Below are 288,358 nucleotides of genomic sequence, written 5' to 3'. Positions count from 1 at the left end.
AGAAAAAAGTACTCTAAATTTCATATGGAACAAAAAAGAGCCTGTATATCCAAGACAATCCTAAGCAAAAAGACCAAAGCTGGAGGCATCATGCTATCTGACTTTAAAGTACACTACAAGGCTACAGTAACCAAAACAGCATGGTTCTGGTACCAAAACAGATATATAGACCAATGGAACAGAACAGAGGCCTCAGAAATAATGCCACATATCTACAGCCATCTGATCTTTGATAAACCTGATAAAAACAAGCAATGGGGAAATGATTCCCTATTTAACAAATGATGTTGGGAAAAACTGGCTAGCGATATGCAGAAAACTGAAACTGGACCCCTTCTTTACACCTTATACAAAAACAAACTCAAGATGGATTAAAGACTTAAACACAAGACCTAAAAGCATAAAAGCCCTAGAAGAAAACCTAGGCAATACCATTCTGGACATAGGCATGGGCAAAGACTTCATTACTAAGACACCAAAAGCAATGGCAACAAAAGCAAAAACTAACAAATGGGATCTAATTAAACCCAAGAGCTTCTGCACAGCAAAAGAAACTATCATCAGAGTGAACGGACAACCTACACAATGAGAGATTTTTGCCATTTGTCCATTTGACAAAGGGCTAATATCCAGAATCTTCAAGGAACTTAAACAAATTTATAAGAAAACAACAAATAACCCCATCAAAAATTGGTGAAAGATATGAACAGACAATTCTCAAAAGAAGACATTTATGTGGCCAACAAACATATGAAAAAAAGCTCGTCATCACTGGTCATTAGAGAAATGCAAATCAAAACCACAATGAGATATCATCTCATGCCAGTCAGAATGACAATCATCAAAAAATCAGGAAGCAACAGATGCTGGAGAGGATGTGGAGAAATAGGAATGCTTTTACACTGTTGGTGGGAATGTAAATTAGTTCAACCACTGTGGAAAACAGTGTGGCAATTCCTCAAGGATCTAGAACCAGAAATACCATTTGATCCAGCAATCTCATTACTGGGTATATACTCAAAGGATTATAAATCATTCTACTATAAAGACACATGCACATATATGTTTATTGCAGCACTATTCACAATAGCAAAGACTTGGAACCAACTCAAATGCCCATCAATGATAGACTGGATAAAGAAAATGTGGCACATATACACCATGGAATACTATGCAGCCACAGAAAAGAATGAGTTCATGTTCTTTGCAGGGACATGGATGAAGCTGGAAACCATCATTCTCAGCAAACTAACACAGGAACAGAAAACCAGACACCACATGTTCTCACTCATAAGTGGGAGCTGAACAGTGAGAACACATGGACAGAGGGAAGGGAACATCACACACTGGGGCCTGTCGGAGTAGGGGTGGGGCTAGAGGAGAGATAGCATTAGGAGAAATACCTAATGTAGATGATGGGTTGATAGATCCAGCAAACCACCATGTCACATGTATATCTATGTAACAGACCTGCACATTCTGCCCATGTATCCCAGAACTTAAAGTATAATAATAATAAAAAAGTAAATATATTTAATTGATCCCTTCAATGAAAAGATGAATTTTAACAATGAGTTTAAAAGTTATTGTTTTTAAAATATATATTTAGAAATATAAATTAAAAGTCATGGCAAAAACCACAATTACTTTTGCACCAACCTAATATTTATATTATGGAGGAATCATTTTTAAATTGGTGTTGGAATTTATCCACAATTATTTCATGATGCTGCTCCAAACAATTTATACTTCTCACCTGCAAACACAACCACATCTACACACTTGAAAATTTTGGCAACTGAATTTTCTACTGCTTAAAAATTCTCAATTGAGCTTATGATCAGTATTTTTTACTGTGCAAATTATCACTCAATAAAGAAGACTTTTTTTTAAACAAAAAAATTCCAGTAGGTTTTAAACTCATTTGTTAAAAATATAGATATGAAACACCTTACACTTAGGAAGAACAAATAATTGACATCAGGGAAGATGGAAATTTCCTCTGAATTTCAATAACAACTCTTGCATAATTGATAGGTGTGAATGAAAAATGATTGTTGTGATCTTGGTAAGCAAAGCAAATGATATACTCCTTCTAGTTGGATCCATGTAGCTTTGTGAGGTATCTTTTTCAGCTGTGACAGACATAAAATCAAGTATCAAAATAAGCTGCAATTAGAACCAGACTTCTGATTTGCCATAATAGAAAACATTAAATCGAGATTTTCAAAAATAGTGAAGCATATACTGTCAATTTGTTGCCACTAAAATTATAATTATTATTATTACTAATATAAAGTAATAGCTATAAATAATATTTTGAGTACAAAAGTTTCATAAATATCATAAACAAAACTATTTTAAATATTTTATTTTTGTGTTATCCTTTAAGAATATCCATATTTTTTCATAATTTATAACGCATATAATGGTACATGCAAGCAACTTATAAATAAGTGAACATACTTGTATACAGAATAAACCCTCAGAAAGACATTACTGATAGGAATGCCACAATCAGAAAAGTTTCAAGACCACTCACCTAAAAAGATGCCTATTTTTCTTATATCCATGGGCTCACACCTCTGCCCTTCCTCTTCAACACCTTTAGTTTCCCTTGGTGCCTTCTTTATTGCTATTCAAGCATGTACACCTCCATCCTGTCTTGAAATCAAACCCACAAGGGCATCCTTGCTTAACCCTGTAACCTCTTCTAGCTGAGATTCCGAGATTCCTCCTTTATGTCACCAAATTTCTTGATCAAGTGTTCATCAAAACAGTAATGCCTGTTTTGATTGAATAATTGCACTCCACTGCTTTTTTCCCTCACTGCCATTCTCAACATACACAAGCAAGCTCAGACCCTGTCCTTATGACCCTACAATATGACATCAGGCCTCTGAAACTGATAGTTTGGATGTTGCCACAGATCTTAATGCCAAATCCAAAAGTCTTTTTTTGATCCTCCTTGTCCCCAAACAAATGTATTGTCCTTTTAGTTACTTTAAAAAAGTATATTCAAAAAAAATCTTAGTCCCATTTTGCATTACTGAGGAAAATTTAGTTTCTTATCAAATATAGCTGAAAATTTCCAGATGAGTTGATGGCAGTTACCTCTCTCAAGCTGATTATGCCAGACTGTTCCTTTGAGTACCTCTTGCCATCTTGACACTCTTTCCCAAATATAGACACAGCCCCTTTCCTCATTCCCCATGACTCTCATAACACAAGTTTATTGTAAGGAATTATCACATAGGGCAAGAAAAATTGAACATAATATCAGTCATAAGGAGGAGGTAACGCTCTCTAACTCATTCCATGAGGCCAGCATTATCCTGATACCAAAATCTGGCAGAGACACAACCAAGAAGAAAACTTTAGGCCCATATCCTTGAGGAATATAGATGCAAAAATCGTCAGCAAAATACTACTCATCCAAATCCAGCAGCACATCAAAAAGCTAATCCATCATGATCAAGTAGGCTTTATCCCTGGGATGCAAGGTTGGTTTAACATATACAAATGAATAAACGTGATTCATCACATAAATGAACTAAAAACAAAAACCACATGATTATCTCAACAGATGCAGAAAGGGCTTTCAATAAAATTCAACATCTCTTTATGCTAAAAACCCTCAGCAAACTAGGCAATGGAAGAACGTACCTCAAAATAATAAGAGCCATCTATGACAAACCCACAGCTAACATCATACTGAATGGGCAAAAGCTGGAAGCATTCCTCTTGAAAACCAGAACAAGACAATGATGGCCTCTCCCATCACTCCTATTCAAGATAGTACTGGAGCTCCTGGCCAGAGTAATTTGGCAAGATAAATAAATAAAAGACACACAAATAAGAGGAGAGGTGTAAGGAAGGGATCCAGCTTCAGCTGTCTAATTATGGCTAGCCAGTTTTCCCAGCATCATTTATTAAATAGGGAATCCTCTCCCCATTTCTTATTTTTGTCAGTTTTGTCAAAGATCAGATGGCTGTAGATGTGTGGTATTATTTCTGAGGGCTCTGTTCTGTTCCATTGGTCTATATCTCTGTTTTGGTACCAGTACCATGCTGTTTTGGTTACTGTAGCCTTATAGTATAATTTGAAGTCAGGTGGCATGATGCCTCCAGCTTTGTTCTTTTGGCTTAGGATTGTCTTGGCAATGTGGGCTCTTTTTTGGTTCCATATGAACTTTAAAGGAATTTTTTCCAATTCTGTGAAGAAAATCAACGGTAGCTTAATGGGGATGGCATTGAATCTATAAATTACCGTGGGCAGTATGGCCATTTTCATGTTATTGATTCTTCCTATCCATGAGCATGGAATGTTCTTCCATTTGTTTGTGTCCTCTTTTATTTCACTGAGCAGTAGTTTGTAGTTCTCCTTGAAGAGGTCCTGCACATCCCTTGTAAGTTGTGTTCCCAGGTATTTTATTCTCTTTGAAGCTATTGTGAATGGGAGTTCATTTATGATTTGGCTCTCTGTTTGTCTGTTATTGGTGTATAAGAATGCCTGTGATTTTTGCACATTGATTTTGTATCCTGAGACTTTGCTGAAGTTGCTTATCAGCTTAAGGAGATTTTGAGCTGAGACAATGGGGTTTTCTAAATATACAACCATGTCATCTGCAACCAGGGACAATTTGACTTCTTCTTTTCCTAATTGAATACCCTTTATTTCTTTCCCTCGCCTGATTACCCTAGCCAGAACTTCCAACACTATGTTGAATAGGAGTGGTGAGAGAGGGCATCCCTGTCTTGTGCCAGTTTTCAAAGGGAATTTTTCCAGTTTTTGCCCATTCAGTATGATATTGGCTGTGGGTTTGTCATAAATAGCTCTTATTATTTTGAGATACGTTCCATCAATACCGAATTTATTGAGAGTTTTTAGCATGAAGGGCTGTTGAATTTTGTCAAAGGCCTTTTCTGCATCTATTGAGATGATCATGTGGTTTTTGTCTTTGGTTCTGTTTATATGCTGGATTACGTTTCTTGATTTGCGTATGTTGAACCAGCCTTGCATCCCAGGGATGAAGCCCACTTGATCGTGGTGGATAAGCTTTTTGATGTGCTGCTGAATCCGGTTTGCCAGTATTTTATTGAGGATTTTTGCATCAATGTTCGTCAGGGATATTGGTCTAGAATTCTCTTTTTTTGTTGTGTCTCTGCCAGGCTTTGGTATCAGGATGATGTTGGCCTCATAAAATGAGTTAGGGAGGATTCCCTCTTTTTCTATTGGTTGGAATAGTTTCAGAAGGGATAGTACCAGCTCCTCGTTGTACCTCTGGTAGAATTTGGCTGTGAATCCATCTGGTCCTTGACTTTTTTTGGTTGGTAGGCTATTAATTACTGCCTCAATTTCAGAGCCTGTTGTTGGTCTGTTCAAGGATTCAACTTCTTCCTGGGTTAGCCTTGGGAGAGTGTAAGTGTCCAGGAATTTATCCATTTCTTCTAAGTTTTCTAGCTTATTTGCATAGAGGTGTTTATAGTATTCTCTGATGGTAGTTTGTATTTCTGTGGGGTTGGTGGTGATATCTCCTTTATCATTTTTTATTGCATCTAATTTTTTATTGCAAGAATTTTATTGATTCTTCTCTCTTTTCTTCTTCATTAGTCTTGCTAGCGGTCTATAAATTTTGTTGATCTTTTCAAAAAACCAGCTCCTGGATTCATTGATTTTTTGAAGGGTTTTTTGTGTCTCTATCTCCTTCAGTTCTGCTCTGATCTTAGTTATTTCTTGCCTTCTGTGAGCTTTTGAATGTGTTTGCTCTTGCTTCTATAGTTCTTTTAATTGTGATGTTAGAGTGTCAATTTTAGATCTTTCCTGTTTTTTCTTTTTTTTTTTTTTTTTTTTTTGTTTTGTTTTGTTTTGTTTTGTTTTGTTTTGTTTTTTTTATTATACTTTAAGTTCTAGGTCATGTGCATGACGTTTTATCCGTATAACTCCCCCTGCATCCCTCTCCTCCCACATATGATAGGCCCCAGTGTGATGTTCCCCTTCCGAGTCCAAGTGATCTCATTGTTCAGTTCCACCTATGAGTGAGAACATGCGGTGTTTGGTTTTCTCTTCTTGTGATAGTTTGCTAAGAATGATGGTTTCCAGCTGCATCCATGTCCCTACAAAGGATGCAAACTCATCCTTTTTTATGGCTGCATAGTATCCATGGTGTATATGTGCCACATTTTCTTAATCCAGTCTGTCACAGATGGACATTTGGGTTGATTCCAAGTCTTTGCTATTGTGAATAGTGCCAATAAACATACGTGTGCATGTGTCTTTGTAGTAGAGTATTTATAATCTTGTGGGCATTTAGTGCTATAAATTCCCCTACATACTGCTTTACATGTGTCCACAGATTCTGGTATGTTGTATCTTTGTTCTCATTGGTTTCAAAGAACATCTTATTTCTGCCTTCATTTCATTATGTACCCAGTAGTCATTTAGGAGCTGGTTGGTCAGTTTCCATGTAGTTGAGCAACTTTGATTGAGTTTCTTAATCCTGAATTCTAGTTTGATTGCACTGTGGTCTGAGAGACAGTTATAATTTCTGTTCTTTTACATTTGCTGAGGAGTGTTTTACTTCCAACTATGTGGTCAATTTTGGAATAAGTGCAATGTGGTGCTGAGAAGAATGTATATTCTGTTGATTTGGGGTGGAGAGTTGTGTAGATGTCTATTAGGTCTGCTTGGTGTAGAGTTGAGTTCAATTCCTGGATATCCTTGTTAACTTTCTGTCTCGTTAATCTGTCTAATGTTGACAGTGGGGTGTTAAAGTCTCCCATTATTATTATATGGGAGTCTAAGTCTCTCTATAAGTCTCTAAGGACTTGCTTTATGAATCTAGGAGCTCCTGTATTGGGTGCATATATATTTAGAATAGTTAGCTCTTCTTGTTGAATTGATCCCTTTACCATTACGTAATGGCCTTCTTTGTCTCTTTTGATCTTTGATGGTTTAAAGTCTGTTTTATCAGAGACTAGGATTGCAACCCCTGACTTTTTGTTTTTGATTGCTTGATAGATCTTCCTCCATCCCTTTATTTTGAGCCTATGTGTGTCTCTGCATGTGAGATGGGTATCCTGAATACAGCAAACTGATGCTTCTTGACTCTTTATCCAATTTGCCAGTCTGTGTCTTTTATTTGGAGCATTTAGCCCATTTACATTTAAGGTTAATATTGTTATGTGTGAACTTGATTCTGTCATTATGATGTTAGCTGGTTATTTTGCTCGTTAGTTGATGCAGTTTCTTCCTAGCATTGGTAGTCTTTACATTTTGGCATGTTTTTGCAGTGGCTAGTACCTGTTTTCCTTTCCATGTTTAGTGCTTCCGTCAGGAGCTCTTGTAAGGTAGGCCTGGTGGTGACAAAATCTCTCAGCATTTGCTTGTCTGTGAAGGATATTATTTCTCCTTCACTTATGAAACTTAGTTTGGCTGCATATGAATGGATTAGAGACTTAAATGTTAGACCTAATACCATAAAAACCCTAGAAGAAAACCTAGGTAATACCATTCAGAACATAGGCATGGGCAAGGACTTCATGTCTAAAACACCAAAAGCAATGACAACAAAAGCCAAAATTGACAAATGGGAGCTAATTAAACTAAACAGTTTCTGCACAGCAAAAGAGACTACCATCAGAGTGAACAGGCAACCTACAGAATGGGAGAAAATTTTTGCAATCTACTCATCTGACAAAGGGCTAATATCCAGAACCTACAGAGAACTCAAACAAATTTATAAGAAAAAAGCAAACAACCCCATCAAAAAGTGGGCAAAGGATATGAACAGATACTTCTCAAAAGAAGACATTCATACAGCCAACAGACACATGAAAAAATGCTCGTCATCACTGGCAATCAGAGAAATGCAAATCAAAACCACAATGAGATACCATCTCATACCAGTCAGAATGGCAATCATTAAAAAATCAGGAAACAACAGACACTGGAGAGGATGTGGAGAAATAGGAACACTTTTACACTGTTGGTGGGAGTATAAACTAAACCATTGTGGAAGACAGTGTGGCGATTCCTCAAGGATCTAGAACTAGAAATACAATTTGCCCCAGTGATCCCATTACTGGGTATATACTCAAAGGATTGTAAATCATGCTGCTATAAAGACACATGCACACGTATGTTTATTGCAGCACTATTCACAACAGCAAAGACTTGGAATCAACCCAAATGTCCATCAGTGACAGACTGGATTAAGAAAATGTGGCACATATACACCATGGAATACTATGCAGCCATGAAAAAGGATGAGTTCATGTCCTTTGTAGGGACATGGATGCAGCTGGAAACCACCATTCTCAGCAAACTATCACAAGAACAGAAAACCAAACACCACATGTTCTCACTCATAGGTGGGAATTGAACAATGAGAACACTTGGACAGAGGAAGGGGAACATCACACACCAGGTCCTATTGTGGGGAGGGGGTAAGGGGGAGGGATAGCATTAGGGTATATACCTAATGTAAATGACGAGTTAATGGGTGCAGCACACCAACATGGCACATGTATACATATGTAACAAATCTGCACGTTGTGCACATGTACCCTAGAACTTAAAGTATAATAAAAAATAAATAAATAAAATAGTAAAAAAAGAAAAAAAAAACTATAAAAACCCTAGAAGAAAATCTAGGCAATACCATTGAGGACACAGGCACAGGCAAAAATTTTATGATGAAAACATAAAAAGCAATTGCAACAAAAGGAAAAATTGACAAAGAGGATCTAATTAAACTAGAGAGTTTTCTGCCCAGCAAAAGAAACTATCTTCAGAGTTAACAGACATCCTACAGAATGGGAGGAAATTTTTGCAAGCTATCCATTTGACAAAGGTCTAATATCCGGAATCTACAAGGATTGTAGAGTAAACAAATTTGAAAAAAAAAAAAAAAAAAAAGACCTCATTAAAAACTGGGCAAAAAACATGAACAGACACTTCTCAAAAGAAGACATTCATGTGGCTAAAAAACATATGGAAAAAAGCTCAACATCACTGATCATTAGAGAAATGCAAATAAAAAATGCAATGACATACCATCTCACACCAGTCAGAATGGCAATTATTAAAAAGTCAAGAAACAACAGATGCTGGTGCAGCTGTAGAGAAAGAGAAATGTTTTTATACTGTTGGTGGGAATGTAAATTAGTTCAGCCATTGTGGAAGACAGTGTGGTGATTCTTCAAAGATCTAGAAGCAGAAATAGCATTTGACCCAGCAATCCCATTACTAGGTATATATCCAAAAGAATATAAATCATTCTAGTATAAAGATACATGCATGTGTATGTTCATTGCAGCACTGTTCACAATAGCAAAGAAGTGGAATCAAACCAAATGCAAAGAAGTGGAATCAACCCAAATCAATGATAGACTGGATAAAGAAAACATGGTACATATACACCATGGAATACTATGCAATCATAAAAAAGAATGAAACCATGTCCTTTGCAGGGACATTGATGGAACTGGAAGCCATTATCCTCAGCAAACTAATGCAGGAACAGAAAACCAAACACCACATATTCTCACTTACAAGTGAGAGCTGAACAATGAGAACACATGGACACAGGGAGGGGAACAACATACACTGGGGCCTGTCAGGGTGGTGGGGGGAGGGAGAGCATCAGGATAAACATCTAATGCATGTGGGGCTTAATACCTATGTGATGGGTTGATAGATGCAGCAAACCACTGGGGCACACATTTACCTATGTAACAAATCTGCACATTCTGCACTTGTATCCTGGAACTTAAAATTAAATTACATTTTAAAAAGAAAACAAAACAAAAAAACACTACCTATTGGGTGCTGTGCTTATTACCTGGGTGGTGAAATAATCTGCACACCAAACCCCCATGACATGCAATTTACCTATGTAACAAACTTATACAGCCCTAAAGTTCACTGGCTGTGTTCTTTCATGGTGGGCAAGCATAGAAGTGGGACAAGAAGGGGAATTCGATATTGGCTGTCTACCACCTGAGCCCTAGGCTAGCCATCATGTTGCAGAGGGCCCACTCCTCCATCAGTTTAAAGACTCCTTTCTAATATTCTCTGAAGTTCCAACGCCTCATCTTTAGCCCCATGCAAATGAACCTCAACTTCCAAAAGTCTCAGACAATCTCTGCCCCCACAAAGAAGACCATGCTTTTACTTCAGATAAAACACTTTAGCTCAATAGCTCTCAATCCTGACTACACATTAGAGTCACCTGGGGAGCTTTTACAACATTCCAGTGATTGAGTTGCACCTGTGGAGAGCCTAATTCGCATGTTCTGAATTGGGGCCAGCATATGGCTTATATTTGAAAAGCTGTCCACGTGGTTTGATGTGCAGCGGAGTAAAGCAGTTCCAGCTTACTTGCTCATTGTTTTAGGTTTTCCGTTCTAGTATAAGACTGTATTCTTTTACATAGCTAAAGACATAATCATTCCTTTCACCCACCAAAAGGGAATCCAAATTTATGATCTTTAACAAAGCAAATAAGTAGAAGCTTTGACATCATTCATTTTCCTTAAAGGCTACAAAGACCCTAGATCAAATTTGTAGGATGGGCTCAAGGCCAAGTGCTTAAGTTTGTTCTATGTGGGGAGCTTTTCCTAACCCATAGAGGACCAGTCCCTATATGGGTCTGGGATCATGGTAGTGGGTTGAATCTCAACTCTCTTTTCTAGAACAAACCTGGGGAGGTATGATTTTTCAGATTTTTATTCTTTCCTGATTCACTGCAGCAAACATTGCCGTCTCTTCATTTCATTGAAACTTTATCCTAACTTGGCCAGAATGATGCTCAATCAATCAGCTCTCCCTCCTCATCTCTATTCTCTTGCCCAGTTTCATTTGGGCCCTCCCCCAGGCTCAGCAATTGGCTCTTAACTTTACTTCCTCTCCACACTTCCTCAAATAAGAAAGTCATGGTGAGATCTTTAGCAATTTCATCCACCCTTTATTCTAAGAATTGTGCTCAGTGCTGAGGATAAGATGGAGAGTTTATCCCAACATGGCCTTGACCTCAACGGGCTTATACTCTAGTGGGAGGGGACAAACATATTCATGAAAGGCAATTGTTACAAACATGGGTTGCCTTAAAAAAAGAGGATGGGGGACAGATTTCTGTAAGAGCATATCTCAAAGGGACATGTCTATTTTGGGAGATTAAGGAAGCTCTGACATTTGAGCTGGGATCTGGAGGATAAGTAGGTGAAACTGGCAGGTGGAATGGCTTTGGGCCTCCCCAGTTGATTGTTGAACTCCTTGAAGAGAGACATTGGGTCCAGAACTTTTGTTGTACCAAACCTTCAGCGTCAAGCTTCAGAAGCTTGGTAAATATCTACTGATGTAAGATTTTCCAAATAGCAAAACATTTCTGAGGTGACTATTTATTGTTCTTGCCCATCTAGCACATCTCCTCTAGCTAGAGGAACAGATCCTCCCCTGCAATCAAATGATACCCCTCACCCCAATCCCTCAGCCATTTTCCTGTGGAAGACCATTGTCTCCCATGCCCTGGGTCATGGAGAATGGTTCCAGAATAGGGAAGTGACCAGGCGGGGCCCAGCACAGCTTTTCTCTGGGATTTCTCCATTTGAAGTTGAAGGGACAAGGAGATAAAAAATATGAAACTGAAGTAGCTGGTGGCCCACCCCCTTCCCTACCACATGGAGAAATCTCATCCTTTTTTTTTTTTTTTTTTTGAGACAGAGTCTTGCTGAGTTGGAGTGCAATGGTGTGCTCTTGGCTCACGGCAACCTCCGCCTCCTAGGTTCCAGCAATTCTCCTGCCTCAACCTCCTGAGTAACTGAGATTACAGGTGCCCGCCACCACACTCAGCTCATTTTTGTAGTTTTAGTAGAGACGGGGTTTCACCGTGTTGGCCAGGCCAGTCTCGAACTCCTGACCTCAGATGATCCACCCGCTTAGGCCCCTCAAAGTGCTGGGATTACAGGCAGAGCCACCGTGCCTAGCAGAGAAATCTCATCTTTAACAAGTGAGAATAGCAAAGAGAGATTAGAAAATGTATCATAAAGATGAAGTAGAGTTCTGAAGACTAGGGCCTAGTTTCAATTCCAGATGCCTCTGGAGCTTCTGTGATTCCTACAAGACTTGCTTTAATGTTGAGAGCTACCCCAGTTATAGGATTCATAGTTCTCTTAATTTCAGGCAATTTGAGGTGAGTTGAGATTCTACCTTTTGCAACTGACAGAATCCTGATTTACTTGGCTCAACTCCTGTTCACAAACAGATATTTTTTCTTACTTATTTAAAATTTGATTTTATTTTACTTTAGGTTCTGGAATACATGTGCAGAATGTGCAGGTTTGTTACACAGGTATACATGTGCCATGGTGATTTGCTGCACCTATCAACACATCATCTAGGTTTTCAGCTCTGCATGCGTTAGATATTTGTCCTAATGCTCTTTCTCCCCTTGTTCCCCATCCTGACAGGCCCTGGCGTGTGATATTCCTCTCCCTGTATCCATGTGTTCTCATTGTTCAGCTCTCACTTATGAGTGAGAACATGCAATGTTTTGTTTTCTGTTCCTGTGTTGGTTTGCTGAGGGTGATGGTTTCCAGCTTCACCCATGTCACTGCAAAGGATATGAACTCATTCTTTTTTATGGCTGCATAGTATTCTATGGTGTATATGTGCCACATTTTCTTTATCCAGCCTATCATTGATGGCCATTTGGGTAGGTACCAAGTCACAAACAAATTTTTGAGCGGTCTAACTTGTCTTTAATTAATAACCAAATGAGTGTCTGTGATTTATTATAAGCAAAATTAACAAAGGATATGGCATTGGAACTATAGAGACAAAAAAGAAGTGGGTACTGCTGTTATGACACAATCAATAGGGTGAACACCCAAGAAGTAGTTACAAAACAGTATGACAAGGACAATGACAAAATTACATACAGGATACAGTAATCTATGCCATTATAATTCCAATTTCATCTTGTCATTTATATGTTATGGAGAACTAGTATTTAAATGATGCTTGTCCTCTCACTATTGTAAGTGTGCAAGTGGAAGATGTATTTTAAAATGCAATGAAGCTCTAAAAGAATAAACCTGACAATTGATCTTTTTTGTTCAACTGTATGCCCACTGTGATGATTAATTTTAGGTATCAACTTGCCTGGATGAAGGAATACACAAATAGCTGGTAAAGCATGATTTCTCAGTGTCTCCGTGAGGGTGTTTCTGGAAGACACTGGCATTTGAAGCAGTGGACTGAGTAAGGAAGATCCGCCCTCACCTGCTGGAAGTGGGCATCATCCAATTGGCTGATAGCCCAGATAGAATAAAAAGGCAGAGGAGAGGTGAATTCTCTCCTTCTCTTTTGGAGCTGATACACATTAGAACTCCAGGTTCTCTGATATTTGGACTGCACTCTGGTATTTGCACCAGTGGCCCCCTGAGGTTCTCAGACCTTTGGCTTTGGACTGAGATTTACACCATCAGTTTCCCTGGTTCTGAGGCATTCAGGCTTGGAATGAGCCACACTTCCAGCTTCCCTCGTTCTCCTTCTTGCAGATGACCTATCATGGGATGTCTCAGCCTCTGTGACCATGAGCGTCAATTCCTCTAGTAAATTTTCTCTCATGTATATAAGGTCATGCATTGCTTAATGATGGAGATACATCCTACAAAATGTGTCATTAGGCAATTCTGTTGTTTTGCAAACATCACAGAGTGTACTTACACAAACCTGGATGGGACAGCCTCCTACACTCCTAGGCTAAATGGTATGGCCATTGCTCCTACGCTACAAACCTGTACAGCATGTCACAGTACTGAATATTACAGTACTAAATACTGTACTGTAAGCAACTGTAACACAATGGTAAGTATTTGTGTATCTAAACATAGCTCAACGTTAAAAAGGTGCAGTAAAAATACGATATTAAAAGACTTAAAAATGATATACCTATATAGAGCAGCTTTATTATAATCTTATGGAACCACTGTTGTATATGCAGGCCACATTGACCAAAACATCATTATCTGGTATATTATATATATATATATACACACACGTACACACACACACATATATATGTATATATATATGTGTATATATACTATATATGTGGTATTGGTTCTGTCTCTTTGGAGAATATTATTTAATACAACTATTTATAATTTTGAATCAAGCAACCAATCACCATACCTTTTTCTTTGTTATGGAGTAAGAAATTATTTTAGAACAGGAAGGTTCAGGAAACATATTTGACATAGAATGAATTTTTGTGCCACCCCAAAATATCCATAAGTTGAGACCCAATTCCCAATGTGATGGTATTGGGAGGTAGGACCCATCCTTCCCCCTTGGAACAGACTTGATCTTGGACTTCTGAGCCTTCAGGACTGTGAGAAACAAATTTCTATTGTTTATAAGCTACCCAGTTTGTGGTGTCTTTGTTATAGCAGCTTGAATGGACTAAGATCACATGGTTAGGGCAGGAAGTTGAGTAAACACATTGTTTCAACCCTTCCCCTCCTTTACCATGAATAGATTGGATTTTCTGCTTTCCTCACACATTTTCAACCCTTTCAACCATTTTCCTTGATTCCTTGACGGGTTGAATCAAATCCTTTCTAAAACAGAATGAACCAGAATGCAAAGCTCTAATTCAGGATAAGATGAGCATCCTCCCTTTGCTTGTGATTCCCCTAGGGATATGTTCAGTGCCGGGCTGGGTGTGCTAGATGGCACTGAGACAGACCAAGGGGATACTGAGAAGTGCACTCAGCCTCCTGTAGCCTGTGTGGTCTGGGTCAATTAACCAACCTCTGTGAATCTCAATTTGCTTATCAGTTAAATGGAGATGTTAATATTACCTTCTCTCAGGATTCCATAGTGCCTGTTGAGTAAGTGGCCAATGATTGCCAGCTTCCCTCTTTCTATGGTACTGGGTCCAGCATGGGTTGCATGCTAGCACGGATGTCATGCCTCCATCTGTCCTGGGCACAGGGAAGTTTTTTACAGCCTGAGACACGGCCATTTATATGCCCCCCCACCCCAAATTATCTCATTTTTTCCTTTTGAAGTTTGTTTTTACTTTTGATGGATTATTTTCTCTTTGGTAAAGGTGACTTTGAATTACATTTATTTTCCCCAATGTGTTAACGACAAGGCTCGGTGGAGTAATCAACAAGCGATATAAACAAGTTTGAAAATGTTTTCATCCACATAATAAGAATTAAATCATTTTGACCTCTATATCATAGGGCACCAATCAGCATGATTCTCCAGGGTGACTTTCAACCACCTGTCAGTCTACTTGTAGCTCATCTTGCTGATTTAATGAGGAAATCATTATCTGATTTTTATTAATTGCCTGAAGCAGTGCTAAGTAAGAGAGAGATGGAAACAGAGATAAACAGAGATGGAGATAGAGACCGAGAGAGATCCTGGAAGACCTGATCTTGCTTACAGAGAGACACTGGGAATACATACTCTTGAACAGGTCTTAAAGCAAGAAAAAAAAAAAAATCACCCAAATGAGTACCTGGCCAATAAAGTATTACATCAAAAAACAGGAAAGGAGTTCAATCAAGGAAACTGAATTCCAGGATAATATAAACTGGGCACAGTGGCTCATGCCTATACTCCTAGCACTTTGGGAGGTCAAGGTAGGAGGATTGCCTGAAGCCAGGAGTTTGAGACCAGCCAGGGCAACATAGGAAGATTCCATTTCTACAAAAAAAATAATAATAATTTTAAAAACTAGCTGGGCATGGTGGCATGCACCTGTAGTCCTAGCTACCCTTGAGCCCAGGAGTTTGAGGTTGTAGTGAGCTATAATGGCACCACTGCACCCTAGCCTGGGCAACAGAGTGAGATCCTGTCTCAACAACAACAAAAAGATAATATATTTAATCACCCTTTAGGGTGGGAGACAAGTTTGAGTATACTAGCTCCAAGATACTACTTTAAGCCAGATCTTATCTTAAACACAGGGGATATATGACTGAAAACAGAAACTCCCTGCCTTCATAGAGTCTACAATCTAGTGGGAAGTGAGAGACAAAAATATAATAACCCTATGAATGCATATATTACATGAGGTGGTCATTGGTCATTATGAAGAAAATAAAGCTAGGTGATAGAGTAAGCATGGGAATGGGGGGATTGTATTATTTTGAAACTAATAGTTGAGAAGGCCTTTTCATGAAGTAATATTTGAGCAGAGATCTGAATGGAGTGAGATTACCTGGCCATGCAAGATATCTGTAAGAACACTTCTTAGGAAGAAGGAGCAGCAAGGGCAAAGCCCTGAGGCAGGAGAGGCTTGACATGTTTGCAAAATAGTAAGGAAGCCAGTGTGGCTACATCATGGGGGTCAGGGGGTGGAAGGAGTAGGAGACAAAGTCAGAGAGATGGCTGGGTGGCTGGGTGTCTAGGGCCTGGTAGGACATAGACTGGCTTTGGATCCTGTTTTGAGCGAGATGAGAAGCGACTAGAGAGTAATGGCAGAAAGACCATTTAGGAGACTTTTGCAATGATACTGCTGAGAGGCAGTGAAGGCTTAGATGATGTGGGAAGCGGCAGAAGTGGAGGGAATGATCAGACTGTGGGTAATTTTGAAGGAAGAGCTGACAAAATCTACTGACAGACTAGATATGGAGGATGGAGAAAGCAAGGGGTCAAGAATGATTCAAATCGTTTTGGCCTGAGTAACTGAAAAAATGAGTTAAGAGTTACAGAGACAAAGAGGAACAAGTTCTGTCCCGACCCGCGGGATGAACAACGCAGACCCTGGAGGAGGGGGTGGGAATGGAAAGAGACAAGAGACACAAGAAATGGAGACAAGACAGTGCTCTGATCAAGTCTCGTTTAATGGTGGAAAAGCAACGCCTTATATAGGCTGACAATAGGGGGAAGGGCTAGGAGCAGGCGGGGAATGAAAGACGTCACCGGGCGCATGCTCGGTAGGCTTAGTCTCTCCCGGGCGCGGGAGGTAATTTACCCGCCGGCGGGAAAAGTTCGCGCGCGCGGGAAGGTTTGATGATGAAGAACCAGGAAGTGCGCCATCTTGTCTCCGCAATGTGGAGCTTAAGCAACAGAGGCCACAGCAATATCCGGGCTACACGGCTCCGGACAGGTCCCCCTTTTTTATTATATTATTAACGACTAGAAGATATTCCCTCGGGAACTGCGCCTGTCTTAGGTTGGAGTGACACATCTCTTCACTGGTACCCGTCATGGGATTAGGCAGTAGCTATGACGGCCCTCCTGTCTTAGGTTAGTGAGGGATGACACTCTCTTACCCGTCATTGGCTGTCCAGTTCAGCGCACAAGGAAGGTGGTTTATAGCAAGTGTAAGTATGGACCACCGTGATCTTCTTGTTCAAGGCGATGATAATGGACCTGTATGGGTTTGGCTTGGATTGCCTCGATTTGTTGCTTAATGAATGTCATGCGCTTATTGAAGATTATAGGTCCTAAAGAAAGTAACAGCAATAAACAAAGCAAAGGGCCTAACAAGGGTAAAATATAGGGGAGGAGTCCATGGAAACCAGTCCAAAATGGGTTTTCAATCATTTCTTTCCGTCGTTTTTCCAAATCTTCTTGCAGTCGTTTGATTTTGTCTCTGACGATCCCGGACTTGTTGGCGTAAAAACAACACCTTTCCTGTAGAGCTAAGCAGATACCTCCCTGTTCTGCAGTTAGTAAATCTAGGCCTCTTCTATTTTGAAGCACTACTTCTGCCAGAGAGTCTACCTGATCTTGTAGATCTTGTATAGTACTTGAAATGGCCTGTACATCTGAGATCAATTGGCGAGATAATTTGGTGTATTGAGTAACAGAAACCCCTAGGCTAGTAGCCCCAGTCGTTACGGCAGTAGTTATGCCTAATCCTACAAGTAAAGGGATAAATTGTATTGCTCTTTTGGGTCTTCCTAAAAAGTGATCTATGGCTGGAATAGGTATAGGTTCATCTCCAGGAATAATGTCTATATCTGGCAGAAGGGTGGCTAGGACACAAAGTCCCGTCCAGTTTGTGGGCAAGTATGTGTATGCTTTATTATTACCACATACAAAAACTGAACTATTTGGGGCACACAGGGAATGGGAAGCATTAGAGACAATAGAGCAATTAGTAAATTCAACTATGCCTACATCAATATCATATGAGTCATTACGAAACGGGGAATAGATGCAAGAGGAGTTAGCAAACTCGAAGGGCTGCACTAAAAAGGGGGGAATGATGGGGCAGGAAGGATTGGATGTGGAATATGAGTCATTACTGGGTATGGCAAGAGGAACAGGATTTCCTGATGGTAAACATAGCCAGCAATCATTGGCTAGATCAGAGTTGGAATTATTGAGTAGACTATGTGTAACGGTGAGGAGATCAAAAGTCTGTGCATCAATTTTTTCTTTACCACGGGCTTTGGGCAAGGCCAAAGGGTGGTAGTGGAGTTCTGGGAACAGGGACTTTTGTAATTCTTCAAGTTTTTTATGTACCATGATTTCTCGGGCCTTGTCTTGTGGTCCTCCTCCATCAGAGATATGAAGAGGAGGGCGAGTATTCCAGCATATAGGCTGCCCTACAATACCAGTACAGCCAGCTGCTACAAGGTTATTGGTATTTCCTAGAACTGAAGGGACATTACTGGCCCCTAAAGTAGGGGTTCTAGATCTAGTTAGGATAGCAGTATAATATGTTTTACCGCCAGAGGTACATTCTTGATAGGCGGTGTAACAGGAGCTGTGTATAGAATCCTAAAAATAGGTGCAAGGGCAGGGCCCAATATTTTCTCCACTAGATATTGTTGGGGTTGATACACACTGCCACTTAAGGGAGTTAATTGGCTGGTATGCAGTGTGAGAGGAACAGGATACAGTTGTGATATAGGTTTCAGGTGGGCTGGCAAAATATCCCCCAGCGCAATCACAAGGCTTACCATGTCGCTGTTGTATTATTGTAATGGCTTCACGTGGATCGCCAAAGCCGGCATGAACTTGGAATGCCTGGAATGCTTGGTAAGTCAGCACTAGGATCCAGAGGAATTTGTAATTGGGGTTCATCTCTGCAAATAGAGAAAAGAATATTCTCAGGGAGAAAATTACTCCTGGATTGACTATTGTTAGGCACCTGTCTCACCAGCCGTTCTGGTAGCCATCTGGCTGCATCATGAGTTTGGGAAAAAACACAAACTGAGCCTCTGCCCCAGATTAACACTGGGTCAGGACCATGCCATGTGTTGTCTAATGGGTCTCTCCATTTGACCATGGCAAATTGTTTTTTGGAGTCAGAATGCCAAAATCGATCAGCTGCTGATTTGTTTAAATCGTCTAGATTTAAAAAATTCAAAATAAAGAGTGTGTGATTAAGAATATTTCTAGGGGTGCCCTTAGTAGGGTACCATTCCCCCTTCTTTATCTTTTCAATGGTAGTTTTTAAGGATAAGTGAGCTCTTTCAACGATTCCTTGTCCTTGAGGATTATATGGGATACCAGTAGTATGTTTTATTTGTAATTTTAGGCAAAAGTCTTGGAAACCTTTAGATGTATAGCCAGGACCATTATCTGTTTTTAATTGTTTAGGTTTTCCAATTACAGAAAAACAGTGTAGTAAATGGGCTATTACATGTTTGGTAGCTTCACCTGTTTGTAGGGTGGCTAATATAAATCCACTAAATGTATCTATACATACATGGATGTATTTTAAATTACCAAACTCTGAATAATGGGTGACATCCATTTGCCAGATCATATTGGGAACTAACATCCCCCTTTCTCCTTGTTCTTATTATTAAGGAAGTCTTTTACAGTTTGTCCGCTGAAAGCTGCGGCCATTGCTAAGCCCTGTTGGTAAGAGGGCCCAATGTCTGAGCAGAGACGGATATACCCAGTTAGGTCTGTTTTCTTTCTATAGGGTCGGATTGCCGCTTGACAAGCTGGATTGGCATTTTCATAAGCCAATTGTTTAACATAATCTACACCCGCCTCGGCATTTCCAAAAATTCTTCCTGCTGTTGTTATAAGTCTATGTACAAAATCTGCAAATGGCTCATCAGGTCCTTGTTTAACTCCAGTGAGCGAAGCTCCTGGGTCCCCTTTAACAGGGAGTTTTCTCCAGGCTTTTGTAGCAGCCGCCTGGATTTGTGCAAATAACCCAGGATCGTATTGCATTTGAGCATCTGTATCAGTATAATTACCCGAGCCAGTTAACATATCAAAGTTCCAACCATTTCCTGCCTGTTGGTTTCTCTTGGCTGTATCTCTGCAATTTTCAAAAAACTCTGATTTCCAAATTAAGTGATCTCCCCCTGAAAGAACTGCTCTAACTAGTGTGTTCCAATCTGTTGGAGTAAGCCAGTTATCGGCCACAGACTCTACTATAGCAAGAGTATAGGGAGCAGTAGCTCCATATTGAGAAACAGCAGTTTTTAATTCCTTTATGACAGTGAAATCAAATCCATTATGATGTCTCCAGGCCTGGCCCTGTCCATCTATTGTTTCAGTTACCGGGAAGATATCTTTAGGGGAGGATTCTTCTCTATCTCGGCTAGTAGAAAATCTTCCTTTTGGGGCATGTTGTCCGGGCCGCTGAAGTGGGCGAGGGAAACCTCCCATATTCTCTGTATTGGTTACACTCTCATTTCCTGTTTTTAATTTTTGTAGCCTAGTAATTAATGACTGATGTAACTCTTCTAGCTTAATTTGTTCTTCTAGCTGAGCGATTTTTTCTTTGAGTTCCTCTTTTGGATTAACTACTGCCATTACGTTGGGCGCAGAAGCGCCACGTGTCCCATTATAGGGAGGTGGGCGCGAGAAAAAGGGAGGCCAGTTAGGATTATGATATTTAGCTGCCTCATCTTCTAACTCATCCCAATTTACCTCTGATGGGTCAGGATTATCATTACTTTTACTGTTTTGTGATGTTTGCAGAATTGGGTATTTTTTAGGTTTTTATTGTCTGGCACCACTTTATCTTTTACAGAAGGAGCCTTGGCCCCCTCATCATCACTCTCAAGAGAAATAAGGTCCATTTCCTTATCTGGTAGGGGGCTCCTGAGGTCTGTCTGAGAACTGACCTTTAAAATCTCCTCTGTTTGGGCGACCGCAGCCATTACTTGCGGATCAGCCTCCTTTTTATCTATTAACTCTTTGATTAAATTCCAGTAAGAAAAGGCAGTTACAGGAATTTTTTCGGGGCCAAAGGTATTATAATAATCTTGAAAGGCGTCTCCTACTCTACGCCATCTTTTTACATCAATGGTCCCCTCCTGAGGAAACCAAGGACAAGTATATTTCACAAAATCAAAAACTTAAATAAGTCACCACTTTTAACCTTTACTCCCCGTGTCTTTAAAGCCTCTTTTAATTGTCCTACGTAGATTTGATGCTGGCTTAATTCTTGTCCCATTTCGGGCGCGGAACTTACCCTTAATTCCGACGCAGCAGGCTCCCGCGGCGGTTGAAGGGATTTCTCTTTACTTTAGCTGCCGGCCGTCCTATGCGCCCTCTTCCTCACGCAATTCCCTCGTATCCAAGCCCGGCGTTGGGCGCCACGTGTCCCGACCCGCGGGATGAACAACGCAGACCCTGGAGGAGGGGGTGGGAATGGAAAGAGACAAGAGACACAAGAAATGGAGACAAGACAGTGCTCTGATCAAGTCTCGTTTAATGGTGGAAAAGCAACGCCTTATATAGGCTGACAATAGGGGGAAGGGCTAGGAGCAGGCGGGGAATGAAAGACGTCACCGGGCGCATGCTCGGTAGGCTTAGTCTCTCCCGGGCGCGGGAGGTAATTTACCCGCCGGCGGGAAAAGTTCGCGCGCGCGGGAAGGTTTGATGATGAAGAACCAGGAAGTGCGCCATCTTGTCTCCGCAATGTGGAGCTTAAGCAACAGAGGCCACAGCAATATCCGGGCTACACGGCTCCGGACAAAGTTCGAGGTTGGGGTTAGGGTAGGGTGAATAATCAAGAGTTTGGTTTCAACATATCAGGCAGGGCCAGGATCGGGGTAAAGCCAGTGAGGTACTCGCCTTAGACACAAAATACAAGAGGCCACCCAAAACTCAGTAACCGACATAAGTAATATTTGAATGTAATAGTTTTAAAAATCAAAGTTAATGTAAAAAAATTGATGTTGCACAAACTATGAAAATTTAAAATAAAGAAAGACTATGGTTGGTTTGTTTTATGACTCTCTATTATTGCACAGCAGGAACAATCATTTCTATCAGCTTGAGCTTCCTGGGCCGTGAGGTCATGAGATCTCCTCAATCTTTTGTGAGAATTGACAACGGCATGCCGATAGGTTAGGCAATACAAGGCTTTACATACAGTCTTTACTTTTTTTTTTAAATGTAGAGCTTTATTGCCTTTTTCCACCTGGTTTCAAATACCTAAGGATATTAGGATAAGGGAATATAGGAGCTCACATGCCTTCTTTTGTCTCTGGCTCCAATATAGCCCAGAAGGGCACTGCGTCCAAGCAGGATTGTTGAATTTGGATAGAGGAGTGTGGAGCGCAGGAGAAAAGTTGGAACAGGAGAGAGAAGGCAGGAGCGTGGGCACATAAATGTGGTATTTAAGACCTGGTTGAGATCAGATGGAGGCAAAGCATGAGGACAGAGGAGATAAGAGGTTTGAAAAGAAAACCCTTGGGAGGAACATGAAGACTAAGGAGAAACCAGCAGATGTGATGAAGGAGCATCCAGGAGAGAAAACCCAAGAGAGGGATGTCACAGGACTCAAGAGACAAGAGTATTTTAAGAAGTGAGTATAAAACTAGAGTTGACCCTTGAACCATACGGGCATTAGGGACGCCGCCGCACTGCACAGTAGAAAATCCTCATATAACCTTTGACTCCCCCCCAAATTAATTACTAATAGCCTACTATAGATCGGAAGTCTTACTGATAACATAAACAGTCAATTAACTCATATTTTGCATATTTATTATATACTGTATTTTTATAATAAAGTAAGCTAGAGGAAAGAAAATGTTATGAAGAAAATCATAAGGAAGAGAAAATATATTTTACTCTTTATTAAGTGGGAGTAGATCATCGTAAAGGTCCTCATCCTCATAGACTTCATGTTAAGAAGGCTGGGGAGGAGGAGGAAGAGGACAGCTTGGTCCTGCTGTCTCAGGGGTGGCAGAGGCAGAAGAGAATTTGAGTGTAAGTGGACTCATGCAGTTCAAACCTATTGTTCAAGGGTCAACTGTATACAGAGATACCATCTTTGAGCTTTAAGATTAGTAAAGATCTTTAAAAGTTTTAATAAGCTTGCAGGGTGTTGAATGGTGGGATCCCACGAAGATATGTCCATGTCCTAATCCCCAGAACATGTAAATGTTATCTTATAAGAATCTTGAGGCCAGGCATGTAATTTCAGCATTTTGGGAGGCTGAGACAGAAGGACTGCTTGAAACTAGGACTTTAAGACCAGCCTGGGCAGCATAGCGAGATCCTGTCTTTATGAAAACTTTAAAAATTAGCTGAGCCTGGTGGCTGAGGTGGAAAAATCCCTTGAGCCCCGGAGTCTGAGGCTGCAGTGGGCCCTCAGTCCAATGACCAGTGTCCTCGTTAGAGGGCACAGAGGGAGATTACACAGGAGAGGGCACAGCCATGTGAAGACAGAGACAGAGATTGGAGTGACAGAGCCGCAAGCCCAAGAAGCCCAGGAATGATGACGGCTGCCAGGAGCTGGAAGGGGCAAAGAAAGATTCCCCCTAGAATATCCAGTGTGAGTGCAGCCCTGCTCGCACCTTAGTTTTGGACTTCTGGCCTCCAGAACTGTGAAAGAATCACTTTCTATTGTTTGAGGCCACCAATTTGTGGTAACTTGTTACAGCAGTCTCAGCAAACTAATATAAAACTCTATGATGAGAGTGTGGGGAAACCAATTCTCTCACACACAACCACAGGGTGCTGAATTGGAGGGCAACCTCATGGAAGGCAATGTGGCAATAATAATCAAAATTTCACACAAGACATATCATTTGAACCAGCAGTTCCAATTTCAGGAATGTATACAGTTATACTCAACATGCCTATAAAAATAAAAATATGTATATTCAAGATTATTCACTGAAGCATTATTTATAACAAAAAACTGGAAGCAATCAAAACATGCTAACCTTTATGTTACATGAGCTTGATTCTATAGGGTGCCATAAAAACGTTAGTTTTCCTCTCATTGTGGAGCCAGCTTTTTTCTGTCCTGGATAAAAGTGTAAGCTACTCTCATAATTTTTTCTCCAGACGTTTAAGGTAATAAAAAGCTTTTGGTCATTTTAATTACAAGATTGATCTTATTGTACTAGCCCAAATATCTAACCCAGAGTAATATTAAAATTGTCATATTCTTATTTTAATTAAGCTCTCTCCTCCTCACAACCTCACTGGAAATCTGCCTTGGGGGAGGGGGCATGGCTAGTTGCTGCTTCTTTTCTCTGTTAGTTCTCCTCCTGCAGGCCCCACACAGTCTACCTCTGACTTCTCCATGATTGGAGGGCTAGGTCTAAGGAGCAGCAAAGGCTTTAGCTGTTTGTCACAGATGGAATCTGACAATGGTAGGTGTCAGAGTATATTAATCAGATTCACACTAATGTAATAACAATAACCCCAAATTAGAGTGACTTCACAGTGAAAGTTTATTCTCACCCTTGTCACAGGCAACATGCATCAGTCTTTGAGTGGGAAAGAGGACACAGGACTCAGCTACACTCATTCAAAACCCAGCCTGTGGTGTCTTCCTGCTCTACTGTTGGTGGGGAAAGAGAAAAGGCATGGAGGATCCTGTAGAATGATCTACTTGAAGGCCAGGCCAGGTAGGAAGGCACCTGTCATCTCACTTCCACCCATCCCCCATTGGCTGTCACTCAGTTATGTAGGCCCACCGAACTGCAAGGGCACCTGGAAAATGTGGACTTTGTGTCTGGGATTTGGAATGCATAGCATTGTCTCCACTGTATGGAGATTCCCAAAGCTGATTCTTTCTTTTGTTAGGGTGCTTTCGGGGATTCTCCAAATACGCCCCTTGTGATTGCAGCTTCCTTAATGTGGAGAATTCCCCACTCTGGCTGGCTACTTATAATTCCTCCAAAGCCTGTAGGCATCTGACCATCCACTCCTTCTGTTGGGGTCCATTACCCTTCCAGAGAGTCAAGTGGAGTTCAGGCTGACCCCAAGCTGAATTCTCCTAATTTGTCTCCCAGGAGGCTCCCATCAGTGAGGTACAGCTTGCTGCCAGTATGGGCCTTTCTACTTTAACCACATCTGGCTACTTCATCCAGCCACCTGCCTGCAGAATTTTTCAGAAGTGGAACAAATATAAATCCCTGTGTTTCTTTTACTCCATAGGGTACATGCCAAACTCTCACATTTGGCTTGAGGTGGGAAGGCAGTCCTCTCCTCCCCATCATCGTGGAAGGAAGACGGATGCAAACATATGTGACTCTCTCTAAAGATCTTCAATCTTGACTCTGCAACTCATTCACTGTGATGTCACATAACAGGTTTTTTGAAGTATCCTTTGTAAGTCTTGCATAGATGGTCTAGCACCTCATGTTGAAATGTGGAGATTCTGGACACGTTGTTTTACTTAAGGTGTTTTGTAAAGTTTTTTGTATCTTTTAAAAATGTAGTCCAATATGTCATTCTTTTGAAGGGGTTAAAAAATTTTCTTATTTTAGGCTGGGCGCAGTGGCTCAGGCCTGTAATCCTAGCACTTTGGGAGGCTGAGGCAGGTGGATCACTTGAGGTCAAGAGTTCGAGACCAGCCTGGCCAACATGGTGAAACTCCCGTCTCTACCAAAAATACAAAAATTAGCCAGGTGTGGGCCGGGCGCAGTGGCTCACGCCTGTAATCCTAGCACTTTGGGAGGCTGAGGACGATGGATCACGAGGTCAGGAGATCGAGACCATCCTGGGTAACATGGTGAAACCCCGTCTCTACTAAAAATACAAAAAGTGAGCTGGGCATGGTGGCTTGTACCTGTAGTCCCAGTTACTTGGATGGCTGAGGCAGGAGAATGGCATGAACCCAGGAGGCGGAGCTTGCAGTGAGTCGAGATCACACCACTGCACTCCAGCCAGGGCGACAGAGTTAGACTCCATCTCAAAAAAAAAATTTTTTTTAAATTAGCCAGGTGTGGTGGCAGGTGGCTGTAATCTCAGCTCCCTGGGAGGCTGAAGCAAGAGAATTGTTTGAACCCAAGAGGTGGAGGTTGCAGTGAGCTGAGATCGCACCACTGCGCTCCAACCTGGGTGAAGGAGTGAGACTCTGTCTCAAAAAAAAAAAAAAAAAAAATTCTTATTTTACTCCTGGTCTTAGAAACTTTGAGTCTCCTTCCAGTTCTCCCATTTCTAACTGGGCAGCTGTGGGCAGGTTACATAATAAGTTTGAGCCTCAGTTTCTTTATCAGTAAAATGAAGTAAGACTATGCAATTCACAGAGTTATTGTGGGAGTTCAGTGGAACATTATTTATGAAAGCACCTGGCATAGCACCATGCACAAACAGTTTAAAATGTTCCGTAAGAAAGATCTGCCTTCATTTCTATTCTAGAACAGAGATGTTCAACTTGTTTCCAAACCGCAAATGAAGAAATAAAGTAACAGTTTTAAATTTATGTTTGCAATTAACAAATGACTTTAAAGAGTAGCTTGAAAAGAGGATGAATTTGCTGGAAATCTAGCCCAATCTTTCCCTTTCATGTTCTGTGTTGGATGCTTTTACTGTGTAGGCAGCATATCGCTTATTTAAGGTAAACTAAGAGCCAGGAACGAAAGTGAGATTTAGATTTTACTTCATTTCAGCCACTTCCAAATCCAGTCCTGTATAAACATAACCAAAATGTAAACGTTGCCCACAGCTTTCTGGGAAGATCCTTTCTGAATATAAAGTATCCTGGGTAGACTGATAATACATTCTGAAATAAAACAAAGAAAATATACCCAGCTTGCAACAGGCAATCATCTTCCGTGTCATTGTTTGGATAATACTTTGCCCTGACATAACCAGGAAGCCCTGTCAAGTCTGCATACTCGAGGACAGTAAAACGGGTGGTCCTGATGTGCTAAGCCAAACCCTGGTATATGCAGTTACTATAACAAAAATCCTAAGCCAAGCCTGAATGATGACTGGGACCTACCGAGTGGTTTCTTTCACACTCTTTTCCGTACAAAGCATGCCCTTTTGCTGGCAAACTGGATGTGTTTGAAAAATGGGCAGCTCAGATAATGTCAGGGATGGGAATTTCAGCTGTTTCAGATTCCAGTGGCTTTTATCAGCTCCTGTCCTGTGTCAGGGTACTGAAGTTCTGAACTAATTGAGAAATGAGACAAAAGGGCCAGGTGCGGGGGTTTACGCCTGTAATCCCAACACTTTGGGAGGTGGAGGCGGGCAGATCACTTGAAGTCAGGAGTTTGAGACCAAACTGACCATATTGTGAAAGCCCGTCTCTACTAAAAATACAAAAACTAGCTGGGCATGGTGGCGGTTTTACAGAATCCCAGCTACTCCAGAGACTGAGGTAGGAGAATCGCTTGAACCCAGGAGGCAGAGATTGCAGTGAGGCGAGATTGCACCACTGCCCTCCAACTTGGGTGACAGACTGAGACTCTGTCTCAAAAAATAATAGAATAGAATAGAATAGAATAGAATAGAAAAAGGAGACAGGCAGATTGAGCCCAAATATAGCTTTTATTGCTGATAAACACTAGCAACTGATGAGCATGGTGGCTCATGCCTGTACTCCCAGCACTTTGGAAGGCCCAGGAGGTCAGATCGCCTGAACCCAGGAGTTCAAGACCAGCCTAGGCTGCATGGCAAGACCACCCCTGTCTCTACAAAAAAATTTAAAAATTAGCCAGGCATGGTGTTACACACCTCTAGTTTCAGCTACTCAGGAGGCTAAGGCAGGAGAATCACCTGAACCCGAGAAGTTGGGACTGCAATGAGCCATGATCATGCTCAGGTGACAGAGTGAAACCCTGTCTCAAAAAAAAAAAAAAAAAAAAAAAAAAAAAAAACAAAAAAACTAGCAACATGTCTGCAGGTAGGTGGATTTCCTAATTCTGAACCACACAATTAGATACACCTCCTCAGCCCTAGATGTCCCGAGACCACCACCTGCCTTCCCACTTAAGGGAGAAAGCCAATAAAATGAAGGTGTGGCGTAGCAGAGGGAGTGGGAGGAGCTCAGCAGAGCAAGCACAGTCAATTGTTCCCAGTTTACTAATCTGAGCCGTGCTTCTCTGGGGTGGAGAGAGGCCAGTTTCCTCAATCAGGGGAGGGAAACAGCAAGGGCGAGAAAGAAGCCTTGAGAGCACTGTGGTAGAACAAGAGATGACGTAGGTAAAGTATGTGAGCAGACACTCCAGCCATCCACCCCTGCCTCCCAGGCCAGCCAAGGACTAAGATTAGTAACAGGTCTCAGCTCTGGAATCCTCAGGCAACTGCTACCAGTCTCCTGGAGCTGTCTGGTGAAGAGGAGCCTCTTTCTACCCTGGTGCTGGCTGCTTCCACTTACACAATCTCATTCGATCTTCCTAGCAACCTTACAGGGACAATATAAGGAGTTTTCTTTAGCTACCATTTAGCTAGTGAGGAAAAAGAAACTCAGGCAGTTTATAATAAACAACACGTATTCCTTCCCTGAAAACTGACCAGTGTCCCTGGAGGTGGTCTCCAACTGCCAGTTCCTTCACACTATTTAAAGTTTTGAACCCAGAACACCAAGTAAGAGTGATTGGAACTGAGTCATATTAATGATGATTCTCTAGAAAAAAGAACCCCAAATATTCAAGGGTAATGGCTGAATCACAACGTTCCTCAAGTTGCCTTGGATCCTGCCTTTCCAAAGTATTAGATGTTGATCTCTTCACCGGATTATATGAGCCAGCCATTATTTCTTTTTTTTTTTTTTTTTTTTTTGAGACGGAGTCTCGCTCTGTCACCCAGGCTGGAGTGCAGTGGCCGGATCTCAGCTCACTGCAAGCTCCGCCTCCCAGGTTCCCGCCATTCTCCTGCCTCAGCCTCCGGAGTAGCTGGGACTACAGGCGCCCGCCACCGCGCCCGGCTAGTTTTTTGTATTTTTTTAGTAGAGACGGGGTTTCACCGTATTAGCCAGGATGGTCTCGATCTCCTGACCTCGTGATCCGCCCCTCTCGGCCTCCCAAAGTGCTGGGATTACAGGCTTGAGCCACCGCGCCCGGCCCAGCCATTATCTCTTAATTATCCTGCTTACTTAAGGAGGATAACGGAGTTGCTTAAGGATGTTTGAGTTGCACTTCTGTTGCTGGCCACAAGAAGACACTGATGAAAAGAGAGGCTGTTTACGCAAAGCTACATTCACTCAATGATACAATCGAGATATGAAGCCAAGTGCTCTGTTTCCAAGCCTTGATGCACTTTGCGCCATATCCACTGCCACTCAGCATGAAGGTCATAGCCTGCGGTTACCCATTTACTGATCTTTGGCAACCCTCTTCTCACCCCAATCCCCAACATCACCATGCTGGACTGTGTCTCACAGTGATAAGCCCGTGGTCCTCAGAGTCAGCCACAACTGAGAGTCAGCCACAACTGGGTATGGATCCTGCTTGGCCATGTGTTAGCTGTACATCTTGATAATGTCATTTAGCCTACTTAAGACTCAGTATCTTCATAGATAAAATGGTGATGACGAAGCAGGAAAGATTCCCTGACTCCTTTGTGGCCAGAACTGGAGTGCATGGACACTAGAACTAGCCGGCTGCTTCAGCGATGGCAGGGGTGGACTCCACTCACTCAGTCCCACTGCATTCTACCCTTCGCAGGAGGGGAAGCACGGGTGAGTGGGTACAGGAGGCAGGGCAAGCACTTTTGGGTGCTGGCAGGAGCAAAGCTCTGTGTGGCCACATGGCAGCATCTAGTTGAGTGCATGCAACCCCCGGAAGCCTCAGAAAGAGTGTAATAGTCAGCACTCTTTTAGTTTGCTGTCCATGAACAGCTTAAGTGTTAACAACTCAGTGTGACAGTCTTTTGCTCCTGCACCTGAGTTCTTGTCTGGTGTCCAGGAGAAATGAGGTTGCATGAACAAATTGAAGATGCTAAATGTGGGGGATTTTATTATTGATGAAAGTGGCACTCAGCAGGAAGGGGAGCTGAAAAGGAAATGGAGTAGAAAGATAATCTTCCCCTGGAGTCTGTCCATCTCCAGCCGGACTCCTCACTGAAGCTATGCTGTCAGGCTATCCCTCTGAAATCAAGCTACTTCTCTCTGAAGTCCAACCATAGTCTCCCATGTCCTACTGCCTCTGCTCTTCTCCTCTCCTCTTCTCTCTGCTGGCAGAGCCTAGGGTTTTTATGGCCACAGGATGGGGTGGGGCAGGCCACAGGTAGCTTTGGAAAAGGCAACATTCAGCAGGGAAACAGGAATGTATGTTTTCACTTTGTGGTGTGGTTCCAGGCTTGAGGATAGGGCCCTCGCCAGGGACTCGTCCTAGTCTGCCTAGAATTTTTCTGTCCTCTGTCCCTATCAATGACAATAGCACTTCCCTAATGCGGTTATTGTAAAGGTTTAAGGAGCAAATGTGCATGAAATACTTGACATAGCACTTACCCTATAGAAAGTGTGAAATAAATCTTAGCACAAATCGTATGCAGTGGATCTTTATTATTTGCAGATTTCTTATTTATGAATTTACATACTCCCTAAAATTTATTTGTAACCCCAAAATAGTACTCCCAGTGCTTTTGAAGTCATCCATGGACACACACAGAGTGGCAAAATATTGGTGTCACTCCATGTGCACATTCACAGTTGAGGTGGAACAAAGCAATGCTCTGCCTTCTAGTTTCAGCTCTCATGCTGATATGAACAGGAAACAGGGAAATACTGGGTAAAGGAGAGTGGTTTCCCAGTAAAGGCCCCACCCTCAAGCCTGGAACCACAGCTCTAAATGAGTACGGTTATCCCTGTTATCCTGTCCAAGCGTTACTTTTTTGGCCTACCACGCTCCCCAATCCTGTGCCCATATAAACCCCAGACCTCAGCTGACAGAGAGACAAGCAGTTGAACACTGAGAGGAGAAGAAGCAACTGAGTATCGGAGTCTATGGATAGACACAGCTTAATTTTAGACGGCCCGGCTTTGGAGAGGAACCCAGCTGTAGACAGCCTGGCTTAGGGAAAGATCACCTTCTTTCCGCACCATCCCCTTTCCTGCTCCCCTTCCTCTGAGAGCCACTTCTACTGCTTAATAAAATCCTCCGCTTTCATTATCTTTGAAACTGTTCATGTGACCTAATTCTTCCTGGACACCAGACAAGAATTCAGGATGCACTGTGTGCAGGAATCCAAAAAGGCTGTCACACTGACTCTTCACTAAGCTGTTTAACACTTAAGCTGTCTACGGACAGCAAAGCTAAAAGAGCATTAATTGTAACACACCCCTAAACGCTGCTGTGGGGCCAGAGCCCGAAAGTGCTCACCCTGGTTCCTGCACCCACTCAACCGTCTGCTCCCCCTCCCACAAGGAGCCAAATAAACAAGCTACACATCTATTGCAAGTCCTGCAACAGAGTCAAGGGAACTCTCCCGTCTCAATACTGTAGACAACAGTCCTTTTCATGATCTGTTTAACACCACATTATTCCACATTTTTGTGCGTGTTTTTTTGTTGCTAATTTTGCTCTTTACACTGTCCCCCATGCATAGTGCTGAAGTCTTCCTCAGCACAAGAAGGCTGTGATATGCGTTGCGGAGAAAAAAACATGCCTTTGGGAGGCCGAGACAGGTGGATCACGAGGTCAGGAGATGGAGACCATCCTGGCTAACACGGTGAAACCCGTCTCTACCAAAAAAAAATATGAAAAAACTAGCCGGGCAAGGTGGCGGGCGCCTGTAGTCCCAGCTACCCGGGAGGCTGAGGCAGGAGAATGGTGTAAACCCGGGAGGTGGAGCTTGCAGTGAGCTGAGATCTGGCCACTGCACTCCAGCCTGGGTGACAGAGCGAGACTCCGTCTCAAAAAAAAAAAAAGAAAAAGAAAAAAACATATGTTAGCTGAGTTTCATTCAGGCATGAGTTCTACTGCTGTTGACTGTGAGTTGAATGTTAATGGATCAACAGTATATATTACATAAGGCATCTTTAAACACAAACACACGTAAAACAAGGTTGTATATTGATCAATTGATGAAATTGTTGTGACCAGAGGCCTGCAGGAACCTAACCTTGTAGTTCTCCTAAAAATAGCAGTTCAGGATTTGCTAATTCAGTGTTCATGGGAATTTTATAGAACACAACGATGGTGAATAATGAGAATCAACTGTAATAATAGTAATAATAATATGACAATAGTTATTTTGTATTACTAATGATATAGCAATCAGAACAATTATTATTATTATTATTGTTATTAAGGCAGGACAATTTGATTAGGAACATTGGCTTCCAGGCCCCAGGTCTTGTGATATAGAAGTTAAAGCTGCCTCTGGATAAGAGTTGCAGCCATACCTGAAGGTGTGGATAAAGATGGAGCCATCGCCACAGGCTTCCAGGGTCCTATTTGGTCATTATGCCTTATGCTGTCCTTTCTCAGATACAAGTGATCCGACAAGCTTTTATTTCAGACTGTCAAAATGTCTATTGCAAAGTGTAGTTAACCTGCTTTGATAGAAGTCAGTGAGAAATAATTTTTTTTTTTCATAAATAGTGGGGTTGCCAATGGGAAATGTTAACATGATGAAAGGGTTGAAACGCCTCTAGGAGAAAAGACCAACAAAACTGGTGTTATTTTCCTCAAGGAAATAGAAAGAAACATGAAAATAGCCTTCCAATAAGTGAATGGACTGTCTCTCTTTGGTTGAGCTGTTGGTATAGCAAAGATTATTACCGGAGTTGAGATTTCTAGAGGAGTCCATGAATTCCAAGTTAATATTGAGTCAATTACATCACTTTTCTTTAAATGGCTATATTATTTCTATTGACAGTAAGAACAACACATGTCCTTGTCTTTTATTTTAAAAAGGTAGAAAAGTGTAAAGAAAAAAGTTAAGCTTGCCTGTCAACCCATCACTCAGAGACGACAACTGCTACTTTTAGGAGAACTATAAGGTTAGGTTCCTGCAGGCCTCTGGTCACAACAATTTCACCAATTGGTCGATATACAACCTTGTTTTATGTGTGTTTGTATTTAAAGATGACTTATGTAACATATATTGTTGATCCATTTTGGATTGTTGATTCAATATTTTGATGAATTTTTTTCTGGAACTTTTTATCTATACATTTCCTCTTATGGGGAAATTCTTGAGACAAATCCTCTGATTGCATCTGATACTTTGGCATGAGAATCTAATACTGGTTTCTTCTCACAGAAACAGATGAGCAAGGTATGCCAGCCCAAGTCACTGCCTCTTTTTCTTTAATGAAAGAAAACTAGTGTCAACCACAAATCTCTAGTTGAGAGTTCTTGTTTAGCAAGCCTGTTTATTTGTTCTTCTGAGGGGTATGTGTCTCCTTAAATTAGGGAGGAATGTATTTCTTTTCATCCGAATGGGAAAAAGGAGGTTTTAAGGAGATTTCTGCATGGCTGCACAGTTGCTGTCCTGGGACAGCATTCCCTCTCCACTTGTTGGAGGCAACTTGACCATTGTAGGGAGAAGAGACCCTGCCTCTCATTTCCAATCCAAACCAAGAATACCAGCACCATACTGTGGGATAATGAGATAACTGATAAAAAATAGTTTCCCATCATCAGGCAGGGAATGAAACAGTGCAGGGAACATAATCACAAGAGTGAATACTTGTGTAGCATTTACTGTGTGCTGGGTACCGCCCTAAGAACTTTAGGCATTGACTCGTTGAAACTTATCAGCAAACCAAAGAGGTTAAAAGCCTTATTCCCATTTAACAGATGAAGAAAACAGAGGCATGGAAGGTTTAAGGAACAAGGAACTTGCCCAGTCTTACAAAGCTAGCAAGTGATGGGGCAGAGCTTTGCACCGAGGTAGTCTGGCTCCAGAGTCCAGAAACACAACCATTAAGCAGATTCTCAAACAGCATCTAAATATATACATATATAGATGTATATGTATATGCGTGTGTGTGTGTGTGTATCTATTTTTATTTATTTATTTTTGAGAAGGAATTTCGCTCTTGTTACCCAGGCTGGAGTGCAATGGCACGATCTCAGCTCACTGCAACCTCCGCCTCCTGGGTTCAAGCGATCCTCCTGCCTCAGCTCCCGATTAGCTGGGATCACAGGCATGCACCACCATGCCTGGCTAATTTTTTGTATTTTTCGTAGAGACGGGGTTTCTTCATGTTGATCAGACTAGTCTCAAACTCCCAACCTCAGGAGATCCACCAGCCTCGACCATCCAAAGTGCTGAGATTACAGGCATGAGCCACCGCGTCTGGCCACATCTAAATATTATTTGGGCATTGCGTTTATAGAGAATGAGAGGCTTGAGAAACCCAGGTATATAAGGTATGTGAAACCCTTGTTTAGGTCTTGAAGATTGATTATCTGAAAAGTAAAGGATGAGAAGGAGCACAGGGTACAAGGCAAGGTGGAAAGAATTCAAGCACTGGCATTAGAGGGACCTGGGTGTGAATCTCAGTGCTGCCACCTCTAAGTTGCCGTGCTTTGGAAACAGCACTTCACATGTCTAAGCCTCAATTTGCTCATCTGTCAAATGAGCATAGCAATGCCTGTCTTGGAGGGTTGCTGGCAGGATGAAACATGACATAGATGCCTGTGCCCTGTGCTTTGCCTTCTTGTCCTTTGGTCCCCGTGTAACCATGTGCAGCCACTGTGTCCACTTGCCCTCCATTCACCCATATTTTAGTCACTTCTTAGTGATCACTTTTTAGTTTTCCCCAAAGAATACACTTGCCCAGAAGCATCTGTAAGTGATATAGACTCTACTGAGAATTGTGTAGAGGAGATGAGGAGGAATTTTACCTATCCTCTGCCACAGCAATGACTTAGTGTTTCTTTCCCCAACTCCCCTTCTCTGCTAACCTGCTACAGAAGGGGATGGAGTGAGTGGGCACTTGAAACTCAAAATCGATTTCTTTTTCTTTCTCTCCCTTAACTTTCCCCCAACTCTACACACTCTCAGCTTTCAGACTCCTCCTTTTCCCCCCAAGATTTTTCATCCCAAGCAACTCCATCAAACCATATTGCTTTGGCTCTAAGCCTGCTCTGAATTCTACGCTCATATATGCATATTTGACACACTACTTAGCAAACAAAGGGTCCTCCAGTTATTCTATCGGAGCCCACTACCTTGGTTACTATTGCTCCATTTAAAACAAAAACAAAAACAACAACAAAAAAACAAAAAAAAACCACACCACAAAATGTAGGGGCTTCACCTAACAAGAAACCTTTATTTTCTTTCTCACAGTTCCTTGGGTGGGCTGGGTTCAGCCTGGTGGTTCCTCGGTTGCACATGGAGTAAGCTGGTGTTACAGTCATTGGGAAGCTGGAATGTCTGAGATGGCTGACTCGCATGGCTGGCAGTTGGAGCTGGTTCTCTGCTGCAAGCTGAACGGGAGCAACTTAGTTCTCCAGGTGGCCTCTCCACTTGGTTGGGCTTTTCATAGCTCGGCAACTGGGTTCCATGAGGGAGCATTCCAAGCACTTGAAAACAGAAGTTGCTGCTCTCTTAAGGCCCAGGGTTGAAAGTTCTACAGTAAAAAATTTCCACCACTTTGTATTGTTCAAAGCAAAGACCAGCTTAAATGTAAGAGGAAGAAGGGTAAAGTATTTGCACTATCTTCAATCCACCACACCCATCATCTTGAAAAAGGGGCTCATACCTGTAATCCTAGTGACCCAGAAGGCTGAGGCAGGAGGATTGCTTAAACCCAGGAGTTCGAGACCAGCCTAGGCAAAAGCAAGATCCCATCTCTAAAGAAAAGAAAAGAAAGGGTTATAAATAACAGAATTATTTTTCTGTTACCCATCAAAGTACTTGACATAAATGCAATAATGAGATTTTCTGACTTTTACTGTTTTGTGGGTTGAAACATGAACACTGAAAGGTTTACAGTGATGGGAAAGCAAAGAATGGAAAGTACAGGTTAAAAATAGACTTTGATTTTCATATCTGCTTACAAATGCTCTCTTTGGCTAAATTCTAAATCACAAACCCCAAAACAATTAAGATCATGTTTTTCAGACAGCGCTTCTTTATCTGCTCGCCTTCCATGGCCTATTTCTCCTCCCTTCACTCACCCTGGAGTGAGCCAGAGCAGGGATGCACCCGAGTCTGCACCGCTCACTGGCTCAGTGCCCCCAGCATCATACTCATCAGCTCATCTCTGTACCAAGACCCTGATTTGCTCTTCTTCTTTTCTACATTTTCTTTGCAGATTCAGCTTATTATTAGCTGAGGGATGCATTTAAAATCTGACAGGAAATCAAAAAGCAATATATTTTGTGTTGCCAGTGAAGAGCAATTGTCAGACCCTAGCTAGCCATAAGAAGCAAATTCGAACATTCTCCAGTAGCTGTAATGAAAAGGAATAAAGAGGATTCTTTTTAACTGCCCTGCGTCTGCACCCACTTTAGCAATAAAACATTCAGCAATAACCTTGTAAACAGAGCTGAGGGAGCTGGGGGGTGGGGGAATCTACTTTGTGACCCAAATCATTCCTCTTTCTAATTAAAAGAATCTCATAAGTCTAGACATGGATTAACTTAAGTTCCTCTAAAAGACAGAAAGTAATTTGGACAATAAAAATAATTAAACTTTCCAAATATGTAAGAGCAATTCTTAAGAGACTGGGAAAAACAAAAAGCTTCTTCCTTTGAAATATAAATACTCTTCTGGAGTAGATCAGAGCTGACTTTTAGGCAATTTTGAGAGAACTGAAATCCTGTCATTTTGGACTCAAATTTGTGATCCCTGATGACCTTCCAAGCAGATTTTATTCCATTGACTTTGGCCTTGTATGTGCAGATTTTAAAGGGGGCAAACGACACCAGAGGGTGATCAGTCACACTGTGCATGGTTTGCTTGATGGAAGGAGGATTGGTCTTTCAAGTAGTCAAATCTATGGATCTGTTCCGTTGTGATTACTTCTATTGCTTTTATGCTCAGAAAGTCCTTCCTCATCCCAGGATTGATTCAATATTCACCCACATCTTGTTCTAGTCCGTTGAGGGTTCCCTTTCGTACAGCTAATTCTTTAACTCTTCAATGGCTAGAATATATTTTAAAGTATTGTAATGAACATGTATTACCTTTTTGGTGGGCTAACAACTTTGATACATCCTTCGTGTATGTGTGTGTGTGTGTGTGCGCGCGTGTGTGTGCCTGTGTGTGTGTCATAGAGGATGTCCTCACTTTATTGGTTTGTACCTAACTCCACAGTAGATGCCAGAAACTGGATGTCCCAGCTGCCTTTGCATAGAGGGCACAGGCCAGTGACCAAGACTCCACCAATCAGATAGTCCCATGTGAAATTTTAATTTAGAAACCAGTGATGAGCAGAAGCAAGGGCCTCCAGAAATCCATTCTGTGGAGGGTGGTGTCACAGGTCTCCAGATTTCAGACACAATCATAGCAGTAGTTTCGTGGCACCACCCTTTGCCTGGCTACAAGAGTGAGTGGAGGCTGGTATTTAGAAGGGAAGCTTTAATATTTCCACTACAGCTGACCTGTTCTATAATTTGGGCTTTGTTCCTGCCTGCACAGTCCTCGGATCCAATTGCTGTCTTTCTTAGAGAGTTTCAGGGTACCCTATCCTTTAATAATTTAATCATTTCCTTCTTCACTTACAGTAGCTAGGGAGGTTTCTGTTGTCTGCAGCTAAGAACACTGACTGATTCAAGCGCACATGAGATAAGAACTTATGTTTTTCCAAATAGCTAATCAATTGCCCCTACATGACTCATCAAAAAATAATAATAATAATCTATTTTTCCCACAACTAACTTGAAATGCCATCTTATTCTCTTAAACACACAAGGGTCAGTTTCTGGGCTCTTGGGCGTGTTTGATTGATTAACAGTCAGTTAAATTGTCTGGAAAAGGAAGGAGGGCAGACGACTACAAACCTTGTTCTGAGCTGCGACAGTCAATCTCTGCTTTCTGATTCCAACCATAGATAATTGTGTTCTTGCCTTGACTGCCATTCGTATCGTTTAAAGTAATGTGATTTTTACATTCTGAGTCATTACTCTAATGTTTTTCTTTAAACAAAGCCAACTGTGGAGATGTCTAATCCTCTCCATACCTGTGCCAAGCAAACATCTTGATTATAGTTGGAGAATTCTATTATTTAGCAATTTGAGGCTAGCAAATAAAAATTTGGGTGATGAATACAGTTTTTCTATTTCATTGAATAGAACCGGTGGTGTAGACAGCTCTCTCTCTCTTCCTTGCAGGAAGGGCGGAAATTAAGGAACAAGTATATTTAACCAGTAACCCTGTGATAAAGGGGATAATGGTCTCGGTTGATTTCCAGCAAGGGATTCTTTGCTCCCAGCTGTCCCATTCTCTTCTTTAATCAGGTGTTCCCATGTAAACTTGCTCTTGCAACCCTCAAGCTCAAGAGGTAGGAAAAAGGGTCTTAATTTGTGCATCATAAGAACCAGGTTCAAATCCCAGTTCTACCACTCACTGACTGTGCAACCTTGGGCAGCAGGCTCTGTATATGAAACAAGAGCCATAGCAAGGTCTTGAGGGGTACATTAGTGTCCTAGATGCTGCCATAACAAATGACCACATCTGGGTGGCTTGAAGCAATAGAAATGTATTCTATCGCAGTTTTGGAGGCTAGGAATCTGAAACCAAGGTGTTGGCAGGATTGGTTTCTTCTGAAGGTTCCGAGGGAGAGTCTATTCCATGCCCCTCTCCTTAGCTTCTAGTGGTGGCCGGCAATCCTTGGCATTCCCTGACTTCCAGGCATATCACTCCAGTCTCTGCTGCATCTTCACATCACCTTCTTCTCTGTGTCTCTGTGTCCTGTCCAGTTCTCATGAGGACATCAGTCATTGGATGTAGGGTGCACCCTAATTTTCCAGGATGATCTTGTCTCAAGATTCTTAATTACATCTGTAAAGACTCTGTTTCTAAATAAAGTCACAGTTTGAGGTTCTGAATGGACATAAATTTTGGAGGGACACTATTCAATCCATTACAATGAGCAAGGACAAATCTAAGACTAGAGCCTGGCTGAAGTCAATGCCTCATCCCTCCATTTTCTTCTGGATTCCTGGAAGACAAAACAAGCTATGGGTCAGACCAGAGAGTTAAATCAGGTGAGCAAGAAATCCAGCTCATCACAGAGGAATAAGGCAAGAGGGAGATGTTGGGAGCTCTGCAAGACCAACAGAGGGGCAGGGATCCTTGGAGAAGTATGAATGTAACCAGAGGAGCAAGAGAGTTCGAGCAGAGGAGAGAGTTTGCTGCGCTAGCTACCTGCAACTCTCCTCCCACTTCCATGAGAATTATTCCTGAATCAACTGGATCAGTTCCCAACCTCTTTGACTCCAGAGAAGCCAAATCTGTCACTCCCATGCAGCCTCTGAGTTGATGCTGACCAGACAGTCAGCTCACACCCACCGGCAGCTGGAGTCTGGAACTGGTTTGGCGAAACAGGTATCTGTTGTGCCTGGGAAAGCTCTGACTCACCAGGCCAGCTTCTGGTCCAAAAGCCCCCTCTGTTTGCTCCATTCTCGGGTCCCTTCCGCATTACCTCCTTGATTTTTACTGTGGTTTCCCCTTGGAACTAAACCCTGGTGCATCTGCTGAGCTAGCCTCTCTTGTCTCTATGTTACTCCATCACTGGATTTTCCAGACAATAGTGATGTAGTTAAGACAAGTAACTCTAGTCAGTCACATCTCAGTGACTTAACAACAACAAGTTTATTTCTAGCACATAAAAACTCCGACATTGGTCAGATGACACTACATGGCAGTGTGCTTTCAGCGGTGACTCAGGCTCCAAGCTCCTCCCATCATATGACTCCATCACCTTTGGAGATCTTTGCCATGTAGATGGAGAACAAAACAGTATGGAGAATGGCAACACGCATTAGGGTTCTCCAGAGACACAGAACCAATAGGATGTATGTGTAGAGAGAAATAAAAAGATTTATTTTAAGGAGTTGGGTCATGTGATTACAGAAGCCGGCAAGTCCAAAATCTGCAGGATGGGCCAGCAAGGTGGAGTCCAAGGAGGAGCCAATGCTGCAATACAAGTCTGAAGACTGTTTGCTGGCACAATTCTTGCTTGTGGGAGGCCAGTCTTTTGTTTCAACCAGGCCTTTAATGGATGAGGCCCACCCACATTATGAAAGGTAATCTATCTGAGTCCCCTGATTTTAAGGTTAATCTCATCCAAAAGCTCCCTCATGGAAACATCCATAATAATATTTGGCCACCTTTCTGGGTGCCACGGCACAGCCAAGTTGACACATAAAATTAATCATCACACGTGGTATACTTTATTGTCAGTCCTGAAATTGGCAGATATTACTTCTGACCACATTCCACGGCTAAAACTCATCACAAGGCCATGGTCTGTCCACAAGCAAGCTAAGGTATATCATCTTCACATGTATTTAGGAAGAGGAAATTAGGTTGCTGAACACCAGCTAGTGAATTTTCAACACGAAGAATCCTGATCTGGGAAGGAACCACCCCAGAAGTGCTGGAACTGAGTGAGGAGGATGCCCAACAAATCGCCAAAGAGAACAGAGGGTGGCAGACGTAGGGGGAGCTGGGAACTCAGAGCAGAGGGCAAACCAAGGTCACACTGAACAAACCTGTTACCGGGAATCTAATTTCCAAAATTCAGTAGAATTACAATAATTTCAAGTTTTGACCAACAGCCTACACAGTATATTCTTTTTGGAGGACACAGCTATGAAAATCACCAGAGTAGAAAATATATTACTATGTTTTAGGGTTTGTTTTTCCCAAATTCTTAGAGCATGGGAAGTTCCTTTTGAGAACCACTATGAAACAGGCATCCTTCCTCAGCATGGAAGCCAGGGAGTTAAGAGAGCATCAAAAGCGATGGTTTCTGGGTAGTAAGAATATGATGGTTAGAAAATGTAAGAAACTGAGTCACAAATTACCACTATTGCCTAGTGCTTGTTATTTAAGGAGAGAATAATATAATGAAAAGAGCACATGTCTTGTAATGAGTCAAATAGAACTTAGAAGCGTGGTTCCACCCCATCACACATCAGGCAAGTTAGTTAATATTTCTGAATCTTATTTATTATCTTTTTGAAATGGAGATTAAAAAACAAACATGGCTGGGCACAGTGGCTCATGCTTGTAATCCCAGCACTTTGGGAGGCCAAGGTGGGCGGATTACCTGACGTCGGGAGTTCGAGACCAGACTGACCAACATGGAGAAACCCTGTCTCTAATAAAAATACAAAATTATCCAGGCATGGTGGCACATGCCTGGAATCCCAGCTACTCGGGAGGTTGAGACAGGAGAATTGCTTGAACCTGGGAGACAGAGGTTGCAGTGAGCCGAGATCGTGCCATTGCCTTCCAGCCTGGTCAAGAAGAGTGAAACTCCATCTCAAAAAAAAAAAAAAAAAAAAAAAAAACCACAAGCAAAGTGTGTGACGCATGGTAAGTGCACAGACTTGAAGTTACGTAGGAATGCACCAGTTAGAATGAGCCAGGCCGTCTATCAAATGTTCAGCATGTCTTATTTCATTGAACCATCACAACAGCATTATGAGACTGGTACCATTGTTGTCTTCATTTTCCAGATGAGAGAAATAAGCTCAAAGAAGATTTAATGACTTGCCCAAAATCACACAGCTAAGAAGTGTTATGACTGCGATTTTTACCCAGGCAGTCTGATTCCAGAGCTTGTGCTTTCAACTGTACGGTACCTGTAATATGTAAGGTAGAGCAAACATGTATTGCAATGCTGGTTTGGATGCACAAATATATTATTGTTGGAAAGAACAGGGAATCCAGAAGTGAAATAAAGACAGGTTTAGGAAATATGATAAAGGTGGTATTTCAGCTTAGAAGAAAAAGGATGAACTTGCTATTGAATACATTTTCTTGGGAGTAATTAGCTACCAGTTAGAAAATTAAAATTTAGTTCCTACTTTACATCATATAAAGAAAAGTAGCTAGTCGCAGTGGCTCACGCCTGTAATCACAGCACTTTGGGAGGCCGAGGTGGGTGGATCATTTGAGGTCAGGAGTTCGAGACCAGCCTGGCCAACATAGTAAATACTAAAGATACAAAAAATTCCCCTGGCGTGGTGGTGGGCACCTATAATCCCAGCTACTCGGGAGGCTGAGGTGGGAGAATCGCTTGAACCCAGGAAGTGAAGGTTGCAGTGAGCCAAGATCTCTGTATAAGGAAAAACTAACAAACCCTACTACATAAATGTGGAGGGAAATCTTCTATTTGGTCAATTAGAGTTAAATGAATTACCACAGTATATATAACAATATAAAGAATTTCTACAAAATCAATAAGAAACATTCAAACAAACTGATTGAAATATGGTCAAATGCTATGTTAAGACAATTCACAGAAAAAATATTTTTGGCTGATAAGTAGTAAAAAGGAGCAAACTCTTCATAATAGTAAAAAGAAAGGACTTAAAATAGCAACAAGATTCCCTTTTCCACCTGTTGTCTGGTAAAAATCTTTAAAAAAATGGACTACCTCCAGTGTTGGCAAAAACGTTGAGAAACAGGCACTTTTTCTTTTTCTTTTTTTTTTTTTTTTTGAGACGAAGTTTCACTCTTGTTGCCGAGGCTGGAGTGCAGTGGCACAATCTCGGCTCGCTTCAACCTCTGCCTCCTGGGTTCAAGTGGTTATCTTGCCTCAGCCTTCCGAGTAGCTGGAATTACAGGCGTCTGCCACCATGCCCAGCCAATTTTTTGTATTTTTAGTAGAGATGAGATTTCACCATGTGGCCAAGTTGGTCTCAAACTCCTGACCTTAGGTGATCCACAGGCCTCCGCCTCCCAAATTGATGGGATTACAGGCATGAGCCACCGCACAGACATGAGCCACCGCACCCGGCCGAAACAGGCACTTTTCTACACTTTCAGTAGGATAAACTGATACAGCCTTTTTGAGCATTATTTGACAATACCAATAAAAAAAAATGCGTATTTGTATCCTATGACCCAGAAATGCCACTTCTGGAAATTGAATCTTCAGAAATACTAATGCCAGCATGTAAAGATATGTGTATGAGGATATTTATTGCTGTATTGTTTATAATCATAAAAAATAGGCACAATTTAAGTAACCATCATTGGAGAATGGATAAATAAATAATGGTATAACTGACTATAAAACTATTATGCAGCCTTTGGAAAGAATGAGGCAGAGCTATATACGTGGACCTGAAAAGTGTTTATCACATGCTTTTAAGTAAAAACAAACTATTGCAGAACAATATAAAAATAGTCCCAATGACTACCCTAAGGTAGAAAAATTGAGTAAGGGTGGAGGAAATATTTTCTTTATATATATATACCGTTTTTTTTCCCCAAAAAGTATGTTTGAAATGCTTTTGAAATTATCTAGAAAGAGTCCATTGTAATTTGTTAACAGTGATTATTTCTGGAGAATTGGGCCAAGAAGAGTGGGTTAATGGGAGGTAGGATTCTGTTTTTAATTTTATGTTCTTTATTGTTCAAAATAATTTACAGTAAGTATGTATTAATTTTATGATAGCAAAAGCATAGAGAAAAAAATACAAAACAAAAAGCAAAAGAAATAGACAGAAAATATCATCTCTAAGGTCAGTAGCTTTTACTGTTTTTTCTTTCATCTCTGTCTCTCCAAATAGAGAGGATGGCTGAGAGTATGTAAAAGCTGAACCTACTCTGACCAACCAGGCTTGATGGTATTTATTCTAAGGTACTCAGGGAATGAGAAGATATTACTGCAAAGCCATTAACTATTATTTTTCAGTTCTTTGGAAGAATAAAGGAAGCCCTCAAAAAATGAGAAAAGGTCACCATTCTACTGGAAATGAAAAAAAAAGTGGGGGTGACCTTGGTTCTTACAGGCTGGACATTTTTTACTCTGTTTTTAATCACTGGAAAGATATCAGAGAGATCCTTAAACAAGTAAAAATGCAAGTGCTAGGAGAAACATGAAGTTCTTGGGGGAGGGGAAGGGGTGATATCGTAATGAGATGTGCCCTTAGTCTTTCTTTCTTTTTTTCAATAGGTTTGGAAATACGTGGGGTTTGGTTACATGAATAAGTTATTTAGTGGTAATTTCTGAGATTTTTTTGTTCTCATCACCTGAGCAGTGCACATTGTACCCAATGTCTAGTCTTTCATCCCTGTCTTTCTTACCACACTCAGACAGGTGGAGTTGCTGGCCTTTTGAAGGTGGCTCTGAGCAGAGTCAAACACCCCATTCCTGGAGTCTGGTGAGCTGGGCCACATCCTCTCTGCTGCTTTTGAGAATGTGGGGGATGATTAGGGCTCGGTGATAGAAACCCAGTTTGTCTGGCGAAAGCCAGAAAGGAAATGTTTTGGCTTTCTCTGCTGAAACTCCCAGCCTGATCCAGATTCTGACACGATAACTTTGTATAAGCTCTGCATTCTTTTCCAACAACTCCATCTTCACTCTTCTCCTGTGGCCCCTTCTCAAGCTTCACATCCAGTAGAAAGACAGCCCTTCTCCAGATCCTTGTCAAGATGTACTGTGATCGGCTCTGATGGGAAGTGGTCACTGAATGATTTTCACTGGTGGTGTATTACTCTAATATCCACTTCTGTAACCAGTGGTTGGCTCAACTTCACAAGGACCTCACATATCGAGAGTAGAGAAATTGACACTAATAAATATTGAGATGGTACCAGCAATAGGGGGGATGGATGCAATAAGTATATACAACAAGTATATACAATAAGTGTAATAGACACAATAAGTGTCTTCTACAATCACGTGGGACAAATTCCCAAAAGTACCTGAGTCTCTGTTTTCTTGTCTGTATAATGGGGGTAAAATGCCTATCTCATGGAATTACTGAGAAGATGACAGTAATGTAAATGAGATCACTGTAATTCAGAAGGCACTACCCAAGTAGAAGATATTAATATCACTATTGACCTTGAATGATAGGAAGCAAAATCCAAATACACAAAGGAAAAAATAGAAAGACAGGGAAATGAATCCAGAAAAAACCTATGTCATTCCAAAAGAAATGAACATGGCAGTGGAAATAAATTAACCTGGGCCACAAATTTAAAACTGAAGGGATAAAAAGGCGAAACTATGGAGGCAGTAAAACCATCAGTGGTTGCCGGGGGTTATAGAAGGAGTGAGGGATGAATAGGTGGAGCACAGAGGGTTTGCATGGCAGTGAAAACAGTGGTGGAAACGTCATTTCACATTTGTCTAAACTCATAGAATATACAATACCAAGAGTCAACTCTAAGGTGAACTATGTACTTTGGGTGATAATGATGTGTGAAGTAGGTTCATCAATTATAACAAATGTACCACTTTGGTGGGGGAATGTTGATAATGGGGAAATAGATGAAGGGTTAGAATGACAATTTGCTGAGGAATTATTCCTGACATTGGCATAGGAAATGTCTATCTGGAACCAGGAACCAGGGAAGTCTCAGCATGGTGAGAATGAGGGGAGCACTCAGTTTTGGCAGCCATAGATTGGAAACAGCACTAGCAGCAAACAGCAGCAGGAACGCAAAATGACTTCTAAAGACAGATGTTAGTGTTACTCTGTAGGCAAGAAAAATGCTGAACTCTCTTCTCCAACTGTAAATAAAGACTTACGCAGCCTGCCTCTGTTCCCTGGCTCCCCGAATAGCCTTGGGTTGGCTCTACGTACATTTGGAACGATAAAGGCATTAAGGTTTGTTTTATGAAAAGCAAACATTTGTCCAACATTTACCTTGTTAAGGGCTGCGTGGACAGGGCCATTAGATAATATTTATTTCTCCAGAGGCAATCAACTTTTTTCACTCCAGTGATAGAATGGAGCTTCCATTAGGAGTAGCAGCTTGGAAGACCAACTTCTGGTTTAAATCCCACCTCCACCAAGACCTTGGCAAGTGCTCCAAAACCATCTCTGGGCTTCATTTTCCTCATCTATACAATGGGGGTAATGCATATATTCACTTTATAGGTGTGGTATGAGAATTAAATGAATTCACACCTGAAAACTCCAAATTACAAGCAAAAATATTAGCTAAGATCATTATTACTACAACAAATCAATATCATTTCAACTATGAGGAATTGCCCATCTAAAATCAGGATTGCAATGAGACTAAACTGGGCTTTTCTATTGCATTATTTTCTACACTGAAAAGCTTCCTGAGATTAAGAAAAGGAAAATTAGAAAAGTTACTCTTTATTAAGACCCATAAGGGCCAGGACTATGCCTTTCTTAGTTATTCCTTCGTTCTTACCACACAGAATAGTGACAGACACATATTAGCTGTTCAGTGTGCTGTGTGTCAAGCAATTCTAGTTGCATTGCTTCATTTAATTGTTACAATACTGGAAGGTAGCTGTTATAGCCATTTAACACATAACCCAAATAAAAGAAAGACACCTTAAACACAAATCACAATATGAAAAAATGCTCAATATCATTAATCGTCAGGGAAATGCAAATCAAAACCACAATCAGGTATCACCTCATCCTGGTCTGAAAAGCTACCATCAAAAAGACAAAAAAAAAACAAATACCAGTGAGGATGCAGAGAAAGGGAGACTTTAATACACTGTTTGTGATAAAGTACATTAGAATAACCTCTATGGAAAATAGTATGGAGGTTTCTCAGAAAGCTAAAAATAGAACTACCACACAATCCAACAATCCCACTACTGGATATTTACCCAGATGAAAGGAAATCAGCATACAGAAGCCATCTGGACCCCATATTTATGGCAGCACTGTGCACAACAATGAAGAAATGGAATCAAGCTAAGTGCCTATCAACAGATGATTAAAGAAAATGTGATGTGTACAAAAACAAGGGAATACTATTCAGCCATAAAAAAGAAATCTTGTCGTTCATGGTAACATGAATGGAACTAGAAGACATTATGTTAAGTAAAACACGTCAGGTACAGAAAGATAAGCACTGCATATTCTCACTCATATGTGGGAACTAACAAAGTGAGCCCCTAGAAGTAGAGAGTACAATTATGATTATTAGAGGCTGGAAAGGGAAAGGTGGAGGAGAGGATGGGGAGAAGTTGATTAAGGGATACAAAATGACTAGATAGGAGGAATAAGTACTAGGGTTCTGTAGCACTGCAGCATGATTATAGTTAACAATGATTTATTATATATGTCCAAAAAGCTAAAAGAGAAGATTTTGAATGCTCCCAAAACAAAGAAATAATAAATGTTTGAGGTGATGGGTATTTTAATTGCTCTGACCTGATCATTAAGCATTGTATGCATGCATCGAAATATCATTCTGTACCCTATAAAAATGTAAAATTATTATATGTAAATAAAAAATAAATATATATTTTTTTAAAAAAAAAAGAAGAAGAAGAGCCAGGCGTGGTGGCTCACACCTGTAATCCCAGCACTTTGGGAGGCTGAGGCAGGCAGATCATGAGGTCAGGAGATCGAGACCACCCTGGCTAACATGGTGAAACCCCGTCTCTACTAAAAATACAAAAAATTAGCCAGGCGTGGTGGCGGGCGCCTGTAGTCCCAGCTACTCGGGAGGCTGAGGCAGGAGAATGGCGTGAACCCGGGAGGTAGAGCTTGCAGTGAGCCGAGATCGCGCCACTGCACTCCAGCCTGGGCAAAAGAGGAAGACTCTATCTCAAAACAAAAAAAAAAAAAAGAAGAAGAAGAAGAAGCACAAATTAGACCTCATGGCACTTAACATAACATAAATCTTTATGGAAGGTTGTACTGGGGTGGGAGCAGGATGAGAAGGTTGAGTAGATGATGGGAAAGAGGGAACTACCTCGCAGAACCCACCCAGACCCTCTTTCCATGACTCAAGATTCCACTCATCAAGGAGCTACCCAGCTCATCTCTCCTCCCTCTTCACATTGCCAAACTTTCTCAGCCACCTAAAATTCTGTCTCTCTCTCTCCTCTCCACTCCCAAGTCTTTTTTTCCCTGTGGAAGTCAAATATCTTCCCTCTTTGCTCTGCTCCCAGCCAGTGACAGCGTGATGGGGCTACCAGAACCCAACCATTTCTGTTCACAAGGCTGCGTTTGGTCTGGGCGCAGCCTTTGGTGTGGGCGCCCCAACAGCCTAACTGACTTCCTCAGAGCTGCACCGTAGCCTGAAGCTCTTCTTGTCCAGTTCTCCTTCCTTCTCACTCTTTCTTCACAGATATCAAACTCCCCTCCTGCTCCTCCTGTTCCCTCGTCCTTTTAACCTACAGATACTTCCCCCAATAAATCTTTGTTCTCCTGATTCCATCTTGGCATCTGCTTCTTGAAAGATCAAAAATGACACGTCTTCTAAGGCCTAGCTTCATGATCCCATGTCCTTGTATTTTTCAAGGAAAGGAGGCTCCCACTTGCTCCTGTCTGCCTTATCACCTCCCTCTATATTTTTCTTAAATAGTACAATCCAGCCTCTCTTGGTCTATTTAATTCTCCTCTTCACCTCTCTCACCCTGATGAAACCCAGCCAAACTCCAATAAATGATCAAGCAGGCGAAGAATCCTCGCTCATGGTAAGTGTGTTCTATTGTAGTGTGTGTGTGTGTGTGTGTGTGTATGTGTGTGTGTTTAGAAAACTGCAAGTATTCATAATCTCATATCTTTTCTTCTTTCTCTGTCACATGAAGATAAAGGACCTAAGACTCCAAAGGGTCAGATAACTTGGCCAAGGTCACACACTAAGCACATGATGAAGCCACTTTCAGTTCCAGATCTGGCTGACCAAAAAGCCCATGCTATTTTAACAAAACCATGCACACCCTGTGTATGCAAGTGTGTTTTTTGGGACATCAGTTGGTGTTTAGGATTCAGATGCATCTAGAGGAGTAATGGGGAGAATCAGACCATGACCTTATTTGCATAAAGAACTGAGGATTTTCCTGGGAGAAAACGTATCCCGTGTTAGAGTCAAGTGCACAGGTATGATCCAAATGTAGCTGGATTAGCACTGGGGAAAAGTTTGAGTCCTGCAGGGGGTTCCATAGTCACTTTCACAATCTGACCTTTGACCTAGCCTTTAAAGACTCCTATGAACCTGAGTCCCAGGAAGAATGAATTCTAATAACAAGCCACTTTTCCATATATTAACAATTATGAAAATTGTTCAGTATTAGCATAACTAGTTTTAATAAGGCAGAAGAAAACCATCCCAAGCACAGATACAGTGTGGAAAATATTAATCATGAATACAAGTTCCTCTCAGTCTAGCCAGAAGCAAGAGCAGGCTGGGATAGTCTGAGGAGCCGGTGCCTTTAAGTAAGGGAAATTGCCAGTGAGACAGGAACTGGAGGAGGGCAAAGAGGATAGCAAGGTAAATATTCTGGAGATCAGCTGCCCACATCCCCTGTGGTGCCAACAATACTGAGGATACGCTCAGAATATTCAGTGCCCTATAAAATGTTCTCCATGTGGCCAGACACAGTGGCTCACACCTATAATCCCAACACTGAGAGCCTGAGGCAGGAGAATCACTTAAGCCCAGGAGTTCAAGACCAGCCTGGACAACAAAGTGAGACCCTGTCTCATAGGAAAAAAAAAAAAAAAATTAGCTGGGTGCAGTGGCTCACACCTTCAGTCCCAGCTACTTGGGAAGCTGACGTGGGAGGTTCACTTGAGCCTGGAAGTCTAGTCTACAGTGAGCTGAATCACACCACTGCACTCCAGCCTGGGCAACACAGCAAGACCCTGTCTCAAAAAAACAAAAACAAACAAACAAAAAAAGGTGTTCTCCATGATCTACAAGCAACAAAGAGCATTCTCTGTCAGTGATTTCCTCCTCTTTTTGTTTTTCTCATTTAAAAGGGAGGTGGTGGCCGGGCGTGGTGGCTCACACCTGTAATCCCAGCACTTTGGGAGGCTGAGGTGGGTGGATCACGAGGTCAGGAGATCGAGACCATTCTGGCTAACATGGTGAAACCCCGTCTCTACTAAAAATACAAAAAATTAGCCAGGTATGGTGGCGGGCGCCTGTAGTCCCAGCTACTCGGAAGGCTGAGGCAGGAACCCAGGAGGCAGAGCTTGCAGTGAGCCAAGATCACGCCACTGCACTCCCGCCTGGGTGACAGAGCGAGATTCCATCTCAAAAAAATAATAATAAAATAAAATAAAATAAAAATAAATAAATAAAAGGGAGGTGGTACTTCCTAGCGTTTGAGAGCCTTGTCTTTGAATTCAGTCCCCACCTTAGCACAGTCCTGGCACGTGGACGGTGTTTAGTAAATGAATGAGAGCTAGTCTGTTTAATATAAAAGAAGCCCATGCATACTCTAAACAATTTGGAAATTAAAGGAAAGAAGAGAACACCTGTAGCCCCTTCCCCAAGCTCCTAAGCTAAAGGAAAGTGTAACATTTTTTCAGTCGGTCTGAAAACCTGTGCATATGCTTTTGTTATCTCCTGGCTAGGGTCATCCTCCGGATTCCATGTTGATTGGTAAGAACAGCAGGCAGTTGGCATCACTGAAGTAGGAGCAACTCCAGAGAGAGGCCCGAGCCCTTTCCCTGGTCCTCAGTTTATAGAAGTCATTCAGAACGGCTGGGGATTTAAAGCGTACTGTAAATTCTGAGACCTCCATTCCCCTCACTCCACCCTCCCACAATAGAATGCTTACATGGGAGCCCCATCAGACTCACCAACCCTAGAAATACACTCATCCGACCCGTAGTCCTCCTTCTTCACTGCTCGCTCTAATCTACAAGCCCCAGGGGAAAGGTGCTGAGGCCCAGCTCTGGGAGAAAGGGAGCTTCCTGTGTGACTACCGCCCGGTTAAGGCAAGAGAGACTGACGTGGACTCTCTGAGCTGTAAGCCTGCAAGCAATTTACTTCTTGAAATGAGAAAATTCCAGCAGGCCAGTTGGGGAGGAACAGTCCAGCCAGAAGGGAGGAGGGGACAGAGAGCATCAGTGACGTGGTTTTCCTGAAATACCACCTCCAGCAGGAAACGCCAGCGGGCCCCAGGCCACAAGTCCCTCCCGGCTTTACCCAGATTGAGGACTTGGGTGGGCTTTGCTGACGGATCACACCACTGCTGAGCTGGCTAAAGGCCTGTTAGAAAGACGTGGATCTGCATTGTGTCAAGATTCCACAGAGAGAAAGACAAAAAGAGCCTTTTCTTCTTATCCCTTGCATTTGGGGAGTTTGTCAAGAATGAAGCAACTCAAATAACATCATGAATTGTGGCTACAAAGTCTGGCATAACCACATTTCATTGACAGAGCTGTGTTTAAAATCACAGATAAAAGGAAGAGCATGAGGCTTGAAATATTATACATAGATTATTCTAAGAGGCAGTGTGCCTCTTCCAAAGTTGCAGAGAGGTGGGCAAGAGAAATGTCTAGCCTGGTTCTCTGTACACACAACAGCATGCCAGTTTGGATGAAAGGAGCCAGTGGTACCATGTTCACCATGGTGAAATGAGAAGATCATTGGTAGAAGTGTAGGAGGAAAGAAGGGAAGAGAGAGGATCACCCTGACGCATTACTAACAGTCGGAGTGTGAGCAAAGCGGCGCCAGGACATAGACAAACAGGGTTAGGTGCCCTCTGTTTTTTCTTTCAGGGCCTCTGTCCCTAAGTCCCTCCGGATGGCCAACTCCCTACTGGTTGTTCTACTTCCTATACCCCAGTCTAGACTCCGATGGCCTTGAATGTGGTTTAGTCTAAGTAGAATATGTAAGAGCCCAATATGTTCTCAGTCCCTACCATCTGCTGTTTGTTTGTTTGTTTGTTTTGAGACTGAATTTCACTCTTACTGCCAGGCTGGAGGGCAATAGAATAATCTTGGCTCACTGCAACCTCCGCCTCCTGAGTTCAAGTGATTCTCCTGCCTCAGCCTCCTGAGTAGCTGTGATTACAGGCATGCACCACTGCACCCAGCTAACTTTTTGTATTCTTAGTAGAGGTGGGGTTTCTCCATGATGGTTAGGCTGGTCTTGAACTCCCGACCTCCGGTGATCCGCCCGCCTCGGCCTCCCAAAGTGCTGGGATTACAGGCATGAGCCACCTCGCCCAGCCAGTCCCTACAATGTGTTTTTTAATACGGTGGAAAGAAGGAATCTGGTGCTGTGGAAGAGAGGCCATTCTGAAGTCAGGAGGGAAAGACCTGGAGGGGGTGTGCCTTGCAGTACCCCCTGACACATACCGTGATTGATAGCTGTCTTCTTGGTTCTGGAGGTCAGGGAAGCACTTGGCACTCTGAAGGGTGCAGGGAGGGGAGTTAGATGAAGGGAAGCCTGGGAAAGGGATCCTGTCTCAAGAGAGAAAAAAGAGAAGAGGGTTTTTTAAATAGGGTCCATAGTATCAAGGTTAGCATGCTTCATATGGCCTTGCTGGAAACCAGTTTGACAACTCCTTGAAAAGTTAAGCATACACTTATCATGAGACCCAGAAATTCTACTCTTTGGACTATCCTAGAGAAATTAAGGCTTAGCTTCTTACAAAAACCTGTACAAGATTGTTCATAGAAGCTCTAATTCATACTTGCTCACACCTGGAAACAGCCCAAATTGTCTTCTATAGGTGAATGGATAAAGGCTCCGGGGTACATCACCCATGGGAATACAGCTCAGTGATAAAAAAGAAGCTGTTGACACACACAACAACAGGGGTGGATCTCAAATGCATTATGCTAAGTAAAAGAAGCTATTCTTAAAAGTCCACATACTGTTTGGTTCCATATAAGACATTCTTGAAAGACAAAGAGAGAGTGATGAAAGGCTGGCCACAGTGGCTCGTGCTTGTAATCCCAGTGCTTTAGGAGGCCGAGGCAGGAGGACTACTTGAGGCTAGAAGTTTGAGACTAGCCCAGGCCCAAACATAGCAAGACCCCATCTCTATAAAAATTAAAATAAAAAACATTAGCTGAGCATAGTGGTGTGCCTGTAGTTCTAGCTACTTGGGATGCTGAGGAAGGAGGGTCGCTTGAGCCCAGAGGTTCGAGACTGCAGTGAGCTGTGATTACGGCTGGGTGATCCACTCCAGCCTGGGTGACAGAACGGTGCCCTGTCTCCAAAAATAAATAAATAAAATATATTGATGGAGAACAAACAGGTGGTTGCAGGGGTTGGGGTAAGAGAGGGTGTGACTTTAAAGGGTAACATTAGGAAGTTTTTGTGATGATGGAACAGTTCTGTATCTTGATTGTGGAGGTAATTACATGAATCTATGTGTGTGTTAAAATTCATAGAACTCTACAAACACACTTCCCAAAGTCTATTTTCCTGTATGATGTTTGAAATATTATTTTAAAATTTTGACTACATCTGAAAAAGGAGTTCTTGATATGGTTTATGGAGACCCGGATACCATTTCTTACCAGATACGGTTTTGACTAAGTTTACCCATCCATCCACTCATCCATCCATCTATCCACCCACCCTTCTTCCCTCCATCATCCATCCCTCCATCTTTCTCACATGCATCCATGCATCCATCCCTCCCTCTTCCATTGATTTATCCATCCATCCATCCATCCATCCATCCGTCCATCCATCCATCCATCCCTCCATCCCTCCATACTTCTTCCATCCATCCATTCTTCTCTCCATGCATTCATACTAGGCAGGCGTTAAGGATGCAAAGACAAAACTTAAGGCTTCTGCTCACAAGGAACTCATGTAATAGAGGAGACCAAGACATATACACACGACTTGAGCATGGTTTGATAGAGGTTTATATATGGTGGGATGGATGCTTCTACAAGGAGACCCCATTCAGATGGGGAAGGTCAAGAATGTCGTTGCCCTCAGAGCCTCTGTTTCCTCAATTGAAAGTTTGGAGGAAATAGTTTTTCTTGCCCTCACCTATTCTGGAGGCTTTTGGGGAGAATCAAGTTCATAAGGAAGGTCTGTGACCTAGAGAGCACGGTTGGTTACATAGGCTTATGATCATTCCAAATCAGAAGCTGTTTGGCCTCTCAGAACAAATGGGTGTCTTTCAGAACAATGATTTTGTAGGCAATGTTACAGGGGGAAGAGGAGGACAGAATGTTTCTCCATCTCCCCAGGCTGAGGCCATTATGAAAAATATTTCTCTTTTTTTTTTTGAGACGGAGTCTCGCTCTGTCGCCCAGGCTGGAGTGCAGTGGCCAGATCTCAGCTCGCTGCAAGCTCCGCCTCCCGAGTTCACGCCATTCTCCTGCCTCAGCCTCCCGAGTAGCTGGGACTACAGGCGTCCGCCCACCTCGCCCGGCTAGTTTTTTGTATTTTTTTAGTAGAGACAGGGTTTCACTGTGTTAGCCAGGATGGTCTCGATCTCCTGACCTCGTGATCCTCCCGTCTCGGCCGCCCAAAGTGCTGGGATTACAGGCTTGAGCCATCGCGCCCGGTCCCTATGAAAAATATTTCTATAAATTTGCTTTAAAAGTTTTTTTGAATGAAAACAGAATTTTACTTCTATTCAGGCTTTCCCCTGGTGTCCTAACAATTTGGTTTCTATAAATTTGGCTGCAAATGAAAATAAAACAGGTCTATTGTAGAAGTTATAAACTAAAATCAGATGTGGTCTTTTTCTACTATTTATCCTAAAAGATCTCTCGAACTTTCATTTTTGTTTCCCTGTAGAAAATAGATCTATAACCAACAGATAGGAGTTATTTTGGCTTATACATGGAAAAAATCTTCTAAAAATTAGCAATGAAGAATAATAATGACCTTTAAACACTTATTATATGTCAGGCACTGGGTTGAACACTTTATAATCATTGTCTCATTTAATCCTAACAACAACCCTAAAGGTAGATACTGTTACTACTTCCATATTGTGAAAAAGGACTCTAAGGTTCAGAGTGGTATTTATGCAAGTCATCTAGAATGTCAATGTTAGTGCCAGAATTCCAGTCTAGGTGTGTAACTTACAAGGACAAGGGATAGACGGAGAGAAAATATTTGTAACATAGCTAGTAAATATTTGGTCAGAATATAATAAATAGTGCACTCATAAATCAATAATGAAAAGAAAATGCTCAGAAAAAATGAGCAAGAGAAATAAGCAAGTAATTCACCAAATAAAAAATACAAATGATCAATAAAATACAAAAAATGCTCAACCTCACTAGTAACCAAAGAATGCAAACTAAAGTAATGAGATATCATTTTTTATCCATCAGTTTGGAGAAAAGTTGAAAAGATTGATAAAAGTCATGGTTTAACATGCATAAATTGTGAGTTTTATGCATTGTTAGAGAAAATACAGGTCGGCACCACTGTTTTTAACAAAAGTTTGGGCCGGGCGCGGTGGCTCAAACCTGTAATCCCAGCACTTTGGGAGGCCGAGACGGGCGGATCACGAGGTCAGGCGATCGAGACCATCCTGGCTAACACGGTGAAACCCCGTCTCTACTAAAAACTACAAAAAAAAACTAGCCGGGCGAGGTGGCGGACGCTTGTAGTCCCAGCTACTCGGGAGGCTGAGGCAGGAGAAGAGCGTAAACCCGGGAGGCGGAGCTTGCAGTGAGCTGAGATCCGGCCACTGCACTCCAGCCCGGGCGACAGAGCGAGACTCCGTCTCAAAAAAAAAAAAAGTTTGGTACATTTACGTTTTTTAAAATGCACATATTCAATGTCCCAGCAATTCCAGTGCTTTGGTGGTTCTTCTGGAGAAACACCTGCTTAAGTACTGGAGAAGGGTGTACAGAAGTGTTCACTGTGGCTTTGTTTGTGAGATCAAAAAGCTATTAGGTTGAGGCAAAAGCAATTGTGGTTTTCACCATTACTTCCATTAAAACTAATGGCAAAACCCGCAACTGCTTTTGCACCAACTTGATAAAAACAACTTAAAGTCATTTAGTAAGAAAACGATAATAGTGTGGTGCATCTATATTATGGAATACTACACAGTAGCTTAAAAAGGATATGGAAGATCTATATAGGCTGAAAACCTCTAAAATGATTCTTAAGTGAAAAAATGAAAGTTGCAGGGGAAAAAAAGATGTAATGAAATATCATTTGCGTAAACTCCTCATTAACACACAACCACAGCAAGTAATGTCTGTGGATACAAAATTAGATCTTTAATGTATAGAAAAAGAATATAAAATGAAGTGGTAACAATGGTTACTTCTAGGAAGGCATCTGGAAATCATTGGTCAAAAGAAATTTAGACATTGATTTAATGTTTGAATTTTAACTAGAGAAGATGTAGTCCTCTATTACTTATAACTAACAACAAGTACTTTTCTTTTTTCTTTAAATTGTAACAGAGTCTTACTCTGTCACCCAGGCTGGAGTGGCAGTGGCGCGATCTTGGCTCACTGCAACCTCCACCTCCCGGGTTCAAGAGATTCTCCTGCCTCAGCCTCCCAAGTAACTGGCAGGCACCTGCCACCAAGCCCGGCTAATTTTTTTAATTTAGTAGAGACAGGGTTTCATCATGTTGGCCAGGCTGGTTTCAAACTCTTGACCTTAGGTAATCCACTCCCCTCAGCCCCGGCCCCCTCCCCGTCCATGTCGCCCCCCACCCCAAAGCGCCCCCCCACACCCAAGCCTCCCAAAGTGCTGAGATTACAGGCATGAGCCACAACGCCCAGCCAATACTTTTTTAAAAAGAGAAAGAAACAAGGTGTGGCTGACTCCAGAGCCTAAGTATGTTGTTATATTGATTCTTAACCTGTAGTTTATGGTTTATGGTTAGGTTTTTAGCAAGTTCATGAACTTATAAAATTGTGCACACATTGTATGTTGGGGTACAAATATCTTTTCTTAGATTTCCTTTGGAATATTGGATTCCAAAGGAAATCTGTCTTAGTCAACTTGGGTTGCTATAACAAAATACCACAGACTGGATGGCTTATAAACAACAAACGTTTATTTCTCACAGTTCTGGAGACCAGGAAGTCCAAGATCAAGGTGCTGGCTGACTCGGGTCTGGTGAGGGCTGCTTCCTGATTCATAGATGACTGCCATCTTGCTGAGTCCTCATGTAGCAGAAGCGGCAAGAAAGCTCCGTGGGGTCTCTTTTATAAGGGAACTAATCCCAGTCAAGAGGACTCCAGCCTTATGATTTAATCACCTCCCAAAGGCCCCACCAGCAGATACCATCACCTTGGGGGTTAGGATTTAACATGAATACTGGACAACGTAAATATTCAGTCTATAGCAGGATCCAAGACCCTAAAAAGTCAAGGACAATTTTGGTGGCAAATGTTCCTGTTCTGTTGTGGCCTTAGGAAAGCTACTCAGCCTCTCTGGAAAAAGAGGATCATAATAGTATTTACCTCATGGGGTCAGTGTGAGGATTAAGTGCGTCAGTGTATATAAAGCATGCAAAATAGAAGTTCATAAATATTAGCTATTGTTATTCCTTTTGTTATTGCTGCTATTTTAAATAGCTTGGAAAGAACATGACATTCAAGAGACTTGAATTCTTGAAATGGTTATATCATAAGTAAAATGGAGGGATAACTCTATCCAGTTTGAAAAATCCTACAATTTCAGACTCTTACATTTTCTTCCATATATAAAGATGATAAAATGACATTAAATGACATCAGTCCACCCATTTGCTCATTCTTTTACCCCACAAACATTTAGCAAATGCTTACATGCACTATTGCAGAAATAAATGGAGATACAATTACAGCAAATGTGGTTGACAGGGCACTGCTCTCAAGGAGCTCAGGGTCCATCGTGGTGACAGATCGACCCTGCAGGCACAATGACATCACTGCATAGTAGGCTCTGAGACTGTGTGCTTGGGGCTATAACTACTCTGTGATCTGTAAATGCCTGTCTAAGACCAGTTACTTTCAAATCCAAGCTTTTATTATTGACAGGAGTAGAAATAATGTTTTCCTGACATTTCTCCTTTAATTGACTGGTTCATGAAAGGGTTGAAATCAAGTGTTCCATTCTGGCTCTCCCTTCCCAGTAATCAGGCCAGATAAGCATTATGGTGTTTAAGCATTTCAAGGCACTTGTGTTTCCAATTGCTTTCACTTTTAAACCAGTTAATGGATTTGGTAGCTGTTACAATCCCAAAATAGCAAGTAGACTTGTGGGTGGATCAGATGCCACTGGGCACAACTCTAAACGGTTCCTGTAAAAGCCACGAAGTTTGTTCCCCACGCCTCTGAGGAATGTGATCCTCAGGGTTTTAGTGATCCAGTGGTGCCTAGCAGCCTCCTCCTGACATGACGGGAACATAATAACAGTGGTATGGTGGGGCATTGGGCTGGCTGAGCTGGGACATAGACCTCCCACCACCCCAAGAAGACTCATCCATCTCTTTGCATCCTCTGATATTCCTGGGGGCTTTTATCTCTTAATTTCCAGGGGAAAAAAGGGCTTGGATGGGGCAGTGCAGCAGGATAGCAGAGAGATGGAGGGCCACGGTGGGCCTCGGACTAGATTTGAGGGCTGGAGTTGATGGGACTGTTTTCCCAGGAGGCTTTCTAGGGTCTAACGCAGTGGGGCTCCTTGGGTGCTCAGTCCCCACTGCTGCACACTGGTGTGGGAGGATGAGCCACTGCAGGACAGTTTCCTTTCATGAGAATACATGAAAGGTAGAGACAGTGTCCTTCCCATGGTTCATGGCGTTCTCATGATGAGATTCCAGTGGTTCAAGGTAGAAGTTTTCCGCAGTGGGATCCAGGGCAGGGGATAAAGTCATGGGTGGCATGAGGTAGCAATAGTTAAGAGGGTGACTTGCAGGTGTGTACATGAGGCCTGCCTTGAGGACTCCCACAGATAAGTGGAGGATGCCTCATACTGGGGCAGCACACTGTTGTGTGAGAAATAAGACATCTGATGGAGTGTTTGTGCCCCAAAAATGGTACTTTTTTTCCTCATCTCTCTAGAACTCAGATGGAACTTTCCGTCACATGCACCATCTCATGGGTTCCTAATGCAACCCTGTGAGGTTAATATTATGATCTGCACTTTGTGGAGGAGGAACTGGAAATGCAAAGGGATGAAGGTCAATGGTAGAGCCCAACTGAGGTCAGGTCAGTGAAGACGGCCCAATAAAGTGGCACACTGGAGTTCCATGTGCTCGCTGCATAGCAGTGCCTCTTGGCTTCCTTCTCTGAGTGGTCCCGGAGAGCCTAAGAAAGGGTGAGAAAATTCTAAGCTGATTCTATATTGGCTTTGTGTTGACTCCCAAGTTAAGAGAACCTCCAAATACCTCCCCGAGGGTCTGCCATATATTGTGAAATTTTATTCAGAGATTCATGTCCTTGAATCTTAAAGACTCACAAGCCTCCTCCTCAATTGTGCTGAAGACCAGATCAGAGTGGGAACCAGTTTTTGGCCTCCGTTCCCAACCAACTCTGGAGTTTATTACGGTGATACTTTGTGCCGTTGGAGTTGGCATCAAGCCTACTTGGGTCTGAGTGCTGATTCTGCTATTATCATCTCTTTGAGACTCATTTTCCTCATGTGCAAGAAGAAATTATAATACCTTCTTTCTAGTGGCTTGGGGAGGAATACTGACTGACACTTATATTGAGGAGTTACTGTAGTGACATGCAAAGTACAGCTCCTGTCTTCATGGAGCTTCTAGTGTGCAGACAGGTGAGCCAACAATCACACAAATTGTAATGGTGAATACTGAGTGTCAACTTGCTTGGATTGAAGGATACAAAGTATTGATCCTGTGTGTGTCTATGAGGGTGTTGCCAAAGGAGATTAACATTTGAGTCAGTGGACTGGGAAAGGGAGACCCACCCTTAATCTAGGTAGGTACCATCTAATCAGCTGCCAGCATGGCTAGAATGTAAACAGGCAGAAAAATGTGAAAAGGTTAGACTGGCCTAGCCTCCCAGCCTTCATCTTTCTCTGGTGCTGGATTCTTCCTGCCCTCAAACATCAGACTCCAAGTTCTTCAGTTTTGGAACTTGAACTTGCAATCCTTGCTCCTCAGCCTGCAGATGGCCTATTGTGGGACCTTGTGATCACATGAGTTAATACTTAATAAACTTCTATATATATATACACACACATATATATATACATATATATATTCCATTAGTTCTATCCCTCTAGAGAACCCTGACTAATACACAAATACACAAATCAATATTACAAACCACAGTAAGTACTGCTAAAGAAAAGACCAGGTACCTGTGTGGGCAGCCAATGGGGAAACTTGTTTTAGTCTAAGTCCAAAGACAGATTTCCCTGGGGAAGGGCATTGGTGGGTGGGAATTCATGAGGGTAGGGCAGTCCAGACAGAGAGAAAACATGTGTGACGATTCGAGGCGAGAGGAAGAGAGTGCGCTAAGAGCATGGCACGGGGTAGAAGCAAGTCTATGGCACACACAGAAAGGAAATGGGATGGGGAAGGGTGTAAGGTGAGGCCACAGAGGGAGGCAGGGGACATCCAGGTCACTGAGGGACTCACCAGAAGTGTCTGCAAAGTCAAGTGGGGAATAACATTCTGGCTTCTATTTTTAAAACACCACACAGGCTACTGCATGGAGGAGGGGTTGGAGGAGTCATAGGGAAAGCAGGGAGCTCCAGCAATCCCCCTGGGAGAGGTGAGGGTCACATGCACTAGGACAACAGCAGCAGAGATAGATAAAAGTGGAAAAATGAGGCAGAAATTTATCTTCAACCCATGAAAGGACAAGACCACTTGATTAAGTCCCAATGAGTGGAATTCATGGTAAGGGCTGTGGAAGTTGAGAGAAAAAACCCAGCAACGAGGGCTGTAAACTGGAGAAGGCTGCTGGGAGGTAGATTGGAGTTGGGTCTTAAAGAATAGTAGACTCTGGGCCAGGTGCAATGACTCACACCTATAATCCCAGCACTTTGGGAGACCAAAGCGGATGAATCACTTGAGGTCAGGGGTTTGAAACCAGCCCGGCTAACATGATGAAACCCCATCTCTACTAAAAATACAAAAATTAGCTGGGAGTGGTGGCACGTGTCTGCAATCCCAGCTACTCAGGAGGCTGGGCCAGGAAAATCACTTGAACCCAGGAGGTGGAGGCTGTAGTGAGCTGAGATTGCATCACTGCACTCCAGCCTGGGTGACAGAGAGAGGTGACATCTCAAAAAAATAAGAATAGGGCTGAGGCAGGAGAATGGCGTAAACCCGGGAGGCGGAGCTTGCAGTGAGCTGAGATCCGGCCACTGCACTCCAGCCTGGGCGACAGAGCAAGACTCCGTCTCAACAAAAAAAAAAAAAAAAAATAAGAATAGTAGACTCTGGGCCAGGTGCAGTGACGCATATCTGTAATCCCAGCACTTTGGGAGGCCGAGGTGAGGGGATCACTTGAGGCCTGGAGTCCAAGACCAGCCTGGGCAACATGGTGAGATCTTATCTCTACAAAAACAAAATTTAAAAAGGAATAACAGACTCGGATGAGGTGGTAAGGAATCAGACAGGCACATTGGGAGTTGGGGAAATATCACCAGTGTTCCAACCAATGGAAATATCACCAGTGTTGATGCGAAAGCTACGGTGATGTATCTGGACTATATTAATGGCTGTGGAGTAGTGTGAGGAAAAAAAAGACTAGAAACTAAAATTTGCAGACTCTCATTTACAGTGTTTCTGTTCAAATTAGGCTGAGAGTGGCAGAAAATCCATAACAGCACTGGTTTTTTTAAAATAAAATCCATTTTTCTTTCTTACATAAATGAAGTTTAAAGATAAGCAGTTCAGGTCTAGCTAATATACCAATTCTAAGATCGTCAGGGCTGGGCGCGGTGGCTCACGCCCGTAATCCCAGCACTTTGGGAGGCCAAGGCAGGTGGATCTCTTGAGGTCAGGAGTTCAAGACTAGCCTGGCCAACATGGTGAAATCCTGTCTCTACTAAAAATACAAAAAAAAGAGCTGGGCAAGGTGGTATGTGCCTGTAATCTCAGCTACTCAGGAGGCTAAGGCACGAGAATCACTTGAACCCAGGAGGTGAAGGTTGCAGTGAGCCGAGATCATGTCACTGCACTCCAGCAGTGAGACCCTGTCTCAATAAATAAATAAATAAATAAATAAATAAGATTGTCAGGAATTCAGGCTCCTCAAGTGTCTTGTTTCGTTACATCCAACACAGGCACCCACCTCATGGTACAAGACAGCATCTCCAGCTCCAGCAGTCACATCTTCATTCCAGTCAGAGGAAAGATGAAAAGGAAAGAAAAGGACATGCTCCCTCTTTGTAAAGATGCTTTCCAGAAGCTGCACGTTCATTTCTGCCTACTTGTCAGTGATCAGAACTTAGTCACATGGCCCTATCTAGCTGCAAAGCAGGCAGGAAAATATTATTCATGCTAGGCAGTTGTGTACCCAATTAAAAATGGGAGACCCGGCCGGGCGCGGTGGCTCAAGCCTGTAATCCCAGCACTTTGGGAGGCCGAGACGGGCGGATCACGAGGTCAGGAGGTCGAGACCATCCTGGCTAACACGGTGAAACCCCGTCTCTACTAAAAAAAATACAAAAACTAGCTGGGCGAGGTGGCGGGCGCCTGTAGTCCCAGCTATTCGGGAGGCTGAGGCAGGAAACCTGGGAGGTGGAGCTTGCAGTGAGCTGAGATCTGGCCACTGCACTCCAGCCTGGGTGACAGAGCGAGACTCCGTCTCAAAAAAAAAAAAAAAAAAAAAAAAAAAATGAGAGACCCTATTACTATGTAAAAAGAGAAGGGAAAGAGTTTCTGCCACACACACACACTGCAGTTTATGACAGTGATTTGCAAATTAAACATCATTCTCAGCTTTTTAGAGCTCATACCAGGTGATGAGAAAAACGTTAAGACCACAATAACTGCCCTATCTGGAATGGTCTTCTCCCAGACTGTCCTGAGACCCTTTGCCTCAGAAAGGCCTTCCTAATGACCCATCACTCTCTATCCCCAAACCTGCTTTGTTTCCCTTCATAGCCCTTTACACTCTGACAGAAAACTCTATTCAGTTATTTGTTTATTGCATGTGCCTCACAGAATGAGAGCTCGGTAAAGGAAGGGAATTTGTTTTGTTCACCACTGTGAACAGCACCTGCCCCAGTTCCTGCTACAGAGCAGATGTTCAATAAATATTTGTTGATGGTATAAAGAAATGGGCAAAGCACAGAATTCCTAAAAGATGCTCTGGCTTATCTTAGGTTTTGGTAAAGAAGAAATACAACTAGTAAACAAAGGTGGGAAATAGTGAGCATCTTTGATCATAAAAGACCTGCACATTGGCCTTGCACAGTGGCTCACGCCTGTAATCCCAGCACTTTGGGAGGTCAAGGCGGGCAGATCACATGAGGTCAGGAGTTCAAGACCAGTCTGGCCAAGATGGCGAAACCCTGTCTCTACTAAAAATACCAAAAAAAAATTAGCTGAGCATGGTGGTGCACACCTGTAGTTCCAGCTACTCTGGAGGCTGAGGCCGGAAAATCACTTGAACTCGGGAGGCGGAGGTTGTAGTGAGCCGAGATCAAGCCACTGCACTCCAGCCTGGTGATAGCAAGACTCCGTCTCAAAAACAAAAACAACAACAACAACAACAAAAATTAACCAGGCGTGATGGTGGGTGCCTATAATTCCCACTATTCGGGAGGCTGAGGCAGGACAATCACTTGAACCTGGGAGGTGGAGGTTGCAGTGAGCCGAGATCCTGCCACTGCACTCCAGCCTGGGTGACAGAGCAGGACTCTGTCTCAAAAAAAAAAAAAAAAAAAAAAAAAGGACCTGTGCAAATTAAAGCAATCATGAGTACCTTTTTCAATTATTAACAAAATGAAAATGTTAAATTTGGATATAAGTGTTAAAATGTCCAGTGCTGACAAGAGTATAATAAACTAGCCAGGTACAGTGGCTCATGCCTGTAATCCCAGCTATTCGGGAGGCTCAGGCAGGAGGATCACTTGAGACCATGAGTTTGAGACCAGTCTTCAAAACCCTGTCTCCAAAAACATTTTTTAAAAGTCGCCAGGTGCATGCCTGTAATTCTAGCTACTCAGGAGGCTCAGCCAGGAGGAGAACTTGAGACTGGAAGTTTAAGGCTACAGTGAGCTATGAATGCACTACTGCCTTCCAGCCTGGGGAACAGAAGGAGACCTCATCTCTAAAAAAATGAAATAAAGTGGGCCAGGCACAGTGACTCATGCCTGTAATCCCAGCACTTTGGGAGGCCGAGGCAGGTGGATCACTTGAGGTCAGGAGTTCAAGACCAGCCTGGCCAACATGGTGAAACCCCATTTCTACTAAAAACACAAAAATTAGCCGGGCATGGTGGCAGATGCCTGCAGTCCCAGCTACTCAGGAGGCTGAGGCAGGAGAATCTCTTGAACCTGGAAGGCGGAGGTTGCAGTGAGCCAAGATCACACCACTGCACTCCAGCACTCCAGCTTGTGTAACAAGGTGAGACTCCGTCTCAAAAAAAAAAAAAAAAAAAAAGGAAATAAAGCAGTACTATTAAATAGCAGCCTTATAAAATAGTATGTTTTTTTGGAAAGCAATTGCCCAGGCCTGCCAGGTGACCAGCTCCAGGGGATCATGCACCTTGCGTGGACAACTTTATGAGGTTACATTTGCATTGTATTCAGTGTGAATGCTGTGATTGTGCTGATGGCAGCCCTGAAGTTACCAATGTACATCAAATGTCACAAAAACATGTGTGCATGTGTTCACTTATGAAAATAAAAAGCTAACAATAAAACCTAAATATCGGCCGGGCGCAGTGGCTCATGCCTGTAATCCCAGCACTTTGGGAGGCCGAGGCAAATGGATCACGAGGTCAGAAGATCGAGACCATCCTGGCCAACATGGTGAAACCCCATCTCTACTAAAAATACAAAAATTAGCTGGGTGTGGTGGCGCGAACCTGTAGTCCCAGTTACTCAGGAGGCCGAGGCAGGAGAATCGCTTGAACCTGGGAGGCAGAAGTTGCAGTGAGCTGAGATGGCACCACTACACTCCAGCTTGGGTGACATAGTGAGACTCTGTCTCAAAAAAAAAAAAACAAAAAACAAAAAAGCAACTAAAAAACCATAATCATGGAATAAGGGTAAGTGAAGAAAAGACATATGCAAAACAAATATACAAAATAGGATGTATATAAAATGTTTTTTAAAATTCTCCAGATAATGGGGTTATAGATGTTTTTACTTTCTTGTATATCTAAATATTTTTTAAAAAATACGTTTTTCCATTATGCTGCAAAAACCATATTTCTCATTTTGAGAGAAATTTTATCTTAAAATTACATTTTCAAAAAGTGATAAGTAGAATAATTATGGTATATAGAGTATTATACCAATTATCTCTTTTTTAAAGAATGTATTTAGAGGAAAAGGCTGAATGGATAACCACCAAACCATTAACAGAGGTTATCTTGAGACAGTGGTATCAGGGTTGGTTTTAATGTTCCTATGAATATATTTTTTTTGTTGTTATTATCATTTATTGAGCCCCTACGACATGCAAAGTGCTCTCCTGGGTGCTTTACACACATTGTGACAAGTAAGGTCCCAACAGCCTCTGAGGTGTGCATTATCGCTGCGAATCCATTTTACAGGTGAGGAAATGGAGACTCAGAGAGGCAAAGCTGCTTGCCCAAAGCCCAACTCCAGTTTGCTAAGTGACATCTTCAAGCAGACACAATACTGGCTTTCCTCTGTTCAAGCAGAAGGGATCTATTCATCAGCAAAGGTCCACTGTGCTTTTTCCAAGGAGGGCAGCCGTGGGGGAAGAACTTGAGAGGGTGGTTGCAAGCTGCCTTCTGCGGGCACCAGGGATGTGCGAGAGCCTCAGAGCACGAACTCTTCCCACAGTAGCCCAGCTTGGCCAGTGTGCAATGAGGAAGAGAAGTCCCGGTCAGCCAGTGGCAGAAGGCTGAGAAGGCTAGAGGGAGGAAAATAGAAAAACCCTAGCAAACGGCACTCTGAGTGAGTCTGGGACTACAGTGAGGAATGAGGAATTCAGGGAACGACAATCTGAGCAGCAGAGTGTAGGGAGAAACGGCAGAGGCAAGAGGATTTTAAGAAATGTCAGGCTGCCCTATGAATTGAGTCTCGCAGAATATGAAATTGCCTGTTCACTACCTCTGAGTGTCTGAGTTTCTCTGAAAGTGGCACCACATTGAGAATGAATCATGCAGGGCCCCCAAATGTATTTGTGTTATATATATACCGATCTATTTTTCTTTATTATTTATTTGTTTATTTGAGACAGAGTTTCACTCTTTTTTTTTTTTTTTTTTGGAAGCACCAGAGTCCATGAGGCATTTTATTTGTAAATGTATGTATTACATCCCTCGAAAAAGAATCCCAGGATTTTCCCTCCTGTGTGTTTTCGTCTTGCTTCTTCATGGTCCATGATGCCAGCTGAGGTTGTCAGTACAATGAAACCAAGCTGGCGGGATGGAAGCAGGTTATTCTGCCATTTTTCTAGATCTTTGAGTTGCACATCAAATCTGGGGCTGATCACTTCACACTTGTTTAGCCTGCCATGCTTCATCATCACAGTGAGAAACCGGACGATGACTTTGGAGCACGGCCTAATAAGCACCTGGCGTTTGCCTCTTTTCGGCATTGTTGATGCTCTTGAGAGCATCAGCCAAGACATTCATGCGCACCGTTGTGGCTTAGATTGCAGGATTGCGCCGATGGCAGACGGATGAAATTGGAGCTCTCCTGGAGTTTCACTCTTGTTGCCAGACTGGAGTGCAATGGCGCCATCTTGGCTCACCGCAACTTTTGCCTCCCAGGTGCAAACGATTCTCCTGCCTCAGCCTCTCAAGTAGCTGGGATTACAGGCATGCACTACCACACCCGACTAATGTTGTATTTTTAGTAGAGACAGGGTTTCTCCATGTTGGTCAGGCCGGTCTCCAACTCCCGACTTCAGGTGATCCACCCGCCTCGGCCTCCCAAAGTGCTGGGATTACAGGTGTGAACCACTGCACCTAGCCTATATTTTTCTTTATTTTTTAAAAATGTGCAATAAGCATATGATTAATGTCATAATGGGGTGGGGGAATCCATATAAATCCTTTAGGTGTTTTAGAAGAATTGTTTCTTAACACAGAGAATAGCTTGGAGAACAGTTAATAATTTTATCAACCAGGAACCCATGGAGATTGCTCATGTCTTTTCTTTCCAGGGCAGGGTTTGACAGAGAAGCGAGTCCCCAGTACTGAAAGGGTTTTGTGAACTGCAGGAGGCACTTGGGCTTATGCCCTGCGTGTCTGTGTGTGTCTCAGAGAGAGGAGAGGCATGTATGCCATTCCAATTCAATTTAGTCCATTTGTATCAATTCACCTGGCACTGTGCCTAATCACAGGTTAGGTCTCCAAGGTGAAAAGGCATTTCCACTTTGCCCAGGTTACTCATCTTCTGTGTCCCACAGAGGACAGCAATTTCATAAGGACAGAAATTCCATCCACTTGGCTCACAAAATCCCTAGCACCAAAATACAGCACCTGGCACTTATGAGACGCTCACTATCATGTATGTTGAGGAATGAAACAAGGGCTGACACTCTGGAAATGCATCAGCTTTTCCCTTGAAAGCACATTGGAATCTTTCATTGCAATTCTCTTTTGTTAGTTGAACTCTTAGGTAATACGAGGTTTTAGTCTGTTTTCATGCTGCTAATAAAGACATACCCAAGACTGGGTAATTTAAAAAGGAAAGAGGTTTAATGGACTCACAGTCCCACATGGCTGGGGAGACCTCACAATCAAGGTGCAAGGCGAATGAGGAGCAAAGTCACACCTTACATGGTGGTAGGCAAGGGAGAGCATGTGCAAGGGAACTCCCCTTTATAAAAACATCAGCTCTCATGAGACTTACTCACTATCACAAGAACAGCAAGGGAAAGACCCATTCTCATGATTCAATTATCTCCCATCCAGTCCCTCCCACCACATGTGGGAATTATGGGAGCTACAATTCAAGATGAGATTTGGGTGGGGACACACCCAAACCATATCACATGGGCTCACAAATTCAAAGTAAAAAATCCAGAGATGGCCAGAAAAGGAATCAATGTAATAGAATTATCAATGGGTATAATAAGCAATGAAATATTGGCTCCTCTAATTTTTGCTGTTTATTCATTCATATTTACCAAGCACATACTATATGCCAGATATTGTGCTAGGGTATGGAAGATATTAATACAAGCCCTTAATCTGGCCATGATAATGGGATAAATAGAGCATCCCTAGAATTAATCTTACCCATTAATAATAACAGATAGTATCCAGCACTATGTTCCAGGCATTGTTCTGAGTTGTCTCCATGTATTGTTTTATTTATAGTAACATTATTTTATCTCTATTTTACAGACGAGCAAGCTGAGATTCAGAAAGGTTAAGTAATTTCTTTGTTCATGCTTCCCAACCAGCCAGGGATGAAGATCAGGCTTCAACTTCTGCCTTCTGATAGCTCCCCTCACCCTCTTAACAGTTCCCAGGGAGTTTTCCCACAAGTGATCCTGAGATCACAGGTCTCCAAATCCCCAGGGATGCTGGATAAAAATGCAGATTTCCAGGCTCAGGGCTGAGGAATCAGAATCTCCAGGAGGAAAGTCTGGAAATCACCACTAATCCAAGTGATTCAGTTATGCAGTAAAGTTTGTACAAAATAGAACTCAAATATGCTGCCATCCCCTCAACGTGAGTTCACAAAATCGCTAGCATCGACCACATCTCCCACTCCCACTTCCTACCAAACAATGAGCAGGAGGAAGAAACAGAATAGGAAGAAGGGAAAGGGAAGGGAAGGGAAAGGAGGAACTTGCCCCAAATTGGGCTCCATTTTGGTTTAGGGCAGATCGATGCTCAGCCCTCTGCTCTTCTGGTTCTTGGACTTACAGAACTACTGTCCCCCCAGCTTTAGAAGCAGCTGCTGATGGGCCCGACAAGCCTCAGCAGAAGGCACCCTGAACGGCTGGTGACGTCTGCCCAGCTGGAGCAGCTGAAGCAGCAGCCGGAACCCTAGATGCTCATCCCTTCTCACATCAGAACACAGCTGCTCTGGGTCATTGCCCAGTGAGCAGGGTCCATCATCTGTAGTCAGGGAGGATTCAGCCAAAAGGACTCATGGAAGGAAGGGGGAGTAGAGACGACAGCCCTGGCTCCAAACAGGCTACGTGATGCTAGAATGGGGATGCAAAGCTCCATGCCATGGGAAGTGGTGTGAGGATAGGGTCTGCAAGGCCCGCAAGGGGAAATCCACCACTGGTTCTCACCAGCAAAGCATGTGGCCACTGTGAGCCCCAGCCTTCTCATTTGTAAAAGGAAAATAGCCATTATTGTAGGAAGCTATGAATACTGCTGCCTGTGATTTATTGAACATTTTTTGTATGTCAGACACTGTCTTGAGTCAATCGTTCAATCTTCATAACAAATATCTATTAAATCATTCTGATCCCCATTTGACAGATGGAAATGAGTCTTAGGTTAAGAAACTTGCCCAGGCTGGGTGCAGTGGCTCACACTTGTAATCCCAGCACTTTGGGAGGCCGAGGCAGTTGGATCACTTGAGTTCAGGAATTTGAGACCAGACGGCCCAACTTGGTGAAACCCGTCTCTACTAAAAATGCAAAAATTAGCTGGGTGTGGTGGTGCACGCCTGTAATTCCAGCTACTTGGGAGGCTGAGGCATGACAATTGCTTGTGACTGGGAGGTAGAGTTTGCAGTGAGCCTAGATCATGCCACTGCACTCCAGCCTGGGCAACAGAGCAAGACTCTGTCTCAAAAAGAAAGGAAAGGAAAGGAAAGGAAAGGAAAGGAAAGGAAAAACAGGGAGGGAGGAAAGGAAGGAAGGAAGGGAGGAAGGGGGGAGGGAGAGAGAGAGAGAGAGAAAGAAAAGAAAAGAAAAGAAAAGAAAAGAAAAGAAAAGAAAAGAGAGAGAAAGAAACTTGCCCAGTATTTCCTAGCAGGTAACCAGTGAAGACAGGATTTGATCCCAAGTCTGTCTGATGCCAAAGCCTGTCCTCCTAATAACATCCACAGCTTCTCTAGTGTCCCTTCCCCTTCTTGTTTCTGTGACTAAATGCCCTGAACCATGTGGTCTTCGTGGTTTCAAGGAAAAGAGGCATCACTGTCTTTCCAGCCCCACATTGCTAGTAAAAATGCATTAGTTCCTCTGTGTCTGGCAGAGACTCAGCAAGATGTAGCATGCAACCAGCGGAAGTGCTGTCAGTGCGCAAGGAGCCCCACGGGTATCTAGCAAACAGACCAAGTCTCAGCACGGCCAAGTAGCACGTCAGAAACGTTCGTCTTCTTTCCAAAGGGTCTGAACTGAGGAGATAATCTGCAATGGAGGCTGAAGGGCTGTCCAGCACCACAGAGCTTCATGGAACACCCAGGCCCCTGAGTTGGTCCCCCACTCTGATCTCATGTCCTGCTGTTTGCCCCTCACTCACTCCTGCTTCTATCTATTTGTACCTCAATGGGGCCACCCTCATTCCCACCTCAGGGCCTTTGCACTTGCTGTTACCTCTGCTAAAAATACTCCTCCTTTTGCCTTGGAGAAGCTGTCCCTGGATCTTCACAAGACTTTGTCCTTCTTGTGGTTCAGGTCTCAGATCACAGTCCCCTCCTTGAGAGACCTCTCCTGACTACCCCTTCTAAATTAGCAGCCCCAGGCCAGGTACAGTGGCTCACAACTGTAATCCCAACACTGGGAGGCCAAGGCAGGAGGATTGCTTGAGCTCAGGAGCTTGAGACCAGCCTGGGCAACATAGCGAAACCTCCTCTCTTCTAAAACTAAAAAAATCAACTGGGCTTAGTGGTGTGTGCCCGTAGTCCCAGCTACTCAGGAGGCTAAAGTAGGAGGCTTGCTTGAACCAGGGAGATGAAGGCTACAGTAAGCCATGATCGCACCACTCCACTGCAGCCTGTGGGACAGAGCAAGACCCTGTCCCCGCCCCCCAAAAAATCAGCCCCTAATCTGTTTGTATACATCATGTCTCCCTGCTTTACTTCCTTCGTAGTGCTTACTACCTGAAATAATTCTGTTCATTATTTGCCGACATGATAGAAAAGTGCCTGGCAAATGATTGACTCTCAGTGAAGATGTGCTAAATGCAAGACTTCATGAATGATGAGGAAATCTTACTAACATCTTTTGTAATAAGGACCCAGGTACCTATGTTCAAAAGTACCTCAATCCTTCTAGTTAACAAGGGCAGAGACCACGAGAAACAACACTGTGTTTAGTAGCAACTTAACAACCAGCCAGCAGTTCTATCCACAGACACACACCACCGGGCATGGTTCCAAAACTAAAAAGGCACTAATTGCTTTTCTATAAGGAGGTAGAACACAGTCCCTCCGTGTTCTTTAGGCCTGATGGTCTGCATTATCGGATCTGTTACCGTGTTAATTGTTCCTGTCTCTTACAGCCAGTTTGGGCTTTCTTCTGCATATGTCTGGGATGGTGACAGGTTCCTATATAGAGGAGTACTGGGGAAGCCTGTGTGTGTGTGTGTGTGTCCGTGCATGTGTACACGTGTGTGTATAAAAGCAGCCACACTCTGAGAATGGTTAATGGGCAGCCAGGCTGTCTGTGCTCAGGGCCCTAAGACTGGCCCAGGAAAGGGCCAGGGGGGTGGGGGGTGAAGGTGGAGCGAGCTTCACTTGCGCTCACTGCCTTTTCCACAACAGGAGTGCAAATGCTTGCCCAGCTGGAGTGAGTGTGGTGAACTCAAGTCGCCTTTAGGAATGGCTGAAAAAGCCCACACCTGGAAATCACTCCCTCCCTGCTCCTCCACGGCAGGTTGCATTTGGGAGACGCTTCGGTCATTAGAGAAATGAGCCAGGAGTGAGCAATTCACCAGCTCTCCAGCACTTGGTGGAAAGCAGCAGGCGAGGATGGATGTGGTTGACAGCTTTCTTGTGAATGGAAGCAACATCACTCCTCCCTGCGAACTCGGGCTGGAAAATGAGACGCTTTTCTGCTTGGATCAGCCTCGTCCCTCCAAAGGTAAGTGTCGGAAGCTGTTATTTTAATCCAGGAAACTACTGAGTTGTGGGAGAAATCAGCAAAGGCAAGGCTGATAAAAAAATATATACATAACCAAGTCATTGTGAGACAAGGCTGGATAAAGTCATATGTTCAGAAGTTTGCAGAAGAGATTAAAAAGCAGAATAGAGTCAAATATTCTTATTGTCTCCCATGGGAGAGTTGGGCATTCATGAATAGGACTTGAGGGAACAAAAGCAGGGGAGGAAAAGCTGAGTGAAGCAAGAGGGAGTACAAGTGTCAAAACCTGAACTTACAAGCACAGCAGAAAAGGTGTTGTCACCATGCAGCCGTTTTCTTTTCTTGGGGGGAAACCAGCATGAAGTGGTTACAGTGAAATCATGCTTAGCAGCCAGGAAAGAAAGTGATCACTATTCACTTGAGGAGCTTTGTTCTTAAGAAAAAGTGGTTCCCTGAGTGATCCTTTAACAAACCAACCTTCTGAAAACAAAATAATTCAGTCTCTGCTTTCCTCAGTTTGTTTCTGCAAAATGTTGTCGGGACAGGAATGGTGGGTCCAGTGATGTACACTCCGGTAAGGGGGGAAATCGGTAGGAAATCACCCTTGGCTTCGGGTTTAGCATTCTGTTCTCATCACCTCCATCCCTCCCTCTTGCTCCTGTTACCGTCTGCAGAGTGGCAGCCAGCGGTGCAGATTCTCTTGTACTCCTTGATATTCCTGCTCAGCGTGCTGGGAAACACGCTGGTCATCACCGTGCTGATTCGGAACAAGCGAATGCGGACGGTCACCAACATCTTCCTCCTCTCCCTGGCTGTCAGCGACCTCATGCTCTGCCTCTTCTGCATGCCATTCAACCTCATCCCTAATCTGCTCAAGGATTTCATCTTCGGGAGCGCTGTCTGCAAGACCACCACCTACTTCATGGGTAAGTTGCTGCTGGTGACTCTTTCTGGAGCTTGCCCCAGACCCCACTCAACCCCAGACCTTCCCAAACCTCTGACAATCACAGCAGAAGAGCTCTGCTGAGGGCTGAATCACAGAACATTAGGCTGTGCACGGCTGTGTGCAAGGACATTGGTGCTGACTTGACGGTCATCCTTATACGTTCCCCGTAAGTCGGTCCCCATCATCCATGTTGGAGGTCTGTTTCTAAGAGTGAAATAAATTGATAGGAAAACACAGGGGCACTTAATTTTGCTTGATTCTATTTGAAGGGAAGAGGGACTTGCTTCCTTATGTTTGAAGTCAAAAGTGACTTTAAGCTGCTCTATCCCTTTCTGGAAGCTGTTGACTGTGTCCTGGGCTATACCCAACTTGAGTCCTGGCTTCTAGGGAGGGTAAGGATTATGGAGGAGGGTTCTTTGCCATTGTTCCTCTTGTTTTCTTAGGGAACAGGGACTATTTGAAAACCAGTTCTATCACAGTTCCAGATTCTCTTGTCAGGATTCACTTCTCAGCCTCTTCTCCCCAAAGCTGGGACCATCTCTGGCAGAGAGAGAGAGAGAGGTCTCTGCCCCTAGATGAGGAGTTGAATTTGCTCCTGGGGGCTGTGGGGTTGCTAAACTGACCCTGATTGGCTGAGATATGTAGCTGTTTCCCTATGCCAAACAAAAATGATGATAATTAAAATCATAAGAGCTAAATTTTTTGTGCTTTTATGCACCCCATGTGGTACTAAGTGCTTTGACTTCCATGATCTTACCTTATCTCCCAACCACCCTATGAAGTAAATGCAATGATTCTTCCTTGTCTCACTAAGGAAGAAACAGAGGCACAGAGAGGTTTATAATGTGCCTAAAGCCACACAGATGGTAAGCAACGGAGCTGAGATTTGAGTCCAGATTAGTAGCCACACAGTGGAGAGCATGCTACCTTCGTTTGCCAACTGCTGTGGTTCTCCTGGAGTTGAACAAAAACACATTTCTTGGTCCTCTCTGGGTGCCAGATTGCCTAGTCCCTTGCCCTTTCTGAGAATTAGTTGGGAGAGGGGCAGAGGTGGGAAATAAGTAGGGAGTTATTTTTGTTCTGACCCAAGCCTTGAAGAATATGCAGAAGTGAGTTGGGCTAGGGTAGTCTTCAATGACCGGAAAGCTTTAAAAGTCTTTGTTTTTCCCAGTTGAGGAAGTGGGATTCCGCACTGAAAAAATGATGATGAATTTCTGACCCTCGTGCCACCAAAAACCAAGAATGTGTCAATCCGTGTCCAAGTCCTCTGGGAAAAAAAAAAGACGAAACTTACAAAGGAAAAAGATCATTGTTAAATAATGAAGCAATAATAATAACTAGTGCTGTAGATGTCTGAGGCCCATCCATATATATCTTATGGTAATGCTGTTTGGAAACCTTAACCAGAGAATGTGAACCAAGGTTTAAAACGAGTGTTTTCATGGTGGCAAAACACTCTGAGTGCCACAGAGTTGTTCAGTTTGAAATGTTTAATTTTATGTTATGTAAATTTCAACAGCAGAAAAACAATTTTATTGGCCAAAAGAAAAGCAACATCATTCTGAAAGTATTTGCAATACCATAATAATTTTGTTGGATTTTTAATTCCAATAATTTAGGTTCTTCTCTTAATTTTGCAGTCTCCTCAATACTAATAATTAACATTGATTAGCTCCTAATTTGTAGCAAAAAGAAAAAGAATGCTTGCCTGCCAGTGAGTTTATAGTTACTGAGGATCCATTACACAGAACTGACTCTTAGAGAGTTTTGGGCTATACTCTCGACTCTAAATGTCATCAACTCTTTAGGGTAAAATCCAGTAAAACACAGCAAATCCTATCCCCAGAACATGAGTTTTTAGTTAATGGTTTGGGGATCATAGACTTCTTTAAGACTCTAAGGAAAGCTAGAGCTAGGCTCCTCAGAAAAATGACATTTTTGGGTATAGTTTCAGAGAATTAGTTTATACCCATAAGAATAATGAGAAACTAAGGACCCCAGTTTCAGGACCTCTGCTCCCAAATTTATATTAATTCTGAGGTTTAAGAAATCTTGGTAAGAGATATTCAGAAGAATTGACAGAATTTATAGCAGAAGGACTCTCCAGGGAATTTTAAGGGAATAATAGGACATTTTAATAAGTATGCATATACAAATACAAAAATAATGGAAATTCAACTTTTTGGACAATGCTGAAGCACATATTTTTATTTATTTTTTATTTTAATTTTTATTTTTTCCATAGGCCATCTAAGACCAAGAAGTACATGATTTATTTTATTTTATTTTTGAGACAGAGTGCCTCTCTGTCACCCAGGCTGTGATGCCCTGGTGCGATCTCAGCTCACTGCAACCTTGGCCTCCCAGGTTCCAGCGATTCTTCTGCCTCAGCCTTCCAAGTATCTGGGATTACAGGCACATGCAGCCATGCCTGGATAATTTTTGTACTTTTAGTAGAGACAGGGTTTCACCATGTTGGCCAGGCTGGTCTTGAACTCTTGACCTCAAGTGAGCTGCCTGCCTCGGACTCCCAAAGTGCTGGTATTACCAGCATGAGCCACCACACCCAGAAAAGAAATACATTATTTTAAATGAGGTGTGTTTGATATCTTTCTCACTGTAATGGTGATGCTTGCTCATTCTACAAAATACAGAAAAACAAAAACAACGAGACAGGAGACTTTATAGTCCCCCACCCCGAGAAACCTTTAGTTACCATATGGGGCATTTTCGCTTGTCTTTTTACTACTTACTTTTTTCAACGAGCTGCATTTTGAAATATAGATTGTTTCACTATTAAGAACAGTATGTACTCAAAATTTTTAGAAAAAGCCTTCATGCCTCCAGCTCAGGTCACAGTGACCTTTCAGGGTCACAGAACCCTTGAGAATCTTGGGTTTTTAAAGTCAACTTAACTATGCAGACCATACTCAAAATTAGAGCTTTTCTTCAGATTTTAGAGAAACCTCTTCTGTGGGGGCAAGAACAAATTTCATCCCCTTGGTTATTAATTGATGAGCCTAAGCAGGTGTTAGGTGATAATCAAAGCTCAATAAACTTATTAAAAATTGGCAATGAGATGTATTTACAAATCCATTTCTTTAACTGCCTTAAACCCTTTCTGGAACAAAGCTGAGAATAAATCGTCTTTTAAAAATATACATACACAATATTTCTTTACCTTCTAAGAGTTTTCCTTTGATATCAAACCTGTGCGGATCAGATATATTCAAGCTAATGTGCAAATAAACTTTGGATTTCAGAGTCAACATAACCGGCTTCTTTGTTCCTTTCCCAGGCACCTCTGTGAGTGTATCTACCTTTAATCTGGTAGCCATATCTCTAGAGAGATATGGTGCGATTTGCAAACCTTTACAGTCCCGGGTCTGGCAAACAAAATCCCACGCTTTGAAGGTGATTGCTGCTACCTGGTGCCTTTCCTTTACCATCATGACTCCGTACCCCATTTATAGCAACTTGGTGCCTTTTACCAAAAATAACAACCAGACCGCGAATATGTGCCGCTTTCTACTGCCAAATGATGTTATGCAGCAGTCCTGGTAAGGTTGCATTGTTTATTTTTAAAAATACAACTTGATGTAATTTTGCAATATTAGGAAAAGCTGAGATGCCTTGTCCAGAGTGGTTGGGGGATCAATTTCCTGGAGACTTTTTGAGGAAGTCATTCTAGCCTTGTTCTAGGATAATCATGATAGCAAACACTTAGCTGGGGAGCCCTGTTATAAATGCCATGAGTATGTTAATTCAATCAATCCTTTGAAAAAACTCTAAGATAGGTATTACTGTTACTGTGCCCATTTTGCAGTTGAGGAAACTGAGACTTGGAAAGCTTAAGTTTCCCAATTCACAAACCTAAGGAAGAGGCAGAGCCTCTGTGTTCACCATTATGTAGTATGCTTTTAAATGCTGTAGTGGAGGGTTAAGCTAGATTAATTGTAGAGCTATGATTTTTTTTTTTTTTTTTTGAGATGGAGTTATGCTCTTGTTGCCCAGGCTGGAGTGCAATGGTGTGATCTTGGCTCACCACAACCTCTGCCTCCCGGGTTCAAGCAATTCTCCTGCCTCAGCCTCCAGAGTAGCTGGGATTACAGGCATGCACCACTATGCCCGGCTAATTTTTTTTTTTTATTTTTAGTAGAGACAGGGTTTCTCCATGTTGGTCAGGCTGGTCTCGAACTCCTGACCTCGGGTTATCCACCCACCTTGACCTCCCAAGTACTGGGATTACAGGCGTGAGCCACCGCGCCTAGCCTTCTTTTATTTAATAAAATTTTTACTTTAAAATAGAGATTGGGTCTCACTATATTGCCTAGGCTGGTCTTGAATTCTTAGGCTCAAGTGATCCTCCTGCCTTGGCCTCCCAAAATGCTGGAATTACAGGCATGAGCTACTGCACCTGGTAATGATTTTCTAAAGAATTAAGACAGAGCAGGGAATGAGTCCCAAATCCCACATGGTTTTTCTTAGAGTTGCAACAGCTCCAGTACTTACCCAGAGCATTTTACCAGAAATAAAAAGGCAAGATTGTAATACTGGTTCCTTAGCTTACTAACTGGGGACCTTGGGCAAGTTTACATAAGCTCTCTGAACGTCAAGTTCCTTATCTCTATAAGGAGTTTAAAATGTGGATATTTAAAAAATCTCCCTCATTGGGTGACTGTAAGATACAAAGGAGAATGTGTGCATAAAAATATCATGATAAAAAAAGGCTACACAAATTGCGGGGTATTATATTTACCAATTCCAAGGACGTTTTAGAAGCAGGGAACTAGACATTGAGTAACAGCCCCAAATTGAGATCATCTCTGCTTTTTTTTTGCTTTCCTCCTTTCATTTCAACCAAGTAGCACACACACAAAGGAATTACGTTGCAAATGAGAGGAATATTTCCAAGGCTTGAAAAGGAATCTTATCAAAACATGTCAAATTGAAATGAGAAATGGCCCAGCCACCATGAGCCTCTGACAATTTTATGGCCTAATCGTGTAACCTCACACATGCCAGACTGCAGAAGTGATTTAGGGGCCAGACTCATAAAGAAGGAGGCTGTGATTCCTCAGGAATCAAAGATGTTTAGAGAAAGCATAGCTCTACCCAGCCAGGCACTAGAATGATGATGCCACTGTGCCAGCCTCACGGGGTCATGGAGAATGGACACCCATGTAAATGTTTGAGCTGCTTACGGGTCAGAAACAGCCAGAATGGCATGTTTTGTAAGACTCAGAAGGTTTTCCATTGTCTCTGCCTAAGCACTTGATTACTCTGTTGTTTGGCAAATGGTATACTGTGATGCTTAAAAAGCATACCTTCTAGGTTCTGGAATCATATTTTGGGGGTTCAAATTCTACCTCTGCTACCAGCTGTGTGACTTTGGACAAATTATTTAAGCTCTTTAAGTCTCAGTTTCCTCCTCTCTACTATAGGTATTAAGACAATAGCACCTACCTCAATGGTTATTATGAGAGTTAAATGTAATGATGTGTGTAAAATGCTTCGCCTATATGTAGCACATAGAAATCCTCGATGTATGTAATTTTTAAAGGTTTTTAAAACAGCTTTATTGAAATGCTATTCACATACTCTCATTTTTTAAAGCTTACATTCTTTTTAATACATAGACTTCTTTCAAGCACAGAATTACACCAAACTTTTCCAATTAAACTAGTCCTTCATCAGAGACTTCATCTAAAAAAAGAAAAGAAGTAAACAACGTATAATGACTGAATCGCCAGACATGAAGTTGCCAAGGATATTAAATACTAGTAATTAATGCGTTTGCTCAGGCCAGTAAAAATAAACATAAACCCTATTCATTCCTTCCCATTTGAGTTTGAAGGCCTAAAGTTGCTGGTTATTGGATTTCTTCTGATTTCATTAGGCACACGTTCCTGTTACTCATCCTCTTTCTTATTCCTGGAATTGTGATGATGGTGGCATATGGATTAATCTCTTTGGAACTCTACCAGGGAATAAAATTTGAGGCTAGCCAGAAGAAATCTGCTAAAGGTAACTATCTTGTAGCTGTGCGTTTATGCCAAATGAGCACAAAAGCTTGTTTTCTATCATTTAAATAGAAATACCCGAGTTTATGTAAAGTTTGTTGGAAAATTTTTAAAGTATTCTTATGGGGCTCTGTGTCAAGAAGCATAGTCATGAGACCCAGTGTCTCCATTTTCTCATCTGTAGAATGGGGAAATCATTCCTTTCAAAAGCATTCTGAGTGGAATAAAGTAACACACACATAACCCAATAACAAGCCGAGGCCTCTTCTGTGCCAGAAGTTCTGTAGTGCTGTATTCAGACAGTGCCCCTTCTGCAACCAAAGCTACTTGTAATTCCAGCCTCTTTTGTGTCTCTCCAAAGGCACTGGAAGGGATTTGATTCTTAACCCACAGCCGGCTTTTTGTTGTCTCCTTCTCCTCATCCTCTCTCCTCCTTTTTATTCTCACCCTGCAGTGGCCACAAAGCCTCACTCCTTCTCCATTCATTACAATCCACTGTCCATGAAAATTGACCTCGACACCCTTGTTGACATAGCTTTTCCCTTCTCACTCCATGCCCCAACTCAGCTCTCTACTGCGTAGATAACTGAGTCTCTCTAGCTTCTTTGGTTTTCATGGGTTTTTTTCTTCTTATCCAAATTCCTCATAATAAAAGCAATCTGGAATCTTACCCAGCAAGCCCGAAGCTTCCCTCTGGGGAGCTAATGAAGGGAAGGAGAAGAGTGTGAATATTCATTCTTTAATAATTTTTTTCTTGTAAGCTACATGTGTAAGATACTGTTTTTATCATATATTTTACTCATTTTAAGCAGCTTTTCATTGAAGGGAAGAACTAGGATAGATCAGTGCTTACCCATGTCAGTGTAAGGCCAGGTCGTCTGCCATTTTTCAGTTTCTTTTTGGTGTGGCCTTCTTCGTGGAGGGTAGTGGGGGCTCCATGCCTTCTACCGGGCATGACCCATCCCCAACAATGAGTGGTCTCTTGCCCACCCAGAAAGGAAACCCAGCACCACCAGCAGCGGCAAATATGAGGACAGTGATGGGTGTTACCTGCAGAAGTCCAGGGCCCCGAGGAAGCTGGAGCTCCGGCAGCTGTCCACCGGCGGCAGCAGCAGGGCCCACCGCATCCGGAGCAGCAGCTCCGCGGCCAACCTGGTGGCCAAGAAGCGGGTGATCCGCATGCTCATCGTCATCGTGGTCCTCTTCTTCCTGTGCTGGATGCCCATCTTCAGCGCCAACGCCTGGCGGGCCTACGACACCGCCTCTGCGGAGCGCCGCCTCTCAGGGACCCCCATTTCCTTCATCCTCCTCCTGTCCTACACCTCCTCCTGCGTCAACCCCATCATCTACTGCTTCATGAACAAACGCTTCCGCCTCGGCTTCATGGCCACCTTCCCCTGCTGCCCCAATCCTGGTCCTCCAGGGGCGAGGGGAGAGGTGGGGGAGGAGGAGGAAGGCAGGACCATAGGAGCCTCTCTGTCCAGGTTCTCATACAGCCATATGAGTGCCTCGGCGCCACCCCAGTGAGCTGTCCCCTGACCCTCCACTGCAGAAGGAAGGAGGCGAGGAGGCAGAGGAGGAAGAACAGAAGAAGAGATCAGGAAGAGAAGGAAGCAGGGGTGATGGAGAAGGAAGGCTCCATCTCCAGTGGGAACTCTTCAAGGTCTGCTTTTCATCCTTCATCTGGATTCCAGAGTACTGCTTCAGTGGGGCCATGACTTGGTTTCTAGGCAGTTCAAAGCAGGAAATGTTAAGTAACACTCACCATCAGAAAAACCTCAGCAGGCCAGGGACAGGAGTCCACAGGGCTCATACTGCAAATGGAGTTGCTAAGCACATGTTCAAAATGGAGATGTGGGGCCTACTGAGCTTTCAAACTTTCTAGAACATCCAAGGTGGGCTCTCACTCCTCCTGTGACACATTTCCATGCTCTGCTTTTTCTGCTCATGCAGAATTGTGGCGGTTGCTCTGCCTGCAGGGAGCCCGTCACCCTCTCACGTATCCGCTGTAGCCTTCCACCACATTGTGACCACAAAGGGAACATGAAGCAAACCCTCTCTGGCCATTTTGTCCTGGGTATGACAGCAACCTGATTTCTTCATCTTGAGGTTGGCCAAGAACATTCAGAGTCATAAGCTAGTTTTCATCAGAATAGCATAAGCAATGTCTGAAAGATGGAATTTTGAACTTATTTCTTTTCTTTTCTTTTCTTTTCTTTCTTATTTTTTTTGAGACTGGGTCTGGCTCTGTCACCCAGGCTGAAATGCAATTGTGCCATCTCAGCTTATTGCAAACTCTGCCTCCTGGGCTCAGATGATCCTCCCACCTCAGCCTCCATAGTAGCTGGGACTACTGGGATTATAGGCATGAGCCACCACGCCCAGCCTTGAATTTAGCATTTTTAAAAAGAAAAGAGTATAAGACAAATAGCTGGATGGAATTCTATCTTACTTTAAGAAATGTTAAGTGGCAGAAGGTGCATGGGAGTATTTTTTCTATTTTAATGATATATATTACTTAATTTCTCCTTTATGTGGTGATATTAAACCTTACGACTTCTTTGCCTCCACTCAATTTCTCATATTCATCTACACTTCCTTTTTGCCAGAAAAGATCTCCAGGAACAAAGGAGCATTGTAAGTTACATGTACCTGGCCAAAGGTAGAAACACATATAATCAGGCCCAGAATTAAATCTGGCATACTTGGACTCAGTTAACAAATAGCTTTTGAATGTCAGAACTGTCTATGCCTTTAAATGCAATCTATATGCTTGCTAATAATTGGCTAATTTTATGTATATGTGTAAACCAAGCATAAATTATGTCCTTTACATATAAATATACTCTTTGGTGTTCTTTAAAAAAAAAAAGGATAGTTATTGGATATAGGAATTCAGCTAGTATTATAATTTTACATTCCTTCATGACCAAGTTTCATGTGAACTTCATTTCTTAGCAGAATTAGTGTTGAAATATCTCTTCTCTGACTTAGAAATCTTAAATAAGATACAAGCGGTACATTCAGATACCAGGAAGTGCATTTCTAGAATAGTATGTATCAGTTCAGTCTACCAACACTTCTTACTTTTTTTTTAGAGCAACATTGTCCTGTCCACTTACACAAATTAACATGAACATATTTGACAGAAGCAAGTTTGCCTGCTACTGTGGGAAGCAAACAGGAAACAAACAAATAAACAACAACAACAACAAAAACCATCGTTCATTGTTTCATGCCTCTAGGCATCTGAGACGTGAGCTTTGCTTTTTCTTGTTTCCATGGGGTTATGGCCATCCATTGATCCAGGTCTGATGCTCCGTGTGGCACACAAGGATTTCAATTCTCAAAAAAATTCAATCTGGAAAGGGGAAAAGGAAAGAGAGTGACAAGAAGTGATGATGAATAGCGTAACCGATGTGTAATGGGACAAGATGTGAGTGTCACATTTTTGGAGAAGGGAATTGTCACGTGCTAACAGAAGAAATTATTGAGTGCGTGACTAGTACAGGGGTACTCTCAAGCCAGACTTCCTCAGACTGAAATCTAATTTTACTATCTGTTACTAGCCACCTCAGTCAAAGATTTCAAGGTAAAAATTCAACCGACTCAAACACGCACTGCTAAAATGGTGACAATAAAGGGTGTAAGAAATGAAAATCTCTCCAATATTTGAGTAGGTCCTACATTATCTACAATTTTCCTGCCAGAAGAAAAAGTCCTCCTTTCTGGCAGTGTTAGCACATAAATGAAGATAAATTAGGACCCCAATATTGGGAAGCTCTGGAAGTTCCAAAGGCCTGTTAACCTAAAAATAGCTGCTAAATTCTAACTTCAGATTAGCAATGAATAGCTTTTAGGATGACCACGTCTCATGCACTAAAATACATCCTGTATTTTATCTGGCAACCCTACTTAAAAATATTTTTAAAGCACATAAAAAAAAGTTTAAAAAAAATTTAAAGCACATAAAAATAAAAACAATTTCCCAGACATAGAGTAGTAAAATGCCTCTGTTCACTAAATTTATTGGAAAGTCTTTCACATATGGAAGCTTGTTTTAAAAAGAATTTTAAAAGGCATTAACTTTTAGAATCTTTGTCCTTTAAGAAGGTCTGATTTTACTCTTTTTTAAAAAATTGACTTAATCCTATTCTAGTACTTTGTTAACTGCCTTTATATCATGCTAAAGTAGAATGCTAATTTGAGTTTGAAATACAGTGGCTAATAGAGCTAAGAAAACACATTCATCATCATTCTCTGGTATTTTCTAGTGTCTTCTGGTAGCTCCCACTCATCCCCAGAGTAGCCAGGTAGAACTTGAACCCTGGAATGGAGACTTGTATCTTTGCTCTTCAGTTAAGCTGCATGTCTCAGTGGCTTCTTGTACCCCAGTTCCTGTGGGAATCTTGTATCATAAGCGTGTAGTAGTGAAAAAGCATGTATGTATTTCTGTGGCTTGTTTACACACATCTGTGTATGTTTAACCGGTGTTCCCATGGTTCAAATCAAATGTAACCTTCATGAGGCCGACAACGGTTGTTGAACCTCCACTGTATTTCCTTCCAGTGTTTTGCCCAGTACTCTGCACTTTGTGTGTTCAATAAACGCTGTTACTGACTTCCACTGTGCACCTGTGCTTCCGGCGCCCTCTCTGTCCACAGTTGTGATTCCCAACAAGGAAAGGCACATTCTTGGGGAGGTGGAGGGGCATGGCAGCAGAATTTCTAGAACACTTTTTCCAACTCTGGTGTATCCCCATCCAAGATTCTAGGTGTAAGCATTTGCTGCCCCCCCTTTTCTCTCCTCCTTGATGTGTGTGTGGGGAGAGGGTGAATGTAATCAAAGTGATGCCATTGGGCTGGACGAGGTCCCCAAATGCCAGTGGGACCTGGACCCCAGCTTATGTCCAGGCTGTTGACACCATCACAAGAAGGAATTCAAGGACAAGTCAAAAAATAGAGTATAGAGATTTATTGCAAAGGGAAAAGTACACACTCAAGAAAGGGGGATGTGGGTATACTCAAGAGAGAGACACACAATGGAGTTTGGGGTTGCTACCTCTACTCTATGGGTTTCTTTTTTTTTTCTTTCTTTCTTTCTTTTTTTTTTTTTTTTTTGAGACACAGTTTCATTCTTGTAGCCCAGGCTGGAGTACAGTGGTACTATCTCAGCTCACTGCAGCCTCTGCCTCCTGGGTTCAAGCAATTCTCCTGCCTCAGCCTCCCAAGTAGCTGGAACTACAGGTGCACGCCACCATACCTAGCTAATTTTGGTATTCTTAGTTGAGACAAGGTTTCACCATGTTGGCCCGGCTGGTCTTGAACTCCTGACCTCAGGTGATCCGCCCTCCTCAGCCTCCCAAAGTGCTGAGATTACAGGTGTGAGCCACCGCGCCTGGCCAAGTCTATGGATTTCTTTAACCAAGGGGTAGAATATTCATGAAGATTCCTGGAAAAAAGGTGGAGATCTCTCAAAGATGTGATGCCACCCATTTTTACACCAAATATGGATGGTCTCAGAGCTGTCATGGCACTGGTGGGTATGTGTTTAGTATGTTAATGAGTGAATAATGAGGTCCTAGGTGAAATCTAGTCAGATCCAGCACCATGTTGGATGCAGTCAGTCTTAGCCAGCTTGGTCCACACCCTGGTTTTCAGGGTCTTATCAGCCCACAGCCTCTGTGGCTATTTCAACAGTTTCCTTTTGCTAGTCATGTGAAACTGCTGCCTGGAATTTTCTGTTCTCCTGAGACCACCCTGTATTATTCCTGTCTCAAAAGATGTCACAATGGGAGGGTGTTGTACCTGTGCATGATGTGAAGCCACCGATGGAAGAGGGCTAGGAGCCTGTGGTCTCTCGTATCCCTCAGCTTAGAGCCTCCTGCCCTCATTCCCTTTAAGGAGAACAGTCAAAAACCATCAACACGTGTCTAATTCATACTAAAGTATCCAGTTCACTCATTAGCAGTGATAAATGTTGTCAAAGCCACATGGCTCGCTTGGCCCTTCCCTCCCATCCATCTGCTCTCCCGCAGGGCCTCTCTGGGGACCGCTGGGAGACTTTCTGGGCCACCTGAACCCATGCTACATCTGCCGACTCCCGGTGGCTGACTCTGCTCCAAGCATGGCACTCCCCTCCCTCTGCCTCCTTTAATTGGATGTTTCTGACTTCTCTGGCTTCCTGGTCCCCCTCAAGTATAACACAGAGCCTCCTGGTTTCCTAAACCTGATGCCACAGCCCAGGGCCAGCCTCACAACTCCAAGACGCACCTCAGGTCTTAGAAACCCAGCCCAGGTGGAATTTCAGATCCTCCTTCTTGCCTAGGAAGAGAAGTCAGACAAGTATACATTATTCAGCACTTTTCAGCACTTAGCATTGTTCACAGAACATAGCTCAATACACATTTCAGGGAATGAGTAGATGAGAGAACCAACCAATACACTTGAATGGCACTGTTCCTTGATGCCGGTTCTTTCCTGGTGTCTTCGGGAAGGGCATACCTTCCCAACCAAGAGGCCTTTCGTGCGGAGGGTGCAGCAGTGCATGATAAAGGAGGCAGTTGATTGGGCAATTGTGTTTCCAGTCGTCCTCGCTGTATGTTATGTCTGGTAAATTTTGCTTTTGAATTCACTGACCATAAAAGCCACTTCTATGAGAAAAGAGGATATACTCTGGATTGGAAATTCTAAAGTCTGTATCCCAGTCTCAGCATCTATCACTAACTTACAGTGTGGCTCCAAGCAAGTCAGGTGCCTCCCTGGGTATCAATTTCCTCTTATACATAATGAGGGATGGGGGTTGTGGATCTGATCCTGTGTGACTCAGTGGGTCAGAATGTGCTATCCTTGGTTGGGTGCAGTGGCTCATGCCTGTAATCTCAGCACTTCGGGAGGCCGAGGTAGGAGGCTCACCTGAGGCCAAGAGTTCAAGAACAGCCTGGGCAACATAACAAGACCCTGTCTCTATGAAAAAATACAAAAATTAGCCAGGCCTGTGGCATGCACCTGTAGTCCCAGCTACTTGAGAAACCGAGGTGGGAAGATTGCTTGAGCCTAGGAGGTTGATACAGCAGTGAGCGAAGTTCATGCCACTGCACTCCAGCCTGGATGACAGAGCGAGACCTCACCTAAAAAAAAAAAAAAGTATGCTACTCTTTTACTATTCCACACCCTCCCTTAATTACATTCGCTTCCCATTGACTTTGCAATCAGGGGAGCTCCTTGACACCCAAGCACCGAACCAAGGCTTCCAGGACAAGAGATCAAGAGGAGGGGCCTCAGGAGGAGTTTCCAGGCTCCCGGTCCCTTCTAGGTCACAGCTTCCCAGTACCACCAGTAAGAGGCTCATCTCTGGAACACCAGCCTCATCCAATTAAGATGTAGGCATAAAAATCCACTCCAGGCCAGGCGCGGTGGCTCACGCCTGTAATCCCAGCACTTTGGGAGGCCAAAGCATGCAGATCATCTGAGGTTGGGAGTTCGAGACCAGCCTGACCAACATGGAGAAACCCTGTCTCTACTAAAAATACAAAGTTAGCCCGGCATGGTGGCGCATGTCTGTAATCCCAGCTACTCAGGAAGGCTGAGGCAGGAGAATTGCTTGAACCCGGGAGGCAGAGGTTAGGGTGAGCCGAGATCGCGCCATTTCACTCCAGCCTGGGCAACAAGAGTGAAACTCAAAAAAAAAAAAAAAAAGTCCACTCCAAAACCAAATGTGGCCTAGGATTGACAGGGGTACCAACATCTATTAAAGCCTGCCCTATATAGGCACTGTGAGAGTCACAAGTGACAGCAGGTGACAATGAACAGTGGCAGGAGGGAGGAATGAATGTCTGTTACATGTGGTCTCTTATTTAATTCTCCAAACAACATGTGTGAGGCGTCATTTTCCACATTTCACAGGTGAAGGGATTGAGGCGCTGAGGGGCAATAATACGTCCCATACGTCCCAGGTCAGACAGCTAGTGAATGACAGAGGCAAGGGTGAGCCCCGTCCTCATTCCACCAGGCTGCTGTGGGATTAGCTGGCATCCACCAGCTAAGGAACCAAGAGCTGCCTATTTAGCTTCCTGTAAGGCTTTATAGTTCTGAGGCCATGTGCTGTAATGGCCCTAAGGAAGAGAAATCCCCAGACTTGTTCTCTTTTCTTCCCTCCCCATGTGGACGTCTGGGCCTCTCTCTGAGCTCCCTGAATGTGGAGGATTTGAAAGCTGAATTTTGCGCTTGTGTCCTGGATGCTTCCATCTCTATGCTTATTTTTAATTTGTGTGTGTGTGTGTGTGTGTGACAGGGTATCACTCTATCGCCCAGGCTGGAGTGCAATGGCGTGATCTTGGCTCACTATAACTTTGAACTCCTGGGTTCAAGCAATCCTTCCCATCTCAGCCTCCTCAGTAGCACTACAAGTGTGTGCCACCATGCCCCTCTAATTTTTAAATTGTTTGTAGAGACGGGGTCTCATGATGCTGCTGAGGCCCATCTTGAACTCCTGGTCCCAAGTGATCCTCCTGCCTTGGCCTCCCAAAGCACTGGGATCACAGGCATGAACCACCACACCCAGACCCCTGTGTTTATCTTTAGAAGGAAGATAATATACTTTGCCATTTCATGGAAGCCAAGTGATAGTAACAGTAAATGAACTTTCAGCAAATTATCAGCATTATTAAGGTAGATCTGTTTTCTCAGAATCATCAGAAAGGAGACAAATACCGTCCAACTGACAAATACAGTCCAAGCTGAGGCTTATTGCATCAGCCTGCAATAAAAAGCTTTCTGGATTTCCCCTTCACCTGTTACCTTTTGAGCAAGTCCGCCCTTCCCTAGTGAAACATGCAAGTTACTGTTACCCACAGGGCGTCGCTGGGGTGTTCAATGTCCCCCACAACTTCAAACTCACCATATCTAAAATGGAGCCAATTGTCATATCCCATATCACTTCTCTTCCTGATTCACTCTAACTGTTAATGGTACCCCAGCTTCCCAGGTTCGTAGACTCAAAATCTAGCTCATCTTTTGAAAGATGGTATTAGGAAGGGGTAAAGAACTTCATCTTTGGAGTCAGAAAGACTGGAATTCATTTCCTAGGCCCGGCTATGGATGGAATAGTGGGCAAATGACTCCGCCCCCAAGTCTTAGATTCTTCATCCATAGTACTCACCTTACAGGGTTTTTAAATTTTTATTTTATTGTGTTTCCAACTTTTATTTTAGATTCAGGAGGTACACAGGCAGGTTTGTTACTGGGTATATCGCATGTTGCTGAGGTTTAGGGTCTGAATGATCCCATCACCCAGGTACTGAGCATAGTACCTAATGGTCAGTTTTCCACCTTCGTCCCCTTCTCTCCCTCCACCTTCTAGTAGTCCCCAGTGACTCATGTTGCCATCTTTATATCCACAAGTACACAATGTTTAGCTCCTACTTATAAGTGAAAACACGCATTACTTGGTGTTCTGTTCCTGCATTAATTTGCTTAGGATAATGGCCTCTAGCTGTATCTATGTTGCTATGAAGGATATTATTTCATCCTTTTTTATGGATGCATAATATTCCATGATGTATATGTGCCACATTTTCTTCATCCAATCTACCTTTGATGGGCACCTAGGTTGATTCCACATCTTTGCTATTTTGAATAGTGCTACAATGAACATGTGAGTACCTGTCTTTTTGGTAGAACAATTTATTTTCTTTTGGATTTATACCCAGCAAGGGGATTACTGGGTTGAATGGCAGTTCTGTTTTAAGTTCTTTGAGAAATCTTCAAACTGCTTTCCACAGTAGCTGAACTGTTTACATTCTCACCGACAGTGTATAAACATTCCTTGTAGGGTTTTTGTGAGAATTAAGTGATATTAAATAATATTAAAAGATTATAATGATATTAAATTTAAAAGGGATACTGAAGGGGTTCTAGACTCAGGTTGCGATTATAGACAGAGAATGACAAGTTGTCCAACGTTCCAAAGAGTGGGATGACATGTGAGTCCATGATTTGCTAAGAGATCATGAAATTTGTCTTTCAACATGTACCCCTTCACCTTTCTCCTGCCCCTACAAATATAAAGGGGAGAAAGAGAGAGAATTTCTTTGACAAGGTGGTCAACTGAATGGCCAGGGAATTCTGCACCATTTTCCTTTTCCCTCACCACGAAACCACATCTTTCAAACCTTGCATCTAGAAACATTTGCGGAGGGTGCTGTTTTTGTCACAGGGAAAATGGATCCTTCCTCTCATGGGACCTCAATTTGGGAACACAGTTCCAAGGGAACTTGCGTCTCCTGGATTCAGGGTTTGTTTCTGGTGTCTGGTGTTGCAAAGTGTTAAGAAAGAGCCTGACTGGAGCCAGGTTTCCAAGGACAGAGAGTATCTTAGTTAGTTAGGGTTTCTATAACAAAAATATAGACTGGGGGGCTCAAACATTAGAAATTTATTCCTCACAGTTCTGAAGACTGGGACATCCAAGATCAAGCTGCCAGCCAAATCAGTGCCCGGCGAGGCCCCTCTTCCTGGCTTGCAAAAGGATGGCTTCTTGCTGTGTCTTCACATGGTGGAGAGAAGAATCATCTTTCTAGTGTCTCTTCTTGTAAGGGCACTGGTCCCATTCATGGGGACCCCACCCTCACGATTCAATTACCTTTGAAAGGCCTCCAGATACCATGACATTGTGGATTAGGGTTTCAACATACGAATTTGGGAGCGGACACAGGCATTCAGTTCACAGAAGAGAGGCAAAGAGGGATGGCTCCATGGACCCAGGAGACATCACAGGAAGTAGCCAGGCCTGGTCACCCTGGGGCAGAAGGAAGTCATATGGGCTATTCCACCAGAGAAGGAGCTGACTAGAGAATGTATCTTTGCACCAGAACATGATGCAGTATTGGAGGTCCTCACACAATGTGTGTGCATGGGAGAGTGGTCTCTGAAAAACCACAAAGTTGCCCCAAAAGAGAAGGGCTCAGCATTTGCCAAAGGTCCTTTGACCATTGAAGAATTACAAATGACACCACTTTTGCCCCTTTACCACTGACCTCTCCTTCCACCCTCAAGAGGAAGAAATAGAACGTGGAAGAGAGAAAGGTGGGGGGGGAAGACCACCAGCTTCTTCTCACTGCAGACGTCTTGCCTGGGACCTGTCTGATTTAGAGGAAAAGAGAGAGACTTCAAACTGAATGTGAGATGAAATTTTGGATTTGTATCATACTAAATACCTGAAGATGAAGTTGTCCTAATGAAGAGATGAAACCAGCAGGAAAGATGTGGGGAAAGCTATCGGTTGAGCAGAGATATCATGGCCAGGGCAGAATATCTAACAGACAGGGAGTGAAAACAGAGGTAGAAGAAAAACAAAGCTGTTTCTTGATTGCTCCACACTTTTCAGTAAACTAATTATATGTGAAGAGTGTCTGACAAACAGTAGGTGCTTAATGAGTAATAGCTATTATAAGTGATGTCTAAGACACTAATTTCAGTTATTAACCTGGTCCAGTTGGTCTTTTTTATTTTTATTGAGAGCATTCTAAATCAGAATTAACTTTGTTACTGATAACCCAAAATGTCACAGTTGCTGACCGATTGGCCTGTCCCCCTCCCAGTTCTCTGTCTCCTCCACTTGACCCCACTCTCTGGTAAGAGACTGGCCTTACCAATATAAGGTTTGGATCATTTTTCTCCCTGCCCAGTGGCTCCCCAGTGCTTAGTGGTTCAACTTCCTTAGCCTGGTATCCAGGTCCCCAGCAAGCAAGAGTCAATCTCCCTTCCCTATCAGTCAATTTCCTCTTCTTTTCAGAACAGAATGATTTGCTGTTCCCAAGCACTTCTTTGCGTGCATGCCTCCCTCAATTTGGGGCAGTCTCCTTTCTTTAGCACTTCCTGATAAAATCTTATCATTTTTCATAGCTCTGCTCACCTGTTAACTTCTCCCATAAAACCTCCAAAATTCTCTATCAGAAAAGATTTCTCTTTTTTCTGAGCTCTCATAATGCTATCTTTGTATATTTCTTGACATCTAACAACAGCCTCAGTCCCCCCACCCTACTCTTTATTGCTTGCTCATGAACTCCATAATGCACAGTACAGGTACTGACAGTTGCTATGCTTTGAAAGTGTTCCCCAAAAAGCATGTGTTGAAAATGTAATCTTCAATGCTACAGTGTTCGTAGGTGGGCCTAATGCGAGTGGTTGGGTCATGGGAGCACTGCCCTCACAAATGGATTAGTGCCATTATTTCAGGAGTGGGCTCCTTATAAAAGGACAAATTTGGCCCCCTCTTGCTTGCTCTCTCTCTCACCCTCTCTTTGCCCTTCTGCCAAGTTATGACTCAGCAAGAAGGCCCTTACCAGATGCAGGCCCCTCAGTATTAGACTTCCCAGTCTCCAAAATTGTAAGCCAATACATTTTTGTTTATTATAAATTACCTAGTCTAGGGTATGCTGTTATAGCAGCACAAAATAGACTGAGACAATGGTATTATGTTCAGAGAAAAAGAGCCCATGTCCAGGAGATAAATCATGATAAATCTGTGCCAGACATGATAATCTTATTCCCTTTTGCTAGTTATTGGTTTAGGGGTAGGTTTGTGTCCCAGTCTGGCCAGGGATGTTTAACAACTTGCCCTCCGATTGAAAAAGAAAAAAATTTCTAATCTATAGCCAGTTTGCTGATTTCTATTGCATAAATACGATCACAGACAGTTTCAAGTCACCAGCATGGCCTCATTGAACAGGGAGCTGGGAGAGACGTGCTGCAACACATCACTTTATAGTATTTCCACCACGCAGATGCAAGAAACATAAATAACAAGAGCATAGATAATAGCTACCTGTAGTAAAATCATTAAAAAGTGATGCTGATACACTTTGGATATTTGTCCCCGCCCAAATCTCATGTTGAAATGTAATCCTCAATGCTGGAAGTGGGGCCTGCGGGAGAGGTGATTGGATTACGGGTGAGGATTTCTTATAAATGGTTTAGCACCATCCCCTTGGTACTATCCTCATGATAGTGAGTGAATTCTCACAAGATCTGTTCATTTAAAAGTGTGAGGCACCTACTTCTACTACCTCTCTTGCTCCTATTTTACCTGTACAGCCTGCAGAACTGTGAACCAATTAAAACTCTTTTCGTTATAAATTACCCAGTCTCATATATTCCTTTATAGAAATGCAAGAATGGCCTAATATGGATGCATTTTGAGTATCAACTACCATGTTTTCTGGAAATTTAACAACTGGCCCTTGCAAGTCAATACAAGCCAACCCTAACACACCGTTGGCTCTGGCCAATGAAATGTAAGAACTCTGCTTGAGGTTTCTGGGTTTATTTATCAGTGTTTGTTGCCTTGTGCTTCAATAAAAAGCAACCCCCAAATCTAGCACAGAACGTCATACATGAAGGTGTCATGATGGCCTCATGCACACCCATGCACAGAGAGACAATCATGTGAACAGGCAGCAAGAAGGTGGCCAACTGCAAGCCAAGGAGAGGGCTCTTACCAGAAACCAACCTTGCTGACACCTTGATCTTGGACTTCCAGCCTCCAGAACTGTGAGATAATACATTTCTGTTGTTTAAGTCACCCACTAATGTGCCTCCACTCCCTAAAGGGTGCAGGGTTCAAAAGTCTGCTCATTCCAAAGGCCCAGAACCAGCCCAACATGGTCAGAGAAGATGGAACCTTAATAATGCCCCTTACATGGTACTAGCAGGAACCGCTGAAAACTTGAGCCAAGTCCTCACATCTGTTCTTTGACTTCTTCTTCATCAGCTGCTTCTGTCTTTCTCTCCTGTTCTCTAATTTCAATGACTTTTCTTAAGCACAGAGGCAGCAGTTGCAACAAGAACACAGTCAGTTGAGGCAAATAAAAAAGGTAGGCAAGAGAGAACACAAATGGCTAAGGGGCTTTTAGTCCAGCTGAAAAATTCTCCAGGGGTGGAGCAAACAGATCCCAAGACCTAATTCTGCAGGTGTTTTCTTGGGCACCTTCCAGGTGTGAGGTTGCCAGATAAAATACAAAACGCCATTTCAACTTGAATTTCAGATAAATGGTGAATAATGTCTTAGTATAAGCATGTCTTGGGCAATGTTGTATTTTTATTTGCATACTCGGGCAACCCTAACCAGAGGCTGTCAATGGGGTACGTGTAGGCAGCAGAGAAGAAAGATGGAGATATGAGAAATTACATATGAATGAGGGCTGCACTACAGCTGTGCAGGCAGAGGACACGACCAGGGTGGTCACATAACAGGCACTGCACCCATCTGGAAGGAAAGAAAGGAGTGCCTCTGGGCAATGGGTCTCTGTCAGCTTCCCAGACTTCTGGCCCTCATTTGGAGTCAAGTCCAAGAATCCTAGCTGTGGCATTTTCTTATGGCTGCTGTAGCAAATGACCACAAACTTAGTGGCTTAAAACAGATTCGTGATCTTATAGTTCAGAAGTCTGAAATGGGTCCCAGTGGGCTAACCTCAGGATGCCAGCAGGACTGCATTTCTTCTAGGAAGTCTAGGGGAGAATCCATTTCTTACCTTTCTCAGTTTCCTGAGGCTTTCTGCAGGATCCTTGACTTGTGATCTCTTCTTTCATCTTCAAAGCCAGCATCAGCACAGCATCTTCAAATCTCTCTCCCTCCCTCCCCCTTCCTTCCCATTCCTCTCCCTCCTACCTCCCTTCTCCTCCCCCCTTCTCCTCCACACATTTCTCCTCCTCTTTCTCTTTTCTTTTTCCTTTCTTTCTTTCTCTTTCTTTCTTCTTTCTTTTTCTTTTCTTTCTTTTTCTTCTTTCTTTTCTTTCTTTCTCTTTCTTTCTTTCTCCTCCTTCTTCTTCCTCTTCTTCTCCTTCTTCTTCTTCTCTCTCCCCATCCCTTCCTTCCTCCTCCTCTTCCTCCATCTTCTTCTTTTCCTCCTCCTCCTTTCTTCTTCTCCTTCCTCCTCCTCCTCCTCTTCTTCTTCTTCTTCGTCTTTGTCTTCTTCTCCTCCTCTCCTCCTCCTCCTCTCCTCCCCTTCCTTCCTTCCTTCCTTCCTTCCTTCCTTCCTTCCTTCTTTTCTCTCTCTCTCTCTGTGCTTCCACCTACCTGTCTCCCTCTCTGACTCTGACTCTCCTGCCTCCCTTCTATAAGGACCCTTGTGATTGGTGACATTGGCCTGCCTGGAGAATGGTAACAGTAGTAGGTTCCGGGGATTAGGGTGTGGTGATCTTTAGTAGGGGGTTGCATTATTCTATCTTCCAGCATTGTTTCTCTCCTGTGACATTTTCCTCCTATCAAAGCTACTGTTAGGGAAAAATAGTTTGACCAGGGTCCGTCGCTCCTAGATATATACAAGCACGGTGCCAGCAAATCCAGGTTCTGAGTTTGGTGAGTATTGTTAACCTCATTTGATAGTTGAGACTTTAAGAGATCAAGAAGCCTGCCCAGAGTCACATCCCTGGTGAGGGTAGAGCAGGAATGGATACCTTTGGAACACATGTATTCATTGTCCCCAGCCCCAGAAGAGGGAAAAGTGAGCAAGGCTCAGGACTGGGACTCACCAAAGCGTATACCCTTGCAGGGACCTGAGTCCCCTCTAAGTAACTGAGCAGGTACCCGGGTCTAGAATGTTCTGGCAAATTCTTTGAAGTGCAAGAAGCACTGCCAGCCAGGGAACAATTTACTGTGGAGTGGGCACGTGGGAAGCCTGAGTGAATGCAGCCTCCAACTGCACCTATAGGCAGAAAGTGCGGTCCTCAGCCCCACACCCACGGACACACGGCTTGGCATTCGCCATTCTTAACTCCCAGATGCCACACCACCCTGCCGATGAAAATGAAGGTCTTTTTAATTAGAAAAATAGCACTACTTCCCCAGACCAAAGCAATATTGCAAGGACTCCCTAGTAAAAGTTACAAAAGAAGACTAGCATTCTCAAATGTGCACGGAGAGCACGGGAAGGGTTTCATTGAAATTCAGATTGCTGGGCCTCATCCCTAGGGCCTGGTGTGGGGCTGAGGAACATGCATGATGAGCAAGCTTCCGGCTGACATGGATGACGGGTGGTTCATGGGTGCACTTTCAGAATTCCTGTTCTGGAACTTCCTGCTTCTCAGCAGTTTTTTGTTTGCTTGTTTTTTGTTTGTTTCTGAGACGGAGTCTCACTCTGTTGCCCAGGCTGGAGTGCAATGGCGCGATCTCAGCTCACTGCAGGCTCTGCCTCCTGGGGTCAAGCAATTCTCCTGCCTCAGCCTCCCGAGTAGCTGGGATTACAGGCGCCCGCCACCACGCCTGGCTTTTTGCATTTTTAATAGAGACAGGGTTTCACCATGTTGGCCAGGCTAGTCTCGAACTCCTGGCTTCAGGTCATCCACCTGTCTCGGCCTCCCAAAGTCCTTGGATTACAGGCATGAGCCACTGCGCCCTTCTTCAGCAGTTTAGACTCTCTGTTTCCCAAGAGGAGGGTTTATGGGGCTGTGGATCTCACTACCGCCCCCCACTGGCTGTGAGCCACTGGAGGGGCCCCCGAGTCACAGACTGAGATTGACCCAGGACTGCAGTGGTCCAAGGGCAGGGAAAGAGTATCAGCCTTCCTAGTCCATAAACATTAGGGGACAGATGAGGAATGCTGGCATTGCTGGGGAGACTGGTGTCATGGATTTGGGGGGACACAAGCTGTAGGAGATCATCCACATTCTCAGCACCAGCCTCTGACTCTCCCTCTCAGGCTGGACTCAAGAGGCCCATCGCCAAACCACCAAGACCTGCATAGTAATGGCAGGGTGGCTGGGGAGAGCCCACCACAAGCTGAGGCCCTATCCTCGCTAATTTAGAGAATGTTCCTGTGGTGAAAAGGGGACAAGTAGCATTACAAGGAGGCCTCCAGAGCCAGACTACCAGGTTTACTCCTAGATTCTTACCCTTGCTGGCTGTGAGCCCTTGGATAAGTTAATAACCTCTCTGTGTCTCCATTTGATTGTCTATGAAGTGCGGGGAGGAGAGCAATGTCTATTTCAAAGGGAACTGCAGAGAATGAATGAGGTCATCTTTTCAAAAAGGACTTATCATATCAAAGGTGCCCAAAAATGTTAGCTAACAGGCCAGGCACAGTGGTTCATGAGTCTCTACTAAAAATACAAAAATTAGCTAGGTGTGGTGATGCACACCTGTAATCCCAGCTACTCGGGAGGCTGAGGCAAGAGAATCACTTGAACCCAGGAGGCAGAGGTTGCAGTGAACCGAGATCACTCCACTGCACTCCAGCCTGGGCAACAGCGTGAGATTCTGTCTCAAAAAATATAAATAAATAAATAAATAAAATAAGTTAGCTAACTAAAATTACTAATCAATGAGACAAGACATGGTGGGATGGTTGGAATTATCAATTTCGCTTCTGGCAAGCCCATAGGGGAACACGGCACAGAGGAGATGCTCAATAAATATTTTTTGAATTTTGCAGAGAGTGTTGGTAGAGTTTTGCAGTAGGATTTGCACCTGTGCCCCGCTGGTCTGCGTGTTTGTAAACCTTCCTTGCATGTTCTTCCTGTCTCCCTGCTTAGGTCCAAAGCTGGAAGAGCAAGTTCAGTGCCCTTTGATCTTCTCCATGGTCCTCAGCCCAGGGTTTGCCCAAGGTGAGTCCCAATGTCACGGACCAGCTCCCCAGACATCACTGGAACAAAAGCCAGATAGAGGCAGATCCCATAAGACGGTTACTTCATTTCCCCTAAACCTTCCTCTCCTACTTTGAAAGTGGGCTCCCAGGGTTTCCCTCCCTATAAAAGTGGAAACTCAGTGTTGCTAACTCCTCACTCAGAGACTCCTTCACTACCTAAAACACTCTACTTGTAAACACATGGGGCCCTCCCCTCCTTTCTCACCCAGTCCTCAAAGGGCACCAGGCTGGATCTGCTGTTGGAGAAGAAGGGAGGTGACAGGAAGCCTGTTCCTGCTTCTCACAGGAATTGGGCAGGGCAGGTATCCATGCTGCCCAAGTCTCTCCCACTGAGTGAATTTGCACAACATGAGCTGGGTCCTGCTGATTCACTGGGGGCAAGGACTGCTCTTGCCCACTGTAATCGGGAGTCAACACCACCTGGGGAAGCAGAAAGCTGCTGCCATGCTTCACAGCCCTTTAGGATTCCCGTTCCTCCTGTTTACCTAAGTGGGTGCCTGTGAACCCAGCTGCCTGCAAATTGCAAGATCAAAGCCAAAGGTGAGAGGCACTGCGCATGTGCGCTGCAGGGCAAACAGGAAAATGTGTTTAGGTTTTGCTGTTGTCAGTTTTGATATGTCAATTTCTGATTTTTAGCTTGGCAGTAACAAAATACACTTATTAACTATGAACATAACCTTTCTATTCAATTTCCTGCAGAGAAAGGAAAATCTCACTAAGGTGAGTCTGAAACTCTAGTTCCCAGGTCCCTGAACCCTTGTTTGTTTAAGGGGACTTTTGAAAAATTCCAGTATACTGAGCAATAGCTAGGTTTTCTATGGGGGTAGGGGGTGGCCCTCAGTAGTCAAACCAAGAATAGAAAGGTCTAGAGAGGGAAAAGGAATCTGAACCTTTTTAGGCCAAGGAAGCATAGTAAGCGGAGCCTGATGTCCTAGAGTTCAAAGTGAGTGGTGGAAACAGAGGAGCATTTAGGAGAGAGGAGTTATTTGCAGAATAAAATTACAGTGCATTGACCGCGTGGCGGGGCAACATGATGTAAATACCCTCGACCTTAGTTAAGGTTCAATGTCCTAATTCTGTGAGGACCCAAGGAAAACTAAAAGGGATGAACGCAATGCAAGATACATTGTGAGGTTGGTAAAGGTGGCCTTTGACATGCAGGCTGCCTGTGGAGGATTAAATTATTCCTCAGCGAACATCACCACTAGCACCTCCATGGGAGGCATACACTTCCCTGTCCCAGCGATATTGGGATTGACTGTGTGACTTGCTTTGGCCAAAAGAATGGGGGTTCAGAGTGACAGTGGGCAAGTTTTAAGCCTAGGACAGCAGAGACTTGAGTGTTTCCACTCATTCCTCAGTATGAAGCTGGTCCAAGAAGGACAAGAGAGACCCAAGGCCAGATCAAGTTCTTATGTGCAGCTTGGAGCCAAGCATAAAACAGATCAGCTGAACCCAAGTTGACCAATGGCCACGTGAGGGAGAAATAAATGCTCAATAGATGTCACAGAGTCTGGATGTTTTTGTTACACAGCACTACTGTAGTGGTAGCTGACTGATACACTGTCCTTTCTTTATTTCCTTCCACCTCTCTCTATGTGTCTCCCAATCTTTCTCGTCTGCCTTCTTCCTACCAACACTTTTCAACCTAAAAGTCTGGGGTTGAGCTTTCACTTCTTAGACTGAATTTCAGTTACAGACTTTCTCCTCCCAAACATATGTGCTTTCAAGTCTCGTCTCTTTGCAAAAAGAAAGACTTTGTTATTAGGATTTGAGAAATCAGCAGTCTCATGAGAACAACATTTACAAGCTGAGGACATTTTCTTTGAGTCTCCTGGTTTCGTACTCCTAGCAGCCTAGAGTGAGGCCGACTCCAGAATAGAGCTAATTTTTCAGGAAGTCTCAAAATCCTGCAAGAAGGGCTTAGCAAAAGCCATGCATCTGTTTCATTCTATCATTTGCTCAGGGAAAGTTGAAGCCTGTTGGCAATTCTAGCTGGGCGTATAAGGACTTCTCTTCCTCTTCACCCCTCCCTCAAAGTTTGGCCAGATCCCCAGTCCACATGGCAGTATGTATTCAAGAAGATGATTAATGTGAGCAGAAGGCTCCAGGAAATCTCTCAGAGCCCTTCTGTTTATTAAATATAAAAACTCATGTTTAAATATAATGTCAGAGGTATGACACGCAACAACACGATCCAAGACAGACTGTTGGCTTTAACATTCAATAACTAGAGGTTCTTCAAGTTTTGACTTCCGAGCTTAAAGTCTCTTCAAGATTTTCCAGGAAGGCTCAAACTACTCAAGGAAGAAGTCAGCAGAGGTCAGTGCAGTCCATCCATTTGTTTCCATCATCTGTTCTTAATGGCCGAAGCTGTGGCTTTTGGGTTGGGGTACAGTGTCTAATTGAGTCAATGTCATGCACTGTATCAGGAAGCCATTCCCTGACAGCCTAGCCTGAGCTAGAGAACACAATTCTCTCATAGCACCCCAACTTCTCATGTCTGTTCACTCATTCCTGTAGGACATAGTTCTTGAGAACCTGCTGTATACCAGACCCAGCTCCAGGAACTGGAAATGCATGGGATACAAGACAATGCCCAGGTCTCCTGGTTTAGATTCTAGAGGTGGAGAGACAGACAACACACAAATAAACACACAGGTAGTTCGATCACAAGGACTATGAAGAAAATATAACAGCGTGATGTGGTACACTTGAATGGAAGGGGGTGTGCCGCAGGTAGGCAGGGTTGGTAGGGAATAACAGAGGAAGAAGTTTCGATGTTGCTTATGCTTTGGCACACACCATTCTAAGAACTTCATGTATATTAACTCATTTAATCCTCACAGCAACCCTATGGAGTAGAAGCTGTTACCGCCCCTTTTCCAGATAAGAAAAGTGATACCCAGAGAAGTGAAGTAACTTGCCCTGCTTCACACAGCTGAAAAGCAGAAGAGCTGGAAGGCAGGCCTAGGTATTGGCACCACAAGTCACACTGTCACCCGCTACCCCACACACTGCCTCAGGGAGCAGGTGAGGTTGGGGTGCAGGAATGGGCCAGTCTCATAAAGAGCTGGGGAAGAGTATTCTAGACAAAAAAGCAAGAAAATCATTGCAGTCCTTTAGGCAAGGGATGAGGGAGGCAAGGACCAGACAGCAGCAATGGACACAGTGAGAAGTGGACAGCTTCAGATCTGTTTTTGCTCTGTGGTGGCATTTCTTATTTAAATGCCCACCTTTCCTGATAAGCTGGTAGCTCCACAAGGGCCAATGCCTCATCTGTTTTGCTCACCTTATGTCCCCAATGCCTGGTACAGCATTTAGTTAATTTTTTTTTTTATAGAGGTGGGGTCTTGCTATGTTGGCCAGGTTGATGCTTGAACCTCTGACCTCAGGCAATCTTCTGACCTTGGCCTCCCAAAGTGTTGGGATTACAGGCATGAGCTGCCCCCAACACAACCTATAGATTTTAAAATAATTCTGTGTTGAGTAAGTAATTAGATAAGTAAGTAATTAATGAGCATTAGGCCAGCCTGATGTTGGTTCTAATCCCAAATCCTTCACCTGTTTACTGTTCGACTCAGGCAAGTTACTTAAGTTATCTGATCCTCCTCTGATTGTATCTGCGATGGGGATAATAAGGCAATCACAGGGTTGGGTGTGGAGAGGATTAAACGAGATAGCTTTTGTAAAGGGTCAACAGCAAGGCAGTGACTACAGAAATGTTGGCATCCAACTTTCTTTCCCTACTATTTAGAAAACCAGAGTCATTTCAGCCATTCAGTCATTCAGACATGCATCCGTTGTAGAATTGAGAGCTGAAAGGGACTGAAAGCCACTATTACTCAGTATGGTCCAAGGACCAGCCCCATGAGCATCCTGTGGGAGCTGTTAGAAATAAAGAAACTCAGAGGCCCGGTACAGTGGCTCACACCTGTAATCCCAGCACTTCGGGAGGCCGAGGCAGGCAGATCACATGAGGCCAGGAGTTCGAGACCAGCCCGGGGAACATGGCAAAACCCCATCTCTACTAAAAATACAAAAATTAACTGGGTATGGTGGTGTGTGCCTGCAATCCCAGCTACTCAGAAGGCTGAGGCAGGAGAATCCCTTGAATCTGAGAGATGGAGGTGGAGGTTACAGTGAGCCAAGATCATGACACTGCTGTCCAGCCTGGACAACAGAGTGTGACCCTGTCTCAAAGGGAAAGAATAAATAAAAAGAAAGAAAGAAAGAAACTCAGGCTCTACCCCAGACCACCAAAGCAGAACTTCTGGGGGAAAGGCCTTTTTATCTGTATATGTAATCAGCGCTGCCACCTCTCCCGGGGATTATTTTATTTATTTATTTTTTTTGAGATGGAGTCTCCCTCTGTCACCCAGGTTGCAGTGCAACGGCACGATCTTGGCCCACTGCAACCTCTGCCTCCAGGGTTCAAGTCATTCTCCTGCTTCAGCCTCTCAAGTAGCTGGGGACTACAGGCATGCACCACCACACCCGGCTAATTTTTGTATTTTCAGTAGAGACGGGGTGTCACCATGGTGGCCAGGCTGGTCTCGAACTCCTGTCCTCATGATTCACCCACCTTGGCCTCCCAAAGTGCTGGGATTACAGACGTGAGTCATTGTGTGCGGCCTCCCCCCAGGGGATTCTTATCAAGGAGAAAGTCGGAATAGGTTGAGCCTGCTGCAGTCGAGAGTCTCATGTCCTTCGTACTGTCCTGAACACTTTAACCCCAACCCTCTCCCTCCCTGGGGCTTGGTGCCTGGGCCTCCACACTTTGCTGCCAATCCATCTGCTGTGCTTCAGACACCTGCCACTCCGAGCTGGCCTTCCAGTGAATTGAAAGCAGCCCCGTCAGACCCCCACCCTGGACTAATCAGCTGGGGCTAGGAGGTTCCAGTAGCATCATGCACAAGGTGAACCTGAGCCTGGCTGGCTTGGCCACCAGCGTCATGGCATCCCGGGAGAGGTGCCTTCTGTCCTTGGCAATCCTCCTGGACCACCTGCTGTACCTGAAACACACAGCAGAGTATGATTCTGACTGTGGAAGGCGTCTCCCTTTCTGAATTATCCACCCCATAAACAAGCCCTAGAGACAGAAGAACAAGAGGACACATTCTTCCAAGCCTCTGAAACATTATCCAGACCTGTCTGTGCCGATTCATCAACTCTGAGCTCAAGGAATCATAAAAGTTTGTTTTTTCATATCTAAGAGATGATCCAACCTTCTGGAAACTAAACTTTCTTCTCTTAGTTCATGCAGAAGTCATTTTAGTGAGCCACAGGATCTGCTTTTCATTCTTGATGACTGTACCCATTTGGGATTGTGGGGAGAGCCAATAAATAACGTTTTTAAAAACCTCTCTGTAACATCTTCGCTTTGCACCTCAATACACCTACTTCGAAAGGTCATTTAGAGACCATTTGCATTGGGATGATAAATGAAGTGATTGTACTAAAATGTAACTTTCATAATGGCAACAATCCTGTGTGTCACAACCGCCCCTCTTGGCACAAAGTGGGCCTTCAGTACAGATTTCTTAATAATGCCATAAAGTATAGAGGTGCAAGCGGACTTTACAAAGATGCTCATTATGATCATAATTGGTGGTCACGTTTCAGTTCACGTTTTTGTCGAAAGTTGTTTACCTTTAAGCCTATGCTATGCTCAGGCTGACTTGTGTGCTCTGTTACCTCAAACTACAGAAAAGCCATTTCCCAGATCAAGTTCAAACTTACTGCCATCTACTGGCCAACACTTAAAATTATCCTTACCGGCATATGTTTAAAATTGAACTACCTGCGTAAAATGGCAAACATTTGCAGAAAATTGTGGAAACATAATCTACTACAAAGACTTGAGGCTGAGCACGGTGGCTCATGCCTGTAATCCCAGCATTTTGGGAGTCCGAGGCAGGCGGATCACCTGAGGTCAGGAGTTCAAGACCAGCACAGCCAAGATGGCGAAACCCCATCTCTATTTAAAAAAAAAATTACCTGGGAGTCGTGGGGCATGCCTGTAATCTCAGTTACTCAGGAGGCTGAGGCAGGAGAATCACTTGAACTCGGGAGGCGGAGGTTGCAGTGAGCCAAGATCGCGCCACTGCACTCCAGTCTGGGCAACAGAGCGAGACTTTGTGTCAAAAGAAAGAAAGAAAGAAAAAAAAGACAATAGTATTCCATTTTCAAAAGAATGAACAGAAACTACTGTTTTGCATCAATAGTGTTTTATATATATAATCTAACCTTTAAAATATATATGTCTCCCCAAAGCATTCCTACAAAAACAAACAAACAAACAAAAAGCTTAGGCCCTCAATGAAATTTCTAACCAATAAATTATGTGACAGCCTCCTTTGAGAGATGTGCTGTTTTTGCTGGGTTTGATGCTACTCCTTCATAGACAGCGAGTCTGAGAAGAAGTAAATTGAGGTTGAAAGATGGAGAAGTTCTCCTGAAGATGCTCAGACCTGGAATGTGGAGATTCAAAAAAGCCTGGCAGGTGGAGCTGCCCACTCAAGAGCATATGCCAGAAGTCCCCCTACTCCACTCCCCACCAAAAAAACGTGTGTGTGCGCGTACACACGCACACACACACATGTGCTTCCTATGCTTTTTAAATATCTGCAACTGACATGGAGGGGAATTCGCAGAGAACAACAGCTCCCTTCACACTGCCCCCTACCCCACGCTGCATATTTAAAAGAAAGTCTAGTCCAACTTTCCTCTGAGTGCAGAAGAAGGAAAACACACAGAGACCGCAGCAGAGAAAACCACACAGACATATAAGCAAACAGACAGCTTCAATTTCAAAGATTCTTGCCACACCCATTGTGGCTCAGGAACGGCCATCAAGAAGCTAATGGTTCTGGAATGGGCCCTGATGTTTATACACTCAAGGCCTGGCTGCTGGTTTTTTTAGACTGACCAGAGTGGCCACTACCTCACAGAAGTACTAAAAGCTCACTCTGCCAAGGGCAGGCAGGTGCCAAGGGCAGGCAGACAGACTCTGTTGTAGTCCAGAAAATGTCCTCTTTCCTTGAAAGAAGATTTAAACTTTCTGAGAATTAAAGTTTGTCCCTAGGAACAGGTGTGTGTGTATGTATGTGTATGTATGTGTGTTTAATGGTTGCCCCTTGGACAACTTCTCACCGGTAGGGAACACAAACCCCTCATCCCGTCAACCGAAGTGACCTGCTGGGAAGTCCCCGTAGAACTTCATTTATTCTATAAATTCATCCAGTAAATATATCTGGGGCCTTTACAGACACTGTTCTTGGCTCTGGGAATACAGTAGTGGAGACAGATGTTTCCATTCTCTTGGGTCTCTGCTGTCTGGTGGGTGAGAAAGACAATAAACACGGACACAAATGCAGGAGCTGCAAGGGCTACACAGAAAATAAAGCAGGGGATAAGAGAAGAGTGAATGAGCTAGGGGGCTGGGGGACAGAGAATTCTTAGGCTGGTTGTCTTTGAGAGGTGACACCTGAATGAAGTGAGGAAGTCCACCCTGAGAAGAATCCGGGAAGAGCAATTCAGGCAAAAGGAAAAGTGGGCATGAAGGCTCGGGGGGTGGGGGCCCCTTGACATGTTCAAGGAACCAGAGAAAAGTGCTTCTTCATCCATGATCTCAATATATCTTCGCAAAGATACTAAGAAGTACTGCTATGATCTTCATGTTAAAGATGAAGACATTGAGGCTCAGAGAGGTTAGGTAACCTGTCCAAGATCATCCAGCTGGCAAATGGCAGAACCAGCAAAGAATCCAGGCAGTGTGGCTGTGGAGTCCGGGCTGTTAAAGAATTTGCCTGGATATAGTAAGAAACCAGTGCTACCTATCACCTGCAAGAGTTGGGTGGGAGGGACTGAGTAGGAGGTGGAAAGTGGATCCCAGGACCAAACCAGTCTTTGTGGATGAAGGATGGAGTTTCCTTCCAACTATGGGGCTCATGGAAAATAATCTTTCAGAAGAGCGTGTACTAGCTGATGAGGAAGGAAAACGAGGGCCTACAGTGTGTCGCCATGGGTGCCCAGTGAAGTGCGTGTGTGGTTCCTTGGATGATGGCGACAGTCATACTGAGTACATCACTTTAAATTCCTCCCCCCTGGAGGCACACGAGCTCTCATTATCCAGCCCCTCTGTAGAGTTTTGCAGCCCCACGGGGCATCCCCTCCCCACATCCCTGACTCCCTCGAGCTGGTGACAAGGTGGCAGCATAGGTCAAGGAGGCTGTTTCTAGAGATTCTAGAGAGTGAAGAGATGTCATTCTGACATCTTTTGCAAAATGGAAAATGTGGGGGAGTTAGCCCACGGGAATCCCTCAGCCAAAGGAGGACAAATCTAGTGGGTAAATGCCACCCCCTTTCATTCCTCCAGGAGGCAATTCTAGTTGCATTACACATGTCTCCCAAGGTGGTTCCCTGTGGAGTCAACCTCAGTGGCCCATAGTAGTGATCAGCTGGATAATGCACCTTTATGTGGCCTCTCTTTATTTTTATTTTTTAACACTATTCCCTGTCTCCCACTACTGTTTCTTACGAGCATGTCCAAAATAAACTGCCTGCTAGCTGTTGTCTCAGGCTCTGATTTTTGAGGGAAGCGAGGCTAAGACCATTGGGACCAGAAGGGTTCTAAAAAGCACTGGGACCGGAAGGGTTCTAAATGCTGGCCAGGTGCGGTGGCTCACACTTGTAATCCCAGCACTTTGGGAGGCCAAGGTAGGTGGATGACCTGAGGTCAGGGGTTCGAGACCAGCCTGGCCAACATAGTGAAACCCCCATCTCTACTAAAAATACAAAAATTAGCTGGGCGCAGTGGTGCGTGCCTATAATCCCAGCTACTCAGGAGGCTGAGGCAGGAGAATCGCTTGAACCCAGGAGGCAGAGGTTGTGGTGAGCCGACACCATGCCATTGCACTCCAGCCTGGGTGACAAGAGCGAAAACTCCCCCCCCCAAAAATTAAAAAATAAAAATAAAAAGTAGATGCTGTGGATGAGATTATGGAACCTTGGTGACAGGGTGATTTCTCCAGATCTCTTTTACCCTGGAAGAGGTTGCAATTTGCCATTTCTGGAACTGACGTCTGTATCAGATCTAAGCTTGCTTTCCCTGCCAACAGTACCCTTGCTGGCACCACCACCCACCAGGACGTGGGATCCTGCCTATGATTGCTTCAGATCAAGAGATCTATTTATGGCCAAGAGGCATGACAGTGGGTGCCCAAACATGGGATCCACTGGCCCTACCATAACACTGCATCACCTGGAAGCAGCTCCTCTAATAGAATGATGGCACGGACTGATAGTGGTTGAGCTAAAATGCCAGTTTAAGCACCTGCCCTATGGGGCTGGGGAGCTGTCCTTTAGGAGGTGACACAAGCTCTGAGTCAAAGGCCACAATGTGCCACTGTATTCCCAAGAGCTAGAATACTCAGGTCCAGGATCCAAAGGACGGAAGTAGGATTTTCCCCTCTCCCCATCACTCCCAGACACCCAATTGCAGAATTTTTATTTCTGTTTCGCAAACTGGAGGCTTTGCCCAGTGCCTCAAAAGACTCAGTTAGAGACTATGGAACCAAGAGAGCCCACCATTGAAATCCTTTTGGAAAGATGACAGATCCAGGGCTGGCAAAATAGGAGAGAAATAACAAAGAGAGAGAAAAAGGGAGAGAGTGAATGAGAATGAATGAGATGGATGTTTCTTCTGGAGGTGTCTACGAGGGTGGTGGGTACTGGCCATACAGGTGGAAGTCAGCATCCAGAGACCCAAAAGAAGTGGCCACAGCCATGCACAAAGGTCACACACACACACCCCAACCCCAAAGTCTAGGGCAAAACTGAAGCATACGGGAGCTGCTTGAGAAGGAACCGTGAACATGAAGCTGCTGGTCTGAGACAAATCAGCAGGGGAAGGGGGCCCAGGGCCCAGCTCTCCAGCCTCCTAGTTTTTAGGTAGCCATCCAGGTGAGGCCACTAAGGTTTGACTGAAGGCAGGTATCTCCAAGGTACGGGACATCCAACAGGAGTCCTTGGCCGTAACTGACAGGTCCTCTAGCAAGGGACTGTGACAGGGTGGGGTTACAGGGTGGTCAGCCTAGCTCTCCCCTTCACAGGAGGCTACAATGTAGGCCTTTGATACTACTTCCAAATAAGGATATAAGCCATCATTGTTTTTAAACTGGGTGTGATGAAAATGTTGATTTGCAAAAAGTAAACATTTAAAACATACCATGGTTATAAGAACCCTGTTTTGGCATTCCTTCTCTTTAAAAACATAGATTTATTGAGGAATCATTCACAATTGAGGTATCATTTAAGTACAATTAAATTAAGTACAATTAAATTGTTTTAAGTACAATTAATTGAGGTATCATTTAAGTACAGGTGCATAATTCTATGCATTTGACAAACACATGTAGTTGTATAACCATGGCCATATTGAAGATATGGAGTATTTCCCTTACTGCTAAAAGTTCCCTGGAGCCGCTTTATACTCAATCCTCTCTTCTCCCCTGTCACTGAAAACCATTGCTCTGATATCTGTCCCTCAAGTTTTGCCTTTCCTGGGTCATATGATGGAATCAGAGTTCACAGCCTTTTGCGTGTGGCTTCTTTCACTTAGCACAGTACACTTGAGATCAGTGCGACTGTTGCATGTCTTAGTCATTTCTTCTTCTAATTGTTGAGTTGCATTACATTGTAGATGCATTACCACACAGTTGGTGGCTTAAAACAACAGAAATTTATTATCTCACAGTTTTGGAGGCCAGAAGGTGGAAGTCCAGGTGCCAGCTCCAAGAAGTCCAGGGCTGTGCTCTCTCCAGAGGTCCTAGAGGGAATTTCAGTTTCCTGTCTCTTCCAGCTTCTGATGGCTCCAGGAGGCTCTTGGCTTGTGGCTGCACCACTCCAGTCTCTGCCTCCGTTGTCACATGGTCTTCTCCTCTTCTCCCCTTGTGGGCCTCTTACAAGGACACTTGTCATTGGATCTGGGGCCCACTCAGATAATCCAAGATAGTCTCATCTCAAGAGCCTTAATTACATCTGCAAAAGACCCCTTCTCCAAAAAAGGTCACATTTACAGCTTCCAGAAATTAGCATGCAGATATAACTTTGGGGAGAGCTGCCACTCCACCCACCACACACAGGTAAGACACAGTTTGATTATTCTTTTGCCAGTTGATGGGCATCTGGGTTATTTCCAGTTTGGGGACATTATAAATACAGCTCCTCTAAACATCCACTGTTCTTTGCTGGAACCCATGTTTTCATTTCTCTTGGCTGTGGGATTAGGAGGCATTCCTTCACTCTGTAACATATAAGGAAGGTGCTGCAAAAAAATGGAAGTGAAAAGTCAGGCATGGTGGCACATGCCTGTAATCCCAGCTACTCGGAAGGCCGAGGTACGAGTATTGCTTGAACCTGGGAGGTGGAGCTTGCAGTGAGCCGAGATTACACCACTGCACTCCAGCCTGCGCAAGAGCAAGACTCCGTCTCAAAAAAAAAAAAAAAAAAAGGAAGTAGCCGGTCTCTCTCTGCCCATCCCAAGTGGCCTTGTCCTGGGGCTTTGGTTCCTCAGCTCGTAGCACACTTCTTCCCTACCCTGGCTGCAGGCATGTTCAGGTCCAGTTGCCTGCCCTGCTGCCCCTGCTCCTGCCCACACACCCCTGCACATCCACAGTCCAGCACCGTCCATTTACATAAATGGGCTTCTACAGAGGAGGGGCTGGAGCAGGGAATGGAGACAATCTCATTTCCTGGGACTGCTTCCTCGTGTACCAGGGTTCCGGCTCAGATGTGGCAGGTTCTTTTTGTCACAAGCCTTGACTCATGAGACCTCGGTGGCCTCGGGAAGCAACAGGTACAGGGCTATCATGCTGCTGTGTGGGCCTCTGGCAGCCCCCCTGTGACCACAACCAGGCTGACCCAGACAGACTAATGGGAGATTAAACAAAAAAACAAGGCACACTGCTGAGATGCAATTTCCTAATCAGCCTGTAACTTGATTATCTCAAAAATACATGAACAATCAATACCGCTAAGCTCAGCATACTCCCCTGCTGAGACAGGGAACTTGAGCCTGGCTTGTGTTTGGCTACCCATGTCCCTCCTGTTGGCTCAAAGGAGTCTTCTGTTTAATGTCAACATTTGCTTTTGTACCTTTTTATGTATTTTCATTATTTGCTTCTGCTTGTCCTTGCTCTGCGTGAGAAAAACCCAGCGCAGAGGCCCTTCTACTCTAGCTGGTTCCGCATTTGTGAGATCCTGCACACCTGTGTGACCCTCAAACTCTGACTTGTCTCACGCTGATTAGGACACATTCAGGGGAGGAAGGAGTCAGTGAGCTTGTTTTCAAACACGGCTTGCTGGGGACGGCACCTGTTCCCCAGGGAAAGCTGCCTCCTAATGGGCAGGTGAGAAGGCTGGTGGTGGGAGGAGGGGCAATAAGCCATGTTGCATCCTCTATTCCAGTTCCATTATTGACTCAGGGCTCTTAAAATTCTATGTCCTTGACTTTCTGACTGCATCACCAGCAGTAATTCAGCCTGTCTGTGCTGTATATCGTGGAAGGCCCCACTTCACCATTTCCCCCCAGGATTCATTCCCTTAAACCCCCCTCCCTAGCCCTTTATGGCTTGAAATGCCTAGGTGTTTTGCAGGGATTCAAACTCCTAGCACAATCTCCCTCGAGCAGAGCGTCTGTTTCTACAGCAGAGGCAGAGACATCTATCCTAACTTCCTCCCAGCTCAACTTTTATATTCTCGGCTACCCCAGGAGCTTCCTGAATATTATGCAGCTTAATTCATGATGATAAACATGGGTTCTGGGAGGCTGAGAACAGGGATCATTCACCCTTCTTATTAGAGAATACAGAGGGCCGCTCAGACATGGGTGAAGCCGCTCACCTCCTCCACCAAGGGGTAAGTCTCGGTGGGGTGAAAATTCAGCCGCCTTCCTTCCCATGTGCAGGTCTGCCTTCCATCCCAACACACAGCTGAGTTTCCACACTGCCCAGATCAAACTTAGAACTAGCTGAAGGTAAACTTCATGCCAGGTACTTTTCATATTCCATTTTTTATGTTTATCAGCAACCTCAATGAGGCAGATAACATTACCCCACTTTACAGGAGGAAACTGAGGGTTAGAGAAATATAATAAAGTGGGCTGTCCAAAACCACAGAGCTGGGAGTGATGAAGCTTGAATCTGATGAAGTCCAAAGATGTGTGCCTCTCGGGTTCATGTTCCTTTCCCATACCATGCTCCAGCAGCCCCTACAACTCCCCAGCTCTCACATCATTGACACTGTGCTCTTAGTCACATCATTTATCTTCCCTGTGCCTCAGTTTCCTCATCTATGAAATGGGTATAAGAAGTCCTGCTCTCCAGAGTTGCTGCTAGTTTTAGAAATGCAATCAGGCAGATAAAGTATTTAGCACACTTTCTGGTACCTAGGTGTTTAGCAAGTAGCAATGATGATGATTTTCTAGTAGCAGCATTGAAGCTTTTGATGGTAGTCATAGATCATAGAAACTTCCAGCCAGAAGTCACCTTTGAGCCCATGTATCACAATCTTCCCCTTTACAGAAGAAACAGAGGCCAGAGAGTCTAGCTGACCTTCCTAAGCTTAGGGGGTCAGGGGCTGAAATGCAGGCCTGACTTGGGAAAAATAAAATAAAAATATAAAATATAAATATAAAGTAAAAAATAAAACAAAAAAACTGTTACGCCTGTCGCCTGAGCTGCCTAGCTGTATTCTGGGTCGCTTGGTCTTTTTTTTTTTTTTTTCCTTTTGGTGTATGGGCTGGTGGGCTGGGAGGCGAGGGCAGGAAGATACAAATCACAATTGAAAAGAAAGTGGCAAAGGAAAAGTAGTTACAGGCTAACACCCCTAGACTGCTGGGTCTCTGAATTTGCATCAGCATCACCTGAAACTTCTTAAACAGTTTCTTGGGCTCAAATCCAGACATCCTGAATGAGAAACCCTGGGGGAGGGTAATCTGAATTTTAACCCTCAGGTGATTCTGTTGCAGGGTCAAGTTTGAGAACCATCACCCTAAGGCCAAGGATGGAAAATAATTGGTGTTTGTGTGGAGAGTCTCCATCTCACACACCAGGCATCACTGCTCGCAATGCCCTTCAGTTAACCACAGATGCAGCCTCTGAATCCTTCTGTTTTTATTTTATTTTACTTTAAGTTCTGGGATACATGTGCAGACCGTGAATGTTTGTTACATAGGTAAACATGTGCCATGGTGGTTTGCTGCACCTATCAACCCATCATTTAGGTTTTAAGTCCCACATGCATTAGGTATTTGTCCTAATGGTCTCCCTCCCCTTGCCTCTGACAGGTCCTGTTGTATGATGTTCCCCGCCCTGTGTCCACGTGTTCTCATTGTTCAATTCCCACTTATAAGTAAGAACACGCGATGTTTGGTTTTCTGCTCCTGTGTTAGTTTGCTGAGAATGGTCCCTCTTGACACACAGCCCTCCTGACGACTATCACCACTATGGGTGATGGGGAGGCACTGGAGCTAGTCATGTGTTAATCCACACAGAGAAAGAGTCACCTCCCTGGACTCAATTGTCCATTTCAGGAGCAGCTCCTGACATTTCTGCAGTCATGTTCGAGCCTAGAACCTGGTACAGATCTGGGCCTGTTTCGAGAACTTTGTTTTCTCAACTGTCCCGTCTCCTTGGGTACTGGGCTTCCCTTGCTAAAGAAGGAGCAAAACTAAAACAAACATGGAATGGAGAGCAGTTCAACTTGGCAAGGCTGGGTTTGATCAGCAGTGGGGCTGTGGACCAGCTCAGAGGCCCTAGGCGAGTCTCCAGCCTCATTCAACTTGTAGTTCCCCCTGTAACGATGAAAACCTGTGAGGTGTAAGGGGAGCAACACAGGCTTTTGGAATCAAATTTCAGCTTCTATCCCAGTTCTGTTGTTTTTGGGCTATGGAATCTAAGGTAAGTCACTTAAGGGATCATTTTCTTACCTGTAAAACAGAAATAATAACACCTGCTTCTCAGAGTTGTTTGGAAGATTAAATAAGATGATATATGTAGAGCCCCTGACTCAGTGCCTAGTTTACGGGACAAAAATGATACATTTACTCCAGGAGGAAGCCTCTGACTTTCGTCCTCCCCACCTCAGTCAGGATCTTGAGTCAGTGAGTGGAAAAAAAAAAAAAAATCAGCTACAGTGGAATATTCATAAAAACAAGAAATAGTATAAGTTTTAAACATATACATATTAATTGTTTGATCTGTGATATAGGGCTAAGGCCTTTTCTTTGAGAATGTGCCCAGTAATTTACATTCTCCATGATTTTTCTTGCAAAAATCTCATCCCCAATCTGTGACTTCTGGTTTGGGTTTATTATTATTATTTATTTCAATAGCTTTTGGGGTACAAGTCGTTTTTGGTTACATGGATGAATTGTGTAATGGTGAAGTCTGAGATTAGTGCACTAATCACCTGAGTAGTATATATTGTACTCAATATGTAGTTTTTTAGCCCTCACCCTCTTCCTAGCCTTCCTGCTTCTGTCTCCAATGTCCATTTTACCACTGTCTGCCTTTGCATACCCATAGCATAGCTCCCACTTACAGGTCAGAACATACAGTATTTGATTTTCCATTCCTGATTTATTTTACTTCGAATAATGGCCTCCATCTCCATCCAAGTTGCTGCAAAAGACATTATTTTACTCTTTTTTATGGCTGAGTAGTAGTCCATGGTGTATATATACCACATAATCCATTCATTGGGCAATGGGCACTTAGATTGGTTCCTTATCTTTGCAACTATGAATTGTGATGTGATAAACATATGTGTGTGGGTGTCTTTTGAATATAATGACTTCTTTGGGTAGATACCCAGTAGTGGGATTGCTGGATCAAATGGTAGTTCTACTTTTCGTTTTTAAAGAAATCTCCACTGTTTTTCATAGAGGCTGCACTAATTTACATTCCCACCAGCAGTGGGTAAGTGTTCCCTTTTCACCACATGCACACCAACATCTATGTTTTTTTTTTTTCTTTCAATTTTTAAAATAATGGTCATTCTGGCTGGGGTAAGGTGGTATCTCACTGTGGTTTCAATGTGCATTTCCCTGATTTTGATGTTGAATATTTTTTCACAGTCATTGGCTGTTTGTATTATCTTCTTTTGAGAAATGTCTACTCATGTCATTTGCCCACTTTTTGATGAGATTTCTTTTTCCTGTTCATTTGAGTTCCTTGTAGACTCTGTGTTGGGAATAGGCCCCCAAAATCTGGCCATAAACTGGCCCCAAACTGGCCATAAACAAAATCTCTTCAGCACTGTGACATGCTTGTGATGGCCATGATGTCCACGCTGAAAGGCGTGGGTTTATGAGAATGAGGGCAAGGAACACCTGGCCCACCCAGGGTGGAAAACCGCTTAAGGGCATTCTTAAACCACAAACAATAGCATGAGCGATCTGTGCCTTAAGGACATGCTCCTGCTGCAGATAACTAGCCAAACCCATCCCTTTATTTTGGCCCATCCCTTTGTTTCCCATAAGGAATACTTTTAATCTGTAATCCATAGAAACAATGCTTATCACTGCCTTGCTGTTAATAAATACGGGGGTAAATCTCTGTTCAAGGCTCTCAGCTCTGAAGGCTGTGAGACCCCTGATTTCCCACTCAACACCTCTGTATTTCTGTGTGTATGTCTTTAATTCCTCTAGCGCCGCTGGGTTAGGGTCTCCCCAGATGCCCACGCTGGAAGGCTGTGGGTTTACCGGAATGAGGGCAAGGAACACCTGGCCCATCCAGGGTGGAAAACTGCTTAAAGGCATTCTTTGAATGTGTGGTAGAATTCAGCTGTAAATCCATCTGGTCCTGGGCTTTTTTATTGTTGTTGGCAATTTTTTAATTACTGATTCAATCTCACTGCTTGTTATTGGTCTGTTCAGTATTTCTGTTACTTCCAGATTCAATCTAAGTGGGTTGTATGTTTCCAGGAATTTCTCCGTTTTTTTTTTTTGATGTTTTTAGTTTGTGTGCATAGAGGTATTCATAGTAGTCTTGAATCATCTTTTGTATTTCTGCGGTGTTGGTTGTAACTTTTCCTTGACATCTGAATTGTATTTGAATCTTCTCTTGGTTAATCTAGCTAATGGTCTATTGATTTTTTTTCAAAGAACCAACTTTTCATTTTATTGGTCTTCTGTACTTTTTTGTTGTTTCAGTTTCATGTAGTTCTGCTCTGGTATTGTTATTCCTTCTCTTCTGCTAGCTTTGGGTTTGTTCTCATTTCTCTGGGTCCTTAAGGCATGACATTATTAGATTGTCAATTTGTGATCTTTCAGACTTTTTGATGTAGGCATTTCATGCTATAAACTTTCCTCTTAGCACTGCTTTTGCTGTATCCCAGACGTTTTGATAATTTATCACTATTATCATTTAATTTTTAAATTTCCATCTTGATTTAATTTTTAACCCAGAAATCATTCCTGAGTAGACTAATTCCCATGTATTTGTGTAGTTTTGAGGATTCCTTTTAGAGTTGATTTCTATTTCACTGTGATCTGAGAAGATACTTGATATGATTTCTATTTAAAATTTATTGAGACATGTTTTGTGGCATATAATATGGTCTATCTTAGAGAATGTTCCATTTGCTGTTGAGAAGAATGTATATTCTGCAGTTCTTGGATAGAATGTTCTGTAAATATCTGTTAGGTCCATTGTTGCAGAATGTAGTTTACGTTCAGTGTTTCTTTTTTGACTTTGTGTCGATGATCTGTCTACTGCTGTCAGTGGAGAGTTGAAGTCTCCCACTATTAATGTGTTGCTGTCTATATCCCTTTTTTTTTTTTTTTTTTTTTAGGAGACAAAGTTTTGCTCGTTGCCCAGGCTGGAGTGCAATGACTCGATGTCAGTTCACCACAACCTCTGCCTCCTGGGTTCAAGTTATTCTCCTGCCTCAGCCTCTTGAGTAGCTGGGATTACTGGCATGCACCACCACTCCCGGCTCATTTTGTATTTTTAGTAGAGATGGGGTTTTTCCATGTTGGTCAGGCTGGTCTCAAACTCCCAACCTTAGGTGATCCACCTGCCTCAGCCTCCCAAAGTGGTGGGATTACAGGCACGAGCCACATGCCTGGTTGTTCTCTTAGGTCTAGAAGTAATTGTTTTATAAATCTGGGAGCTCTAGAGTTAGGTGCATATATATTTAGGATTGTAATCTATTCTTGTTGGGTTGACCCTTTTATCATTATATAATGACCTTCTTTGTCATATTTTACTTTTTTTGCCTTAAAGTCAGATATTAGGTAAGATATAAAAATAGTTTCTCTTGCTCACCTTTAGTTTCCATTTGCCTGGAATATCTTTTTTCACCCCTTTACCTTGAGTCTATAATATACCTTAGGTATTAGGTGACTCTCTTGAACATGGCAGATATTTGATTTGTGATTTCTTTTTTTACGCTTTCTGCCGATCTGTATTAAGTGGAGCATTTAGACCGTTTACATTCAATGTTAATACTGAGATGTGAGATGCCATTCCAGTCATCGTGTTGTTACCTACTTTGTTTTCCTCATTATGTTATTGTTTTATAGGCCTTGTGAATTTCATGCTTTCAAGAGGTTCTATTCTGGTGCATATCAACCTTTTGTTTCAAGATTTAGAACTCCATTTAACATTTCTTGTAGGGCTGGCCTGGTAGTGACAAACTCCCTCAGCATTTGCTTGTCTGAAGAAGACCATTTCTCCTTCATGTATGAAATTTAGTTTTGCTGGAGACAAAATTCTTGGCTGATGACTATTCTGTTTAAGAGGCTAAAAATAGGACCTCAATCCCTTCTGGCATGTAAGGTTTGTGCTGAGAAGTCTGCTAGTAGTCTGATAGGTTCTCTTTTACAGGTTATGTGATACTTTTGTCTCACTGCTCTTAGAATTCTTTCCTGACCTCATGAGGTCAGGAGACCGAGAGCATCCTGGCTAACATGGTGAAACCCCATCTCTACTAAAAATACAAAAAATTAGCCGGGCGTGGTGGTGGGCACCTGTGGTCCCAGCTACTTGGGAGGCTGAGGTAGGAGAAGGGCATGAACCCAGGAGACGGAGCTTGCAGTGAGCCGAGACTGCGCCACCGCAACCAGCCTGGATGACAGAGTGAGACTCTGTCTCAACAAAAAAAAAAAAAAAAAAAAAAAAAAAGTCTGCTGAGTATATGTTTTGATGACGTCCTCTGCAATGAATCTCAGGTTTGGGTTTATTTAAAATGTAATTAAGAAGTTCAGAGAAGGGTGTGGTGAGGAGGGCATGAACATACAGTTGCCAACAGAGATTAAGTGAAGGTAACAATGATTCTTTCCTTGACCAAATGCTAGTCAGGCTCCTCTCACCCCTTTCTCCACTAGATCTCAACCTTGGCCTATAAAGATTTGCACACACACGAACAAAGTTTCTAATAGCTCAAGATCACATCTCTAGGATGACCACAGCCTCCCTTAAAGTGCCTGCCTGAGAAAACTCAAGGCTTCCAAACGAACTAAGTTTATGCTAGTCAACACCCAAAAACAGGGTCCCATCTCTCAGTCTCTGTCCAATGCCAGCTGGCAAGCCCTGATGCGTTTCTCATGGACCAATTCTCCCCCAAACCCTTCATACGTTTTGAAAAAAATGGGAGCCAAAACAAAAAAGGGAGAGCTAAAAGGAAAATTAAAGGAAAACTCTCTGAATATGGGAAGAAAGAGTAAAGAGATAGAAAACAGATGATAAAAGATAAGACAATTAAAGAATTAATCCAGAGTGGTAGGGTTGTCTGGTAGAAATTCTAGAAAGAAAACACAGAGACAATGGAAGGGAAGAAACTTTCAAAGAAACAACACTAGAAAACTCCACTGAAGTTCACAAGTATCCACTTTGAAAAAGCCCAGTCAGCACATACATATCAGCGTGAAATTTTAGAAAGCAGGGATTTTTTTTTTTCTTTAAATCCTAAAATCTTCTGGAGAGTAAAAAAACAAATAGAACCAAATAAGTACACTGTAAGGGAACAGATATAAAGGAAAAAGCCCACAGAACAAATGGTAGTAAAGCAGAGGTCTCTGGAAGGAAGATTTTTAAGATAAAAAAAAAATTAATGATTATTTGATATGTCCAAGTATTTGGAAAATAACTGATAGGAATTTAACCATGAGGGCAGAGATTTTGTAATTTGTTCAGTGCTGATCTCTAGTGCCAGGAACAGTGCCTGGTGGATACTGGAAACTTAGAATTAATGAAACTGATGGACCATTCAAAAATAAAGAGAGACTAGGTGCATAGAAAACTGAGTAGGGGAAGATGATGAACTAATTAATTCCAAGAAAAACAAACTGTTGTACAAAAAAGAAACATAGTATACTCTACATGTTATTGTATACTCTCAAGAATGAACCGCAAACCGTAAGCATAATGTAAGCACTCACCAATAATTTAAGTGAAAACTATCTTGTATCTACAAGTATATTTGGAGGAAAGGAAGAGAGGAATAGACAAGGTACAGGCAAGCAAAATCTTCATCTGTCATAGCAGTAAGATGACAGATTTTTTACAATCCCATATTCTTGGGATTTTTACAATCTCAAGAATCTCTTCGATCCTGATGTTTCTGTTGTCTCTGTGTTGGATCTCTGGTTTTGGGTAGTTGCTGTCACTTCTAGACACTTCTGTCACTGCCGTGTTCTAGGGTATGTTGTTCTTTATCAAGCTTCTGAATTAAAGCAGGGATCTGGATTGTCAAGATAGATTGGCCACACCATCCTGGAAACAGTCATCCATTTGGCAAATATTTATTGAGCATCTAACATGTGCTAGGCACTGTGCTAGGGTCTGGGGACACAGTCAAGAACAAAGTCCCTAGTCTCAAGGAGTTTTCATGCTGGTAGGAGGAGGCAGAAATAAACAAGTGGCCAAGTGATTCCACAAAATGTCAAGTGATAAGTGCCGTGAAGAAAAACAAAGCAGGTCAAGGGTAAATTAAGTGATGGGAGTAGAAATGTAATTTTGCACATCTATGTAAACAACCTTCAGGAAGGACAGATGAAAAAGTGTTCCAGGCATAAGGTACACCAAGTGCTAAGGCCTTGAGGTGAGAGCAAGGTGAAAGAGTTTAATGAGTTAAATCAGTGTGTTGGCAGTACAGTGAACCCAGGGAGGGGGGCAAAAGAGGAGGACTGAGAAGTAGGAAGGCAGAGGTAAGAGGCATGAGGATGATCTTGGTGAGCAAGACAGAAAGTCTATAGAGGCCTTTATGCAGCAAAGGGACATATTTTCAGATAATTGGTCTGAATAGACTAAGATGGGAAGAGACGAAGTTGCAGGAGCGGTTTTGGAACAGTGCCAGTTAGCAAGCCCAGATGGGTTTCTCATGGACCAATTTTCCCATCTTAGCAACTATTCAGACCAATTCTCTGAAAATTCTTAGAAAGATACTCTAATAATCAATGTGAGACCATGGTGGCTTGGCCCACAGTGGTAGTGGTGGAGGTGATGAGAAGTAGCTGGGGTCTGTTTTGAAGGACTCAATGGCTGGATGTGGGATATGAGAGAGAGAACCAAATCAAGGCTGCCTTCGTAGTTCTCCTCTGAACAATTGGAAGAATGAGGCATTATTTACCCAAGGGGAAGGCTGGCTGGGTATGGTGGGATTAGGTGGAGGCAAGGGGAAGAAAATAATGAGTTAGTTTTAGATTGGAATGCCTATAGCCTTCAGATGTCAAACAAGCAGTTATATCTACATTTCTGGAGTTCAAGTGAGAAGTATGGGCAGGAACTATGCATTATGAAGTCATTTCCATATAGCTGGTGTTTCAATGTGAGACGGGGAGAGGTCGCCATGGGAGGGGCCTAGTTGGGAAGCACCATCGCTTTGGTGATTTTGTTATTAGGTTAAAGGAAGTAGGTAGGACTTCCCAGTAACTGGAAGGATAAATGGTCCATTTCCTAATTCATTTTAGATAATTTCCATCAATATGGAAAGGGGGTGGGATTTGTAATACTTTCAGAGAAGAAAATCACATAGCATTATTTTGTGTTTACAGAAGTCAGGGGATGGGACTTTGTTGGGGAACTGCCCAAGATGCAGAGGTTGGGGAGGTGAGAAGGAACCAGCAAGGCGGACTGAGAAAGAGCAGCCTGAAAGATTGGTGTCCAGGAAGCCAAGTGAAAAGAGTTTCAAACATGAGAGAGTGATCAGCTGTGTCCAGTGAGTTAAAGCCTAGGATGTGCAATATTTCAGGCAACACTATAACGAAGTGACCTGCACCTAGTTAACAAAATGTGAGTTTGCATTTTTTTTTACATCTCAGAAAACAAAGTATTTCACATGCCCTAACATGCTACTTTCAATCTTTTAAAATATCTCCACGTTTATTACAAATGTTAAAACAAACACAAAAAAACAAAAGCAAAGCCCCAAGTTTGCCTGGGCTCTGGCGCCTACAAAGTCGTCTTTCTCTCCACTTGTCCACGATGAGTCAAACTCCAGTAACTGTGCCCGAAGCTCTGCTCTTTGCACACCTTTGGCTGGTGTTCAAATCACATGACAGAAAATGTTAAGCATCACATTCCAAAAAGAGACTCCTTGGTTTTGTTGAAACATTTTCAGAGAAGGAGATTTGCAGTGCGTAGTGGTAGTGGGGATGCACACCCACACACGTGTGTTCCAGCTCTCATTAGTGAGGGGAGTGCACATCTCAATTCTCTTCTGACAGTCCATCTTTGGTACCTCCACATTTCTGGGATCTCTCCCTCTACTTTGCTTCTCTCTGCTCACCTTGCATCTACAATCCCCTCCCTAGAAGGAACCCGTGTCTTTGTTGGTGTCATTTAGATCTCAAATCACAGTGTGGAAAAGAAGGTACGGCCCTTCCAGAGCCAGGCCACAGGAAGGCTTCTCTGTAGATATGCCTGGCCAGACTGAGGAGACACAGCTATGAGGACTGTTTCTGTGAATCACAGCACAGATGCCTCTTTAGGTTTTTGAGATAATTTACCCTCTGAATTTGCAGAACTGCTCTCATGAGTAGGGGAACCCAATTAAAACTGAGGTGTTTCTTTTCCCCCAAACCAAAGGTTTTTTAAACTCGGGAGTTGCCCAACAGTCCTCTAACTTCTGCATACAGCAATTTCACCTGGGATGTCAAAAGGCTCTGAGGTTTATATGCACGGTTAGGTAATGCAGGCCTCTGTATCGTGACTACAGTTGCATGTGAACATTTTGGCTTTTGGATGGGACACATTATCACATTATCTGACTAGCCCACTTGTAATTTGTTATATGGGCCTTCTCAAGTATAAGGAGAAATTTTAACTATGTTTTTTTTTAAATGACTGTCAACAGTTATTTGGAAAACAGTAACAATCACTAAAAGTAATTACTTTCATGGAGCAAAGCCACTCTTTCACTTCTTGTCAATCACTCTCACTTCTGTCTGGGGACATACTAAGCTCCTTTTGACCAGCAGCATCGGTGTCACCTGGGAGCTTGCTGGAAAATGCAGAATTTTGGGAGTCACACTGAAGATCTGAGAGTCAGACTTGGTATCTCACACCCTCCCCTGGGGCTCCTCTCTTCTCCCTATACCCCTCCCTTAGTGATCTCATCAGGATGATGGCTTCAAATATCATGTCCAAGTGACTGACTCCTAAATGTTCCCATCCAGCACAGACGTCGCCCCAAACTCCAGACACGGAGATCCAACTGCCTACTTGTCATTTTAACAGGCATCTACTTGAAGTCTAACAGGCATCTCAAAATGAGCATAGCGAAAACTCTTGATTTCCTCTCCCACCCCCCAGCTTGCTCCTCCTTCCACCTACCTCCCGCTTCAGACTTCCCTGCTACTCATCTAGTTGCATTCTGTGGTGGACACAGGTCACTCCTGAATCAAACCAAGAGTGACAGTGAGGCTCCTTCCTCAGCCCATCTGCGAGTTCCCTTGCCTTTCGTCAGCCTGGCACCTCTGTCCCTGCCTCTAACTTGTCTGACTCTGCTCTAAGGTGGGGTTCTCTATCAGGAAACTCCTTGGAGATCCTGTAAGTAGCGCCTTCTTGGCATAGAGGAATCCCAGAGTCACAGCTGACTGTGTCAGTGTCTGGTGGGCTTTCCTTTTCTCTGACTCCTCTCTTGATCCCTACACTTCACAGGGCTCATTCTACCCTGATGAATGGTATACCCAGGGGTTAGTTACCTCAGGGCGGCTGAAACACACCCAGAGAAAGACAGCTGGGCCAAACTTAAGTTACTTAACCAGCTTCACCTTATTGTGATGTGTGCACAGCACGCCCACTGCAATAAACAGTGACATCAGAGCTTTGCTGCACATCACGTATCAATTCCTTTAGGACGTAATTCTCGCCCTGGATGCTGCTAAGGTCCTTTGATGGTCAGATTCTATCTATCTCTGATCCCTCTGATAGGTAAACATGCATCCATACTGTTTCTTGCCTCTCTCCACTAGAAGGAAAGCTCCATGTAGCAGGCCTTTATTTATTGCCACCTCCAGTTTCTGGCTGTGGAGGAGCTAAATTAACTAATTCAGCAAAGAGTTATTAATACCTTGTCAAAGACAGAGGCTAACAGGCCAGGCGTGGCGGCTCACACCTATAATCCCAGCACTTTGGGAGACCGAGGTAGGCAGATTGCTTGAGCCTAGGAGTTCAAGACCAGCCTGGGCAACATGGAGAAACCCTCTCTCTACAAAAGATACAAAACAATTAGTCAGGTATGGTGAGGCACACCTGTGGTCCCAGCTATTCAGGTGGGAGAGGTGGGAGGGTCTCTTGGGACCAGGAGGTTGAGCCTGCAGTGAGCCATGTTTGTGCCAGATGTGCACTCTAGCCTGGGCAACAGAGTAAGACCCTGTCTCAAAACAACAAAGAAAAGGCTGAGTGCAGTGGCTCATGCCTATAGTCCCAGCACTTTGGGAGTCCAAGGCAGGCAGATCACTTGAGGTCAGGAGTTTGAGACCAGCCTGGTCAACATGGCAAAACCCTATCTCTACTAAAAAAAATACAAAAATTAGCCAGGCGTGGTGGCACATACCTGTAATTCCCCAGCTCTTGGGATGCTGAGGCAGAAGAATCACTTGAACTTGGTGGGCAGAGGTTGCAGTGAGCCGCGATTATGCCACTGCACTCCAACGTGGGTGACAGGGTGAGACTATGTCTCAAAAATAATAACAACAAGAAGGCAGAGGCCAAGTATCTTAGCAAATGTCAATGGAAGGTTCCTCCACGAGGAAGGAAAGACAGTGGAGTCTCAGAAGGAATTGGCGCTGGGAATGCTCCCACTTCTTGCGGAGTGTCTCCATTCTCCTCCTCGCAAATCAGTTCACTTTGATCCTCCGTTCACATGGCCAAACAAGGCCGATGGGAGCTTGCAAGTTTGTTCTCTGCCCAGTGGCCAGCGGAGCCTGCCAGAAGTCTCTCAGCAACCCGGAGTCTATCAGTCACAGTGGGAAGAAAAGCAGCAACGCCTGCCCGTGGAAGGGACATTTCTAGAGAAGACTGCAAGCTAAAGATGGGAGGGGCTTTGTGCCTCAGGACCTGGGCATCCTTTCCAAAATCTTCCCAGTGTATTATTAGCTAATCAGAATTTGAGGAGTAAGAAATATTTCATATAAAGCCCTCAGCAAATAGAAGATAGTTTATTATTTATTATTGAACTTATTGCTTGTAGTCCTCTAGAACGGCTGTCTGGCATCTCTTCTCCCATCCTAGCAACCTCCAGGCCTCTCACCAGAGAAACTAAACAGCCTCTAGAGGTTCCTTTTAACTGATGCTTCAAAGTGTACAGGGAGAGGCAAGTGACCCAGGCTCGCATGACCAGTTATTCTCACCTGCAAAATGGAATCCTGATCAGGTATTTAAAGATAGAAAAGAGGGAACGCATTCCAGTCCCGTAGATAAGCCACTCCTATGATAAAAGATTTCCAAACTGCAGGACAAAACTAAGATGGAAAATATTTTGAAGTGTCCAATAACAGCTATCATAGTGAAGGTCTACATTTTTAAACCTCTGAAGTATTAAATGCGAAACAACCATTATCACTGTTTTCTTGAAAGAACAAGCAAAAACCAGGCCTCAGCACTGAGCTCCTGTTGCTCCTGGAAAAACCAAGACAAAATGATCTCTAAACCTGAGGACAGCCAAAGCAGATACTTGTGCGTTGAAGCTAAACTAGGGCTGGATGGGCAGGACAGAAAGGAGCTTTTTGTGTCCTCTCCTAACTATGCATCATTTCCCCCCACTTAAATGAAACAAATTAGCAATGGAGAGCTGCAGAATCAGCCACCAGACAATCAATGGCAGGATGGTGTTTATGATTTGAGCATAAATCTCTGCCATGATTTCATACTCTGGTCCTCTGAGTTTGGGTCTTCCTAAAGCCAATCTGAGGTCCAGAAACATGAGGTCTAACCCGAAGTTAGAAATGACTATTAGTTCTATTTATAGATGAAGATCCATTACCTTCAAGATGAAAAAATGCTTTAAGACAGGAGTGTCCAATCTTTAGGCTTCCCTGGACCACACTGCAATAATTGTCTTGGGCCATACACAGAATACATTAACGCTAATGATAGTTCAAAAAAAAAAAAAAATCGCAAAAAAATCTCAAGTTTTAATAAAGTTGACAAATTTGTGTTGGGCCACATTCAAAGCCATCCTGGGCCGCGGGCTGGACAAGCTTGCTTTAAGGTATCCATGATCACTCTCCCTAGCTTTGTGTAATCTAGTGCATATTCAAGTGTGAGGCTTGGCCAGGGGAACTAAGAATGTTAGCAAAGGGGTCATATTTTTTCCCCCAGACTTTTCCTTGTATCATCTAAATATAAATATCTGACCACCACAATAAGAACTCAGTCATGAAGGTTTAATGAGCAGAAGAAAACCAGAAGCCCTGATTTTTGAGTTGTGTGGTGAGGAAGAATAAAGGGGAGGGCAGCCTAGAAGGGAGGAAAAAGTTCTGGGAGAAAAGAAAAGCTGCCAGAGCCAGCTCCAGGCCACTACAGGAGTAACCTAGTCACACTCCTTACTCCTTTATATGATGAAGGTGGGGGAGTGTTTCTAGATAGTGTGAAATGCAAGTAAATATGAGCACCCCGCCTCTGCCCAGCACCGGTAAAAATTATCAAACAGGTAAAGAAGCAAGAAACTGACTGACCTATATGCTCACATGCACTGAATGACAGGACAGTGGACTGGAAGGAGATGAAAAGCTTCATGGTAGATATACCTACACCTCATACTTACCTTTTTAAAAAATTTCCACAGAACATCAGAATTTAAAGCGCCTCCCTCAAAGCAAAACAGCATGTAAATTCCAATAGTTATAAAATAACCCATTTGCATTTAGTATGCTTCTTACAAGAAACTAGTTACAACCTTTTCACTTTTCTGTATTAAAGAGTATTTACCTGCATTTTCTATAAACCAAGATTAGTCCTGAGTTCTATACAGGTGAACGTTACAGCTTCACCTAACTCTGTTGAATACCTATGTGCCAGGCATATGGACAGCCTTACTCTGAACACAAAGAACCATGGGCATAACCATCCAGTCTTACAGGTCCTTACAGGGCTTTAGGCTTACAGCTCGACCTCTTTGATGAAATGGTCTCATTTGTACTTTATATACAACAGTTTCATCTGTCTTCCTTAAATGTTTTCTAGTATCAAACTTTCTGTTAGGGTTTCCTTTTTAGTGTATCTTTCCAGTTTGTTGCTGCTGTTGTTACTTTAGAGGGGAAACTTCATTCTGCGTCGACTCACTAGATTTGGAAACTAAACTGGCTTGCACATCATCATAACTGGTGGCCATCTAGGGGTTCAATGACCCAAAAAAACCAATATATTTAATGTTATTTTTTGTAAGATTAAAGTAACCATGCAGTACTTACAGCAAGAAATACAAGATTATTCTAAATTCTAAATCAAGTGACTCACTATCAATCTCAACCTCTGGAGGCCTCATAATTCAAACCCCAACTAAATGTTTGTTTCTAACTTAACAATGAGTATGTCTTTTGCAAAATCCTCATAACTTAGATTCTTTCTTTGGGCAGGTCAATAACAACTGAACTTGCTATGATTTAAAAATTATGGGCTGGGCATAGTGGCTCATGACTGTAATCTCAGCACTTTGGGAGGCAGGCGGATCACCTGTGGTCAGGAGTTCAAGACTAGCCTGGTCAACATGGTGAAACCCTGTCTCTACTAAAAATACAAAAATTAGCCAGCTGCAGTGACGCATGCCTGTAATCCCACCTCCTGGGGTGGTTGAGGCAGAAGAATCACTTGAACTCGGGAGGCAGAGGTTGCAGTGAGCCAAGACTGTGCCACTGCACTCCAGCTCAGGGGCGACAGAGCAAGACTCCGTCCAAAAAAAAAAAAACTTTACGTAACTTCCCCATTTACCTTTGTTTCATATTAAAGAATACTATCCCCACTTCTAGGACCCCCTCCCCATCCCCCAAAAGATAAACTATTATGTGTTCCTTCCTATGCCAGACAAAATGACCATCTTATATTGGAAAAGCAAGTTATTGCTAAGTAATATTCTCCAATTTTGTTGAAATCAGCTTTAAATGATTCTGATTCGAGAGAGATGCCCCTTGAGTGACAAAGCCCATTTGAAACATTTACATGGGGGAAAAAATCTCTTTAAAGCACTACATAGTTAAAAACATTGACATGGAAATTAAATTAGTAGAGCTATCACTTTGATGTGATATACATGGTAAGATTGTAAATACACCAACTATAATATAGAATTTAAATTTATCTTTATGAAGTATTCTGAAATCAAAGACGATAATACATGCATCAGGCACATTCGACAGAAGACTTTTACAATGGTTTACATTTCCTTTTTATTTATTCCTTGAAACTGCTCATATTGCAAGTTTTTCCTGGATGAAATATGGAACTGAGCAGATTCTTTTTTTTCTACAAAATTATGGTATAAACTTGCTCGATTTTCTATCTTATTGCTAATAAACCTTACAGGCGCACAGTTTGTAAGATAAACCCCTTAAGGACTGAATGCGTAGAGCATGCTGCAAGGTACAAGAAATAAGCTAAAAATGAGCATATAAACCTACATCTGGACCAACACAGTACTGAATGCTGGCAAACATTTATCACGACACAGGGGGAAATTAACAAAAGGAGATACATTTCAGTCCTGAAAGGGTTAAACAGAAACCCTAATATATTATTGTTTCTAACCATCCATCCCACATTGCAGTGCTTGAAAACAAAGTGTAAGTCTGGCACAGAAAATTACACACATTTGTTCAGTACTCATCAGAAACACAGCTGCTTTTGAAATCAAAGTAACTTGGTTACTAACTGAACAGCATTTTGTTTCAAAAGGAACCTCCTCCCCAGTGGATTTTCTGGTTAGCATGACTAGTTAGGTTAGTTCTCAAAAACGGCATTGGAAGTTTTTTGTGAAAGCACAGATGGTACCAGTTTCATTAAAAACAACAACAACAACAAAAAAACTAACCAGTTATGATTGCAGATAAGTCTGTGCAGTAAAAGTGACAAACATTTCACGATTAAGTCATGTATAAGGATGCCTTTAATTGCCACAGTTTAAAGAAATGAGCAGCAAATTTAGATAGTATACTAGTGTTCAACTCTGAAATCACTCAAAATATAAAGGGCATTTTTAAAGCTTTTAGCTTGCCTTCTCAATCTATGTGATAAATTAAATGGAACAAATAAAAACATATTGGATCAAAGACTCAGCTTCTATGTGTATGTTTAGAAATTGCATAAAGTCATAAGAGCATAAGATACATTTCTAAAACAGAATTTTTAAAAATTCAAACATACTATAACTGAAGCACTCACCATTCTAAGAAGAGAGTCTTTTTACGGGTAAATGATCAGCATGTCTAATAATGCCATCACTGGAGGAGGGGACACAGTCTACTATAACCAGAGGACAAGGTTCCTATAAATTACATACTGAAAATGATTCACAAAACCATGAAAGAAAAAATTTAAGCAGCTGACAAAAGAACTACTGATAAACAATAAGCTACAATGGACAAATCATTTCACTTTTTAGTCTGTGGTATAAGAATGGCCAAAAATAGGTGGGGAAAAATGCCTGTATAAGTAGATTCTTGGACTTTTCAAAAAGAGAGAGAGAGAGAGAGAGAGAGAAAAGGGTTTACAGTATAATATTTCAATTATCTTATGTAAAGAAACAATCAAAATAAAACAAACGTTTTTGTTAAAAAAGCACAAGTTCATTTTAACAAAGTCATGAACTTGAAAAATTATTTTTGAGCTACAAAAATGGGTAAGGAATAGTTTGTTCTTCAAAAGTATCTCTTTTGTTATTGGTTAATTTAATATGATTCCTTAACTAAATACCAAACCTAGGAAGTGGAGGAAACTTGTGGCCGTTAAAGCAAAGCAGCACTAGGAACATGTCCATGCTCTGAACAAAAGCACTGTGTAATGACTCCTGCCATGACTCCACAGAGAGGAATAACTACTCCTCAGAAATAAGCGGTCTGTAAGAAAGAGACGGTGAACAGTTACAACAAAGAAAGATAAGGCCACAATGAGTTCTGCCCTTGATCACTGAAACAGATTTAAGGTGTGAGGCAGGATTAGCTTATAAGAGAGAAGTGAGTGACTGGAGTAGATTTGAAGAAAAAAGGCGATACAGAATAAAATGCAGCCTGGGGGTGATTAAAAAGGCTTGCAGGAAGAGAAAACTGCAATAACTGATTTAATCACCTAATGTGCTTTACAAATGACTTTCCCCTTGAAAACCGAGGAAAAGGCGATTTAAAGATGTTAGGAAGAATATTTACAGTGGCATAGTCTGAGCACAGAGTGAGTGATGAAGACAGCGAAGCTGAAAAAAAAATGCTACTAATAATAATTTCTAAAAAGTCTACTAATGGAAACTTTTTCAAAACAGCCCAGGACACCAGAAAGACAATGTTCTGTAGGGAAACACTGTAGGAAGTTACAGTTTTGCATTCATAAGATACTGTGGCTCCTGTTTTATGGGACAGTAAAAGCTTACCACAATCTAGAGGTAGTTTTTACTCTAAGAGGGATGATTGTATTACTAGACTGTGTCGTATAACATTACACACGTGGTTCCTGTACTAAATGTAGCCCAATGAGTCTGCTGCAATTTCGAAGAAACCAAACAAAAGCATAACCAAAGTTCAGGAATGAAAGCAAGGTAAAACTGGCCTTAGCAGGCAAGGCCAACATACAACCCTGAATGCAACCAAATCTCAACTGAAAAGAAAAGAAACATTTTCTGAGTTAGGAGACGTTTGTGGAGATGCTCAGTACTGGAAAAGAGAAAACAAACAAAAAAGGCAGAGAAAAAAATGAAAACATAAGTTACATTTGCATTTTATAATCTTACAACTATCTGTTTCTAAAGTACTGTCTTCCAGCTATTTTAGTTGATCATCTAATAAAAGCATCTTATGTTTTAAGATTACAATGATGTTCTGGCTAGCTAACCCCTCCAACCCCCCCCAAAAAGTAAAGATAATAAAACATGCTTTTGCTGACATTTTCCTCATTCTACCATAAGGGCACCATCTACCAACTGGTAGCAAATACTTCCCATATATTTTGTCACTTGCCAACAAGGCAGAAAATACCCTGCTGAATGAAATCACTGGGAACATTCCAAGTTCAAAATAAAATGTTTAACTTACACATAATACAAGTTATGTACAAGATTAGGAGGGGGGGAAAAACCTGAACAAATCCTGGAACACACATTATGTATTTACGTTACGGGAAAAGGGGAGAGAACACTTCAAATATCAACATGTTCTGTGCCATTAACTCATTAATGGCTAAATGGCCACACCAAATTGCATGTGAATGTTAGAACCTCTCGGATAACCACTGTAAGTTCATTTAAAAAAAAAAAAAAAAAAAAGGAAAACACAGAAATTACTACCGACAGTGTCTGAGAAGAGAGACTAAGTTAACATACATTGCATGTATTGCAGGCAAGGCAGAGGCATTTTTTTTAAAGCTTTTGCACAGACTTCATATAATCTTAAAAAAAAATACATAGGCCTTTACAAGATTTGACTTGCTGAAATCCAAACAATTTTGACTCACGAAAAGTCATAAGACTTCAGCTGAAAATAAAAGAAAAAAGTTCCAGCCTAGACCAAAAAAAAAAAAAAAACCTGGAAGAGTATGACAATTAGATTAAACAAGCACGGTCAGGCTTGGAACCTGAATGTATTTTAGAGCAAAAGCTCAAAGGTAGGTGGGGAAGAGAACAGCCTATTTGGTAACAAGGTGTACTATAATACCGTGATATAAAAAAAGGTATGGTGAAAATGTACCTTTTACTAAAGCTTATACAATATACAAGTTCCTTGGTCCATAAAAACTGTGTTAGATTTGTGTCTTCTAGTTTGTTCAACTTCTATTCCAGCCACATTATTTACTTCTTGCCCATTTAAACAAAACCAAACAAAAACCAACCAACCAACCAACCAAACAGCTGAAAAACTTGATTTCCAATAGTTTGTACATTTTGACTTTTTTTTTTTTTTTTTTTTACTGTGGCTTCTGCATTTCAAATCAGCACTTGCAGAGAGAGAACGGGGTTTTTGAATAGTATCACCTGGTATGAAAAGTTTTCCCAAGAAACCACAAAAGATTGTTCATTTTTTCTCCTTTTTTGACTTTTTGCCACACTCAAGTCAGTTTAAGTCCTAGCAAAAAGACGGTAGTTAGGATACCACGGTGGCTGTAGATGATGTGACACTGGTTGAATTTGTGCTGGCGTTTGTGTAACTTCCCTCGCTGTTTGTGTTTGATTCATTAGGGGGCACCTGGCTTGAATTGGCTCGAAGGATTGCTCCTGCTGCACTGCAATGTGGCCGCGGCCCTGGTTCTGGTGTGTAGGTAAAGGTAAGGCTGGTGGAATAAATGATTCCATCATTTCGGACCAAAGTTACTGGAACCTGGACTGGTTGCCGGACCCATCTCCAACCTTCTCGGAATGCAGAAATGTCTGGGACGACACAGAGCATACTCTCTCCACACCTGAGGAGGAAATATAAATCACTTAAAAGCACTTTAAAAAGCAAAGTACATGTTAAAAATGAGACTTAAGACAAGGTTGTTTAATACATTACAATCAATGCCAGGAAAGAATCTCCTATACCCACACCCCTCACAACCTCTGGATGATGAAAAAGTTTTATCAAGTACCTGTACATAGTTTCAGCTTCTACATCCCCAAACCACACTCGTAAATTTGGAGTGAAATTCTGTCCTGTAAGTTCAAGCATTGCTACGTCCCCACCGCCATTCAACTGCAATTCACAGAAAATCACAACACTGAGAAAACTTTTCATTTTTCATTAAAGTACACAAATTAGATTCTCATTCAACTTTCATTTGTTTAAAAAAAGGGCAATTAAAATGTTTTTTATTACAAAGCTAGCTAAAAACATTTCAAGATAACACACAAGTTTATTTAAATTTAAATTTTCTGGCAAGTACGCTCCTCCTAATTTTGTTTTTTTTTTAATCAACAAATGGTGAATATAAGAACCCCCAAACCAGACAATTGGAGAAAAATCAAAACTCCCATGAAATGAAATGATGCCAAGTCAGAGCTGAGAGTAGCTGCAAAGAGCTAAAGGCCAACTTGGACTAGGTAGTCTCACCTGAAGGCTCTCTACGACAGGCACAGGCGTGACTGGGGCAAGGACAGGGCCCATTCCCTCGTAAAATGTATACTCTGCCTTATCTGTGCTAATGATTGTCCAGGAAGCGCCATCATTTATCATCTCTTTATTTGGTTCTTTTGGACATGGAGTGGCCTAATAAAGAAAGAAGTTTAGAAACTAAGTTTTATACAGTTTGTATTAAGAGTATAAGAAGATTTTACCAAAGTAACCCTCAGACAAGAGTTAAGAAGAGAATTCAGTAAAAACTTATAAACTGTCTAAAGTATGGTGCTTTGCCCATCCCTACATAAACACAAACAGAATACTAATACAGAAACCCCATAGACAGCAGTTTTTCTTATAATACAAACTATTTCAGTGACATATTAAATAATAACAACTTTCAGAGCAACCATGAGTACACCAATGCAGGTACAAATTTCATTAATAGCAGATTAATATCTGTGATGTAAATGGCTGTTTAAAACTCTTCAGGGACTCCTAAGAAAGAGAATGGGGGTCCTCATGCTTAGGCAACAGCTAGAAGCTTATGCACGTTCCATAGGAGGGAATCAAGATGGGAAGGCAAAGCACCTACCCCTTCCTTAACACACCTAGACCAGGGACTCAGCATGCCCATCAGTGTGTGTGTGGCCATCTCTCTGGAAAGGAGTTTCACATGAAACTGTAACTATCTTATTAAATCATCTGTCCATGTCATAACCTCATGAAAGCCTTCTGAGAAAATGTAAAACATTAGCTTTTAAAGCATGTCATCATTACTATCTTGGGAAACCACGATATAAATCTGATGAGATTTTGAGCCTTCACCCAGAAAAATGCTTCGTCTATACAATGTTTGCACACAATTTCAGAGGATTCAATGAGCACTGAAAATCTATTTTTGGATATCCTGAGGGGCTCTTTGTTCTTCAATTAAGAACCCTAGAACCAGATGTTAACTGTTTCTCTGAGAATGTTTTCATAATTTTGAGTTCTTCCTTGAGGAAGGATTGCTTGCATGTCTGAGGATTGTGTGGTAAGGATGCTCATACCTGAGATCCCTATCTGTGTATAGCTTCATGTATTTGTATGTAATTAACAGCAAATGAAAATTTCATATTTTTGCAAGCTGCTAGCCTCACAGTTTGTATATTTCAGATTTCACCAGTAATTTAAAAACATACCTGAAATTGAATTATTCTTTCTTGAGAAAGGCACAAGTACATTCTTTCTGTATCCTTAAGGTAAAATGCACATTTATGGAGTTGTGACACAGGATCATCTGCATCCAATAATGCGGTCTGCTTATCAACTTTCCTAATTATCTATATTTAACAATTAAGAAATAAAAGGTCATCAACACATGGAAAGGATTTTCCTTGTGTACAACATCAAAAGTACATAGAAGTTATATACTGTATAATAATACATCACAGTTATTTGTCATATGCCTACATATATAAAAACATTCACAAACAAAAAGACTAGGAATAAAAAACACTTTTAGATTGCAAGCAGGTCAGAATATAGAAATTGTTACCCTCTTCACTGAACATCTAAAAAAAAAAAAAATCAGGCAGGCAGGCACTTGTTTTCTAGGTCAGTACTTTTCAAACATAAATGCGCACTCAAATGAGCTGGGGTTCTTGTGAAGAACACAGGTTCTGATCTAGCAGGACCCTTGTGGGGTCTGATATTCTGCATTTCTAACAAAATCCCAGGCGATGTTAATACTGCTGGCCTACAGACCATATTTTGAATAGCAAGTCCTGATGATATTTTCCAATAATATGCATAAAATGACAAATATTCCAACATCAAACGGAAAAATCTCTAGAAGGCTACTGTCAGTGCAAACATCTTATACCTATTATCCAAAACTTACGTATTTAAAAACATAACAAAATTAAACTAATTTTATAGATTACAAAATGGGCTTAGAAAGGTCAGATAAATTGCTAAAAATTACCAGTTTAGTAGCTGAAGGATCAGAATATATCCTGATCCCAGGGCTGGCTGCCTGTCCAAATGATCTCTAAATCTTATAATCCAACTAGTCCACAAAACACATGAATATCTGAAAGATAATACTATCAAACCCTATATGACACTTGACACCTAGAATTAACGGCTAAGGAGATGATGATGATGAATAGCAAGATTTGACACAGAACTTTTACTCGTAGGTTCCTTTTCTATCCATCACTTCCAACAACATACAAACATAACTATCGCTCATCTCAAAATCAAAAGTAAAGAAAACCCTGACTACATGCCTGTCCCTCCCTCTCACTACCTGTTTCTCTGCAAACGCCTCTTCCTCACTGTCCAATCTCCTACAATCTCTCCCCTTTTATCTCAAAGACTCCACTACAACTGCTTTTCAAAGCCACCAAGGATTTCCAGACAGATGCATCTCATGACGCTTTTCTGTCCACATTTTACTTCATTTTCTCAGAAGCTCTCAACACATTTTGCCTTTAGAACCACACCTGCTCCAACTGACCTTTAGAATGCACAGAGGCGAGTTCTCAGCCCTCTTTTCCGCTCTTTATAATATATACTGTTTAAAATTTAAAGGTTGACAACTTCTAAATTTATTATCTCCAGACTTATCTTCTCTCCTGCATTCAACTTGTATGTACACTTAACTACCTATTCAACATTTCCACTTATGATGTCTAACAGGCATCTCAAGGTTATCATATCAAAAACAGATTTTTTGATTTCCTCCTAAACTTGATCCTTCCCCAACTCATCTAGATCAATAAATGGCACCAACATTCACTCAATCCAAAAACCTTAAGTTATCCTTAATGCCTTGCTTCCTCTATATCCAGCCATCCAATCTCCCAGTAAATTCCATCAGGTCCACTTTCAAACAAATCTGTCACCCCTCAACACTTTACTACTATGATCCTGGGTCTAAGATACTATCAATTCCTGCCTCAATTACAACAACAATCCAAGCACCTGTCTCCCTGCTTCCATGGCCACATCGCTATGCTCTCTTCTCCACCCAGCAGCCAGACGTATGCTTCTAAACAAAAATGGGCCATTACGTTTAAAACCCTCCAGTGGCCTTCTAACATAGAGAGATAATATGAAGTCTTAACCCTAGATACAGAGAGGGATCCTACAAGATCTTGCCCAGTGCTAATCTTACAGGTTCAGTTCTTGCCACTTGACCTCTCCTCCCTCCGCTCCAGCTCCACTGGTTTCTTTATTAGTCATCACACATCCCCTGCCTTCAGTTCTGTACTCGTTCTGTCTGCCTGAAATGCTCCTCCCTCAGTTGGCAGTTCTTTCACTTCATTCTGGTCTCTTCAAATACTGCGCCTTCAAAAAGACTTCCCTGACCTCTCTAAGTGCTCTTCCAATTCTCTATCCCTTTATTATCTTGTTTTGTCTTCTCATCACTACATAAATCCTTTACATGGGTATTTGGTTTATCACCCTACCAAAATATAAACTCGATGAGGAGAGGCACTCGACTTTGCATGTCAGAATTCCTCAGTCATGAAACCCCTAGAAAGATTTATTTATCAGCATCTTAATAATGGTACTGCAACTTTTTCTAGTAAGTTAATGTTTTATTGCAACATTTTTATATAAAGCCATACAGTTTTGAGTGTAAAAACTTCAATTAATGACGACTTTCAAGTAAGGCAGACTACTGGTACTTTACAAACAACTATAAATGAAAACACTGTTTTAAATTTGGGTCTGTCTTCTAAGTGGTTTGTATTATAAATTATTGGTGATTAGAATCATCCTCCTAAATTGTGCTTCTGCAGTACAAGCATTTAACACTAAAGCAAACAAACATCATCTTTGGAACAGAGAAAGTGAATGAGAAGAGAAAAAAATGAATAAATGCTGATTCAGATTTTGTGCTTGCTTCTGTCTCCTGCTGTTTTTCATGCCCTTCATTCCCTAATGTTACCCTTTTTATTATAATCTGTCTCAACTGCAAAGCTTTACAGATTACTATTACTATACTTCATGTCTTTAGCTTATTGCATTGACATGGGAAATAAAATCACCTTGTACAATCATGACAGAGGGCAAAAGAAATAACAGTAACAAAGAAATGAATCACTGGCTTAGAAAATTGTAGATCAACCCGGCCTCTGCTGAAATGGCCCCAAAAAATAAAAGCCAGTGGAATATTGCACCAAAAAAATAAATAGAAGGCATGCTTAGGAACATTAATACTAAATGTTCTTCTACTCACCCAACCTCTTCAGTCTGACCTTGAATGAAACTTACTCATAAATCCCCTTCATCTTGAATATAAATAAATTGTATTGTTTCAGAAAAGGAGGGGGAAAATTGGGAGGGGGTGGCACTATAGAGGACTTTTGGTTTCATTTTACTAACAAAAGCAGTTTTTACAGTTTAAGATCTCCTTTTTTGTGGTTGTTGAGATAGGATCTCACTCTGTTGCCCAGGCTAAAGTTCAGTAGTACGATCACCGCTCACCGTAGCCTTGACCTCCAAGCTCAAGTGATCCTCCCACTTCCGCTTGAGACTATAGGTGTGCACCACCACGCCTGGCTAAATTTCTTTTCTTGGGGGGGTGGGGGGAGGGCGGGGTAAAGACAGGGTCTGACCATGTTGCCAGGGCTAGTCTCGAACTCCTGAGCTCAAGTAATGCCAGGGCTAGTCACCTTTCCTTCTCCTGCCTTCACCTGTTGAAGTGCTGGGACTGCAGGTATGAGCCACCATGCGTGGCTGAGTTTCAATGTCTTCTACTGAACAAAAGCCCTAAATCCTATGTCCCTCTCCCAAAGTTAGAAACACCAATTTTATTTAAGTTTTAATAAATCTATCTTCTTGTGAGACAGTAAGCTAACAAAAACTATGCTTATATTTTAAAAGAAATAAGAATTTCTTCTTTATGAAAACTTGGTCCTACACTGGGATATGGCAAGTACCACAAAAAAATGAATACATTATCTGAATTAGTAAAGAAAAGAAATGTAATTTATAGTGCCCTCTACTGAACATCTTCAGATAAACAGCTAAAAAGCAAATTGCCACCAAAATATATTGGAAATCATTTAAGAAAAAATCATTAAGAATGTACTTGTAAAAACTGGCTAATTACCTTAAAGCATTTCTGAAATAAGGTACAGTATAACTGTCAATTATAAACAGCTCTGATTACTAACACATCTTTTAAAATTAAAAAGCATAAAATTGAGGTGTGTTTTTCCATTTGAATGTTGTGACTTTGCTGTTTAAAGAATTAGTTTTTACTTCACGTTATCACTAAAGCAAAAGTAGAGCCATACCAATCTTGGTAGTGCCATGCCAGTAACTGAGCACACAAGTTTGACTGTTTGTCCATAATGGATGTAGCCATCTCGGACTGTGAATTCTTCTCCTTCTGATTCATCATCATCCACTACAGTAGGTGGAAAAAGAAATCAAATTGTTACCTTTTTGAATTCATTTTATGATTAGGCAAATGACAAAACTTAATATAGCCATATATCTCATCAAAAGAATTTAACGATTTCACACTAAAAACATTCATTGCACATTTTTATACTCACAGAGATGAATAAAAAATGCTCCCCACTGCTGTGAACTGGCATGAAAATTACCTCCTTCTACATGCAAGTATCTGGTACTAACTGTCTGGGATCGTAGTCGATTAAACAGAGCCACCTTTGTTCCTGAGGCAATGCATACTGCAAAGAAAAAAGAGCTCTTATTTATGTGACTGGAGCAAAAGGTGGGGAGGGAGCAAAAGAAGGAAATTCTGCTTGGCAGTGTATAATTATTCTTTCTTATCATTTAACAGTTTGACAAATATTTTCACTTTCCAAGACAGTATAGATGACACCAAAAAAAGAAGTCAAGGTAACTGTTACTAATAATGTCAAGCTAATGATATCAAATGTCCATAAAAATAATTTTAAAGTGAAAGCTACACAGTATGTTTAATGTGGTGCTGATTATTACAGAAAAACTTACTTTTAAAATAATGAATGTTAGACAGTAAAAATTTAAATGATGACCTATTTAAAGGATATATATCTAAATATACTGGTAAGAAAATATTTTCCTGGAATATCACTGAATGGAAAAGCAGACTATAAAATACTCTGTATGCTGTGGTTCCACTAGGCAAATGTATATATTTTTAATACACAGAATACACGCATAGAAATTATTATACAGAATACATGCATAGAAATGTATGTATCCAATTACACAGAATACACACATAGAAAAGGGACTAGAAGGATGTTTATCAGAGTTGATGGTAAATGCCTCTGCATACTGTGATTTTAGAAAATTCTACTTTCTTCTAAATACCTTAAAGTACCGTATGAAATTTCTTGAAAATAAATATACGTAAGCAGAAAAATATTCTGAAAGTGAAATATGTTCTCTGTCATCAAGAAACTAATATTCAGTACAAACACAAAGTTAAAGCAGTTATATAAAACCATGTAATTTGAAATGCTAATAGCCTGAATACAAACATAATATACCTCCTAGTGCAGGAGAACACACCACCACCTTTGAAGTAGGTATTGCTTTCCAGCAAGAAAACAAGAAACAAAAGACAACAAACTTAAATCCGATCACGATTCTAGACTAAACTCTCCTTGACCAAACTTTTAAGCAGGCTGCTCTGATCATTCAACTAGTATTCGTCCTTGAGCCCTGTCATCAGTCTGTTTAGCTCAGTTGTAGCAAGAATCCTCCTAAATTATCCCCCACTCTGGATCTATGATCATCTTGGCCTGCCTTTAGCACAAATCCTAAGTCAGGTCAGAAGGAAACCTTCTACCTTTGACATCTCCTTTTAGTAAGTTTCCATCCATTGACCCTCTCACTCTGCTTCATCCCCACTTATCTTTGTTGTATTCTGAAATGGAACTTGGTTCTATTTTCCCCTGTTGCAATAGTACTGAATGAAATCTATCTTTCCAACTAGTGCCCACGCTCTATTTCTTTTTGACTCTACCAATTTACAGAAAATATATTAAACTACACCAAATAAATGAAATTAGCAAAATCCAGTATGTGGAAATCTCTAGTGGCCAAATGTCTCAACTTACTTAAATAAATTGCAAGAGTTGGTGTGTGTGTGGCACGGGGCGGTGGGGGATTGTTCATAGATTATACTCAAGGACATGTCACAATATAAACTGTACTATGTGGTAGATTTGAATTTTGATTCAAGCAATCTGATTTTTAAAATAACACTTTAGACCATTTTACATTTGAACATTGATTGGATATCCATCAAACTAAAACAGGGGCAGAAGAAAGTGGGCCTGGAGTACAGGTACAGATGAAGGTAAGGTTGGTTGAATTTAAGATCACTGTTGAAGTTAGAGAATGAACATAAGAGGTTTCATTTTATGATGCAACTCTGTCTACTTGAGTGTGTTTGAAACTTTTCCATAATAAAAACTAAGTGATATTGGTGGACTGAGTGGACTAAAATATAACCAATACAAAAAAAAAAACAAAAAACAAAAAAAAAAAACCATGAGCTCGTAATAAAACAAAATGAAAAGAAAGCAAACAAAACAAAAACTCTGAAACCCCACTAGTCTCTTTCAAGGAATGTTATCATTGTTCTGCAAATGAGTAAACAAGCAACTAATCCTGCCTTTTCATTACATACTACAATTGAAGCAAATAGCTGATACGGCAAAGTTACTCTTTGTAGAAAAAACTCCAGCTAACAAATGCAGAAGTTATGAATTTAAAAAATTAGAATATTACCACTTTGCAGCATTTAATGAAATGGATTTAAACATCATCAATGGCTATTAAAACCACTAGGTTAAAGTTTGCTGAGGAACTTGATGAGTAGAATAGACTAACAACAGCTGAACTACTATAATCAATCCCAACATGAAAAAAGGGATAATTAGATATTATGACTTCCAAAGGAAATGAATGTATATTTTAGAACTAGTTCTGAAAGACTTTATGTCTAACCACCACTTCATGGAAAATGAGAGAGACAAAGAAACAGGTAATCAGTCAAACTCAGAATATGGAATTCCACAACAAAAAAATGATCCAGTTTCTTCAACAAATAAATGACACAGAAGGAAAACAAAGGTGTGACAGGGTGAGAAGAAACTATTACAGACTAAAATGTGTAGACCTTGTCTGAACCCGTGTTTGAACAAACCACTGTAAAACAAAACAAAGCAAAAAAACTATAAAAAGACATTCTGGGTCAATCTGACAAATGTGTACATGAAATAGGATATTAGATGACACTGAAGAGCTGCTGTCAACTGTTAGGTATAACGATATTTCAAAAAAAAAAAAGGCATGTATTAGTCATTATTGCAGAAATTTTGGTTGAAACAATAGGATAAGATTTACATTAAAATACTTCAGCAATTAGAAGACGAAGAGGTGTTGGTGATGATGGAGATAATGAAACAGAATGATAAAACCTGTTGAGGCTGGGTAGCTGGTTTCTCCCTTTTATATAAATTTGAAAGTCTCAGCCAGGTGCGGTGGCTCACACCTATAATCCCAACACTTTGGGAGGCTGCGGCAGGTGGATCACCTGAGGTCAGGAGTTCAAGACCAGCCTGGCCAACATGGTGAAACCTCATCTCTACTAAAAAATACAAAATCAGTTGGGCGTGATGGTGGGCACCTATAATCCCAGCTACTCAGGAGGCTGAGGCAGGGAGGACTGGTTGAACCTGGAAGGTGGAGGTTGCAGTGAGCTGAGATCCTGCCAATGCACTCCAGCCTGGGCGACAGAGTGAGAGTCCGTCTCAAAAAAAAAAAAAAGTCTCCATAATAAAAAGTTAAAAAAAGAAAAATGGGTGTGAAGGTTAAATTTATAGTTCACACAGACAGTATACTTCTTTGGTAGTCTAAAAATAGGCTGATGAGACAGCAGTCTCTGCCAGAGCAACCAGATTAAAAATTTTGTTTAGATTCTCAGGAAGGCCTGCCAAAAAGCTCATTTAATTAATAGTGTTTTTCAAAGGGGTGCTTTTTGACACTGTGGGTAGATCAATTCTTTGTGGAATCAGAACTACCTTGGACACTGCAGGACATTCAATTCAGCATCATAGGCTCAAGATACCCAAAGCCAACAACATCACCCCCTCCACAGTCACCATAACAACAGAAGGAGAAAACCTCCCATTTCCCCCAAAATGTCCCTGGGAGCACTAAGGAACCAACTCTGGTTAAGAACTGCTTCATTAGACCACATACTGTCGATTTACGATTAAAAAAAGAGAGACAATAAACAGGGCCACAAAAATATTAGTAAAGAATTAATTGGCTATTGAAAAGGCCATTTTTAATTTAACAAAGAGTTTGTCTTATTAAATCATGGTAGGAATTGGGGACAAATAAGAAAAGCATACATACAGTCAGCATTTTTCAATGACTGCTTCTTTTTGGAAGGTTTGGAGATGACTTTTATCCGCTTGCTGAGGAACACACCAATGTCATCACTGTTGCCATAGAACATCTTTACAGACAACATGAAGTGCTTTCGCTTGTCTGAATCAGATATGTACAATGTTTTGGCTGTGCAATAGTTCTGTGAAAGAAAAGTAAAGTTTTAATAGCAGCAAAACCTTGTTTGTTTATGTAGTACCTACAACTCAGAATGGCCATAGTTTAAGTAATAATAAGAGAAACAATTCCAATGGATAGCTGATAAAACCAACTACAAAAATTATCAGCTGTAAAAATTACTGAAATTGATTTCTGAAAAGTACAAAATCTTCCTTATAAAGTCTATAAAACACAAACATTGTCATCTATGGTATCCTCTTTAAAAAAAGACCGTTTAAAAAAACAGTATTTTCTTGTTTTACACAGCTCTACAACTGTGTCATGGAATTATCACTCAATGTTACAGCAGTAACTTTTAAAATAATTTTTACAGTTAAAAAAATCAATGACTATCTTAAAAAAAAGCCATCAAAATTCAACAAATTATGTAAAAGAATTTAGCAGTAGTTCTTCTCAAAACAGTGCATAGAATGTTTTTCTTTATATAGCTGAACACTAGAGTAATCACTTATAAGTTTGAGGAAAACAACGCAAGACAAACTGGATGATTATAAAATGTCTTAACCAGAAAGAGATTATATAAGCATTACCTTAAAGAACTATTTTTAAATGGTTAACTGCACAAAAGGGCGATTCATATGTATCACTAAAAGAACTGAATTTAAAGATACTAGAGAAAATGCTCAAGGCATTATGTCAGTTTACCAGAATTTAAATTCTGATAACTAAAAAGATTAAGAGATACAGCACTTGACAAAGAGCAAAGACACTTCAAAATGTTACTGCTTATATTATATATGACAATTCTAAAATCTTTCCTATTCTCTTGATCCCTGTGAATCAGAGAGGGATCTAAACTATTGTCCTTTTCCAGATAAGATAAATAATGCTGAAACACAGTATAAATATCTAAAGTATCTGAATTATATTTTTTTAAAGATCAACATTCCACTTTAAAATTAAGCTAAACAAGTTTTTTCAACTATCTCTTTTGTATCTTCCTTTTAAAAAGCAGAACAAATGCTACTCAGGAAACAGTTAATGACTTCTAGGTTTTTATTTTTAAAATTTTACTCACAGCCTTGGTAGCAGACAAAACTACTGCAATCGTTTATTGTACTTCTCATAGCAAAGCTATATAAGAAAATTTAGGTGCCATCTTGAACATTACACATTCAATTAAGTTTTTAAAAATCAAAAGTTCCGTAAAAGCTTTGAGAGGTTTTGCTCTGTAGAAGGCAAAAATAAGATAAAGCTAATCACAGTAATAAGAAAAATAAAAACAGGCCAGGCTGGTGGCTCATGCCTGTAATCCCAGCACTTTGGGAGGCCGAGGTGGGCAGAGTGCTTAAGTCCAGAAGTTTGAGACCAGCCTGAGCAACATGGTGAAACCCATCTCTACAAAAAACACAAAAATTATCCAGGCATGGTGGTGCATGCCCGTAGTCCCAGCTACTCAGGAGGCTGAGGTGGGAGGGTCGCTTGAGCCCAGGAGGCAGAGGTTGTAATGAGCCGTGATCCCACCACTGCACTCCAGCCTGGGCGACAGGGCGGCACCCTGTCTCAAAATGAATAAAGATAAAGAAACAAGAAAACAACAGTACTTTGTAGTCACATCACTCCTTGCACCCAATATCTCCAACACACTCAGAGATGGCATCTGTGAGCCTCTATGCCCACAGGTCTGCCATACTCTTAAAAATGACAGCAATGAAGGTCAAATTAAGCTTAACAATGAAATTCTTCTGCAACATAAGGTGAGGTCTGTGAAAATGGGTATCAATGTACTAAAGCAGACAGTCATGGGAAGCAAAAATGAAATGTATATCTAAATGAAGGTAATTACATTCTAATGGGAAAGCTTAAAACTGTTGAGATCACTTAATTTTGAGGGTTAAAATTAAAAGGTAAGATCCATTTGAGAAAGAGAAAATACTGAAATCCAGCATAAATAACACATACTGGCAAACAAGAAAGGAAAAAAGAACCAAGAAGGTTGGATCACAAGACCTACACAAAAAGAACTGCATTTTGTTCAGAAAAAACAAACACACATATATCTCCTTGGAAAGAAAGGAAATATATCCCTAATTACAATGAGTACTTTGAATCCACAAAAATCATAACCAAGATAATTTTATGGGAACTATTTTTAAAAAACTATAAGGCCACTGACCACAAACTACTCAAATTCCATTAAGAAAAAAAGGAATCAGGCCTGTAATCCCAGCACTTTGGGAGGCCAAGATGGGCGGATCACAAGGTCAGGAGTTCAAGACCATCCTGGCTAACACGGTGAAACCCCATCTCTACTAAAAAATACAAAAAACTAGCCGGGCGATGTGGCGGGCACCTGTAGTCCCAGCTACTCGGGAGGCTGAGGCAGGAGAATGGCGCAAACCCGGGAGGCGGAGCTTGCAGTGAGCTGAGATCCAGCCACTGCACTCCAGTCTGAGTGGCAGAGCGAGACTCCATCTCAAAAAAAAAAAAAAAAGAAAAAAAGGAAAAAGTCACTAACTCATAGAAAATAAGCAAATAAAACTAAAATTACATTTGCCTTGCTATTCTAAAAGGTTAAATTAGCTAATGGAATTCTAGAAGAGAAGATGGTATATAATCATCTCTCTAGAAATACTCTTTGAAAACAAGATCTTTAGGCAATAAAGACATTTCCCTGAAAGGAAGAAGAAATACCAAGTCTAATGCTGCAAAGTGATACTTGCGAAAGACAAGCAGTGATACTATTGGTTGGTTTATTTGGTATTACCTCACTTAAAATTACTGGAAGCTGGAACTGGTTAAAATGAGCTATGAAGTAGGATTAGAGTTATATACACAGGTAGCTAGGATCTCTGGCTTCTCACTACCTATCTGATCCACTCATTCATAGTACTGAATGTCTACATGTGAAGCCTGGAGGCATATAACTCTGAGATTTCCTAGGTAACAAGAAAACAGATGAGACAAGACGAAGATCTATTAGATCGACCCACCACTTAAATATATTCGTTACTTTAGCTCAGGGGTCATAATTTAGAAACAGTTTGACTGGTTTAAGATGAAACAACCTTTATTGTAATAAGTATCCCAAATCTAATCTAAAATACATAGTCAACAAACCTTACTTACAAAAACTATAAAGATATAATGACATACAAATAGCTAAATGTGAAGGAGGTTGATATTAAGACCTGTAGCACTATCTGTAAAATCACTAAAATTGAATTTGAGAGCACATATCCCCTAGCTCACCTCCATCAACACTACTCCCAACCCATATCTCTAGTGCCAACCACAACACAGCAAACACTAAAATATTCAACAAAGATGCATCAAATGAAACAGCTGTTTATGCACTATTTTAGAAGACGTTTAGTCATTGCGATCAGAACTAACCATTTTCCAAAGTATAGTAGCAAGCAAAAATAAAATCATAGCTAAATCCCAAGTGAATAAAAAACTATCTTTCAATACTAAAAGTATAGATTGGCTGGACACGGTGGCACACACCCATAATCCCAGCACTTTGGGAGGCTGAGGTGGGTGGATTGCTTGAGCTCAGGAGTTCAAGACCAGCCTAGCTAACATGGCGAAACTCTGTCTCTACAAAAAAATACAAAAAAGTTAGCTGGACATGGTGACGCACACCTACGGTCCTACTACTTGAGAGGTGGAGGCTGCAGTCAGCCAAGATTGCACCACTGCATTTCAACCTGGGTGACAGAGTAAAAATCCCGTCCAGGGAAAGAAAAAAAAAAAGATCTAGATTGACTGCTTTCTAAATTCATACAATTAGTAAAACTAGTTGATAAATTGTTTTCTCTAGAAAATTAATTAAAGAACCCCTGCTATGCACTAAAATTTGAGTATAACCAACTGTGGCTGTTCTTATCTATAGTATCTCTGATGTCAAGTAAACATTTATGATCTTTATAACCCAGATAAATGCTTTCCACAATGTATATATCATTGTGTCTAGTATAAAAACTAAGATTAAAACAGCAGAGTAAAACATTACTGAACAATGTATTTTTGTTGAGATTTGAGTATCAAACCTCTGTCAAACAGAAGATGAGCAATCAGCCTCCTAAATTTATTACTGGCTTCCAATAGAAATCTGATTTGCTAAAACTGCTTGCAAGCTGGGGAAGCTTACTGCATGCCATCTTCCAATGTCAGTAGCATAAGCTTCATGAATGACTAGACCAAAGCGATCTGAGAGGCATATTTTTTGGTCCTAGTTTATATATTCCAGAAATTGTTACTAACAGTTATTAAAGAAAAAAATCTCCACCACAAAAATGAATATGAAAATTATATTCTGGTACCATGGTGCCCCTTTCTGGTGAACTAGCAGTCTTGATTTACCTTTCCTTCCAAGTTTAGCTGCTGCATTTCTTGCTCACTATTTCCTATCCCAATAAATGCACACGGTTGAGACTCTTGTTCAGAACAACCATCGCGTTCCATTTGTTCTTTTTTTTTCTTCCATCCACTGCCCATAAGATACACACAAGGAGGAGGGCAAAAAAACCTGAAGAATAATGGGGAGAAAAAAAACAAAAAGCTCAAATCAATTAGATTCAAGAAAGCATTTCCTTTTCTTGAACATTATGAATACAAAATCATATTGAAATGCACCTATTTCCCAAAGAAAAATTTTGGTGAAGCCTTTTGTAATGCAAATAATCATGCCCACAAGACAGAAATCGGGACTTCCACAACAACTAAATCTGTTCAGGTAAAATATTGGAGCTATGCGTACAGTTAGATTAAATACTTTTTAGAGTACAGAACTTCTCTTTGTATTTTCACATGGCTCAGAGTTCTAAACTACTGGAGTTCAGCAAATTCAGTGCACTCTAACATATTACAAAACATGATAAACCACCACAAAATCTGTAATTACTAATTAAGGTCTATTCAAAATGACACAATCATTAATGAGTGACATTATTGTTATGGATACTGCATTTAACTTAATGTGGTAAATTAACTTAATGGGATAAATTAACCTAGAAAATTGTATTATCGAGTATTGTCCATAGTAGAATTAACCAAAATATTAATAAAAGCAAAAGAGTCAAAAACAAATGGATCTCCTGATTATGAGCAGTGTTGTGTTTTGCATATCTTTGAATTTTATATATACTTGGAACACCTGGTGCACTGTAGATATCTGAGAAATATTTCATGCTCAAAGAACAATACACTATATTCTTTCAACTCACAGAATACCATAAGTTTGTTTTGCTAGTTGTCAGAAACCACCCTCACAAGTTCTTCTGCGAATGACTTTCTTATAATCTTTTCTTTAGCAATTAAAAATATTATCTATTGCAAAGCCTAGCTCAAGGCTCATATTTTACATAGTTCAGACCATCAATCCAGTCCTTATATAGGGTATAAATTCAGCTTTGCTCAATTATAATGCTGACTTGTACATACTTTAAAACATCTATGCCATATCTCTCTAGAGGGCCTGAAAACTCAAATTAACTATAGTAGCCACATAAGTCATATAAATGGGTGAACGGTGTATACAATAAACAGGAATATCCAGGCTGGGCGCAGTGGCTCATGCCTGTAATCTTAACACTTTGGGAGGCAGAGGCAGGTGGACTGCTTGAGCCCAGGAGTTTGAGACCAGCCTGGGCAACATGGCTAAACCTCATGTCTATAAAAAATACAAAAATTAGTGGGCATGGTGGCAGGCACCTATAGTCCCAGCTACTCCGGTGGCTAAGGTGGGAGGACTACCTGAGCCTGGGAGCTTAAGGCTGCGGTGAGCTGTCATAGTGCACCTGCACTCCAGCCTGGGTGAGAGTGAGACTGTCTTAAAAAAAAAAATTAGGAATATCCTTTAGTTTCCCAAAGAAGTAGTTTCCTTCCCTTCTTTCTTGAAACACACAGCCTCCATTGTCATTCTCTTTTTGTACTGTTATTAGTACAGAAAATTTTTTACTTTTCTTAATCCTAGTATAAGAAAACCCAGATCTTAAATGCAATGATAATCAGCCACTGGTGTGTATATATCCACTCAAACTCACGTGGCTGTACTATGGGCATGCAGGTCTAGTGTTGGTCCCGTCCTCCAATTGTTCAATAGATGCCTGAAATCAAATTTTATATGAAGTAGTTTTTTTTTAAATTTGGCAACTAATTTACACCTATTAACACTCTGTAGGCCAACAACGTGCAGACTAAAAGAAAAAAACTTTATGTGCATATATGTACACACATGCAGACACCAGCAGGCTGGATTTGGTGCTTAGGTCTTCTTGAAGGTGATAACATCTACTTCTTATTTGCTTCCCCCTCAGCCTCTACAATACTATCTACTGAATTGACTCAAAATATATTAATAGAACCTACTTTTTGCTCAACCCTAACCAGACTACTTTAGAGGCAATTTACATACGACTTACAAGAAGTAAGCTGGGTTTATTTAATATTCATTAATTCTCCAAATTATTTATTATATCCTGAGTGTGTAACAGATACTGGGGATATAGCAGTAAAAATAACCAAAAAAATGAAACAAAATTCCTGTTCTCATGGAACTTACACTCTAATAGGAGAGAGATAATAAAAACAGATAAATGAGTGAAATAACATGCACATGTACTCCGTTAGCTGGTGTACTCCGTTAGCTGGGGAGAAAAAAATAAAGCAGGCAAGGGGTACTTGAAATGGGGACAGCCCAAGGTGGCCAGGAAAAGTTTCCTTAAGAAGGTGACTTTGAGTCATGACCTAAAGCCATGTGGACACCTGGGGCAAGAGCATTTCCACAGAGGAAAGAGCCAGTGTAAAGGCTCTGAGGTAGGAAGGACTGTGACCAAGAGTGGGGAAACAACCAACAGACCAGAGTGGCTAGAGCGGAGAGCAGAAGGGGGATTAACAGGCAGCAAAGGCAGAGGTAGTGGACAAGTAGACCAAGGAGGCCCTAAGGATTTAACTGAGTGAGGAGGGAAGTCTCTGTAGTCCTCTCACATTTATCTAATCCAATAGAAAAGAGCAGTTTTCATGCCTGTATACTTACACTGAGGCCAAGGATATAAAGGTCACAGCCAAGGTAGTGGGCCCAGTTCCAGGTCACTCTAAGTTTGGAGGGAACCCTGGATTAACTGGGCTAGTTTTGGAGTGGGTTCAGTTCAAGTCTACAAAGGGGAGCTTTCTGGCTTCTAATGCTGGGAGTTACTCAATGCTTACTGTGGCACAGAATCAAATACCTAGGCTGGCACACTCTCAGGAGGTTGAGAAGGCATCAGTTTTGGAAACACAACTCCTGTTAGTTTTTTATTGAACACTGATGTTAGGACTCCTTAGTAAATTGGTGTATCAGCTATAAAACTCAAAGAGCTATGTTTTAGTACAGGTTGTGTATTCCTTATCTAAAATGCTTGGGACCAATAGTGTTTTGAATTTTTTTTTTCCAGATCTTGGATTGTTTGCATTTATTCTTAGCAGTTGAACATCCCAAATCTAAAATGCTCCAGGCTGGGCGCAGTGACTCATGCCTGTAATTCCAGCACTTTGGGAGGCCAAGGCGGGCGGATCACTTGAGGCCAGGAGTTCAAGACCAGACTGGCCAACATGGCAAAACACTGTCTCTACTAAAAATACAAAAATCAGCCAGGCATGGTAGTGCATGCCTGTAGTCCTAGTTACTCAGGAGGCGGAGGCACGAGAATTGCTTGAACCCAGTAGGTAGGGGTTGCAGCGAGCCAAGATAGTGCCACTCTATTACAGCCTACATGACAGCGGAAGACTCTTACAGGGTCATGTTGGCACTCAGGGTTTTCAGATTTTGGAGCACTTCGAATTTTTGGATTGGGAATGCACAACCTGTATGCCAAATACAGTAGTCAAATCTCAATGAGTTATCATAAATGGTACTTCTTAATTTCACATCTGAAAAATATAAAGAGAGCTAAAATGATAAAAGAATGAGTAGTGCTAGTTTTCTCAAAAGTAGTGTGACAAAATGCATGAAACGGTAAAAATCAGGTTGATAAAAAATTCTCTATTCAAAACAGTGACCAAGGGTCTATCTTGAAAGTGCTTTCCAATCATGTAATAAATATAAGAAAAATGAAGACTTTTCAATAGTCTCTGAGTCTTAAAAAAAAAACAAGCTCAAGTCTAAATTATTTAAAAAAGTCATAATGGAAGAAAGTAGCAAATCCAATACAATCTAAACATTGAAATTATTTCTATATTGCTGATAAAATCATAACTTAAACATCCCAATATCATCATCCCCTAAAATACGGCAAACAAATCAAGTTGTTGCCCAGACTTCAGTAACAATACAGTGATTGAATAAAAGTCAGCATATATACAAAAAAAGGGCAAGAATACAGGCAAAAGAAACCAAAGAGAATGGGGTAAAAATAAAAGGCCACCAAATTAACAGAAGAAAACTCAAATACATCTTTATTTTATTTATTTACTTACTTATTTATTTAATTTTAAAGACAGAGTCAGACTTTCACTATGTTGCCCAGGTTGGTCTTGAACTCCTGGTCTCAAGGGATTCTCCTGTCTTGGTTTCTCAAAGTGTTGGGATTACAGGCACAAGCCACTGCACCTGGCCTAAAATATATCTTACGTGGTATATTTTAGGCCAGGTGTGTGAAACTGACGATTTTTAAAAAATTTGGGCAGTTGGTCAATATGTATCAAACACTCAGTGAAAAGTCTGACCAGTAAGTGGTTAGCCTACAGAGTTTAACTGCTGCTACAAAAAGATATCCTATAAAACACGTTGCCTCTATTTTCTCATCTTTCCCAGCAGCTCTATCAACTATGACAAACAATACTTTCTCTGCCACTTGGTGGCGATATGCACACATTTAAAATTTTATTCCTGTCATAAGTTGTCTTTATTTTCAGAGACTGTTTCAACACCTATTTCCTCAAATCTTGAGATGATGTCTGAAAACTGCCTTACAGATTCAAAGAAGGCTTTTTATCCATCCCAATATATAAATTTGGTTAAGCAGAATCCAAACTCATGACATTTGCATTATCTTGCTACCTTTGCAGAATCATTACTAACCTTTGATGATTATTCAGTTCACAAGGACCATATTTAGGAACTTTTTGCATACCACAATTGGCCAATTAACACAAATCTCAATATGACTTCAGAATCAGTCTAAATGGCTTTACTGTTAATTGTTTCAACAGCATCATACTGCTGCTTAACTACTGCCTTCAAGAAAGCTGAATGTTAATATGTCAAATGACATATTAACATTTCCTCTAGATAAAATAATCTTTTAAAAAGTTTATTTTTTAACCTCAGACCTTACTTAATGAGAAACTCATCACTAATATAAATGGGGTACTAGATGTGCCATGCAAATAAATATTAGTTATTAGGCACCATATTTAACATTAAGAACAATTTAAAATTTGGGGATAAAATTTCCTAACCAAGTATTTTTAAGCATCACTCACTGGAGTTATTTTGTATGCCAAAAAGACACAGCCAAGAGGACTGTGATCATGCCCTCAGGTTACCTCACGCCTTGTGCCTTTGCAACTCTTCAAAAAGGCCTGAACCTGGATCAGCAAGAAAGAAGGCAGATCTTCCTCTTCCCACTATGCACTCCACCACCAAGTAAGAGCCCAGAACTCTTTTCTGAATCCAGGGGAGTTTGCTAGACATCCAGAGGGCTAGACTAGCATTAGCAGTCCCTTGATACTAACACCTGTTTTTTAAAAAATCAAGTAAATTTAATGGGTTTCCCCTTTATTATAAAGTAATGCATGTCTACTTTGAAATTTTTAACAATACAAATCAGTAAAAATATAGGAAAGTAGTACTCTGGCCTTTTCATCATTTTTATTCATTTTTTAGAGGACTTCAAAGTTTAGATTGTTCAAGCTTTCTTTTGACTGGGGTTTTAGACCAACTAGGCCATGCCCAAACAATACAGAGAAATTGAAAACAGGACGGGCGTGGTGGCTCACGCCTGTAATCCCAGTACTTTGGGAGGCAGAGGCGGGCAGATCACAAGGTCAAGAGTTCGAGACCAGCCTGGTCAACATGGTAAAAGCCCATCTCTACTAAAAATACAAAAAGTAGCCGGGTGAGGTGGCTCAAGCCTGTAATCCCAGAGTTTGGGAGGCCGAGACGGGCGGATCACGAGGTCAGGAAATCGAGACCATCCTGGCTAACACAGTGAAACCCCGTCTCTACTAAAAAATACCAAAAAACTAGCCAGGCGAGGTGGCGGGCGCCTGTAGTCCCAGCTACTCGGGAGGCTGAGGCAGGAGAATGGCATAAACCCGGGAGGCGGAGCTTGTAGTGAGCTGAGATCCAGCCACTGCACTCCAGCCCGGGCAACAGAGCAAGACTCCGTCTCAAAAAAAAAAAAAAAATTCAAAAAGTAGCTGCGCATGGTGGTGGGTGCCTGTAATCCCAGCTACTCGGGAGGCTGAGGCAGGAGGATCGTTTGAACCTGGGAGGCAGAGGTTGCAGTGAGCCAAGATTATGCCATTGTACTCCAGTCTGGGCAACAAGGTGAGATTCCATCTCAAAAAAAGAAAAAGAAAAAAAGAAGAAAAAAAATAAAAGCTACTACAATAAAAGATAAGGCTAAATTTTCCATTTTAACTCCATAAACCACTACAGCTCTATACGCATGTTTGTTTGTTTGTTTGTTTTGAGACAGAGTCTCACTCTGCCGCCCAGGCTGGAGTGCAGTGGCACGATCTCGGATCAGTGCAACCTCCGCCTCCTAGTTTCAAGCGATTCTCCTGCCTCAGCCTCCACAATAGCTAGGATTACAGGTGCCTGCCACCACACCTGGCTAATGTTTGTATTTTTAGTAGAGATGGGGTTTCACCATGTTGGCCAGGCTGGTCTCGAACTCCTAACCTCAGGTGATCCTCTCACCTTAGCCTCCCAAAGTGCTGGGATTACAGGCGTGAGCCACCGCACCCAGCGTATTTTTTAACAGTAACTAACAAACAGGAACCTTATCTGGATTTTAACATAATTTTCTAAATAGCTCTTCCCCTTTTGTTATCTCCATTGGGCCTCAGTTATACATCCCAGTATTAAATGACATAGTGACTTTTAAAACTCCTAGTAAAGGTCCTTTTGCATAAAACCTGGCACATAATAGCCAAATAGCCAATCAGAAATAAAGAATAAGTGAATTCAATTGTACTAAAATGCATCTTCAAAAATCCAGAGAAAAGAAAAGCAGCTTGCCCAAGTCTGACGCTATATGATAAACATGCATCTATTCACAATTCAGTTAGAGCTAGTCCAGTCTCACCCAGGTAATGGTAAAAGAGTTAGTCCTAGGCAAAGTTAAGTTTACAAAGTTTAAGTACTCAAAGGATCTTTTCCTCCTTAATCCCTGCTCTAGATAACACAACACTCAAATGCAAATGGAATGGTATGGCAATTAGGGTAGTAAAAAGGGTAAATATTTAAAATTAGGCCCTCAAGAGTTCCAACCCTAGCTCCACAGATTCCTAACTAATGTCAACCTGGACACATTTAAAATCTCTGACTTTTAGATTCTTTGCCCACAGAATTTGGATCATAACATGACTATTTCACAAAATTATTATGAGGATTACAACTTTAAAATATTTATAAAGCACTTTCAGAACAATGTCTGGCTCATGATCGGAGCCGATATGAAACTGTTTCTACCTCAGATTCACTATGAGGTGCACAGCTGGCCTTTTAGATTCTTCTTCCATAATGACGGGTGTTGACTTCTTCTGTTTTGCTTAAAAAGCAGAAAACTTGCTATAAACACACACTAAATTTCATTAATGAAAAAGAAATACTGAATTTCTAGTATCAACTTCATGGGGAAAAAAACGACCACTAATTTGAGTTGGTACGCTATGTCCCAAACTACAGATACCAACTTCTTCCCATATTGAACCCTAAATCAGTGTTTAAGTTGTGTTAGTAAAGTAAGATAAAATAATCATAAATTTAGTAAGCCTGAATAACAATACCTGGCAGTATGAATCTTAAAAATTGTTTTCACTTGTTCATCTTTGAGGATTAAAACTACCAATTAAATAGCTTTACCTTCTTGGCCAAGCACGGTGTCTCATGCCTCTAATCCTTTGGGAGGCAGAGGAGGGCGGATCACTTGAGCCCAGGAGTTTGGGATCACCCTGGACAGCATAGTGAAACCCTGTCTCTATAAAAAATACAAAAATTAGCTGGCCATGGTGGTGAGTGCCTGTAGTCCCAGCTACTCAGGTGGCTGAGGTGGGAGGATCACCTGAGCCCAGTAAGCAAAAATCATACCACTGCACTCCAGTCAGGGCAACTGAGTGAGACCCTGTCTCAAAAAAAAAAAAAAAAAAAAAGCTTTACCCTTCTTTTCAGCTCAGATCTAGACAGCTTCCAGGAACTTCCTAAAAAGGACTTCCTAATTCTCTTTTAACATGTAAATTAATTTAATCACATACATATTACATTTCCCTTCTCTTAAGCATAAGCTGAGGTTTCCTTTATGTCACAATCTCTAAGAATTCTACTCATTCCTTTCACAACAACCCCAAAACCTTAGTTTTCATTCCTTCTCTCTTCGGCTGGGGTACCTTTCTAGCCAATTAAAAACCTTTGATCTTTCTCCATTAGCAGGCTTTTTCCATGAAATGCTTAACCAAAAAATGCTGTTTGAAAGACAGACTCAAGAAACTATTCACAAGAAAATTCCAGGAACCAAGTGAAGAAACAATGAAAGTCCCCAATTAAACATAAAAAATGCTGAAATTTATAGGATACCATGAGAAATATTTTAAAATCACCTTGTTGTAATTTAATTTTGGTTAATCTACTTTATAGGTAATTTCTGTTGAGTCCACATTCAACCAGTATGAGAGTATGAACCCAGTTTTGCTGTTTCTTCTTAATAGCAACCCAAACAAGAATAGGATCAAGAGAGAGAGCCAGCAGTTTTCTTTGTAATCACTCTATAGCTCAATTAACCTAAGCTCAAGACAGTTTTAGGATCAAGAGCTTGTTTAGCCTTTTCCTTTTCAAAATGGTACTTTTGGGGTCACATTTGTGTAAAAAACTACATTTTCCACCAAAGAGAAAGCTTCGCTGTGAATTACCTAATGTATCACATAAGTATTTGGGAAATATTATGTAGCCCAAAAGAAAAATTATGGATTATTTGATTTTGTAAGATCAGGGATTTATTAACAAGATGACCTTTATTAAATTCTCCTTCCAGCTTGAGTATGTGTAGAAAGTAGAAAAGTTCCTCTTCAAAGCTCGTCTTGGTTTAAAAATAAAATAATAGACACTAGAAATAATAGCTTCTTACTCTAAAGCCTCCTATCAACTATTAGTTCTTACACTTTACCCCAATTAGTCGCTTTGGTTTACTTAGGCATGTCTGGGCAGGCCCAGACAAGTCTTAGCTCATAGCTTTTTTTTTTTGAGACGGAGTCTCGCTCTGTCGCCGGGGCTGGAGTGCAGTGGCCGGATCTCAGCTCACCGCAAGCTCCACCTCCCAGGTTTACGCCATTCTCCTGCCTCAGCCTCCGGAGTAGCTGGGACTACAGGCGCCCGCCACCTCGCCTGGCTAGTTTTTTGTATTTTTTTAGTAGAGACGGGGTTTCACCGTATTAGCCAGGATGGTCTCGATCTCCTGACCTCGTGATCCGCCTGTCTCGGCCTCCCAAAGTGCTGGGATTACAGGCTTGAGCCACCGCGCCCGGCCTTAGCTCATAGCTTTATGCCTCTTCCTTATTTGGAAATGTTACTGCTTTCTTAAACCTTTTGTAAGCAACTTCCTCTCTTCTTTGTTCTCCCCTGTACTTACCTATTTAGGAAAGTTTTATGTTATTAGTAAATCGGGTATCAATTTAAGACTGTGAGGTCCAGCTCCAGCCAACGGATGCAGGACACAGAGGTAAGGATGACCCAAATGCATAAGGAACAAATATGTCTGCTTTTCCTTTGTTAAGTGTGCTCTCTCCATTATTCCATCTGCAAGGAGCACCCTTTCTGCAGAAAGTAAAGATTGCCTTGCTGAGAGATCCTCTGTCTCCATGCTGACTTTTCTTCATGGCACCAGTTATCTATTCCTAACAGTATACTACAATTCACTTTGTTTCTCCCCTTCAGGAGACAAATCTCCTATTTTTTATTTTGTACTAGCAAATGAACCCAGTAATAGAAACCATCCTCTGACACATATATTAATACATAATTGGCAAATTCATGTGGTAACTACAATTAACTATCCACCAGAAAAACAATAATCTTACCTTTTTTCATTTCCATATGACTTCTGTGCAACTTTTGCATGAAGAATAAGTACTGTTTGATCCCCTCGCTCTTTTAAATAATTTCGCATAGCTTCCCTAAAATCAAATATAAATATTACTCTTACAGAGGTGAAATTCATGATGAAATCTTCCTTCATTACTATGCTCTGTAATGAGAGGAATGCTTATAAATATTTTTTAAATAAGCAAACCTTAAAAACAAAAACAATAAAGCAAAGTAAATCCATAAATTAAACTGGAAGATTATACAATGATACTAAACACTGCTCATTTTCAATTCTATTCCTTGTTCTTTAAAAATAAGAAACTGTCTAGCATTCTTTGGAATTTATGATGTAACTCAAACCACAATTACACCTTCCAGAATAACTAGAATCAACATATACACTGCTAATGTGGCTTTAAAATATTATAAAGTTAATAAAATGCAGTAATTTTGTAGTTTAATAATGTAGTTCCCCTCCTCAGTTTCCCTACCCCAGCTATCAGAAGCAACATTTTTCACTGAATACAAAAGCTGTAACAAATCCTTAAGTCATCCAAATTTATTATTACATGATCCTAAGATGACAATGCTATAAGGACCAAGAAAGGCCTATCATTCACATACGAATACATAATTATCTCAAGGATATTAAATAAATAAAATTTAATAAAGGCTAATTGAAATCAGTGAAAATCTGAATTTTGAAAAAAATACAATGTTAATTCTTTCAAGTAAAAACAACTCTACATATTTATTGAGCAAATGGTCGATACAAAGTTCAATATCTTAAATGTATTTATATACTCAATTGTTTTGCTAAGCAATATTATATAGTAAAAAGAAAGCAAGTGCTACACAGATGAAACTATAACAATTCTGAATAAGCAGAATCCCAATTCTTGAGATGTCTTACACAGCCCAAACTTAAATGTTATTCTACTCATACTATAAAGACAAATATCAGGTATAAGAGGGTAGCTATAGGGTAGTAATAAGTTATTAAATATTAGGACTTCTAGGTTTACAGCACTTACATACTAAGTAGCCTGGGGCAAATCATTTAACCTCAACCAGCCTCTGATTCCCTAACTGGAAACGGAAGATAATAACAACTCCCTACCACAGGGTGGCTGAGGGGATTAAATGAGATAACCTAGATAACAGCATTTATTTTTACCAACTGAAAAAACCTGTTAGCTCCAAGGCAGGGCAATAATACCAGGATATAAATAGACTGAGAACTAATCCCTACCACTGCAAAGGAACTCAAAGTCCAAATTGTAATGAAATGCAATAATCCAAGTAGCAATATGTACAAAAAGCACCGATAAGGGAATGCCTATGTAAAGACAAGGGTGGATGGTAAAGGACTACAAGCTGGGAAAAGTTTTTAGAAGCCCTAATCCTGAGACAGAAGTAGACACAGGAAGTGGGAGGAGGAAAGCATAAGGTGTTCCAGGGCCTGAAAATAGTGTGAACAAAGGCATCGATAACTGCACATTCAGGCTAAGGAGTAAGGCAGCCACAACAGTAAAACAAGAGCAGCTAATGTTTCTTGAGTGTTTCCTATGTGCCAGGCCTTGAACTAAGCACTTCAACTCCATCATTTTATTTAATCCTCATAATCCAAAAAGTTAAGTACTGATATACTGCTAACACCATTTTGATTGTCATGCCCAAGTTCTTATAGAGAATAGTGGCAGTCCGGAATGCAAACAAATTTGTGAGATTCTAAGGTGAGCTGTGGCAGTGAATAAGGTTGACAATGACAGAGTCAACTATAAAGGCTTTGAAAATTGGACATTTGTATACTTAAACACTAAGTATAAAAGTTTACACTATTTCAAATATTACCCCGTAATAGGTGATGATAAAAGTGGTAATACGTCTCTGCATAGCAAAAGAAACTATCAATGGAGTAAACAGACAACCTACAGAATGGGGAGGAAATATGTGCAAACTATGCATCTGATAAAGGTCTAATATCCAGCATCTATAAGGAACAAACAAATTTACAGGGGGAAAAAAAAACCCGTTAAAAAGTAGGCAAAGAATATGAACACTTTTACAAAGAAGACATACGTGTGGTCAACAAGCATATAAAAAAAGCTCAATATCACTGATCATTGGAGAAATGCAAATCAAAATCACAATGAGACACCATCTCACATCAGTCAGAATGGCTATTATTAAAAAGCCAAAAAATAGCAGATGCTGGAGAGGTTGCAGAGAAAAGGGAACATTTATACACTGTTGGTGGTAGTATAATTTAGTTCAACTGTTGTAGAAAGTTGTATGGCAATTCCTCAAAGAGCTAAAAACAGAACTACCATTCCACCCAGCAATCCCAGTACTGGATATATACCCAGAGGAATATAAATCATTCTACCATAAAGTCACATGCACACGAATGTTCATTGTAACACTATTCACAATAGCAATGACATGGAATCAGCATAAACACCCATCAGTGACAGAATGGATAAAGTGTGGTACATACACACCATGGAATATTATGCAGCCATAAAAAAGAATGAGATCATGTCTTCTGTGGGAACATAAATGAAGCTGGGGGCAATCTTCCTTAGCAAACTAACACAGGAACAGAAAACCAAGTACCGCATGTTCTCACTTACAAGTGGGAACTAAATGATGAGAACTTATGAAGACAAAGAAGGAAATGACAGACGCTGGAATCTACCTGAGGGTGGAGCTTGGGAGGGGGGAAAGGAGCAGAAAAAATAACTATTGGGTACTGGGCTTAATACCAGGGTGATGAAATAATCAATAAACCCCCATGGCACGAGTTTACCTATGTAACAACCCTTCACATGTAACCCTGAACCTAAAATCAAAGTTTTTTAAAAAAAACTCTTGGAAAATTATTTGAAATACTTTTAGGGGAAGTATTGTTATATGGTTATTCATCATGATTGAATTATGATTAAACCTTTAAGTATAAAAAAAGTGGTAGGATGCAGTAAGATCCAGAGAAAAACGCAAAATGAAAAAAAAAAAAAATCCATCCCTTTGTGAACTGGGACAAGATCACCAGTCAATTTTCTCTCCAGCCCATTATAGAAAATCAATACTGTAGAAACTGAATTTTCAATCTAAACTAAAGGCAATGAGAGATCTTATTAAGGTTTTTAAAAAATACGTAATTAATTTTACTTTTTAGTTATTTCTAGAGAAAGGATTCAAAAGCAGAGGGACAAGACAAACATAAAAAGGCTCTCACACTAAGAAGAAGGTAACAGAAGACAGTAGGGAACAGGAAAAATAACTATTTTTTTTTGTTTTGGGAGAAGTGGGTATATATTATTATTAGGTTCTGCTGACAAAAGTCAACTCTGAAGTGCCCCTGGGACCTCTGAGTTGAAAGTATTCAGTAGGTTGTTGGAAGTATCTATGCATAGTTCAAGAGAGAGGTCTGGGCTGAAAAGATGGGGTTCACTAGTATGTAACTGGCAAACAAAACCATGGAAGTAAATGGACTCCCCCAGAACAAAAACATTGACAGGAGAGTCAAGAAGAAATGTATTAAAGGAAACTGAGAACTGATAACAGGAAGAACTGAAACCAGCCTCAGGTGCTGTAGAAAGACACAACCTCGAAAGAAGGGAGCAATCAAGGGTGAGATGTTGCAGAAGTCAAGGTCACTTTAATTTCAGCAAGAAGTCTAACAGATGCCAGCTGGGCGAAGGACATAAGCAGGAGTTAAGTCTGAAAGTCTCTATTTTATTCGTAAAATGAGAGGCCATCATGTTGTCTAATGGATAAGAAAACAGCTGTAAATACTGGAAATACCTTCCAGGGTATGGAAAAGGAAGCTAACTACGGACAAATAAAACAACTGAAGGGCCGGGCGCGGTGGCTCAAGCCTGTAATCCCAGCACTTTGGGAGGCCGAGACGGGCGGATCACGAGGTCAGGAGATCGAGACCATCCTGGCTAACATGGTGAAACCCCGTCTCTACTAAAAACTACAAAAAACTAGCCGGGCGAGGTGGCGGCGCCTGTAGTCCCAGCTACTCGGGAGGCTGAGGCAGGAGAATGGCGTGAACCCGGAGGCGGAGCTTGCAGTGAGCTGAGATCCGGCCACAGCACTCCAGCCTGGGTGACAGAGCAAGACTCTGTCTCAAAAAAAAAAAAAAAAAACAAAAAACAACTGAAGGTTGGTATCAAAGGACCACCTAATGTTGGAATCCAAAAATAATGGTGTCAATTCCCACTAACATTCTCAGGTGACTGAACATAGAGTTCAGGGTGAATAAGAAAACAAAAGCAGGTTGGATGCAGTGGCTCACGCCTGTAATCCCAGCACTTTGGAAGGCCGAGGCGGGCAGATCACCTGAGGTCGGGAATTTAAGACCAGCCTGACCAACATGGATACACCCTGTCTCTACTAAAAATACAAAATTAGCCAGGCACGGTGGTGCATGCCTGTAATCCCAGCTACTAGGGAGGCTGAGGCAGGAGAATCGTTTGAACCCAGAAGGCAGAGGATGCAGTGAGCCGAGATTGCACCATTGCACTCCAGCCTAGGCAACGAGAGTGAAACTCCGTCTCAAAAAAAAAAAAAAAGCAAAGCCAAGAGAAGGCCAATATCCTGACAAAACCAGCACAAAATTTCTCAGCACAAAACGTGAAGGGCTACTATATATATGAATAATTTTAAGCCATTAAGTGTATTTCTGGATACTAAATTCTACTTGCATTTGTAGTCTCTATTACATTATTTTGCAGTAACTGCATTGTGTTTGTCAGGTTTCATGTTTATTTTTCTTGTCTTCCCAAATAGACTACAAAGTCTTTAAGGGTAAGAGTCATACTTTACATTTCTATCCCTTTCATGACAACTCAGGTAAAACAGGACACAAACTTAGTATTTGATAATATCCGAGGCAGTCACAAATGCTTTCTACAAAGATTTTAATTATAATCATTAAACGAGCTAAAATTAAGCAATCACTCTACCAGTACTCTTCTAAGCATGTATTAACATAACCAAAAACCTTGAGGGTAACACACTATTACGTACATTTCAGAAACTGGGTAGAGGTTAAGTCACTTTCCCAAGATGATACTGAAGAGCGAGGATTCAAATCTAGGTAGTCTAGCTTGTGAGGACAAAATTATATTATTAGTGGTTAGGGGTATAGCTCTGGTATGAAACAGATCAGGGTCTGTTACTAAGGGTCTGTCTCACTAAGCCTGAGTTTTCTCACCTGTAAGATAAAGACAGTAATACCTCATATTGGGCGTGAGGGGGACACTTTAAAGTAAGTTAGTCCCACAAACTGACAGAAAGCAAGTGTCAGTAGCCTCTAGCTATTAATATTATTTCCTTAGAAAGAAGACTTCAACCTTCAATAGTACACAAAGTGCAGAGTGAGGGAAAATGGGACTTGCACTGAGGCTTTGAGAGCAAAGTTGAAAATGACCTAGGAATGAATGATCAGGCATCTTAACCAATGTGCAAAACACAAATTTTGTAAGTATACCAGGTAAACTGCACAACTATCCATCTTCCCACTGAATATTTATTGAAAGCCCACTGTATTCTAGGCACTGGGCAATTCTGCTGGCTTCTACTACTGGATGTAACTGTTCATAGTTCTAAGAACTCACGATGCTTATGATGAATGCAAGGTGACAGCTCTGGTTTTCCTTGTCTTTTCCTTCATATTTAGAATACCAATTTTTGCCAAATAGCTTCTTTCAACAGTAAAAATAAATTTTGCTTTATTAAACAGAATATTAAACATTAAAAATTATGTTCTCTGGCAATTAAAACTTGATCATTGACTTTCTGTACCTTAAGGAGCCATAAAAAAAGACGGTATACTTTAAAGAAGCACAATAAATAGTAAAGCCTGTCAAATAATAGCCCATATGCTTTTCATCCAAATAGAGTAAGGCTGTGTCAATAAACAGGATTTCTATCTCAGCACTGCTGACATCCTGGGCAGAATCATTTTCTGCTGTGGAAAGACTGCGCTGTGCACTGTAGGAATATGTAGCAGCATCACTAGCTTTTACCCTGCAGGTGCCAGTAGCGCCCTTCCTTGAATTATGACAACCAAAAATGTCTCCAGATGGTGCCAAATGTCAAGAAAGAGGATGGAGTGAGATGGTCACATGGATTGAAAACTACTGGGATAAACCCCCCAAAATTTCAGTGGTAAGATATCACAATCATCCAGGTTTTTTTTTTAAATAAAAAAATACTGAAACATTTATTATTGGAAAAACATATTACGGGTGCTAAAGAATCCTTGACCATACAATTATGATGTTTTAAATGAACTTTTTTGAATACTTTAAAACATAATGTAAATTTTGAAGTCTATTGTTTACTAATTTCATTTAATGATTCCACATAAAATTTTCATTCTAAGTGAAAACCAATTGTATCACGCCTGTAATCGCAGCACTTTGGGAGGCTGAGGTGGGCGAATTACTTGAGGGCAGGAGTTTGAGGCCAGCCTGGCCAACATAGTGAAACCACATCTCTACAAAAAATACAAAAATCAGCCAGGTATGGTGGCACATGTCTGTAGTCTCAGCTACTTGGGAGGCAGGGAATTGCTTGCAGAGATCGCAGTGAGCCAAGACTGCACCACCTAGGCGACAGAGCGAGACTCCGTCTCAAACCAAAAACAAAAAAAAAGGAGATTTCATTTTCATCAAAAATAATTTTACTAACATTAAATTATGACATCATGGCAAATGCCATTCTGGTTCAACATGTTTAATCTGTGATTACCTTCGTCAATTTTTTTACTGTGGTTGGCTTTATAAAATTCAAACTTTTTTTACATAGCAAAAAAGAAAAGAACAGAAAGAAAGAAAGAAAGAAAGAAAGAAAGAAAGAAAGAAAGAAAGAAAGAGAAACCACAAAGAGAATGCTAAATTGAAACATCCATGAATAGTAAGATAAGCTCATGTGCTGCTGTTTCCAATGGATCTGCTTTTACTAGTTATGCCAATGGAGGCAATGGGAGTCTGCAAATAATGAGAAAAACCTGGTCCTGCGTAAAGGTAAAAGAGAACTTCAGTTAAGGGAACATAATCAATGGTATTAAATATTACAGAATAGTCAAGAAAGATAAAGATTAGAAACTCTTCATAAATTTGACAATTAGTTCATAAATGGAACAGCTTAATTACAATTTTCTCAGTGAGGTGGTGGTGAGGCAATATCACTGAAGTAAGCTACAAAATGAAAGGGAGGGAAGGAAGCACAACCAACATAATCATGCTTCTTGGCTATTAAGGAAAAGGGGTGGTGGTGGGAATAACTAAGGTTATGGCAGAAAAGTTTGTCTCTTTACAGGATTTTTAAAATTTTGGATACAAAGGGAAGTTTTTAATTACTAAGTCTGTTAAAACAAAAAAAGCCAAATAGAAAATGTAAAGATGCACTGCAAAAAAACCTAGTATCTATAAACTGAATACTTCTAAGTAGTTGAAGTATATAACACACAGAATTCTGAAAGACGGGCTGGGCGAGGTGGCTCCCCGCCTGTAATCCCAGCACTTTGGGAGGCTGAGGCAGGCGGATCACGAGATCAGGAGATTGAGACCATCCTGGCTAACACAGTGAAACCCCTTCTCTACTAAAAATACGAAAAATTAGCTGGGCATGGTAGCACACGCCTGTAATCCCAGCTACTCAGGAGGCTGAGGCAGGAGAATCGCTTGAACCTGGGAGGTGGAGGTTGCAATGAGCCGAGATCATGCCACTGCACTCCAGCCTGGGTGACAGAGCGAGACTCTGTCTCAAAAAACAACAACATAAAAAAAAGAGTTATAAAACAGAGACTAATAATATGCAACAGAGACAGTATGTGGCCCTCAAAGCCTAAAATATATACTACTCGATGCTACAGAAAATGCTTGTTGATCCCTGCAGACAATTTTTAAAAGTAAAGTTTTTAAAGAAAAGTTCCAAAACAGAATTCTGATTAAATCAATTAAGTATATTACATGGCTGACATTCAATCAAGATTTTTTATAAAATTCTTCCTCAAAACTGGACTTACGGACAACTGACAGTTCAGAAAGCTCAGCTCAACTCTTCTCACATCTACTTCGGGATGCTGCCAAAAGGCATCCAGATTTATACGCACCCCCACAAAACCTTGAAGAACTGCCCTATTTTTGTCAGATTCTGGCAGTCTCGCCTTTTACACTGTTTCAGACACTTCTTCTCAAAGTGAGCTCCACAATAGTTATGGTTTACAAAGAAGCGTGTCTCAATCAAAGATGCTTCAGTGAAATCAGATAAAGTGAAACCAATTAATGGCAGGACTACTCAGAACCGTAAGCAAAATCTTCAAGAGAGGGGTATTTGTAGGCTTTGTTTTCCAAGCTGTTAGACCTGACTAAGATCTCCTTGTTTTTCCCCCAAGGAAGCTTTCTGAGAAATACTGTTTGCCTGAGGGCCAGTTTTGAAAATGATAATCTAGGGATACTATCAATAGTCAACAAATTCCTGGTGCCCTTGTAATACACTAAAACATTGAGGCTGCTATACTAAGTGTCTACATCTATCAGTGACCAAAGCCAAACAACAGTACCTAGGTCCTGTTCCTAGGGAAACACCTGCAAATCTCACTTCAATCCTCTCTTTTTATGATAGAAGTAAAAATGTCCCAAAATTCCACAGTTTTTTATAGATAAGTAGGTAAATTGCTTCGAATCCTGTCACACAGCTATGAGACACATCCTTTCAAATTCTGACCAGTTCTTGGTTTTCCCCTCCCCACCTCCCACTCCCATATAGGTATAGGCCATTACATTGACAGCAATGGGTCATCAACACATCTGTGTTTTGTTAGCTTAAAAGGTTATTGTACAAATAAGCCATTTTGCTACTTAAGGTTTTACATCTCATGTACAGAAAAATTTGGGACTAGAGGAATTTGAGAACATAAAACAGTATGGGGTGTTGACAATCAAAGGCAGGTAACCATCTTGATTCTCCTATTTCTAATCCTGGTTGATACTATCTAAAAGATGACCTTCACAACAGGATGCTTTTTCAATATTGCTTAACTTGGAGTAAGAAGAGTGTATAACAGATTTCAAATATTTTTTTTAAAGGAATAAAATCTGCCCGATTTTGAACTCTCTACACATCAATGGAGAGAAAAAATGTGAAAATATTTTTCATCAAATAAAATAAGAGATACTAAAATTTTCCTAACTTGAATATTCTTTAAAGGAGAAATGGAGAAAAAACCATTTTAAAAAGCATTCTCAAGGCAAGGCGTGGTGGCTCTTGCCTGTAATCTCAGCACTTTGGGAGGCCGAGGCAGGGGGATCACTTGGGCTTAGGAGTTCAAGGCTAGCCTGGACAACATGGGGAAATTCTGTCTCTACAAAAAATATACAAATTAGCCTGGCATGGTCGTGTGCACCTGTAGTCCCGGCTACTCAGGAGCCTGAGGTGGGAGGCTGGCTTGAACCCGGGACGCAGAGGTTGCAGTGAGCCAAGATCACACCACTGCGCTCCAGCCTGGTTGATAAAGCCAAACTTTGTCTCTCAAAACAAAACAAAAAAAAGGCCAGATGGTACCTAAAATTATATTATCAAAAGGGAAAATTTCTGATTTCCAAGTTTGTGCCTAACAAAATAAAATTTTATCACAGATTTGGTCACTGATTTTACATTTCCATTTGTTGTTATACAAACTTTTTGCTAAATTTGCCTTATTTTAGCTTCAATAATAAACAATATAAATCTGTAGTTTGCTGTCTTTCAGAGATTTAAAAAGAAATAAAGCTTACCTGAAGCCAAGTGTGGTGGCTCACACCTGTAATCCCAGCCCTTTGGGAAGCCAAGGCAGGCGGATCACTTGAGGTCAGGAGTTAGAGATCAGCCTGGCCAACACGGTGAAACCCCATCTCTACTAAAAATTAAAAATTAGCTGGGCATGGTGGCAGGCACCTGTACTCTAGCCTCGGCGACAGAGCAAGACTCCATCTCAAACAAAACAAAACAATAAACAAAAAAAACTTACCTGAATTTTCCCAAGAAGGTACACTAATCCCTTTCAGATTATTTTAGAATATTTTTCAAGTATAAAAGCTTCTAAGTTTTTAACAGCTTTATTGAGATTTAATCGAAATACAATAAAATGCACTTATTTTAAAGTGTGCAATGTGACAAGTTTTGGCATGTGTATACACACCATCACCAAAATCAAAATAAAGGTATTCACAATTGTGAGTTTCCTTTCTGTCTTTTTGTAATCTTTCCTCCTGCCTCCCTCTATCCCCAGGAAACCACTGATCAACTGTTTGTCACTACAGATCAGTTACCATTTTCTATAATTCTATGTAAGTGGAATCATGCAGTACATATTCTTTTTTCCTGACATACTTAGAAAATTGAGTATAATTATTTTAAGATCCATCTATGCTATTGCATGTATCAAGTTCCTTTTTTACTGCTTAATAGAAATTCACTGTAGAATACACTACAATTTGTTGATCCACTCACCTGTTGCTGGATATTGGGTTGTGTCTGTGTGACTATTACAACTAAAGCTAACATGAACATTTGTGTTCAGGGCTTTGTATTCAGGTGTTTTCATTTTCCTTGATTAAATATGTAGGAATGGAATAACTAGGCCATATGGTAGAGGCTTAACATTTTAAGAAAGTGCTAAATTATTGTCCAAAATTATTATACCACTTTATTTACCCACTGCCAATGTATGAAAGTACTAGCTGTTCCCATGATGAGTCCTGTAAATTTCAGACATTGTAACAGGTATATAGTATTAACAGTATCTAACTGCTAGAAAGTGTATGTGTCCCCTAAAATTCCTATGTTGAAATCTAATCAGAAATGCCATGGTAGTAGGAGGTGGGGCATCTGGGAGGTGATGAGGTCATGAGGATGGAGCCTTCAAGAATAGGATCAGTGCCCTTGTCCCTCCTGCCACATGAGGACACAAAGACGACAGCCATCTATCAACCAGGTAGCATCTTCCAACAGACATCAAACACACTGGCGTCTTCATCTTAGACTTCCCAGTTTCCAGAATTATAAGAAATACATTTGTGGTTTATGAGCCACCCAGTTAATGGTACACTTCATAGCAAACCAGTGGGACTAACACACTCACTGTAGTCTTAATTTGCACCTCCCTAATGGGTATTTGTTATACTCATACATTCTTTGGATTAGTATCTGTTCAGACCATTTCCGTCCTTTAAAACTGGATTATTTCCTTATTATTTACTTTTCAGAGTCATTTTCATCTTTGTTCTGTATTTTGATGAAGTAAAATTTATCAATTTCTTCCATAGATTGTGTTTTAGTGTCTAAGAAATGTTTGCCTAATAAACAACATTTTCTCCCATGTTTTCTTCTAAAAGCTGTATAAAGTTTTACATTTAGGTCTACATTGAGCTATTTTTTTAATAGGGTTACTATATATAGACTGTAGTTACTTTGTGTTTTGGGGGCAGGTTGAAGGAGCAATGGATATCCAATTGTTCCACAATCAACTGTTAGAAAGACTATCATTTTAAAAAAATCTAGCTAAATTGCCTTTGCACCTTGACTGGAAAGCAACTGACCATATATCTGAAGAACTATTTCTGGCCACTAATCTGCCACAATGGTCTACTTAGCTATCTTTATGCCAATACAATACTTTAAACTACCACAGCTTTGTAATAAGTTTTGAAACCAAGTTCTTTTTGCTTTTTTCTCAAGGTTGTTTGCATTTCTATATAAATTTTAGAAGCAGCTTGTCAGCTGTTACAAAAAAGCCTGCTGAGACTTTGACTGTGATTGTGTTAAATCCATAGGATCAATTTGAGAAGAACTGACATTTTAACCATATGTATTTATTTGAGACAGGGTCTCGCTCTGTCATCTAGGCTGGAGTGCAGGGGCGCAAACATGGATCACTGCAGCCTTAACCTCCTGGGCTCAGGCAATCCTCCTGCCTCAGCTTCCCAATGTAGTTGGGACCATAGGCACACGCCACCATGCCCAGCTAATTTTTTTATTATTTGTAGAGATGAGGTCTCACTTTGTTGCCCAAGTTGGTTTTAAACTCCTAGTCTTAAGTGATCCTCACACCTTGGCCTTTCAATGTGCTGGGATTATAGGCGTGAACCATTGCACCTGGCCCATTTCAACAATATTAGGTCTTCTACCTGAAGAATATTTAATTAGGACTTCAAGTTCTCTCAGTGGTGTTTGGTAGTCTTCAGTGTAGAGTTTTTGCACCTTTTGTCAGACTTTTCCCATGGAATTACATATATTTTTATACTACTGTGTAAACTGTATTGCCTTCAAATTTCAATTTCCCATTGCTCATTAGTATACAGAAATACAATTTAGTTGTGTATGTTAATCATGTATCCTACTACCTTGCTAAACTCACTTATTAGTTCTAGTAGCAAGATTCCGCAGAATTTTCTATATAGATGATCATGACATCTGCAAATAAAGACAGTTTCACTTCTTTCTTTCCCATCTAGATGTCTTTCACTTCTTTTTCTGGCCTTATAGTACATCAAAATACAATGTTAAATGAAATCTGTGAAAGCAGACATCCCTGTGTTGTTCCTGATGTTGGAGGAAAAACATTAAGTGTGTCACCAAACAGCATGTTGTTAAATGTAGTTATTTCATAGGAACCCTATGATGAGGAAATTCTCTTTTATTCCAAGTTTGCTGAGAATTTCTATTAAGAATGGATGTCAAAAGCTTTTTCTAAATCCCCTGAGATAACCATATGATTTTTCCTTTTTTGTTCTATTAATATATTGAATTACATGAACTGTTTTCCATTCCTGAGATAAAGCTCAGTAGGTCAAGATGTATCATCCCCTTAATATATTGTTGGATTCCATTTGAAAATTTGTGAAGACTTTTTATAACTATGTTCACAAGGAATACTGGACTGTAATTTCATTTTCTTGTAATGTCTTGCCTACTTTTCGCAACAGGGTAATGCTATGCTCACAGAATGAACTGATAAGTATGTCCTGCTCTCCAATTTTCTGAAAGGGTGTGTATGGAACTGAGATAATTTTTTTCTTAAACATATAGTAGAATTTCAACAGTGAAGCCATCTGGGCCTGCAGTTTTGTCAGAAGGTTTATAAGTTCAATTTCTTTAAATATAGGACTATTCGGGTTACCTGTTTCTTCTTGAGTAAGCTCTGGTAGTTTGCTAGTTTCAAAAAATTTGTGCATTTCTTCAAAAGGTGAATATTATTGGCAAAAAGTTAATTATTATATTTGCTTATTATCCTTCAAATATCTGTACTCTGTAGTGATGTCACCTTTTTTGTTCTTGAAATTGGTAATTTGTACAGAATCGGATTTCTTTCTAGTATGATCATCCTTCTGCTTGAAGAATTTATTTTAACACTGTAGCTAAGGCCTATTTGCAATAAATTCTTTCCATTTTTACTACGCCTAAAATGGTATATATCTACTGGGTATAGAATTCTAGGTTGACAAGTATAGGTCCCCCTTGAGCATTTCAAAGCACTTGCTCTGTCTTATCCATAGCAAGGTTTCAGATGAAAAACCTGCTGTCATCCTCTGTTTGTTCCTTTGTGCATAATTTGTCTTTTGTTTTCTGTTGTTTTTTTATCACTGACTTTAATCAATTTGATTATAGAGTACTTCCGGGTAGTTTCTGTACTCAGGATTAACTGATTTTTTTTTTTTTTGAGATGGGGTCTCACTCTGTCACCCAGGCTGGAATGCAGTGGTGTGATCTTGGCTCACTGCAACCTCCAACCTCCATTTCCTGGGCTCAAGTGATCCTCCCACCTCAGTCTCCCAAGTAGCTGGGACTACAGGCACGTGCCACAACTCCTGGCTAACTTTTTTTTTTTTTAACTTTCTGGTACAGATACGGTTTCACCATGTTGCCCATGCTGATCTTGAACTCCTAAGTTCAAGAGATCTACCCGCCTCAACTTCCCAAAGTGCTGGGATTACAGGCGTGAACCATAGCACCCGGCTTAGATCTGTGGTTTTACAATTTTCACTAATTTTCCAGTTAGAACATTTTTGCCATTATTTCTTCATATATTGTTTTAATCATACTCTCCCTACAATGACTAACTACATATATATTAAGTCACCTGACAATAAACCATGGCTCACTAATGCTCACCACTTTTTTTCAGACTTTTTCTTTGTGTGCTTCATTTTAGACAGTATCTATTTCTCTGTCTTCCTGTTTACTAATCTACTCTTTGTCCATTCTGAAATTAATCCCAAGTGCATTTTTCCACCTTAAATATTGTAGTTTTCATCTTTAGAGATTTGAGTGTGTGCGTGCGTGTGTATGTGTGTGTGTGTGTAATCTATGTCTCTAACCTCTCCTCTAGCTCAGGTATCTACTAATTACAGCCTGTAGGCCAAATCCTACCCACCACCCATTTTACAAATAAAGCTATACTTCACTGTACAGACACTCTAATTATTTACACATGGTCTACTGTTGCTTAGTAGTATGATAGAGGTTATATGGGCAACAAAACCTAAAATATACACCATCTGACCCTTCAAAGAAAAATTTTCCCAGCTCTTGATCTTGGCATCTTGGACATATAGAACACAAATATGATAACTATTTTAGGCTGGGCACCGTGGATCACACCTGTAATCCCAGCACTTTGGGAGGCCAAGGAAGCAGAAGGACTGCTTGAAGCCAAGAGTTCAAGACGAGTCTGGGCAACATAGTGGGACCCTGTCTCTACAAAAAAACAAAAAAATTACTGTTTTAATGTTCTTATCCAATAATTCTATCATGCATGTCATTTCTGGGTTGGTTTTGCTTTACTGATTTTTCTTGTTATGGATAGTTTCTTGCTCCTTTGTATGACTGGTATGTTTTGATTTTGCCTTTCTTAGTGCTGGATATTTTTCTATTTCTATATTCTTGAGCTTTGGTCTGGTACACAATTAAGTTTGATCTTTTCAATCCTTCTTTAAGTTTGCCAGGTGAAAACAGAGCATCATGCCTGGACCCAATTTTATATCACTACTGAAACAAAACCCTTCTGAGCAGTCTAGCAAATGCCCCATAAATTATGAGATTTCCACTCTGGCTACTGTTAACAGGCACAATTCATAGTCCTAAGTGAACTTTAGAAATTGTTTCCTGTAATTTTTGGGGATGTTTTTCCCCAATCCCCATGACGGAGTAGTTTCCTTACACACACATGCTGATCAGTATGTAGCTGAAGACTGAAAGGAAACCTCTGTGATAGATCTCTGGATCTATTTATACAGTTAATTCCTCTCCATTTTGCAGCCCTGCTATCTTGCCCTCTGTGGACTCCCAGTTTCTCAGTAATCACTTATCCTTCTATACCTGATGTTCAATACCTGGAAAACTGTTGTTTTACATATTTTGTCCAGGTTTTTGTTCCAAGCCAGAGAGTAATTCTACTCCATGTTACTCTATCTTGGCCAGAGGCAAAAGTCTTAAAAGCTACTCAAGTTTTCCAAAGAGAGGAAACTGCTTAAAGGGCAAACAATGGAAAATAATGATAAACTAAATGGGACTTATTGTATCTATTTAGGGGAAAGAAAGGCACATTTCCTTATGAGGTTTATTATCATTGTACTGATTGTTATTTTTAGAGAAAGTTATTTTACATTAACTTACTCATCAAAATATATCATTAGCAGTCACTCTAACTGCTGCTGGTAATGAAACAAAACTGTTAAATTTTAAATTTCAAAATGCCTAGACATATGAATACAGCAATTCCACTCACCAGAACTGACTCAACAGAATATATATATATGAAAAAAAGTAACTGAAAATATATTTACATGGCCTTGTGAGACAAGCTATATTTTCCCAGTTTACTTAACCTAGAATTTATGTAATGCTTTTTCCAAAAAAAATTTAAATTTAAAAATAATATTGAGATTACAGAAATGTTGTAATAGTACTAGTACAAAGAATTCCTAGTCTCCTTTCACTCAGACCTCCATAATGTTAACATTTTACACTTTATTTGCATATTATGTTATTTAAATCATTTAAGAGCAAGTTGCAGATATAGTACTACTTCACCCAAAATATTTCAGTGTTTATTTCCTAACAAGGACATTCTTGTATACAACTTTTGCAGATTCAATACTAATGCCTAATCTACAGATTTGATTCAAATTTTGCCAGCTGTCCTACGGAAGTCCTTTATGAGGGTCCCCTGGTGGGTGGAGTAGGTATTCTGAGAAACTACTACTGCCCTCAGGTCAAATCAGGAGGGTCACTAGTTTTTGTAAACAAAATAAAGTTGTACTGGAACACAGATATGTCATTCTTTTAGATACTGTCTATGGCTGATTTGGAGACACAAGGACAGAGTCGAGAAGTCCTAACACACTTAGTGAGGCCCTCTAAACAACATGTTTATTATCTGATCCATTACAGAAAACATTTGGCCACTTCAGCTTTACAGCAAAAGAAAAAAATTTTTTCCTGTTCAGGATTTGCTTAAATATAGCTTTGTTTCTTTGGTCTCCTCTAATCTAGAAGAGTTTCGCAGTGTTTCATGTTTTATAATCTTAAAATTTAGGAAAAGCAAGTAACATTTTCTAGAATGTCCCTCAATTTGTTTCTGTCTGATGTTTCCTTATTCTTGGATGTAGCTTATGCATTTTTGGCAAAAATACCACAAAAGTGATATGATATGTCTTTCTTGGGATGCACATGATACCTATCTGTTCATTACTGGTGATAATAATTTACATAATTAAGGTGATGTCTGACAGGTTTCTCCACTATCATGTTATTAATTTTCCCTATTATCATTAAATACATATGTTGTGAGTATATACTTTGAGCTCTGTAAATATGGTGTTTGTCATCAAACATTAATCCAGTAGTGTAAGCATCCACTGATGATTTTTGCCTAATGAGGTTGTCAAAGCCTAATTTCCTAATGCCACCATTCCTTCTAATTTATTAGGCAACATGTGTCTATAAGGAAAAGCTATCCTCTTTGCCCTGTTTACTGATTATAAATAATTTTTATTTGTATAAATAAATAATATTTACCCTGAGATTAATTATCTCCATATAGACTTTTAGGCTGCTGTTTTATTACATAGGTTTTAATCTGTTACTCTCATTATTTATCTTGATAATCAAAGCGTCCCAGATTTCCCCTTCGAACTGTCCTTTGTATGCTTCTGTAGGTCCCCATCATTCTTTAAGTGTAACAGCTTTTTAAAACAATAGCAATAATTTGGAAATAACCTAAATGGTCATCAATGTGAAATATTAAAAGTGGTATGAAACAATGAAAAACCATGGAGCCATTAAGGGGAAATATCAAGGTAGAAGATGTACTGTTAAGTGGCATTAAAAGGTGTAGAACAATGATAAGAGTGTGATCTCAGTTGAGTTTATGAAGAAGAAGGACAGACATATACACATATACATACAATTTTCTTGCAAGTCTCCAAAAATAAACGGCTAATAAGGCAAGGTTTGCACTGACTCTAGGACATGGCTATAGAACTAGGTCTCTTTATTTTACAACTCTGGCTGCCAGAAATCTTAAAAATCACTCAAGACTAATACTTTTAACATTCGTAACTAAAATGTAAATTGTACAACTTATACTCATTAAAAATAGATAAAACTTGTGTTTTCTTAAAATGGGTAGAAATTCTTTTTCTTAAAACTCTTTCCTAAAAGCATTTACTTTCAAATCTCACCTGCAATCAACAAATTGTGATGGGCTAACCATAGCTAGATATAGAAAGCTATCTGCACTGCCATCCATGTTGTATTCACTACATTAGACTCAAGACTAATTCTAAGAAAGGTTTCACTTTCCCTTTTCAACTATTCCTTTTATTCCCGTTTTTGGTGAGGGAGGGGAGGAGAGGTGAGGGAAAGGAAGGATGAGAATAAGTTTATGCTCTAGATAGTAATATTTGAATGACTTCAAGGGTAACTAACATAATATCTAAAACAATAGGATTTATACTTTCATAAATTTGTGTATGAAAAGCTGACTAATATAATACTCACCTAGTAAGTCGTTTAGGTGGAGGCCGCTCACCAAATTTCCTGGAAAAAAAAAATAAAGAAAGAAAATAAAGTTAAGTAAGCTGTATGACACACTCTACAGAAAGCTTTTCAGGCATCATAAAATCTCCTTTATGACTTACACTTCAACCTCACTGAAGAACAATGAAGAGAGAAATCCTCTGGTAAGTATTTGTATCCCAAAATTACAAAACACACATTTAAACATGATTCTTAAACACAAACAACATGCCCTCAGCCTTACAAACCCACTCTGAACAAGTAACACACTGATTAGATGGGGAGGACAGTATCTTTTAGAGACGACTTACCGGCTAGTATAAAACAACTAGCCAACGACCCTCACAAAGTTCATCATGTCTCAGGCACTATGCTATACATTTGCTATACACCCTATGTAATCATTAAAAAATAATTCTATTAGCCTGGTGTGGTGCTGCATGCCTGTAGCCACAGCTACTCAGGAAGCTAAAGTGGGAGAAGAGACTGAGCCCAAGGGTTCAAGGCTGCAGTGAGTCATGATTGTACCACTGCACTACAGCCTGGGTGACACAGCAAGACTCTGTCTCAAAAAAAAAAAAAAAAAAGAAAAAGAAAAAGAAAAAGAAAATTCTGTTGGGTATACGTAGGCTTCACTGTAAATATGTAAAAAGCAATAAGCCCAATATCACAAAGTAATTAAGCATTAGGCAGAGATGAGACTTCCTAGATTTTAACTATTTAATTTGCCTATTTTTAAAATGGCCTAACATAGAAGCATTTCAACTGGTTGGGAGAGGGCAAAGAGAAAAACAAGAGCAAAGGCAAGAAAGCACAATTCAGGCTAGAACTGGAGTACAACGTGACCGTTAAGAGAAAGACTAGAGTAAGACTGGCTGGGTTCAAATCCATGATTCAGTATTTACTTGCTGTGTGACCCTGAAGTTACTTGACTTTTCTAGACCTGTTTCCTCATCTGTAAAAATGACACAGTGACTGTGCTTACCTGAAAGAGTTGTTGAGGGAACTAAACATATTAATTAATATACAGAAAACACATAAGGCTGGGTGCAGTGGCTCACACCTGTAATCCCAGCACTTTGGGAAGCCGAGGTGGGTGGATTACCTGAGGTCAGGAGTTCGAGACCAGCCTGGCCAACATGGTGAAACCCTGTCTCTACTAAAAATACAAAAATTAGCTGGGTGTGGTGGCATACACCTGTAATCCCAGCTACTTGGGAGGCTGAGGCAGGAGAATCGCTTGAATCTGGGAAGCAATGGGTGCAGTGAGCCAAGATCGCACCTTTGCGCCACTGCACTCTAGCGTGAGAGACAGAGTGGGACTCCGTCAAGAAGAGGAAAGAGGAGAAGAAAGGAAAAGGGGGAGGAAAGGAAAGGTGGGAGGAGAGGGGAGGGGAGAGGGGAGAGGGGAAAAGGGAGAGAGGAGAGCAGAGAGGGGAGAGAGGAGAGCGCAGAGGAGAGGGGAGAGGAGAGGAGAGGGAATAGTGCCTGAAACACAGTAAATACTCAATAATAGCTAGTAATTATTATCATTTTTAGCTATAAGCAGTTAAGCCAAAGTAACTAAAGGAACTAAATATGATTTTAATAGAGATAAATAAGTATATGAAGAAGAAACTGTGGTTTCTATGTGACAACCTGTTATTTCCTCTGAAATAGGAAGTGTAAACTTCTGAAAGAAACAGTGAAGGCACAGCGCTTGAAAAAGACCAAGAGAAGTTGTTTTTCATTTTGAAGCAAGACTACAGTTATAAATAGTTAAGTAACTTGTTCATAAACACAGTTACAGGGTATTAAGTCTTATTTGACTTAAAGATTTCTCTAGTGTACTTGTAATGTCCCACAAGATTATTAACTTTTGTGATAGAAGTCATAGGATCCCATTTATTTAGTTCATTTTGTTCATTTGTCCTAAGATACTGTTTATGACTTCATAATTCATAAGCAATAATTATCTGTGACTGGAATATTTTAATATTTTCATTAAACCTGAAATATTGAAAAATGGCTTTAATTGAAATAGCACAAAAAATGGGCAAATAACCCAAGTTTTTGAAATAAGAATTACTTATAAATTAGTTCTGTTTGATTTTATCCCACATGATACTCAATTTCTAAAATCAAGAAACAAGGCAAGGCATGGTAGCTCATGCCTGTAATCCTAGCACTTTGGGAGGCCAAGGTGGGTGGATTGTTTTGAGTTCAGGAATTTGAGACATGGCGAAACCCTGTCTCCACAAAAAGTACAAAAATTAGCCCGGCATGGTGGCGTGAGCCCCTAATCCCAGGCACTCAGGAGGCTGAGGTGGGAGGATCACTTAAGTGAAGGAAGTCGAGGCTGCAGTGAGCCAAGATCACACCACTCCACTCTAGCCTGGGTGACAGAGCAAGACCCCATCTCAAAAACAAAGAAAGAAACAAAACACAATGTTTTACTGGTAACACCAGCAAGGTGGCTGAAGAACACAGATTTCAAAACACTGAACTACTGATCAACCCAGCTATGGAATTCCAGCTATAGAATTAAATGCAAAAATCTGAATCTTTTTCTACAAAAAAATTTTCTACACTGATTAAATGTACCACTGTAGCATATGATTACAATAAAACTGCATTAATAGGTTATATATAGTTTACAAAAGCCAAACAGTTTAAGATACTCTTTAAAATACTTCTTTAGGCACAGATATTTATACATATGTGAATATGCAGTGTTATACTTTATAAAGAGAGGCAAAGTGAGGTATGACCAAATTCTACCTAAGGGCTTAAAATGGTAAAAATTTTAGAGACACACAGTTAACAAACGAGATAAAGCATTTTAATGATGCTGCCACCCATCACACCAGCTACAAATACTAAATATGTAACCAGCCAGTGCCCCTTTGGATGTATGTAACACAGGATCTAACACAGGTTTATTACATGACTAGTAAGAGATTCATCGCACTCAAAATTCAACTGTAAATTTTGCTCCTTGATGCTCTGAAATTCTGTCAATATTAGATTAACAAGTAAATATTAATTAAAATATCTAAGTCCTTTTTTGGAAATGCCCATTAGATCAAGTCGACACTTACAAAACATGCCTATGCAGTAACACTCGAGCCCCACAGAAAATATATGCAAAAGAGCTCAATATATTTGCCTCTTGAGTATGGACAGCATTTTACACAAAATGATACATCCTTCTAGGAGCCATCCTAAGGCTAGAAATCTCATAAATGTTACTAAGATCAAATTGCTCCTTCTATATATAATAAAACATTTCTATTAATTGCATGCAATCCTGATCTTTCTAATGCATATGCAATCACATTCCTATTTATCTCATTAAAGCTAATGGTTACTGTATATATTGGAGTAGGGAAATAATAAGAAAATGAGTTGTTTGAAAAAACTCAAAAGGAATGAGGCAGGTTGACAACGCATAATTCTGGCTGGGTGCAAGAGCTCATGCCTGTAATCCCAACATTGTGGAGGGCCAAGGTGGGTGGATTGCTTCAGTGCAGGAGTTCAAGACCAGCCTGCATAACATAGCAAAACCCTGTCTCTTCTAAAAATACAAAAAATAGCCGGGTGTAGCAGCTGGAGTCTGTAGTCCCAGCTACTTGGAGGCTGAAGTGAGAGAATCACCTGAGCCTGTGAATGGAGGCTGCAATGAGTTTTGATTGAGCCACTGCACTCCAGCCTGGGCAACAGGATTGAGACCCTATCTCAAATAAAACAAAATAAAACAAAAAAAGACAATGCATAATTCTGAGTTCACAATCACACTAAATTCTAATTATTTAATAAATCTCCATAGGAATACGCATTAAAAACTGTCAAGTTATATACTAAGGTACTACATACATCCTGCACTTACCAAAGTCCACTTCCACTACTAATTTGATTAAACAAAATTCACAATGTAATATTTATTTTATGCAACCAAAATAATCACTTCTCAGCAGAATGACAGCAGTCAGCTATCAACTACTCACGGATTGATTATAATTTAATGAATTACAAATCAATAACTGATTATACTGTCTCTCATCTTGCAATACGGACACTGGGAAAGGAGGTACACATTTTTATCTTTATTTGCACTCTGTTTTAAAAATAAGGTGCCTACTGACATGATCTGTGTTGAGAATCAAACCAGAAGTAAGTTGGACCAACCATGTTTAGACAATGATTATGTAAAACATTTCTGATAATAAGTATATGGTGCATTTAACAATGGGGAAAAAAATCAATCCTTACGCATCTAGAGGCCCTTTTAACTTCACGAAATAATGAGTTAATTACTCATTGTAACAAAGAATCATTGCTACTGCTCAATTTATCTTTTTGCTAAGTATAGATTGTCAATATCTCATTTGCATGAGTAGGATTCTCAAATTTTCTGCATACTACGTAAAATCTAGTTTTAATTAAATGTAATAATCCTGGCATACATTTAAAGAAAAAAGTTATGATTCTGGGCTTTAACAACAACAACAACAAAAAAAAAACAAAGCAAAAATGAGCCAGGATATAGTTGATTTGTAACATGCCCTTTCCTTCTTGCTTTATGTTCTGTATACTTTTCCCTCAGACTGATAGCGCCAACAAAGAAAACATTTGCTTACCATCACCACCCAGTAAGGCTCATATAACACTATGGCTCAAGAAAATTTACATTATTCACCATATATATGTCATAAGTAAAATTTAAAACTAGGAAATTCATTTTACTTTAATTTCAGCAGCTTTCCTCCTCTAAGAAAACAATGATTTTATATTCAAAGGAAGAACTTCTGGGGAAAATGCCAGTTGCTGTAGGTTAATCTGATTTCATACACCTGGAAGTATGAGACTTTTTTTTTTAAGTTGCAATCTATCATTAAACATAGTGCTTCCTACCTGTAAACAGTATTGAGGTTCCCACATATCCTCCAATCCATTCAAATTTTGAAGTAAGTAAAAACCCTGCATACATAATAATATATATATACTTCTGTTTTACTCACGGAGGAGGTATTGTTTTCTCCCAAACCACATACATTTGCTTCTACATACTTCCTTAATAGATAGGTGAATATGACCACAAATGTATTGAGGACAAATGTGATAAAAGTTATCAAAACTACACCATCTTAACACCTTTTCTGGCTAACAGATGCTTCACCTAAGAAAACCAACTCAAATATCACAAAGAAAAGGAAAAAAGAAAAAGAAAAAACGTTTTTGAATACAGAAAAATATAGTAATTACACTGCTACAAAAAAAACAAAGCAAAAATCTATCTAGAATGCTGTCTAGTAACAGTACTACAACTTTGATTTGAAAAACATAGCTGGCTTAAAAAACAAGCTCACAGGGACACCCTACTTGCCCTTGGGTTGTGAAACTAGAAGTTATTTATTTTTCTCTATTTCACAAATCTTCTCTGTAACACACAAAATGAGATAAAATAACGGGATTAACATTAATTAAGACAAGAAACATGGTGAGGTATGTGCTGGAGAGAAGTTTTAAAAAAGCATCAGCAATCCAAACTCGTAATTAAACCAAACTTTACACCAATCTGCTGTAAACAGTATATAAATTTTAGGCAGCTCAAAAGTACTGGGATTTCTGAACCATGAAGCAGTATTTGATTGGAGAAAAAATAGGCCACCTGATCCATAACGCAAGGCAAATATGAACCAGAAGAAGAAAACAAATAGGTGATATACATTACTACTATATTCTGCGATAACCAATAGTATGAAAAGTTAAATGATACTAAGAAACTGTTTAGTTTTACACACACAAAAAAATACATAACAGGCTCATTAGTAAGACTACTATTGCTCCTTGTGTCCAGATCTGTTCATTCACCAAACAGTATTGAGCACCTTGAGTAGGGGGACAATTATAGGTGTTCACCTATATAATTCATAAAAACAAAACATTCAGAAACTACTTAAATATTGTACCTACTGAATATGATTGAAGAGGTTAATATATGAAAATACATTTTTAAATAAATATGTAATTTTACTTTTAAAAGTTTACTCATTCTCCACCTACAGGTGCAGAAAGCAGCTTAAGTCACACAAGAATAAGACACGATGTCAGCCTTTGTCCTACTTCAATTTCTAGTTTTGAAACTGCTCTTATCTTAAAAGCCACATTTAATGGCAATGCTGCTCAAAACCTGGCTAGCTATAACCAGTTGTCCTCGGCCACAGTAACAAAGGTGATCAAAGCAAGATGTGTTCTCCTGAACAATCTCATCTACTAAACATTTTTATGAAGAAACATCCTATGAGATGTTTCTCTCTTAGGCACTGTGGCTCACACCCATAATCTCAGAACTTTGGGAAGCCAAGTCAGGAGTATCACTTGAAGTCAAGAGTTCAAGACCAGCCTTGGGCAACAAAGACCCCATCTCTACAAAAATATTAAAAATTACACAGGTGTGGTGGTTGATACGGTTTGGCTCTGTGTCTTTACCCAAATCTCATCTTGAATTTTAATTCCCATAATCTCCATGTTTCGAGGGAGGAACCTGGTAGCAGGTGATCATGGGGGTAGTTTCCCCCAAGCTGTTCTCATGATAGTGAGTGGGTTCTCATGAGATCTGATGATTTTGTGTTTGACTGTTCCTCCTCCACACATGCTCTTTTTCCTGCCGCTTTGTGAAGAAGGTACCTATCTCTCCTTTGCCTTCTGCCATGCTTGTAAGTTTCCTGAGGCCTCCTCAGCCATGCAGAACTGAAGCATTTAAGCCTCTTTTCTTTAAACATTATCCAGTCTCAAGCAGTTCTTTATAGCAGTGTGAGAACAAACTAATACAGTGTTGCATGCCTGTGGTCCCAGCTACTTACGAGGCTGAGGCGGGAAGATTGCTTGAGCCCAGGAGTACCAGGCTGCAGTGAACTATGATCCCACCACTGTACTCCAGCCTGGGCAACAGAATGAGACCGGGTCACAGAAAAAACAAAACAAAATAAAACCAAAAAACCCCACATCCTATGGGGTAGATTTCAAAGACAGGCCATGCAGCTGGCCACTTCAGGTGAAGAAATGTACTTTCTTCTCATTATGTTTGCTGTACAGAAACATCTGAAAAGCACCATTTTCTTATTTTATTTTATTTATTTATTTTATTGAGATGGAGAGTCTTGCTCTGTTGCCCAGGCTGGAGTGCAATGGCACGATCTTGGCTCACTGCAATGTCCACCTCCTGGGTTCAAGCAAATCTCCCACCTCAGACTCCTGAGTACCTGGGATTACACGCACCCACCATTATGCCCAGCTAATTTTTGTATTTTTATAGAGATAAGGTTTCACCATGTTGGCCAGGCTGGTCTTGAACTCCTGACCTCAAGTGATCCACCTGCCTCAGCCTCCCAAAGGGTTGGGATTACAGGCCTGAGCCACCGCACTCAGTCTCTTTTACTTAATTTTTAAAAGTCCTTTTATTCTACCTTTTTCAATTAAAAAAAAACAAACACCAATGAACTTCTCTTTATAACATTCTTCCAGCAGCTTACGTAAAGAAGCAGGAAGAATGAAAAGATCTAAATGAGGGTAATTGAACAGCATCAACTGCAGCCACCCTCAGCATCTGGATTTTTGAGTTCCTCCAATACTGTTCCCAGGTTTGGTTCATGTCTTTCCAAATATCCATACCTGGAGAGGGATTCCCCTGGGTTAAATCTCTAACAGCCATAAGCCCCACTATCCAGACACCACAACTAAACTGTGAGAATACGGGTCTCCATTAATATCTTATATGAAGGCCTTAAATGAAAAGTATGGCCTCAAAAAGAAATTTTTTAAATCTATGGCCTCAAAAAAAGAGGGGCAATCAGACTCTGGGCAAACTACTCCACATTTCATATATCAAGACTGAATGAGACAAACTGACATCAAATGCCTCCTGATATAGTACATTAAGAAGACACCGTCACTTCTCTGATACTCTATTACTGCCAAAAACACAGAACCAGAATCTAAATGTAAGGAACAAAGCCAAACTGAGGAACAAATCCCAATTGTGGAACAGCTGACAAAATGAAACAAAAAACAGGCCCATTTTAAAGGAGACTAAGGACACACAGCAACTGAAAGGGACCTACAGTCCAGAATTTACTTTTGCTATAAAAGGCATTACACTGGCTGGGCGCAGTGGCTCACACCTGTAATCCCAGCACTTTGGGAGGCTGAGACGGGCAGATCACGAGGTCAGGAGATCGAGACCATCCTGGCTAACACGGTGAAACCCCGTCTCTACTAAAAATACAAAAATTAGCCGGGCAAGGTGGCGGGCGCCTGTAGTCCCAGGTACTCAGGAGGCTGAGGCAGGAGAATGGCGTGAACCCGGGAGGCGGAGCTTGCAGTGAGTGGAGATCACACCACTGCACTCCAGCCTGCGCGACAGAGCGAGACTCCGTCTCAAAAAAAAAAAAGACATTACACTGACAACTGGCAAAATCTGTACAAAATCTGTAAATTACATAATAGGATTTTAGCAATTTTAATTTCCAGATTTTGATAATTGTACAGTGGTTATGGAAGAGAGAACATCCTTACTTTTAGAACCACACACTGTGGTATTTAAGAAGAATGGGGTATAACGTCTACTTACCTTCAAATGGTTTAAGCAGGGAAAACAGTTTGCATGCATGTGGGTATGTGTATGCATATGTGTACGTACAGATATACACAAGGATAAGGTAAATGTGGTAAAATGTTAACACTGAGGTATCTGGGGGAACTTCCTTCTAATATTTGTGCAACTTTTCTGCAAGCTGAAATATCAGAACAAAGAAGTGACACCTAGAGAAGCACTCATCTCTTAATCAAGATGCCGGCCTATCTCTGCTTGCTACAGAACCTAGTAGTGACAAGCCTATCCAAAAAACATTCATCGGAGGTGACATGTAAGAGATTCTGGCCAGCTTCCTGGCCTAATTTTTATGTTATTAAGACAATTACTGAAGAATTTCTTGCTGCAGATTTAAAGTTTGATAATACCCAGTGTCAGTGTGCAAGTGGAGACAAAAGAACTTGCACACACTGTCAGGAGTTTAAATTTGTGCACCCTTTTAACATGTTGCCAATGTCTATTATAATTCAAGATGTGCATTCCTTTGACCTAACCATGTCAATTCTGGAAATTTATTATACAGGTAGATAATCTGTTACTGTGCCAAAACATGGATACAAAGATGTCCAATAAAGCAACATTTGTAGTAACAAAAACATTTTAAATCCACGTGTACAATGAGGAATAAATTGCTAGTTAACACAGTACCTCCCAGTTATGCCCATATACTCACACAAAAAGTCACCCAGTTAGTAACAGCAATATTGAAAGAGAAATGAGATCTACATTTCTCATCTCCCCTTCCACAGTGTATACATAAAACACACACACCCTACACGTGATTACTAGTGATAACGGGCAGCGACAAAAATTGCATTTTGCTTTAAAATGCATTATATAATTTGACAAAGAAGTTTTGTTTTGTCTTACCAATTAAGTTTGGCTTAAACTACAAGATACAAGATAAAATTGCATTCTCTACACATCAACTGATAGCCACTCAAGCATCAACTCTAGAATATAAGCGGCTTAAAATAAAAACAGAGAAAGGCAAATAAGTAAAGAATTTACAGGAAAAAAAAATGTCTCAGTAAGCAAATTTCACTAGGGAAACCATTTTAGAAAATATATGCCTGACTCAAACAAAGAATCACATCAAACCTAAGGGTTTGCCACAAAGAGAAATACAATGAAACTTTAAAGAGGTTCCGAGTGTTTATTCAGTTGTTACTAATAACTCCTTCAGATGCCTCACTTCATCTTATGAACCGCCTTTAAAATGGCACACATGCCTTTATGAATTTCAGTCACAGTTCCCTGATGATTTTGTCTGCCTTCTAGTTTGGCCACTGGAAAAAGTAAGATAAATCTTTGACAGAGGGAAAGCAGTGTTCAAGACCTGAAAAGTGTCACTTGATGAGAGCACATACACAGTTTCTCATACAGGCTAAGTGCATGGACTCAGGAACTAGGTTGCTTAAACTGAAATCCTGGCTTTATTGCAAACTAGTGGTGTGACCTAGAGCAAGAAATTTACTCAAACTCTGTGTGCCTCAGTTACTTCAACAGAAAACACAGATAAATGTACTTGTAATCAAAAAGGTTCATATATGTAAAGTATTATAATAGTGTCCAGCACTAAGTAAGTCCACTACTACTCTTTCAAGGCTGGATTACTGAATGATATCTAATCTAATGAATACTGTGAAACTGAAATGGTCCCTTCAAAACAAGTATATATTTATATTGCCTTAAAAATACATATAATCAAATATCGATACAGGATTTTATAAAGAACTCCTACAGCTCAACAACAAAGAAACTTGGTTTATAAATGAGCAAAGGAATAGACATTTCTCTAAGGAAGCTACACAAGTAGCCAATAAGCACATGAAAAGATGCTCAACCTCACTAATTAGTGAAATGCAAATCAAAACCGTGAGATACCACTTCATACCCATTAGGATGGCTCTGATTTAAAACAAAAAACAATAACAATAAAGTAACAAGGGTTGGCAAGGATATAAGGGAAACTGGAAACTTTCATGCATAGCTAGTGAGAATGCAAAATGGTACAGCCACTATGGAAAACAGTATGGTTCCTCAAAATAACAAACACAGAATTACCATATGATCGATCAGTTCCACTTCTGAGCATATACTCAGAAAAAAATGAAAGCTGGAATTAAAAGACAGTTGTACACTAATAGTCACAGTACCATTATTCACAATAGCCAAAAGGTGGAAAACAACTCAAATGTACACTGACAGTGAACAAATGGATAACAAAAATGTGGTACATACATACATATGATGGGATATGATTCAGCCTGAAAAGGAAAGAAATTCTGATACATGTTACAACACAACATGAATAAACCTTGAAGACATGCTAAGTGAAATAAGCCAAACACAAAAGGACACATATGATATGATTCCACTTATATGAGGTACCTAGTAGTCAAATTCATGGAGACAGAAAAATTGGTGGCTACCAGGGACCTGGGGAGAAGGGAGAATGGAGAGTTATTGTTAAATGAGTACAGAGTTTCAGTTTGGGAGGATGAAAAGTTCTGGAGATGGATGCTGGTGATGGTTAAGTACATTCACAATAACATCAATGTACTTAATGCCACTGGACTGCAGACTTAAAATTGGCTAAAATGGTTAATTTCACATTATGTATATTTTACCACAAAAAATATATATTTAGTTTGTCCTTAAACTATGGCTTAGAAAGGGATAACTAAGCTCAGTTGTGAGGGGTCCTATGTTACTGAGAGGTCAGGTGGATCCAGCTGCCCAGTAACAGAAAAAACAGACAAGTAGGTGTCAAAACTAGCAATAAAAAGGAAATAAAAAGGAACCTGAGGAGTATATGTATGAATATAAATTGTTCCTATTACCATCAAGGTAAGGATACAAAAGGAGAGAGAAGCATAGTGAAGTCTGTTCTAGAATCCACACCTCCCTAGGAAGGGCAGCCAGACAGCACACAGCAAGCATCCCTTTCCCCTGACTTGCTACATGATGGGCTTCGTGCGCGCTTTGTGTGCATCCCAACGAAGACTGCTGGGGACTGAAGGTCTTCCATGGAAAATCCACAATGTGATTATGGAAAACTGGCTTGTACATACAAGATGTCACACAGTTTTCTTCCTTGCACTTTCTCTCTTATTTCTCACCCTCACTTCAAATTGTTAAAGTAGTGAAATTCTTTTGCCTATTTCACCTAAAACTGAGACGAAGAGGAATGAGGGAGAATGGTAATAATTAACTGTTCTCCTAGATTCTGGTTCCTTTTCCCTTTCACTATTCAACACCCATTAGGTGTTAGGTACCACACTAGACACTTGGAACAGATAGCAGCAAATAAGAAACACGGTGCCTATCCATATGAAGTACATTGCAATAGCAGCTACTGGAGGGCAGGCACTATGTTACATACTTTGTATGCATATTTCACATCATACCCACATTCTTCTTTTTTTTTTTTTTTTTTTTTTTAGACAGGGTGTCGCTCTGTCACCCAGGCAGGAGTGCAGTGATGTAATCTTGGCTCACTGCAACCTCCACAGGCTGAAGTGATCCTACTCCCCAGTAGCTGGGACCACAGGTGTGAGGCACCATTCCCAGTTAATTTTTGTATTTTTTTGTAGAAACAGGGTTTCACCACGTTGCCCAGGCTGCTCTCGAACTCCTGAGCTCCAGTGATCCCCCTGCCTCAGCCTCCCAAAGTGCTGGGATTACATGCATGAGCCACCGCGCCCAGCCCCCACATCAATCTTACCAGGTAGGTATTATTATCCTCATCATACAGATGAGGAAATCAGCTTAGAAACTACCTTGCGCAAGTTCATATACTGGTAAATTCTGCTCAAAAATGTTAACTAGATTATAATGTTCATGATTTTCCACGTACTCTGCATTAGGACAGAATTTAATTGCATTTCAATTATGGACACTACAATGTGAAAGGGTGACAGGGGCCGGGTATATTGGCTCAGGCCTGTAATCCCAGCACTTTGGGAGACAGGTGGATCACGAGGTCAAGAGATTGACACCATCCTGGCCAACATGGTGAAACCCTGTCTCTACTAAAAATACAAAAATTAACTGGGCATGGTGGTGCATGCCTGTAGTCCCAGCTACTCGGGAGGCTGAGGCAGGAGAACTGCTTGAACCCTGGGGGTCGGAGGTTGCAGTGAGTGGAGATCGTGCCACTGCACTCCAGCCTGGGTGACACAGTGAGACTCCATCTAGGAAAAAAAAAAAAACCCCGTCTCCACTAAAAATACAAAAACTAGCCGGGCGAGGCGGCGGGCGCCTGTAGTCCCAGCTACTCGGGAGGCTGAGGCAGGAGAATGGCGTAAACCCGGGAGGCGGAGCTTGCAGTGAGCTGAGATCCGGCCACTGCACTCCAGTCCGGGCGACAGAGCGAGACTCCGCCTCAAAAAAAAAAAAAAGAAAAAAGAAAAAAAAAGGGTGACAGGATATGAATTTTTATGACAGAACCGTAAAGTGCATTAACTGACCTAAAACCTTCTATGATATAGCACTGATTTGGTGTGAGTGAGGGGGGCAACAAAAAATCTGAAAGGAAACTCATTACCTTCCCAATCCTTCAGTTACTGACTAAATTTCACAAGGGTACAGAGTAAATTTTTCCCTGATAACTAGAAGTAAGAAAATGTTTTCTAAAGCTGTAAACATGGCAGAGCGCAGTGGCTCACACCCGTAATCCTAACACTTTGGAAGGCTGAGGCGAGTGGATCACCTGAGGTCAGGAGTGCGAGACCAGACTGGCCAACATGATGAAACTCCATCTCTACTAAAAATACAAAAAATTAGCTGGACGTAGCGGCGGGCACCTGTAATCCCAGCTACTCAGGATGCTGAAGCAAGAGAAACGCTTGAACCTAGGAGGCAGAGGCTGCACTGAGCCGAGATCGTGCACTGCACTCCAGCCTGGGTGACAGAGCAAGATTCCATCTCAAAAAAAAAAAAAAAAAAGTAAAATAAAGCTGTAAACACAAAATTCAGGAAATCTAAAGACATCTGTTATGGGTGTCACACTTTGACTACATATATACACACAAAGACACTTGGGTGTGCACATATATGTCATAAATCTGATTCTGAAACAATTTATCTTGCATTTTTCCTGCACAAGAGCACTATGTTACAATTGCAGTAGAGACTGTGACAGTCTTCTGAATGTACGGCTTACACTATCAATCGGAATTCTGCAAGGAACGCTTTTTTTCTAAATTGAAAAAGAACATGAATCTACATATAGTTCCATTTAACGAAGAGGTTTTGTGTTCTTTTTTCTGTTAGTAGAAATTACACAGACACAGTACCAGCTCAGCCTCCATCAAACCATGTTTGGCCAATTTCTTAGCAGCCAAACCTTTGACACACAGTTTGATATCTTCATGTACTTGAATTCAGCAGTGCATCTTTCCTTTTCAATAACACAGACCAGAGCATTTATGGAGCCCTTCGAAATAAGGTCTAATGCACAAAGACAAGACCATGAGTCAGGTTTATAATGGGTTAAGCTATTTCAGAGAAGCCTGCCCCTAAGGAAAAAATTAAATATGGCAATTGCCACTTTTAAACACATATAAAATAGGACATTGTAGATATTTTACATATGAGTTTAAAAATAACACAATAAACTAAAATAAAATGATGGGAATCAAAATTCCTATGTTCAGAATGGGGGAGAAGAGATTTCCAAAACATTTTATGTAACACCACTACATGAAAAAGGAAATGCCTTTCTTGCTTGAGTATTAATACGAAACAATACATTTCTTCTTTTGAATTGTAACTTATATTTCTTCTTTTCAATTGTAACTTACATTATAATGATCAAACCTACATTTGTGGTAAAAATGAAAACCACTCTGAAGAAGCAGTCTTAACCACAATTCAAAGCTTAAAGAATGGCTTTCTGCCAAAGTGTATCTGAGCCATTAAGCTGTCATGTTGCCTTCCTGCATTGCTAGGACCAAAACAGCAGGCCCACCAGCTAGTATCTGCTCACTCAAGCCTCACGGGAGGCCATGAGGCTCTGAAAGGGAAATAAACAGCACAGAAGCACAGGGCTCGACGGTGCAAGATCTAACTGCAAGTTGCTTTGCCTTGGGAAATACTACAGGCTGATTAATGCTTCTACAAACATCTGACGATGTTTGCCTCTATTCAGCACACACAAAGGAAAGGTTTGGAATTGAGACTGGACAGATCACCAAGCACTGAATAATGTATGCATCATCAGTAACTTATGAAAACACTAGTATAAGAGGGAAAGCCTTAAGAGAGTGAGTTGGGATGGCAATGCAGAAGACAAGAACAAGGCCCCTAGAAAGTGAACATGATTTTCAGAGTTTTGAGTCATTCATGTTATGTATTTACTTGGTACTTTGCTATGTACGAACTTAAATTGTACAAGCTGCAAAGGTGTTGTGTTACAGAGTTAATTTATTAGTTTACTGTCTAGCCAATGTCCCTACGTCAAATCGCTTAATTAACAGGAGACTAGTTTTGCTTTAAAGACGAGCTCCACTGTAGCTATTTAATTCTTAATATTCCTTCTCTCACCAACTTCTGTACAGGCATGTTTCCTAAAGTCATGCAGAATCTCTACTGTCTATAGCACTAGTACTACTGACCTCCTCCCACATCTTGCCTTCCAGCACAGGTAGTTCACTGACAAATTCCATCAACTGGATTTCCAAATTATCTTCTCTATCTCCATTCTCTAAATCCATAAGATTAGATGAAGCTCTCATTGCCACTTATACCTGTAGCTTCCTCAACTGGCTTCATATAGCAAAGTAAACGAGACAGCAATAGACAGAATACATCTCCTTATGTGTATTCTCATTTAAGTTTGATTAACAATCCTGAGAGGTCAGCATTATTTCTAATTTAAAAAGGAAAAACGAAGGCGGGAAAGCCACAAGGTGAGGCTTTCCCTCATTTCTGACTCCACAATGATCAACGAAGGTTAAAGATAATGAGCCCCACATACAAAACAAATAAGGAAACCATATTCTGTTCCATAAACTTGTATTCTTTGCCTTTCCAAAATAATGACTTTATCCCAATTCACTGATAACATTCATTCTCTTTTCCCAGTAAACAAGCCATCTATCATTATTTAATGTTTCAAAGAAATCACTTCTGGCCGGGCGCGGTGGCTCAAGCCTGTAATCCCAGCACTTTGGGAGGCCGAGACGGGCGGATCACGAGGTCAGGAGATCGAGACCATCCTGGCTAACACGGTGAAACCCCGTCTCTACTAAAAAAATACAAAAAATTAGCCGGGCGAGATGGCGGGCGCCTGTAGTCCCAGCTACTCGGGAGGCTGAGGCGAGAGAATGGCGTAAACCCGGGAGGCGGAGCTTGCAGTGAGCTGAGATCCGGCCACTGCACTCCAGCCTGGGCGACAGAGCGAGACTCCGTCTCAACAAAAAAAAAAAAAAAAAAACAAAGAAATCACTTCTTAATCTGTAATTGATTTCTCAGCAAACCAAAACTGTTGAATCCCAAGGATGAAATACTGTAACATTCCAATTTGAGAATATGAAGCAATACCATAAAGTGAAATAAACCAGGGACATCTGTGTTAACAGCTGTAGGGATCAGTCAAATTCAGACTCCTAAAAAATTATAACTAAGTAACCTAGCAATGAAGAAAATGTCATACCACTGTATTAGTGCTGAGAAAAATTTAAAAATGCCAACTAGTTTCCAAACAAACTGGAAATGCACACTAAATATTTTAGGCTATAACTTTTAATGCTGGCCAGTATTTTTTCTTAATAGCACACACACCCATTAGAGAAATATGGCCAAAGTTAGAAGCTTGTGTTATTCACATTCAAGATGACTCAAGCGTGTACAATATTGAGTTCTCAAGTACAAATCTGTACGCAGTAAATGCTCACTATATGAATAAACTATAACAGCAAGTCATCTGTTAAAACACATGCAACCAAAACAAAAAGATCATTATGGAATCTTATCTATTAAACTTCATTATTATTTAGATCAATTACAATTTATCAATGATTAAAGCACAGTTTAAAAATGATTTTTAAAAAACTGATCTGTAATTTTTTTTTTTTTTTTTGAGACGGAGTCTTGCTCTGTTGCCCAGGCTGGAGTGCAGTGACCGGATCTCGGCTCACTGCAAGCTCCGCCTCCCGGGTTTACGCCATTCTCCTGCCTCAGCCTCCCGAGTAGCTGGGACTACATTAGCTGGGACTACAGGCGCCCGCCACCTCGCCCGGTTTTTTTTTTTTTTTGTATTTTTTAGTAGAGACGGGGTTTCACCGTGTTAGCCAGGATGGTCTCGATCTCCTGACCTCGTGATCCGCCCATCTCGGCCTCCCAAAGTGCTGGGATTACAGGCTTGAGCCACCGCGCCCGGCAGATCTGTAATGTTTAAGTTAATTTCCACAATGGAGAAAAAAATTGTAAGATGACATTCACTTTTCAAATTTTTTTTTTTTTGAGATGGAGTCTCGCTCTGTCACCCAGGCTGGAGTGATCTTGGCTCACTGCAAGCTCCACCTCCCAGGTTCACGCCATTCTCCTGCCTCAGCCTCCAGAGTAGCTGGGACTACAGGCACCTGCCACTACGCCCGGCTAATTTCTTGTATTTTTAGTAGAGACGAGGTTTCACCATGTTAGCCAGGATGGTCTCGATCTCCTAACCTCATGATCCGCCAGCCTCGGCCTCCCAAAGTGCTGGGATTACAGGTGTGAGCCAGCGTGCCTGGCCCCTAACTTTTCAAGTTTTACAATGGAGAGAAAAAGGAACTATTTTACCAAATTCAGGTAGCTAAAATTGATAGAACTATTTTTCACATGGAGAATGCCCTACAAAGATACAACACTATAGAGGTTACTGTTATTACTTGCTCCACAAGCGATGTTCTTTCATGAAGCATTTTGCCACTTCAAAAAAGTGATAATCCACATTTTTGACAGATTCTATAAAGAAGTGGTATCAAGATCTAAATGGGAGTCTCTCAATACACCTTACAAATTCCCTCATGTAGTTTTGTTGAGTCTAAAACTAATTGATCGGAAAATGTGATAAACCATGTTCAGGTCTCCAGCAGTTACACCCAGGCAATTCTTTACTGTAGTAACAATAATATACCACTGTGTTTAAGATAATAATGGCAATATTTTTAGTCATAATGTTATTAGTTAACAGATTGATTACCTGTGCTTTTAAAATGTTAGCAGTTCAAGATATAAAGGAGAATTTCAGATTGCAAAGAAAACCTTAATTCTAAGTAAAAATTTGAACTTTGGAACAAAAATCCAGTTAAAGGGGAGTAATTCTAACTGTTAATTTTTTCTACTATCTATCAATGTTTTGGTTTGGTTCTAGTATTTCTCTAAAATTAAAACCACTGGTCCAGTCATTATATTCGACAAGGTCTTTATTCTGAAGAAGAATTACCACTCGTCCTGGATCAGCTCTCTCCTTTTTGAACAATCTCCTAAGATCTAAGATTTATGCTATTTCATAGCATCCTCCTGACTGGATCCTTGTTGGTCAGATCACTTCTCACTTGATCTGCCCCGTTCGCTGACTCAAAGCAACGTTCACGTATTATTCTTTTACAGGCAGAATGTACAGCAAACTCTTGTTTGTTCAGGCTGCATGTAAATGAGGAATGGGAGAAGAGAGAGAAAGGGGCTGGAAGGCTGGAAGAGAGAGGGAGGAAAGCAGAGGACACTGGAGTACAAAAGAGCAGTGAAAAAAAAGAAAGAAAAGACTGAGGGAGTGTCACAGCCACCAAGTTGAAGAGAATAAAAGAGAGCAATGGGGTATCTAGAGGCCATAAAAGGGCAACTGTCCACCTCCTAACAAACCAAATCTGGTCAGTCCCAAATATGGAAATGTTTTAGTTGAAATACAGAGCTTTTCTTCTGTGGAATACGAGCACAGATCACAATCAAATAATCTCACACTTGGATATCCACCACTGTGAGAAAAATCTGGTGAATTATTACATAAACTCTTACTACATTTTGCTTCCTCAAAATCCAGGTCTTTCTAACAAAAACAAACAAACAAAAAATCCCAACACTTTTATAGTTACTCTACAGCTTCCATCTCTGTAAAATAGGAATGTTAATTGTTAGCAATCTGCAGAGCTGTTGTGAAGATGGGGTAAATCATTTGGTAAAGGAAATCTTTTAAGTGAAATATTGATTCAATGTTAGCATAACACACTCAGATTTTCTTGGCCTTCAGATGTACCAATCCCCAACTCACAAAAGTTTAGTGATGACAAATTTCTAGAAATTGAAATCATTTCAAAATAAGATTACCTTCTTATGTATCTAGTTAATTCTCTCAGTTTAAGTTAAGAAGTTGGTAAATAAGAGTATGACCTGTTCTGCCATGACAGGATAGATGCATGTCTTAAAAACCTAGTATTATCAAAAGTTCATTCATTTGACTAATATTTGCTGAATACCTGTTATGACTATTCACTGTCCCAGGGGATGGAGATACAGGAGTCAACAAAATAAGCAAAATCTGTTAATGAGGGTGGGGGAAAGAATAGATTTAGAAAGTAGACCAAGGATTGAAAATTGGCTCCCTACAGAGATAGTGACTGTTTATTTCAAATATGAATGCTTTCAGTGTGTTCTGCTTGCACCCAGTCACCCCCATTTTATAAGCGTATTTGTGTTACTTATCTCTGGCCTATCCCTGCCCCAGGGCTAGAATTTCCCACTCAAGTTAGTTTTTCCATTGAAAATTCAACAATAAAGGAGTTTATTTAAAGTTAAATTTCATGCACATTTGATTAATCTAGCTGCTTAGCTGCTGCCAACAACACTTCTATAGGCATTTTTAATCCCCTCATCACCCCTGGGTGCCATCTCTGGCTACCGATCTCAGTTTGGGGCCAACTAAACTAGAATGCAGTTTAGTTTCCTTCTAAAGTACACTCTAGGAGGAGAAATTCACCAAAGAAAAAGAATACAAGCTGCTAACATGCATGATGACAACCAAAGGAAAAAGACAAAGCTTTGAAGAAACAAATTCCACAGAGAGACAACACGAAACCTTGTGCTTCCAACAGGATAAGCAGCATGAGGTGGAAAGCGGTGAGACTGAAGTGACTAAACATAACGGGGAAAAAAACCAATCCTCTCATATATCGCCAAAAAGCCAAACCAATGCTATGGAAAAGACTAGGAAGAGTTGGATAATCTGGGAGAAGACAAGGGGTTAATGTGGAATAGGGAGAATCTGGTGAAACAAAGCAATAGAAAAAAATAAATTCAACTCTTCCATACTCTGAATCCATATGTTTTCATTTACTGCCTCCACCACTGAAGATGTATGCCTGCACACATCTGTACAAAGACAAGCAACCATCATCAGGGTAGTTAACACACTGATTGGGAGAGGTTATTTATCTTCTGTAATTTCAAAACATGATTTCTGAAGAGCATATCATGGCCAATTCAGAGAACTGAACTATGTACTTTGACTCAATTTCCAAGAACTTGCAGAAAAAGATGAATTATGCGTATTATCTTTTGTCCTCCTCTTTTGGCAAATAATTCTTCCATTTTTCAACTCCCAAGTGTAGAAAACTAATGTACAATTCCACCACTATGAAACAATTTACCAGAAGTCTTCATCCTCTTACTGTTTTCTAATAAGAAACTATATTTTAGACAATCTTAAAATATACATATGCTGATACCACCCTGCTTTGAAGCCTTATTTATTTTAAAATATTCACCAAAAACTCTGTGATCATCCTCAATAAACCTATAAAGCAAACATCTGCTGTTATGAGGACACTGCAGTAGGCACAGGAACTAATCCAAGAAAAATAAAATTTTAAATGTTATCGAAATCTTCACAAAAACAGAAGGTTTAACATTTGAACATTTAACTGCCTTTAATATCTGTAATGTATTTGATTTATGCTTAATTTTTTGCAACTTTAAATTTTATATTTGCCTTCTGAATTAAAGAAGCACCTATTATACAAACAAGTCCTAACATATAAAAAATGAAAAGTGAACTGAGAGGTTTTATTTTTAATTTTTATTTTTCTAAGATAAGAGTCTTGTTTTGTTGCCCAGGCTGGTGTGTAGTGCCATGATCTTGGCTCATTGCAACCTCTGTATCCTGGATTCCAGTAATTCTCCTGCTTCAGCCTCCCAAGTAGCTGAGATTAACCGCATCTGGTTAATTTTTGGATTTCTAGTAGAGATGGGATTTTGCCACATTGGCCAGGCTGGTCTTGAACTCTTGACCCCAGGTGATCCGCCCACCTCAGCCTCCCAAAGTGCTGGGATTACAGGTGTGAGCTACCACGCTCAGCTTGAACTGACAGGTTTTAGTATGCATCATCATTTTATTTGTATTTTCTTTTTTATTTTACTTATTTATTCATTTTTTTGAAACAGAGTCTCACACTGTCACCCAGGCTGGAGTGCAATGGCGTCATCTCAGCTCACTGCAACCTCCACCTCCTGGGTTAAGAGATTCTCCTGCCTCAGCCTCTCAAATAGCTGGGACTAGAGGCGCCCGCAGTCATGCCTGGCTAACTTTTGTATTTTTAGTAGAGGTGGGGTTTCACCATCTTGGCCAGGCTAGTCTCAAACTCGAGACCTCGTGATCCACCTGCCTCAGCCTCTCAAAGTGTTGGGATTACAAGCGTGAGCCACGGCGCCCAGCCTATTTGTATTTTTTCTAACTGCATGAGTCTCTTCCATCAAGGCAAAGCAAGGGTAAATCCTTCCACAACCAGGATGTACTGTAAATTTCTTACATATGAACCTTTAAATATTTACCAAGGCAGGCCGGGTGCAGTGGCTCAATTCTGTAATCCCAGCACTTTGGGAGGCCGAGGCAGGTGGATCACGAGTTCAGGAGATCGAGACCATCCTGGATAACATGGTGAAACCCTGTCTCTACTAAAAATACAAAAAAATTAGCCAGGCATGGTGACATGTGCCTGTAGTCCCAGCTACTCGGCAGGCTGAGGCAGGAGAATCACTTGAACCCAGGAGGCGGAGGTTGCAGTGAGCCGAGATCACACCACTGTACTCCAGCCTGGGCGACAGAGCAAGACTCCATCTCAAAAAAATAAATAAAAATCAATAAATATATATATATATTTACCAGGGCAAACAAACACACACATCACAAAACGATACAGCAACAAAAAAAACAAAACCAAAGTTTTACAGCAAACTAACTGTTCTCTACCATCAGAGATTTAAAAAAAAAAAAAAAAAAAACCCGACTGATCTGGTAATATTTGTCTTAAATATCTGAAGCTTTTGTGGCTGAGGTCAGCTTGGCAACAGGAATTTATCAGACTGAGTTTCACAGTTATCCAGTTGATGCTCACTAGAAATTAAGTCTCTGCAATCCCGTACATATACATGCCACTGACACAAAAGTTTATTGTTATTATGATACATTCATAACATTTTCTATTTTGTTCTTTTCTGTTTCATTTGGGGGGTAGGGGGTTCAGGGGAGGCAGCAGCTTACTAAATTGATTCCAGAGTGTGCTACCACTGGCAGTTTGAAAACCACTAATCTATGAGTTGATAACCATCACAATGCATGCCAAGAGGCAAGATACTACATCACTCTACTTAATAAAACAGCCTTGGTTAATGTCACTCAAAAGCCACTGCTGCTAAGTTCTCCTATTCTCTTTCTATTCCTTATTCTCTAATAACCTTTACTTCAAAAAATAAAAATAAAAGATGGTAGGAGGACCCTTGAAAGTAACGTAGAGGACTGGCATACCATTAGAAAGCACACTGAAACTTATGCTGATCACTTCTTCTCAGAAGGCACAAAATAATATAAAACTAATACCACTTTTAAGGGACATCTATGACTAAGGGAAACATACACTTAGTGGAACTAAACAATATCCACATAAATGTGTATATATTTTATTTCAATCTTTTGATACAACTAAAACAGAAGTTTTTTTGTTTTTTTTTTGAGACAGAGTCTGGCTCTGTCGCCCGGGCTGGAGTGCAGTGACCGGATCTCAGCTCACTGCAAGCTCCGCCTCCTGGGTTACGCCATTCTCCTGCCTCAGCCTCCCCAGTAGCTGGGCCTACAGGCGCCCGCCACCTCGCCCAGCTAGTTTTTTGTATTTTTTTAGTAGAGACGGGGTTTCACCGTGTTAGCCAGGATGGTCTCGATCTCCTGACCTCGTGATCCGCCTGTCTCGGCCTCCCAAAGTGCTGGGATTACAGGCTTGAGCCACCACGCCCGGCCAGAAGTTTTAAGAAATACATTCTTTTCTATATTCAATGCACTGATATTTTATTTTCTATTCTAATACATGCTTTAATGCTGGTCATAACCCACTGAATTTTTCTTTACCCACTCATGAATGTGCTGAAGCCTGCAATTTGAAAAACATAGCTTTAGAAAACACAGAAATCAACCCAGCAGGATAAGATGATCATGGATAAAGTAGCAGATTCCAGTGGCCACCTTCTTTCACTGATGAGAAAAAGCCCAAAGAACTGAAAACATCAGTCAAATAGTGATGGCTTATTTTACTCTAGGAATAGCATAGAAGAGTACAAGACTCAGTCAGGATAAGAAAAATGTAATAGCGCACCCTCTACAAAAAGAAATTCTAATCTATTCTACCTTGGAACTTGATTAGATCACTGTCATTATGGACTAGAGTTTAATATAAACAGTTTCATTTTACTTTAACAAGTAAATTCCATTAAGAATATAACTGCTAACATACCAAAAGGATTTTAACGTTAAGGTAGACTAACTGACAAAAATCATGGACTATACCAGTGTACTTCATTTAATAATCAACCCTTAATCTGACACTGGCTTCCTATGCCCAAACCTGTACTGTGTGCATATGTACAATTATCTATATATAAATCATACTATGCAATTATATAACAATATGCTTTTTTGAAAATATAGAAATGTATGGGTTTTTTCAAGTCACTCTTAGAACCTGTCACAATAACAAGGGAAGGGTTAGGTTTGAAATGCAGGTGAAGTGACCCCAGGATCTAAATAAGCTTTTAACCACAAAGCTATCAAGACTTCCAGGCTCGGCCGGGCGCGGTGGCTCAAGTCTGTAATCCCAGCACTTTGGGAGGCTGAGACGGGCGGATCACGAGGTCAGGAGATCGAGACCATCCTGGCTAACACGGTGAAACCCCGTCTCTACTAAAAATACAAAAAACTAGCCGGGCGAGGTGGCGGGCGCCTGTAGTCCCAGCTACTCCGGAGGCTGAGGCAGGAGAATGGCGTAAACCCGGGAGGCGGAGCTTGCAGTGAGCTGAGATCCGGCCACTGCACTCCAGCCGGGCGACAGAGCCAGACTCTGTCTCAAAAAAAAAAAAAAAAAAAAAAAGACTTCCAGGCTAGGCACGGTGGCTCACACCTATAATCCCAGCACTTTGGGAGGCCAAGATGGGCAGATCATGAGGTCAGGAGTTCGAGACCAGCCTGGTCAACATACTGAAACTCTGTCTCTACTAAAAATACAAAAAATTAGTTGGGCATGGTGGCTCACGCCTGTATTCCCAGCTACTGGGGAGGCTGAGGCAGGAGAATTGCTTGAACCGGGAGGTGGAGGTTGCAGTGAGCCAAGATCACACCACTGCACTCCAGCCTGGGCAACAGAGCAAGACTCCATTTCAGAAAGGGAAAAAAAAAAAAAGTCTTCCAAAGAGAACCGGACTTCCCAACTCTAGCTGTACATCATAAACCTCTGTGGAGTTAAAACAAAACAAATGGATTCTCAAGTGCTACCCCAAAAAGAAATGTGGAAGTTGAGATTGCAAGTATTATCAAGAAACAATTTTGTAAACAACACATTGAACACTATCCTGAAACCATTATGTCCAAGAATATCTTTTTGGAGGGTGGATACTATTCTGTCCCAACAGACATAAAATTCCTGATTGAACTGATTGATTGCCTTGGCTAATAAGCAGATTATTCTACCTTGTAACTTGATTAGATCACTGTCATTATGGACTAGAGTTTAATATAAAGCAGTTTCATCTTACTTTAACAAGTAAATTCCATTAAGAATATAACTGCTAACATACCAAAAGGATTTTAACATTAAGGTAGACTAACTGACAAAAATCATGGACTATACCAGTATTTATAGTCCACTTCTGTTTCTATTTCTATTACACTTATCTATCCATGATTGATTTAAACTTGTCTTCCCAATATTGTTTCTTCTATTACCTAAAAGAGAGTTCTGAATCTGATGTAACATTAATGAATTCAGCATTCTTCATTCACTTCTATCACTCTTTAAAAAGAGCATTTAATACCAAACACAGAGTACAAAAATCAGGTTTCCAAGATTTCATATAATTAAGAAACTTATTACATCACTCAAAATTTTACAAAAATAAAAACTTTAAAGGTTTTTGATGGTTAAGTGGGTATTATAAAGACTAGAATTACTATACTAGTAACCACAAGTAACAGCAAAACTATATACCACAAACAAATGAATAACTGCATACATACATTGTTAAATAAACAATAATCACAATATTAATTTTTTAAATTACTCATTTTTGGCCAGGCGTGGTGGCTCACACCTGTAATTCCAGCACTTTGGGAGGCTGAGGCGGGCGGATCACCTGAGGTCAGAAGATCAAGACCAGCCTGACAAATACAGTGAAACCCCATCTCTACTAAAAATACAAAAATGAGCCGGGCATGGTGGCGGGCACCTGTAGTCCCAGCTACTCGGTAGACTGAGACAGGAGAATTGCTTGAATCCAGGAGGCAGAGATTGCAGTGAGCTGAGATCGTGCCACTGCACTCTAGCCTGGACAACAGAGCAAGACTCTGTCTCAACAAAAAAATAAATAAATAATAGGCTGGGTGTGTTGGCTCACGCCTGTAATCCCAGCACTTTCGGAAGCCGAAGCAGGTGGATCATAAGGTCAGGAGTTCGAGACCAGCCTGGCCAATATGGTGAGACCCCCGTCTCTACTAAAAATACAAAAATTAGCCAGGTGTGGTGGTGCGTTCCTGTAGTCCCAGCTACTCAGGAAGCTGAGGCAGAAGAATTGGTTGAACCCGGGAAGCGGAGGTTGCAGTGATCCGAAATCGCACTACTGCACTCCAGCTTAGACAACAAAACGAGACTCCATCTCAAAAACAAATAAATAAAAATTATAAATAAATAACTCATTTTCCTTTAAGTGAAAATTATTTGTAAAAGAAAAAAACTGTACTAAATGGCCCAAATAGAAATTGTTTTGTTTGGTCAAATTAGTACCCAAACTGAAGACTTCATCCAACTATTTCCTATTCAGGCTACCATAAAATGACAGTTCTGTAGAGAACTAGTCTATGATGTAAAAGATAATTATAGAGTAATACATGAATAATCCCTAAACTATTTGTTGAATGAAATTACAGCCCATTACTATAAAAACTTAGGGAAAATATTTACCACAGTATCTTCCATAACCATGTATCATAAAGGAAAAAGAAAATCCATGGGTTTTTGTCACAAAAAATACCACCATAAATCCATAACCACATCTATAATCAAAAGTTATATATCTTAAATATGCAGTAACTAAATACAGAATATCTTAAATATGCAATAACTAAATACAGAATCATGAGTGTTCATTCTATCCATGACCTTGGGGTCACTGGGAGATTTCTAAAGCATACCTTTTAATCCACGCCATGGTACTTCAAGAACATGTTAAGGTAAGTCACAGCTCGGAACACTTCGATGCACCTCAAAACACCTCAGCCAGTGTATCTGTATCATTCTCCTTTCGTTTTGAGATCATAATGGTTCCGAAGAACTATAATGCTTCCATTTGAATGATAGTCTCATAATTTCAATGACTTAAAAACAAAAACAAAAAACAAGGCCTTAAGCGTTGGTATGTTAAACCACTAGTGCACTGTGTTAACTGCTGCCATGACTAAGAAAAACAAAAAAGCTGCTGCTACCACTGTGTAACACTGTCATTTTTAATGTGAACCCTCATATGAATGAGGGGTAGAGTGACAGTCCTTGCTTTATCGAGATCTTTCTAGTAAAACCCCACAAATCTCTTTGCCCCAATTGTTTCTTCAATTTTCTTCTCAAGGAATAAAAATTACTTAAAACACTGGTCTGAAGACTTGCTACATGCTAGGTCCACTTCTCAACTACCACTATTCTATTCTGTGAATGAGGGCCAGAAATCACCTATACACCTGTCTAAAAGGAAACTGATTAATAGACCAGGTAGGGGATTCTTCAAACAATGCTCCTCCTGATGCTGATATTAATGAATCAGGTTAACTCCATGGATGTCATTAAACTGAAAACAGCTCCAGTTTCTAAAGCTTAATTCTATAATAGCATTCATAAAAATGAACAGACAGACGGCTAACCATCAAGTTTTACTGCCATTCTGTGATTGACTTGGCAGGTATCTGTTCCTTTCCTCCTCACCCCACCCCACCTTTCTTACATAAAAACATAAAAAATATTTCATTTTTAGAAATGGTATAGTAAGAAGTGTATGTATCACATTTTAAATCTACTAAGAATTCACACTGCTTTTACCACAAGTGTGGCATCGTGTAGCTACAAGAAAGAACACTCAAGCTACACAAAGTAAAACTAACTGATAACTGATCAATAAATATATTCATTTACTGTCATAAAGCAATTTAAATTACTTTAGGATGACCGATAAGGCAAAATTTTAATACAGGCAAGCCATAAAGAGCTTCCTAGGAGAGAAGTAGATGAGAAAGGTTCTGTTATACTCTAGGCATGTGGAACAGCTTGTGTAAAGAATGGAAGATGAAAGTTTCCCAGCTAGGGCTAAAAAGTATGTGCTAAGGAGAAAATGAAACTATTTTCTGGTTGAAAGAGCAGATGTAACTGATGAAAATCTTTCAATCCACTGTCAGAAAAAATTGCATATTTTTAAGATTTAGATTTACTGTAGATTGTGGGGAATGCAGACTACAAAATGTAGGTCACTCTTCAGAAAGCTGATAATGGTGGTGACAGAATTATATATAGGAAAGAACTCTACCACAGTAGGTGGGAAGAAACTAATGAAGAACAGAAACAAGGGACCCGAACCAATGAAATCTCTGCCTGCAGCCACAACCATCTTTTCAAACTGATTATTTTAGTACATTAGTCCATCCCTCTGGCCCCTTCCCGTTCCTACTTAAAACAACTTAATGGCTCTGAATGTGACACACACACACACACACACACACACACTCACACACACACACATTCCTGAAAGGATATCACATTGTTTCCTACACTCTGCTCCTCCAGACAAATGAATCCTACACAGAACTACAAATCTTTATTTTATCTTTAGTTGCACTCTATTTTTATCTTCAGTAATGTGTATTTAAAACCCTGTGAGGCTGGGAGCAGTGGCTCACGCCTATAATCCCAGCACTCTGGGAGGCCAAGGTGGATGAATCACCTGAGATGGGGAGTTTGAGACTGGCCTGGCCAACATGGTGAAACCACGCCTCTACTAAAAATACACACACATACACACACAAAATTAGCTGGTCATGGTGGCGCACACTGGTAGTCCCAGCTACTCAGCAGGCTGAGGCAGGACCTGGGAAGTGGAGGTTGCAGTGAGCCAAGATCATACAACTGCACTCCAGCCTGGGTGACACAGTGAGACTGTGTCTCAAAAAAAAAAAAAAAAAAACACCTATGAAACTGTCTAGAAAACATTCTACTTCCGTGCTAGTTATTACAGTCTCCTTCCTTTACTATGCTGTGAGGTCCAAAGGGTGTAACTTTTGTCTTTCATCTCTGTGAACCTATCATCACTTAACCACCAAAGCCTGCAACACAGTAGGCACTAGAAACTACTAAATATGTGAAAATATTATAAACTCTACTTTGAATATATGATTGATAAGCTAAATATAGAAAGTTCATGATGGCAGGTATACCTGATATGCCATTAAATACAGTAGGCACACAAATATTTGTTGAATGAATGGAAGAAAATATTTAGGAATGGCGCTTCCAGGCAGAATAGTGAAAAACATACATTCACTGCTAAATGATAATAAGAATCTAAAATGATTTTTGGTATATCCAATTTTCCATTTTAAAATTAACTTATTTGGTGGTGTATATTAATATTTTGAGAATTGTATTTACATCAAAATTCACATTTATAATTCAAAACTTTGTATGTATTAATACACTAAAAATACACTGTGATGCCAGTATCAAGGAGAGCAAAGACTTTGAAAGTGGAAAAATTAATATAAACAAGGCCCACTTTTTTGATGACTAAATTCTCATTGTTTTGGTTTTGACTACTGAATTTACAACACACAATGTTTATGAAATTATGAGATCAAATAACTACTAGCAAACTACTGCTAAAACATAAACTTCAGGAAAGTAGTTAGAAACAGATGCCAATAACTAATGTTTTCATAAACAGTCTCATATACTAATCTGAAACGACAATGATGAAGGTGTTATAACGGTCATTGCAATATGATTATTAAGAAAGGCTTGGGTATTTCTTTCCAACACAGGGGAATGGTTAAATTATGACACATCCATACAATGGAAACGTTTGTTAAATAATACTGAAATAACATGGTAATATGTATGTCTATTTATACATTTTAATCAGGACAGAAATTTTAAAATACGTTTAATAAATATAAATGTGTACGTTCCATGAGATCAAGAAAAATTTTGCCCGGCACTGTGGCTCACACCTGTAATCCCAGTACTTTGGGAGGCCGAGGCAAGCCAGATCACGAGGTCAAGAGATCGAGACCATCCTGGCTAACATGGTGAAACCCCATCTCTACTAAAAATGCAAAAAATTAGCCTGACATGGTGGCAGGCACCTGTAGTCCCAGCTACTCAGGAGGCTGAGGCAGGAGAATGGCGTGAACTCGGGAGGCGGAGCTTGCAGAGAGCCGAGATCGTGCCACTGCACTCCAGCCTGGGTGACAGAGCGAGACTCTATCTCAAAAAAAAAAAAAAAAAAAAAAAACAAGAAAAGAAAAAGAAGAAAGAAAAAATTTCAGATGTGTACATTTCTGTACTTCCAGCACTTATGACAGCACCTTGACAAAGGTGTTAAGAGTGGCAGCAAAGCTTAAGAGAAGATTGTCTGGGTCTGATTCCTCGATCCACTACTCAATAGCTATGAGACTTCAGGCAAGTTACTTAACTTCTAGATGACTTACTTTCTCGTTTTGAAAAATTGGGGTAAAAATAATGGAGGGGGGAAAAGACTTAATACATGTAAGGCACTTAGAACAATATCTGGAACATAGTGATGACACAATGAACTGGGAAAGTGGGGAGCAGTAGTGAACCCATTGCCTCAAACCTGAATAAATGAATGGACTTCTTTTTTTAAGAGACGGGATCTTGCTTTGTTACCCAGGCTGTAGTGCAGTGGCGCAATTATGGCTCACTGCAGCCTCAACCTCCTGGGCTCAGGTAATTCTCATGCCCCAGCCTCCTGAGTAGCTGCAACTATATAGGCATGCACCACATACCCCGCTAACTTTTTTTTTTCTTTTTTTTTTGCAGAGATGGGGTCTCACTATGCTGCCAAGCTGGTCTCAAACTCCTGGCTTCAAGTGATCCTCCTGCCTTGGCCTCCCAAAGTGCTGGGCTTATAGGCATGAGGCACTGCACCTGGACTGAGTGGACTGTTTTTAAAATACAGAAAGAAATGTTAGTAAAGTCACCTGTGTGGGAACTCAAAGACTAGCACGTATATTACACCTTCACTGTTTTGGACACTTCAAAGTGTATGTAATTTTGTACCTATTACACTTCCTTATGATAATCCAATCATCATATATTAAGAATCCCAGGTCTTCTATTAACTTTATACTAAACCTTTGACCATTATGGTACTTAGTACTAGTAGGATACATATTTTATGCTATTTTTCCAGTGGTCATGATATATTTTCACAGTACAATGTATGGTCTTCTGTAATCGTCATTTTGGAAAACAACACTATTTTATAACAACGGATCTATGTAAGAGTGCAGTGGTTTGTAGAGTTTTATCAAACTCAATTTTATTATATTCACTCTTTAATAACTAAGCAATTCACTCTCTGATCATTTATATATATATACACACACACACACACACACAATACCCCCTCAAAAACATACAAAAAACATCTGAGCATAAGTAACCCAAGTGTCTACCTACCAATGAGTGGATTTTAAATGTGGTATATGCATACAGTGGAATACTATTCTGCTTTAAAAAGAAACAAAATTCTGACAATGCTACATGGATGAACCTTCAAGACATTATGGTAAGTGAAGTAAGCCAGTTGCAAAAAGACAAATACTGCATGATTCCACTTACATGAAGTACTTAGAGTAGTCAAACTCACAGAGACAAAAGGAATGGTGGTTACCAGGGACCTGGGGGGCAATGGGGAGTTATTATTTAATGGGTTTGGAGCTTCAGTTTGGGCAGATGAAAACAGCTGTGGAGATGGATGGTAGTGATGGTTGCACAGCATCGAGAATGTACTTACTACCACTAAACTGTACAGTTTAAAACTGTTTAAATAGTAAATTTTATTTATGTATATTTTGCCACAATAAACTGAACACACCTGATGAGATATATAAATAATGGATAGTAACTTACTTTCTTCCTTATATTGTGATAAATTTTCTAAATATTCCCCTTATTTTACAAATAGAACGCATTTCTCCTATTTCTTTTTTATTTTTATTTTTTTGAGACGCAGTCTCACTCTGTCGCCCAGCCTGGAGTGCAGTGGCGCAATCTCCGGATCTCTGCAAGCTCCGCCTCCCGGGTTCACACCATTCTCCTGCCTCAGCCTCCCGAGTAGCTGGGACTACAGGCGCCCGCCACCACGCCAGGCTAATTTTTTTGTATTTTTAGTAGAGACGGGGTTTACACCATGTTAGCCAGGATGGTCTCGATCTCCTGACCTCGTGATCCGCCCACCTTGGCCTCCCAAAGTGCTGGGATTACAGGTGTGAGCCATCGCACCCAGCCCATCTATTTCTCCTAGTTCTATCTTTGTTAAGTGGCACTACTCATCCTCCCAGACAGCCACGACATTCAACCATTTTCCTTCCCATCCTAAGCTAAGTCTTACAAACTGATTTTCACTCTGTAACACTACTTGAATCTGATGCCTTTCTTTTATTTCTAATGCCTTGGCCTTCATTAAGTTCTTCCTTATAGCACAGGATCACTGTAACAGTCCTATAGTCAATCACCTATCCTCAAAAGCCTAGCCTTCACAATTATTACTAGCTATTTTCTTGAAATAAAGCTCTTGTTTTAAAATCTTTACAAAGGGCTCCACTGTTTCTTCAAATTTAAAGTTCCAAGCAAAACACTGAAAAATACTTTTTTGTCTGATCTAACCTACTCTTTTGGACTCACCTTCACAAGGCCCTTCTGCTTCCCATACTCTATACCAAATTCTTTACTCCCTTTCTCACCATCCCCACTAGGCTCTGCTACCTCCATGCTTGTATGCACACTTCTCTATGTGGAATCCTCTTCCTTCCAACTCCGAATTGTATCCATTCGATTCTCAGACACTCCTACATGATAAAAGCAATGTAAGAACAATTTGGCAGTATCTTATCAAAAGTGTAACTGCACATATCCTTGTAACTAGCCATTTCACTTCTAAGTATCTGTCCTACAAAAATACTCAAACATACGAGACACAAAGATATTCACTACAGTGTTGTTTCTAAAAGAGAAAAACATCTAGCTGGGCACCAAATGGGAACTTGCTAAACATACTGTTACAACTATATTATAGATATGGAATACTACACAAAATTATGAGGGGGGCAACCCTAAATATACGCTGATAAGAAAAGAACTAAAGAAGAATTATAAATTTTAAAAGTAAAGACAAAGAAAACCCAAACTGTATTTATATACTTTTATGTATTTTTAAGTACCCAAAGAATTTAGGAGAATATATTCAAATTTGTAACAGTGGTTACCTCTGGGGAAGGATCCTAATGGAATTTGTGCAACATTTCAAATGGTAACAGACAGGAAGAAGCCACACAGATTCACTCTCCTACTTTCTCACTCCCAATCTAGGAGCCTGATCTAGCTCCTACTCTACTTAGCTACTGTTACAGAACTTAAGCTGAATGGCACTAGCTACACAGAGCCCAAGTGCATGTGCAGCCTGTCTTGGCAGACTTACACTGGCCACAAGCTCCCTAGCTAAAAGTACTTATAGCTGCCAGTGACACACTCTGCAGGTCCAGCTCTAGCAGAGGTGAGAAAATAGCCACATTCTTACTGGGACTCCACTCAGGCTTACCTTTCTACTGATACTCTGTTTTCTTCCAGTTAAAGGAATGTTTACCAACACTGGGCACTTGTGGTTTTTGAACAAATTCATCTCTAACAAGAACCACATCCTGAATTGGCAGGAGGCTCAGAGGAAGTCAGTACTCAGGTATTCCTTAACAAAATCTCTTGCCCCCAAATTTCTAGAATTCATCTTCCTCTAACTTAGTTAAAAAGTTTAAAACTGAGAAGTAGAAGAAGAAATCCCTTCCTGAAGCTTTCACTGGAATCCCTAGTCTGAATTAACCATTCCCTCTTCTTGTGTACCTCAACACTCCTTGGGAAATGCCTGCTATGTGAGCTATGGTGTTCTTCCTTATAGTTTATGTAAGTGTACCTGGAGTCCCCAAGGAGGCACAAACTATCAATGGCCAGGCTGTCTTCACTTATCTTTTATATAACCACTATATGTCACAGGCAAAGTAGAAAAGTATAAAAATTTTTACTGGCATCTAAATAGAAAACAGTCCATCTCTATTTGTACCCAAAGGAAAAAAAGCCTGTATCCCCTTTACATCACAAGAATCTAAATACAATTACAGTTTCTGTATATTGTAATTATTTGATCAGTTTCCCATGTAAAATCTCTTTGCCGGCCAGGCACGGTGGCTCAGGCCTGTAATGGCAGCACTTTGGGAGACCAAGGCGACCCGATCATTTGAGGTCAGGAGTTCGTGACCAGCCTGACCAACATAGAGAAACCCCGTTTCTATTAAAAATACAAAAATTATCTGGCCATGGTGACATGAACCGGTAGTTCCCAGCTACTTGGGAGGCTGAAGCAGGAGAATCGCTTGAACTCAGGAAGTCGAGGTGGCAATAAGCTGAGATCGCACCACTGCACTGCCTGGGTGACAGAGCAAGATCCGTCTCAAAAAAAAAAAAAATTTTTTTTTGCCAATAAATAAAAATACAAATTTCTAATTTACCACATTTTGCATGTTTTCCTTGTGATCTATATTTCATGGTAAAACAAAAATCCTGCCTTCTAGTAAATATTTTGTATTTAAATAAAATACGGATATAAAAATAACATGAAAACATTAAGCTTGCTGAAAACAGTCCCTGGTGGCCATATATATTACATCATGATCTAAAGAATACTGTGCTGTGGCAGGGCGCAGTAGCTCACACCTATATATAATCCCAGCACTTTGGGAGGCCAAGGCAGGCGGATCACCTGAGGTCCAGGAGTTCGAGACCAGACTGACCAACATGGTGAAATCCCGTCTCTACTAAAAATACAAGAAATTAGCCAGGCGTGGTGGTGGGTGCCTATAATCCCAGCTAGTCGGGAGGCTGAGGCAGGAGAATCGCTTGAACCCAGGAGGCAGAGGTTGCAGTGTGCCAAGATCACACCACTACACACCAGCCTGGGCTCAACAGAGCAAGACTCCGTCTCAAAAAAAAACAAACAAAAAGAATACTGGGAATTACAAGAACAATTGCAAATAAGATTTATTAGTATATGTGAAGTATACAAAGGTTGTCTAATATTTTAAATGTATTATCTAACTTATTTACTACCAAACCTATGAGATAGGCATAATAATTCCATTTTATAGACACAGAAACTGAGGTTAAGGAAGTCAAGTAACTTGCAGGAAGAGACATTTAAGTGGCAGAACCAGAATTTAAAGCCTGGTCTCTCTGATTCCAAAAACACATACCTGCCACTGCATGCATGTAACAAATCAAATCAAAATAAAAAGTTTGTTCTGATATAATGTATGTTTCCTTGCTGTGATCTACTGCATAGGCAGCTAGTAATAGGGGAATGAGGATGACATAAATGAAAATCTTATTACTTCATAGACAATTTTTTCCTAGCATATTAATGTTTTGAAGCAACTGGAAATAAACTTTTCATGATTAAAGGAAAAAACCTGAGCAACAGATGAATATTTTAAGAAAAAAGACTGAAAATATACAAATGCCTTTCTTTGTTGCAAACAGTAGCTGATGTAGTAGCTTCAGGAATTGCTACACTTTCCACCCGGTTTTGCTATACTTTCCTTTCCATTGGGTTTTTTAGGAATTGCTACACTTTCCACTATTTAACAAAGCTACTAGTACATAAGAAGCTGGAAAACAAAAAACAAACCTTACTAAAACAATGGATTAATGATTAAGGCTACATACTGGATTAGATTTTAATTTTAATGAAAATAGTCTCTAAGAAGCAATGTCCTCCCAGAACTTACACGGCACCATAACAGACTTCTGCATGCATTAGACAAAACAAGCCCTATGAACCTTCAGTACCCGTGGTCCTACCAGAATGCCCCAGATAGTTTTTGTTTGGTTTTGTTTGAGGTTTTTGTTGTTGCTGCTGCTGCTGTTGTTGTTTGAGACACAGTCTCTCTCTGTGGCCCAGGCTGAAGTGCAATGGCGCGATCTGGGCTCACTGCAACCTCCGCCTCCCAGGTTCAAGTCTCCCTCCTTGGTCTCAAGCTGCTGACCTCAGGTGATCCACCCACCTCAGCCTCCCAAAGTGCTGGGATTACAGGTGTGAGTCACCATGCCCAGCCTTGTTTGAGTTTTTTAGTGAGTTGAGTGCTATGGTCTGAATATTTGTGTGCCCCTGAAAGAGGTATGTTGAAATCCTAAGCCCTAATGTCACAACATCAGGAGGAAAGGACTTTTGGGAGGTGATTAGGTCATAAGGGCATAGCTCTCATGAATGGGATTAGTGTCCTTAGAAAAGAGGCTTGAGAGAGATCCTTCCTCCTCTATTCCACCATGTGTAGATACAGCTAGAAGACACCATCTATGAACCACAGGAGGGACCTTCACCAGACACTGAACCTTCGGCACCTTAGTCTTGGACTGTGAGAAATAAATTCTATTGTTCATAAGCTACCTAGTTTATGGTATTCTGTTATAGCAGCCCAAACAGACAAAGACAGTAAGGTAAACTCCCATTATATAGAGAAAATAATGCTAAAACTGCTACCATTAGGACAAGGGTGCAGGAGTACACATTAATGCTACTCTGAATTGAAAACAATTTAAATACACAAAGATCACAATGTCAATTCACTGTGATTCCAAAGAAAGTATGAAAGAGAACTCCCCACCATAACCACACACCTCCCCCCAAAGACCCAAAGCAGCTCTTAGCACACATTGTTTCTTAATAGAACACCCAGAAGTTAATAGCCATGGAAAGTGACCCTACTGCATAACCTGTATAAAACTAGCAGTGGGGCCTATTTGGCATGCACATATTTCCAAATACATAAACGTACTACCAAAATAGAAAGCTCACACAGGAAGGTATACATAGTTGTAGAGAAAACAAGTAATATATAGCAGCTATTTTGATAGATACCATGTCCTGTATTGTTCGTAACATAAAAAGCATTCTCAAGGCCAGTGACGGTGGCTCAGGCCTGTAAGCCCAACACTTTGGGAGGCCAAGGTAGGCAGAAGACTTGAGTTAACGAGTTCAAGACCACCCTGCACAACATGGTGAGGCTGTCTCTCTACAAAAAATACAAAAATTAGCCAGGTGTGGTGGCACACACCTGTGGTCCCATCTACTCGGGAGGCTGAGGTGGGAGGCCTGCTTGAACCTGCAAGGCAGAGGTTGCCATGAGTTGAGCCTGGGCAACAGGGCAAGACCCATCACCTACCCCCTACCAAAAAATAAACAAAGCACTCTCAGAAAAATTCTCTCAAGTGATGCCTGGAGACCTAAGCATGTGATCAAAAACTTCTGTGTCTTCTTCCTGTTAGTTAGTATGATTATTTGCCTTCAGGACTCCCTAATTCCCTTTTACTATCTCAATAGTTCTTCACGTGTCAGAGATCAGGCACTAATGTACACAATGTTTCCACATATACTTTTGAAATCCACAGGATGGACCAGGGAGTTAGCATATTAAAAGGTAGAGCAAAATAATCTCAATTTTTTCAGGTAACCCAAACTTAATGTATGAAACACTTCCGTTTACTCCAGGAAAGCTCTCTTCCTTTATATTAATAATTTTGTATGGCCTGAGCAAATAAATTAGTTCCTCTTCCCTATCACTAATTTAGAGTAAAACAGTTATTTAACCCATTTGTGCCTAGTGTTCCATTATTGGAATGCTAAGCTTGTGGGAGTTATTTATATCCTACTGCTCAAGGCTATCACCAAGGTCTGATTTTTCACACACACAAAAATTTTTGCAACCTCTGGCATAAATGGGTTAAAACCATGCTTCTTACCAAGAATTGGCTAACCTGAGATTTGTTTAAACCTGTCACCATGCAAAATCCAGAAGCCATAAAAGCAAATCATTCATTTATATGTAGCCTCATCTCACAACCTCATACCTAAAATCTGTTTCCCATATTAAATGTTGGCAACCCTGTAATTACCATTGCTCGGGCCAAAAACCAGGGAATCATCTTTGAATCCTGTCTTTACTTCACATGCCACATCTAATCCAGGCATACTCTGCCTACGGGTCTTGACATTTGCTGTTTCTTCTCGCTAGAATGTTATCTCCCTTATATGCTCTCCATCCTCACCTTGTAATGTCCTTTAATCAACTGTTCACCTATCATATGTCTATAGGTTGTAGGTTTCTTGTCCCAAGCAAGGTTTAAAGTCATAATTTTCAATTCAGTACTTTGGAAAACTTCACTAAATTTAACTATCTATGTTCAGATGTCTCTTTTTTTTTTTGAGACGGAGTCTCGCTTTGTTGCCCAGGCTAGAGTGCAGTGGCGCGATCTCAGCTCACTGCAATTAAGGTTTATTTTATATAATAGTGTAAGATAAGTAGCCAAATACCATGAGGAAAGACTTGTCCTTCCTGTCATGGCAGAAAAATTGAAATATGACTTCGGAAAGCATATGGACATAAACTAAAATGTATTTTTCTGTGAGCAAATTACCATATAAATAAGCACATAAAAAGCTGTTGAAGATCATAGGGCAGAGTGGGGAAACTAGTATTAGAAAAATTACCTAGCGTGAGAAATTTGCCGTAAAGTTGGTAGTACCGATCATTTTTCTAATACACCTTAGTTTATAGTCTTTGCTGGCTTCTTAATGAAATATAAAAATTTGTAAGAAAGTATCTACAGGAAAACATTCTCAACTACAAATTCATTCCACAGTTAAAATGTATTGTGTCTTACACGAGAGCCTCTCTTGTAGGTTCAGAGCTAGAGCACTGAACAAAAAGACAAGGTCTCTGTCTTCATGGAGGGAGCTTCTTGACTTCTTTAATAAAAGCATTTTATGAAATAACAGTGAGAGCATTATCTGCTCCGCAAGTAGCTGCTTTAACCGAAATAAAACAAATTTCTGTAGAAAGTGTACTGAAATTCCATCACACAAGACATTTCAGTGTACTGAAATTCCATCTTACATTAGCAAGACAAGAAATTAAAGGCAGAATGGCACAAAGTACTGCCAATGTAATAGATACAGTTACTTTTATGAAACAATACATCATCATGAGACAGACAGTGCCATGAAAATCTCTTATACCACATGGAAGTCTGCTGTTTATCTCGTGGCAAAGCACTTAGAAGTAAAAGTGTTGTGAAACTTGATGAGTTACTCATTTTCTCTATACAAAAAGGTCCCCAAATCAATTACTTTTCCTGTGAAGACAAGTAAGCTGCCTGTAGTATGGTACCTAGTAGACACGTCTGTAAATCAAAACACTTAAGCATGGCATTTAAACAATAGCTTTTCAGCTAAGAAAATCACTTACTTATATCAAAATAAAATGAACTTGGACCCAGTCCTTTGAATGACTCTATCACAAAGTATTAAAGGAGTGATATTCAAATAAAAAAGATAAAAAGAAGTGATATTCAAACACATTGTTCTCACTAAAAACTACATGTGAAGACTGGCCAGGCACGGTGGTTCATGCTTATAATCCCAGCACTTTGGGAGGCTGAGGTGGGAGGATCACTTGCGTCCAGAAGTTTGAGGCCAGCCTGGGCAACATAGCAAGACATCATCTCTACAAAAAAATTTTAAAAACATTAGCTGGGCATGGTAGCTCATACCTGTAGTGCCAGCTACTCAGGAGGGTGAGGTGGGAGGATGGTTTGAGCCCCCGAGGTCAAGGCTGCAGTGAGCTGTGATTGCGCCACTGCACTCCAGGGCCTGGTGCACATGCGCACGCACACACACACAAACACACAAAAACTTGTGATGACAAAATGAGTTCCTGCTATTAACTATTAAAAATATCTTTACAACTTGGTTTACAGACCAGGCATGGTAGCTCACATCTGTAACCTCAAACACTTTGGGGGGCCTAGGTAAGAGGATAACTAGAAGCCAGAAGTTTAAGACCAGCCTGAGCAACACAGTGAGACTCCATGTCTACAAAAAAATTTTTAAATCCATGGGCCGTGATGTCACATGCCTGTAACTCATATCTACTTGAGAGACTAGGGCAGAAGGATGGCTTGAACTCAGGAGTTCAAGGCTGCAGTGAGCTACGATCATGCCACTGCTCTCCAGTCCGAGTGATAAAGTGAGACCTCATCTCAAAAAAAAAACCAAAACACAAAAATCAAAAAACCAAACAAACTTTTTGTTGTTGAGGTGAAAAGCTTTGTTTACCTCATCTTTATCACAATATTTTTTAAAATTTCAAATTTATGTACCTATTTCAGTATATCGGTACAGTACAATATGATAGTCACATATATTGGGGTACATGTTAAGTTTCTACTTACTGATAAGAGCAATCAATCAAAAGTCTAGAGGCAATTAGTTGAAAGAAAAAAAAAAAGAAACCGATGTATGTGCCACATGGCTCTTACAGTGTATGGATAAAGATGCCAAAGACAAGTAATATCTTTGGCTTCACAGTAATGAACCGAGTTCATCACCTCATTTAGTATTAGAAGGACTGAGCAAAAATATGAAAGAATCAAAGCATAAACATCACTCCTCCAGGAGACAAAGACAGAATATTTTTTCTGATTAAAATGAAACAGCAGGCTGGGCATGATGGCTCAGGTCTGTAATCCCAGCACTTTGGGAGACCGAGGCAGGTGGATCATCTGAGGTCAGGAGTTCGAGACCTGCCTGGCCAACATGGTGAAATCCCGTCTCTACTAAAAATACAAAATTGGCCAGGCGTGGTAGCATGTGCCTGTAATCCCTCAACTTGAGAGGTTGAGGCAGGAGAATCACTTGAAACCGGGAGGAAGGGGTTGCAGTCAGCCGAGATGGCACCATTGTACTCCAGCCTGGGCAACAACAGCCAAACTCCATCTTAAAAAAAAAAAAAAAAAGAAAGAAAGAAACAGCAGATGTAGATTCTAAAAGAGAATCGAATTGGTACATGACCTCTTGGTCACAGAATTACTGAATGTGTGCCACTTTCAGTAACCCCCTTTTAATTCAGGCTTTCCATTAACACATGAGAAGCAGCACAAGGTTACAGAAAAGGCAGCAATAGGAGTTACCAATAAAACTTTCATATCTTCCCTCTTTGTGTGTTCCTTCCAATTAGCATCTAAACATATCAAGCCTATTCCATCTTCAAAGCTCTACCTTAACACCTATGGTTCCACTCCCACTCTCTGTGTTCAAAGCCACTGCTCTTGAAAGAGTTGCATACTTCCTCACCTCCAACTCAACTACAGTAAGATCTCACCAGTTCACTCAAACTGTTCTTGCCATGGTCTCTGAAATCCTAAATCCAATGAACATTTAAACTTACCTCACCCTCACTGCAGCATTTGACACCACTGACCAGTGTACTTCCTTCTAGAACTGTCTTCATTGTTGTAACTAACGCTCTACTATTGAGGCTTTTATTCTACCTTGTTGGCTAACAGTTTTCTTTTAACTGCTTCTATACCTCTACCCATTCCTTAAATTTTGGTGCTTGCCAAGTCTGTCTCTGCTTAACTCTTATCAAAGAGATATTGCCCACTCCCAAGGTTCTAATTAGCATCTATGGGTGTTCAAGTGCACATTTCCGACCCTGACCTCTCTCGAGCTCCAGGAATCGCCACATATAACTGGCCACTGGATATCTTCATCTAGCTTTCTCACAAGAACCTCAAAGCTGACATGTTCAGAACCAAAATCTTCTCCCCAAACTAACTCAACTCCTCTACTGTGCCTTTTACCTCAGGACCACCTCATTTCAACAAATGCTGCCACTGTTCTCCTGGCAACACATGTAAAGCACCAGAATTTTTTTCCTTATTGAAAAATCTTTATTTACTATTTTTTTTTATTTTTTATTTTTATTTTTATTTTTTGAGATCGAGTCTCGCTCTGTCATCCAGGCTGGAGTGCAGTGGCACAATCTCAGCTCACTGCAACCTCCACCTCCCGGGTTCAAGTGATTCTCCTGCCTCAGCCGCCCAAGTAGCTGAGACTACAGATGTATGCCACCATGCCCAGCTAATTTTTGTATTTTTAGTAGAGATGGGGTTTCACCACATTGGCCAGGCTGGCCTCAAACTCCCAACCTCAGGTGATCCACCCACCTCGGCCTCCCAAAGTGCTGAGATTACAGAAGTGAGCCACAGCACCTGGCCAATACAGACTGTTTTTAAAATCCTAATGATAAAGGAGTTAAGAAGATATTACTTAGGCAGACAGTGAGGGTACGGAAGTCCTCAGTAAGGTTTTCCTTTTAATGAAAAGCAGCCCCAAACCATTTTCCTTTCTCACAAAGAGCAGCCTGTAAAATCAAGCTACAGACATAGATGCCAGCAGTTGTGCCAACCATGTTCAAGATAGCGGCTCCATCTTCCCTTCTCTTTGTCAGCCATGTGTACAGTAAGGAGTAGATAAGATGGCACCTGCCAAGGGGAAAGTTTACCTGCATAATAAGATTAGGGTGGGATAGCCAGCCTCCCCTGCTGTAAACGTCATACCTGATCAAACCAATCTGTGAGCCCTATGTAAATCAGACATCCCCTCCTCCAACCTGACTATAAAATCCAGTGCATCCGCAGTTGGCCGGTGTTTTCCTCTCCGAAGTTCCCTCTCTCTCACTAGAGAGAAAGCTCTTTTCCTTTCTCTTTCTTTTGCCTGTTAAATCTCCACTCCTGAACTCCTTGCACGTGTCTATGTCCTAAATTTTCCGGGAGTGAGACGATGAACCCCCAATTATTTACTCCGACAATGTGGCTACTTCACTAATACTTGACTATTTTTGAAATTTCACTAGTATAAATATAGATGTAGATTCCCAATTTGTGTTTGTGTTTTAATTTCCAATGGGAGAAGGAAAACAGACATTTTAAAAAGAGAAAGATTACTAACAAGTGAAATCTCCAAAAAAGCTTCATTATAGAGCTTAGAAAAGATGTGATTTTGTCATTTTAAGCCCCGGCATCACTGTATTCTCTGAAAATCTTCCCCATACACAATGGAATCCTATCCTTAATTCTAACAAAAACCTACCAATGCCTCAAAGTACAGAATGGGGTAGTCATCTGACTAAGCAGAAATGAAAATAGCATGTAGATGACAGAGTTAATGAGAGTTAAAAAGTAGAAGTAGCAGCTTGGGAATCCCTGAGAGTACAACTGAGGTAGAAAGATAAGAAAAGGGGACTTGTGATAAGAAAAGTAAAGTACTAGCTACCAGGTGATTTCTCTCATTGGAACAGACTACTCTCCCCAGAGATGTAGGAACTATATACACTTAACAATTTTGGAAGCTCTCAATTAACCAAGTCATATTAATATTTACATCATATTCTGTTACCAGGTGTGATCTTTCAAAAGTATACTGAGTTGGTGTGATTAGGAAATCATCCAGCATAAACACGAACCTCAGCAGGCGCTTTTGGGGACCAATACTAGGAAAGCCATCTGTTTGCTGGAAATAATATTTCTACTTTCCTAGTGACTACAGCTAAAAAGAAATTTTAACTGCCTCAACACTTTAATTATTCATATAAGCTGTCCAAGAAATTAAACATACACAAAGGGATCTGTAGCCCCCTAATATTTTTGGCTAATTATTCCACTGGCAGTCTACATCCACTCTGCTAAAATTTGGTTATGAATCAGAAGTAACTCACTGGAAAACTTTAATGTCTTTTTAAAAGTGACTATGAATAATAACTATAATTCACAAAAATGGTTATTTTTAATGTGCACAAAAATCCTCAGGAAAACATGTCCCACACAAAAGAACAGCTGTTAACTGTCAAAGTTTGAGCTCTTTTGTAGGAAGAATGAGACTAAATTTAACAAAATTTTCTAAATGTTTAAAAATAAAGCAGCAGCTAATTTTAAGCAGCATATTCAACCTGTATTTTTTTAAAACCTTCAATATCAACATTTTATGACCAGGAAACATGTTAAGCACTGCCTTTAAGAAGAATGTGAATCTATTATGATGAGATTCATACATACAAATAGTTCAGAGATCTGCAAATACACACTCTAACACCAGAAATACTAACCACAACCCCACATATATAGTGGGGCTTTGGGGTGGGGTGGGGAGCAGGATTCCTCATTTGTTTCAATTGCTGCTATTCCACCCTTCCTTTTTTCTCTTCTGCTTTAAAAGAAACACACATTTCCCAGGATTATTTTGAGAAATTTATCTTCTAGGTATATTTTGATTAAAAATTTACCACATCTCCCTTATTATTTTTAGGTCAGATCCAGGTGATGTCTTTCAGAGTAATACCACTTTTAATAATTATACTTCACTATATGTCTCAGTAACATATTAAAACCATATTCCTGGCTACGTGTGGTGGTTCATACCTGTAATCCCAGCACTTTGGGAGGCCAAGGCAGGTGGATCACTTGAGGTTAGGATTTCGAGACCAGCCTGACCAACATGGTAAAACTCTGTCCCTACTAAAAATACAAAAATTAGCCAGGCATGGTGGCAGGCACCTGTAATCCCAGCTAGTTGGGAGGCTGAGGCAGAAGAATCACTTGAGCCTGGGAGGCAGAGGTTGCAGTAAGCCGAGACTGCACCATTGCACTCTAGTGTGGGCAAGAAGAGCAAACCTCTGTCACAAAAAAAAAGAAGAAGAAGAAGAAGAAAGAAACAAGTACAAAAAAATTAGCCAGGCATGGTGACACACACCTGTAATCCCAACTACTCGGGAGGCTGAGGACAAGAATCATTTGAACCCGGGAGGTGGAAGTTGCAATGAGCTGAGATCGCACCACAACACCCCAGCCTGGGCAACAGCGCGAGATTCTGTCTCAAAAAAACAATAAACAACCAACCAACCAACCAACCCATTATTTTTCTGAAATAAAAGTGGGTACTAAAACTATTCATATGTATAAGCTGGAAATAAGTAGCTTCAAATAACCCAACATTTATATCTTTAGACAGTAACTAGAGGTAAAGCATCATCTATAAATGCTATTATACATAGTAGTTACTGTGAGCAAAAATATTTGATGACAGAAACCATGTCTATAACGTATCTTACAATTTACCTTCCCACATATCCAAATAATATGTTTAGAGATTCATTACAATAGTCAAGCAAAATATTCCAAATTCCTTAAAGTCATAAGAAGTAAAGATTACCAGAATAGAAACTCTCAGTTTGTACCATCCTAACTCACCCTGCTGAAAAAGTCACCCTTAGGGATTCACAATAACACACACAGAATTCATTGCAAGTGTGGCTACAATTTGTAAGCAGCCTTTCATTGCTCCACAAAGGCTCATCATTGTAGATACTCATCAGTTTTTAAGCCACATCCACAGCTGCTGTCTTAGAAAAAAACAAAATTTGACAGCAGAGACTTTAAAATGACATTTATACAACAGTTTTACATAAAACAAAAGTACTCCAGTATAATAGAAAGAATGAATGGCACGTAGAATACTGAAAAACATGAGAATCTTGAGTCATTGTTAATAGCAATACCTGTCATTTATATAATGCTAGAACCATTTTCCTAAGCTCCCTAGCATGTCAGAGATATTATTACACTGAAGAAAAGTGAAACAGAGATACTACTCAAATTACTTAGTGGTGAACAGAATGTGTTTCATGACTAGCAACCTGTGTTTTTTGCACAAACCCTTCTTCCAAAATTGTATAGTGAAATGGGGAGATAAAAAAAATTCCACATAAACCTATTCCCTGTTCAACTCTACTTTTCTGCCTCAGATCTATAATCTGCCTGGACTGAGAGGTTTGTCTGGTTAGTGAGCACACTCAATCATGTATTGTCAGATGACTAAGTTAACCATGCATGGAAGAAAGGAAGGAGGAGGGGAAATGTTAGTAGGATCACCATATACTAAATTACACTATCACTAGCAGATGTTCATACTACAAAGTGGCAGAGGAAATGAAATCTGGAGATATGGGTTTGAATTCCAATTCTCCCACCAACTAGCAGGTAAACTTGGTTAAGTTTCTGTAAAACAAGATAATACTACCTCCCTCACCAAACTATGGCAAGGTCTAATGCAATCAGAGACCTCCTGTTCCTTTTTTTTTTTTTTTTGGATAACCCAGATGTTCAGCATTTGTACTAATGTATATACTCTTCTGTCTTCCCTCCTTTTGATACAGAGCAGTGGTTCTCAAAATGAGTTCTGGACCAGCAGCAATAGTATCATCAGAGAACTTGCTAGAAATGCAAATTCTTGGCCAGGCGCGGTGGCTCAAGCCTGTAATCCCAGCACTTTGGGAGGCCGAGACGGGCGGATCACGAGGTCAGGAGATCGAGACCATCCTGGCTAACACGGTGAAACCCCGTCTCTACTAAAAAATACAAAAAACTAGCCGGGCGAGGTGGCAGGCGCCTGTAGTCCCAGCTACTCGGGAGGCTGAGGCAGGAGAATGGCGTGAACCCGGGAGGCGGAGCTTGCAGTGAGCTGAGATCTGGTCACTGCACTCCAGCCCGGGCGACAGAGCGAGACTCCGTCTCAAAAAAAAAAAAAAAAAAAAAAAAAAAAAAGAAATGCAAATTCTTGGGGTTCCACTGCAGACCTTTTGTGTCAGAAACTCTGGAGATGGGGTCCAACCATCTGTGCTTCAGCAAGCCCTCCAGATGACTCTGATGCCTGCTGAATTCTGCAAATCACTGTGAGAACTCTGCTTTGGGCAGCCTAGTTTTGCACTGTGTCCCATCCCTTCTTAGCTATTTTAGGATGTTGGACTAGCCAGCCACCCTTTCTTTCTTCTCTCGTCTCAATTTTTACCTTTCTACTGAAACATTCTTGACAACGTACAAACGTGCTGGTATTTCTCCTTTGGACCCCACAATCCCTTCTAATTCCCTGTTTCTTTGCGTCCTTTTACAACAGACCTCTGAAGGGTTCTTTCTGTCTCCAATTACTCCCCCACTCCATTTAGGTTTTTGTCTCCATCACTTCAACAAAACTTATCAGTTCCCTCCACACAGCTAACTGTAGTGGTCAGTTTTGTTTGGTTTTGCTTTTTTTTTTTTTTTTTTTTTTTGAGACCTTGTCTCGCTCTGTCACCCAGGCTGGAGTGTGGTGGTGCAATCTCAGCTCACTGCAACCTCCACCTCCAGGTTCAGGTGATTCTTCTGTCTCAGCCTCTCGAGTAGCTCAGATTACAGGCGTATGCCACCACGCCCAGCTAATTTTTGTGTTTTTAGTAGAGACAGGGTTTCACTATGTTGACAGGCTGGTCTCGAACTCCTAACCTCAAGTGATCTGCCTCTCAGCCTCCCAAAGTGCTGGGATTGCAGGCACGAGCCACCGCAGCCAGCCAGTGGTCAGTTGTCCTTTACCACACGTCATCTGACTTGACTTACCTGATTAGCAGCATTTGATATCTTGGATCACTCCCTTCTTGTTGAGACATTTTCTTTATTTGACTTCTAGGATACTACACTCCTGTTTTTCTTCCTACCTCACTGACACCTCTTTCTCAGTCTCCTTTCTAGTATTTTCTCATTTCACCACATTTAAACTTTGGAGTGCCCAAAACATAGCCCCTGAGTTTTAGCATTACGTTGCCACCAACACAGACCTTGATGATTATGGCTTTAACTACTATGCTGATGACTCCCAAATTTTTATTCCCAGCCTTGACCTCTTTTCTAAACTCTAGACTTTATATCCAGCTGTCTCAAAAGACATTTCCTCTTGGGTGTCTAAAAAACATTCCAAACTAGCACATCTAAAATGGTTTTTTTCCTTTACGACAGTATTTTTTCAAGGTTTTCACATGCTACATCCCTTTTTTTTGAGACGGAGTCTCACTCTGTTATCAGGCTGGAGTGCAGTGTTGCGATCTCAGCTCACTGCAACCTCCGCTTCCTGGGTTCAAGCAATTCTCCTGCCTCCGCCTCCTGAGAAGCTGGGATTACAGGTGCCCGCCACCATGCCCAGCTAATTTTTTATATTTTTAGTAGAGATGGGTTTCACCATGTTGGCCAGGATGGTCTCAGTCTTTTGACCTCATTATCCACCCACCTCGGCCTCCCAAAGCGCTGGGATTACAGGCGTGAGCCAGCCTGCCCAGCCCCCTATGCTACATTTCTTACTATCAGCATCATCTTTACCTTGAATTGTTACAGGATCCTCTTAACTTTTCTTCAGCTCTGTTCTTGTTCTTAGTAACGTTGCTTGAGAGATCCTTCACAAGATCCTGCAGTAGCTACCCATCTCAAAATAAAAACTAACTTCCTCCTTGTCTAAGACCTTGTACACTTTGGACCACCATTTTATCCTTGACTTCAGCTCTTACAGTTCTTCCTCTTACTACTCTGCTCCATCCTGGCAGTTGCTATTCCTTTTGTGTGGAATGATGTTCTCTCACATACCCACAGGAATCTCTTCCTCCCTCCAGATCTTTCTCAGATATCACCTCTGTGAGGCCTTCCTTGACCGTCTTGCCTGCTTTTTATTCCACCTTTTATACTCTTTCCTTGTTTTATTTTTCTCAGTTGCTTCTAACATAATGTTAATTACTTTTAAAATTCTGTCTTTACTACTAGCATATAGCACTTGGTAAGTAGTATGTACTCAATAGGTATTTGCTGAATGGATGAATGAAATATTCTTTTTTTTTTTAGACAGAGTCTTGCTCTGTCGCCCAGGCTGGAGTGCAATGGCATGGTCTCGGCTCACTGCAACCTCCACATCCCGGGTTCAAGCACTTCTCCTGCCTCAGCCTCCCGAGTAGCTAGTATTACAGGCTACCGCCATCATGCCTAGCGATTTTTTGTATTTTTGTAGACACAGGGTTTCACCATGTTGGCCAGGCTGGTCTTAAACTCCTAACCTCAGGTGATCCGCACACCTTGGCCTCCCAAAGTACTGGGATTACAGGCATGAGCCACTGCCCAACCAGAAGTGTTCTAATGTAACTTTTTGAATGCTCTTTTTCTCACTGATTTGGAGTGTTACTTTTACACACTGTATGTTACAAAGTTTTTTTGTGTGTTTGTTTTTTGAGACCTGGAGTCTAACTTTGTCACCCAGGCTGGAGTGCAGTGTCACGATCTCAGCTCACTGCAACCTCCGCCTCTCAGGTTCAAGTGATTCTCCTGCCTCAGCCTCCCAAGTAGGTGGGATTACAGGCAGCTGCCACCACACCCAGCTAATTTTTGTATTTTTAGTAGAGACAGGGTTTCACCATGTTGGCCAGGCTAGTCTTGAACTCCTAATCTCAAATGATCCGCTCGCCTTGGCCTCCCAAAGTGCTGGGATTACACACATGAGCCACTGAGCCCCAGCCTAAACTGAAATCTGGAGACACGGGTTTGAATTCCTATTCTCCTACCAACTAGCAGGTAAACTTGGTTAAGTTTCTGTAAAACAAGATAACACTACCTCCCTCACCAAACTATGGCAAGGTCTGAATGCAATTAGAGACCTCCTGGGTACTAACCACCACATTCAAGTAACATTATATTTGAAAGACACTATAGGCTGGTACAGTGGCTCGCACCTGTAATCCCAGCGCTTTGGGAGGCCAAGGTGGGCAGATGGCTTGAGACCAGGAGTTCGAGACCAGCCTGGTCAACATGGCAAAACCCCATCTCTAAAAAAATACAAAAAATTAGCCAGGCATGGTGGCGCACAGCTGTAGTTCCAGCTACTCAGGAGGTTGAGGCTGCAGTGAGCTGAGACTGAGACACAGTGAGATCCTGTCTCCAAACACATACACATACACATACACATACACATACACACAAACTCTGCCGGGCCTCATGTCTGTAATTCCAGCACTTTGGGGCAGGAGGACCATGACGTCAGGAGTTCAAGACCAGCTTGGCCAAGACGGTGAAACCCCATCTCTAGTAAAAATACAAAAATTAGCCAGGCATGGTGGCGGGCACGTGCAATCCCAGCTACTCAGGAGGTTGAAGCAGAGAACTATTTAAACCTGGGAGGCAGAGGTTGCAGTGAGCCAAGATCATGCCACTGCACTCCAGCTTGGGAGGCAGAGTGAGACCCTGTCTCAAAAAAAAAAACGTCAGAGCCTACGTTATGTAACACACACCAAAACAAACAAAAAAGTCAAACTCCCAGAAGGGTTAAGGAGATACATCAATTTTTGAACTATAAAAGAGCACATAGAAGAAAAATACATATAAGAGGCCGGGCGCGGTGGCTCACACCTGTAATCCCAGCACTTTAGGAGGCCGAGGTAGGCGGATCACAAGGTCAAGAGATAGAGACCATCCTAGCCAACATGGTGAAACCCCATCTCTACTAAAAATACAAGAATTAGCTGGGCATGGTGGCGTGCACCTGTAGTCCCAGCTACTCAGGAGGCTGAGACAGGAGAACTGCTTGAATCCAGGAGGCGGAGGTTGCAGTGAGCCGAGATCGCGCCACTGCACTCCAGCCTACCAATAGGGTGAGATTCCGTCTCAAAAAAAGAAAAAAAAAAAAAAAGAAGAAAAATACATATAAGAATGTTTCCGGGCCGGGCGCGGTGGCTCACGCCTGTAATCCCAGCACTTTGGGAGGCCAAGACGGACGGATCACCAGGTCAGGAGATCGAAACCATCCTGGCTAACACGGTGAAACCCCGTCTCTACTTAAAATACAAAAAATTAGCCGGGTGCGGTGGCGGGCACCTGTAGTTCCAGCTACACCGGAGGCTGAGGCAGGAGAAAGGCGTGAACTCAGGAGGCGGAGCCTTGCAGTGAGCCGAGGCTGTGCCAGTGCACTCCAGCCTGGGCGACAGAGCGAGACGCCACCTCAAAAAAAAGAAAAAAAAAAGAGTGTTTCCATGTTAGGACGAGGAAGATTAAAAAAACACAAAGCCAAAGGAAAAACTACAAATCTGACTACCTAAAAAATTTAACTCCTATATGACAAAAAATAAATAAAAATGAATGACAAATGAAAAACAAGGGGAAAAAAACCATAGAACTGACAAAAGTAATATGTGGAAAATAAAAGTTCTTATATACAAAATGAGAAAAGACATAAATGAATAGACAGCCTGGGCAACGTGGTGAGTTGCTGTCTCTACCAAAAGCTTAAAAATTAGCCAGCTGTGGTGGCACATGCTTGTGGTCTCAGCTACTGGGGAGGCTGAGGCAGGAGGACTGCCTGAGCCCATGAAGTTGAGGCTGCAGTGAGCTATGACTGTAGCAGTGCACTCCCGCCTGGGTGACAGAGTAAGATCCTGTCCTTCAAAAAAAAAAAAAAAAGAAAGGATAAAAAATTATAAGTACATATTTCACATGGAAAATACAAATGGCCAATAACCTCATGGAAAAACCAGTGATTCCACTTAAAGGTATGGAGATACCGGTTAACTTCACACATGCACAGATATGTTTGTGGTAGCAATGTAAAAAAATAAAAAGTTGGAAATAACCTCAAAGCAGCCAGTAAGCACGGGGAGCCACACCTACCAATAGCCAGAGGTACAAAAGAGATACTGTTCAACCACCCAAGCAAGAAGAACAATATGCTGCTGAATTGGTATAATTCAATTTTATGTAGAGGAAAGGAGGACCAATAGAAGGACAGATAGAAGAACAAGATTAAAAAAGATGACATATGCATTTACATGCATTCAATACCCATGTAAAAAATGCTACACATCAAACACTAAACAGGCTGGATGCGGTGGCTCACATCTGTAATCCCAGCACTTTGGGAGGCCGAGGCAGGCAGATGTCCTGAGTTTAGAAGTTCAAGACCACCCTGGCCAACAGGGTGAAACTCCGTCTTTATTTTAAAAAAATAAAATAAAATAAAATACAAAAATTAGCTGGTCATGGTGGCTGGCGCCTGTAATCCCAGCTACCCAGGAGGCTGAGGTGGGAGAATCGCTTGAACCCAGGAGACGGAGGTTACAGTGAGCAGAGATCGTGCATGGGCAACAAAGCGAGACTCAGTCTCAAAAAACAAAAAAACGCTGAACAAAGACCATCTGGGGCAGAAGCAAGGAAGCATTACACTACCATTTAGGCTTTTTTACAATATATTTATAATTACTTTGGGGAGGTGGTAAAAGTTATTTTTAACTTCGAAAGGATAACTACACCTTAAAATGTTAATGTGTTTTGGTAGAATTATGTTTTTTTCTTTTTATATATTGTTATTTTTGTTATTAGGAGAAAAAAACTATATATACAGTATTTTAAAGAGAAAACCCTACCCATATCCTTTAACGTATGTGAAAACACCAAAAGCTTACTTAAATTTCTAAAGAATTTTTTTTTTTTTGGTAAAGAAACAAGGTCTTGCTCTACCACCCATGCTAGAGTGCAGTGATATAATCATAGCTCGCTGCAATCTCAAACTCCTGGGCTCAAGTGATCCTCCAGCCTCAACCTCACACGCAACACCTGTTTTGTTTTGTTTTTTAAGAGATGGGGTCTTCCTATGTTGCCCAGACTGGTCTCCAACTCCTACCCTCCAGGTATCCTTCCACCTAAGCCTCCAAATCCGCCATCCAGCAATCCTTCCACCTCAGCCTCCGTGATGGCTGGGATTACAAACCACAATGCATAGATCTCTAAATAATCTTTCACAGAAATAGTAACCATAATTCTTCCTTTCTCAAAGAAAGAAACAGACATGAGCATGTCAAGAAAAGAACTAATTTAGAGTTCGGAAGGAAATTTACCCCACTGTAAACACGCATGGGTATCACTGGGGACTGGGATCTAGTGAACTGTTACTCACTTTGCATCGATTTAGCCTACAATTAATATGTATTTGTCTGATGATATTTAGACGGGATTTTAGGGTAACATTGGCAGCAGCATAGCTTTCCAATCTCTCCCACATAAAAGAGCCATAACTAAGATAGCAAAATCAAAATCCGTGGGCACCATTTACAACAAAATTAGGTGACCAGATCCCCCAACAAACCCCCAAATACTCACATGCAGGACAAACACCAACAACTACAGACTAAAGAAGTAAGCATATGGGGCGCTGGGGAAGTTGACATGGCTGTGACAATAGTCTAACTACAAGATGAAGCAGCTTGGAGAGGAAGGCAACGGCAGTGAGCAAAGAGAAGAGAACGCAGAATATCTGATAAGAAATAATGGATGCAGGGCTGGGCCCGGTGGCTCATGCCTATCATCCCAGCACTTTGCAAGGCTGAGGTGGGTGGATTACCTGAGGTCAGGAGTTTGAGACCAGCCTGACCAACATGGAGAAACCCCGTCTTTACTAAAAATACAAAATTAGCAGGGCATAGTAGCACATGCCTATAATCCCAGCTACTCGGGAGGCTGAGGCAGGAGAATCGCTTGAACCTGGGAGGTGGAGGTGGCATTGAGCCGAGATGCGCCACTGCACTCCACCCCGGATGACAGAGCAAGACTCCGTTTCAAAAACAATAAGAAGAAGAAGAAAATAAGAAAAACTGATAGTGGGAGGAAATAAGGAAGTTAATGAAGTTAATGTTTACCTGTGGCAGCCAGATGGACAACAGCACTATAACAGATATCAAGTATATTTTATAAGACGGTATCACAGATACAGATGGTAAAAAGAACAAGTTGTTTTGGAAAAGCCAAGTTTAATAAGCCTGCAGAACAACCAGTAGGAATTTTTTAAATGTGGATCTAAACATCCGCACTAATGACACAGACATAAAGTGAAAGAATAAATACAGCAAAAGGAAGACAAAAACTGCAAATCACAATACTTAAGACTGGAAGAAAAGCAAGTAGCAAAGAGAAGATGGAATAATCAAGAAGTGGAGATGGTAGCTTGTTAGTCAAGAATAAGGACAAAATATAACATAAGATGCAGGAAAATGAAATAGGCTGATGACTGAAATGAGGTTTGGGGATCTGGTAAAAGGAGGTTATTTACCTCCTTTTTTTTTACGTCCATTTACATTCATTAGCTTGTTTACATCCATTTACCTACGATGGCCTAGGGTGAAAATCAGATTTTAATATGTAAGCATAAGGGAAAATAAAAACAAGAAGTCAAGAGATGAATAAAAGACATGGCAGTAGCTCGAGTGAGAGGTAAGAATAAAAATAAAAAATAAAAAATTAGCATGGTGGTGCAAGCCTGTAGTCCCAGCTACTTGGCAGGCTGAGGCAGGAGGATCACTTGAGCCTGGGAGGTCGAGGCTGCAGTGAGCCATGATTTTGCCACTATATTCCAGCTTGGGTGGCAGAGTAAGATCCTATCCCAAGAAATAAATAAACTTAAGCCAGGCACAGTGATACATGTCCATAATCTCAGGTACTCAGGAGGCTGAGGCAGGAAGAACGCTTGAGCCCAAAATTTCAAAGTCTGCCTGGGTAACAGAGTGAGACCCCCATCTCAAAAAAAAATTTTAATTAAAAAACATTTTAAAAGTGAAATAGAACATTTTTACCTAAAGCTATATTATGCTACTTCAGAGAAACTTTGAGCTCAAAGACTAGTCTAATCAAGTGTAACTTTAAAAATAAGTTTATTTCCTGGAAATTCATTTAAAGTAATCTAATAGATGGAGATACCACTACCCTCACATTGTAGTTGAGGACTGAATAGATACTCAACAAAGTGTTAGCTCCCTGGCCCCTTTAATATTATGTTTACGAAACTATTGACATTTTTAAAATAAAATAGAATGGCAGCGCTTCCATTTCTTTAAATTGAGAAATATACAGTTGTTCCTTGGTATCTGCAGGGGATTGCTTGCAGGATCCTCCCATATATCAAAATCCACACATACTCAAGACCAGCAATCAGCTCTCCATACACACTATTCTTGCATCCCATGAATACTGTATTTTTCATTCAAGTTTGGAGAAAAAAATCCACATATAAGTGGACCCATTCAGTTCAAATCTGTGTTGTTCACAGGTCAAAGGTACTCCCAATTGTTAACAGTGATTATTTCCTGGTATAAGACTACAGTGGCTCACTTTACACAATATACTTTACTTTTGAGGCCAGGCACGGTGGCTCATGCTGGTAATCCCAGCGGTTTGGGAGGCCAAAGTAGGAGGATCACCTGAGACCAGCAGTTTGAAACCAGCCTGGGCATCATCGTGAGAGACTCCGTCTCTACAAAAAATACAAAAACTAGCCAAGAGTGGTGGCGAGTGTCTGTAGCCGTAGCTACCTGGGAGGCTGACATGGAAGGATCAAGGCCAGGAGTTTCAGGCTTCAGTGGGCTATGATGGCACCACTGCACTCCAGCCTGAGTAGCAAAGCGAGACCCTGTCTCAATAAGTAAATAAATAACTTTTGAATTTCTTATAACAAACATTACTTTTTCAACAAGAAAAATAATCAAGATGATTATTTTATACAGATGTGAAATCAATTCCTAAGAAAAATTTCCATATCAAGATGGTCATTTCCCTGAAATAACTATGAAAACAAGCCAAAAATTAAATAAATGTCTTTTAAATTACATTAGAATTTAAACAAAAATGTATATGGTAGCTTAGATGGACAGTTGATTTATTTGTATTTAATTATTTAAGCAACTGACAATTTCCAGGAGTTAGGGTACCTAAGAAACTAAGTTTAAGTAAATGACATGTCAGTAAATCCTGTGTGCAAAGTGTACATATCACATTGAATACATGGGAGGAAGGCCAGGACAAAGAACGGCTTACTTACCAGTAATTATGAAATAAGCTCTGAAAGGTCTTTTTTTTTTTTTAACATTACAATAGTGACATGGCAACTCCCATTAATTCAGTAATATCCATTTAATCAAATAATGACACTCATTATTATAAGCTGTAAGTAAATTACCATATACTATCACTACTATCTTTGGAATGCTGAAATTAATTCACTTCCTTGACATGTGGATAAAAGCAAGGATGACAGATACAACACTTAATGAAGTCCATAATCAAGAGAATAATATTGCCTTGGCATATACACTGAAAAAATTCACTATACACATCATCATCATGTTCATAAACTAGGTCATCTTTTGGTATAAAATTTCAAGTTGTAGCCTCTCTTCCCCGTATGACAGCCTTCTTTCTTTTCACTCTCCTCTGTCCTTCCATCTTCCCTTCCAGAGGCTATGGAAACAGCCAGCTGCAATTTATTGCAGGTGGCATAACCAAGAAGCTAGAGAGAAAAGAGGTAGAGACTGGAGTAAGCCGGGGGTAATTGCATCCAGCCAATTCTCAAGTAGGAGCAACTGAGGCAGAGTGGATAAGGAGGTGTGCAGTGAGGACAATTATGTTCCTAAAGAGGCCATCTGGACAGTTATTACAAGATAAAGATCATAAGCAGCACCAAAAACAGGAACACAGCAAATGAGGAAAGAACAGGCAGGCTCAGAGCTAACCATTTAATGAAGCAACACTGGCCACGGCACTCTACCCATCAAGGTTTGGGAGCTGAGGGATCTGCAGTCTTGCTCTAAGTCTGCACATATGAGAAAAAAGGACTATTTTTTTTTTTTAATGCATGTAATGTTAAAAGGCAGCTGAGTGAGATAAATAGAAAGGTATGGGGAGAAAAAAAAAACAAACATAAGGTGGGGTACAGTGGTTCACACTTGTAATCCCAGCACTTTGGAAGGCTGAGGCCGGCAGATCGCTTGAGCACTTGAGCCCAGAAGTTTAAGATCAGCCTGGGCAACATGGCAAAATCCCATCTCTACAAAAATTAGCTAGGTATGGTGGCATGCAACTAGTCCCAACTACTCAGGAAGCTCAAGTGGGAAGATTACGAGCCCAGGAAACTGAGGCTGCAGTAAGCCATGATAGCACCACTGCATTCTAGCCTAGGTGACAGCAAACCCTGTTTCAAAGAAAACGACTAACATAGGCCTTCCCCTCCCTCTAAAACAAACCAGAAACTAGCTCAGTCACTGAATGTGTCCCAGGCATTATCTAACCTGTCTGTGTAAATGAATGGGTACTTTTAGAATACATGATTAGAAAGGTCTTCTCCGGCTCTAAAATTTCCTGAATCTAATGGATTTAATAATATATATCACACGTGTCACACAGGATGTAGTTACCTTTCTATGTTACGTAAGTTACCATTAGATGGTATGTTACTCCTCAACAGGGAGAGTACAATATAAATAAAAGCACAGAGAATCACAGCCCAGCATCAATACACATCACACTTCATCATCGTTCATCAAATCCTCTTAAGAAACAAATCCTCACAATATCTTTCTTTAAAGGAAGTCATAACAACAAAAAACAATGCCTGAAATCAAACCATCATGCTTTACTTTAAGCACATTGAGAAATGGGGAATGTGCTTTGTTCACTTGTGAATTTGACTGTGCTTCCATTGTGCTTCTTTCTACAGGACATATTCTAATGGCATTATACTTTTCTAATTTTCAACAGTCTAAATGAGTTTTCTAAATATGTGTTTCATATTCCACTTCAAACAATATAGGTACAGAAAAGGCAGAAAAGTGAAAATAATCCAGGGAGGGGGTCAGTTTCTACACAGAAAAACCTAGCTATGCTGAATGTCAGCCTTATCACTTAGACTAAGAGCCACCTAGTGGCAGTGTTATATATTACCAAATCTGCTCAAGCCATATTCATCCAGCAAATAACATTCTGGCAGATGGTAGGTGCTCCACAATTGTGCAAGGTAAGTAAAATAATTGCTCCTTTTCTTATGAAGCTCACTGACAGATTAGACAATCAATTACAGATAAATGTATATAACTGCAGAACAATGTTAAGTGTAACAGAAGTATGCAAAAATAAGCATCCAGCATTTATTAAAGACCTACAATAAGCACAACACCGTGTTAAGAAGGTTCTCTTAAATCTGTTCACCTTACTCAGAACTTTTCCTTTTCTGATTTTTTTATCACCCAGGTTTTAATTTCAGGTTTTTTCCTACCCTCCCTTCTGATGTGGGTGTACCCCACTCCCATCTTACCCTTTAAATTCTACACTTCAGAAAAGGGGTAAGGAGAACCTATTTATTGAGCACCTACTATTACCAAAACTAAGCTAGGCATTTTCTATTTCTTATCTTATTAATCCTCACATCGATACCATGAAGTATTATTTTCTTCCTTTTTTTAGACAAATGAAAAGACCTAGCTTAAGTGAAATGCTCATAGCCACAAATTTATTTTAGTGACTTACAGTACAATTATTCCAAAGCTCCCTACATTACCCTGCCTCAAAAAGAGCTTCTTGGCCTATTCATTCCTAGTCCCACCACCAAAATCAGATTTTGATTATATTTATCTTATGGTGTCCACCAATTCCAATCTATTTTACAATGTTTACATCCAGCCTGACCTCATCTTAAAACCTTCAATGCCACCAGGAACAGTGGCTCACACCTGTAATTCTAGCACTTTGGGAGTCTGAGGCGTGTGGATCACCTGAGATCAGGAGTTCGAGACCAGCCTGACCAACATGGAGAAACCCATCTCTACTGAAAATATAAAATTAGCCAAATGTGGTGGCGCACGCCTGTAACCCCAGCTACTCGGGAGGCTGAAGCAGGAGAATCACTCGAACCCGGGAGGCAGAGGTTGCGGTGAGCCGAGATCGCGCCATTGGCCATTGCACCCCAGCCTCGGCAACAGAGCAAAACTCCGTCAAAAAACAAACAAACAAAAAAACAAAAAAACAAACCTCAATACCCTATCCCGTCCTCTGCATCCCTGATTAATATTCAAATAATCACCTTAGGCCATCCGTAATGACACCACATTGGGAAACCAAGGCAGAAGGATCACTTGAGCCCAGGAGTTCCGGACCAGCCTGGAAAACACAGCAAGGCTGTCTCTACAAAAAAAATGTTTTAAATTAGCTGGGGTTGCTGGCGCACACCTGGGTATGGTGGCGCACACTTACAGACCTAGCAATTGGGGAGGCTGAGGCAAGAGGATCCCTTGAGCCCCCGGATGTTGAGGCTGCAGTGAAGTATGACTGTGCCACTGTATTCCAGGCTGAGCAACAAAGTGATGAGACAGTCTCTAAAAAACACCAACCAACCAAAAAAAACAAATAATCTGTTTAGCACTCAAAGTCTTCCAAGAGGCTCCCAATCACTCTTCCAGTTTAATTTCCCATCACTCCCTATCAACTCTCACCTTTTCTATGAACTCCCCTCCAACTGAAGATAATCATTCACATCTGTGTTCCCACCAACACTAAATATCTGTTACAGCACTTGTCATAATCTCCCTCACACAATAATTGCCTGTGTACTCTCTACCAAGTCATGAGCTTCACCAAACCATTTCTTAGCCATCTTTATAAGACCAGCACAAGCAGTGTCTTATACCTAGTAAGTGTTCAACTGCTTATTTAATAAATATATTGTTTTTAAAACAATACTAAAAGGAGAGCCACTAAAACATGGTTATACTATTAACATTTTCCTTAACACCGTTCCTACATGTCTTAGGACCCAAGTGTTTCTGCTTACTCCAAATGGTGTATGGATTAGGAGCTTTGTACAGAACTAGGTAATTTTTTGCATGAAAAATTTTATCACTCAAATTTTTAAAAAAATTTTTAAAACAAGATAGATGTGAAAAAATATGCTGGCAAAATCAGGCACAATCTTAGCAGATCTGCAGTTTTCCAAAAGGGAACATATACCTTTGTTCTATTTATGCAAACCAGTCTAAAGCTAGTATGTGCTGGAGGGAATTAAGCTATTCCATAATAAGCTGTTCACATTATTTTTGAAAAAATCTACAACATTACATTGTATTTCATAAAGCAATACTGTACTTCTGTAACAAAATCTTTATCATACTTATAAAAAAGTTTTATAGAGTGAAAAATTTTTCTTCTTTTGGGACAGGGTCTTGCTCTGTCACCCAGGCTGGAGTACAGTGGCATGATCACCATTCATTGCAGCCTCAAACTCCTGGGCTCAGGCAATCCTCCTGCCTCAGCCTCCCAAAGTGCTGGGATTACAGGCCTGAGCTACTTCGCCCAACATTAAATATTTTTTCTCTTGTTATGTAACCTTTTTATGAGAAACTATTCTTATTCACTTACAACTCTGATTATCATCTCATTAACAATGCATTAGCTCTTATGCCAAGGCTACTGAATACAAAAAAAAAAAAAATCCAGGGTTGATTTTCTAGCGTATTCCGTTTCACATCAAATAGATGCAGCTTTCACTGCAAAGCTCTTGCAACTCAGAATGCCTAAAAAAAAAATGTGTCTTCTAGCCGGGCGCGGTGGCTCAAGCCTGTAATCCCAGCACTTTGGGAGGCTGAGATGGGCGGATCACGAGGTCAGGCGATCGAGACCATCCTGGCTAACGCGGTGAAACCCCGTCTCTACTAAAAATACAAAAAACTAGCCGGGCAAGGTGGCGAGCGCCTGTAGTCCCAGCTACTCCGGAGGCTGAGGCAGGAGAATGGCGTGAACCCGGGAGGCAGAGCTTGCAGTGAGCTGAGATCCCCGGCCACTGCACTCCAGCCCACGCGACAGAGCGAGACTCTGTCTCAAAAAAAAAAAAAATGTGTCTTCTATATTTTATTTTTTGTAAACTTAAAATAGTATAAATATTCCCAAGATTGCCGTAAACTTCACCAATATGACAAAAAGCTCTCATACTTATCACTATGCATTGTCTCAACACAACAAAATTACACAAACATCTATACAGATAGGTAATTACTACCACTTACAGTGCCTATGACACCTTCCCCAACCTCCTACAGTAAATGTGACATGTTCGGGAAATATGTTACCCTTTTTAGACTGTTAGGATATCATTTAACTCAATTAAGCAGCAGGTCTAATGAGGCATAAGCAACACCATGATGTTGCGCCAGGCCTAAGAGGCATACAGAACTGTGGGCAGGGTAAGTGTCTGAGAGATAGTAGCAGGTAAGACATTCAACATTCCTACATTGTTACAGCTACCCAAGCAGAGAAGAGAGCAGTAAGAAGTAGACCCCAAAAAGCTGGGGGTGACTCAATGACAACATCCGTGGTCAAGCAGTAATTTAACAAATATGTCTGCTTAAAATGCCAAAGCACATATTTCAAGCCTTACGGTCCTCTGCACCAAATACACTGTTGCCTTCCTAAAACATGACCCACAAAACCACGGCTTGCAGTATAAAAAGTCCATCTTGAGCTCTGCTCAAGATGAAAGGTTACCAGAGGAAACTGATTCTTAGAGTAATTAAAATATTTGTATAGAATGCTTTACTGTTTACAAGTCACTTACACATACACTGTTTCATTTGACCTTATAATTTCACAAAATTTACCTTGACAGTCACAATGTGCCTGACAGATAAAATATAATTTTCATCCCCTATTTTACAGAGGTAGAACCTGAAGTTTAAAGAAATTATCTGTGAGTAATATGTCCCTGAGACCTGAGTCTCCCTGTAGATTATCAACTTATTATTTAGTTCTATGGCATGATTTCCCCAAAAAGCAGTCTACAGTGTTCTATGGTATAATCTAATGCACATCCCTAGCCATCTAGTACTGAAAACACTTTAAAATATTGGAATCTTTTGATAAACACTGACAGCCAATAATATAAAAAACAAAAGTGAAATTTAAGCTTGTCAGTTTTGTACAAATGTAATGTAGTATTTTCTAATAATCAAAAAGCAAAAACTTTTGCCTAAGAGCCTTGCTATAATGTTCTCAGGGGTTATGAGACTGCTTGTGGCTGAAAATATCAATTCTTCTGGGTACTTCAGCAATTACTCCTTACAGAACCAAAGTCAAATACCTATATATAAATTATACATGTATATGAATTAGACACACATATACTGTATACAAACACACAATTATAAAACTGTGCCACATGAACTATGTTTCATCAAGATTTCAAAGCACTGTGTCCTACGTTCAAAACTCTTTTTGCTGAGTCTCTATCATGTGATAGACAATCTTCTAAGTATAAGAATATAAATGATATCTGCCACCAAATAACAACATTTAGGTGTGATAATTACAACTCAGTATCATGCTTCCAAGAGAATTACATACAGCATTTAATACTGTATTAAATATATAGTATTTATACAGCCAGTCACCAAATGTAGTCTGGCAGATCTGGTTAGAATGTTCCCTTAGTCGGCCGGGCGCGGTGGCTCAAGCCTGTAATCCCAGCATTTTGGGAGGCTGAGACGGGCGGATCACGAGGTCAGGAGATCGAGACCATCCTGGCTAACACGGTGAAACCCCGTCTCTACTAAAAACTACAAAAAACTAGCCGGGCGAGGTGGCGGCACCTGTAGTCCCAGCTACCCGGGAGGCTGAGGCAGGAGAATGGCGTGAACCTGGGAGGCGGAGCTTGCAGTGAGCTGAGATCTGGCCACAGTACTCCAGCCTGGGTGACAGAGCGAGACTCCGTCTCAAAAAATGAAAGAAAGAAAGAGAAAGAGAAAGAGAAAGAGAAAGAGAAAGAGAAAGAGAAAGAGAAGGAAGGAAGGAAGGAAGGAAGGAAGGAAGGAAGGAAGGAAAGAAAGAAAGAAAGAAAGAAAGAAAGAATATTCCCTTAGTCTTGAGAAATAACCTACTAAGGGCCATTACTTTTCATACACAAGAAGGTGTTAAGCCGCTGGGCTCATGCAGAATATACTTAAATATGACTGGAGCACTGATTATGGAGAGAAAATGGCAAACAACTCAGCTGGAGAAGATGAAAATGAAATAGTTATGGAGGATCCTATGTGCCACATTAGCTAACATCTTTTGAGCACTTGCTATGTGCCAGGAATTCTGCTAAATGCTTTCATACATTATTTCGTTTAATCTTCACAACAACTTTCTGAATTAGGAATAATTATCTTGCAACTGATAAAGAGATTAACTTGCCAATGTTACAGGAGTTTAAGTGGCAGGGGTTTTAAGTGCCAGAGTCAGAACTAGAACCCAATTCAGATTAAATACTAAATGTGAGCTCAGAACCCTCCACTCTGTTGCCTCTCTTAATGAAGGCTGCTAGGGGGAGCCATTGAAAGGTTTTTAGATTAAGTAGTGATCAGATTTGCTCTTTAGAAAAACTGCTCTGCTACATGTGGAAGCTGGATAAAGGTGGTGACTCGAGAAGCAGAAAGAGGCTGTCAGTACGTCGCAGTAAACCAGGTGAGAAATGACAGCATGAACTGTGGCAGTGAGGATAAGGGAAACAGATACAAGAGATTTTTTAGAAGGAAAAATGATCAGTTCCCAGTAATTAAATGTAAAGGCTGGTGAGAGAGTAATCAGGAATCGTGGCTTTGGGAATCAAACGGCATATGGTATCATCTACCAAGAACAGAGAAGCAACAGGTTTCATTCAGTCAGTAAGTATCTACAGAGTGTTCCTCAAATGCAAAACACTTTTCTAAGGCCAAGAGTCAAATCTGAAATTATAGTCATGGTTATTAGAAATTATTAAGAGCAAATGACAAAGCACTAGCAAATATAAGGCATATTTAAAATTAATCACAGCTATTAACAGACTTAGCTTAGAGTCCAGTGAAAGCATGTTATACTACCATTTGTTAAATATTACTACATGCAGGCCAGGCATGGTGGCTCACCCTGTAATCCCAGCACTTTGCGAGGCCAAGGTGGGCAGATCCCTTGAGGTCAGGAGTTTGAGATCAGCCTGGCCAACATGGCAAAACCCCATATCTACTAAAAACACAAAAATTAGCCAGGTGTGATGGTGCACGCTTGTAATCCCAGCTACTCAGGAGGCTGAGGCAGGAGGATCACTTGAACCCAAGAGGTGGAGGTTGCAGTGAGCTAAGATTGCACCACTGAACTCCAGCCTGATGACAGAATGAGACCCTGTCTCAAAAAATAAAATAAAATAAATAAATAAAATATTGCTACATGCAGAAAACGAAAGACGAAAGCATCCCATAATTTTATGTTATTACATTTGAGTTTGACAGAACTTCAATCTTTCACACCACACACATACACACACACACACACACACACGCGCGCGACACATCACCCTGTAATTTGTTTTACTTGTCTCTCTCCCTATAAGTTTATGGGGGGCAGGAATAAAGGTATCTGTTTTATTACCCATACTATAATACATATTTGGGATTTTAAAAAAATCCCACTATTGCTACTGTGTCTTGCCAATAATTTAAAAACCTCCTATTTGACTTCCTATAAAATATGACCTACTTCACATTAGCTTATTTCAGTAACAATTCGTAGACCTTCCCCACAGTTTTCATCCAAGGATGCTCTCTGCGAACCTTAAGGCACAGCAATCCTGTGCAGATGTGGCAAGTTATTATAATTCCCATTTTACTACACAGTTAGGAAACTGGCCCAGGGGAAGTAGAGTAACTTGGAAATAATCACAAAGCCAGATGCCAAAAATAACAACTTGTAGTCAAACCATGAGAAAATACTGCCCCTAGTTGAAATAACATGAAATTTAGTATTAGGAGGAAGCAAAATGCAAAATAATGTTTTAAAGCCAAGTCCTGGGTTTTATTTCTAAAAATGAACAGAAGAATGAGATGTGTAAAAACTTAAAAAACAAAACAATTTTTTCCTAATGCCTTACCCATCAAGGGTGCCAAAGGTTATTTAATGAATTACATCTGGCAAGAATGGCCTTTCAACCAAACCAATTTTGATCTTACCCACTTAAAAAAAAAATTGATAGAAATCCATTGGTATAGGACAATAGGCAATTTTTTAACAAACATAACTGCTTAAGATCTAAAGCCTACAAGTGTATATTTTGAACACTACAGATTTGAAAATACTGCAAGTCTCTTGTTTTCTGAAAATATAATCACAGATCCATCAGCAAATGCATGGATAATAAAATTTAAAGTTTCAATAGTTAATACTCAGAATGAAAGTTCTCCAGCCACAACTCATCCAGATTTCGAAATATGCTGCTGTTATAATTTAATTAAAAGCAGTTTTATTTCACCACAAAGTAAAAGTCTTACACGATTTAGAAAGAAAAACGCAACTCAAATGGTGAAAGCGCTTTTATCATGTCTGTGTAATCATTCTACAGGTACAAGTCAGAGCAAAATACCTTCCATTATTACATAGTATTTACACTTTGCTCCCAGTTAGAAAACCAGTGATCACGCTCAAGATTTTACCTTCAAAAGAATCATTATGTACAAGAACAAGTAAGGGAGACATAAGATTATTGGTAAAACTCACTCATGCGACTCAGACTGCAGATTTTCACAAAAAAACTTAAGTATCAATCATGAAACCATGATTTTCCATTAATTAAAACTCAAACTACTAATTCTAATCACAGCCAGAAAAAAAGAATACTTTCCAATGCTCCAATACTCGTTAGAGGAGATCTCATATGTCCTCTATAAACAACACTTTACTATTGTAGAACTTCAGTTTGTAAATGAAATGACACTCCAAATGATTTTATGTGTAACATACCTTCTAAAACTAGAGACCAACTAGTAGAAACAAACTCTTGAAGAATACATTCAGCATAGTAATCCTGGTAAATATAATAACTCTTATTCCTAGCACCAGAATAACTCATTAAAATACATCACACCACACCCCCCACCCCCATTCACACAACCCCAAGCTTTTAGCATTACCAAAACAGTAAGAACACTTCAAGGGTCCTTTAACACTAGGAAGTGTCTTTAAAACAATCTCACTACAGGCTATTACATATATATAATATACATCTTATACGTATACTTTTTACTGCATTTGATTAATATATTCCACAAAGATCCTAGAAGCAGTATTCATCAATCAGAAACTGCACTCCTCCGTGCTGTCCTCATTTCAACCCCAGTGATGGGGCAGAAGGGTTGTCATGCATCTACAGAGCAGCAAAACGCACATAACTGTAAACCATCTAATGATTAAGAAAAACATTTATCTAAAATTCCCAAGCTGAATGCCTCTCCTTTTCCTTATGAGGCAGGAGTTTCTGATAAATTCTAAATCCAGGTTTCTAGAAAATGCTGAAATTCTCCGCCCCAAAACAAGTTTTTAACATGGAAATTCACTCAACTCCTACTCACACGCCAAATGAATATCCATTGTGGATATCTGAAACTATTCTCAAACACTAACAGAAAAACACATATATACATCTTGAGCCTCCTTCTAACCGTCTTACGATACCCTCCAATCATCCTCAGGCAACCTAGATGCAAAGCTTCGACAGACAGCTGCCCTTGGCCTAGGCCGTCAGGAACCAGGAGGGGGCCGGGGGCCGGGGGACGCAAGAACCACCAAGAGACCAGACCTTTTCCCAGGGCTACTGTTTCCAAGCAAAACAACCCACGGCACTAAAGAGACGGCGATGAAAATTGGAGACGCTTTAATCCCGAAAGAAAGGGGTGGCGATGGGGGGGTGGGGGGTGCAAGAAATCCCGAGAAAAAGGGGTGCGGAGGAGGAAACTAAGTATCCCATGCATCTTTCAGACCCACAAAACAACAACAAACCGTAGAGTCTGTGTGCACTTAGAAGCAGCAGATGGAGTCCCCGGGGCTGAGACAGTTCAGCAGACGTACACCGGGGGTAGTGGATAAATCAACCGATGACGGGAGAGGAAAGGGGTGCCGAGAGAATAAGCCCATGGATGGGGGAGACAACGCCTCGGGGGGGATCCAGGACCATAGAGAAAGGTGAGAGGACCCACAGGAGAAAGACAATGGAAGAACAATTAAGGCAGGAATCTGGTGCCCGGGCTGTGGCAGGTCACTGGGCTACCGACAAGAGTGGGGCACAACAAAGGGGCACGGGAGGAAGGACAGCGGAGGGGAGGAGATGGAAAGGGGATGCGGGGCGCCACGGGTCGGACAAAGCGCCCAAGGCGGCGAAACAAAGGGCCGGGGGTAGAGAGTCGCGGGGGGCAGCGGGGAAAGACAAAGCGCCCGGGGCCGGGGGCACTAGCGGGGCGAGGCGGCGACAACGGCCGCGAGGAACAAAGCTGCACGGGGCCCCCACGCAGGGCCCGCTGGAGGCGCGCGGGAGGCACGGCGCCCGAGGGCCCCGCGCGCCCGGCCCCACTCACGCCCGCACCCGCCGGCCTCGCCGCCGCCTCCCGCCCTCACGCGCCGGAGCCCGAGCCACGGCAGCGCAGAGAGGTAGCGCACGGTCACACGCCACAGCCGCCGCCGCGCTCGGCGCACGCGACGCCGCCCCCGCGGGCCCCCGGACGCCAAGCGCGCTGCGGCCCCGGAATCCGTCGCCCGCCGCGGGCTGCCAGACGCCCGCAACTTTCCCGGTTCCCAGTGCTCCGATTCCCTCAGACTTACCCTGTCACAACAGGCGCCATCTTCCACAAACTCTCGCCAAAACTCCAACCCTCGCGAGATTCCCCCCGACGCCTTCCCTGGTCCCTCTCCCCCGCCCCTTCCCTTTTTCCTCACTCCTCGATTCCACCCAGCCCCCGCGCTCCCTTTCCCCTCGCCGCCGCCGCGAAGAGCTAGACGCCTCGCGCCGCCCGCAGAGTAGGGGATCCTGCTCGCTGCCTCCCCTGGAAACCTACCCAAGCGATGGAGCATGCGCAGGCAGCTCCTCCGCGGGCGAGCCCTCCGTGTGGTCCATAGGGAGCGCTCCGGTTATCCAGGTTTTGGGACGCTCCTTGAGGAACGTACGTGGAGACTGAGGAAAACCGGAGGGGATTACTACGGGGACGGGGAATGGAGGGGTCAGGAGGCGGGGCCGAGGAGAAGGGAGGAGGGGTCCTGGGAAAATGGGCCGCGTTTCACAGGCCTAGATGAAACACCTCCTCAATGGGTGTTTTCCAAGCGGCTTCCCGCTCACTCTGGGTTCCCAGCTCTTTTCATTCATTCAAATGTTCCCTGGGCACCTCCTTTATGCTAATCTCGGCGTTAGGTGCAGGATGGTCAGAGGTGCCTGGGGTTCGGGCAAGTGACACGTCGGGAACTGTCTTCATTCATTACACCCACCCCCCATGCTAATGAGGAGGCCCTTCCAGAGCTCCGCAAACGGAAAACTTTTGCAGTTGAGCTCTCTCGCCTTAGCGTCCTCCTTGGGTGTGAAATGAGGTCAAGCCAAGGCCTCTGGCAAAGACACCCCTAATGGCCACCTCGCAGGCACACGCCAGGGCGCAGAGTAGTTCTCTCCAGAAGGGAAAACTGCCTTGGAATTGAGAGCCACATTCTCGCACCTCCGAGTCGGGCCAGAGGCCCTGATCAAAGCTCTTGCAGCTCGCGTGCCACATGGCCTAAGACTCCATCGCAGCCGCCACCGTGTGTGAGCCCAGGTGTGTGTTGAGGCCACTACTGCACAGGGAACCGGGCCACCCAAGGGCCTGGCACAGCCGAAGACGCTGCCGGCTGCCCGAATCGCGCTTCAGGCGGCCTGATCCCGGAAGCCCCCGGGCGAACCTGGCCCCGCCGGGCGTTCAACAGTAAGGTGCAGAGTCCGAACCCCGCCCCCTCCTCCTACCTGCAGCCCCCCATTTTTCCCCTCCTTTGCCCTTTCCTTTTCCTAGAGATTCCCAATCCAGCACTGACTCCTGCAGGGAGCCCCAAAACCCGGAGAACTGGAATTCGCCACCCGAAACCTGCTGAAGGCGCTGCAGGATTGGCGCGGCCCGCGCGAGCGGCACTGCGCATGCACCCAATGCGGGCAGTCGAGTCTCACGCTACACCTCCTTCCCACCGCCTTCCACTACTCGGCTCAGACACAACACGGCCGTGGGAAATTTCCTAAACCTCGCGAGAACGTGCCCCCTGTTGCCTAGGCTTTCGCCACAAATCTCGCGGAGCCAAGGCAGGACAGGTGTTTGTTTAGCGCAGCTCCGGGCGCCGTTCGTGCCGCGCGTGCCCGGGAGGCGGGCGGCGGGCGGCGGGCGCGGGCGGGATGGGAAGGGAGCGGCTCGCCGCGGAGGCGGGGCGGGAAGGCGCGTGGCGGGGAGCACGGGGCGGAGGGCAGCGGGGAAGGAGACGCGACGTCTCGCACACACGCACACGCCCTGTGACGCTGGGTGGAAGACGAGGGGTGGGGAGCCTCGAAGGGAAGAAGGGGAAGCCAGGAGGTTGGAAGTTGCTCCCGGTACGGAGAGTGAGAGGTCAGGCTCTAGGGCAGGAGGAGCCCCAGGCCGATCTCCCGGGGAGGTTTCCTGTCGCCCTCCACAAGCCTGGTACTTTCCTAAAACGTGTTAGACGCCGCGCCCCCCTCCTCCGGGAGCTGAGAGACAGCCCCCAGAGTCGGGTTTGAGTCATGCCTTGAGTCACCTAGTCTGGCCACCACTTCACTTATTTTGAAACAAGCTCTGATTCCTTAGCTACTCTACTTTAGCAATTAGTTGTTTTCTTTCTAGTCTACCCGCTGGCCCTGTGAGCTGGGTAGAAAAATAAACAAACAGCTCTGCGCTCTCGCATTGTTGCCTGGTATAGATTCTTGCTCCCGTTTTAAGGACACGATTTTTAAAATTTCTTCTCAATCTCTTCTTAACCCTTTGAAGTAATCTTACAAATCAGTTTCTGTTCTGTTTTTTCCTCCCACTAATACGGGTTTTTTGCTTTCCTTCACCTTTCCGTATTTTTGTTGCAATTTCCCATTTTACATATTGCTGCGGCAGGTGCTATAGTAACTGCCGTTTTAAATGCATCCCTTCCTTTTGGATCATTTATCCAGTGAGTTCCTGATTACATTCTTCAATCAGCCACGTTTCAGATTGGCCCTGATGTGGTTTCTGTACCAGCCTTAGCCTGGCATTATCTAGGAACCAGTGTCTTCCTGCTGATGTCACAGACCTGCAAATGTAGAGTTGAATTGAATGTTGGTATTTGGAGGACAGTGAGTTCTCTAGTAGGAGGAAACCCAGCTTTTTAAGTTGTTTTCAAGGTTTTAGGGGTGTGTGTGTGTGTTTGCCTATTCTTTTGATTATATTCATGCAGAAAACAGATTTAAAAGCATTTAGTGCAGTATCTCAGTGCAAGTCTGGTTTGGAACAGGATAGCTCAGGAGAAAGAGCCTTTGGTGCATATATTCCTTGGAGCTGGCATCCCAAGAAGGTATTTCAGTCATGGCCTAGTCCAGACCACTGATCTAATTTGAAATCATGACCTTCTGAGAGCCCCAGCGACCTTGGGAAGCCATGGTAACCGCAAGTGGAATAACAGCTCCCCGTTTTTGCCCTAAAACATGCTCCATCCGCAGCCCTCCCCCATCTCAGGGAAGGACAACTCCATTCTTCCACCGATGTCAAGAACCTTGGAGTCCTTGCCTCCTTTCTCACTCACACCCAAGATATGATTGGACAGAAAATCATACTGGCTCCACCTTCAGAATATACTCACAGTCATAAATACTGTCACACCTCTTTGGCTACTAGACTAGTCTAACCTATCTTATTTCCCACCAGGGTTAAGGAAGTTCCCTAACTGGTCCTCCCTTCTTTCATTCTTGCCTTCCCTCAGTCTGTGCTAATAGAGCATTCTCAGTAGTCCTCTAGAACTCCTCCATGACTTTCCCATTTCACTATGAGGACCTAGACAATGTTGCCTACTGCCAAACCCCCCTGACCTCTCTGCCTTCAACTCCTCCTCTACCCCTCACTCCGTGGGCTCTCACTGGCTGCCTTCCTTACTGTTCCTGGAATGCCCCAGGCACACTCTCAGCTCCAAACCTTTGCTTTTTCCACTACCTGGAATGCTCTTCCCGCATATAGCTTATTCCCTCACCCCTTTCTTGTCTTTGCCTGATGTCACCTCTTCAGGGAGGCCTTCCCTGACACCCTTCCCAAGAGGGACCCCCATACTCCTTATCCCCCTTTCTGCTTGATTTTGTCCATGGAACCTATCATTAACTAACATAACATACATAACATTTATCATACTTGTGTGTTGTCTTTACTATCTGCCTCCTTCCATCGTAATGTAATCTTAATGAGGGTAAGGACTTTTGTCTATTTAGTTCATTATTCAAGCTTTAGTTTCTGGAACAATGCCTGGTGCATTGTATTTGTAGAATGAATGGGGTGTCTTCCACTTTAGGCAGAGTAAAAATAATTCTAAAGACTAAGCCTCCTACGGTTCAAAACAATATTGGGACTAGACTAGCAATGAGTACCCCAGTAACAGCCTGCCTAGGGAGGAGAAAAAGGCTTATGGAGCAACCACCTGTGTTGGTTTTTTGGAAACAAACAAACCAAAAAAAAAAAACTTCTGGGTTAGACCAGTAGATGAGGCTGCACCTAACTTTAAGAGTTTCCTTTACTCTCCATTTTAGAACTTCAGAGAAAAAACAACAACAAAAACACCATTAGCCAGCTATATATGTGTGTGTGTGTGTGTGCGCCTATACACATATATATATATATATATATATATATATATATATAGCGGGAAGTTGGGGAGCCCAAACGGAGGGACCAGCTGGAGCTGCAGCAGAGGAACATAAATTTTGAAGATTTCATGGACATTTATCACTTCCCTAATAATACTCTTGTAATTTCTTATGCCTGTCTTACTTTAATCTCTTAATCCTGTTATCTTTATGAGGATGTACGTCACCTCAGGACCACTATTGCACAAATTGATTGTAAAACGTGTGTTTGAAAAATGTGAAATCAGTGCACCTTGAAAAAAAACAGAGTAACAGCGGTTTTAGTGATTTTTAGTGATTTAGGGAAGACAACTATAAGGTCTGACTGCCTGCGGGGTCGAGCAAAAAGAGCCATATTTTTCTTCTTGCAGAGAGCCTATAAATGGACGTACAAGTAGGAGAGCTGTCACTAAATTCTTTTCCTAGCAAGGAATATTGATAATTAATACTCTGGGAAAAGAATTGCATTCCTCGGGGGAGGTCTATAAATGGCCACTCTGGGAATGTCTGTCTTATGCGGTTGAGATAAAGACTGAAATACGCCCTACTCTCCTGCGGTACCTCAGGCTTATTAGGGTGGGGAAAAAATCTAGCCCTGGTAAATTTGAGGTCCCACCAGTTCTCTGCTCTTGAACGCTGTTTTCTGTTATTTAAGATGTTTGTCTTAAATAGACAATACCTGCACAGCTGAGCATAGACCCTTATCAGTAATTCTAATTTTGCCCTTTGCCTTGTGATCTTTGCTTTTGTCCTTGTCCTGTTCTCTTGTGATCTTTGTTCTCCTTTTTGCCCTTTGAAGTATGTGTTCTTTGTGATCTACTCCCTGTTCATACACCCCCTCCCCTTTTGAAATCCTTAATAAAAACTTGCTGGTTTTGCAGCTCAGGTGGGGCATCACAGACCTACCAATATGTGATGTCACCCCCGGCAGCCCAGCTGTACAATTCCTGTCTTTGTACTCTTTCTCTTTTTCTCAGATTGGCCAACACTTAGGGAAAATAGAAAGAACCTATGTTGAAATACTGGGGGCGGGTTCCCCTGATATTTATATATATATATATATATATTTTTTTTTTTTTTGAGACAGAGTCTTGCTCTGTCACCCAGGCTGGAGTGCAATGGTGTGATCTCAGTGCACTGCAACCTCTCCCTCCCGGGTTCAAGCAGTTCTCCTGCCTCAGCCTCCTGAGTAGCTGGGATTACAGGCACCCACCACCACACCTGGCTAATTTTTGTATTTTTAGTAGAGATGGGGTTTCACCATGTTGGCCAGCGTGGTCTCAAACTCCTGACCTTGTGATCTGCCCTCCTCGACCTCCCGAAGTGCTGGGATTACAGGTGTGAGCCACCGCTCCTGGCATAAATAGATATCTTCGTGAGTTGCTAGTGGGAGTGAAAATGGATGTAATATCTGTGGAAACTATATTAGTCTGTTTTTGCACTGCTGTAAAGAGATACCTGCCAGGTGTGGTGGCTCACGCCTGTAATCCCAGCACTTTGGGAGGCCGAGGTGGGCAGATCATGAGATCAGGAGATCAAGACCATCCTGTCTAACACAGTGAAACCCCGTCTCTACTAAAAACACAAAAAATTAGCCAGGTATGGTGGTGGGCACCTGTAGTCCCAGATACTTGGGAGGCTGAGGCAGGAGAATGGTGTGAACCGGGAGGTGGAGCTTGCAGTGAGCCAAGACCACACCACTGCACTCCAGCCTGGGCAACAGAGTGAGACTCCATCTCGAGAAAAAAAAAAATAGGGATACCTAAGACTGGATAATAAAGAAAAGAGGTTTCATTGGCTCACAGTTCTGCGGGCTATACAGGAAGCATGACAGCATCTGCTTCTGGGGAGGCTTCAGGGAGCTTTTACTCATGGCATACAGCAAAGCAGGAACAGGTGACTTAGATGGGAGGAGCAGGACCAAGGCAGGGAGGGGAGGTGCCACATACTTTTAAATGACCAGATCTCATGTGAACTCACTCACTATCTGGAAAACATCACCAAGAAGAAAATCCACCCCCACGATCCAATCCTCCAACATTGGGGGTTACAGGCCCCACCTCCAACACTGGGGGTTACAGTTGGACCTAAGATTTGGGTGGAGACAGATCCAAAGCATATCGGAAACCATTTAGCAAAATTTGTCACTACCTGTTGATCCTACAATTCCATTTTTAGAAGTTTATTCTATGAATATGTCCACACATGTAAAATGACCTATATTTTGCAGCATCATTGATGGTGAAAAAAAAATACTGATAACAAACATCAAGAGATGTCTTTTTTTAAATTATATATTCATAGAATGAAAGAGTGTATTTATTAATAAGCAGAGAGAGGCTGCTTTTTATGTACTTTTGCGGAAAGATCACAAAGTTTAAAAAACTGCAAAACAGTGATATATATATATATATACTTATTTGCCTATATGTGTCTAAAATGTCTCTGGAAGGAACACTAGAAATTGTAAGAATGACTGCCTTCCTATAAGGGACTCTACAGTTGGATGATGTAGGTGAGAGAGTGGCTTTCCTCACAGTCTACTATCTTGGATCCTTTGAATTTTGTACCATGTAGATATATTTCCTATAAATATAAAACATAAAAAGGTGGGAAAAGAAAGAAATGGAATAAATGTGCAAGAAGACAAAACGTTACCAAATAAAATTGTTTCCTTTCTTCTACTTTAGTAGAATTATTATTATTTATTTATTTATTTATTTATTGGGACAAAGTTTTACTCTTGTCGCCCAGGCTGGAGTGCATTGGCGCAATCTTGGCTCACCACAACCTCCGCCTCCCAGGTTCAAGCGATTCTTCTACCTCGGCCTCCCGAGTAGCTGGAATTACAGGTACATGCCACCATGCTCTGTTAATTTTGTGTGTGTGTGTGTGTGTGTGTGTGTGTGTGTGTGTATTTTTAGTAGAGATGAGGTTTCTCCCTTTTGGTCAGGCTGATCTCAAACTCCCGACCTCAGGTGATCCGCCTGCCTCGCCCTCCCAAAATGCTAGGATTACAGGTATGAGCCACCGCACCAGGCCTAGAATTATTTTCTAAAAGAAGTTATGGTTCTGGCTTGGTGGCTCATGCTTGTAATCCCAACATTTTGGAGGCTAAGACAGGCAGATCACTTGAGCCCAGGAGTTCAAGACCAGCCTGGACAATATAGTAAGACTCTGTCTCAACAAAAAATACAAAAATTAGCTGGGCATGTTGGCATATGCCTCTAGTCCCAGCTACTCAGGAGGCTGAGGTGGGAGGATGCTTGAGCCCCTGAAGTTGAGGCTGCAATGAGCTGTGATTACACCACTGCACTCCAGCCTGGGAGACAGAGAGAGAGAGAGACCCTGTCACCTGTCATACACACACAGAAAAGTTATGTATGTTACCTATCATCTTGGTAGAATTAAAACAGCAGAACTGCCTCATGGTTCATTCAAAGAGCATGTTTAGAGTACCTACCACCACAGGTCAGGCATCATCTTGGTATTTTACAAAAATAAACAACACAAAGAACCTAACCTCCAAGAACTCCCTGTCTAAAAGAATACACAGACCAGTGCAGTGGAATTCTATGATAGGAAAGAGATAAAAGAGTTTAACAGCTTAGGGGTACAATGAAGGAAGACCTAACTCTTGCCTCATGGGCCCAGTCTTTGCAGAGATGACTTGGGAGCTGACTTACTACAGTGGGAGTTCAGAAGACAAGAACAGGAGGAAGCATGACAAGCACAGGAAACAGCATGTTCAGGCTCTGAGGTGTGAAAGAGCATCTGCTGTTCAGGGGAACTCCAGGTGGGGGGTTGATGCACATAGAATAGGGAAAGGCATTCTAAGCAGGGTCGTAAGAAGGGCCTGGTAGAGCTGCGGCCCTCAGAACTCAGTGGTCATCAAAATCAATTCAGGACCTCCCTAAGATGCTAAATGAGTAAATCTGGACTGAAGCGTTTATAGCAGGGTGCTCAGAGATTCTGATGCAAATTGTCCGTGAACCGAGCTTTAATAATTTTTTTTTTTTTTTGAAAGACAGGGTCTTGCTCTGTTGCTCAGGCTGTAGTGCAGTAGTGCAATCAAAGCTCATTGCAGCTTTGAACTCCTGGGCTCAAGAGATCCTCCCACCTTGGCCTCCCAAAATGCTAGGATTATAGGTGTGAGTCACCGCACCCAGGGAGAATCATTCTTTGATACAGAACTTGGGTATAACCTTTCTCAGGGACTTTCTCACTAAAGGGAGTAATGGCACATAGTTTCTTTTTAAAAAATCAATTAAAGAAATATTTAAATAGTAAAAGGGATGTGTTTGGGAGCCCCTGGGTGTGTATCCAAAGGCATGTGAAGCAGCTAGTGGCTCATGAGAGGTGGGCATTACAGTTTGCTGTGGTGGTTTAAACACAGTGACGCTTTTTTTTTTTTTTTTTGAGACAGAGTCTCTCTCTATCACCCAGGCTGGGGTGCAGTGTCACAATCTCGGCTCAGTGCAACCTCCGCCTCCTGGGTTCAAGCAATTCTCCTGCCTTAGCCTCCCAAGTAGCTGGGATTACAGCTGCCTGCCACCATACCTGGCTAATTTTTTTGTATTTTTAGTAGAGATAGGAATTCATCATGTTGGCCAGGCTGGTTTCCAACTCCTGACCTCAAGTGATCCTCCCACCTCAACCTCCCAAAGTGCTAGGATTACAGGTGTGAGCCACTGCACCTGGCCCCACAGTGATGCATTTCAACATTGCTAGCTGTGTGATCTTAGATAAGTTTTTTAACTTGTCGGTGCCTCAGTTTCTTCACCTATAAAATGGAGATTGTAGCTTCTAATTCATAGGATCTTTACAATTCAAAGTATTACTGTTTTAAGTATATAGAACAGTGCTATAACACAATCATTATAGTAGTATTAGTTTTTATCATTATTCAACAAGTCCGTAACTTGGATTCATCTCATCAAAATTCTTGGAAAGCATGTCAAAATGGCCATACTTCAAAAATCAATGTCAGTCAGGCACAGTGGCTCATGCCTGTAATCCCAGCACTTTGGGACGCTGAGGCAGGCGGATCACGTGAGGTCAGGAGTTCGAGCAGCCTTGCCAACATGGGGAAACCCTGTCTCTACTAAAAATACAAAAATTAACTGGGCACATTGGCAGCGCCTGTAATCCCAGCTACTCAGGAGGCTGAGGCAGGAGAATCACCTGAGCCCGGGAGGCAGAGGTTGCAGTGAGCCAAGATCATGGCATTGCACTCCAACCTGGGTGACAGAGCAAGACTCTCTGTCTCAAAAAAAAAGAAAAGAAAAATGTTAAAACAGGCAAATATAGTCATGATTTTATCTTGATTGGTGTTAATTCATTTTTTTCTCATATCCCACTCAGAAATGACAATATTATTATTGTTATTTAATTTCCAAGAGGATCACATGTACAAAATGTTTGGGAAACCCTCTGTAGATAGCCGATAGGAGCCTCTGAGGATACAAAGCAGGGTTTCTTGTTATCAGATTGTGCAGGTGCTCTGTGCCTAAGACAGCCCTACTGATAGCCTATGTTAGAAACTAGGAGCTGTTCACTCTACAAATGTTTAACTCATGTTTTTTTGTTCATCTTTATGCTTCTCTTATATTCATAACATTATCCCTATCATTTTCTACCATGTGTTCACCAAGGTTAATAAAATGTACAGGAGATTGAAAGAGTGCCAAGGATTCCATCAGACTCTGCAATTCTATACAGAAAATAAGTTCGAACTCCAGGATTAAAAGAAATAGAACACTGAAAATGAATCACGGCTTCAGGAGAACTTGAGAAACAAAAATAAATATTCACCATTTTCTGTCCAATTGTGTTTAATTTTTCACAGGATTCTTTGATCCTGGCAATTTGAGATTTTTGCAGACCTGGGTTAAGTTTTGCTTAGCTTGTTAATATGTGCAGCAGTTCAAGAAGGTAAAGCAAGAAAATGAATAGGCCATTTACTCTAGTGATATGGAACATGAATGGAATCAAATGCACATTTGGTGAAAAGAATGTGTACAAATCTAATAATTTGTCAGAAGTTTTTGTAGCTAATGTAATTGGAGGAAAATGTTTCCATATGTGATTGATAGATTTTGTTCTTTTTATAACATGAACAAGTTAAAGCCAGTTAACACTACCTACACAAGAAATGACAAGGCCATAGGAATAATAAAATTCCAGTTATCTGTTTATAAGGGAATATACTTACATTTTTATTTCCTAAACCTTCCCCGTTTGTCATACATCACATATTGCAGTGGTTTTGAGTTCTGTATTAAGCCAGTGTTAAACATCATAGTTTTTAAAAAGCAGCTGGTTTTTAAAAAGCATAAAAAGTATGAATGAAAGAACATTGAACTAGCTTCACCACTAGTACTTCCACCACTAACCAAATGCCCAACTTTGAGCAAGTTTATTTTTCCTCACCTGCAAAAGGGGAATATGAAACCTATTGCACAGGGTTGCTTTGATAATTAATTGAGGTATTACACAAAATAACTGGGTACATAGTAGGCACTTGATACATTTCTTTTTTTTTTTTTTTTTTTTTTTTTGAGGTGGAGTCTCCCTCTGTTGCCCAGGCTGGAGTGCAGTGGCCGGATCTCAGCTCACTGCAAGCTCCGCCTCCCGGGTTCACACCATTCTCCTGCCTCAGCCTCCCGAGTAGCTGGGACTACAGGCACCCGCCATCTCGCCCAGCTAGTTTTTTGTATTTTTTAGTAGAGACGGGGGTTTCACCGTATTAGCCAGGATGGTCTCGATCTGTTGTCCTCGTGATCCGCTCGTCTCGGCCTCCCAAAGTGCTGGGATTACAGGCTTGAGCCACTGCGCCCGGCCAGGCACTCGATAAATTTCTTAGGAAATTATTTAACCCATACCCATGTTCAGTTTTCTTATCTATTAGATGGACTAATAATACCTGCATTAGAGGTTTGTTGCATGAATCAAATTAGATAATCACCGGGCACAGTGGCTCACGCCTGTAATCCCAGCTCTTTGGGAGGCCAAGACAGGAGGATCGCTTGTGCCCAGGAGTTTGAGACCAGCCTGGGCAACATATGACAACCCCATCTCTACAAAGAAATAAAAAAATTAGCTGGGAGTAGTGGCATGCGCCTGTAGTCCCAGCTACTCAAGAGGCTAAGCCCAGGAGGCCAAGGCTGCGAGTGAGCCATGATTACGCCACTGCACTCCAGCCTGGGTGACAGCACAAGACTCTGTCTCAAAAAAAAAAAAAAATTAGATAATTATGGGGGTAATAAATTGAAAGAATCCTAAATACAATCATGGTATTTAATTTTGGTTGGCATATTTCTTTTTAAAAATTTGACTGTGGTTACATAGGAAATCAATAGAACAGAAAAAAAGATCCCTTTATTTTCTTCTCTGGCCTGTGTTACTATTAACCTTGAACACAGATGGCCTTCATCGCTTTTTCAAAGAAAGCCTACCGGAAAGTTTTCACTCTTTGCATCTCTGTTGCTTGGTGTCAGAGATAGTGTAATGATAAGAAACAACTTGTAGATACAACCTTTGTGGCTAGCACCCTTGTCCAGACCACACTAAGGACTAAGAAGACCTACTTTGGAACCTGTTTATTTAAACATTGACAAATAGTAATATATCAAACAATTCACATCTTGTTAAGTACATAGTTTTGTGAAAGATAGCTAACTAATAATCCCTTTGAACATCAAAAGCAAAGTTGTACATTGTCTTTTTCAATAGTTGCTGCTATAATTAGGTTAATATTTTTTATTTCAATTAGTTTTTTAAAATGTTATTGTCATTATCTCAACATGTGGGAATTTAAAAGAAGCAACTTGTGAAATTACTGCAAGAAAAAAGTTTCTAAGATTATTTCTAATCATGCTATTGATAAATATTGAGTACATACTTTGTTTTATACAATAGGTCTGTCTGAAAAGTTTTATCTCAATCTAATAATGATGTATTTCATTTGTAAAATGCATTAGAGAAACTCTATTTTTTCTTTTTTTTTTTTTTTTGAGGTGGAGTCTTGCTCGTCGCCCAGGCTGGAGTGCAGTGGCGCGATCTCGGCTCACTGCAAGCTCCGCCTCCCGGGTTCACGCCATTCTCCTGCCTCAGCCTCCCGAGTTGCTGGGGCTACAGGCGCCCGCCACCATTCCTGACTAATTTTTTGTATTTTTAGTAGAGACGGGGTTTCACCGTGTTAGCCAGGTTGGTCTCCATCTCCTGACCTCATGATCTGCCCGCCTCGGCCTCCCAAAGTGCTAGGATTGCAAGCGTAAGCCACAGCGCCTGGCCTAGAGAAACTCTATTTAAAGGAATGTTCGACTCCATGTTAAATACTATAACTCTTATTACCCTGTGCTTTTGCTACTTAAATTATTTTCATGACTAAATTCTATCATGATTAGCATCCTGTAGAAGGATGGTTAATAAATTATATTAAAGTGTTATTAATATTTCACTAATGGATAAAAACATTTCTTAAGATCTTAACTACAAATCATTTTTCATCTAAGTACTTTGGAAAAATTTAGAAATTGATGCATGGTGTTTTTTTTTTCTTCCAGCTTTCCAAACACGTGGCCTAGATTTTACCCTCAGAATAACTTTTGACTTCAGTAAGAGTTATAAACTATCGTCTGGGAGAAGCATTTGGCTTCTGCTTTTCTCAAGCCTAAAGTTCTCCAGAAATGTTCTTCTGAAATGCAAATCTGATTTTCATCAAGCAGTTTTACCTACGTAGCATCATATTTTCCTTCACCAGCAAACACTGAGTATTTTATTTTTAACTAGCATAGCTATATCCGTATTTGCGTGATACTTTCCAACTTTCCGAAATAAGCAATGAAACGCAGAATCTAGGCAAAAGAAAAAAAGATAATTTAGGTACTGAAAAATAACTTCTGAGAAAGAGATCACATACAGAAGTATTTAGTTTTATGCAATAGAGGGTTTTCAAAAGGTTGTATGCCCGTCTAACATGCAACAGCTTTCTAGTTAAAGGGATGCTGTGATGTATAATTTCCAAAGTGACAGTAACTATGAGTCTGCACTGTCTCAAGCCCTCTCACAGACATCAATCATTTCAATTAGTCCTAAGGACAATGCTGATGGTCGGTAATTTTATTCCTGTTTTTACAGATGTGCCTTGGAGGGTATGATTTACACAAGTCATATTCCTAGAAGTGGGATTTATGATTGTCAGTGAGTTCTTTATTTTTTTGGCTATAACAATTTAAATTATTTTTATTATTATAAACTGATAGAGAATATTTTATGTGAAGTGCCCAGAGTACAAATTATGATTGTAATAAACTATTTAAAGTTACAAAAATGATTTACAAAAGTATAAAATGATGAGAAATGCAACAAGATTTATTTTAAAATATATTTTAAATAGTTGATATACTTAAGTTTTAAAAAATCCTACAAACAAGTAACAGTGAGTGGCTGAGAATGGGTGACCAAGACAGGGGCTACTGAATTTTAACCCATTTGAATTTTCTGACACATTTATTATTTAAAAAATAATTATCCAGGCCGGGCGCGGTGGCTCAAGCCTGTAATCCCAGCACTTTGGGAGGCCGAGACGGGCGGATCACGAGGTCAGGAGATCGAGACCATCCTGGCTAACACGGTGAAACCCCGTCTATACTAAAACTACAAAAAATTAGCCGGGCGAGGTGGCGGGCGCCTGTGGTCCCAGCTACTCAGGAGGCTGAGGCGGGAAAATGGCGAGTACCCGGGAGGCGGAGGTTGCAGTGAGCTGAGATCCAGCCACTGCACTCCAGCCTGGGCGACAGAGCAAGACTCCGTCTCAAAAAATCATCATCATCATCATCATCATCCAAAAAAATGATAAGAAAACTACAGACCAGTGCCTCTTTTAATATAGACACAAAATCCTCAATAAAATACTGGCAAACACTCGACAAAGTAGAAATGGAAGGGAACTTTCTTAACCTGATAAAAGTCATTCATAGGAAACCCACAGCCAACATCATAAGGATTTCCACTCTCACCAATTCTATTCAACATGGTATTGAAGGTTCTAGCCAGGACAATTAGGCAAGATTATGAAGTAAAAGACATCAGATTGGAAAGAAAGAAAGAAAAGTGTATCTTCAGATGATATAATCTTGTATGTTGACATGATCTTATGCATAGAAAATTTTAAGAACTCGCCCAGGTGCAGTGGCTCACACCTGTAATCCCAGCACTTTGGGAGGCTGAGGTGGGTGGATCACCTGAGCTCAGGAGTTCGAGACCAGCCTGGAAAAAATGGTGAAACCCCATGGTAGTGGCACATGCCTGTAGTCCCAGCTGCTCAGGAGGCTGAGGCAGTTGAATCACTTGAACCCAGGAGGAGGAGGTTGCAGTGAGCTCAGATCATGCCATTGCCCTCCAGGCTGCGTGACAAGAGTGAAATTCAGTCTCAAAAAAAAAAAAAAAGAGAAGAAAAGAAAATTCTAAGAACTCCACTAAAAAATTATTACCTATACCACTAATACATATATTCAGCAAAGTTGCAGAAGACAAGATTAATATAAAAAAATTGTATTCTATATATTTTCAATGAACCATCTGAAAATGAAACTAAGAAAACAATCCCATTTCCAATAGCATGAGTATCAAATATCCAGAGTATCAAATTAAATAAAGTACTTAGGAATAAATTTTTAGAAAGAAGTGCAAGCTTTATGCTCTGAAATCTACAAAACATTGTTGAAAGAAATTTTAAAGGATCTAAATAAATGGAAAAACATCCCATGTTTATGGATCAAAAGATATTATTATTAAGATGGCAACACTCACCAAATTATTCCACAGATTCAATGCAATCACTATCAAAATCCCAGTTGGTCACTTTGTAGAAACTGACAAAGAGAGCCACAATTTTATGGAACCCAGAATAGCCAAACAATCTTGAAAAAGAAGAACAGAGTTGGAGGACTGACATTTCCCCCATTTCAAACTTACTACAGAGCTACATTAAGCAAGAATGTGTGGTGGTGGATAAGGATAGACTTACAGATCAGATGGATAGAACTAAGAGTCCAGAAATAAGCCCTCACATTTAGGTCATTTGATTTTTGACGAGTGTCAAAAGAATTCAGTAGGAAAAGGAACAGTCTTTGCAACAAATGATGCTGGGACAACTGGATATCTACATGCAAAAGAATGAAGTTGGGCCTGTTATTCACAACATATTAAAAAATTACCTTAGATCACTGCCCTAAATCTAAAAACAAAAACTATAAAACTCATAGAAGAAAGTATAGGGGTAAATCTTCATAACCTTGGATTAGCAATGATTTCTTAGCTACGACACAAAAACCCAAGCAACAAATGAAAAAAATAGATAAATTGGACTTCCTCAAAATTTAAAACTTTTGTGCTTCAAAGGACACTATCAAGAAAGTTAAAAAAAAAAATACAGAATGGGAGAAAATATTTGTAAATCAAATATATCTGAAATGGGTCTAGTGTCGAGAATATATAAAGAATTCTTTTTTTTTTTTTTTTTTTTGAGACAGAGTCTCGCTCTGTAGCCCAAACTGGAGTACAGTGGCCGGATCTCAGCTCACTGCAAGCTCCGCCTTTCGGGTTCACGCCATTCTCCTGCCTCAGCCTCCCGAGTAGCTGGGACTATAGGCACCCACCACCTCGCCCGGCTGGTTTTTTGTATGTTTTAGTAGAGACGGGGTTTCACCGGGTTAGCCAGGATGGTCTCGATCTCCTGACCTCGTGATCCGCCTGTCTCGGCCTCCCAAAGTACTGGGATTACAGGCTTGAGCCACTGCACCCGGCCAAAGAATTCTTTAAACTGAATAATAGGCCGGGTGCAGTGGCTCATGCCTGTAATCCCAGCACTTTGGGAGGCTGAGGCAGGCAGATCACGAGGTCAGGAGATTGAGACCGTCCTGGCTAACATGGTGAAACCCCGTCTCTACTAAAAATACAAAAAATTAGCCAGGCATGGTGGCGGATGCCTGCAGTCCCAGATACTCAGGAGGCTGAGGCAGGAGAATGCTTGCAGCCTACCGAGATTGCGCCACTGCACTCCAGCCTGGGTGACAGAGCGAGACTCCATCTCAAAAACAAAACCAAAAAAGCTGGATAATAAAAAGACAAATCGTTCAATTAAAAATGGGCAAAAGAGGCCGGGCGCGGTGGCTCAAGCCTGTAATCCCAGCACTTTGGGAGGCCGAGACGGGCGGATCACGAGGTCAGGAGATCGAGACCATCCTGACTAACACGGTGAAACCCCGTCTCTACTAAAAAAATACAAAAAAACTAGCCGGGCGAGGTGGTGGGCGCCTGTAGTCCCAGCTACTCGGGAGGCTGAGGCAGGAGAATGGCGTGAACCTGGGAGGCGGAGCTTGCAGTGAGCTGAGATCTGGCCACTGCACTCCAGCCTGGGCGACAGAGTGAGACTCCGTCTCAAAACCATAGTGAGATACCATTTCACACCGGCTAGTGTGGCAATAAGCAAAAAGACAGAAAATGACAAGTATTGACAAAGATGTGGAAAATTGAAATCCTCATACATTGATGGTGGGAATGTAAAATGATGCAACGATTTCAAAAAGCAACCTAACAGTTCCCCAAAGGGTAACAATAGGGTTACTATATGACCCAACAATTCTACTCTTAGTACACCTAAGAGTACACCTAACTTAAGAGAACCGAAAACATGTCCATACCAAAACATAAATGTTCATGGCACCATTATTCATAGTAGAAGCAATGCAAATGTCCATCAACTGATGAAGAAATAAAATGTGATATATCTAGAAAATAGGATACTATTAGTTTTTAAAGACATAAAGTATGCAACACACTATAACATGGATGTACCTTGAAAACGTGCTAAATGAAAGAAACGAATCATGAAAGATCTTATATTGTGGGATTCTAAAATGTCCAGAAAAGGCAAATCTATAGAGACAGAGATTAATGGCTGTCTAGGGCCAGGCAGTGTGTATGTGGGGATAACTGTGAAAGGATATAAGACTTCATTTGAAGTGATAAAAGTCTTCAAAGTTGATTATGTTGGTGGCTGCACAACTCTGAATATACTATAAACCACTGAATTTGCACTTTAGGTGAGTGAATTATATGGTATGTGAAGTGTATCTCAATGAAGCTGTTTAGCAAAGAGAGGAGAGAGAGCAGAAAAAATTAATTTAACTTCATTCAATTACATGCTTTGCTTTTCATAGAGTATTTTAAAAAATAGAGACAGGCGGGCCGGGCGCGGTGGCTCAAGCCTGTAATCCCAGCACTTTGGGAGGCCGAGACGGGCGGATCACAAGGTCAGGAGATCGAGACCATCCTAGCTAACACAGTGAAACCCTGTCTCTACTAAAAAAAATACAAAAAAACTAGCCGGGCGAGGTGGCAGGCGCCTGTAGTCCCAGCTACTTGGGAGGCTGAGGCAGGAGAATGGCGTGAACCCGGGAGGCGGAGCTTGCAGTGAGCTGAGATCCGGCCACTGCACTCCAGCCTGGGCGACAGAGCAAGACTCCGTCTCAAAAAAAAAAAAAAAAAAATAGAGACAGGCATCTCACAATGTTGCCCAGGCTGGTCTCCAACTCCTGGGCTCAAGCAATCCTCCTGCCTTGGCCTCACAAAGTGCTGGGATTACAGGCATAAGCCACCACGCCCAGCCTAGATGCTTTAAAAATCAAATTGATATGATTATAAACTTCATATTAGTAAGTCATATACTTCTCTAAATGTTCAAGTGGGGGCAACTAAATGATAAACTCTACAGAAAATTAGCGAACAATCATTACTTTGCTAATTTGACTTACCTTCTAGCTTCATAGTAAGTTTGAGATTGTATTTCGTTACATTCCTTTTTTTCTTTTTTTTTTTTTCAGGTTGGAGTGCAGTGGCACAATCACAGCTCACTGCAGCCTTGAACTCCTGGGCTCAAGAAATCCTCTGGCCTCAGCTTCCTGGGATTACAGATGTAGGCCACTGCACTCGACTCTGAGATTATATATATATATTTCATATAGATTATATGTATATACATATATTATTTATTTATTTATTTATTGGACAGGGTTGCAGTCTGTCACCCAGGCTGGAGTGCAGTGGTGCGATCTCAGCTCACTGCAACCTCCACCTCTCAGATTCAAGCGATTCTCTTTCCTCAGCCTCCAGAGTAGCTGGGACTACAGGCGTGTGTCACCACGCCCAGCTAACTTTTGTATTGTTAGTAGAGACGGTAATACTGTGTTGGTCAGGCTGGTCTCAAACCCCTGGCCTCAAGTGATCTGCCTACCTCAATCTCTCAAAAGTGCTGGGATTGGCCGGGCGCGATGGCTCAAGCCTGTAATCCCAGCACTTTGGAAGGCCGAGATGGGCAGATCACAAGGTCAGGAGATGGAGACCATCCTGGCTAACCTGGTGAAACCCCGTCTCTACTAAAAAATACAAAAAACTAGCCGGGTGAGGTGGCAGGCGCCTGTAGTCTCAGCTACTCAGGAGGCTGAGGCAGGAGAATGGCGTGAACCCGGGAGACGGAGCTTGCAGTGAGCCAAGATCATGCCACTGCACTCCAGCCTGGGTGACAGAGTGAGACTCCGTCTCAAAAAAAAAAAAAAAGTGCTGGGATTACAGATGTAGGCCACTGCGCCCAGCCAGATTATATTTCTGACAAGAATAAGGTTCCTCAACCTTTCAGATGTAGAATGATCTTAGTTTAAGATAAAAATAACAGCTGGAATCATTGAGTGCCAACTTACTAAAACCAAGAGACTTCAAATGGAGATGATCTCATTTGATCCTTCCACACCCCTGAATAGGACTTCTACTCCCCTTTTTATAGCTAAGGAAGCTGTGGCCTGGAAAAATGAAGAAACTTTCCCTAGCTCATACTCATAGTTACAGACATTGCTAGAATGCGAACGCTGGATACTCCTCTGACATTTCTCTATAACTAGCCCTATGCTAGGCCTGCTGGGTCACTTCCTCCCTTATTACCATTGTGAATTAGAACTCCAAGGCTGGGGAGACTTGAAGGGTAATAAGCATGCTAATGTTATCTTGAGGACCTAAGATCTAGTACATTACTTCTCGGCCATTCTGGAGAGCTGGAGAAACCAGATTGGGGAGAGGGGAAAGAATGGAGTTGGAAATAAAAAGTCCTTGTTTTCAAATGTAGAAGAAAGTATGAAGAAATAGAAAAGAATCCCTTAAAGATTCCTTCCAGCTCTAAAGTTCAGTCAATTTAAGGCTCCATCTTAATGGAGCTGAAGACACCCTACAATTCAGAGAACTTCCTTTTCTGACTTAGCCTTGTCCTGGGACCCATGATTGAGGTCTCTCCCTGAGAGCTCCAATGGCTATGGTTCCATCAGGAAGTGTACCTTCAGACTTTCCCCTCATTGTTGTACTCTTCTAACAATCTGTGCAAATTTTATCCTTTTATACTTATTTTTAAAAATTATCCTGGCAGGGCTCAGTGGCTCTTGCCTGTAATCTCAGTACTTTGGGAGGCTGAGGCAGGTGGATCATTTGAGGTCAGGAGTTCAAGACCAACCTGGCCAACATGGCAAAACCCCATCGCTACTAAAATACAAAAAAATAGCTGGGCGTGGTAGCATGCACCTATAATCCCAGCTACTGGGGAGGCTGCGGCAAGAGAATGACTTGAACTCACAAGGTGGAGGTTGCAGTGAGCCAAGATTGCACCACTGCACTCCAGCCTGGGCAACAGAGTGAGATATGGTCTCAAATAAATAAATAAATAAATAGAAATTATCCTTAGGCTTCATATTTAGCTTCAGCCTATATCATGTCTACTTCCAGTGATTAGGCCAAATTGCCTCTAAAAATGTGACAAATTGCAAAACTGCTTTATATTGAAAATTTCTATTATTTTAAAAATGGGCAATACATGCACATTGAACAAAAATTAATTTTTTTTTTTTTTTTTTTAGATGGAGTCTCACTCTGTCCCCCTGGCTGGAGTGCACTGGGTGATCTCGGCTCACTGTGAGCTCCACCTCCTGGGTTCATGCCATTCTCCTGCCTCAGCCTCCGGAGTAGCTGGGACTACAGGCACCCATCACCAAGCCCGGCTAATTTTTTGTATTTTTAGTAGAGACGAGGTTTCACCGTGTTAGCCAGGATGGTCTCCATCTCCTGACCTCATGATATGCCCTCTTTGGCCTCCCAAAGTGCTAGGATTACAGGGGTGAGCCACCGCGCCCAGTCAATTTAAAATTTGTAGAAGGAAATGCATATAGAGTTTCTAGATTTAGCAAATAAACGTTAAGGACATACAGTTATATTTGAATTTCGTATAAACTACAAATATATTTATAGTATACATTTGTCCCATGCAGTATTTGGGACATATTTATACTAAAAATTGTGTGTTCATCTGAAACTATAATAAAATTTAAGTGGACATGCTATATTTTATCTGGCAACCTGAAATGCACAGAGAAGTAAGACTCTCCCTAGCCAGGATCTCCCAGGGACCTGTTTGCCCTTTCAGAAGGAAATCCTATTACCATTTTCTCGAGTATCTTTCCAGGATAGTCTATAAACAACCTTCTTTTGCAACAAAGTTGTTAGCCCCAGCACAAAATAGACTCTGAAAAAAAGGATTTAATATAAGGATATCTGTGATTTTGTTTTTTGTTTGTTTGTTTGTTTGTTTGTTTTTGAGATGGAGTCTCGCTGTGTCGCCCAGACTGGAGTGCAGTGGCGTGATCTCAGCTCACTGCAAGCTCTGCCTCCTGGGTTCACACCATTCTCCTGCCTCAGCCTCCCGAGTAGCTGGGACTACAGGAGCCCGCCACCACGCCCGGCTAATTTTTGTACTTTTAGTAGAGATGGGGTTTCACCGTGTTAGCCAGGATGGTCTTGATCTCCTGACCTCGTGATCCGCCCACCTCGGCCTCTCAAAGTGCTAGGATTATAGGCGTAAGCCACCGCGCCCAGCTGTGTTTTTTATCTGGACCTAGAACAGTTATGAAAGGAATTTAAACAGAGGCCACGTGGTGCAGGAGGAGGAGTCAGATCTTAGTTCATAACAACTGGGAATCCTTGGGTATGTTCCTTAACTTCTGGGATCATTTGCAAACTAAGGATAAAAATACTCATCTTATCCATTTGTAGTTAATAATAAGTAACACATGTAACATACATTGCAAAATGCCTGGCACAAAGTAGTCATTGGATCAGCAGTCCCCTCCTTGTTTGGATGTTTTAGGGTGTTCATCTGTAACTTTCCTAAGAAGTTAACTGTGAAGAATTCTGTCTAGAACCACAGGTCAAATGAGCAGCGTGTCAGTGTAATCTTCTAAATTTGCCATCAGGTAATTCAGTTGTTTCTTTAAAGCTTCTACTCTATCAAATATTTAATACTTATATGACTCAAGCTCTGATGGCTTTGTTTATCCTATTCCACTTTCATCTTTTTGAGTCTTCATCTGTCATCGGTTGATTCAAAAAGAAGTATTTCCTGAACACCCTCTATGAGCCAGGGGCTGTTACCATGCACTGGAGAGACAGGTCAAGGCCATTAGGGGACTTGCATTCTAGTATTTGAGTATAGAGGCACAGATAATAAAAGAGTAAACAAGTCAGACATTTTAAATGATGAAAAAGATTATGCCAGAAAATTAAACAGGAGTGATCAGTGCTAGAGAGGGAGGGCGGCGTACTTCTATTCAGGTCAACCACCCTCTGAATAAATTCCTTTTGCTTAGTAGTAAATTCCACCTTCTTAAGCTGCCCAGAGTGCTTTAAGTCTGCATTTCATGAAGGAAGGTTTCAAACAATACAGCAACATTTACAATTTTAAGTTTGCTGTTTAGGCTCTAGCACTATGTAGATACAAAGGTCTTTCAGGAGTATAGACTTGGATATTTCTTCCTTCCTTTAGTTAAAGTCTAGATTGGAAAAGAAAAGTGATGAGCATTCAAATTCTGAGTGCCGGTTATAAAAGGGCAAACCCTCCTGCCAACTATTAACATTTATCATCAATGCCACCCACCCCCACCCTGCCCATACCCACACCTCCAGCTCTGCAAGCTGGATGCTTTTATCCCTATTTTAAAGCAGGAAGAAATGAGGCTCCCAGAATTCAAGTGATTTGGCCAAGGACACTCTGGTCAGAAGTGGGCAGATCAGATGTGGTGCCATCTTTCTGTTTCCAAGTCAAGAATCTTTTAATTTTATCTGTTAACCAACAGTTTCATGCCATTTCCACTCCTCCAAAAACCTTGCTTCTTCATTAACAGGTTTGTGTTAAAAACAACAACTGGGCCAGGTGCAGTGGCTCACGCCTGTAATCCCAGCACTTTGGGAGGCCGAGACGGGTGGATCACCTGAGATAAGGAGACCAGCTTTGCTAACATGGTGAAACTCCGTCTCTACTAAATACACACACACACACACACAAAAATTAGCCGGGCGTGGTGGCGGGCATCTGTAATCCCAGCTATTCAGAAGGCTAAGGCAGGAGAATCGCTTGAACCCGGAAGGCAGAGGTTGCAGTGCGCCAAGATCTCACCACTTCACTCCAGCCTGGGCAACATGAGTGAAACTCTGTCTCAGAAAAACAAAAACAAAAACAAACCAAAAAGAAACACAGTCTAAACTATCTTTTCTTAAACTCTGCTTGTTATTTGCCAGGATAAAGCAATTCCTGTTTGTGTATTATAAACTTAATACAATTTATATGCAGAAAATCTCTTTCCTTTGTTTCTCCCAGTCAAATGATGCATTTTTATGATGATTAAGAGGAAACAGCCTAAAATGCTATATTAGGTCACACAAATTTCTCAGAATGGTGTATGAAAACTGAAACTGAAACATTACAGAGGTGGTGAAATCTACTTACATTCAATTACTTATGGGCAGAAAAATATTAGCTACCATATCTGTGGCTACAGATCTACATTCTGTGTTAATACTGATATTAAAAATAAGCATGAAGTTTGGGTAAATCTTCTAGATAAGGATGTTCTTCTAAACAGGTTTAGAAAAGTTGATGAATTTATAAACCATTAAAATTAACTGAGGGATAAAATGAGAAATGCGTAGGATATTATCATGTTAAACTTTTTTTTTTTTTTTTTTTTTTTTTTTTTTTTTTTGAGGCGGAGTCTTGCTCTGTCGCCCAGGCTGGAGTGCAGTGGCCGGATCTCAGCTCACTGCAAGCTCTGCCTCCCGGGTTCCCGCCATTCTCCTGCCTCAGCCTCCCAAGTAGCTGGGACTACAGGCGCCCGCCACCTCGCCCGGCTAGTTTTTTTTTTTGTATTTTTTTAGTAGAGACGGGGTTTCACTGTGTTCGCCAGGATGGTCTCGATCTCCTGACCTTGTGATCCGCCCATCTCGGCCTCCCAAAGTGCTGGGATTACAGGCTTGAGCCACCGCGCCCGGCCAAACTTTCTTAAGAAAGTAAGAATCACTTTGAAATGTGATTGGTTTCCATCTTCTTAGTTGGCTCTGCCCTGACTCCAACTCCTTTATTTTTTTGAGGTAGAAAGTATGTCCTTGCTACATTCCTTTTTTGGAGTTCTTTTCTTTCCTTCTTTTGGAATGGGAGAGAAACAGGTTGCTTCCCCAGGAAAGCCTGCATTTTCCAAGGTACGAATTCAGCTTTCTCTGACCTACCTTTTCTCTTTGAAGCGTAGATTTTAAATGTACCTTCAATGGTTAGTTTTAATTCTTAAATTGATTTCACAGGTTTACTTTTTCATTTCAAAAGCACTTTTTCAGAATATTATTTTGTATGTGGGTAACTCCTCTGGTCCTCCTGCCTCTAAAATTTGGATTTTCCTGGCTTGATGACATAAGTTTTGGCATTGGCCTTTGTCCTTTCCACATCCCCCCCAACAACCCGCCCTGAATCAGTCTCCACTGTTAATAATACCAAACTAATGTGCTCAAGAACAGGCTTGTCAAGCACACTGCTTTGATCTTGAGTTTATAGGAATTTGTAAGCCAGAATGTTTTCTCCAATTATGGTTATAATGAACAAATACTAGGTTTTAAAAAGATCCTTTTAATACTTCTTCCTCTTCACTTACTGTAAAGAGTTTAGGTTCTCTGGGAGGCACACAACTAATTTAACTTTGCCCATCTCATGCAAATTCCCCATGGAGTTCGTAAAACTGCAACCCATAATCTCCTCTTCAAAAAACACACTGATTATTTGTGCTATGCTAGTTCCAAATATTACAATACTTTCTGGATTTTTGCCACATTCCTCTCTAGATGGTCATTTGGGAGACTTTGTTTATAATGTGTGTTTTGAATGAAATTTTAAAATTCCAAGACCACAGGATGTGAGACTCAATTGTGAGTTAAACTTAATTTTGCATTTTTTTCAAAGAGGTCCTACTTAGGTTACAACAATAGCAAACATTGAATAGAAAATGAGAGAAGGTATTTTTTTTCCCCCCAAGGATTAGGGTTTGAAAAAAATATGAAGGAAAGCATGCTATTTTCAAGGATTAGTGAATGTTTTCAAAATGGCCTATAGCATTCAGTTGGTGGTTCAGGTGAATTAAAACATTAATCTGTTTCATGGAAATCGGAAGGAGCATTTTTATCAGTGATTGTGCTAATTGTCATTTTAAAATTAGAGACAAAACCCGGAATTTTAAAATAGTACCTCCTTTTTGAAAAAGAAAAGTTAATGGAGATGAACAGTATAATAGTGTTTTTTTAAAAAAATTAAGGCAACATTAAAGAGCCCCCCTGGGCGTTTTTCCTCCTAATCAATTCTGGGTGGTGTTTTTTTTTTTTTTTTTCCTCATATTCTTTGTTTATTTTAGAAGCTGCTGCTCATTAAACAACTGGCAGAGATTTAGGACAAAATGAATTGTTTTTAAAAAATAAATTGTAATTTTCTTTTTTCTTTTTTTCTTTGATAAATTATAATTTTCTTGCATCTGATTTCAACTTCAACTTTTTCTTTCTTTCTTTCTTTTTTTTTTTTTTTGAGACGGAGTCTCGCTCTGTCGCCCAGGCTGGAGTGCAGTGGCGCGATCTCGGCTCACTGCAAGCTCCGCCTCCCGGGTTTACGCCATTCTCCTGCCTCAGCCTCCCGAGTAACTGGGACTACAGGAGCCCGCCACCTCGCCCGGCTAGTTTTTTGTATTTTTTTTTTTTAGTAGAGACGGGGTTTCACCATGTAGCCAGGATGATCTCGATCTCCTGACCTCGTGATCCGCCCGTCTCGGCCTCCCAAAGTGCTGGGATTACAGGCTTGAGCCACCACGCCCGGCAACTTCAACTTTTTCAACTTCATAAATGATAGACTAAACCAGGGTGTCTGACTTTAGCTGTTTTATGATCTGTCTCTTTAGCCAGTTGCCACTTGGACATATTATTTTACCCTCTGCTACTTATAAAAAAGGTAACAGGTAAAGAACACAGGAACACAATAACACGTGGAAGTGAAGGCCAGTATCTTCCCCAAAGACATTCTCAGTCACGATTGGATTTCTCCTCAAGATATTTCTGTTTACATTCTCCTTATGCATCCCCCCATACACCATCTCTCTCTGTCTCTCTCTCTCTTCTCTCGTACACACACACACACACACACACACACACACACAGTGTTTTTTTTTTATTTTATTTGCTTATTTATCTTTGAGACAGGGTCTCACTCTCTTGCCCAGGCTAGAGTGCTGAGTGCTGTGGTATGCTCCTGCTCACTGCAGCCTTGACCTCCCAGGTTCAAGTGATCCTCCCGCCTCAGCCTCCCAAGGAGCTGGGACTACAGGTGTCTGCCACTACGACTGGCTAATTTTTAAAATTTTTCATAGAAACGGGGTCTCGCTGTGTTGCCTAGGCTGGTCTGAAATTGCTGGGCTCAAGCGATCCTCCTGCCTTGGCCTCCTAAAATGGTGGAATTACAGACATGAACCACCATGCCCAGTCCACAAGTGATTTACATGACACAACCTTTCTGGAATTCTACAAACGCAGGGTATGCAACACGGGTTAACCACTTGTCTCGGAAAGAAAACAAGCAGAGAGTTGCCCACAGAACACATCTTAACATTTGGGCTTCTATGTATGCCAAGAAAGTGATCATTTTGAGTCTTTTCCTGAATAATACCAGGACCTTGAAAGCTCAATTGCTATTTTAAATGGATGTTGCTTGTTAACAGAATGCAGAATAAATTATGGCCTCTGAATTAAGCTCTTTTATTGTTGACCTTGCTCTTCAGAGAGGGTGTGGTAGGTAACCAACTACAAATATGTAGTGTATATTAGGTACAAAGGAAACTATTCTACTTGGGCAAAAATAGAATATAAACATGAATGAAACTAATTAAAATAAAACTATTTGTTATTCATCAAAGGAAAGAATAAGATATTTAATAGTTCATATATGCCAACCTCCTTAAAACTTGTATGAAATAGAGTGGCGAATAAATCAGTAAATAAATGCCCTAAGTATTGTCCTTTGCTAAACCATTTCATTGACATTGAACCTGATTAATATTGCCTTAACTTAAAGACACCATCCACTGTCCATAAAGCTACATTCTGCTGTTGAATGTAGCTTTATGCTCAGCAGCTACATTCAACAGCAGAGTTTTAAGCTCAAGTCTTCTCCCAGCTACCTAATGCTAAAAAAAGAGCATTGTTAGAGGTGGGCTAGGTAGGGATGTGACTAACAGCCTTGTGTTCCTGTAATTATAGCTGGAGATTGCTGTGCCAAATATTAGGAACTTTTCTGTTCTACAGAAGAAATTACATCAGGAGGCTCAGCAACTACTGGTAATTACAGAAATTGCCAGTTCAAGGAATCCAGTAGTCCCTCTAAACTCCACTTAAGACAGGCCCAAAGGAAAGACATTCAGTGGAGGTAGAGGAAGTGCTTTCTCTCCATTCACATTTATGAACTCATTTGGGCTCACTAATTCAGGTGCTCTTATAACAGTTCTAAATGGGAGGAATCTGTTTTCTCAATTACTGATATCAAATGAGCATTGCAGGGGTGAAGTGATTTACTATGGTTATATAATTCTATCCTTCCTCTAATTTCACCCGAGGGGTTAACTACAGCATCAAAATCTGAGAGTGGATTCAGCAGAGGGGCTGAGATTGTAGAGGCAGGAAATCCCTAACTATCCTTGAATCGTATGATTATTGGACCACAGCCACTCAGCCACACTCAGTGGTGGAAGATCCACAATGAACACCCCTCATCCAAGTCCCAAATCAGCCTTGAGCCTGATGTCTTGATGCCACAGGGTTATGGGGAAGGAGGTGACCTCCAGAAAACCTGCTCACTTTACAGGGCCAATTCTGAGAACTGAGTATAGTTGGGTAGAGTGTGCCTTTGAAATCTCTACCAATTCTTTCATCTCTTCTACTGCCATTAGTATCTTCCTTCCACTCACAACTCATCAGGGTTTTGGTCCTACACTCCATCACATTAGTGCCCAACTCTCTGCTTCCTAGAAAGCAGACTACTACTTTTTTAAGAAGCAGAGAGTTGGGCACTGATATGTCTACTACTACTACTACTAGCATTCACTACTTATAATGAGATAAAACAATTCGTGCATCTCTCTCCCTCACGCGTATGTGCATGTGTGGAAGACGCACACACACCCATGCGCACCGCCCCCGTCCCCCGCGCACACACACACTGATGCACCCTTTCTTCCTGGACGATGGCCACACTTGTCATTTCATTGCACAAAGTCATTCTCATGGAGGAAATGTAAGCCTAGTGGAGGGGAGAAAAATGTAATATCCCTGCTGAATTGTTTTCAGTGATTTACAGATCTTTGTTCCAAAGCCCAAAACCCATTAATCCAGAGGAACTGTCCAGAAGGGCAAAGCCTGGGGAACAGAGCAATCCCTCCAGGGGTTCATGGTTTATCCCTGATTCCTCTTTCTATCATCAGCGCTATCCAACCCGGTGGCAAGTCTTGTTTGTCCTATCGTTAAACTATGCCCACATCTAATAATTTTTTTTTTTTTTTTTTTTGAGACGGAGTCTTGCTGTGTCTCCCAGGCTGGAGTGCAATGGAGCGATCTCAGCTCACTGCAACCTTTGCCTCCCGGGTTCAAGTGATTCTCGTGCCTCAGTCTCCCGAGTAGCTAGGATTACAGGCACACACCACCATGCCCAGCTAATTTTTTTGTGTTTTTAGTAGAGACGGGGTTTCACCATGTCGGCCAGGCTGGTTTTGGACTCCTGGCCTCAAGTGATTCACCCACCTCGACCTCCCAAAATGCTGAGATTACAGGCGTGAGCCATTGCACCCAGCCTACATCTAAAAATTTTGACCATCTTCCCTCTATGCCCTAGTCTGGGACACCATCACCTCTTTCTAGGTACCTGTGTTACCTTCCCCGCTTCTCCTGACTTCTACTCCACTCCCATCCCCTACAATCCACTCTCTACAGGAAATCTGGAGTACTTTTACAAATGTAAATCAGATCATCTTACTCCTAAATTTAAAACTTCCTGGCCAGTCGCGGTAGCTCATGCCTGTAATCCCAGCACTTTGGGAGGCCAAGGCGGGTGGATCACAAGGTCAGGAGTTCAAGACTAGCCTGGCCAAGATGGTGAAATCCGGTCTCTACTAAAACTACAAAAATTAGCCAGGCATGGTGGCAAGTGCCTGTAATCCAAGCTACTTGGGAGGCTGAGGCAGGAGAATCACTTGAACCCAGGCGACAGAGGTTGCAGTGAGCTGAGATGGCGCCATTGCACTCCAATCTGGGCGACAGAGTGAGACTCCATCTCAAAAAAACAAAAACAAAAACAAAGACTTCCTGGCGAGGTGCCATGGCTCATGCCAGTAATCCGAGCACTTTGGGAGGTCGAGGTGAGTGGATTACCTGAGGTCAGGAGTTCAAGACCAGCCTGGCCAAGATGGTGAAACCCTGTCTCTACCAAAAACACAAAAATTATCTGGGTGTGGTGGCACGTGCCTGTATTCTCAGCTACTGGGGAAGCTGAGGCAGGAGAATCGCTTGAACCTGGGAGGCAGAGGTTGCAGTGAGCAGAGATCATGCCACTGCACTCCAGCCTTGGTGACAAAGTGAGACTCCATCTCAAAAAGAAAAAAAAAAAAAAAACCTTCTCATATACATGTCTATTATTTTTGTCATTCCTCAATTGTTTTGCCATCATAATTAGCATTGAAAAATCTTTTAATATAAAGACTCTGTACTTGCTTTTCTTTTCTTTTGGAGACAGGGTCTCACTCTGTCATCCAGGCTGGAGTACTGTGGCACGATCACAGCTCACTGCAGCCCCGGACTCCTGGGTTCAAGCAAACCTTCTGCCTCAGCCTCCCAAGTAGCTGAGACTTTAAGCATGTGCCACCACACTTGGCTAATTTAAAAAAATTTTGTAAAGACCGGATCTCACTATGTTGCCCAGGCTGCTCTTGAACCCTTGGGCTCAAGCAATCCTCCTGCCTCAGCCTCCCAAAGTGCTGGGATTACAGGTGTGAGCCATCATGCCAAGCTGACTCTGTGCTGTCTTGCAATAAACAAAATAAAAAAAGATGCAAGCTGAGAGCACCACTTTCCAGATGCAAGAGATGGGGTGAGTGGTAACACCTCGTAAAGAGGGGAAACCTGGCAAAGCCCTGAGGCCTGCAACTGAGGAAGAAAAGGGAATGCTAAGAGCCTACTTGGGTCTTAGGAGGAACCTGGGTTATGCAGTAGAAGGACCCCAACTGACCTAAGAGCCCCTTCAGAGTGTGGCTTCTGCTCACCTTTTCAGCCTACTCTCCCATTCTCACTCCCCTCCTTGTACCTTGCGGTCCAGCTATACCCAAGTGTCCATAGTATACAGATCCAAATATGCTACCTACCCTAATAAACCAGCAGTCCCATTTCTGGGTATAACATCAGAAGGAACCATATATCAAAGTGATATCTGCATGCCCATGTTCATTGGAGCATTATTCACAATAGCCAAGACATGGAAACAACCTAAGTGTCCACTGATGGATAAATGGATTAAAAAATTGTGACACACACATATATATACACACACACACCATATATACACACACACACACACACCTCACACATACACACACACCACAATTTTTTCATACACACACACAATAGAATATTCTTCTGTTAGGATTTTGGCCAGGCTCAGTGGCTCACACCTGTAATCCCAGCAATTTGGGAGGCCAAGGCAGGTGGCTTACTTGAGGTCAGGAGTTCGAGACCAGCCTGGCCAACATGGTGAAACCCTGTCTCTACTAAAAATACAAAAATTAACCAGGCATGGTGACGCATGCCTGTAATCCCAGTTACTCAGGAGGCTGAGGCAGGAGAATCGCTTGAACCTGGGAGGCAGAGGTTGCAGTGAGCACAGATTGTGCCACTGCACTCCAGCCTGGGTGACAGAGTGAGACTCCATCTCAAAAAAAAAAAAAAAATTCATTCATACCTGCTTGTCTTGTCACTCATTTCCTTTGCTTAGAAGGACCTTCCCCACCTTTTCTTATTAGTGAGTATTTATTCTACAACTCCCCAGAATAGATTTCCCACATGACAATTTAATGTCTTTATTTCCTGCCCTTACTCTGAAGCTTGTACAATTGTTAAGACTGTTCTTGGACTCTAAATGACAACTTTGTGATAACATCCTTCAGTAGTTTCCCAACTTTTGAAGTTTTCTCTATGGCATGAAAATTAATATTTGTATTTCTGTTTGATGCAAAAAGGTTATACTGAACAATGTCCTGTTGTGAATAGACCTCAATGATGCAGATGTTAGCCCATAACCCAGAAGAGAATCTTAATATACTAGTCATTCCAGCAAGTGGCTTCTCCCCCTACTTGCCCTTTCTCTGGACTCTGGATTGTTCCACAAAGATTAACACTCATTTTCTCTGCTGTTTTTCCATGCACATTAATTTTGTCTCTCTACAACACTTCTGAAGCAGGTATTATAGAAATATGGATCACAAACAGAGAGCAAAGCCTTCTAAGTGAATACCTATTTGCTCACGGCCAATAAACAGTGTTCAAGGAGAATGATTTCTATTTTTTAAAATGAAGGATTATTTGCTTTAGCATATCTACTTTCTTAGAGGAAGATCAGCTGGTTTAAGAAAGAAATAAAGGCTATGAATCTTTATGTATTTCATTTACGATTCTCTTCTAGAAGGAGGAGACCCATTGATAGAAACATTTGTAAGTCACTAAGTTATCTAACTTTAGAGGAATATTTAGGGTGTAATTTTCAGCCAACTGGAAAGAACCTAACAAAACTCACGTGCTTGAAAGAAGGCATATTATCACTGAAATTACACTTGATTTCTTTTACGGCAGAACTGGACAGCTGCTCGCACCTGCCTTAACTTTTTTTTTTTTCTTCAGCCTAAAGTTATCTATTCCAGGATTCTATGTCATATGGTATAAAGCTGTGGTTTCAATCAGTCACTAACATAGAAGCTTGGATATATTTGGAATTCCTTTTGGGGGAAAAAAATTGGCCAAAGCTTTTGATAGCTTTGCTTCTCACACCCAGGCCAAACTGGGCTGGCTCTCTACTGGGACAAGAATGCATATTGGCATCTCATCCTTAAAGCCACAGAGTCACAGCATACTGGTCCAAAAAGGGATATTAGAGTTCATGTGGTCTAACTTTTTTTACTTTTTTTTTGAGACAGGATCTCGTTCTGTCACCCAGACTGGAGTGCAGTGGTACAATCATAGCTCACTGCAGCCTCAAACTCCTGAGCTCAAGTGAGCCTCCTGTCACAGTCTTCTGAGTAGCTAGGACTACAGGCACCTACCACCATGCCCAGCTAAGTTTTTTAAGTTACATGTAGAGATGGGAGGTGGGGTCTTGCTGTTTTGCCCAGGCTGGTTTCGAACTCCTGGCCTCAAGCAACCCTCCCACCGTGGCCTCCCAAAGTGCTGGGATTTCAGACATGAGCCACCACCATGCCCAGCCTAACTTATTTATTTTATATTTTTCTTTAACTTTATATATCTCTTTTAGCACAGTCCTTAATTAATTGACAATATAGAATATTTATATTATAGGTAGGTACCTGTTACAAGATGCCAAGACAAATTAACAAGATTTAGTAGCTCATTCAAGCACTCTCACAACTCTGATACTTGAGAGACAGTCCACTGGACAGATCAACCCTCAATTCCTGTATATTCTCCAAGTTCTATGCCTTAATTTGGTAAAGGCATTAGAGAGCAAGGTACCTGGGCCATATTTCCTCAGTTTCTTGCTCAAATATATTAACCAACTTACAAGTGAGGTGTGTCCTCTGTTTACATTCAGAGTTAATATGAGTACATCTTTTGCAAGAAGAGATTGAAGATATTGACCACAATGTTAAGCGGTATTAACTCTACACAGCTCCACGTGATAAAGTCCTCGAATTTAGCTTCAGGCAATGATAGCATACATGCTCACTCTTGTCAGAAAGTGAAATCCCTGCAGCCTATCACGCTTCTCTTTTCACCTCTGCTGCCAGAAAGATCTGAACCAAATTTATTGCCAAGTGTTGTAATATGATCATTTCTGGTGCCTAGAAGTATTTACTCCTTTTTCTCTTTTCTTTTTTTTTTTTTGAGACCGAGTGTCACTCTGTCGCTCAGGCTGGAGTGCAGTGGTGTGACCCGCACACCACTCCCAGGTTCAAGTGATTCTCCCACCTCAGCCTCCCAAGTAGCTGTGATCACAGGCACCTGCCAATAAGTCCGGCTAATTTTTGTATTTTTAGTAGAGACGAGGTTTCACTATGTTGGCCAGGCTGGTTTCGAACTCCTGACCTCAAGTGATCCACCTGCCTCGGCCTCCCAAAGTGCTGGGATTACAGGCATGAGCCACCGGGCCCAGCCGTACTCCTCTTTCTTTCTTAAATATTTTATTTGTAAACTGCTTCAAGTAATTTTGGAAGTATGTAAGTTGAACATAAAATAATTTAATAAAATAGGTAAAAACAATTGGTAGGAAGTAAGGAATAGTCAGTCATCCTAATGAAACTTCTCTGTGCAAAGGCCTTCATGCCAAGTTTCTCATTTGAAGGATGGTGAAGAGGCCTTACGCTTTGTGCTGGGCTTAATCCTCAGCTATATAACTTACTTGTTAAATAACTGTACAAAAGTGACCTCACTTCCATTTCCTCATTTTTAAGTGGGGATATTAATGCTGTTGTTCCACTGGGTGGTTGTGACAATCCAATGAGAAAACATGGGGAAATACTTTCTAAACAGTGACTCACTCTAGAAATGTTGGTTGTTTTAACTTCCCTAACTGTCTTGCAGGGCTGAGCCACTCTAATTTAAGGAATATGTGTTTGTAAGGGCTTTTAAAATAAACTCACAAATAAATTTGCAAGTTCTTTGATACCCCTACTTTCAAGAAGTGGAGCCTAATTCTCTCCTAGAGTGTGTTCTGTAGCCAGTAACTGCTTTTTAGCGAATTCAATGTGGCAGCAGTGACAATGTGCAACCTGTGAGAAAAAGTCATTACATGCATTGTGGTTTCCTCCTTGCTCTTGCTCTTAGATCACCCATGGCAGGAGAAGCCAACTGCCATGCCAGAGGGGCACTCAAACAGCTCTGCAAAGGAAGTCCCTGTGATAAGCAATTGAAGCCTCTGCCATCGGCCATGAGAGCGCCATCTTGGAAACAGATTCTTCAGCCTCAGTCAAATTTTCAGAAGACTATACGTTCAGCCAACTTCTTGACTACAATCCCTTTATAGATCCCAAGCTAGAACCTCCTAGCTAAGCCACTCCTGGATTCCTGACCCTCAGAAACCCTGTAAGAGAATAAATGCTTATTCTTGCCTTAAGCTCCTAAATTTGGGGGTAATTTGTTACTCAGTGATATGTAATTATAAAATGTCTATAGTTATCTACCCATCCTTTTGGAGAGCACTACTGAGGACTAATGTCAGACTTTACTCTTCCCAGATGTTATTATTGAAGGATATTCAAGTACTCAAATATCTTAGAATCATTGAGTGGGAAATCACCTCAGAGTCATGAGCAATTTCCTCATTTTGCAGATGCAAATACAGAGAAGCAGAGAGAGTTCAATGAGATGCTCAAAGACATGTAAATAAATGACAACATTAGGCCTAGAGTCTTCCTTGGTCTCCTTCTGTTTGAATTCTTCTTCCTCCCTCCCTCCCTCCCTCCCTCCCTTCCTTCCTTCCTTCCTTCCTTCCTTCCTGCCTTCTTCCTTCCTGCCTTCCTCCCTCCCTCTCTTTCTCTTTTCTTCTTTCTTTCTCTTTCTCTTTCATTTCTTCTCTTTTCTTTCTTTTCTTTCTTTTCCTTCCTTCCTTCCTTCCTTCCTTCCTTTCTCTTCCTCTCTCTCCCCCTCCCTCCCTCTCTTTTCCTTCCTTCCTGCTTTCTTTCTCTTTCTCCTTCCTTCCTTTCTCTTTCTTTCTTTCTTTCTTTCTTTCTTTCTTCTTTCTTCTTTCTTTCTTTCTTTCTTTCTTTCTTTCTCTCTTTCTCTCTCTTTCTTTCTTCTTTCTCTTTTTGAGGCAGGGTCTCACTTTGCCACCCAAGCTGGAGTACAGCAGCATGATTACAACTTACTGTAGCCAACATCTCTGTAGCTCAAGCAATCTTCCCACCCGAGCCTTCGGAGTAACTGGGACTACAGGAGCCTGCCACCATGCCTGGCTCATTTTTATTATAGTTTTTACTTTCTTTGCTAGAGATGGGGTCTTGCTATGCTGCCCAGGCTGGTCTCAAACTCCTGGCTTCAAGTGATTCTCTTACCGTGGCCTCTTAAAGTGCTGGGATTACAGGCATGAACCACTGTGCCCAATCTTTTCTTTCTTTCTTTTTTCTTTTTCCAATGACCTAAAATACTCCTTTACTTTTGAGCACAGATCTCAGAACAGTGACATGGTTTAAAATCAATACTCCCTTTTTACCATACCATGCTACCTCTTTCCTTTGTCTTTCTCACCTGAAAATGTGCCAACCTAAAGCTTTTAGTTTAGGTCAGGTGTGGTGGCTCATGCCTGTAATCCCAGCACTTTGGGAGGCAGAAGTGGGCGGATCACCTGAGGTAAGGAGTTTGAGACCAGCCTGGCCAAGATGGAGAAACCCTGTCTATACTAAAAATACAAAAATTAGCCAGGCGTGGTGGTGCATCCCTGTGATCCCAGCTACTTGGGAGGCTGAGGCAGGAGAATCACTTGAACCCAGGAGGTGGAGGCTGCAGTGAACAGAGATAGTGACCACTGCACTCCAGCCTGGGTGATGGAGGGAGACTCCATCTCAAAAAAAAGAAAAAGCTTTTTCTTTACAACATCATTTCACAAAAGAAAGGGTGCCCCTCAGATTAAGAAATTGTACATAATTAATATATAGTGACATGAACACCTGCTGTTTTGTAAGATGCTGTAGGAATCAAGAAAGTTTAAGCCTAAATTCTGGTCGTGAAGTTCTCTCAATCTGGTAAGAATGGGATGTTCTATGTGCAGTCAGAACAATGACTTATAGGATATTGAAGGACAAAGAGATCACATGTGAGATCAAAGCTTTAAGCCAAGAGCTTAAAGTACATGAATTATTTTGTCTCTTTTTTTTTTTTGAAGCAAGATCTTGGTTTTTCACCCAGACTGGAGGGCAGTGGTGCAACCACAGCTCACGGGAGCCTTGATTTCCTTGGCTCATGTGATCCTTCCACTTCAGCCTCCCAAGTAGCTGGGACCACAGGTGCTCACCACCACGCATCTGGCTAATTTTTTATTTTTATAGAGACCAGGTCTCACTGTGTTGCCCTGGCTGCTCTCAAACTCCTGGACTCAAGTCATCCTTCCATCCTGGCCACCCAAAATGTCGGGATTACAGGCGCCAGCCATCATGCCTAGCCCACAGTACATGTTCTATAACTACTGTCCCACGTGATATTTAAAGCCAGTCTTCCAAATTAATATGGTAGGATGAAAAAATGTTTTAAAGGTTTTTAGCCTAAGCTTTTAAGAAAATTTCTTTTTTAAAGACAGGGTCTCACTCTGCGGCCCAGACTGGAGTGTAGCGGTACCATCACAGCGCACTGCAGCCTTGAATTTCTGGGCTCAAGCAAGTGTCCTGAGTAGCTAGGACTACAGGCATACGCCACCAAGCCCAGCTATTTTTTTTTTTTTTTGGAGACAGAGTTTCACTCTGTTGCCCAAGCTGGAGTGCAGTGGCACAATCTTGGCTCACTGCAAGCTCCACCTCCCAGGTTCACGCCATTCTCCTGTCTCAGTCTCCCAAGTAGCTGGGACTACAGGTGCCCGCCACTATCCCGGGCTAATTTTTTGTGTTTTTAGTAGAGACGGGGTTTCACCGTGTTAGCCAGGATGGTCTTGATCTCCTGACCTCGTGATCCACCCGCCTCAGCCTCCCAAACTGCTGGGATTACAGGTGTGAGCCACTGTGCCCAGCTAGCCTGGCTAATTTTTAAAAATAATTTTTTGTAGTGATGGGGTCTCCCTATGTTGCCCAGGCTGGTCTGGACTAAACTTTTAAATGGTCTCTTAGTGGGTTATTTTACTCATATATCCAACAATTTGCTGTTAGGCTTTGGGTATATACATAGTAATTTATATTCAAACAGGATGGCTCAAGAATTTCTGCTTAAGATTGAATAGCATTCAGGATAGTATTCTGTTTGGAAGATGCTTCAGGGAACTTGTCTGGAATGCATTTGATAACATGCCACTTATTTTGTTTAACATGTCGGTATCATTAAGCAGGTAACATGCCATTTTTACGTAAGGGTTTTGGTGTGAGGTGTAGAGTTGATGGCAGTCACTATTGATACCAATGTTTTGTCTCCCTCCTCTCACATTCTATTTTTTTCAAACTGCAACATTCATTTATTAAAATTTTGAGGCAGAAAGATGTTGGCGGAGACTCTTTGAAATGACCATAGGGGTTTTACCAGCACCGGATGTAGATACAGTTGTTCTTGTACTAGAGATGGCAGGAATGAAGTGGGGTAGGGATAATAAGCGTTTAGTTTTAAACTGCTGTGTTTTGGGGTAACTTGTTACGCCATGATAGATAACTGAATGGAGGTGGCAGATGCTACTAGTTCCATAACACCGGGGCCCAGGTATCACCATGGTAATGGGGGTGGGATGGCGGAGGGGTGGGAGTTTGGAATATTTATCTGAGACTGGGCCTGCTATTCAGAAATGCCTTTCCAGAGTCTGGATACTGAGGTATATGTTTGAAGAAAAAGTGAAGTTTGGCTGGGTGCGGTGGCTCACCACTGTAATCCCAGCACTTTGGGAGGCCGAGGTGGGCGGATCACAAGGTCAGGTTTTCGAGATTAGCCTGGCCAATATGGTGAAACCCCGTTTCTACTAAAAATACAAAAATTGGCCGGACGCGGTGGCTCACACCTGTAATCCCAGCACTTTGGGAGGCCGAGGCAGGCGGATCACGAGGTCAGGAAATCGAGACCATCCTGGCTAACACAGTGAAACCCCGTCTCTACTAAAATTACAAAAAATTAGCCAGGTGTGGTGGCGGGCGCCTGTAGTCCCAGCTACTCGGGAGGCTGAGGCAGGAGAATGGCGTGAACCCGGGAGGCGGAGCTTGCAGTGAACCGAGATCGCGCCACTGCACTTCAGCCTGGGCGACAGAGGGAGCCTCGGTCTCAAAAAAAAAAAAAAAATTAGCGGGGGAGGCTGAGGCAGGAAAATCGCTTGAACCCGGGAGGTGGAGCTTGCAGTGAGCTGAGATTGTGCCACTGCACTCCAGCCTGGGTGACAGAGTGAGACTCCGTTCCAAAAAAAAAAGTTAAGTTAACTTGTTCTGGGAATGGAGGACACACAATAGACTGGTTGTTGTTGTTGTTGTTTTTAATCTTAAACAAAAGATTTTAAAAAGAGTTCATCCTGGGGCGCAGTGACTCACATCTGTAATCCCTGCACTTTGGAAGGCGGAGGTGGACGAACTTGAGGTCAGGGGTTGGAGGCCAGCCTGGGCAACATGGCGAAGCCTGTCTCTACTAAAAATACAAAAATTAGCTGGGCGTAGTGGCACATGCCTGTGATCCCAGCTACTCAGGAGACTGAGGCAGGAGAATCGCTTGAATCCAGGAGGCGGAGGTTGCAGTGAGCTGAGATCACCCCACAGCACTTTAGCCTTAGTGACAGAGCGAGACTCAGTCTCAAAAACTAAAATAAAAATTAAAATAGAGTTCATATGGACCAGAAAAGATGCTTTGCAGACACACTCAACTTGGTAATGTCAATTTCTTACCAATAATAATTGCAAAACCAAAATTGTTTTCACTAAGTATGAAGTTGGAGGCTGAAGAATCTCAATCATGGGAGAGTTGGTAAGTGGAAGACAACCTTTAAAAATGCAACAACGAAGCTGTTAAGGAAATACATTACAGCATGTTCAGATGAAATAGGGTGTGAATTGGCCGGGCGCGGTGGCTCAAGCCTGTAATCCCAGCACTGTGGGAGGCCGAGACGGGCGAATCACGAGGTCAGGAGATCGAGACCATCCTGGCTAACACGGTGAAACCCCGTCTCTACAAAAAAATACAAAAAACTAGCCGGGCGAGGTGGCGGGCGCCTATAGTCCCAGCTACTCGGGAGGCTGAGGCAGGAGAATGGCGGGAATCCGGGAGGCGGAGCTTGCAGTGAGCTGAGATCCGGCCACTGCACTCCAGCCCGGGCGACAGAGCAAGACTCCGTCTCAAAAAAAAAAAAAAAAAAAAGAAATAGGGTGTGAAGGCAGCAGTCCTTTATTTCCTAGCCTTTATTATCTTCACAACTTATTTCTCACTTTTGGATTTTGTAGTCAGGCGGTATAACATATAACAATAACATAAATACTATTAAGAAGGACTTTGCAACTTGAGAGGTGCTTTCAATAACCATTACCATATTTAATCCTGTATTTTGGATATTGTAAGAAAATGGAAACTTGTGGGTTAGGTGATCTACCCAATAGCATTTGCCTCTAACTTAAATATGCTGGACACCTTCTAAACCATAAAAATCATTGTATTAAAATCACTGTAGTTAAATGGGCCAGGTGTGGTGGCTCATGCCTGTAATCCCAGCACTTTGGGAGGCCGAGGCAGACAGATCACGAGGTCAAAAGATAAAGACCATCCTGGCCAACATTGTGAAACTCTGTCTCTACTAAAAGTACAAAATTAGCTGGGCATGGTGACGCACGCCTGTAGTCCTAGCTACTCGGGAGGCTGAGGCAGGAGAATCTCTTGAACGTGGGAGGTGGAGGTTGCAGTGAGCTGAGATTATGCCACTGCACTCCAGTCTGTGTGACAGAGCAAGACACCGTCTCAAAAATAAAAAGTTTAGTTAAATGTATTCAGCAGGAAAGAAGAGAAAATCAGTAGCCTCAGGCCCTTTTTGCTTTAGAAAATCCTATATCTTTATTTTATCTTATTTTATTTTATTGTTTTGAAACAGAGTCTCACTCTGTAGCCCAGGCTGGAGTGCAGAGGCGTCATCTCAGCCCACTTCAACCTCTTCCTCCTGGGTTCAAGCAATTCTTCTGCCTCAGCCTCCAGAGCAGCTAGGATTACAGGCACTTGCCACCGCTCCTGACTAATTTTTGTACTTTTAGTAGAGATGGGGTTTGGCCATCTTGGCCAGGCTGGCCTTGAACTCCTGACCTCAGGTGATCCACCCACCTCGGCCTCCCAAAGTGCTGGTATTACAGGTGTGAGCCACTGCACCGGGCCCAGAAAATCCTGTATCTTTAACTTAAAAATAAGAATCTACACTTAAAACACGAATTGACAGTATTTTCCTGGACTCCATATTCCCTTCTATTGTTATATAATGTAAAGTTATTATGAAATACATGAAGCTCCACCAGGCGCGGTGGCTCACGCCTGTAATCCCAGCACTTTAGGAGACCAAGGCAGGTGGATCACCTGAGGTCAGGAGTAATAGACAAGCCTGGCCAACATGGAGAAACCCCGTCTCTACTGTAAATACAAAAATTAGCCAGGAGTGGTGGCATGCGCCTGTAATCTCAGCTACTCAGGAGGCTGAGGCAGGACAATTGCTTGAACCCTGGAGGCAGAGGTTGCAGTGAGGTGAGATCACGCCGTTGCACTTCAGCCTGGGCAACAATAGTGAAATTCCATCTCAAAAAAAAAAAAAAAAAAAGAAAGAAATACATGAAGCTCATTTGATTTGTTGTAATTTAAATTTCTTTTTTTTTTTTTTTTTTTTTTTTTTGAGACGGAGTCTCGCTCTATCGCCCAGGCTGGAGTGCAGTGGCCGGGTCTCAGCTCACTGCAAGCTCCGCCTCCCGGGTTTACACCATTCTCCTGCCTCAGCCTCCGGAGTAGCTGGGACTACAGGCGCCCGCCACCTCGCCCGGCTAGTTTTTTGTATTTTTTAGTAGAGACGGGGTTTCACCGTGTTAGCCAGGATGGTCTCGATCTCCTGACCTCGTGATCCGCCCGTCTCGGCCTCCCAAAGTGCTGGGATTACAGGCTTGAGCCACCGCGCCCGGCCTGTAATTTAAATTTCTTAGATCTTTATTCGAGTATGAACTGTGTCATTCAACTGTTATGTGGGTGCACCAGTTTATTTTTTATCAGACCATTTTGTTTTTTTAATTTTCATGTTCCCATATTTAATACTAAACTGGAAATGAAGATTCAAGAGTAGTTTCATAATAGCATGGGGATTTTGACATGGTGTTGGCACTTTATCCCAGAAAAAAATAAATGCATCAGAAGTGGACATTTTTTTTCAAGGATTTATTTTGCTTGGTGACATGATCCTATTATCAATAGCAAAATTCCTTTTTAGATGATTCACAGGCAAGATTTACATTAGCAAAAAAAAAAAAAAAGAGAGAGAGAGAGAGAGGATTACAAATGAAGGCAATTATTTACATTCTGTAGAATCCCCTGAAAAACTATGACCCTCTCCCTAGATAAACACATACATACACAAATACACATAAAGTTTGCATGAAAATCTGACAGGGGAGGTTGCCCCTGGTGTACATAATTTGGAAAGAATGAAGCACTTTATTTGAGAGAGCTCTATAATTCAAATAGGAGTGTTATATTAAAACAAATAGTTTTAAGAAATAATTTTGTAAGACTAAAACTAAGAACTGTTAACTTAGCATAACTCTTCTGTCCAGACATCTTCAAGGAATTAGAACTCCAATGGCTGTGATTATTTATGTGTAGCTTGTTGTAAATGGGGGAAAGCCTTGCTGGACAATTCCACCTTTTTGCTTTGCCTACTTCGGTTGTGAAGATTAATACACAGCTTGCTTTGCTTATATTATTTTTTTCATTGGCTACTAAAAGCGACTGCAAAGAATATAAATCTTTTCAAACACCAAACATTTTACAATTACAATAATAAGTCAGAGAGAATTTTAAAGGTCGTGTCTCAGAGTGGTGGGCGCGGTGGCTCATGCCTATAATCCTGACACTTTGGGAGGCTTAAGCGAGTGGATTGCCTGAGGTCAGGAGTTCGAGACCAGCCTGGCCAACATAGTGAAACCCCGTGTCTACTAAAAATACAAAAAATTAGCTGGGTGTGGTGGCGGGCACCTGTAATCCCAGCTACTAGGGAGGCTGAGGCAGGAGAATCACTTGAACCCAGGAGGTGGAGGTTGCAGTGAGCCGAGTTTGTGCCATTGCACTCCAGCCTGGGCAACAAGAGTGAAATTGTCTCAAAAACAAACAAACAAACAAACAAACAAACAAAAACTGCAGAGGGATTCTCAGTGTCCTAAAATACAACAAATTTAAATAAGATTTTTAGATACTACCCGTTAAGCCTGCAAAACTGTGAGTCAATTACACCTCCTTTTTTCATAAAAATAAATAAAAAAATAAGTAAAATGAGATTTTTAGTATTAATTGTTTTTATATGGTGAAATTAAGACAACTCCTTATTATAATGTCATTCAAACAGACTGTTTTTGTTTAACACAAACGTTTACAAATTGAACTCAATGGAAAACAGTTACAGCCTCATCATCTGATTTGTTTCTGTATTTAGTTTCGGTTACACAATATATAAGAAAATTCTTGTTTGGATAGAAATATAGTTACAAATAGTAACAGTTTTTAAAGAGTTACCTTTCAATTTCAAAATATTCTTCAAGTAAACAAAGATGAAAAAGAAAGTTTTATCCAGAAGTCTGCATAAACTGGATAGCACATGGGAAGTCTCCAATTTATTAAAATGTAGCACATTTTAATGCATCTGTGTATATTTGCTTTAATTTTTTTTATATTGTGGCAAAATATTTATAACATAAAATTTGCCATTTTAACCATGCTTCAGTGTACAATTCAAGGGCATTAAGTACATTCACAATGTGCAACCATCACTCTTGTCCATTTCCAGAACTTTTTCATTATTCCAAATCATTTGCTTTTAATAATAAATTTGTAAATAGTTAAAATTGAAATTTGAATAAAATGTTTGCAAAGCTCCTAAGGTATTTTCATAGAACAGTTTAAAACGTATGGTCTCCTTAAGTTATCTGAGGCACAGAAAATTAACTGGCTGGAACAAGCACCATTGTCCAGGGATGGAATGGGGCTCTCTCTCTCTCTTTCTCTCTCTTTTTCTTTTTCTTTTTTTTTTTTTTTTGAGATGAAGTGTTGCTCTGTCGCCCAGGCTGGAGTGCAATGTCGCGATCTCGGCTCACTGCAACCTCTGCCTCCTGGGTTCAAGCGAGTCTCCTGCCTCAGCCTCCCGAGCAGCTGGGATTATAGGTGCCTGCCACCATGCCTGACTAATTTTTTGTATTTTTAGTAGAGTTGGGGTTTCACCATGTTAGCCAGGCTGGTCTCCAACTCCTGACCTCATGTGATCCACCCACTTCGGCCTCCCAAAGTGCTGGGATTACAGGCGTGAGCTATCGCACCCAGCCGGGGCTCTCTCTTAAAAGACAATTTTGGTCGGGCATGGTGGCTCATGCCTGTAATCCCAGCACTTTGGGAGGTCAGGGTGGGTGGATATCTTAAGATCAGGAGTTACAGACCAGCCCGGGCAACGTGGCAAAACCTGTCTCTGCAAAAAATGCAAAAATTAGCCAGTTGTCATGGCATGCACCTGTGGTCCCAGCTTCTTGGGAGGCTGAGATGGGGGGATCAGTTGAGCCCAAGAAGTCGAGGCTGCAGGGAGCCTTGTTCAAGACACTGCACTCCAGCCTGGGTGACAAAGCAAGACCTTGTCTCAAAAAAAAAAAAAAAAAAAAAGACAATTTCGACTTCACTCACAAAAACCCTTTTACCTCCCTCCACCTGAAATGAGAAGTTTAATTGTGGCATGCAAAAACCTGCCATCTTCTTAGGAAGTTTTACTGAAATTACCACCCCTTGTCTGGACAGGTCTTAGAATCATCCTACATCAAAAGCAAATGTAAGCAACCATGGGAATTGGTGTAAACACTGAAAATATCAAACAGGCCAGGCGTGGTGGCTCACGCCTGTAATCCCAGCACTTTGGGGGCCGAGGCAGTTGGATCACGAGGTCAAGAGATTGAGGCCATCCTGGCCAACATGATGAAAGCCCGTCTCTAAAAATACAAAAATTAGCTAGGGGTGGTGGGGCGCACTTGTAGTCCCAGCTACTTGGGAGGCTGAGACAGGAGAATTGCTTGAACCTGGGAGGCAGAGGTTGCAGTGAGCTTGCGCCACTGCACTCCAGCTTGGCTATAGAGCAAGACTCCGTCTCCAAAAAAAAAAAACAAAAACAAAAAAAAGAAAGAAAATTCAAACAGCAACCAGTACAGCAAAACTTGCCCTCTTCTATAGTGGCTAGACTCAGAGCATCATCCTCTCTTCTGCCCAACCGGGTTGAATTTACTGATACTCATTAGAAACTACTACTTTTGGCTGGGCGCGGTGGCTCAAGCCTGTCATCCCAGCACTTTGGGAGGCCGAGACGGGCGGATCACGAGGTCAGGAGATCGAGACCATCCTGGCTAACACGGTGAAACCCCATCTCTACTAAAAATGCAAAAAACTAGCCGGGCGAGGTGGCGGGCGCCTGTAGTCCCAGCTACTCTGGAGGCTGAGGCAGGAGAATGGTGTGAACCCAGAGGCAGAGCTTGCAGTGAGCAGAGATCCAGCCACTGCACTCCAGCCCGGGCGACAGAGCAAGACTCCGTCTCAAAAAAAAAAAAAAAAAAAAAAAAAAAGAAACTACTACGTTTAACAGACATTTTCTTCAAACAGTTAACATTTATTGAGTACATACTGTGGGTCAGGCACTGTGCTGGGCGCTTCATGTGTATTATCTTATTTAGTTCTCAACATGATCCTATGAAATAGTTACTGTTATTTTCTCCACTTTAGAAAGGAGGAAATTGTGCAGAGAAAGCTAAGGTCATACAGGAGCACAACCACCTGGCTCCCATGGCAGCACTCTTAGCCACCAGGCACTGTGGCCTCCTTAGAACCTTATACATCCATCCCATAGCCAAATTTCCTGATGTCTGCCAGATGTCATGTAAGTGGAGCTCCCACCAAAGGCTATTTTAAAAATGGACTAATCATTGTTACTTCAAACCTGCTAGAAACTGACAAGAGTTGAGCTTAATTTTCTCCCTGTAAAGCCCTTGTCAGGAAAATTATAAAGACTTGGAAAGGGGCAAAAGAGATTCTTCAGTATTATTTCAGTAGAGTCCCTGAGTGTTTTAGCAGATTGTCTGGTAATTATCTGCTTCTATAGGAATAGAAACTTTTGATTATTTTGGATTGATTAGTCTATTTCATAATCCTATAGGTATAGAAGTTAAGTTGTAGAAAACTGATATCAGTGCAGATATGTCCTGTTCATAGTTATTCAAATGATTCTTGTTTTGAAAATGCACATCAGTTTTATCTGATAGTAATGCAATTAATTTCTACCCAGTAGATGACCCAAAACACTACATATTTTTCTTCTATCAGATACCAGCCAATGTTGTACCTATTAGTAAATTCATTGCAACATTCCAGATTGCCTCCATATGTATCTGTTCTTCAAATTGTCCTTTGAATTGGTTTTAACAGTTTTTTCTGGATCCCTCATAAATTAATAAATTAAAATCTTTGGCACATGTTCACTTTATATTTGCATGACAGACATGACTTTACTTTTTAAAAAATGTTATGTAGCACCCTATCTTTAGATGAAAAATTGAAGATGAATATGAAGTATATGTGATAAAGTAACTAGGAAGCAAAGGCAGCACAGAGAAGGTAAAGGAGCAGAATCAGTGAAGAGCTCCTAATTAGAATGTCAGTGCCGGCCGGGTGCGGTGGCTCAAGCCTGTAATCCCAACACTTTGGGAGGCCGAGACGGGCGGATCACGAGGTCAGGAGATCGAGACCATCCTGGCTAACATGGTGAAACCCCGTCTCTACTAAAAAATACAAAAAAATTAGCCGGGCGAGGTGGCGGCGCCTGTAGTCCCAGCTACTCGGGAGGCTGAGGCAGGAGAATGGCGTGAACCTGGGAGGTGGAGCTTGCAGTGAGCTGAGATCCGGCCACAGCACTCCAGCCTGGGCAGCAGAGCGAGACTCCGTCTCAAAAAAAAAGAATGTCAGTGCCATGGCATTTGCATTCATACTGCTATATACTGTCCTTGGCACATAATAGGTGTTCAATAAATATTCAGCAAAGGAGCTAGATTAGAAGGCAAGACACACACACAAACACACACATATACATGAGGAATAAGCAGCAACTTGGAAAAAGAGCATTAACACAGGTGAAAATAACTTGTCAAGATTAGACGGACACTGAATCGAATTTTTAAAGACCTGATAGAAACCTATGGGGAAGAGCAATACATTTTAAAACACTAATCATGCTTGCAAAATTCTTTCTCTGGACTTTTGGGGCTAGAGAGGGTCAGGAGAGCATTTCTCTCATGAAAAAATTCGAGCCCATCTGAGCATACTAAGGCTCTCCCTCTGACTAACACTTGCCATCTGTTCCCCCATCACTGCCATCTTAGTTTTAAATCCTGCAAAGGAAATGAAGAGGCCCCTGCCACTCCTTCGGGATTGTGTGCCCTACACACTATGCACTCCCAAATCAGGGCTTTCCTGGGCACCTATAGCTTGGCCAGACTGGCACTTTCCCTACACAGCTTCTCAGGATAACTCACCAAGGCCATGCATTGAAGAACCCAGTCCTGTGGCACTCAGGCTTGCAGCCTCGTCCTGGTCCCAAGAGAAGAGAGAGGCTTGTATCTGGTGGGGGTGTGGAGCCAGGTGGAGATTCCTAAATCATAAAGGAAGGAATTCCACAAATGCTGAATTTTTCACGAGTGCTAGCATTACAGAGAGGGATCAGAACCAAATTTTTTCAAGTTCAGCTTTTTTGACTTTTTTCTTTTTTTTTAAACAGACAGGGTCTTGCTTTGTCACCCAGGCTGAAATGCAGTGGTGTGATCACAGCTCACTGAAGCCTTGAACTCGTGGGCTCAAGCATCTTCCTGCTTCAGCCTTCTAAGTCTTCACACCAGCATGTCTGGCTAATTTTAATTCTTTTTTTTGTAGAAATGGGGTCTCACTATGATGCCCAGACTGGTCACCAACTCCTGGCCTCAAGCAATCCTCCCACCTCAGCTTCCAAAAGCTCTGGGATTATAGACAAGCATGATTCTCCTGCACCCAGCCAGGTTTTTCACTTATAGAAAACTCTATGACTAGTTTATTCTGTGCTAACAAAGAGAATATCATCTAGCCAAAATAAATAAACAAATAAATTTAAATCTAATTTCACAGGTTGAAGAAAGGCAGTTTTTGACTCTGCCTTTGCTACAAAGGAAACAGAAGAGAAGAATTTCTTCAAAGATACAATTTGAGTTTGCTTATTTAAGGTGGCTGTCTTAACAGAGTATGTGCTCAGTTAACATCAGACAGAGTCACTACTGTAGCTCTAATGTCATGGTGAAGCAAAGAGGAGGATTTTTTTCTTTCTCATTTAAATATTCAAAGTGTTTTATATATATATAGCATTTTTTATATATATAGCTACATATATATACATATATATAGCATTTAATCAGCAAGCCCATGGAAACAGAAAAGTAATCAACAGGGACAGAATTTCACTGTGTTGACAGCAATGGAAGAACAAGCGTGGGGCCCAAGGCCGTGTTAGATTTTCCATACATTGCATTTCAGTAGATTTCTGTGGATCATGTTCTTTCAAGGAGGTGATTTTATTGGGACATGTAGCATGCAACTTCACAACCACCAAGCCTTGCCCAAGCAGAAACCCAGATCTCATCTAACATCCACAATTTCTAAAGCTTTCTTTTAGTTACCATAGGGAAGTGTTTTTTAAATCAGAGAACTTAAAAGTAGAAACTTAAAATTTACAACAGCTTTATGTATTTATTTTACGTATTTTTTTTTTTTTTTTGAGATGGAGTCTTGCTCTGAGCTGGAGTACGTGGCACGATCTTGGCTCACTGCAACCTCTGCCTCCTGGGTTCAAGTGATTCTCCTGCCTCAGCCTCCCAAATAGCTGGGACTACAGGCGTGTCCCAGCATGCTCGGCTAATTTTTATATTTTTAGTAGAGATGGAATTTCACCATGTTGGCCAGGCTGGTCTCAAACTCCTGACCTCAAGTAATCCACCCACCTAGGCCTCCCAAAGTGCTGGAACTACAGGCGTGAGCCACCACACCCAGCCTACATGACAAAGTTAGCATGTCACTCAGTATCTTTTTCAGCCATAAAAACTATGATTTGGGCTGGTTGTGGTGGCTCACGCCTGTGATCTCAGCACTTGGGGAGGCTGAGGTGGGCAAAGAGGTCAAGAGATACAGACCATCCTGGCCAACATGGTAAAACCCCGTTTCTACTAAAAACACAAAAAATTAGCTGGGTTGGTGGTGCGCACCTATAGTCCCAGCTACTCGCAAGGCTGAGGCAGGAAAATCACTTGAACCCAAGAGGCGGAGGTTGCAGTGAGTCGAGATCGCGCCACTGCACTCCAGCCTGGCAACAGTGTGAGACTCCGTCTCAAAAAACAAAACAAAACAAAAAAAAACCTATGATTTGGAGAGAAGGTGAAAATTGGGTTATGTCAAGATACCTCTTTCCTGGATGTTTTTTCTCCAAAGACTGACTTAACATATTGCTTAGCCACACCCGAGTCGCATAGTCTCCCTGGGTTTTAATTTTTTTTCCGGTATTAGTAATACTTGTTCCCTTCCTGCCCCACTGGACTGTTGGGAGGCGTAAGTGGAATCATAGCATGCTAGGTCCTCCCTTTTCATTATCTTCCTAGGAAAACAGTTACCCATAAGAGCCCAGAACCTTGCCTAGAGTCACCCGGCCAGCAAGTGGCAGAGCTGGGATTTGAATGTGGGGCTTATGCGTCTGATTCTGCTGAGGATGTCAAATTACCAGGCTTTGTGGTCTAAACAGAAGTCAGGGGACAGCAGTGGAAAGACCATGGTTCCACACCTTGATGCCATCTGTCACTTTCTCTCTGTGTGACCTTGGGTAAGTTATGCAAATGCTCCGTGCCTCAGTTGCTTCATTTATGAAATAGGGACGATGACATCTCATTAATTTATCACAAATATTAGTTGACAACGTGATCATCTCCCTATCCCATGAATGCTGTCTTCCTTTATGGCTTCTAATCCCCTCCTCTAGCCCTGATACTTTAGAAACATTTTTCCTTTCTTTTTTCTTTCTTTTTTTTTTTTTTTGAGACGGAGTCTCGCCCTGTCGCCCAGGCTGGAATCATGCAGAGGCGTGATATCAGCTCACTGCAACCTCCACCTCCTGGGTTCAAGCAATTCTCCTGCTTTAACCTTCCGAATAGCTGGGATCAAAAACGTGCACCACCACCCCTGGCTAATTTTTGTATATTCAATAGACGAGGTTTTGCCATGTTGAGCAGGCTGATCTCCAACTCCTGGGCTCATGTGATCCACCAGCCTCAGCCTCCCAAAGTGCTGGGATTACAGATATGAGCCACTGTGCCCAGCCTTCTTCTTCTTCTTTTTATTTTTTTGAGACACAGGGTCTTGCTCTGTCACCCAGGCTGGAATGCAGTGGCATGACCACGGCTTACTGCCACCTCAAACTTCTAGGCTCAAGGGATCCTCCCATTTCAGCCTACTGAGTAGCTGAGAACATAGGCACATGCCACTGTGCCAGGCTAATTTTTAAAAAGTTTTATGTAGAGACAGGGTTTTGCCATGTTGCCCAGGCTGGTCTTGAACTCCGGGGATCGCGCGATCCTCCTGCCTCAGCCTCGTGGAGTGCTGTGATTACAAGGGTAAGCCACCGTGTCTGGCCAGAAACATTTTTCTTTTTTTTTTTTTTTTTTTTTTTTTTGAGACGGAGTCTTGCTCTGCCACC

The 288,358-nt window shown here is 41.4% G+C and overlaps 2 protein-coding genes, 3 long non-coding RNA genes and 1 pseudogene across 11 annotated transcripts; 3 read left to right on the top strand and 3 right to left on the bottom strand.

Annotated features, from left to right (window-relative positions):
* Nucleotides 1–66,273: 66,273 nt before the first annotated feature.
* LOC117086308 lies at nt 66,274–66,678 on the bottom strand (annotated as a pseudogene). Its single transcript, XR_004438273.1, has one exon. The product of XR_004438273.1 is annotated as a 40S ribosomal protein S15a-like (transcript).
* Nucleotides 66,679–70,857: 4,179 nt separating this feature from the next.
* LOC117085242 lies at nt 70,858–80,380 on the bottom strand. Its single transcript, XR_004437891.1, has 3 exons — nt 80,049–80,380; nt 74,061–74,242; nt 70,858–73,179 (listed from the first exon to the last, which is right to left on the bottom strand). It is a non-coding gene; the product is annotated as an uncharacterized LOC117085242 (long non-coding RNA).
* On the top strand, nt 71,698–80,530 carry CCKAR (cholecystokinin A receptor). Its single transcript, XM_033213933.1, has 5 exons — nt 71,698–72,029; nt 72,704–72,955; nt 76,274–76,535; nt 78,875–79,002; nt 79,993–80,530. Exons 1-5 carry the CDS (start codon nt 71,918–71,920, stop codon nt 80,523–80,525), a joined length of 1,287 nt encoding a protein of 428 aa, XP_033069824.1. The 5' UTR covers nt 71,698–71,917; the 3' UTR covers nt 80,526–80,530.
* Nucleotides 80,531–125,508: 44,978 nt separating this feature from the next.
* On the bottom strand, nt 125,509–240,287 carry RBPJ (recombination signal binding protein for immunoglobulin kappa J region). 6 transcript variants are annotated; one of them, XM_033213927.1, is made up of 12 exons: nt 240,109–240,287; nt 239,183–239,298; nt 172,281–172,319; nt 154,208–154,303; nt 144,293–144,458; nt 139,772–139,946; nt 135,940–136,077; nt 135,676–135,788; nt 131,560–131,700; nt 130,370–130,525; nt 129,909–130,012; nt 125,509–129,740 (listed from the first exon to the last, which is right to left on the bottom strand). In XM_033213927.1, exons 2-12 carry the CDS (start codon nt 239,239–239,241, stop codon nt 129,425–129,427), a joined length of 1,503 nt encoding a protein of 500 aa, XP_033069818.1. In that variant the 5' UTR covers nt 239,242–239,298; nt 240,109–240,287; the 3' UTR covers nt 125,509–129,424. The 6 variants fall into 6 exon arrangements, with proteins under 6 accessions (XP_033069818.1, XP_033069821.1, XP_033069822.1 ...); XM_033213930.1 differs by lacking the exon at nt 240,109–240,287 and adding an exon at nt 198,638–198,820 and having other exon boundaries at nt 238,950–239,191; XM_033213931.1 differs by lacking the exons at nt 239,183–239,298; nt 240,109–240,287 and adding exons at nt 198,638–198,820; nt 208,814–208,824.
* A 5,526-nt stretch (nt 240,288–245,813) lies between these two features.
* LOC117085238 lies at nt 245,814–248,822 on the top strand. Its single transcript, XR_004437890.1, has 2 exons — nt 245,814–245,846; nt 248,649–248,822. It is a non-coding gene; the product is annotated as an uncharacterized LOC117085238 (long non-coding RNA).
* A 13,649-nt stretch (nt 248,823–262,471) lies between these two features.
* LOC117085237 lies at nt 262,472–272,827 on the top strand. Its single transcript, XR_004437889.1, has 2 exons — nt 262,472–262,620; nt 272,530–272,827. It is a non-coding gene; the product is annotated as an uncharacterized LOC117085237 (long non-coding RNA).
* Nucleotides 272,828–288,358: the final 15,531 nt, after the last annotated feature.

The sequence above is a fragment of the Trachypithecus francoisi genome, unplaced genomic scaffold (assembly GCF_009764315.1).
Source record: "Trachypithecus francoisi isolate TF-2019V2 unplaced genomic scaffold, Tfra_2.0 Lachesis_group1, whole genome shotgun sequence".
Classification (NCBI taxonomy): Eukaryota; Metazoa; Chordata; class Mammalia; order Primates; family Cercopithecidae; genus Trachypithecus; species Trachypithecus francoisi.
This window is presented reverse-complemented; position numbering and strand designations above follow the sequence as displayed.

Coding starts and splice junctions, on each gene's coding strand:
- CCKAR (XM_033213933.1), top strand. CDS start 71,918: ATGGATGTGGTTGACAGCTTTCTTGTGAATGGAAGCAACATCACTCCT. Junction 72,030..72,703: donor TCAGCCTCGTCCCTCCAAAG/GTAAGTGTCGGA, acceptor TACCGTCTGCAG/AGTGGCAGCCAGCGGTGCAG. Junction 76,536..78,874: donor GATGTTATGCAGCAGTCCTG/GTAAGGTTGCAT, acceptor TGATTTCATTAG/GCACACGTTCCTGTTACTCA.
- RBPJ (XM_033213927.1), bottom strand. CDS start 239,241: ATGGACCACACGGAGGGCTCGCCCGCGGAGGAGCTGCCTGCGCATGCT. Junction 139,947..144,292: donor AGCTAAACTTGGAAGGAAAG/GTAAATCAAGAC, acceptor TTTCTTTCACAG/AACTATTGCACAGCCAAAAC. Junction 135,789..135,939: donor AGCATTTTTTATTCATCTCT/GTGAGTATAAAA, acceptor CACCTACTGTAG/TGGATGATGATGAATCAGAA.